The sequence below is a fragment of the Cetorhinus maximus genome, chromosome 10 (genome assembly GCF_964194155.1).
Source record: "Cetorhinus maximus chromosome 10, sCetMax3.hap1.1, whole genome shotgun sequence".
Lineage (NCBI taxonomy): Eukaryota > Metazoa > Chordata > Chondrichthyes > Lamniformes > Cetorhinidae > Cetorhinus > Cetorhinus maximus.
This window is the reverse complement of record NC_135888.1, coordinates 169,086-457,443: the sequence shown is the minus strand read 5'-3', so window position 1 is coordinate 457,443 and position 288,358 is coordinate 169,086. Positions and strand designations below refer to the sequence as shown.

At 43.7% G+C, this 288,358-nt stretch overlaps 1 protein-coding gene across 6 annotated transcripts; it reads right to left on the bottom strand.

The window, feature by feature from the left end:
* Positions 1-76,032: 76,032 nt before the first annotated feature.
* On the bottom strand, positions 76,033-277,529 carry rgs3a (regulator of G protein signaling 3a). 6 transcript variants are annotated; one of them, XM_078549779.1, is made up of 16 exons: positions 277,255-277,529; positions 272,871-272,952; positions 271,130-271,235; positions 263,259-263,595; positions 262,060-262,099; positions 247,758-247,972; positions 246,769-246,852; positions 227,946-228,057; positions 204,068-204,108; positions 191,304-191,435; positions 124,658-125,338; positions 83,733-83,806; positions 79,534-79,635; positions 78,458-78,519; positions 77,614-77,780; positions 76,033-77,479 (listed from the first exon to the last, which is right to left on the bottom strand). In XM_078549779.1, the coding sequence occupies exons 1-16, from the start codon at positions 277,276-277,278 to the stop codon at positions 77,312-77,314; spliced, it is 2,427 nt and encodes an 808-aa protein (XP_078405905.1). In that variant the 5' UTR covers positions 277,279-277,529; the 3' UTR covers positions 76,033-77,311. The 6 variants fall into 6 exon arrangements, with proteins under 6 accessions (XP_078405905.1, XP_078405906.1, XP_078405907.1 ...); XM_078549780.1 differs by lacking the exons at positions 227,946-228,057; positions 246,769-246,852; positions 247,758-247,972; ... (3 more) ...; positions 272,871-272,952; positions 277,255-277,529 and adding an exon at positions 209,825-210,097; XM_078549781.1 differs by lacking the exons at positions 191,304-191,435; positions 204,068-204,108; positions 227,946-228,057; ... (5 more) ...; positions 272,871-272,952; positions 277,255-277,529 and adding an exon at positions 156,436-156,562.
* Positions 277,530-288,358: the final 10,829 nt, after the last annotated feature.

Genomic DNA, 288,358 nt, shown 5'->3' with positions numbered 1-288,358 from the left:
AAAACAAAAAGCTAAAAGCTACTGCGGATGCTGGAAATCCAAAACAAAACAAAAACAGAATTACCTGGAAAAACTCAGCAAGTCTGGCAGCATCGGCGGAGAAGAAATCAGTCAACGTTTTGAGCCTTCATGGCCCTTCGGCAGAACTGCAGCATAGTTTCAACAAGGGAGAAATATAAATTGGTTTAAGGTGGGTGGGTGGGTGGGGGGGGGGGGGGGTGGGGGGGGGGACATCTTTTGATTATCTGCTCACACCACACCCTCAATGTGTCTCTTTCCCCCACCCACCCCCCCCACCCCCACCACCACCCACCTTAAACCAATTTATATTTCTCCCTTGTTGAAACTATGCTGCAGTTCTGCCGAAGGGCCATGAAGGCTCGAAACGTTAACTGATTTCTTCTCCGCCGATGCTGCCAGACTTGCTGAGTTTTTCCAGGTAATTCTGTTTTTGTTTTATTTTCAAGCTGGTTGTGTGTTATCCTTGTGACGAATCCAAAGGTGATATATGCTGATTTAATCGACTTGGACATTAAACTCCATCCAGCGAATTTGCTTTTCACTTCAGCAAAAATCTTCCACCAATAGTTTGACATCAATACAATAGCTTTTATACAGTTATATTTACCTTCTAGCAGCAGTTACCTTGACAACCCAAAAAAGAAATTCATTACTGCAAAGTAGCCACCAGTTACACTATCCAGAATAGATGTCGGAGGCAGGTTGACAATTAATCTCTATTATACTGTTATTGAAGCTAAATCTTGTATATACAGGCCAATGGCTCAATGCCATAAAACATGGAAATTCCTTCTAAATAGTGGTTGAAGAAGTCGGCACATGTTCAGCAACTCTCATTTGTTGGAGCAATCCTAGGCTGTTTTTTAAGCTCGTGTGCTATACTAACTACTGCAAAAAATAGCTATCAAGTTAAGAATGGCATCAGACTTTCTTTTGTTCACAAAAGTCTAACTGAAGTTTTCTCATCATCTACATAGAAATCCCAACAAGGAAACAAGCTGGAGAGTATATATCATCCACATGATGAGTAACTTTAACCAATAAGCTCACACTTTCCCATATCTCTTTCACCCCTTTCCTAACCTGTTCTTAAAGGATGGCTCAATCTCTGCTTCAATCACTAACTCTGGTTGAATATTCCACAGCCTTGCAACTAGGGATGGACAATAAATGCAACTATCCTAGTATCACTTATATCCCAAGAACAAATTAAATTTAAAAACCTGAAATATAAGTAATGTGGGAATAATCTCCAATGGGGGTTGTGGTAAACACTCATAACTTAATTGATAACTTTCAAGGACAAGAGGGAAAGCAGGTCCAAATCAGAGTCAACATAGATGTCAGCACTGCTGGTAAACTCATTTATTGTGGGGTACTGAAGCAGGCTTGTGGGTGCCATGTGTGTGTGACTAATTTAATTCAACTGAAGACAGTCAGACTGCAAGGTTTAAATCATCAAAGGGTTAGGTATAAAATCAGGCATTTTGCAATGGAAATGGATGGGATAATATTTGCATTTGTAGATAAGTTGAGAGATTTGAATTTCAAAGAGACATGACTGGAAGTTTTACAACTGGCAAAATTCATAAATAAGTAAGGCAAAGTTATTAAGTTTATTTTTCCCAAAAGGGCTGGCCATAATGACAACAGGAAAGATTTTTATATTCTGGAAAAGGTAACTTCCAAAGAAAGTTTAAAACAATGGGTTTTAAAGATCAAAAAGAAGAAAATATATTTAAGGAAAGATTGAAAGCTGTATGGGAGTGGTCATGTGAGATCTTGAAAGATGGGCTATGCAAAGATAGACTTATGATAAACAACCTTTATTCATCCCAGAGAAGTGCTTCCACCAGAAAGCAAGGTTTTGTTAAAAGCCTCAGAATTCTATTATCGAGCGAAAGGAAGAGAGAAGCTGTGAAATACCTTCCTTATAGCAACAGTGGGTGACTTGTGGTAATATTACTGGATGTTCTATAGGTTAAGAATCTATTTGGACTGTTGTCTGGAGAAGGGTGTTTATTTGGGAGTCTAGCTGGGTGGAAATCTTTTCAGAAATGTTAAAAGATTAAATTTAACTGTGTAACCATAATTTTGTGTGGTTAAGTTTTCTTTCCTTTTGTTAATAAATGGTTTAATTTGATATTTAAAATCTCCAAAAGTGGTAGCGGAATCTTTACTTCTGACTTTAGTGCACATACCTTCTTGTAATAAAAATACAAATCGTTGTGATAGCTTGGCCAAGTTTCCCTTTGGGATTTGGCCAGCCTGGCAATTACCATCTGCCATATCATAACATTAGTAATAGGAAGATTGACTTTAAGAAATGGATGGAATAAAGGTAAAGCTGGTGTAACAAGGAGATATTCTGTGTGAAGTTGTTAAATGAAAATTTATAAGTAGAAATATGTGAAAAAAGTCACTAAACTATTGATACCTTCTCCAAAAAATCTTAAAAGAAACATTTTACTTACAAATATTTGCACTGCAGAAAATACAATACTCTAATTATCTGCCAAAGGTAAAGAAGATTTGCCTGATGCTATTTTGAAAAAAGACACATGCTGTTGAAGCTATTCACCTTGTACTCATCAGGACAGATTTACAAGAATATCAAATCTTAAAGGGGACAACAATTTATACTGTATAAGAAGAGGGTGCTGATTGGTTGGCAAGTGGACTCTGATGAGTAGAGGCGTTGCACGGAGAATGCACCAAGAAACAGTTTACTGCCAAGCTTTTGTTTAAATTCAAACCAGGCAGGTCAACTCTAAACTGGTCAAGGCATTGCCATGGGGAATGAACCAGGGAATGGCTGTCCCCCAAGCTTTTGTTTAGTTGAAGAAGGCACGGTGCATGGATATGTTCCTTCTGTTTACAGAGATTTAAAATTTAGAATTCTTGCAAATCTGTCCTGACAAGCGCAAGATGAAATGGAGGACAGCATGTCCCTTTTTTCAGCAATATTCAAGTTCTATGCTACCAAGTGACTATTAATGTTATTTTCTTACTTATGCCAAAAAAAAAGAAGAGAGAACGTGTGTTTATAAAGGATTGTTCACATCCTCAGATTGTCCCAAAGTACTCCACACCCAATTCATTACTTTTGAAGTGTAGGCATGATTGTTGTTCAGGCAAGTGTGTAGCCAATGTGTGCACAGCAAGATCCAGCAAACAGTTATAAGATAAATGAACAGTTAAATCTGGTTTTGATAATGTTTGTTGGCACACAGCTATTGGTAAGGGAGAACTCACCTGCCCTTCTTCAAAGAATGCCATGTGATCTTTTACATCCACCTGAGAGGAGCTTTAGTTTAATGTCTCCTCCAAAAGGGTATGTTTAACGCTTGTCGTGGGTTTTGAATCAACAAATTTTAGAGGTATGAGTACTACCCCTGAGACAGGCAGATACGTAAATGACTTTGAAAAAAGCTCCAGCTATGGGTCAAAGATCTGAGTAACAAATTGCACTGGTGTGGTGAAATGGCAATTATAAAAAGAAATCAAGAAAAACCAGAATGAATGTAGAACAAATAGTAAGCAAGACCCTCCCTAGTTGAAACCACACCCAAATTAAATTATGTTTGACCACACTTTGAGATTTACTGGGTAATAATTATCTGCAACAATCCAAGATGTGCGGGAGTAAGGAATAACCATCTTCTCCTTATAGCTCCTTGGGCTCTTTGGAGAGGATTTTTAACCAGGTAAGAAAAATATGTTGTTTCTAGGCTTACCCATCTCGAGACTGTTAAAAGTATTTTTGCACTCGCTGGGGAAGTGGTGGCATTGTGGTAATGTCACTGGACTAGTAATCCAGAGGTCCAGGCTAATGTGCTGTGGACATGGATTCACTAAAGCTGAAGGGGGAATTTGAATTTGAGTAATAAATGTGGAATATAAGGCTAGTCTCAGTAATGGTGACCATGAAACCATTGTCGATTGTCATAAAAACCCATCTGGTTCATTTGTGCCCTTTAGGGAAGGAAATATGCTGTCCTTAACTGGTCTGGCCTACATGTGACTCCAGACCCAGAGCAATGTGGTTGACTCTTAAATGCCCTTTGAAATTGCTTAGCAAGCCACTCAGTTGTATAAAACTGCTGCAGCAAAGTCAATAAGGAATGAAACTGGACGGACCACCCGGCATCAACCTAGGTACTGTAAAAGACAATGACATACCCAGCCCTATTGACCTTGCAAATCCACCTCACTAACATCTTGTACTGAAATTGGCAGAGCTGTCCCACAGACCTGTCAAGCAATAGCCTGACATACTCACAGAACCATACCTTACAGATAATGTCCCAGACACACCGTCACCATCCCTGGGTATGTCCTGTCCCACTGACAGGACAGACACACCAGAGGCAGCGGCACATTAATATAGAGTTGAGAGGAAGTTGGCTGGGAGTTCTCAGCATTGACTCTAGACCCCATGAAGTCTCGTGGCATCAAATCAAACATGGGATAATCCTGCTGATTACCACACTGCTAATCCCTCCATCCCCACACCTCCACTCCCCCCCCACCTCAGCTTGTGAATTAGTGCCCTTCCATGTTGAACACCACTCAAAGGAACTACTGAGGGTGGAAAGGGCAGATAATGTACTCTGGGTTGGGGGACTCGCCAAGAGTGGCTCGGTAGCAGCACTACTGACCGAGCTGGCCGAGTCCTAAAGGACAGAGCTGCTATAGTGCGTATGTGGCAGATGATGAGGGAACCAACAAGAGGGAAAAACCTATATGATCTCATCCTCACCAATCTACCTGTTGCAGATGCATCTGTCCATGACAATAGCAGTAGGAGTGACCACAGCAAAGTCCATGTTGAGACGAAGCCCCATCTTCATTGTGTTGTGTGGCACTACCACCGTGCTAAACTGGATAGATTTCAAACAGATCCAGCAACTCAAAACTGGCCATCCGTGAGGCACTGTGGGCCATCAGCAGCAGCAGAATTGTTTTCAACCACAATCAGTAACCTCATGGCCCAGCATATCCCCCACTCTATTATTACCATCAAGCCAGGGGTCAACTCTGGTTCAATAAAGAGTACAGGGGGGCATGCCAGAAGCAGCACCAGGTATATCTAAAGATGAGGTGTCAACCTGGTGAAGCTATAACACAGGACTACTTGCGTGCCAAACAACATAAGCAGCAAGTGATAGACAGAGCTAAGCGATCCCACAACCAACAGATCAGATCTAAGCTCTCCAGTGCTGCCACATCCAGTCATGAATGGTGGAGGACAACTGAGCAACTAACTGGAGGAGGAGGCTCCACAATATCCCCATCCTCAATAATGAGGGAGCTCAGCACATCAGTGCAAAAAACAAAGTTGAAGCATTTTCAACCATCTTCACCCAGAAGTGCCAAATGGATGATCCATCTCAGCCTCCACCTGAAGTCCCCAGTATCACAGATGCCAGTCTTCAGCCAATTTGATTCAATCCACGTGATATCAAGAAGCAGCTGAAGGCACTGGATACTGCAAAGGCCGTGGGCCCTGACAAAAATCCGGCAATAGTACTGAAGACTTGTGCTCCAGAACTAGCCGCGCCCCTAGCCAAGCTGTTCCAGTACAGTTACAACACTGGCACCTACCCAACAATGTGGAAAATTACTCAGATATGCCCTGTCCAAAAAAAAGTGGGGCAAATCCAACCCAGCCAATTATCATCCCATCAGTCTCCTCTTGATCATCAGCAAAGTGATAGAAGGTGTTGTCGACAGTGCTATCAAACAGCACCTACTGAGCAATAACTTGCTTATTGACCGCAGTTTGGATTCCACAGGGCCACTCAGCTCCTGATCTCATTACAGCCTTGGTCCTAACAAAGAGCTGAACTCAAGAGGTGAGGTGAGAGTGCTCTTGGCATCAAACGGCATTTGACTGAGTGTGGCATCAAGGAGCCCTAGAAAAACCGGAGCCAGTGGGAATTAGGGGAGGGATGGAGTCATACCTAGTACAAAGGAAATTGGCTGTGGTTGTTGGAGGCCAATTATTTCAGTCCTGTCACAGCACTGCAGGAGTTCCTCTGGGTAGCGTCCTCGGCCCAACCATCTTCAGATGCTTTATCAATGACCTTCCCTCCATCATAAGGTCAGAAGTGGAGATGTTCGCTGCTGATTGTACAATTTTCAGCACCATTCCCGACTTCCCAGGTATTGAAGCAGTCCATGTCTATATGCAATATGACCTGGACAACATTTAGCCTTAGGCTGATAAGTGACAAGTGACATTCATGCCACATGAGTGCCAAGCAATGGCCATCTCTAACAAGAGAGAATCTAACCATCACCCCTTGACATTCAATGGCATTACCATCACCGAATCCCCCATTATCAGCATCCTGAGGTCACTATTGACCAGAAACTGAACAGGACTAGCCATGTAAATACTGTGGCTACAAGAGTAGGTCAGAGGCTAGGAATCCTGTAGCAAGTACAAAGAACAAAGAACAAAGAAAAGTACAGCACAGGAACAGGCCCTTCGGCCCTCCAAGCCTGCGCCGATCATATTGCCCGTCAACTAAAACATTTTGCATTTCCGGGGTCCGTATCCTTCTATTCCCATCCTATCCATGTATTTGTCAAGCTGCCTCTTAAACACCACTATCGTACCTGCTTCCACCACCTCCTCTGGCAGCAAATTCCAGACACTCACTACCCTCTGTGTAAAAAACTTGCCCCACACATCTCCTCTATAGTTTTCTCCTCTCGCCTTAAATCTATGTCCCCTAGTAATTGACTCTTCCACCCTGGGAAAAAGCTTCTGACTATCTACTCTGTCCATGCCACTCATAATTTTGTAAACTTCTATCAAGTCGCCCCTCAATCTCCGTCGCTCTAGTGAGAACAATCTGAGTTTCTCCAACCTCTCCTCATAGCTAATAACCTCCAGACCAGGCAGCATCCTGGTCAACCTCCTCTGCCCCCTCTCCAATGCCTCCATATCCTTCTGGTAATGTGATGACCAGAATTGCACGCAATATTCTAAGTGTGGCCTAACCAAGGTTCTATACAGCTGCAGCATGACTTCCCAGCTTTTATACTCAATACCCCTGCCAATGAAGGCAAGCATGCCATATGCCTTCCTGACTACCCTATCCACCTACGTTGCCACTTTCAGTGACCTGTAGACCTGTACACCCAGATCCCTCTATCCGTCAATGCACTTAAGGGTTCTGCCATTTACTGTATAATTCCTGCCTGTATTAGACCTTCCAAAATGCATTACCTCGCATTAGTCCAGATTAAACTCCATCTACCATTTCTCCGCCCAAGTCTCCAACCGATCTATATCCCGTTGTATCCTTTGACAATCCTCTTCACTATCTGCAACTCCTCCAACCTTAGTGTCGTCTGCAAACTTACTAATTAGCCCAGTTACATTTTCCTCCAAATCATTTATGTATACTACAAACAGCAAAGGTCCCAGCACTGATCCCTGCGGAACACCACTAGTCACAGCTCTCCATTCAGAAAAGCACCCTTCAACTGCTACCCTCTGTCTTCTATGACTAAGCCAATTCTGTATCCATCCTGCCAGCTCACCTCTAATCCCATGCGACTTTACCTTCTGTACCAGTAACTCACCTCCTGCTTCCCAAAGCCTGTCCGTCATTTACAAGGCACAAGTCGGGACTGTGATGAAATACTCTCCAATTGCCTGGATGAGCGCAGCTCCAATAACACTCAAGAAGCCTGACAGTCCAGGACAAAGCAGCCCACTTGATTGGCATCCCATCCACCAACTTCAACATTCACTCCCTCCACCACCGACGCACAGTGGCAACAGTGTGTGTACCACCTACAAGATGCATTGCAGCAACTCACCAAGGCTCCTCAGATAGCACCTTCCAAACCCGCGACCACTACCACCTAGAAATATCATTGGAACACAACCAGCTGCAGGTTCCCCTCCAGGTCACACACTACCCTGACTTAGAACAATATTGCAGTTCTGTCACTGTTGCTAGATCAAAATCCTGGAACTCACTTCCTAACTGTGGGTACACCTATACCACTTGGACTGCAGCAGCTCAAGAAGGTGACTCACCACCATCTTCACAAGGGCAATTAGGGATGGGCAATAAATCCTGACGTAGGCAGCGATGCCCACATCCTGTGAAAGAATATAAAAGAACTCCATGTTTTTGCATCTTATAAATCGTTGTAAAACGTTTGAGATTCATCAGAGCTTGAGCACTCATTGTGACTCTTTCAGACTAAGGTAATGAAAAATGTGCAGACATTTAAAGTTTTTGGTGAATGTTTTGTTTGAAACACATTATTGCATAGCAACAGAGTCAAGGAAAGGAACTGGTTTTCAAACAGGAGTTGCAATTAATCAACACAAATTGCATAACACCCAATGCTAATTGTTTGTTAAACTTGGCACAAAGTCCCAGATCAATTGTTATATTTTCTTCAAGCAGCACAAAATAGTCTCTAAGTTGCACCAATATCCTTCCTTTCTAGTAGGCTACTTCTAGTGATCATTGTTTAAACATCTAAAAATAACATCGTACTTCAAAAAAAATCATCAGATTGCATTATCATTTTTTATGATTTATAGTCCAATGCCCTAACTCATGAAACAGGGAAGCGAAGATCAAGCAACTAAACTCATTATCTCAACCTTGAGACATAAAAAGGTGGATGTAAAAGATTCCATGGAACTATTGAAGAATGGCAAGGGAGTTCGCCTGGTGTCCGGGCCGTGATTTGTCCCTCAGCCTACATCACTATAACTGTTTATTTGGTCATCCATCTTGTAGCCGATTCCCTATATTACAATAGTGACGGAACTTCAAAAGAGTGTCACTGCTCCTGGAGCGCAATGAAGTATGCTGATAAATACAAGGGTTTTAATTTATTACTTTGCGGCATGTACAATTCACGGGCCACTTTATTTTATATTAATAGTAGTTTTTTTTGAGTTAAATCTTAATAGATCATAAGGAAAATGTTGAAATGTATTTTTGTGAATAAATATCCCTTAAAGATAACACAACAACATGCTAATTCACTCCAAAAGTTAGAGAAATACAACACAGCACTAACACTGAGCTCTGTTATGCTCCTATTCCACTGACTAGCAGCAGATTAAATAACTAGCTAAAAGCAAAAAACTGCGGATGCTGGAAATCCAAAACAAAAACAAAAATACCTGGAAAAACTCAGCAGGTCTGACAGCATCTGCGGAGAGGAACACAGTTAACGCTTCGAGTCCGAATGACTCTTCACAATAGCTGGCTATGTTGACTGGGTGCATCTATTGGCAGCCCATGGTGGAGATAATTCCCATGCCAGACCGGAAGGAGACACTTGTTAAGCGGAATGCAGCACAATTCTGTCACATCCTGCCTGGATTTTCCTGACCCACAACAGACACCTTTCCACAGACTTCCAAGAGCAAGTAATGCACCTTGAAAATTAAATATCTGACCCTAGATGGATGCTGGGTAGCAACGACACCAAGTGCAGTTTCGATGGAGATGTAATTTAATGGATTATTAGCACACAACAGCATTTACTGAGGCTCTTCTTCAACAAAAACATTGCTCTGAAAGATTGTGTGTTTTCTTAGAACGTGGACCAGCTAAAATGTAATGTTTCAGCTTTCCATGTATTATTTCAAGCAGATTCTAACACATGGTGAAAAATTCTGCCAAGGCAAACCAATTTTTTTTTTCTTAAAATATGTGGTATGTTTCATATTAAAATGGACCAAAGAAGCAGTCTCCTTAGTACTGGTGTATTATTCTGACATGAGCAAACCCAAAGCCTAGAAGTCAGTTTGGCTCTCATATGTCTTATTGGCTTCGGGAAACAAATATAGCATTGCAGAAAATGCTGGAAATGCTCAGAAGGTCAGGCAGCATCTGTGGAGAGACAAACAGAGTTAACATTTCAGGTCTGTGACCTTTCATCGGGGCTGGGAAACATTCGACATGGAATAGGTTTTGAGCGAGGGGTGGGTGGGACAAACTAGGAAAAAAGGAAGGTCTGTGATAGGGTGAAAGACAGGAGAGAGTGAACGACAGAAGAGCTAGTCCTCCAGGACCAAAGGGAGTGGTGAAGCTTCACCTCACCACACGTGGTTGTAGAACCAAATTCTTTCTCAATTCATGACCAGAAATAAAATTTCTTTTTTTCCCCTGTTTCAAATCAAAACTCTTCATAGTCACATGATAGGTTAAAGAACAGTGCGTCACATAGCCATCCTCACCACTATTACAGTATAAACCTACCCCCAACTGCTGGGTATCTTGTGGCCCTTGACACATAATAAATTAGCTTGAAAGTATTTACTGAATGACCATTTGAGATCTGAGCATAGAAGTGCTGGAGCCTTACAAAGCTGAACTGCACAAAGCTCTGGTGAATTTTTACACTCATCAGCTGGCTCCTCTAGCGATGGTAGAATTAGACAGTGTTGATTCATTCAATAACACATTATATAGATTACTTTCAAAACATGCTTTGGGGTGCAGTATGAGTAATTTGGTTTCTGACATATGGAAGATGAAGCACATTTGGGAGGAACTTGTGACTTTAGACCTATAGTTTCCACTCTGCTTTCCCCTCACCATGTCTCACCATGTGGCAAATGAATTGATAAAGGTCAAATGTCATGATTAGTCACAATTCCATTATTGCACTATCATGTCACAACCAGAATGGTAGGAGGATAAACTTTGGCAGTTTCTGTCCAACAATTCTTACCTTGACATCAAAGAGAGTGATGACAGTATTATGGAAAGGCATACTTCTCAAGCACACTCAGATCATTGCAAGCCGAGATACAGATCAACACTGATGAATTTGACACAAGGTCACAAGTTCAAGCCCAGCCTTTTACACAGATTCACAAAATCTGCCCTCACTGAATGTCAATAGTGCTATTGAAATGATAGTATTACCAACTTGTGTCTTATACTGGGAAGGGGTTAATGTCCAAGTGATGGATTATCATATGCTACAGCGTTAGGATTAGGGTTAGAGTTAGACGGGCAGACAGGTACACTTTGGGCAGAATTGTCCAGTCCCATTGGCAGCGGGCATCATGGTGGGCATGAGCAGTCAATATGGCAAAAAGACCAAAATCAGTTTGACGCTATCGTGAAACAAGTTTGCGATCGTCTGCTCCTGTCAATGGTGGGCCACATTTCCCACCACCACATGTTGGGAACCTAATTTCAATACTTCACCACCTCATTATGACCCCTGCTCACTGGAATCATCTCCCCCCTTCCAACTTACCTCCCACCTCGGCCTGGCTTCAGAGCAGCGCACTTCACAACTGCCTTTAAAAGGCGTGCACCTGGCGAGCTGAACGCCGAGGGGAACTCGGAGGTGAGTGCACACAACCTTACGCAGCCCTCACGGGCACCGCCCGTAGGACATCAATGGAGAGGCGATGTGCACTCGTGGTGGGAGGTGGGTGGTGAGGGCCACAGGCAAATCACTTTTCCCCGGCTTGCTTTCAGAGCGGTGCCAGGGCAAGGGCTCCAGTGCGGGAGGTCGGTGGGAGGGGGCGGTGCAGAGGGGGGGTAAGGTGGAGGGGGACAAGGCAGCACAGACTGAAGGAAGTACACGAGCACATGCCGGAGGGGGTGGGGTGGGGGTAGTGGTGGGTTGGGGGGAGGGGGGGTTGAGGGAAGTGGCCGTGAGCTTGGAAAAGCTTGTTAAAAATGAGGATTCTTCCCCAGCTGAGACTATTTGGCAGCGGCTCCGTTGAGGCTGGGAGTCCGGCCTCTGAAGCTTCTCTGCCCACTCGAGCAACGCAAAAGAATAAATGTGCCACCAAATGCTCCAGAACTTTCCACCCCTCGGGCACAGACTGTAAATTAATGTGTATTTTAGGGGGCAGCAGAACAATGGGCCGACTGGGCAAGTTGTAGAATCCCCTTGTGAAAGGTGGTCATGGGGCAGTCACTGGGGGAGGTGCTCACAGCCCCTGGTAATGTCTTCATTCAGGTTTGGACCAGGATCCCTCATGGTTCAAGCTAACAGTGCAGCCTTGCAGTGTGGGTTAGGAGAATGTCTGTGCCTGAGCTGAGGGCACAGTGTGCAGTCCAGTGGGCAAAGCTGCTGCCAATCGGTCAAGTAGAGCTTGAGAAGGAGGGGTGGGGCCTGGGACAGCCAATGAGCACTCTGCACAAACTGGCTATCCAAGTGGTGGCCAGCACTCTCCTGCATGTGTGAAGGGGCCTTCAGGCATAACTAAGAGAGGTTCTTAGGAGACATAAGCTAGCCCGCGCATCTCTCTTTTTGATCCTGCAGGAGGAGAACATCAGGATCACGGTGCTGGTGATTTGCCTCATGACTGACAGGGAGCAGAGAAGAAGGAGAGAGTGACAGAGGCGACTGGCTTGGCAAAGGGAGGAGCACCTCCCTCAAGATGAAGGGGGGGGGCGTGCCTGCTGATCATGCAGCTGAAGATCTACAGTGAGCCATCGCTCAGAGGTGCTTCACTCCACCCAGGATCTACAAACAGCACTTGTCATTCCTTCAGTTGACTGAGAACCAGTGTCACCGAAGACTGCACGTCTAGAAAACTGGTCAGGCACATATGCCACCTGCTGCAGGATTTGGTACCACGGGGACTTGGAGGGCATCCACTGCCCGTGGCTGTGAAAGTGACCATGCCGCTCAATTTTTACGCCAGTGGCTCTTTCCAGGGCTCCACAAGTGGCCTGTGTGGGATCTGGCAAGAATCCACCCACAAGTGTATCCAGGAGGTCACGGACGCCATCTGCACAGAAGGGGGCAGAGGCAGCCTTCGACGCCGGGTCTGTGATGACTTTGTCGTGCATCCTCTGATGGGTCGAGGTCGAGGTCGAGGCTAGGAAGGACCCAGCTTGCTTTGGGTGTCCTGCTGTGGGTCAGCTGCACACCCCTCGCCCTGTGGAGCTGGAACTGCGGGAGTCACAGGAAGAGGGGATTTGGATCAGCCGGACATTCCCGGAGTCATCTGGGTGGATGAACCCAGGGTGTCGAGCTCTGGTCCTCCTCCCTATGAGTGCCTGAGGGCCACTGGCTGACTCCTTGAGAAGGGGAAGCTGGAGTGAGATTGAGCTGCTCCACACCCCTCTCGCCTTGACACTGCTGGAGCCCAACTATGGCGTCAGCGATGGAGTTCAACCCATGCAGCAGTGCAGGGCCAATGTCCTGGGCCAAGGTCTCCATGGCAGCCGCCATCCTACCAGTGTTGACCTCAGTGCACCAGCATGCTGGCACTATCACCCTGTGCTCAAGGTGTATGGACTCCTCCATCGCCCCTTGCAAACTGGGGAATGCCCCAGGCATCCCTTCCTGATATTCCCGGGATTGTCTTTGCAGCTCCAGCAACTGATTGGAGACCGAGTCCAGAGGCTCATCATCTGACTCGGGCTCAGCAGGTTCCTTGCCTCCAGCAGCCCTCCGAGTGCCAGTGACCAAGGATATCCCTGCCTCTGCCAGCTGTGTTTACCAGATTGTGATCCCGAGACTGCTCTACATCTAGATCCCACCAAGGTGTGTGTAGCTGCGCTGGTGGAGGGTGTGGGTGAGCGCTGTGATGGGACTTCAATGGTGCTGCCCTCAGGGTCCTCATTCAAGGTGCTCTTGGCGCTGGGGTCGGGGTCAAGGTTGCCTGAGGGCGACGGTGCAGACGTGCCAAGGAGAGAAATTGGGGTTTATTAGTGCTCGATAGCCGCTTTGAAGACAGAGCAGGGACTCAGAGCAGCGTTGAGAGCGGGATGATGTGGTGCAGGATCCTCATGTGGCTGTTCATCGCCGACCTCACCATCACCACAGGAACAGTCAATGCCCTCTCCAGCCAGCTCCAACACGTGATTCTCGAATAGAGTGAGGACTTTGATGTCCGGCACTCCAGCCCTGGCCTGGGACCTCTCCCACCGATTATGCAGGACAAGATTGCGCACAAAGACAGATGGAGAGAGTGTGAGCAAGCAGCATGCCAGGCTAAACGAGAAGGGTGCCAGGCATGTGCTGAGCAGAGACATGGACAGGATGAGCAGATTATCTCCAAAGGAGGTGAGGCCAGATGGAGATGTGAGGGTTTGTGTGAGTGATGTCCCTTGTGCTGGCAGTGAGTGAGTGCTGGGCTTGTGAGTGGGTGAGCTGAGGTTGATGAGATGGTTGACTTGCCCATGTGGCATGGATGGGATTATTCATCTGTTTTCTGCACTGAATGGCCAAACTCCTGTGTGCAGCACTGGCCCTGACCACCTCCCAAGCCAGAGTGGTGAGGCTGTTGGGCCTTCTGCAGCCAGAGCGGGGGTAGAGGACATTGTGGTGGGCCTCCAGGGTGTCCAGAAGGTGTCCCAGGGATGCGTCACTGAATCGGGGGGGCTGCATTCTCCTTGGCTTTCAGGGCCATGTCTTCACCGGAGCCGTCCTGGGCTGCAAACATTGAGAAGTGTGCACACGGCTGCATTTTAAATCTGGTACCTGGCGAGAGGAAGCAGCAAGGTAATGGTGTGGCTGGCCAATCAGAGGCCAACTGCCAGCAATCTGGTGTGTTTCTCATGACTGCATCATTTATAAAGCAGGAAGGAGATGATCCAGGATGTGCCAACCCGACATCACAGCCAGTGAAATGTCTCTTCTCACACCCGCTACCACCAAACCTGCAATGATTCCATTTCTTGAATTATAATTTGCACTAGATAGAAAAGCGGGGTATCTGCAAGATAACTGAAATGATAGGAAACACTGAATGCTATGTTACTGGAGATTACTTTTCTTCATTCTTTCATGGGGTGTGAGCATTGCTGGCATGGCCAGCATTTGGTGCCCACTCATTTTATTGCCCTTGAAATGGTGGTGGTGAGCAACCCTCTTGAATGGCTGCAGTCTGTGTGGCTTGGGTACTTTATTACTTTTTAAAATATAGCCATTTAAACAGTATAAGTTTGTAATCTATCAAACATATAACAACCTAGCATCAAAACACATTTGCAGCATCTTCCTGTGTGATTTACAGCTGGAAACTACATTTTATACATGGGCCTGGGTTTTTCCAATGGCTTGGTGGCAGGATGGGAGTGGGCGGGGCGGGCACGGAGCTGATCGCCGCCCACGATTGGCTGTGAGCTGCCATTTTACGCGGATGGGCCAATTAAGTCTGCCCAGTGTAATGTGCGGCCAGTAAGCGCTCAGCGCTACCTGTGCAGGCAGGGGGGAGGAGCGAGATTCGGGGCCTGTGCATGTGTGTGAAAGACCGCAGAAATCTCCCTGAGGCACGGCGCTGCCTCAGGGACATTGAATGGTTATGAAAATTAATAAAGAATAGATTTAAAAATGTATTCAAACATGTCCCCTCAGGTCACATGAGTTGGGACATGTTTGTGAAGGTGGGAAAATTTATGTATTTATTTTATAGAAGCTTCAGGAAACCACATCCCGCCCATGGATAAGGTTTCCTGAAAAACGTGAAGGCTGCCTGGGCCTTTTGCCTGCCCCCCGCCAGCCTTGAGGTTGGATAGGCAGCATTTTTAAATACTTTAATTATTTCCTTAATGGCCTTAATAGGCCGTTGACATTTCGGCGAGTGCGCAGCCGCCTCCAGCACAGGCCCTCTGAACGAAATATCGATAACGTCAGGACACACGCCCACCGTCATCACGCGTCATTTTACACGTCGGCGTGTCCAGCCCACTCCCGCACACTGACCGGAAGGTTCAGCCCCATGGTGTGAGGTGGCTGTGATATGGGAATGCATTTAACCCCCCACCCAACCAGCATATTTGAAGATGTGAGGGTGGGTGGGGGGTAGGCATTCAAATAAAACACGTAATTAGCCCACCATCTTTCCAGCCACCCCTGACCTGTCCCCCATATTACAATGGGCAGGTAAAGCATCAGCCTGCACACCTGCCTTTGGACCTGTTGAGGCCTTTCAGTTACCAACTAAAGGCCACTTAAGGGCTTCTTTCCAACTCCACTATCATAATATGCTGGATGGGGTAAGGCAGAAGGAAAGTGGCTAGCTCACTACTTTCCCAACTTGGGGCAGGAAGAAAGGGGGGTACGTCCTTGTGGGGAAGGTCCCCTGTGCCCATAGGGGGCTCCCCCCAAAGATGGTACCCACCCAACCTCTAGATCCTGGCCTCCCACCCCTCACCGCAAGCTGCTAGCCGACCTTTCTATGGTGGCGGGGAGGAGTGAACAATATGTGCCCCCTCCCCCCCCGCCGCAACCATAACATTCACCCCATGCAGTCCATATTATCCAGGTACACCCACAGTGCTATTAGGGAGGAAGTTCCAGGGCTTTGACCCAACGACAGTGAAGGAATGGCGATATATTTCCAAGTCAGGATGGTGAGTGGCTTGGAGGGAAACTTGCAAGTGGTGGTGTTCCCATGTGTCTGCTGCCCTTGTCCTTCAAGGTGGTAGAGGTCGTGGGTTAGGAAGGTGCTACCTACGGAGTGTTGGTGAGTTACGGCAGCCCATCTTGTAGATGGTACACACTGCTGCCGCTGTGCGTCAGTGGTGGAGGGAGTGAATACTTGTGGATGTGATGCCAATCAAGCGGGCTGCTTTGTCCTGGACAGTGTCCAGCTTCTTGAGTGTTGTGGGAGCTGCACTCATCCAGGCAAGTGGGGAATATTCCATCATACTCCTGACTTGTGCCCTGTAGATGGTGGACAGGCTCAGTATTTATATGGCTAGTCAGTTTCTGGTCAATGGTAACCCCCAGGACTTTGATAGTGGGGGATTCAGTGATGGTAATGCCAATGAACATCAAGGGGCGAGAGTTAGATTCTGTTTTGTCGGAGATACTTGCATTAACACTCAAACTCAACAAATCAAAGTAAGGCCAGTAGTTTTAATATACCAAAAAGATTGATGTGTGACCTGTGTGTATCCAGAAAATATAGACCAATGATGCAACAAAGACCAAAGGGAAAATGTTTTTTGATCCTCAGTCAATTAAAGCCGTTCTGCCAATGTTATGGAAATAAATGTTAATTGGGTCTTGCAAATGTTTGCACATTTTATATTTGAGTGAAAGACTTGGCTGGTTTCGTTGCTGAGGTGACAATTTGTCATTTAGCTAATTTAACATTTTTAAAGATCTCAGACTTGGCCAGAAGGAATGCGAGAGTTTGCTAAAATTTACACCAAAACACTAAATATTTATAAAGCATTCAGAACTAAGGAAATGTTTATAATCCATCAACTTGCTTTTTGAGAGGTTAAAATTTAGCAATAGCCTGTGTCAATCAAAATTATTCTCGACAATGAGTATAATTGGCTGCTTATGAGAATGTTGCTCCTATCAGGTTTCACTGATTTAACTAAAGAAGGTCACAACACAGTCAGAGCCTCAGGTTTTTTATTGCTATGAATTTACTAATGGTCTAATTCTGCATTTCTATTGTGTTTTTCATCCCCTTGTTCTCCAATTAAAACTCGCCAGTAAAGGAGACCAGAAGGTGACCTCGTCTAAAGTTGCAGACCTGAGGAACTCAATTGACTCAAATTCAGTTGGTGCCACCAACTGGACAAGGAGATTGATTTCCCCACAGTAAGTTCTCGATGACTCTGAATGTCAGTGAAGTTATTAAATTGGCCTAGATAAGCTCATTCTTGATTCCTGTTTCCAGTATTTCCAGTTAGAATTTCACTTCCAAAGAAAAGGTCACTTCCCCACCTTCTCGGCTTCGGGTGTCACTTAAACACTAGCGGAAAATATTAAAAGTGGGAGGGAACAAATATATTTTTACAGATTATAACATGGATCATGAATTGCATATAAAGAGACTCAAAAGGTCCACATTTTAAACAGATCTGTGATTCACCTTCAAGATCAACTAGCTGTGCTGAGAATGTCTCCCAGAAAGATAAACATCTCTTCTGGTTTGAAATATGGCTTTTGCATTTCAGTAGTTATTTTTGTGTAGATTTTCCAGGTGTTGACCAGATGGTTGTCAGTATCCTTATCCCATTATTTGTACTGCTGTATGAACTGAGAGCCTGTGATGTCAGGTTTAGCTCTGTTTAAAGTCAAAGAGTTATAAATAGTAAAATTAGGCCATGAAGGAGTTTGATTGAAGTCCAGGCAAATGAGTAACACTGTTGCTATGCAGGCTGTCTTCGTTATTTTCTCTTCAGATATTCTGAGGGCCTCTTTAGTTTAAATAGCTCTGACTATTACTTCACTGAATTTGATAGCATGGTGTTTGGTGACTTCACTATAGAGATGGAATGAATTTTTTACTGCCTGGAGTTTTTGAAGGTAACCTGGAAGAATAAAGATATCTGTGAGTAGGTGACAATAATTTCCATGTTTATTATAGTTACATTTAGTGCAATTATTTAGCAGAATATAAAAAATGGTTTAAGTCACCTTGTGAAATGAAATTACGGCTGAAACTGCATGTGGTCATGTCAATTCTTTTCCCATTAAACAACGCTGACTTATGCTAAAATAACACCTTTTAAAACTGTGATATGATGTGATTTCACTGCAATCAACTGAAAATTGTTTATCAACTTATAAAACCTCATTTTGCCACCCCTCCATCCATGCCAACTACCATCCCATCTCCAATCTCTCTTTCCTCTCCAACATCCTTGCTTGTGTTGCCACCTCCAGTATCAGAGCCCATCTTTCCCAAAATTCCATGGCTGAATCCTTACAATCTGGTTTCCATCCACACAAAGTACCAAAATGGCGCTCAAAGTCACAAGTTACATCCTATGTGACTGTGCCAAAGGTAAGCTATCTCTCCTTGCCCTCAACCTGTCTGCAGCCCTCAACATAGGTGACCATACCATGGTCATGGTGGGTGGGACTGCACTCACCTAGGTCTATTCTTATTAATCTAATTGTAGCAAGACAGTCACTTGCAATAGCTTCTCTTCCCACTCCCACACCGTTACCTCTGGTGTCCCCCAAGGATCTATTCTTGACCCCTCCTATTTCTCATCTACATGCTACTTCTTGACAACACCAACTGAAAACAAAGAGTTAGTTTTCACATGTACACTGATGGCACCCAGTTCTACCTCACCACCATCTCTTTTGACCCTTCAGCTGTCTCTAAACTATCAGACTTTTTGTCCAATATCCAGTATTAGATAAGCAGAAATTTCCTCCAAGTAAATATTGGGATTACCAAGGCCACTGTTTTGGTCCCTGTTTCAAACTCTGCTCCCTACACACAAACTCTATCCCTCTCCCTGCCAAAGGTCTGAGGCTGAACCAGATATTCACAATATTGGTGTCATATTTGACCTCAAGATAAGCTTCCAAACATATATCCATACTGTTGTAATATGGGTTCTTTAGATGTCTCAATGGTGAAATCTTGAGACTTGTATATTTAAACATGAACCCTTTATTGTTAACCTTTAACTATTTACAGATCTCAGGTTACTGTCATGCATGGTGCTGTTACCTCCATGCAGCCTGGTTCTAGAGTGTTCTTTCTTGACTGTTCTTTCAGTCTATTACCACGTGACTTTATACATCATACTGTGGGTGGTACTATTCCCCAGTCCAACACTAACCCTTGCTCTGCCGAGAACATTTACATTACACTGGCATGCAGACACATGCAACATCATACAACATCCCTCTTTCTTCTCCAAAGAAAACTTTCCTCTCCAACGGAGTATAACTATTTGTCATACAATCTTTACTTGCTATCCTTGCTCCCCCATCTCAAGTCTCTGACCTTATAAATTCAGATGGCCTTGAGGCTTAACAGTTCTTCTACATCTCAGTCTGTCAGGGCTCAGTCTGGAGGAATGGTAGCAGCACACTCTGTTTCTGGTATTTGGCTATCTCCATTTGATTCGCTTTTTGTGATCCTTTGGGTTGTGTTTCTCTTTATTAACAACTCATCTGCTTTTTTCAGACACTGTGGGTTTGTCCCATTCCTTCTGAAGAGAATGTACACTCTGTTCATTCCTAGAGTGGGCTTGAATTTTCTTTGTCCACGCTGTTCGCCATGTTCTTGCTGGGCATAGACATTTCGCAAATGGAACTTTCATTTCCACTTGTTTCACAATTTCAGCCAAACATTTGTTTGCTGTTTTACTTTGAAACCCTTTTGCAGGTTTATGTATCTTTTCAGTCAGCTTGGCTTTGTCTTCTTCTAGTGCCTTGCACCTTAGTTTCAGATTTACATTTTCCAATCTCATTTCTCTCCTTTCTTTTTCTGTCTACAACAGAGCTTTGTCCTTGTCCTTCGTTTTGGCTTCACTGTTGGCCAGGTCTGTTTCCAGCAAAGTTTTAACTTGTTTCAGTTCTGTAATTGTGCTACTCAAGGCTTCATTATCCATTCACAGCTTGGAAAGCTCTATGACTTTTCCTTTCAATGCCTCTTTTCCATTCAACTGCATTTTCAGATCTTCAGTCTATTTCTTAAAACTTTTGGCTTCCTCCTAGACTATGGAACATTGCTGAGTCTTCTCTGTCAACTGGTTCTTTAGTTTGTTCAGAGTGACATAAATTCATTTTCCTTCGCTTCATAATTTCCCAGAGGAATAAACTTTGACCAAAGGGATTCTTGTAACATGTGAAGGTCTTTCGACAGGTTTTTCCTTTCTCTGTGAAGTTGTTTGTTTCATCTTGAGCTTTCCTGTAATTGAAGTAGGGTCTCGAGGTTTCTTCTGCTGTGCTTCCATTCTGCTGCTTAAGGCAGTCTTCATTTCTTCATGTTGCTGAATGGTTACACGCCCCTTTTACATTTGATCTTGAGGACAATCAACTGTTCTTTCAACTATTTATTTTCTTGCTGACCTCTTGCCAACTCACTCTGGGTTTTAGTTTTAGTGCATCCTTTTGTTGTTACTGATGGTTCTAACACAGCTTTTTCTGAAGTAATGTTCAACGTTCTTTTTGGCTCATCATGTTTTTCCATGGCTACATATTGATTCTTCAAGGAGTCTTTCAGCTTCTTTGTGTACCTTTTCTGCCTGTTGCTTTGCCTGGCTGTACATCTGGTTGAGTTTTCCCAACTCCTGCTTTGATTTGTCAGCTGTGGAATTGAGGATTGTTATTTCCTCCTGGTACCTTTGTGTCGTCTCTGAAATTTATTTGTTCAGATCTCGAACAGCTTGGCTCATTGAAGACTTCAGTTTATCGTGGGTTTTCAGAGGTATACACTCAGCTTGAATCTTGAGCTTCAAATCTTTCAGCTCAGATCTGACGTGAATATTTTCCTGTAGCTTCATCTACTTTTTGCACATTTTGCTTCTTTTGAGTTACCTCATGTTCTGGGGTCTCTTGTTGCCCTCGGCAGTGTTGTCCTTTCTCTGGGGTCTCTTGTTGCCCATGGCAGAGTTGACCTCTATCGGGGGTCTCTCGTTGACCTCAGCAGAATTGAGGTACTTTGGTCCTAAGCTCTAGATCCCCTCCCTAAACATCTATGCCTCTCCCTTCTTTAAGATACTTCTTGAAACCTACCTCTGACCAAGCTTTCGGTCATCTGCCCTAATATTGCTTTACGTGTCTTAATGTCAAATTTTGATTTATAATGCTCCCGTGAAGCACTTTGGGACATTTTATTACATTAAAGGTGCTATATAAATACAAGTTATTTTTGTTGCAGGTCTATTATTTTATTCCCTTGCATTCCTCCAGGACCATGAGACAGTCAGGCCAGAAAATCCATAGTCACCACCAGCTCATTTTCATTGCACTAGGTAAACCTTTGAAATCATGAAAAAGTTCCTCATACAGAATATGAAGGAGAGTAAAACAGAATTGAAAAGATGAACAGAAATTAAGTGGGTTAATTCTCTTCGCTTCATGGGTTCAATGTTCTGCATTGAAACTTTCACAGAAAAATAATTTAAACTGAATTTAACAGCCAAATGTTAGATTTAACTTTTATTTTTCTGTGTAGAAGTCATGTTATTTTCCAACTTTAGTTGGCTCTCAATGTAAACTCACATGTATAATAAAAATGAGTTGGTTATTTAATGGTGCGATTGTATTGGCCCATTTTGCACATCACTCATTCAGAATAAGCTAACGCCTTTGGTATATATAACTCTCCAGATAAGTATGTCCCATAATGCCAAATGTCAGGCGAGAGAAACTTCTGCCGTATCATGAGCTCAATTCTCCTCTGTGATCTTGCTTGAAATTGGTTGGGAAAGTAGTTCAGGAAGAAAGAAAATTCAGACTTTGAGGCCTACCATCACCTCACTGCCCAACCCCTCCCCACTAGGATTGTTGTTGTTTGCACCAATTTATACTGCCATCCCTGGGCCTCCCATGTGGATGCTGGTGGTAGGCCAAGTAAATGACTCTGAAGACCCCAGCAGAGGGAAGGGTGTGTTTAGTGGCTCCTCACCTTCCTTATATGTTCCCATTTCAATTCCTTTGTGTACCACGCTGCCTGCCGAGGCTTACAAGGTAGTTGCTGTGCCAATCTTCAAGACACTTCTGCCCCTTTAGTTGTTCAGCCATTTTTCTGGTGCTACGTTGATGGCTCCACTGTAATTGTGTGGCTGGGCATTAGTGTATTCTCCACCGCCGGGAGGAATTCTGCTGGGATCCTCCACTGTGCTTCCAAAATAATACCAACCTCAGGAAATGAGTCAAGATTGAGATGGTTTCAGAGGATTGTGGGGTGGGGGTGGGGACAGTACTGCTCTTCAAGACACCCACCCAGCCGATTCAATGATAATCCCTTTCTTTTGACCCAGCTGCTAATTTTCACTCTCAAAAACTGACATTGGAATCCAAGTTTCAAGTTGAGCTTTGAGTAATCAAGTTTCATTTTGCAAGTTAGTCAATCCCAACAGTTCATTAGTGCTGCTCTGTTAAAATACTTGGCATAAGACTGCATTGTCTGGGAACCTAGGTCAACACACTAGGCAAGAAATGGAAATTACAAGATGTGTCATGAAAGCCAGCAGAGCTTTCCAGTGAAAAACTTTCCAGCACCTTTGGTGCACTAAAACTCTTTATTCGATTAGTGTGGTGTGCAATGTTTGTAAAGAATGTTTAGATATTCTGGTTTGCATTGGCAGCGCTCCGACAACTGATGGGTTTTTAATAAGAGTCAATTAAAACCAGGCAAATCAGCAGCCACATCTGGCCTGAAGCAAACTGCCTCTTACAGGCACAGATTATTCCACCTCCACATTACTATTAGTGTCTTAGTCTGTCTGCTTCCTCTTCCATCACCCAAATGTTCTTTCCTTCCATCCTGAAACCAAAGGAACCCTAAAGGGATTCAAACCCAATAGCACCTACAACCCTTGAGCATCGTTCCCAAGTGGCTCGGCTTAATCTACAGACAGGAGGTGCTGTCAGGCAAGATGAACACAAAAGGGGGTGGGATCCCAACTAAATCCACTTCAGGTGCCCAGAATATGCACAGGATACAGAAAGTACAGATAAATGAAGGGAAAGAAAATCATATTCCATAAATTGCATTGTTCACATAAATATTTGGCAAGCAAGTAACAAAAATGGGCACATTAATAAACATAAAGAGCAACATGAGAGAAATAATGCATGTTTGGCACGAAATTCAGCTCATATGTTCTATTGGAGAAAATTGAAGCCAACGAGAAAGTATTGATAGAGAGAAAGCCAATTATTAAAGAAATCACAAACTGTGAGCTAGGCAATTAAAATTGGCTTGCAGAGGTAGAGTTGTCAATACAGAAACTGTGCTGGTTATGTTAAAAACAAGCATATGGTGCGTCCTTCCAGATGAATTGGTGTGATTTATAATTTTTTTCTAAAGGAAATCAGAGATAAATATCCTCACCCAATTATAACATAAAGACGTCATTGTGTGTGTGAAACTAGGAGTGTCCTTTGGTAAGGTGACACGTAAATCTATGTGGCTTGGTAACTAAGGACATATGAATGAAATGCAAAATTTAAACAAACAACTTTAAAAAGGTGGAAACTGAACAAGCTCAGGAGCAGGTTACACAGGAAGCTCTTGAAATTGCAGGAGGAGCCTACAGGTTTCCCTGCAGCTGATGCCCATGTCCCCCACCAGTTAATTGATGTAAATCGTTTGAAATTCGAGAATTTATGTTGACACATTTTGTCCCTTCAAAAGCCATTTAGATGGAAATGTGCTGATTAACTCATCCCCGTGTTAACATTGCTGCTGCTTAGATAACAGGCAGTGGTGTTGACTCATTTATCAGAGAATAATTATTTGCTGCTGTTTTAAAAAAAACTTCTAAAGTTTTGTTACCTGAAAATTTTTGCACTATTTTTAAAACTATTCACTATTTTGAGTTGACTGTCTCAATGCCGAATTATCACAGTTTAGATTCAACTTTTAGTCCTTTTGGTCCTCAGATACCTTTTTTGTTTCAAAACAAAAACAAAAATACCTGGAAAAACTCAGCAGGTCTGGCAGCATCTGCGGAGAGGAGCACAGTTAACGTTTCGAGTCCAAATGACCCTTCAACAGAACTGTCATTCAAAGGGTCATTCGGACTCGAAACGTTAACTGTGCTCCTCTCCGCAGATGCTGCCAGACCTGCCGAGTTTTTCCAGGTATTTTTTTTCATTTCAATCTTGCCTGTTGTTCTTTGGGTGTTCATCCTGCTTGGCTAATCAGTCCATAGCAAGATTGTTCCCTACTTTCTGATGCAGATCTACTCAGCTGGTCGAACTATGGGAAGGTGGGGGAGGAGGAAGTCAATGTCCAAACAGTTGAGTCACCAGTTGCTCTTTGGTCACTCTGACTGCTGCCACCCTGTCTTCTTCCGGGACTCTGTCACCCATTGGCCCTGGGATGTATAGGTCAGGGTTCTATAGCCATCCAATCCATTCCTACGGGGTGAAATTGTGCAGTGCACAGAGGAGGGGAGGTGATGGTATGACAGCAATGTCACTGGACGAGTAATCCAGAGACCCAGGTGAATGCCCTGGGGACCCGGTTTGAAACATAACATGGCAGATGGCCAAATTTGAATTCAAGAAAAAAGACCTGGGTCTAATGGTCTAACGATGACCAGAGTACAATATTTCACAGAGTACAATCAAGCTGCCCTCAGCCAGACAGGAATCAGGCATTCACAGAGGCTATGTGAAGATTTATGGTGTCTCCTCACTGCATGTCATCACCATCCTCTACAAATCTAGCAGCTATGAGGGCCTCCTGAGCACATCGTCTGGCTAATGCGATGGCATCATCGCCATTACCGTCGCATTCGAGGACCTCCTCACCCTCATCCCCATCAACGTCCTCCTCATCAAAGAAGACATGCAGCTCCTCCATCTCCTCCTCAGACAGCTCCTCTCCCCGTTGCAGCGCCAGGTTGTAAAGGGTGCAGCAGACGATGACGATGTGTGGCACCCTCTGTGGACTGTATTGCAGGCTCCACCAGACTGGTCCAGGCACCGGAACCTCATTTTCAGCATCCTGATGATTTGCTCCACCAAGTTACGAGATGCAGCATGAGCCTCATTATAGCGTCGTTCTGCTGCAGTCTGAGGCTACCACACGGGTGTCATCAGCCACGGCCTCTGTGGGTAGCCCTTGTCCCGAGGAGACTTTGTGGAGCCTGGAATACCTCAGTGATCTGTGACCAACTGAGAATGTAGGAGTCGTGCACACTCCCTGGGAACCGTGCACAGACCCGCAGAATGTGTTTGTGGTGGTCGCACAACAGCTGCACATTCAGTGAATGGAATCCCTTGATGCTGACATAGTTGGCCGCTTGTTGCCATGGAGATCTGAGCGCCACATGGGTGCAGTCAATGGCACCCTGCACCTTTGGGAAACCCGAGATCTGGACAAATCCAATGGCCCTTGTATCCTGGCTGTCCTGGTCCCAGGTGAAATGCACAAAGTTGTGTTGCCCTCGAGAAGATGGTGTCCGTGACCTCATGGATGTATTTGTGGGTGGAGGCTTGTGATATTCCACAGAGGTCACCTGTGGAGCCCCGAAAGGAGTCACTGGCGTAGAAATTGAGCGCCGCTGTCACTTTCACAGCCACTGGCAGTGGATGCTCTCCATGTCCCCGTGGTGCCAAATCCTGCAGTAAGTGGCAGATGTGACCAACCAGTTCCCTAGACATACGCAGTCTTCAGTGACACTGGTTCTCGGTCATCTTCAGGAGTGAAAGGCGGTTTCTATAGACCCTGGGTCTAGCTCGGCAGCGACCAGCAATGGCTCACTGTGGCTCTTCAGCAGCGTGTGTGGGTGCCCCAGCTGCCCCTTCTTCCTGACGGTACCGCTCCTCCCCCTGCCCAGCCAGGCATCTCCGTCACTCTCTCCTCCTTCGTCTCCACTCTCTGTAAGCCACGAGGCAGACAGCTAGGTCACCAGGCCCCATGCTCCGGATGTACTCCTCCTGCAGGATGAAAGAAAGACATGCATGGGTCAGCATAGGTCTCCTAAGAACTTCTCTTGGTTAAGTCTGAAGGCCCCTTAATGCATCCCGGAGAGTGCTGGCCGACACTTGGATGGCCAGAGTTTAGTGCCCTGCATGGCTGCCTGAGACCCCACCCTCCTCCGCCCCACTCCACCTGACCGATTGGCAGCAGCTTTGCCCATTGGACTGCATACTGTGCTCTCAGCTCAGGCACAGACATTCTCCTAACCCACACTGCAAGGCTGCACTGTTAGCTTGAACCATGGGGGAAGACTGGTCTAAACCGGGATGATGACATTGCAAGGGGCTGTGAGCATCTCCACCAGTGACTGCTCCATGGCCACTTTAGCAAGGAGATTGTACAACGTGCCCAGTCATCCAACTGTTCTGCAGTCCACTAAAATGCTCATTGGTTTGCAGTCAGTGCCCGATGTAAAGCTCTGGAGCACTTGGTGGCACCCACCCCCCCAAGTCTTTTTTTTTTTGTAAAAATATACTTTATTCATAAAATATCTTCAATCACATTCCAAACCATTTCAAAAACAACATTACAAGGGTACAATCCAGGTTAAACTTTTACAAAATGTATCACCAGGTGCATCAGTACAAACAATATTACAATCATTTACAGCCTTTCATTTTGATCTGTACAGCCCGAGGGGCTCTAAACAGTTCCCAGTCTCTCGGTGCGCTGTGGTAGAAAGGTCTTAGACAGCGACCCTTCCCCATTGCGCCTTTGCGGCAGCTGCCCCAAGCTTTAGTGCGTCCCTCAGCACGTAGTCCTGGACTTTGGATTGTGCCAGTCCACCCCCCCAAGTCACCTCAACCGTAGGGCAGCCCTTGCACCCTCCTCAAATTGCCTCACCCTTGAAGTCCAACAGGTGACCCTTACAAGCGCTCCACAATGTTACTGTGCACTCACCTCCAAGTTCCCCTCAAAGTGCAGCCCACCAAGTGCACACCTTATATATGCAGTTGTGAAACACATCGGCGTGTTTTCCTGCCAACATCAGCGGACAATCCAGCGGAGGAATGATTCCGTTGGGCTGGTCTTATAATGATATGCAGATGTATTACAATGAGGCTCCCGGCGTCCAATGGCGGGAAACGAGGCCCACTTTCGATGGGCTTAACGGACGATGGCAAACTGTTTCCCCGACGTCATGAAACTGGTTTTTGGCTTTCTCGCCAAATATTCCCTCACGCCGCCAAACATGCCCGACGCCAGTGGGCACAGAAAATCCTGCCCACTGTCACAGAATGGGGTTGAAGGTCAGATTATAATCGATTCCAGAACAACATCCAAAGATTGTGTCAGGCCTTAAACAACTTCTCATGGAAACATCATAAAATTAGACATCATGAGTCGATACTTAGATGTCTCCAATTACAACTGTTGCAAAAGCTAACTGCAGGATAGAGAATCAGGCTGAGAATGCATTAGACCAGTCATTATTTGAAAACGGTAATACTGGCTCTCCTAACAGCATTATATAACATCACTCAGGAATTTGGCCACACTCTTGATCTCACTCATTCTTCCTTCCTGCACCTTGCACAAAATAAAGGAACAATGCTAAAGCCTCTACTGATCAACCTCTTCACAATTATATTTAGAATAGGGGAGGAAGAAAGGAGAAGTGGCCTTTGAATAGGAATTCAGCTTCTTGAATTGTTCCCATAACATTTCAGAATGGAGCCTGGCTATTGTCTGATTCCAAAGGCATTCTACTTACAACCTGGTCAATTAGAGGTCATGCGAATTCAATGAAAACACTTGTCCAAACTTGGAATCAAAGTGGATGGACAACTTCCCTGTCCCAAGACATGCATTTCTGTTCCTTGAACTGTGACTCCTCCGACAGTTAATGGGAGACCAGGCCAAATGTTAATATAGATATTTGAATTCCAAGTTAGATTATTAAACGCTTACATTTTAAAACAATTGTTGCACCCTCATTCTGAAAGTACAAGGTTCCCTCGTTTTAAAGTAGTTCCAATTGTTCTTCATCTTTCTTAAATTACCTGACCACAAACCTCCACTTCTACTGTTCTAGGACAAGTCACAAGGATGATTGCGTGAGTGACCTGGGAACGCCATGAGGAAGTACAGTCCCATTGTAGGCCCAGCACCATGACAGAACTGAAACTGAGAAGTCACCCTTTGTGGTTGGAAGACTGCAAGCCTAGTTTTATAAGTCCACGTTTCTGACATGTTAGTCTCTGTTGTTCAAAAATATTATCATGTGATGTGATTAGGTTCATCAGAACTGAAAAAAGCTGATGCCTATCTCATGCAACAGAGCTGGATTGGCTTCTTACCATATAATAAAATATTGCTATTTTGAATCAACTTCTTTAGCTCTAAAAAGTAGGAACTATCTGGTTCTGCCAGGCCCATTCGGCTCCAAACCTCATTAGCGACTTAATCCAAATATGGGCAAAAGAGCTGAACTCCAGAGGTGAGGTGAGAGCAACTGGCCTTGACATCAAGGCAGCATTTGACCGAGTGTGGCATCAAGGAGCCCTCGCAAAACTGGAGTCAATGGGAATCAGGAGGAAAACTCTCCACTAGCTGGAGTCATGGCAAAATAGTAAAAACTGGGAAATAAGAATACTGGTCCAAACTGGTCAGGTATACCTTAAAATGGAACACCAGTAAAAACTGGGAAATAAGAATACTGGTCCAAACTGGTAATGTATACCTTAAAATGGAACACCAGTAAAAACTGGGAAATAAGAGTACTGGTCCGAATTGTTTTTTCCTATTGGATACCTAGCACAAAGGAAGATAATGGTGTTTGTTGGAGGCCAATTGCCTCAGCCCGGGACGTTGCTGCAGGAGTTGCTCAAGGGAGCATCCAAGGCCCAAACATCTTCAGCTGTTTCATCGACATCCTTCCCTCAATCATAAAGGTCAGAAGAGGGGATGTTTTCTGATGATTGTACAATGTTTAATACCACTCACGATTTCTCAGGTACTGAAGCAGTACGTGACCGCTTGAAGATACAGACGGCATTAGGCTTAGACTGATAAGTGGCAAGTAACATTCAAGCCTGCCAAGTGCCAAGCATTTGCCACTTCCAACAAGAGAGATCCTAACCATCTCTCCTTGACATTCAATGGCATTAAAATCACCAAATTCCCCATCATCAACATGCTGGGGGTCACCATTAACCAAAAACGTAAGTGGACCAGCCCACATAAGTACTGTGGCTATAAGAGCAGGCCAGAGGTTGGGAAATCTGCAGCTAGGACTCACATCCTGACTCCCCAAAACCTTTCCACCATCTTACAAGTCATAAGTCAGGAATGTGTGGAATACCCTCCACTTGCCTGGGTGAGTGCAGCTCCAAACAACATTCAAGAGGCTTGACACATTCAAGAGCAAAAGCAGCCTGCTTGATTGGCACCACATTTACCATCTTAAATATTCATTCCTCTATCACAGCACATCATGGCATCAGTGGTGTACCATCTACAAGGTGCACTGCTGCAACTCCCTAATGTTTCTTTCACGGATCCTTCTACACACTTGACCTCTATTGCCCAGAAGGAGAAGGACAGTAGGTGCGTGCAAACACCATCACCTGCTATTTCCCTCCCAGCGCACTACTCTGCCTTGGAAATATATTACTTCGTCTATAATGTGTCAAAAAGGAACTCCCTTCCTAACAGCACTGTGGGTGCACCTACACCACATGGGCTGCAGCAGTTCAGGAAGGTGGCTCACCACCACCTTCTCAAAGGCAATTAAGAGTTGCCAATATGTTTGTTTTGTCACTGATGCCCACATCCTATTAATAAATTAAAAAAAGAAACACAACACAATGGACAAAGACACATTAATTTCCTCACAATCCAAATTACATATAACTTCAGCATTAGGACCCCAAAATTTATTCCAGCTGAATTCTTTTTTTTGTCCTTAAAGGTGATGGGGAATTAAAAATGTTCCCATTGTACTCAATTTCAACATCAAGTATCACATATTCTGACTGAAGCTCTCTTCACTCCAAAAATATGAGAAAGCTATCACAGGAACTGCCCTGTGAGAGTGCGACTTCAATCACAGTCGGTACCAAATTAGGGTCAGTTTGTACTGTGATGCTACACCCAAACTCATTCACATAGGACTTCATCATCTTCACAATACTCAAAAGTAACTGTTAAATTGCAGGAACCCTTCCTGTTAGGTTCTTAGTGTATTTAACAGTATTATAATGCTTGCCATCGTATGACAAATAAAAGTAGAGGGGGAATTCCAACAAAAGGAATCTTTGAACAACTCAGACTAGACTAAAATATCATTACAGGTTTGAGAAGCAACAAAATTACAAGCAAGAGTCTATTGTACAAATGAGGAACATGAATACAAGATCTTTATTTCAGCTTAATCAGCACAATCTGAAGACACTACTTTTCTCAGCAAATTAAGGAATTCAACGTTTCATTTTTTAAAATTCCTAAAACTAACACGTCTTATTTCAAAATTTGAAGTTTTTCAACACAATATGCAAAAAGATTATCATGATATTTAAAATAATCCAATATTTATTACACAGAAGTTTAAGATGGTACTGGTGGGACAGTGAGGGGCAGGGGAGAGAAAGGATAACTGGGCAATGTATCATTATGAATGGGAACCAGAAGATGGAGCAGTAATTGTTGGCAAAATACTAGCGTAGAAATGAGATCTTGGCTGGAATTTTCCAGCCCCCCACCCCCATGGCAGGGCCGCCGTGGGGATGCAGCAGGTCTACCAAAACCCCATTGACCTTCAGCAGGACCGGAAGATCCTGGTGGTGGACGGGGCTGAAATATCCTGGTCTTGTGCCTCATGAATCCTGACAGGTTGGATCCCCAATGTGGGATACACCTTACAGCGGTGTACAACTTTCACATAAGGAACGATCAAGTAAAGCAGAGGTCTGACTCTTATTCTTCACTCAAATCCTCAGAGTTCATTTCTATCTGTATGTTCCTTTGGGAGGAATGAGCCTAAATCCTTAGCACTGGGGCTGTGAGCGGAGTGATCACAGCACATATGACATATGTGGAAGAACTAGGTCCTTGAGCTTTGAAATTGTAAGCCATTTCATTGACATAAATGCAAGCAGGACACCACTATCATTTACTGGGGTATAAAGTTACAGTAAGTTCCTCGTTTAATGTTGTCCCATTCAATGTTGTTTTGCTTTAATATCAATCGGTTGATGGGGCTGGTATTCTCATTTCACGTTGCGAGATTTGTTTTAATGTGCTGTCCCACCAGTCTGACACAGGGCCCCATGAACCGATCAGCACCATTTTGGAGCGGCCTCTCCTGTTCCCGACCCTTTCTCTCGCTGCAAACCCTCCATCTTGTGGCCTCTCCCACTCCCTAACACACCTTCCCACCAGCCCTTCCTCTCACTGAGCCTCCCATTTCCCAAATCTCCCGTTTGTCTCTTCCCTCTCCTGAAACCTCACTGTGAACAAGGCCTCTGCAGATGACCAGCGAGAGACAGGAGGAGCAGCTTTGATTTGCAGGAGTGGCTTTGTGTTCAGCTTCACCTCTTTTTCATCAGATGTCTCCTGGTAGCAGATCCCTGATCCTGACAATGAGACAATTTACTCACTGATGGATTGAATATGTTCGGGACACTGGGCCGGGGCATGACTCCTCTCCGATTTTGTAAAACCTGCAGGATAGTGGCCTCACTTACTCTGCCTCCACTTGCTCTATGGACATGGGAGCTGCTTCCATGGCTATAAAATGCTGGCAGAGAAGGAAAGAGAGATTATCTGATCAAAAAGGTGTGAAGCTGATCACAAACCCACTTGGAGAGAACTCAGCTCCTGCAACTTGAAGCTGCTTCTCCTGCCTCTCTCCGCTTATCGCCAGAGCCCTGGTTCACAGCAAGGATTCAGGAGAGAGAAGTGGTGAGCGAGAGGGTGAGTCAGGGAGCGAGTGAGACAAGGAGCAGAATTTTAAGCTTGTGAGGGATGCATGTTGGACTTCAAGGTTGAGGCGCGTTGTGGGGGTGGGGAAGCAAAAGCTGCCCTGTGGTTGAAGGTGGCGTACAAGCACATGTGGACTGGGGGTGGGGGGTGAAGGAAGTGGCCACACATTAGGGGCACCTTGTGTAAAGTGCAGCTGAGACAGGTCAGGCGCAGCCACACTGATATGATTGGAGTTGGGCCTCTAGTTTATCTGCCCACTCCAGCAACGCAGAGGCATGAAAGTGCCACCAAGTGCTCCAGAGCTTTTCACCCCCCTGGGCACAGACTGTAAACTAATGAGGGTTTTACTGAACTGCAGAACAGTTGGATGTCTGGGCACGTTGTACAATCTCCTTGCTAAAGCTGACCTGAGGAGGCGCTCACAGCCCCTTGCAATGTGATCATCCTGGTTTTTTTATTATTCATTCATGGAGTATGGGCGTCACTGGCTAGGCCAGCATTTGTTGCCCATCCTTAGTTCAGGGGGCATTTAAGAGTCAACCACATTGCTGTGGGTCTGTAGTCACATGTGGGCCAGACCAGGTAAGGGCATCAGATTTCCTTCCCTAAAGGACATTAGTGAACCAGATGGGTTTTTACAACAATCGACAATAGTTTCATACCACAATCTACCATCATGGGGATTCGAACCCAGGTTATTACCCTGGGTCCCTGGATTACTAGTCCTGTGACAATACCACTATGTCATCACCTCCCCAGTCTTCCCCATGGCTCAAGTTAACAGCGCAGCCTTGCAGCGTGGGTTAGGAGAATGTCTGTGCCTGAGCTGAGAGCACAGCCTGCAGTCCAATGGGCAAAGCTGCTGCCAATCGGTCAGGTGGAGTGGGGTGGAGGAGGGTGGGGTCTCGGGCAGCCATGCAGGGCACTAAACTCTGGCCATCCAAGTGGTTGCCAGTGGTCTCCAAAATGTGTTATTGGCCTCCAGACTTAACCAAGAGAGGTTCTTAGTACACCCGAGCTAACCCACGTGTTTCTCTCTTTCATCCTGCAGGAGGAGTACATCAGGATCATGGAGCCTGGTGACCTAGCTGTGTGTCTCATGGCTTACAGAGAGCGAAGATAATGGAGGAGAGAGTGACTGAGGCACCTGGCTGCACAGAGGGAGGAGCAGTTCCCTCTGGTAGAAGGGGCGTCTGAGCCACTGAAGAGCCACAGTGAGCTGTCGCTGGTCAGCACCCAGCCAGTCCAGGGCCCATAGACGCCACCTTTCATTCCTGCAGCTGACCAGGAATCAGTGTAGCCAAAAACTGCCCAAGTCTAGGGAACTGGTTGGTCAGATCTGCCACTTACTGCAGGATTTGGCACCACGGGGACATGGAGGGCATCCACTGCCAGTGGCTGTGAAAGTGACAGCGGCGCTCAATTTCTATGCCAGTGGCTCCTTTCAGAGCTCCACAGGTGACCTCTGTGGGATATCACAAACCTCCACCAACAAATACACCCCTGAGGCCACAGGTGCCATCTTCGTGAGGGCAACAACTTTGTACATTTCACCCGGGACCAGCAGAGACAGGATGCAAGAGCGATGGGATTTGCCCAGATCTCAGGTTTCCCACAGCTGCAGGATGTGATCAACTGCACTCATGTGGCGCTCAGATCTCAGTCGCAACACACGGTCAACTATGTCAGCAGCAAGGGATTCCACTCGCTGAATGTGCAGCTGTTGTGCGACCGCCACAAACACATCCTGCGGGTCTGTGCACGGTTCCCAGGGAGTGTGCACGACTCCTACATTCTCAGTTGGTCCCAGATCCCTGGAGTCTTCCAGGGTCCACAGAGGCTGCAGGGTTGGATCCTCGGGGACAAGGGCTACCCACAGAGGCCGTGGCTGATGACACCCGTGTGGCAGCCTCAGACTGCAGCACAGCGACGCTATAATGAAGCTCAGGCTGCAGCTCACAACTTGGTGGAGCAAACCATCGGGATGCTGAAAATAAGGTTCTGGTGCCTGGACCGGTCTGGTGGAGCCCTGCAGTATAGTCCACAGAGGGTGTCACACATTGTTGTCGCCCGCTGTGCCCTTTACAACAATGAAGCAGGGATGGGAGCTGGCTCAAGGGGAGATGCAGGAGCTAGAGGTCTCGTCCAACGAGGAGGATGTCGATGGTGATGAGGGTGAGGAAAACTTCACACTGGCCAGACGAGGCAGGCGTGCTCGGGAGACTCTCATTACTGCTCAGTTTGTGGAGGATGATGATGACATACAGTCAAGAAGCACCAGAAGATGCTCATATTGCATTTCTAAACGTTTGACTCCAGTCTGGCTTATGGAAGCGCCAATACCCTCTGTGAGAATGCTCCTGTCATGGAGATGCAGTGGAGGCCCTAATAGTCGCTCGATCGCAGGAGGATGAGGATGACATGCAGTGAGGACCCTCCATAGATCTTCACATGGTCTCTGACAGTGTCTGACTCCTGTCTGGCTGAGGGCAGCTCACTTGTGCTCCATGATCAGGGTCATATCATGAAACTTTAAAAGCATCTGATCTTTTGCCCACCTTCAACACCTGACCCTTTCAGGAGCACAGGGTCACTGGTCACAGATGCTGAAGAGATGGGGGCCAGCCCCACCTTAAAGGTACTGAGAGCACACAGAGAGAATGAGGGAACTCTGTGACACCTGCCCACGACATTCTGGCAGCAATGACCAGCACCATCGAGGTGCAGACATCAGTAATGTGTCCAGGGAGTGTGAGGCTGGACCATCACTGTGGTCTGAAGGCTGCACAGACACAGGGAAGAGGCCCTGGACTGAGACACCTGCCTTTATCTTGTGCAGAAAGGTTTCACATCTGAGTGACAAGAACACTGCTCATCAGAACAAGGAGCCAGAGGCAGGGAGACATTCTTGGGAGTTTATTTACAATAGTGAACATTATGTACAAGTGATTAACACCCGTGCCCAGGCTGTGCAACTACATCATCTTAACCTTCCGATCCCTGCCGCTATATCTTGGTGCTCCCCCGACACCCAAAGCGGAGGTGGGGGCAGTCTGCTGACTGCGATGATCTTAGTGGGTGTCCTCACGGAGGCTGAGGCCTGGAGGACCCCGACCCACCTTCGGGGTCCTGCTATGTGGCAGTGGCACCTGTCAGGAAGATATAATAATGTTATTGGAATTTATTGTACAATAGTGGTATCTGTGCCAATATGTGTGTATGTGCCTATGTGTGTGTGTGCATGTGAAAGAGACTTAATTGGATTAAAGGCAGCTGGTCTGAGGGCTTTGATGTAAACATGGTAAAAATGGGGGAAGTTTAGAATGTAAGATGCAAAAGGATATTTGCATTTTTAAATAAACCAGGCTGGATTGTTTTCAAAGGAGGGATGAAAGGTGTCACTTCAGGTGAAGTTCAGAAACAAAGGTTACTGGTAAACTTAGTACTCTGAGGGATTTTTATTATTAGACAGGTAAAGTCCAAAGACATAGTGAAACAATGAGAATTTGCATTCAAAGGGGAAAATATGTATAAAGGAGTGAAGGCTGTGTGTAAGTGAAGGCATTTTAGGATCTAACAAGTGTGAAAAGCCTCCAGTATCTACACCTCAAGCTGCTGTCTACAACAAACTGAAGTTAAGGAAACTCACTTTGAACTGGATTGTTCAGAGTATTGTGTTTCTTTGCCTGGATCTTTTGAAATCTGTGTGTCTTACTGTTGCCTTAACGAAAGTATAACTGAGAGTTAGATTATTTAGGGGATTTAGAAGTTATTACAGTAGTAATTTGTAGACATGTGTATTTGCTTAAAATCATTTCTCTTATTAATAAATGTTTAACCTAGTTTTGTATAAGTCTATAAGGCTCGGTGGTCTTATTACTACTGAATTCAAAGCCCACATCTCAATACATACAAATTGGAAAAAATAGTTGTGGCAATTGTCTCAAGTTTCCCTCTGGGATTTGAAGAACTCAGCATTTACCATCAGCTGTGTTATAACATCACCCTCCTCAGCCTGTGGAGCTGGAGCTGCTGAGGTCACAAGACCAGGGGATTCGGATAGGCCGGACACTCCTAGAATCACCTGGATGAATGGCCTCAGGGGTGTGTACCTGCTGATCCTCCTCCCTACGAGTGCCTGAGGGCCCCTGGCCAACTCCTTGAGCGGAAGGTGTAGCTGGAGTGAGATCGAGCTGCCCAGCACCCCACTCGTGTACACACTGTTGGAGACCAATTATGGCATCAGCAATGGAGTTCAGCCCACGCAGCAGTGCAGGAGCAACGTCCTGGGCCAAGGTCCCCGTGGCAGCCACCATCCTACCAGTGTTGACCTCAGTGCGTTGGCATGCTGGCGATATCACCCCAGCCTGAAGGGAAATGGATTCCTCCATCGTGCCTTGCGATCTGAGGAGTGCAGCGGACATCCCTTCCTGATGTTCCCGAGCTTGTATTTGCAGCTCCAGCAACTGTGACATGACCGAGTCCAGAGGCTCCTCATCTGACTCAGACTCAGCAAATCTCTGGCCTCCAGCAGCTCCTCCAAGTGCCGGGGACCTGAGAAGTCCCTGCCTCCGCCTGCTGTGGATCAGACAGTGCGATGTACTCACCAGATTGTGACCCCTAAAGCTAGGTCCCACCGAGGTGTGTCTCTGCGCTGGTGGAGGGTGTGGGTTAGCACTGTAACCAGTCTTTAGGAAGGTTTTCAGAGGATCCCTCTTCTGAGCTTCCCTCAAGGCTTGATTGGAGACCCTGGGTCGTGACCTCCCTTGGTAGTTTCCCAGGTGTGCCTGTGAAAGCAAGGAGAGATAATTACTGCCTGGCAGTGGCCTGTGAAACAGGACACATCACTCACAGTATGGTTGTCTGATGGATGTTGCACTGCTGGATCCTCACTTGGTAGAGCAGCGCCAACCTCACCGTCAGCACAGGACCGGTCCCGGTCATCGCCGGCCAGCTGGATGGCTCTGTTTTTAAAGTCTGTGAGGACCTTGATTTCAGGCATTCCTCCACCGGTCTGTGACCTCTCCCTCTTGTTGTGTGCCAGCTTGTCCTGCATGAATAGAGATGGAGAGAGTGTAAGCAGGACGCCTGCCAGGTCAGAAGATAAGTTTGCCTGGCCTGTGTGGGTGGCGAGTGGTCCAATGGATGGGGTGAGGACAATGACGGTGAGTGTGAGAGAGTGAATGGTGATGTCCCTTGCACTGGCAGTGAGTGAGGGCCCTGTGAGTGTGTGATGGGTTTGTGAGTGTGTGAGTTTAGAGTGATAAGAGAAGTGACTTACACTTGTGGAACGGAGATGATCATTCATCCTCTTGCAGCACTGGGTGGCTGTCCTCTTTTGCAGGGCGTTGGCGCTGACCACCACCTCCCAAGCTGGATTAGTGAGATTGTGCCCATCCTGCAGCCAGAGCAGGAGTAGAGGAAATCCCGGCGGCCTCCACAGCATCCAATAGGCACTTGAGGAACGCATCATTGAACCTGAAGGCTGCAGTCTTCTTGCCTTTCAGGGCCATGTCTTCTGTGCAGCAGCCCTGGGCTGGGAACACTGAGAGGGGAGCGCGTGGCTGCACTTTAAAAATGGTGCCTGGTGTGAGGAGGCAGGGAGGTGATGGTGAGTGGGCGAATGAGACCTTGCCCACCATGGAAATGGCGTGTTTCCCTGGAAGGCATAATTAATACAGCAGGTTTCAGATGATACAGCATGAGAAGCCACCATTGCATTGCTTTACCCGCCTGCTACTGCACTAAGGGCAAATCTGGTACAATTCCGTCATGTATTTTTAAGTTTATTTTGTTTATAAGTTATTTAATTTGCCAATATAGGAACTTTGGAATGTAAACTATTTCTACTTAAATCTGGGTTGTTTTAATTTCTTTTTCGAATGAGGTAGGTTCTTTAGACCCTAACTTCAGATTTAACTTTGGTTTGAAGTTGTTTCACTTAAAGTTGCAATTTTCAGGAACACAACTTTAAGTGAAGACTTACTGTTGTAATTACTGTACCTGCCAAGGGAAGGCTATAATACTTCAAGAAGAGACACTATACTTTGGCAGAATTTTCAGCACTTAATTGTAGCAATCTGATGTGTGATATACCTTTAAGACGAATGTTGTAATGTAAGGTCACATGATCTTGATACCCAGTAGCAGAGTAGCGCGGGCTACCTCTGTAGTCAGTAGTCTTGAGTTAGAGTTTAGAGTGTAAAGACAGAGTTTTGAGTTGTAAGCACACAACTGTAGTTGCTGAGTTCCTTTTGTAAGTAAAAAGAATATGTTTCTTCTAAGAACGATCTACTGATCTTCTCTGTCTCTGGCACCAACTCTGTCATCTCAAAACAAATGTGCAACCTGGATCCTTAAGTCCCAACAAACCAGGATACCGGGTCGGACAAGCTAGAGACGAGAATCAAAAGCAAAAAAAAAGACACGAGAGTACGAGAAAAAGCAAGGAAGAACAAAGGAAATCAAGAGAACCAAAATTGGGCCATACCTCGCACGGTAGTTGTAAGTAAAGAAAAATTCCTTCCTGATCATCAAAGCAATCCCCTCAGAGCATGCTGCAACTTGGACGAGTGGAGCCTCTCGATCCAACCTCGGACCACTGGTCTCACTCTGTTGAACACCTCCCGTTCTACTTCCAGGTGAATGATGTTGCGGGAGAGGGGAAGAAGTAAATGATCCTCTTATCCCCATGTGGGAGTAAGACATGTTTATTTAATTCGAAATTTGCTGGCACCCAGTGCCCCAAGTTCGAGAAGCTTTGGTGACGTAGTGAGCCTCATAAAGAATCATTACCAGCCAAAGCCCTCGGTGACGATGCAACAGTTCAAATCTAACTCAGGGAATAGAACTGCGGGGTAGACAATTGCTTGTTATGTGGCAAGTCTGAAACAATCAACAAAATATTGCGAGTTTGGTACATCTATCATTGAAATACTTAGAGATTGTTTGGTTTGCGGTATAAATGAAGATGCCATTCAGAAGAGATTACTGTCTGAAACAAATTTGACTTTTCAGAAGGCATTGGAAATCGCTCTGGCAATGAAAGGTGCAGTGCAAGACTTGAAAGCCACACAGGGAGCACAAAATGGCACCGTCCTCCACATTGGACAAAGAGCCTCAGCCAAAATGAGTGCAAATATACAAGGCTTTACTCAGAAGCAGGAAGCAGCCACCGCTAACAGACAAATAAAAAGAGATGACTTAGCAGCGAAAACATGGACAATGGTAACAGAGGTGGAAGCAGACAAGCTTTTAATGAACCACAGTTAAAAAAAATCAAATTTCTTTGTCATCGATATGGACACCTCATTGTAAAGATAGAATCAGGCAGTCTTCAGACAAAAGCAAAAACCCAATGAGATAAACAATGTTGAAAAGCCTGAAGTAATAGATTCAGATATTTATTGGTTATATAATTTATAGGTAGGAAGAACAGGACCTACCTATGTAACCATGAGAGTTAATGAGAGGCCTATCAGAATGGAGGTGGATACTGGAATGTCCACTACGGTGATAGGGGAACATACTTTTAAATACTTGAATCATGGGGAATGTAAACTAAATTTGGAAGAAACTGATGCCCAACTGAAAACTTACACGGGAGAAGACATACAAATCAATGGTGTATGTAAAGTCACAGTACACTACAGAGGTCAAACAGTGAAATTACCCTTGATGGTAATAGCAGGCAAGGGACCTAGTCTCCTTGGTTGAAACTGGCTGAAAAAATTAAATTGGAATGGGCTGAAATCTTCCAACTGAGAACTAATGGGCTATCAGAGCTGCTATAAAAAATGCCTCAGTCGTCAAGGACAAACTTGGAAAAATTGAGAGGCTACACGCAAAAATTCATGTGGATGCAGATGCAACACCAAGATTCATGAAGGCAAGACCAGGACCTTATGCAATGAGGGATAAGGTAGATGCAGAAACTGGACAGATTTGAAAAACTGGGAGTGACACAACCAGTGCAACTTTCAGAGTGGGCAGCTCCAATTGTGCCTGTTCTCAAACCTGACCAAAGCGTTCGAATTTGTGGAGAATACAAATTAACAGTCAATAAAGTGGCTAAGTTGGACAGACACCCCATACCAAAAATTGAAGACTCATACGCTAAACCAGCGTGGAACAACCTACACAAAACTGGATATGAGTCATGCTTATCAACAATTGGAATTAGAGAAGGTCTCCTGGAAGTTTGTCACCATCAACACACACAGGGGATTGTACCCAATCCACCCATTTACCTTTTGGCGTAGCTTCAGCTTGCACCATATTCCAAAGAACCATGGAAAGTTTACTACAGGGAATGCCCCACATTGTAGCTTATCTAGATGATGTTCTCATGACTGGACTCACTGAAAAGGAACATTTGGTAATCTTGGAAGAAGTTTTGAAATGTCTTTCACAGGTGGGAGTGCAGTTGAACAAAGAAAAGTGCACATTCCAAGTGAAAGAGGTAACTTACCTAGGCCACAAGGTAGATTCACAAGGCCTACACCCAGTTGAGGAAAAAGTGAGAGGCACCAGCACCAAAGAATACATACGAACTCAAATCATTCTTGGGGATGATCAATTACAATGGACGTTTCTTGCCTAATTTGTCGACAGAACTGGCTCCCCCTGTATTACTCGCTCAAGAAAAACCAGAGATAGTCTTGGCAAACATCACAGGGAGAAGCTTTCACAAACGTGAACAGTTGTTGCAATCATCTACCCTACTAGTATATTTTGACCCGAAGAAAGAGTTGGTGTTGACATGTGACACATCTCCCTATGGTGTGGGAGCAGTGCTCTCCCATTGAATGGACAATGGATCAGAACGGCCTGTAGGATATGTATCGAGAACACTCAATGCTGCAGCAAAGGGGTGCTCACACATTGAAAAAGAAGGCTTGTCCATCATCTTTGGTGTTAAGAAATCTCACCAGTATATACACGTTTGTCATTTTACTATCATATCGGACCACAAGCCATTGCTGGGATTGTACAGCGAAGACAAGGCTTATACCACCTATAGCCTCAGCAAGAATACAAAGATGGGCATTGATCTTGACAGCGTACTTACATTCATAGACCCAGAAGCCTAATTGCAAACGCTGATGCACTGTCATTTGACCATGCGAGTAAATGATGAGGATGTTCCAATTCCTCAAGAATTCGTTTTATTATTGAACTTCTTGGATTCGTCACCAATATGTGCTAAACAGATTAGAGATTGGACAAGTCGAGACCTTCTTATCTGAAGTGCAAGAACAAGTTCTTCATGGTTGGTCACAAGAACAAGAAACTGACGAAATTAAACTGTATTTTCAGAGAAGATATGAGATAACCAACCTGGAAGGTATCTTATTGTGGGGAGCACAAGTGATTGTTCCTCCAAAAGGATGAAAACTATTGTTGTCTGAACTTCACAGCGTACATCCAGGAATTTCCTGAATGAAGGCAATGGCACACAGATATCTCTGGTGGCCTGGGAAGGATGGAGAAATTGGAAACTTAGTAAGAAGTTGTTAGGCAGTATCAGCAAGTGCAAAAGTTACCTGCAACAGTTCCATTACGTCCTGGGGAGTGGCCAGGAAGGCCAGGGGAACGATAACATATCGACTATGTGGGACCTTTTATGGGAACAATGTTTCTACTTATCATCAATGCTCGCTCAAAATGGATGGACATATATGAAGTGAAGATACCAACATCGGCTGCTACAACTGACCAGCTAAGGTGAGGTTTTGCAATCAATGGACAACCAGAAGTTGCCGTATCAGAAAATGGAACAGTATTTACAAGTGCTGAATTTCACCGATTTATCAGCCTCATGTAAAAACTTCGACGTCCCACCCTTCCTCAAATGGACTGGCTGAGAGAGTGGCTCAGACCTTCCAGTCTGGTATGGAGAAATTGTCTTGGGATCCTATAGTGGCTAAACTAGCACACTTTCTTTTCCATTATAGAGCCACTCCTCATGCAACGACAGGTGTCACACCTGTGGAATTGTTGATAAAATGCCTTCTCCGTTCAAGATTGAGCCTAATTATGCCAAACCTGGTGGCAGGGGTGGGGGAATGGCGGATTGAAGTCAGGGAAGTCAGAAAACTGGACATGACTGGTACAGTCATGACAGGACCTTTAATATAGGAGAGAAGGTATGTGTGAAGAATTTTAGAGAAGGATCAACATGGTTGTTTGGTGAAATAAGTGCAGTAACCGGACCTTTTTCCTACCAGGTGAAAGTGGAAGATCGAGTCACATGGAGACACGTGGATCATATAAGAAGAGAAGAAACAAAACACCCAGAAATGATTCCACCAGCGTTTGTCACTGAGTCAACGTCTCCTGTTGAAAAAACTCAACTGAGTACAGGTGTGTCTGAAGGGCCGACTGTACCTGAAAGAGTCGAGGAAACAGGTTTGCAGGTACCTACTGAAGAGCCAGATGCTCAGATGACTCCAGTGAAGGAGGTTCTGAATGAAACATCAGAAGCTGTAGAACTGAGACATTCTACAGACATAAGGAAACCTCCAGAAAGGCTGACTTTGTAAATTTCTTATCTGTGTGAAAATTTGATATTTTGAGAAAAAAATTGTAAAACATATTTCTGAGTAAGGGGGAGGGATGTAGTAATCTGATGTGTAATATACCTTTAAGATGAATGTTGAATTGGAAGATCACATGACCTCAATACCCAATAGCAGAGTAGCGCGGGCTACCTCTGTAGTCAGTAGTCTTGATTTAGAGTCTTAAGTGTAAAGACAGAGTTTTGAGTTGTAAGCACACAACTGTAGCTGCTGAGTTCCTTTTGTAAATAAACAGAATGTGTTTCTTTTAAGAATGATCTACTGATCTTCTCTGTCTCTGGCACCAACTCGGTCACCCTGAAACAAAAGTGTAACCCAGATCCTTAAGTCCCAACAAACTAAGGTATGGGATCCAACAATAATTCTCTCAGGTCAGGTTACTTTCCAGGGCATTGGACTTCAGCCAAATCACCTGTCACATGACCAGAATGCACTTCCAAGCTGCAACTAAGTCAATAAATGGCAGGAATTTCCAACTGACATCCCAGAACCAGGTTAGGGACAATTGGTACAAGAGTCATGCACTTCATCTCTCTTATAATCACAATCCAGACGATTTAATCTTTGGACATGTCTAAAGTGGAAGGTTAAAATCCCCGAATACTCATTTCTCAACATGTACTAGAAATGGGAGCACTGCAGTAATAGGACTGAGAGAAACTAAGCTATTTGCTGCCAAACTGAATTATTTCAATCCAAAAATGATGACATTCTCCTTTGCAAAGGATTAGTACTAGAAATCAGGCCATCGGTTTATGTTAGCTGAGTAAATCAAATTCCATCCTTGTTAGATGAAGCTTCAGGGTCACTTGGGGGTCACATTTTATGGTTTGATGCATTTCTCATGAAATCTAAAAAAAATATGACCTTACGTCTGTGAATCATTTTTACAGCAATAAACAGCAGAGGGGACAAAGGGTTAATATACCTTACTACAGTTTCCTGGAATGAAATTTTGTGGAATCAATTGAATCCTCTACCATTCCTTAGTCGACTGTCTTGAAATACATCATTTATGCCGATGGATCCAGGAATTGTTTTGTCAGAATTGAAGATTAGCAGCCACAATTGGAAAAATGCTCTTTTAGAACCTCTGATAAAAAGTCATTTCTTTCAAAAGAGTCAAGTGAACAAAATCTTAAACAACCATTACACACCGACGTACAACTGAGATAAAGATCTATAACTCTTGCTTCATTGCAGCTCAGACAACTATAAATTATGCATTCACTACCGACATTGTAACAACAAAGGGAACTCTTCACATTTCAACTCATCACATCACTCGTAATGCAATGCATATTTTTTTTAATAAATCAAGTACTAGTATGACATTTGAGATTCAATGATATTCTCAATGAATAAGATTCACAATATTTTGGTGAGAGAGCGTGATTGGATTGAGAGAAGGAAAAGTTAGGAACTCGAGAGGTGACATATCCAAATTAGCTCCTAATTACCTTGTGAACACTGCAAATAAGTCAAGGAGAGGTGACTGTGAACACAATAAGCTTTCCCCTAGGTTGTTATTGAGGGTTTACCATTCCCCAAAATAGAAGATGTAGATCCACAAGTTTCAGATCATCCACAAGTGGGACAGAGCAAAGTGTTATTAGTTGTAGGGAGAAGATTCAGTAATAGACTGGAGAGCTACATTACTGGAGGAGGGAAGAACAACCTTTGAAAGATTAAATAGCATACTGACAGAAAAAGGGGAAGTCAGAGAATCCCTTTCACACTCTGTAACAGGCTGAATAACTTTCAGAGAAGGATTCTTATTGCATGGCTTCTAAGGTATAACTGGGTAAAATTTCTAATACTTTGACTTAGATCATAATATTGCGAGACACAGAACACATGGACAGCTGCTGTTAACAAAACATTAGTCAATATCTGGTAAAGTTAAGAATTAACTATGTACGTTTTATTTCCCACTCTTTTCTCTACTTCCTCTGTTTTTGTCCCTTATGTCTGCATCTTTCATTCTCTTCTCCAGTTAGATTCACTTCCTCCTTTCCCATTCTGGCCCAGCATGTCACTCACTAGCACTGAAGCCTAGCTGGCATCATTAAATTACCATGACCCCCACAGAAGATCAACCAGGGCAGAAAGAAGAAACATGGTACCTTAAAACGCCCAATAGAATAGAAATTGGAAAACCAGGTTCAACTACTGGCCCTAAACCAGCAGCCCTGTGGCCAGTGGTAGATCCATCATTAACTCAATTGACATCATATATAATCTGAGAATCATGTCCAAGTAATTCAATTACTCACGACATAAGCAAGTTCGTCCATGGCAGGACATTTGCCTCCATATTTGCACTAAATCAGCATTGTTAACTTCGGGAGGCCCGCTAGAGTGTTGAGAATGAGAAGGTTAAGCTTACAAAGATGACATTCCTGATGCTTCTCCTGAGCTGCTAGGATACAATCACAACCAATGTACAAAACGTTGTTTAGAAAACAATACATAAGTGTTGATATTTTATTGCTTCAAACTATAAAATATAATTAATGTTTCAAGTCCCTATAACTCGAAACGTTAACTGTGTTCCTCTCCGCAGATGCTGCCAGACCTGCTGAGTTTTTCCAGGTATTTTTATTTTTGTTTTGGATTTCCAGCATCCGCAGTTTTTTGCTTTTATAAAATATAATTTCTAGTTAACACATGGTACTTTGGTGTAATCTTTAAAAACCACAACATTGCATTGAGAAGAGATGTTGTCCAAATTTGATCCACCTCATCATTATTGCAGCCCATCAAAGGCAACTAAATTAGTTTCTGTTGGAAGCATCTTCCATCTACTCTTACATCCTAACTCTCTTGTATTATGTTTCATTGCTCCATTCTTCCTGAAACCAAACCTGTTTTATCAGAAGTTCATTGGAACAAGCTTTGAACACAATGGGTGCGTTTCATCAACTTGGTCTTCCCCAGAATGATTGCAACTACAGAAGTTGCCAGGGATGTTAGCAATTTATGCCAACAAAGAATGTGATTTACAGCAATCCAAGAAATCAGTATACTTACAATCATAGATAAGTAAATGGAAAGAAAATCACCAAAAGTGAGTGAAAAAATACTTTCCCAATTGACCACTGCAGACACCTCATAACAGATTCATCAAAAACCATTTATCATCGAACTCAATTGGGAAAACTTGTCCCAGCCAAATGAAAGGTAGCAATGAAAGTTGGTTAATCTCATGATATCATCAGGCCAACTGCACCTTGGGTAGTTTGATATTATACATTCTCTAATCTGAAAACCCTGAAATGACAGCAATTGCTTTTCATTAAAACTACAAGAGAAATTCAGGAAAAACCTTCTTCACAGGTCAAGCGCTTCTCTGTGGTACAACAGCTGCATTCCCTCATCCACACTTCAGTCTTGCATGTTGACAAGATCGGATTTGCGAACGAGCAAAAAAGAGGGAGGGAGAGAAATGTGAAGTGTCCTGCCAATTCCAGCGAGCTTTTCTGCAGAAATAACGCAATTTTCTAGGAAAAATCTGCACTTATATATTTTTTGGTTTGTCTTACTAGCCAAAACAAATTCTTCCTATAAACATAAATCAGAGCCACAGAATACAAACATTCTGAAGCTCAATGGACCTATTTGTAACAGTAACTATGAGATACACTATGGCATTATACTGGCTAGCATTCCTCTACAACTTATTTCTGAAGAAGTAACTTTCCAGCCCAGCTCATTAGAAGATTAATTATTATCTGCATTTATGACATCTGTCTCACAAATGATGATTTCTAGATATAATTTCTACCTAGAGGACACATTTGTCCCAAGATAACTTTTAGCTAAAATAGAAAAAAAAAGGAGAGAAATTGGCAGCTTTATGTAAATTCGTTTCAACTGTATCTGAAAAATATTAAATCTGCACAATATACCCCAAAGTTCTCTTTGCACAACCATCTTAACATGCAATAAATAACAATTTGTTTATGAGAACAATGTCTGCAATCTGACTGCCATCCCAAGCTTTATAATTATATAATTATGCTTTTTTATGACAAACTAAGAAAAAGGAACATGGGGATTTTTTAGGTTTTAATGTTTTAAAAATCCAGTCTCCAAATCGCAGAAGTGGGCAGTCTACAAGTTTTGCTTAACACATGCATCACTTTTAAACAAGTTCACTAAGGCTTAACTCTACACTCAGCTAAATGATGTACAAGATCCATCTAAAGGTTTATGCTTGCAAAATAATAAAAGGAAACAATGACTTACTGTTACACCAAGATTACTGTTTTTGGGGCAAGGGCAGGACTGAATCGGTTGTGATTGACCCACAACACACTACACTTCCTCTCTCAGGGGTGAGAAAGGCTTAACTTCTTTTGAAAGTGCTTCCTGTGATAGATCAGCAAACTTTTAAATTTCTTCAACTGCTTTGGAAATGCTTGCTGACCAACTTGATGTACAATAAATAATTCAACAGCTTTTTAAAAAAAAAGATATTCATAATGGAAGCAAACTTTGAAGCCAACTTCACCACTATCAAACTGGTCAGGGCAAAGATCAGGGCATAAGTTCTTACCCTTGTCTTGCCATTATCACATTCTGCTCTCTGATCTTAATGCCACCATCAGCACCTCCTTTAGCCAGTATCACTATCATTAACACCCCTTTGTCCTTTTGTCCATGACATCTCTGGCAATCTCTCCTTTGCCTCCACCTATCACTGGCCTTCTATCCAACTTCACCTGCTCCAACCCCCTTAAACAGTATAAATTTCATTACATCTTTACTTCTCTTCAGCTCTGAAGAAGAGTCATAAGGACTTGAAACTTTAACTCTGTTTTCTCTCTCCACAGGTGCTGTTGGACCTGCTGAGCTTTTCCAGTATTTTCTGTTTTTGTTTCAGATTTCCAGCATTTGCAGTATTTTGCTTTTATCTTAAGTTCTCATGTCTGTTTCCCTGTTGATTAACATGTATTGAAACAATAATAATTAATAACAAGCTGCGGAAGATGGACTTGTATTAAAAACAACACTTTTGGTTTTTAACTCACACATTAGAATTTTCTACAATTATTTCTCAAAAACAAAAAAAATGTAATAAATCTCCTGCCAGTGATCATAAACACCTTTGAAAATGTGCTCCCCTTTTGTTTCTCTCCCAAGGCTCAGACTATCACAGCAAGAGGCAACAACCTGTCCAGATCAGATATAGTGAAGTGACTTCAGTTGCTGCAAATTAGAATCCGCAGCCAAGAGCTGTGAGCCTTTTAACTCCTAATTTTTTTGTCATGTATAACTTGGCCTTGCTGTTTTATAATGAATATATGTTGCAGAGATTGGAGTCCGTATCAATAAATACTTTCTTCCTCATTTTTAGATTATGTTTCACTGATCACATCCTGTATGTGAATGACAGCGCAAGATAAAAACCAAATATTTACCATAATCTACCATGAGGATCACTTAATGGCCACAACCTTCAAGTATTAATATTGTTATTGTAAGTAGCTGCATTTTCAAGTTTCTACTTGTGAACATTCATCTTCCTAACAGACATCTTTGTTGTAGCAGCTTAGTGATCTGCTCTATTTAGACCATCTGCTGTTGCTTTATAAATCTTCCGGATGACATAAACTTTCCAAAATCAGCCACAAAGCTGACAGCTCATCATTGGCCTGCTTCACAGGATAGCACCTGTAACTCAAGAACACTCTTCCACCTGGACTCACACCCATCCTCCACTCACCAGTTTCCACTTGAGCTGCAGCTTAACCCTTTCAGTGTTGAATTACTGCTTGTTAAACACAAATAATTGATACCTAGGCAGATAAATACATTTTGAGATTTGTATCTGTTATGACTGTCATTCCTTTAGAAACTTGAACAGTTATTCTTGTTGATCTATATGACATCATGAAAATGCCAATCTGGAATACGGTGAATGTAGGTGAAAAATAATCTTGTGTACTGCAATTTTATGCATACTTTACTTGGGATGGTATTTGTAGGTTGAACAGGTATCAGGTACAATGCACCCAAGGCGTGTAGCACCTCGTGAGAAACCTGGGCCAAGTGATCTCAAATGACAGGTCAGCCCCTGGCTGAGTCTTCCACTGGAAAGTTAAAGTGGAGACAGGATCATAGCTGCATATTACGCTCTAAGCTACCTGCCTCAGGATCTTCGATCTGCCTCTGGAAAAAACCTCTCCGCCTTCTGTCAGGTTCCGTTTTTAGGCTGTTTTGGGGTCATCTCAAGACCTTTTGGCCTGGGGAGCATCCTGGCCCAAGCTCCACTGTCAGCTCTTTGGTGTGCTTCTCCATTTGAGTCACCCACAGGTGGGGGCAGAAAAATGATGTATGATCACCAGCAATATCCTCTCGGACCTATTTAAAGTGCTAATCCCCAGTGAAAAATGTCATGTGTGACACTGGGGACCGGGTGAATTCCGGGTCCCGACCCTGCGCCTAAAGCTGCCTCGAGCTTGTGACGCAATTTTTAAATATAAATGACTAATTGGCTAGGAGGTGAGAATGATGCCCAGTTAGAGGCTAGGAGGTGGGAGCTGCCTGCCTGGTGCCAGTGGCAAAGGCAGGCGGTAGCCATGATGGAGGCTGCCACTGCCTTGCCAATTGAGTAGGCAGCTCCTCGAAAGTGGAAGAAGGCAGAGATCAGCCAGGCACGGGCAAGGTAGGATCCGTGCTTATGCCAGTGCGGGTTAGCGCCAATGATTTGTTTAAAAAGCCATTGCCAATAAAGTTATTTGTGCCCCGCAATGGACCCGACAACTCCACACTGATGTGTGCAAGACCAGTTGGGCTTGCCTGAAAACTTTTGAAAATCCTGCTCTCCGTTGGCCCCTTAACAAACTCCCTAAGGAGTTTAAAGGACCCTTAATTGGCGTTGCATGCCTTCCCCCTTCTCCTATCATCCCTTTGAAAATCCAAACCGCCCAGAGGTATCGGGGTTTCAACATAACTTTCGGACCCTGATATTCAATGCAGACCTGAACCAGGTCCCAACCAGCTGGCAATTGAAAGCCCAGCCCTGAGTCACTTCACAATACAATAACACATGGGCTTAGGGATTTATCGTATTTTAGAGACTTCAGAGGGATTTATTTAATCTATAAACTAGTCAAGTGATATTAAAAATTAGAGTTCCCTTTCACCTACTATTGGCTTGGTAAGGGACAGCAATAGAATCAAATTTTTAAAGAAGAAAAAGCAAGCAGCCTTTATTCCTCACATAGAATTAATCTTTCTCCAGTTCTGAACATTTTTGTTGTTCATTAATCATCAGAAAGATTAAATATCTTTCTTTTGCACAGAATTCAAAATGACTCAATAATCTGTGCCTACAGTAGTTTACATCCATCTGCCATGTCTATAAATTGAGTAATTCGTTTTTCAGCAGAATTGTTATGAATCCATAAATAAATATGAGAAATAATTCCTACACTTGAAAGGGGCTAAATTCAAAAATTATTCCAGTTAGTCATCTAAGGACATAGTGAAAGTAATTATTATTGATCTATTTAAATGCAAATAAGATACATCCTTTGAGAAAATAGCATTATACAAGATAGTGTTTGAGTAATTGGAGACATAACGTTTGAAGCATGCTATTGAGGAACATATAACTTTGGACCTGTGGGATGAGATTTTAACTCATTCAAAGCCCGCCCACTGACAGAGTGTTAAAATCAGGCCCCTGGTTTCCAAAGCTCTCCATCATTTGGGTTTTCCTGATGTCATGTATGGCTCTGCTTTTGCCATCTTTTTCCACTGTCCCTTGAGTTGAGGATGACGTCTACTCAGTGCCATGGGGATTCTACCATGAGTCTTCATGGGCCTGAACAGGCCAATTCTCAACCGTTGATCTTTGAGCACATGGGGCAGGACATCCCACCAGGTAATGGGATTCAGAGTGCAGGATTTTCCTCCTTTTCTTTCCTTCTCTGTTGCTGCTCTGCCTCATCATTAAGATGTTGGGACTCAAAGCCTGATGCAGCTCGATGGACATGTTGTTGCCATCTTGGACAATTGGTAGCAAGCACCTTCCTGCCTTTCATGTCAATGCAGCTGCACTGAAAGGAGAGCTTCAGAGACATTGGGCAGAATTGTTCCCTCACTGCGCAGGCACGCGCCTGACCCGAACAAATGTGAAATAGTGCGCGATGAGGTCGGGCGGGTGTACCAATGTCATCATGCACGGTCACAATATTTCATTCGGCGAGCACACTCGAGAAGCAGCAGCACTGCCCACGACAATGAATAGGCCTATTAAGGCCTTTAATTAATTAATTAAATTGGATTTTTTGCTGCCCATTCAGTTGGCGGGTGGGCCAAGCGGCCTTTGGGTTTTTGAGGAAACCTCATCCACAGGTGGGATGAAGTTTTTGATATTAATTTTTTAAAAATAAAAATGTTTGGGTAGAATTTTTATCATCAATATGTTTAGGTGGGTGATTCTTTTGGGTGGAATTTTTTTTCAGAATTTCATGATGTTCATTTTTGGCTTTAAAATTCTTCAGCTCCTTGAGGCAGCTCTCTGCACACTCCCCCACGCCCGTGCTGACTTCCCCGCTCCCCCGCCTCCCGCCCCCACCCCAGCAGCGCTCAGCCTTTCACGCTGGTTAGCGGTTGATTGGACAGCCAGCATGAAATGGAGGTTGGAGGCCGATCGCAGGCTGGTTTCTCAGCTGCTCCTGGGCCCGCCCACCACACCTGCCCAATAACCCAATAACCCTGCCCATTGACTCTGGTTCTCTCCACAGATGATTGATCTGCTGAATATTTCCAGCATTTTCTGTTCTTAATCCAACTGTAGACTCTTGTTGAGTGAAAACATCATTTAACAATGAAAGTCTACAAATACAACCTCCGGATTAGAGTGTAACAGACATATATTGTTGATATGGGGTACATGACAGCACCAAATTTGCAGGAAAGTTGCAAAGTGCATTAACATGTTACTGACAAAGTGAAAACTGGTTTTGTGATTCAATGGACCCTTCCGGAATGTCTGGGAGAAGCTGCATAATTTAAACAGGAGGACAATGCTGAGGCATGAATATTATTGCAAAACCGCAGCACAGGATATAAATTGCAGAGAACCATATTGGATGTTCTCATAGATCAGTGGGCACTGTAAAGGAATGCCCTCCACCAGTGGCAGGCTTGAGCTGCACAGGAGCATTCACACTTGCCTCTGCTGCACTCGTTGTCATTACCTGGCCCTGTGAAGTGACAGTGACTCTGACAGCATTGCATGGACAGTAACTACTCCGGCACTGATACAAGATCATTAGGGTTAGTGGTACCTACATCCAGTGATCTTTCTGTATGCACTGCAAACCATAAATTGGCTGTGCAGCCATTCCCCAGTGTTCTCTCAAGCAGCAGAGCACCTATTGTACAGCACATGGGGAACTTTCACAGAGAACGGACAAACCTGAGAGAAAAACACATTACCAAATATACATCAAAAACAACAACAAGAAGTTGTATTTATGTAGCAAAACCTCCCATGGTGCTTCACAAGATTGTGAACAAACAAAATATGACATCAGGTGGCACATGGAGTTATCAGGACAGATGAGTAAAATCTTGGTCAAAGAGGTAGGTTTTAAAGAGCATCTTAAAGGAGGAAAATGGCGGAGAGGGTTTAAGGTGGAATTCCAGAGCTTGGTGTCTAGGCAGCTGAAGACAATGGTAGAGTGATAAAATTGGGATGCTCAGACCCTGTGCAACTCAGTAAAATTAATTGATGTTTAACATATCGTGCAGTTTTTCATTTTCTAAGGTGCAGAGAAGATGCCATCAGTCGTCCAAAAGATAATAAAATGGCTGACTCTGGTGATGGGCCCTGATAAATGTCCCTGTCATTAACAATGAGGATACTGGTGATCTTCACTGCCATTCATAGTGCATTAATGATGGTTGACTATTTCTGTTGGCCTTCCTGGAGATGATGGTATAGCTCAGACAGAATCTCCCTGATCAGACTGAGCTTCCTCAGGAATATCTTTCCTGTTATGTCCCGGCAGCTAATTTGGTTATAATATACCCTCTGCTGCTGCCACATCACTGCTGGGGCGTGTGGCTCTTATTCACTTTGCACTCCTACTACGCATTCTCTTCCTCCATTGTGATATACCCACTTAATGGAACCTACATCGACGCTATCAGACAGGAAACCACGTCTGTACTAATGCCGTCTGTGACTACTGAAGTGATACTTCCCTTTATTAAACTCACTAAACCCTCCCAGCCTGACAAAGCGTAAGATATCACTTTTTGATTTGAGTCTGAAGCCAAGGCACACTGCACAAGTTCATCAATAGTAGCTTTTAATGAGGCCTTCAAAAGAAAACATGCCTTTTTTTGGAGTGGTGCAAATGCTCAGATCTGAACTGAGCACAGACAAGCTATTTGTTGGCAGCTTCTCCTGACATGACACCATTGTTTACTCATGTCTACCTTTCTACTAAAATTAGCAAGGAGAGGAATATCAGGCCCTTTGCTTCTAGCCCCAGGATGACTCCTATTTCTGCTGCTCTTAGAAGTCACAACAATGTCTGCAGCAATCTGTCTGACAGCAAATACATCTGGATCAACTGATTAGTCAGTCTAACCATTTTGATACAATTCCATAAACTGATATGATGCGTTTCCACAATGTGGTACATTCTGTTGTCATACTGCACCTGCTTTGATTTTTGAATGTTTTTTGGTATCGCTGTGCTAAAAATATTGGGAAGAGAAATTGGCAAAGTGGTTGATTGTCCTTATCATAAGTCTCTATGTTCTGCATAGATGTTCTCTTCCTGTTGTGACTCTGAGAGTGGAATTTTATGGCCCTGTCACAGTTGGAAAATGTGGAGATTGACTCTGGTGGGACTGGAAAATTCCAGCCTTAGTGTTGTAACCTTCTGACTTCTTTGGGGAAAAAAAACTTTTAACTAACATGATTCAGGAGTTTGGAAGGAGATTTCCCCATATTCTAAAGTGACGAACTGTTGTTCAAAGCAATTGTTGATAAGGGTGTCAACAAAATCTTAGGAACTGATTAGTTCTAATTGTGTTCGGTGTTTCATTGCAAAGGAATACAGGACACTCCAGAATCAACAGTAGAATTGTTACTTAGTTTTAAATACAGGAAGGTCAGCACAAAAGGTTTGCAAAGTGACATTTTTGGGTGAAAGAATTCTTTTTGGCAGCCTTCTGTCTGGTGAGACAATGGTTTCCACCTTGGTGGTCAACTCTGAAACTTGGCCTGATGTGGTTCAGAAGCCCCACTCTGGTATGACAAACCGAAGCACACTTGCTGCAGAGGAAGGCGGTGGGCTGAGAAGGTGCAGGTTTTGCTGGCCTCTGTTTTCTCTGGGCCCTCTTCTTAGCCAGCTGAGCTTTGATTTCTGCTCAACTCTTCCAATGGCTCTCCAAACAGTCGGCCTCCATAGATCATGGCTGTCAGCGACTGTCTCCCAGTTGTCCAGGTGTCCTTGTCCTAACAGACCATGACCTAGTGGCTAGTCCACTGTACAGAATATCTTTGCATATATGCTTGTTGTCCATCCAATGAGCCAGCGCAGTTGTTTTTGGCTTGGCAATGAGTGTATGCTGATGGAATTAGCTCCAGGGTCTCTGAGCTGGTGACCTTGTCCTGCCAGGAGGTGCTGTGGATATGTCTGAGACAGTGAAAGTTGTTCAGCCTTTTCTCCTGTCAAGAAAAGGTTGTCCAGGTCTCACCACTGGACAGGAGTGCGCTAAGATACAGGCTTGTTAGACTCGCAGTTTGCTGTTCTCAGTCAGGTTGCTGCTGTTCCCCACTCTCTTACTCAGCTTGGACACAATAGCAAACGATTAACTGTCTGCTCTTGTAAGTGATGCTGCAAATGCTACGGGAGCAAGTAATAATTTTAAGAATCAGAAACCACAGATTATGATGAATGTTCTGATGTCGCAGTGAGTTTCAAATAATTACTTGGATTGAAAATATTCATTCTAGATTTATAATGCATGTTAGAGTTGATTGAAATTAAGTTTGTGGTTTTAATGGATTATATATATTATGAATAATGTGCTGGTTGGGTCTCAGTCACCAATATGAAGGTCCCTCATTACAAGAATATGACCAAAGACCAGAAAATTGTTCTCTGTGCATTCTGACCATCAACACACTTTCAGTGCAATCCCTGACAGGTTGGATGAATGAAACTTCCACACCACTCCTCTCTTCCAACTAAAAGCAAACTCCTTGATTACTAGACTATTTTCTCATTCGCCTATGATGCACAAAGCAGTGACTTTCCATAACAAAATTTGGTGCAATCAAACAGTAAGGGTGGAACTGTCAGCTCCCATTGGCTTGGGTGTCAGGCGCGAGCGGGCAACGTGGCTGGAAGGCCATCAGTTTCACGCTGATCTGTGCAAGTGGCCTCAATGTGGTGAGGGCTGAGGAGGCAGCCTCCAGAGGGGATGAGGCCAGATGGAGATGTGAGGGTGTGAGTGAGAGATTGAGTGGTGATGTCTCTTGAGTCAGATGTCAGTGAATGTGTGATGGGCTTGTGAGGGTGCGAGTTTAGAGTGATGAGGTGGTTGCATTACCCTGGCTGCATAGATGAGATCATTCATCCGTTTTCTGCACTGGATGGCTGACTTTTTGTGTGCAGCATTGGCACTGACCACACCACCTCCCAAGCCAGAGTGGTGAGACTGATGGGCCTCCTGTGGCCAAAGTGGGGGGAAAGGACATTGCAGCGGCCCTCCACTGTGTCCAGATAGTGTCCTAGGTATGCATCACTGAATCTGCAGCTGCACTCTTCTTGGCTTTTGGGGCCATGTCTTCACTGATGCCCTCCTGGGCTGCGAGCGTTGAGAAGTGTGCACGTGGCTGCAGTTTAAATATGGCGGCCTGCGTGAGGGAGAGGAGAGGTAATGACGTAATGGGCAAATCGGAGGCTGCGCACTAGCGAAACAGCGTGTTTCGTGTGCCTGCATAATTAATGAGGCAGGAATCTTAGAAACTATGGTTTCAAGTCACTGGAACATTACCTCAGTCTTTTTAAAATACAATCAGTGGTTTTCAGCCAGTAAATACATAAAGACATTTTTGATATAAAGCATGGTTTCAGATGGTCACTAATAAAATCCAGTATGGAATTCAGAATAAGCATCCTTGCTCAAAGGCTGTTTAGAATGTGAAACTCACTACCACAGGGAGTAGCTGAGGCTACAAGCATGGATGCATTTAAGGGGAATCCAGATAAATACAGGAGAGAGAAAGGGATAGAAGGTCACACTGATAGGGATAGATTAAGAGGGGAGGGAGTTAGCTCGTCTGGAGAATAAACACCACCGCAGATCAATGAGCCGATTAGCCAGTCTCTGTGCTGCACATTTTATTCAATTTGATGTAAATTCTTTTTGTCTGTTTTTAGGAAATCCAGATTCCATGCTAGAATGTCATTTGTTCCCTTTGATTTCTTCTTTATTCTTAAAGATCAATAAGTGGATTATTCAAATGTCAAATTAATCATTGTCTGCTCCTTATCACATATTTAGAAGTAGAACTAAGTCATTTTCATCATCCATCTTCGCAGCTGGATTTAATCTTTTCCAAGCTTTTACTTAGTTTCTCACCTGAAGAATTCAACTTGTGTGGGTACAGATCCAAGAACACTCCCAGTCTTTGATCACCTCACCCACCTGACCATCAATCACATATAAGACAGAATTCAAGTGCATTCTGTCATCACCTGGCCTCCATACATGATCACTGAATATATTTATTTTTCATTCATGGGATGTGGGCATTGCTGGCAAGGCCAGCATTTATTGTTCATCCCTAATATCCCTTAAACTGAGTAACATGCAAGGCCATTTCTGAGGAGTTACATGTAAACCAGACTTGGTGAGCACAGCAGATTTCCTTTCCTAAAGTGGGTTTTTAACAACAGTTATAGATTGGCTTTTAATCCCAGAGGTTTTTTAGTAATTAATTCTATTTCTTTAAACTGGTGGGATTTGGACCAATGCCTCCAGATCCTCAGCATTATTACTCCAGTGACATGACCACTACACCATCTCACCCCATAACAATTGAGAACATATAAACATAGATATTGCTAAATAAATATGATGAAGGCCCAGCTAGTTCGCCTTCTACCAACTTGGTAAAAGACATGCTGTTCCTCCTACAGCACCTCATCTTCCGACTAGGCACTTTACAGCCTTCCGGACTGAATATTGAGTTCAACAACTTTAGATCTTAAACTCCCTCCTCCATCCCCACCCCCTTTCCATTTCTTCCCCCTCCCTTTTGTTTTTCCAATAATTTATATAGATTTTTCTTTTCCCACCAATTTCCATTATTTTTAAATCTATAACTGTAATGCCCTGTCAGTCTTTCCACCCCCACCCCGACTAGAGCTGTACCTTGAGTGTCCTGCCATCCATTCTTAATTAGCACATTCTCTTAGATAATATCACCACCTTCAACACCTCTTTGTTCTTTTGTCTGTGACATCTTTTGGTTATCTGTTCCTATCACTGCTTGCTTGTCCCTACAACCACCCCCCCCCCGCCACAACTTCTCTCCCCCCCCCCCGCCCCCCCCACCTTAAACCAGCTTATATTTCACCTCTCTCCTAACTTTACTCAGTTCTGTTGAAGGGTCATGAGGACTTGAAACGTCAACTCTTTTCTTCTAATGCAGTTGATGTAGTTTATATGGATTTCAGCAAAGCCTTTGACAAGGTCCCACATGGGAGACTTATAAAGAAGGCTTCATGTCGTCATCAACCTCCACAAATCTGTCATCTATGAGGGCCTCCCGAGCATGCCTGCCTCGTCTGGCCAGCGCAATGGCCTCATTGCTGTCACGCTCGCCTTCAAGGGCCTCCTAGCCCTCATCCCTGTAGACCTTCTCCTCATCGGAGGAGACATCGAGCTCCTCCATCTCCTCCTCAGCCAGCTCCTCTCCCCGTTACAGCACCAGGTTGTAAAGGGTGCAGCGGGCGATGATGATACATTACACTCTCTGTGGACTGTATTGCAGGGCTCCACCAGAACGGTCCAGGCACCGGAACCTCATTTTCAGCATCCCGATGGTTTGCTCCACCAAGTTGTGAGCTGCTGAATGAGCCTCATTATAGCGTCGCTCTGCTGCAGTCTGAGGCCGCTGCACGGGTGTCATCAGCCACGGCCTCTGTGGGTAGCCCTTGTCCCTGAGGAGCCAACCCTGCAGCCTTTGTGGAGCCTGGAATACCTCAGTGATCTGTGACCAACTGAGAATGTAGGAGTCGTGCACACTCCCTGGGAACCGTGCGCAGACCTGCAGAATGTGTTTGTGGTGGTCGCACAACAGCTGCACATTCAGTGAATGGAATCCCTTGATGCTGACATAGTTGGCCGCTTGTTGCCATGGAGATCTGAGCGCCACATGGGTGCAGTCAATGGCACCCTGCACCTTTGGGAAACCCGAGATCTGGGTAAATCCAATGGCCCTTGTATCCTGGCTGTCCTGGTCCCGGGTGAAATGCACAAAGTTGTGTTGTCCTCGAGAAGATGGTGTCCGTGACCTCATGGATGTATTTGTGGGTGGAGGCTTGTGAGATCCCACAGAGGTCACCTGTGGAGCCCTGAAAGGAGCCACTGGTATAGAAATTGAGCACTGCAGTCACTCTCACAGCCACTGGTAGTGGATGCCCTCCATGTCCCCGTGGTGCCAAATCCTGCAGTAAGTGGCAGATGTGATCAACCAGTTCCCTAGACATGCGCAGTCTTCAGTGACACTGGTTCTCAGTCATCTGCAGGAGTGAAAGGCGGTTTCTATAGACCCTGGGTCTAGCTCGGCAGCAACCAGCAATGGCTCACTGTGGCTCTTCAGCAGCGTGTGTGGGAGCCCCAGCTGCCCCTTCTTTCTGAGGGTGCCGCTCCTCCCCCTGCCCAGCCAGACATCTCCGTCACTTTCTCCTCCTTCGTCTCCACTCTCTGTAAGCCACGAGGTACACAGCTAGGTCACCAGGCTCCATGCTCCTGATGTACTCCTCCTGCAAGATGAAAGAGAGAGACCTGTAGGTTAGCTTGGGTGTACTAAGAACCTCTCTTGGTTAAGTCTGAAGGCCCCTTAACACATCCCAGAGAGTGATGGCCACCACTTGGACAGCCAGAGTTTAGTGCCCTGCATGGCTGCCCGAGACCCCACCTAACTCTGCCTCACTCCACCTCACCGATTGGCAGCAGCTTTGCCCATTGGACTGCAGGCTGTGCTCTCAGCTCAGGCACAGACATTCTCCTAACCCACGCTGCAAGGCTGCACTGTTAGCTTGAACCATGGGGGAGACTGGTCCAAACCGGGATGCTGACATTGCAAGGGGCTGTGAGCACCTCCCCCAGTGACTGATCCATGGCCACTTTAGTAAGGAGATTGTACAACGTGTCCAGTCATCCAACTGTTCTGTGGTCCAGTAAAACACACATTAGTTTGCAGTCTGTGCCCGAGGTGTGAAAAGCTCTGGAGCACTTGGTGGCACTTTCATGTCTCTGCGTTGCTTGAGCAGGCAGATAAGTTAGAGACCCAACTCCACGCATGTCAATGTGGCTGCGCCTGAACTGTCTCAGCTGCAGAGGAATGGTCGCTCTATACAAGGTTTCCCTTATCCATGGCTGCTTCCCTCCTCCCACATCTGGCATGTGCTTATGCACCATCATCAACCAGAGCAGCCCTTGCCCCAACCCCAAGTCCAATCAACCACAGGGCAGCCCTTGCCCCAGAAACTCACTGTCAGCCAGGCAGGAGAAAGCAACCTGCCTCTGCCCTCATCTGAGAGTCACCTCTGAGTCCCCCTCAAAGTGCAGCCCACCAGATGCACGCCTTATAAATGCTGTTGTGAAATACGTCAGCATGCAATCACACCAGTGTGCTCGGATGATGCAGCATGGGGTGGATGATTCCGGTGGGCTGGGCTTATAATGACATGCAGATGTATTACAATGAGGTTGCCGACATCCAACAGTGGAAATGCCATCGATGGGCAGAGCAAACAATTGCAAACTGGTGTCTCAACGTTGTGAAACCGATTGTTGGCCCCTTTGTCATATTGTCTGCTCACACCGCCAAACACGCCCGACATCAACGGACACAGAAAATTCCACCTTTGACTGATTTTTCCCTTCCCAAGGATTACTAAGGCCAATTGTAACGTTCCAACTAAAGCAATAACTGTAAATAAATAACTCAGCATTAATCAAAAGTTAAACCTGGAACTTTGCTTTTCTGTAAGGCTCAGTATTATAACTGAGATGTATAGTTATCCACTGAATCACCAGGAGAGCAATGTAACCTGAATTTTCTAGAATATTTTCTGGTACCCACATTAACTTCCCGAAATCCGTGATAAGAGTTTTACAGTTTATGTCTATAATACTAAAGCAAGGGACAAATGTACTGAAGTCCCTAGATTGTGCCTTGAATGCATAATTTTCTGATTTGGAAGTAAGACTGAAATCCATGATGATTAAATCTTTTCTGGCCTGGTGTGTTTCATGAAATGCTTATGACAAATATGACTCCACACTAGTATCAACAACTTACAGCGCGATAGCAGATTTATTGTAATAAATCTTTCAGGGCACTACACAGAAGCAGAACGGAGACCACAAATTACTTGCAGAAGAATTGTGACTGAAAGCGCGGTGCAAGAAATAGATTTTGAGGGGAGGTTCTTGAAAATAGGGAGCCAGGCAGCAAAGTGGAAAGCTGCAGCAAAGTGCCAAGATAACTAAAAACTCTGCCATCAATGTTGGAATGGAGCCAGAGGCTCAGAAAAGTGAAGGATATCCGCTGCAGGACTTGAGGAGGTTGCAGAGTGGAGGCAGGGAGAATCTATGGATGGATTTGTAAATAAAGACACTGAGGGTATTTAATGATAGTGTGAAAACAGTGACATAACATCAGCTGCTTGTTACACACCTCTTCATGGACTGGGATATACAGAGAAGCTGTTCAATGTGATCCAATATTGCTCTTTATTACACAACTACCAAAAGTTAAAAATAACCCTCTAGTACTTTGAATGTAATGTGATGGCAATAAATTTCTAATTTGGGACAGGAGCCAGTGTAAGTTCCGTGGACAGGAGCAATAGCAGAGCAGGACCCCATGCACGATCAGATATAGGCTGCAGAATTTTGCACATTGGAGTTTCTGAAGAAGGTAGAACATCAGAATTGGAAAGAAGAGCATCGGAAAAGTCAAGTTTCGAGGTGGCAGAAATGTAGATGAGTGTTTCAGTGATTCTGTACTAACACCTAACTAAACCTTACAGCTGGCAGAAACAAAGCAACATCTTACATGTGACAATTTGAAACTGCAATACTCCACTTTAATGTTTTACTTCTCTGTAAAAGGTACGAAGAGAGTATTCTCTCAGTGTACAGGTATCCAACAAACACTTTGAGGTTGCAATGTGGTGTAACTGTTTCTGAGGAGGATTTGAAGGAAAATAGAATACATGACATCATGAACTCATATTCACCATATATAACTGGAAAGGCGCAAGAATGACAGTGGAAAATTGGGCGATTTTCCTAACTGATCAGTGAGCAATGAGTTCGCATACCAGGGGAGGTCACGTGGGAAATTTAAACCGTGTCTTTATATTTGTCTTGCATCTTTCATTTTCCAATTCATGGTCATTTATTCACTATGAATGAAGAAACATTTAATACATACTCAGATGACCTGATTATTTCCGACTAGCTGTTACCCATTATTTTTTGAAAGCTGCACTGACTGATTTTCATATAAATGTTTTCAGAAATATTTCATCTCTCTTTAAGAGGTTTTTGTAAAAGTCTGAATGTTTAGCTGATAAGATTACACTTTGCGAAGGAACTACAGGGTATGGGGTCGGATGGTCAGAAATTGACTTGTAATGAAATTGACCATTTTAGGAAAACATCTGTTTCAGATACAAATATGTTTCATTAGAATTTTACTCAATTCACAAAGGTTTTTACATAGAAAAAGCCACAATCTCTTCCTCAGGATAGAATGATTTTTCATTGGGGTAAGTATTTTAATATAATTAAACTATTTATTGAGGTACACTGTACACACATCTTGCCACTGAATCATATTTTCCAATCTATGCCCCCATAATCGTATTCTGTCTTCAATCCTGCACTATTTACAGACCAAAAGACCAGACAACAAATATGTCCCCAGGCTTCAGCTTGTGTGCAATAGGCTGCTGGGTCTTTGCAATAGTGGCTGGTTTTAGTTGTCATCCTTTCATCTGCAAGAGTCTGTGCAGGTAGACTCAAGCTGCCTTAAACCAATTTTGTTCTGCCTTAGAAAGGGGCAGCTCCAAAGTCTGCCCTGAGTTGGATGCTATGCAATGACTACTCAAGAGATTTTTGAAAAGTCTTGAATAAGATGTGGGCATCACTGGCCAGGCCAGCATTTGCTGCCCATCCCTAATTGCCCTTGAACTGAGTGGATGGCCATTTCAAGGGCTGTTAAGAATCAACCACATTGCTGTGGGTCTGGAGTCACATGTAGGCCAGACCAGGGAAGGACAGCAGATTTCCATCTCTAAAGGACATTAGTGAACAGGATGGGTTTTTTTATGGCAATCAACCTGGCTGCCATCACTGAGACTGACTTTATATTCCAGATTTACAAATTGAATTTAAATTCAACCAGCTTCCATGGTTTGGATTTGAACCCATGTCCCCAAGGCATTAGCTAGTCCAATGACATCACCACTATGCCATCAATCTGCAAATCCTGCTTGTATCCCAGTGAAGGGTTGGAGAGGCTGGGTGAAATGCAAAAGCAAACATTTTGCCAAGTATATAAGGTTTATCTAATTATATCCACTTGACAATTTTATAAAAACTCTTCCCTATGTACAACTGCTCTTACTTTAGTATAGATTACTTGTGGCTATAATCCCTCACTGGAATTCATTAAATACTGTCATATATGGTGTCCAACTCCAGTAATCACCAAAATTCCCGCTTGTTTTTTAAGTACACAGGTGATTTATTGAAGCGTGCAACCCTTTAAAATATGATGTGTGGCTGTGCATGCAGTAACTTAGAGGAGGCTGACTAGTGTGCAGCTCGCACAGGGACCTTTGAGTTCCTGCCCAGATGTGCAGCTTACAGTGAATATTGAAGATAACCATAGTTCATTTCAATCTATCCTCAGGCTGGAATCTTCGGGTCAGCGTGTGGGAGTGGGCCCTGGTGCATGATGATGTGGGGCGTGCGTCCCGATGTCACCGCGCGTCATTCAGATCTACAGTTCGGTGGGCGCGTACCAGAGTCGGCTGTGCACCTGCCGAACTGTCAAAGGCCTATTAAGGCCATTTAAATACCAATTAAAATAATTAACAGAGCTGCCCGTCCAGCCTTAAGGTTGGGGGGCAGGCGAAGAGCCCAGGCGGCCTTCGCATTTTTCATGGAATCTCAGCCATGGGCGGGAAAATTTTTAATAAAATTCATAGACATGTCCCAGCTCATTTGACATTGTCACATGAGGGGACATGTCTTAAAAAATTTTTTTTCTTTATTTAAATTTTTGAAAATCAAAGTAATCTCCCTGAAGCAGCTCCGTGCCTCAGGGAGATTTCTGTGCTCCTTCGTGCACACGTGCAAAAGACCACAGGCCCCGACTCTCCCCCCACGGCACAGGGAGTGCTCAGCACTTCCAGGCCAGCGCCACATTGGGCGGGCCTTAATTGGCCCCCCCCCATGTAAAATGGCAGCGCCCAGCGCCCCCCAATGGGGAGAAAATTCTCCCTTTAGTGATAAAATGACTCATCATAAGTCAATCACTTACAATATGTATGAGGGGTTGTAGATTTTATTTATGCAATTTATTTACTAACTGTATGAAATCTAGAGCATGTTTTACAGGCACAGAACACAAGTCTAATATTCTGCATGTATTTTTCCTTCCAGCTTTAACAGCGACACCTTTGAGGGCCAGAGAGCACTAGCTCAGGAAGTACTTCATCCAGGAACCTCAGCTCACATGTATTAGTCACACCTTGTGATTGCAGTGACTCAAAAACGTTATTACCTAATTATAGCCATAAAAAGGTGAAGCTGAGCTCATCTTTCCTTAGTTCCTGTTTCACCACAAAGTAGCTCTACATATTTTAATTGCTCTCATGGGATAGAGGGTAGAAGCACAAATCCTCTTTTACGAAATTCATTCTATTTGCAAAGTATAAGAAGAATCTCAAAATTTTGCACAGAAAGTTCACATCTTCAGATGATGAGAAACAAAATGAAAATTCGGCAAAATGAAATTGCAATGAAACAACTTGAGTTTTACAGATTCTCACAGTTCACCCAAAGCACTGTAAAACATAATTGTGATCAAATATTCCTATTTTTAACATTCTTATTTTTAATACAGTTTTTAAGGTATTTCATGCGAACATACATTAGGAGCAGGAGTGGGCCACTCAGCCCCTCCATCCTGCTCCACCATTCAATAAGCTCATGGCTGATCTGACTGTAACCTCAACCCCACATTCCCACTGGGGTGATAACCTTTCACCCCCTTGCTTATAAAGAATCTATCTACCTCTGTCTTAAAAATATTCAAAGGCTTCCACTGCCTTTTGAGGGAAGGAGTTCCAAAGACTCACCATCCTCCAAGAGAAACAATTTCTCCTCATCTCTGCCTTAAACGGGTGACCCCTTATTTTTAAACAGTGGCCCCTAGTTTTAGATTCTTCCACAAGAGGAAACATCCTTCCCACGTCCACTCTGTCAAGACCCCTCAGGATCTTATATATCACAATCAAATTGCCTCTTACTCTTCTAAACTCCAGCAGATACAAGCCTAGCCTGTCCTACCACTCCTCATAAAACAATCCGCCCATTCCATGTATTAGTCTAGTAAACCTTCTCTGAACTGCTTCCAATGCATTTACATCCTTCCTTAAATAAGGAGACCGATACTCTACATGGTACTCCTGATATGGTCTCACCAATGCCCTGTATAACTGAAGTATAACCTCCCAGCTTTTGTATTCAATTCCCCTTGCAAGAAACAATAACATTCTATTAGCTTTCCTAATTACTTGCTGTACTTGCATACTAACCTTTCGTGATTCATGCACTAGGACACCCAGATCCCTCCACATCCAGAGCTCTGCAATCTCTCACTACTTAGATAATATGCTTCATCTTTATTCTTCCTGCCAAAATGGACAATTTTACATTTCCCACATTATATTCCATTTGCCAGATCTTTGCCCACTTATTTAATCTATCTATATCCCTTTGTAGCCTCCTTACGTCCTCTTCACAACTTACTTTCTAACTATCTATGTGTCATCAACAAATTTAGCAACCATACCTTCGGTCCCTTCGTTTCAAGATGTTTTAAGCTGAACACACATAACTCCCGCAATGGTTTCTTTTCCTGTCCTTTTTCTGTCTTCTGCCTCCTAATTAGTCCCCATTAAATGGTCTCTCTCTAAAATGCTTAGTTTCCATATGTAGATTGATAACATCATGCATATCTTTGCTACAAGACTTAACTCTCCTGTTGCTGCAATTTCTGACAATAAGTTGTGGATAGGCTAGAACCTTCTTCAGCTTAACATTGGTTGGGCACAGCCATTCTTTCTTGGTTCCCAACTTCATAAGAAACTTCATACCAACAGCTTGAATCCATTCCCTGTCGGTTGCACAGGCTGAGCCAAATGATGTACAAGCTGGGTGATTGTTTGAATGCATGAGTTAACCTTCAAGCCGCACATCCTAATCCTTACTAATGTCACCTACCTCCAATTCCATAATATTTCTCCATCCAGATCCGTCCCTGGTTCCTCATCTCCAGGTTCAAATCTTCCAATGTTCTCCCTATCGGTCATCCTTTACAAACAGTAATTTGTTCAGAGTTCGGCCTCCTGGGCCCATACACCTTAAACATGATCCACTGTTTGACTGAGCTCCAATGATTCCAGCGATTTCTCCCAGTGCAATAGTTTCAAAATCTTTGATCCTATTTATATATTCCTCTATTGACATGAAAGTACAATATTTTTTCATATTATTGTGGGGTCTTGTAAAGTAGGCTTATATTTGTGTGTGTGTGGATGGCTCTGTCTGTGTGGCTGATTTAATTGAATTAGAGCTGGATAAACCTGCAAGGTTGGAATTATCAAAGGAGTTGGGTGTAAAAAGGGTATTTAAAATGCTATTGAGTGAGCTGGGCAAAGTCAGTAGATAGGGTGTGATTGAAATTTGCATTTTAAGATAACTGGAGAGGGGTTTGGTTTTCAAAGAAACATGATAAAGTTTTACACATGACAGGATAAATAAGGCAAGGTTACTACATTTATTTTTCCCAAATGGAAGAGGCCAAATTGCCAACATGAAAGATTTTCATAATATGAGAAAAATAAATTCCAACGACATATGGAAACAATGGGATTACAGACGAAAGAGGAAGGAATGTATTTGAAGGAGGATGGAAGGTTGTATCAGGGGGTGACTGTGTAAGATCGAAAAGCTACACCGTGGGAAACAGCCACTTTGCAGAAGTTTGCTGCTGCACTAACCCAAGTTGTTACTTTGGAATTCCATAGGGAGGATTTTCTCCCTGTCAGGCGGGCTGGTCAGGAGCAGGCGCAAAGCCGATCGCCGCCAATTAAGGCCCGCCCAGCATTTTGCGCACCCAGAAGTGCTCAGCACTATTTGCGCTGGCTGGGGTAGGAGGGAGAGTCGGGGCCTGCGCTCTTTTGTGCATGAGCTCCGTGCCTCAGGGAGATTAACTTCAGTGCAAAAGATCTTAAAACTAGAAACATAAAATTATTCAGACATGTCACGTGAGCTGGGACATGTTCATGAATTTTAATAAAAAATTTTATTTAATTAATAAACCCTTCATGAAACCTCACCCTGCCCATGGATGAGGTTTCATGAGAAATATGAAGGCTGCCTGGACTCTTTGCCTGCCCAACAACCTTAAGGCTGGACAGGCAGTCCTGATAATTGCTTTAATTAGTTTAGTAATGGCCTTAACAGGCCTTTGACAGTTTGGCAGATGTGCAGCCAACTCCAGTATGCGCCCGCCGAACAGAAGGTCAGAATGACGCGCGGTGACATCGGGACGCACGCCCGACATTACCGCACGCCATTTTACACGTCAGCGTGTGGGGCCCGCCCCCGCACACCGACCAGGAGATTCTGCCCCATGTCAAGTGGATGCTATGGTAACCTTGCTGGTTTGCCTCTCTACATTTAAAATCTATTTTGGACTGTTGCTTTAAAGGGGGTGTGTACTTGGGAGTCAGGTTAATTGTGAATTTTGGGATTTGTTATAGTATTAAGTAATGGTGTAACTGTAATCTTGTGTATATGTTTTAATTATTTTATTTTGTTCATTAATGTTTTAATTTAATTTTTAAAATCTCTAAAGGTGCTAATGAACTCATTAGTTCTGAATTCAGTGCACAAACCTTCTCATAATAAATACAAATTGCAAAACTGTTGTGATGGCGTGGCCAAGTTTCTCTTGTAGATTTGGTCATCCTGGCAAAGGCCACCTGCCATATCATAATACTATGACTTCACTCCACCCATCTGAAACTTTCTCTATGAAAATTAAAAAAGTTCAAGTCCTAAGACTCCTCAGAAACTGAAGCAGTCCATGTCCTAATGCAGCAAGGCCTGGACAATATCCAAGTTTGGGCTGACAAGTGGCAAGTAACATTTGCACCACACAAGTACCAGGTAATGACCATTTCCAACAAGAGAGAATCTAATCATCATCCCCTTGACATACAATGGCATTACCATTGCTGAATCCCCTCACTATCAACATCCTAGGGGTTACCATTGACCATAAACTGAACTGGACTAGCCATATAAACCCTGTGGCTACAAGAGTAGGTCAGAGGCTAGGAATCCCGCAGTGATTAACTCACCTTCTGACTCCCCAAAGCCTGCCCACCATCTACAAGGCACAAGTCAGGAGTGTGATGGAATACTCCCCACTTGCCTGGATGAGTGCAGCTTGAATAACACTCAAGAAGCTTGACACTATCCAGGACAAAGCAGCCCTCTTGATTGGGACCCCTTCCACAAACATTCACTCCCTCCACCACCCACACACAGTGGCAGCAGTGTGTACCATCTACAAAATGCACTGCAGGAACTCACTAAGGCTCCTCAGGTAGCACCTTCCAAACCCATGACTCCTACCATCTAGAAGGACAAGGGGAGCAGACACATGGGAACACCACCACCTGGAAGTTTCCCTCCATCCTGACTTGGAAATATATCACCGTTCCTTCACTGTCGCTGGGTCAAAATCCTGGGTCTCCCTCCCTAACAGCACTGTGGGTGTACCTACACCACATGGACTGCTACGGTTCAAAAAGGCTGCTCAGCACCACCTTCTCAACAAATGCTGGCCTAGCCAGTGACACCTGCATCCCATGAATGAATAAAAAAAAGTAATTCCCTTCTGACTGACACTCATAAAAACCTAAAAAATAAAGACATTTCTAACAGATACATCATAGATTAATTGGGATCATGCAAAGGGTTGTGAATCTTCAGAATTCTCTACCCCAGAAAGCCACAGATGCTCAGTTATTGAGTATAGTCAAGGCAGTGGTCAATAGATTTTTGGGTATTAAGGAAATTAAGAGAAATGGGGATAGTGTGGGAAGGTGAAGTTGAGGTAAAAGATCAGCCATGATCTTGTTGAATGGTGGTGCAGGCTCTTAGGGCCAAATGGTCTACAGATGCTCCTATTCCTTATGTACTAAAGAGGTGGATAGGAGGAAATAGTTTCTCTTCCTTCATGAGGCTAAAAGGCCCTGCAGACAAGTGCTGAGATGGCAGTGGGAACATATGGTCATAGTGATCAATGCCAGCAGTCTAGGCCCAAGGGCTTAGATCCAGTGCCAAAAGAAGTTTAATGATCTTACATGAATGGTCAAAGTCAGTCAATGCATCCTCAAAATGCCAATAACCTACCAACTGGGCCACTAGCCTCACACACTGTTCAATTCACCGCACCCTCTTCATTTGCTCACCAACAATCTGTCAACCCCGACTCTCACTTCACATCCCTAATCTCATCTCATTCTCACATGCTTAGCATTGTTGGGAGCCGCACACTCATGTCTCACAACCTGAGCACACTGTCAGCTATTCAGCAGTGGCGGGTACATCACCTAACCACATTGCACCACACTCACTGACACACTTCCCTCTCTTTTGCAGGACAAAATGACCCATAATTGATGGCAGCAGCAGCAAACTACAATTGGGAAAGCAAATGGAATGCTCATTTTTGTTACAAAGGGATTGGAGTATAACAGTAAAGAAGTCTTTATACAATTATGCAGCACATTGGTGAAGCCACACCTGGAGTACTGTGTGCTGTTGTGGTCTCTTTACCTAACGGAGGACATACCTATCTTGGAAGGAGTCTAACAAAGGTTGACTAGACAGTTAACCTGGGCTGAGTTCATATGAGATTGTCCCTGTGAGGAAAAATTAAGTAAACCAAGCCTTTATTTTCTGGAGTTTAGAAGAATGAGAGATGATCTAATTGAAATATATAAAATTCTTAAGGGGCATGGCTGCATGTGCTGACCAACAAGGAAGAGATGGCATGGAGGTAGTGGCCAGTGGCATCACTGAAACCACTGAGGGTGACAGTATGTTCCTGCCTAATCCCTTCTCAAATCCCCATTGCTCTCATGCCACAATTGCTATGATTTATAATCTGCAGATGCTTTAAACTATACACCTCTTGTTTTAGCCCTCTTTGCCCAACATTGCCCTTGTGCCTTTATGCTTTCAGATACCCAAGTACTCCCACATGCTCAGCCAATGATGTGGGAGGCTGAAGCCCTGGATGAGGACACTGAGGAAGAAGAAGAACTATTGCTCAACATTACACTTGCAGCCACCAGCTCAGATACTGGCACGACATGAACTTTAGTGGGTAGCTTGAGGCGGGATCTGCATGTGGCAAGTCACTGGGCACTAATGGACTGCAGCCAGGGAGAAAGGATTGTACGGGTGCCAGCTAACTGGAGGCTTTGCTGCAGGGGATTCAGATGAGGATTTTGATGAGGTGGTGCACAGAGAAAGGCTGATAGTCATGCAAACAGAAATGCTTGGTGCTGCTATCACTGTCAATGAGCATATAGGCATCCAGTTCCAACAGGGCACAGGGCTTTTCGCGGAGTTTGAAAGCCATCCTTTCCCGTGTGGAAGTGGTGGCCAACTCCATAATGACACTTGAGGACAAGAGCATGATGCAATACCTGATGGTCAATGTCTCAGCTTCCATTGTAGGAACAGAAGGCAGCCAGCACCTCAGTGAAGCTCAGGCTGAGGTTATGAAATATCTTCCTGATGGAGGGTCTGAAATGTTAACTCTGTTTCTCTCCACAGATGCAACCATACCTACTGAGTATTTCCAGTATTTTCTGTTTTTATTTCCGATTTCCAGCATCTGCAGTATTATACTTTATGAAATCTGAGTTTGTTGCTGTCCATGTCCAGCTAGGTACTGTGCAGACTCAGGCTGCTGTCTGCATGGCTGTCGACAACAGTGCACAAAAGGGCTTTCAGAGTCCTACAGCAGCCCAGCAACAGGGATAACTCAGATAGCTTAGCATCCCCCAACACAGCCCAGGAAACTGGTGCCATGGACCTGCAACTATCTTCTCTCCAGATGATAGCTGTTGCCGTGCTGAGATGGTGCAGTAAGAAGCTGGGACTTCAAGGCCTAGAGCAGCTTGAGGACATCCTGTAAGGCCCTCCACAGTTTAGCTCACTGAGAGACCAGGAGCTTTCACCTACCCTGCTGCAGCCACTGGGGTAGTACTACATAGGAGCACCAGGTCAGGCAATGACAAATGCAAGCTTGGCACTGAGTGAGTGAATTAGAGTGATTAGTTGAATATTTAATGGAATATTGGATATTTTGTTGAATGTCACTGTGGAATGGTTGCTCTTTGGTGGCTTTTATTTCAGGATTGTGGTCAAGAAATTGCTGTGATTGTGTGAGATGGCTTGGAGGGGAACTTGCAGGTTGTGGTGTTCCCATCAACCTGCTGCCCTTGTCCTTCTAGATGCACCCTGTCCCACAGAGAAGCTCAAAATTCTGGCAAAGCCACATGTAGTCCCTCCTGCTTCTCTCTGTTCAGAGAGAAGACAATGTTCCGTCTCCAGGAACATAGAGCCTCTGTCACCTCCTGGATGTAGCAATGGACAAGCGTAGAGCTAAATGTTAGCTAAATGTTAGCTACCTTACCTGTTCCGGCTTGAAAGGATCAGCTCGCAAAGAAGTTTAAGTTCTTGGTCACCTCCACAGTCACTGGCAGTGTTGTTCTCCACCTGCTCTGAGGCTGCAGGTTGGATTCAAAGACATGGCAAAGTTCTGTGATTGCTCCTTGGCAAATTGCAGCCACCAAACACACAACCTCTGACTTAGGTGGAGGTAGGAAACGTGCTCCTGGAAGGCCCTAGATGGAGAAGGCGTCTTGCTGAAAACCCTTCACTCATCCTCCTCCTCCCTCAAAGCAACTTGTCTTCTTTGCTGCCTCTGCACAAGCTCCCTCTGATATTGCAGCACAAGCGGGATGGCAACTGTAGAGCTCAGGACCTTCTCCATGTGCGGTACCATTCCATGTCAACTTCACCAACTTTAACCAACTCTACAAAGCAATGAACACATCTACAAACTCAAAGAGAAACTAATCAATAACTAACCTGCAAGTTGTTCACAATCCCTTTCAACGGAGCTGGTGAGGAGTTCCTCATTCTACTGAACTCATGATCAGCTGTGTGTTTTTAAGAGAGGGTACTAACTAGAGCAGTGGGGTCAAAAATGGCAGGTCTGGTGTCTAACCAGCATTAGACGTCATGCTCTGTTGACTCTGGATACCTCATGCTGGAAATGGGCAAAGCCACTAAACCAGTACCTGTTGTGCCAAAGCTCCCAGCAACTATGAAGGCAAATTTTGAGACCGATGCCTTCTAACTGTTCTTCAGTCATTTCTGATTACTTAAGTATTTTGCAGAAATGTCTTAAGTTATTTTACTTTCCTTCATATTCATCAATGTCTTGTGTACATGATTTTTGTCACTGCTGACCTTGAATTTTCCTACAGGTAACAAACGTGTGGGAAAGTTTGTGCATAAATCTGCATGTATTCAATCGGCGGGATGGTATGATGGGGGTGGCAGTATAAACAGTTTCACACTGAGCTAAGTGTTGGTGGAGCTATCTGCACCTAACATTTTTTTTCAATAAACAGATGAATGTGTGGGGTGCGAGGAGTCCTATAGTTAAAAGGTTAGTTAGGTCTCATTGTCACTTTGACCAAAGTTTCACCGTGGAACCCTTTCAGGAAAGAAAATCCCTTAGTTTCTACTTTCACAGTGGCACTTAACTCCTCTAGCATGTGGCATATAATGCCAACATTTCCAACCATTGGATTCTATGGCAGCTCGCTCTCAGGATGTACATCAAGGATTCACATTGAGGTAAAGAATTACAATTAACTTTCAGATGCTTTTTTTTTGGCGATTTCAGTTGAAGGAACAGTTTAAGCTGTAATCCTGTGTTTTCCCCAGTATAAAAGTAATGTCAAAAAATATCGATAGTACCACAGGATAAACAGATTTTCACCTTTTACTCACAGTCGACCATCAGGGAATTTTGCTTGGCTCGGTTCTGCCTCTTGTCTTCAATGACCTACTGGGCATCATTAAAAATGGTATTGTTGATAAAATCATTCTCTACAGAGCGGTTCATTTCCATCTAAATGTAAAATAGCAGCTGAAACACTGGATAGATAATTTTACATCTAACTCTTGTCGAGAAAGCTCAAACACATTGTTGTGCAACTGCTTCTCTTTTCTAGAATAATCGAGGTTTTGTCACTCATTCAAACAGATGGTAACAGCAGCTGGGAAAGTGAGATTTGGTGAAAAATGATCAGATTTAGGATTTAGAAATTTCAGGCTGCATTTTATGGGGAGGTGGGGGGATGGGGGAGTGGGGGGGCGGGGGGGAGACTGGGGGTTGGGGGGGTGGGGAGGCGGGGGGGTGGGGAGTGGGGGGGCGGGGGGGAGACTGGGGGTTGGGGGGGTGGGGAGGCGGGGGGGTGGGGAGGCGGGGGGTTGGGGGGGTGGGGAGGCGGGGGGGTGGGGGGGAGACTGGGGGTTGGGGGGGTGGGGAGGCGGGGGGGTGGGGAGGCGGGGGGTTGGGGGGGTGGGGAGGCGGGGGGGTGGGGAGTGGGGGGGCGGGGGGGAGACTGGGGGTTGGGGGGGTGGGGAGGCGGGGGGGTGGGGAGGCGGGGGGTTGGGGGGGTGGGGAGGCGGGGGGGTGGGGGGGGGGTGGGTTGGTGGGGGGGGCGGGGAGGTGGGGCGGTGGGGGGGCAGGGAGGGTGGGCTGCTCACCAAAAGCCCCCTCGCTGTGACCCTGGAAGGAAAGCCAGTCAGTAGCCAACATGTCAGATGGGAGCTAACCCTGCCCCCATAACAAGCTGCAGGCAAGTTAAAGTGGCTCAGATTGGGATAACCGTCCCCTCAGTGGAAGGAAGTCAGACCCTCGGGAGCTGCTGGCCTGATTGGCCAACAACTCGAGCAATTCCAGCAGTGAGCACTGCCTGGACTGTGGGGAGGAGCATGAAGATGATCATGGCTGCTGCATAAAGACAAGTCCCTGGCTTTAGGGTGGGGAGGAGTCTGAGAGCCCTGGGATTGGGGGGAGACGGGGCAGAGGGGAATGGGGGGCTGGATTTTGGAGGGCAGGCGGCAAGGAAGGAAAGGGGGATGACATCTTGGAGGGGTGTCCCGGATGCAGGAGACTACCCCCCACAAAAGGGGTGGCTCCCCACCTTCCTCCCCACCTTTCCTCATAGGGGCTATAAAGAATGGCCTTCCTGCTCACCCCAGCTGGATTACTGCGTGGGCAGCGTATTACGCTGATCATTAGGCTTGTTTACAAGTTTAAATGACATTTAATTATTTATTTGTATATGGTAGGCGGGCTGCCTAGTCAGCGTCCGCAGACCTCGCGATTTATGGTGGTCAGCTCGGGGGTGGACAGGAAGATTGTGTGCTAGCCACCCTACATATTTTACATACCCCCCACCACTGAAAACGTGCCCAGCTGGGGTGGGGTGAGGGTCTGCAAAATCCAGCCTATCATTACTCTACAACAACTTGCATTTATATAGCAACTTTAACATAGTCAAGCAGCTTAATATGTTTCACAGGAGTGTTACCACACATAATTTGACCCTGAGCCACATAAGGAGATATTAGAATAAGTGGGCAAAAGCTTGATCAGAGAGGAAAGAGAGGTAACAAGATTTAGAGAGGAAATTCTTGAGCTTAAAGGTCTAAGCAACTGAAGGTATAACAGCAAATGGAACAATAGTCAAAATCAGGAATGTGCAAGAGACCAGAATTGGAGTATAGAGCTTCTGGAGGAGATTACAGAGATAGGGAGGGACAACACCATGGAAGGATTTGAAAACGAGGGATAACATTGTAAAATCAAAGTGTTGTCAAACTGGAAGCTGCTGCAGATGAGCAAGTCCAGAGGTGATGGGTGAACAGGACTTGGTGTGTGTTTGGTCGGAATTTTCCAGCCATATTGGCTTCGGGTGTCATGGTGAGCATGGGGCGGGGGCGGGGGGGGTGCAATATGGCGAGAAGGCCAGAAATTGGTTTCGTGCTGTCGTGAAACCAGTTTGTGACCATACGCTCCACCCATCAATGGCAGGCTGCATTTCCCACCACCTCACGTCAGGAAACTAATTTCAGTACTTTAGTGCCTCATTATAAGCCCTGCTTGCCGGAATCATCTGCCCTGCTGGATTGTCCGGGCACATTGGCGTGATTGCACACTGACATGTTTCACAACTGTACGTAAGTGACATGCACCGGGGTGAGCTGCACTTCACTCTGGCCTTCGAGGTTTGTTTGCCTACCTTGCTTCGGGTAGCACTCACAGACATCAGCGCCAGGCTTCACAGGCAGCACCACATCAGCGCCAGGCTTCACAGGCAGCACCACATCAGCGCCAGGCTTCACAGGCAGCACCACATCACTTTCACGGGCAGGTCTCTTACCTACCAGACCAGCGATGAGGAGGGGGTGGCCTTTCAACAGCTGCGGGGCTAGGTCTTGCTTGGGGAAGGGGGAGAAGTGGCCTCAGGCAAGGGAAGAGACTGCAGGGCGAGAGCTGTACTGGGGAAGGAGGGTATCCCAGGGTGTGTGTGGGGGGCACAAGTTGATCTGTGGCCTCAAGAGGGTGAGGGCTGAGGAGGCAGTCTCCAGAGGAGATGAGGTCAGATGGAGATGTGAGGGTGTGTGTGTGAGAGAGTGAGAGGTGATGTCCCTTGAGCTGGCAGTGAGTGAGATGCCAGTGAGTGTGTGATGGGCTTGTGAGTGTGAGAGTTTAGAGTGATGAGATGGTTGCTTTACCCTAGCGGCACGGATGAGATCATTCATCCTTTTTCTGCACTGGATGGCTGATCTCTTATGTGCAGTGTTGGCACTGGCCACCTCTGCCACCACCTCCCAAGTAGGAGTGGTGAGGCTGATGGGCCTCCTGCGGCCAGAGCGGGGATAGAGGACATTGCTGCAGGCCTCCATGGTGTCCAGAAGACGTCCCAGGGCTGATTCACTGAATCAGGGGGCCGCAGACTTTTTGTCTTTCGGGGCCATCCTGTTTTCTGTGCGGCAGTCCTAGGCTGGAAGCACTGAGAGGTGTGTGTGCGGATGCACCTTAAATATGGCACCCAGCGTGCTGAAGTGGCGAGGTGGTGGCGTAGCGGGCGAGTGAGAGACCTCCTGCCATAGAAATGGCGTATTTCCCAGGAATGCATAATTAATGCGGCAGGTTTGGGATGATTCGGCATGAGAAGCCACCACTGTGGCCAGTGGGTCAAACATTGTCTTAACCTGCCGCTACTGCACTTAGGGCAAATCTGGGATAATTTCACCCAGTGTAATAAATCAACTGAGTGATATTAATTCAATAATAAACTTAGTAAGTAAAGGTAGCATCCAGATAAATAATGTGGATAAATCAAGCATGAATAACAAATGTTCTTTAACAATTGTTTATTTACCATTTACCAGGTCATAAAATGGTCTTTTTCTTGTTTCTTGGAGAAACTGCACTGTAAACAATGGAAATTGACAAAATACATCTTCCTTGAATTCCAATACAAGCAACCATGACCTAAGGAAACCATTCCCGCTATGTCTCCCTTGCAACATTTGTAGCATGAGACTATTTGTATTTACATATTAATTAATCAACTGTCTCATATTAGGATTCTTAAACTCAAAATTTGAAAGAAACTATATATACAGCTGGAATACCCCCAGCTGCCTGCTGCTGGGGTATATACAGTTAAAATTAAACAATAACTGGAAATTAACTTTCAGATCTCAACATAATTTGTACAGACTCCAGAAAATATTACAAATTACACTTAATTAATGAAAGTTAAGGAAATACCTCTGAAATATTGCACTTCAACAAATGAAAGGAAAACAAGGAATATTTCCCTTGAGAAATGCATCAAGCATCTGATTATAATAATAAATAGCTCAATCCTCCCCCACATATAAACAAAGCTGTTTAACAGGTTTCTGTTGCATGAGCACTTAGTACCACCTCAGAATATGGATTCATTAAAGAAAGTAGAAAGTGTCATGATATCATCAGCAGAAATGCCCCTTTCAAAGTAGTTTCTTCTAACATATTTGTCACAGTCTCAATTTTCATAAAACATGGAGAGGCAGAATTCGCAAGCTCAGTCTTTGAAGATGGAAAGAAACTCTAAAGTTCTTGAAAGCACAGCTTTTAATGGTGATTTGGTCCTTTATAATTGTCTTTTATTATAATTATTATTGTACCCCACAAAAAGGGGCTCTTGTTGCTGCTGTGGAAGGATACATTGCTCCAGAAAATGAAAGATGGGTATTTTGGCACATGGGAAGTGCAAAATGAACTTGTTCTCTGCCATGGTTCTGTTAGGTCTTCATGCTGTTGTTACACAACAAATACAGAAAAGGGTGTCCTAAAACCAACAACATACCGGAAGCAGACAGGAGCTGGGGACTCTAAACAAGGCTCGCAATAAAACAGTGCCTGACTGTTTTACGGGAAAAAAACTGTCCAAGTCCACTAATCTCATAAGCACCTAACTTCTGATGCAATCAGGTTTCTGATTCAGTCCATTGAAGCGGGTTTCAAAGTCTCTGAGATAAGCAGCAATGGTGATCCTCTCTCTCCAATGATGTAAACACAGCAATTAATTTGTCCCAGGTCCTTGTCAGGAATATTGATATGTGCATCTATGACAATGCAACTCTGTTACTTCTGATTTATCAAATCCAAGTATAGGTCTGATCTCAGGAATCGTGGGTAAGAGTCCTTTTCCATCAAACCATATATCCTTTTCTGAGCAAGATCAAAGCAGGTCCGTGATGCTTTCTGAAGATTTTCCTTGGTGTGTTCTCTTGTGTAGGAGTCTAAATTAACCTAAGGAAACATCCCAGAAAAGAGCATATTTTATATTCAATTTTCAAAGCATTTCAGTGAAACTTCTGGATATGCAGAATTGTAAGTATTAATTGAAGCATCATTAATTAAAAATTCCAAAGAGCCTTGCTTACCTCTTTACAGGATTGAATGGCAATATATTCCCCAAAAATTTTCTTGGCCTTTGAATTCATTTTAGATTGCGACTTGGCTTTTTTGTAATCCTCACATGCCAGCCAGAACTCCAGGTTCTCTTCACTAAATTCAGTGCGTAAAAAGGCTCGGAAAGCTGCTAAACCATCTGCAAAACAAACAGAAGCTATATGAAGTGCAGACTATGCATCAGTCTAAACACAATAATAAGTTATGATAAATTAAACATGGTCTTTTGATTAATACAGTAGAGAAATTGAGCTTCAGCCCTTCCATATTATCAAATCATCTGTTTAATATTTTATTATCGGTATTTTTTATTGTCTGATTGTGCAGAAATGCAACAAAGGTAATAAAGGTGCCTTGTGCATCAATGCAAACTGTTGAATTTATTTCAAGCAAAATCACTTTACATACAATTCATTCTATATTGTTGACTACACTTGGAACAAAGAAGCCTTCCTCATAACATTGTTAAGGAACTGAAGTAGGCAAATTAAATGGCTTTTGAAAGAAATACAAGATGTTGACATAAAATACCCACAAGTTATAGGACACAGGCCCAGAGGATCTAAGTTCTACAAAATTAGTTCATGCTTTTCAGTTTATTCAAAATACTGCCACAAATGATTACATCATGAGCTTTATTTTAGAATATTAAACACTAATAAGTGAATCAATAATAAACTTAATAACAGCTACTTCACATCTAATTAAATATCTTTGAAATTACAAAGAAAGAAGCACTTAAAGGATTAACAATCAATTTAATAATAATCCAATATCTTCTGTGTAAAATTGTTAAAATATAAGCGTGTGCCTTACATTTGTGGATAAGAAGCTTGTCCAAAGACTCTCCCCATCTTAGAGCTTCCTCTGATGAGGGCCTACAGGCAAAGGTACAGCAGTTTGTTAATAAACACATTTCCACAGCCTTTTAAATTATTTTCTGTTTGACAATTCAACTGGCAGCGAATCTCCATCATCTGGTTGGTTGATCCAGCTGTCTTCCCACCTCTAGCTAATCATCAACACCAACCCTGAAGACATTATGACACATTATGCAAACTTGCTTTTCAGGTTGGTCAGTAATCACCTCGGCTTTAAACCAACTCAGAGTTACCAAAGCTGCCCTAGATTTTGTTCCACAAATTCATCCCCAAAGTGATTTACTGTAACAGAAACCTGAGTTCACACAAATATGTGTGCTTATTTTTCCTTCCATCTTCCAAATCTGTGGCTATGTTGCAGGATTCTGTGCATCATAGGGCATGACTACAACACTGTCTCATTGGCATCTATTAGACAGCTAATAGATAAATAAATCTCTTGTGGAGGTTTGCAGGCAACTGCAGATTTTCCTAGGCAAGTTTCCAGTCCTCCAAACAAGAAGCTGTCATGTGTAGAACCACATTTTCCTAGGTGGGCCACAGAGCTGTCTTTGTGTACTTTATGTATAGCAGTCTGCACATATTCAGCTTTCAGACGTAGCACAGCCAATATACTTCTTCAAAAAAATTACTTCCAGGCAGACTCAGCACTCACAAAGCCCAACACTGCATGTTTAAACTCAAGACAGTTAATAGTAAAACTGAACTAAAATTCTCTCAATCAACTGACTTATCAGGTTCTCTTCACTGATAAAGTGAGACTGAATGATCACTAGGTAATAAATGCAAACATTATTCTTCACTTTTATCTTTGAAAGTGGTTCACTTTTGTCATGCACAATTGTTGCATTTCACCATTAATGACTAACAAAGTTCCATCTGACTTTGTTATCTGACCTTTGAAATGACACATAAAACAAAGTGCAAAACGATTACATTTTACCAGCCACAATGGTTTGTCAGAAAACAAGGTTGTAACTTTAAATATAGAAACAAAAATTCAAGACCTACTTCACAGTTTTAATGACTTTATCGAGTTTTGTAGCATTGCTGCCGGCTCCAGATTCATTTCGCCGGCGTAGGAATCCCAAGCGGTTTTTCATATCTTTGGCCCTATGAAAAAAGTAAAACAGTGTAAATGTTGAGCAGCTGTTGAAGAGTTGCTTATTTGAGAATGATATATTCTTGACTGACCAAATAAGCATAAAAACTGTATTGGATTGAATACTGTACATAGAGAAAGAGGCATGACCTGCATTCTTATTTACTAATAAAAAAATAAATATTTAATTCCCCACACTTCAAATCTTATCCACTAATCTACTGGAACATTTATACCATGATAATCCTGAAATATTTTGTTTCACGCACAAAATTTACTTCTTTCCTCATCTTCAAAAATCAGGTAAGTTCATGCTTGACTTACTCTTTCATGGTGTGTCGCCGATGCAAGCCCGCACCAGGACCTGTACGCTGAAGCAAACTTAAAAGCATTTCTGAATGAAACTCATGTGGTTGGGGCTTTGACAGATCTCTGAAAAATGGCATCTTTCGGAATCGACTTGTTCAGACTAGTTTTGAAGATATTTCCCTTTTCTTAATTGAATACACATTTGATTCACGATGGCGTCACAAAAATGTGGTAATTAAACACAGCTCGGTCTCCCAAATATTAGTAAGTTACTTTTTGTCCCTATAGTGTCAAGGTCTTCAGACAACCTTGTGATCCATAAAAAAATCTCCTAACTTTAACAATCCCCTGGCCTGCAGAGGAGCTATAACATCTGGACTGTGTAGTAAGCAGCATGAATTCCTGTTCTATGCTGAAGTTGCCGTCTGGCTCATGATATGTGCATTCAGGAAGTGGGAGTGACTGCCCTGTATGCCCACGTTTTTGAAAGGAGAGCAGGCCTGATTCAAGAGTTGTGTCAATGTCTGCCTGCCTACTTCTGGTGAATAAAGCCCACTTATAACTGAAATGCTCAAACAGGAAACAAATGGTGGCTATTTATGGCTAATCCTTTAACTGGTTACCATAGCAACAAATCAAATAGCTTTTTTGGCAGGAGGTAAAGAGCTTGCAATTGTAAGACTGCTGGGATTGTTTAAGTGAAAATACAAATCAATGTCAAAATTATCCTGACTACAAATTGTTGACAATTCATAAAATTTCAAACTATAGATACAAAAAACAGAAATGAGAAGACCTTGCTTTGTCTCTGTGCCCTGACCTTAGAGAAATGAGTGAAAAAGAGTTTTGTCGAAAAGGCTTTAAAGAATAGTAAAACTAAATAGTGCAACACTTACTGAAAACTTAATTAAACTTTGATTGGAAAAAATGTGAAGTGATGAATGAATCAAACAGCTTCTAAGCTAACATTTATCTAGTGATGTGGAAAAATTCTGATAAGCCTAGAACATAATCATTTTTCACAAATTAATTTTTATTGGAAATCACGGGCTTTTTTGCTATGTTGTTGATAGAACGGTTCTCTTAAGTGGGTAATGCAGCATCACTACCTAACACCTGATGGATCACTGTCCACACTACATTCTACCTAACACCTGATGGATCACTGTCCACACTACATTCTACCTAACACCTGATGGATCACTGTCCACACTACATTCTGTTGCTATTATACTGTGGCTGATGGTGTGAGTGGCACCAAAGGGAAATGATTGGTGCTTTAATTTAGAGTGCAATGGAAACCTGTTCCAAAAGCTAACAAGATATCCAGCATATATTTTTTGATGCACTGCTTTCTCCACACCTTACTGATATTTAAATTCTTCATCTAAAAGGAGTTTATGAACATTATTTCTTTAACAACATTTTATTTGTATTCAGTCTACAATCCCATTCAGAGCATCTGACCATGCAATTTTAATCTTAATACCTGAAATACATTCGTAATGCAAAAGTGCATCTATGAAGTGTATTGAATCCTCATCCCAAGTTACCAATCTTTTACTTGAGTTTGTAGACCCTTTGGATTTTTTTTATCAACGATAACTGTTTCATTTTCATAATAGATCAGTTGCATGATTCTCAAAAAATTAACCCATCTTCCATCACTTAAAAACATAATAGCTAAAACTTTACAGATCTGTAATAATGCTCTGTTAGTAACAGACAATTTGCCTTAGGTTCCTCGCATTCAAACATAACAAATATAAATAATGTATAAATGCCGATGACTTCAAATTCAAGATAAACAACAGCAATAAGCAACAAAAATGCAATAACAACCCCTGATAAACAGGTTTGATGGGATAACAGTATAACTAATAAGGATGACTGGAACAGTGCATTCTATCACATGCTTTTCAAAGTTCTACTGGGACATGGTCCTCCAACACTAAACTGTAATTTAATATATTTAGAAATGAGCTCCTTGCCATTCAAATTAAGCCCTAAAGGCAAGCATATGTAAACATAATCTGTTCCATGACCATTGCCATGAAGCTCAAACTATGAAAACTAAACCTCTGTTGCAGGATTCAGTAGAATTAAATTCCATTTCTAGCTGCAAAGATTATCTGGACATAAAATTCTATCCAAGAGACATTTAATCTTAGCAGTTTTGTAATAATAGTAATTATTTAAGGACTACAGTATTGCAAATTGTATCCCTGGCATTTTTAACATTAGAAACCCAGAAAAGACAACAAATACTAGAAATTCATTAAAAATAACCAAGCTCCCATATTTATTTTTACCACAGAAAATAAAGTTTTCTTAGGATCTGACTTTTCTCCTACCTTTCCAAATATCTTTCTGAAAAGTCAACCATTGTGTGTAGCATTTGGATAAGTCTATCTGTGGGTAGTGCACGACTGCAGTGTTTTGAGTCGGATCGTTATATTGATGCTCTCCCAGGAAGGCAGATTAAGTAGTAAGTGTGGGCTGGATAAAGGCCAACTCATCAGCCAATCAGACTACACTATTCAATAAAAGGCTTTATGGGGGAAAATTGTAATTATTTCTACCAAAAACATAAGACAACCATTCCTATTGTATAATAGCTGCATTTACTGGGGCATTTTCTTACTCTTTAATTGCTTTTCTTCCAATCTACGCAGAGCATGAGCAAAGTCAAACAATAGACATTTTCTAAACTCACTACAAACGCTTGTCCACAGCTCGTTGTTGTGCTCTTGGTTCCACCTTCTGGTACACATTGGTATTTCATATTGGACTGTTTCTCAAATTCTTAGTCACCCTTCTGAATAAATGCTTCATCTTATACTACCAGGGCAATAGGGTAATTTTGTTATTTCAAGGACCTTTTTCAATTTGAGACATATAGTTTGTAAAATGAACTTTATAACAAATATGAATGACAACAAATATAAATTTGAAATAGTGCATTATGGAATATTATTAGTTTTAAACCTAGTTATTGAATGTATTATATTTCATGGATTTACATTTTTAGCAGGTCCATATCTGAAAAGGGAAACATCTGAATCCAAAATTGTGAATATTTCCACTACTACAGCCATACATATTAACATGAAAATATTTTTAACCTGTATAATTGGAATGGTTATTTAAAAAAAAAAACATTTTTATTTCTGCACTTGATTGTTTCAAACTATTAGTCCATAACTGTCTGGGCTCTTTCCCCTCATTATTACTGACTGGAAACAGCTGTATCTTTAACTTCTGTCCATCTGCATTGTTTTAATGTGGCAGGGCCTGAGGATCATGTTTCATCTTTCCTGTCCCCAATCTGAACCTTCCATCCATCAGTGTTTGTAATGAATCCAAAGGTGACTTCCAAAGATATATTTACTTTTGGCACCAATGCGGTGTTCATCACTGTATGTGTTGGCTATTCTACTTCAAACAATCAAAATATATTGGAAGAACCAAAACCTAAGCATTACTGAAAAATGTATTCCTTCAATGAGCATACGACAGACCAATTATCTGGCTCCTTTTAACCCTAACTGAAACAGTAAGGAGAAAGAATGTTCCACAACTTATGCTTTGTATTTGGAGCAAAAAAACACAGAAAAAAGTAAACTAAGATAACCAATTAAAATCAATGATTATTATTCTCCATCTTAACCGGAGATTAATGTAAAATTGAAGTGAGAACAGGAGTACAATGTTGTTCCCAAACTAACAAAAAAAACAGAAGAATTTATTACAGCAACCAATATAGAAAAACGGTCACAAATGAAAGGATCAAACTTACAAATTCTTGGTCTTTTTCTTCTTGGAGCCATCATCAGTTTCATCAAAGCTACAGTCCGAATCTGCTCCAGAGAGCTGGTGAGGAAACAGTAAAAAGATGGTCTGCATCATTACCAGGTTTTCTTATCCTCTTTTAAATTTATTCCAGGTTTATTGTTGGTTATTTTAAGTTTCTTTTTCTCACATACTCTTAAATAATGTCATTGTTAGACTCAAGCCAGCACTGTCTTGCACCGTGCATGGACTTTAGATATAAAAATCATTATTTATCCACAGGCTTAGGAACATTATTTGAATGAGCAGGATTGCTGGTGAAAACTCAGGCAGTATTTGGCTTTGTTATTTAAGCTGTATGCTTTTTCTGCCTCAAATCGCTGTAACCACTCTTGTTCTTTTTTTATCTTGAACACTCTAAAGAAATAGCAATGCAATAGATTTCATATGATTGGCTGAGAGACAGTGGGCAGCTCCAATTTAATCCAATAGTGCAAGTATATGAATTCTCAACTGTAATTTCTATTAGTTTGTTCTGCAGTGCAGACAAAATGAATTTAGTAGAAAATAATCAAAGCCACAATTGTTGGCAGAGTAGGTTACATAAACCTAATTAAAAGTTTAATAGCCCTTTTGAAATAAATTAATTTTAGCTCCACAGCAATAAAGGAAAATAACTTCCCTCAGAAATTCCATCAATTGCCATCATTTCCTATTTATAGAAGGCAGAATAAATAGAAAATGTGTGCTCACTAAAAATGAGCTCAGAAATAGAACTCCGAATTGGCATCTCCTTTATGTTATCCAACTTCTAAGCTAATTTACAGCTACAGCTAAGAGCAAAATGTTAGTCATCTTGGGATATCCTGAATTAATCATGCAGATATGTAGGTGAATCAGAAATGGGATGACCATGTGTATAACCCATTGTTGGGCCAGCTGAACTCAAACCGGAAGGCACTGAATTTTTTTTGGCGATGGAGGATTTGGCTGCTCCTCTCCTCTCCTGATGGCAGGGAGAGAGAAGGCCCACAAGGTACGGACTGGAACGGAAATGGGAGCAAGTGGCCAGGAAGGTGAACTCCAGGAATCTAGCCCCAAGGATTGGCTGCAGTGCTGCAAAAGGTTCAATGACCTTACACAAGTGGCCACGGTCAGTGAATATCTAATCCACAGGACCATCAACACCTCCCATTGCTCAGTGCACCAAAGCCCCACCACTCACCAAACAGCTATCTCTAGAAATCAGGACTCATGTCTAACATTCATATACTTAATCTCAGCCTCACACACTTACCGTTGCTGTAAGCCATGCAGCTACATCTTACAGCTTCTGCATACTTGTAACTATTCAGTTATAACAGGCACATCAAACAAATAACATACACATTGACACTCTTCCCACTCTTTTGCAGGATAGGGGTGCACTCAACAGAAGGCAGCAGCAGAGAACTGGGGAGGGAGAGGCATGCATATATCTCCTGCCCCTCTGGTGGAGATGGTGCTTTGCATTAAAGAGCTGGAAGTGACTGAGGCCACTGCAACCAACATCGCCAAGGACATCCAGGGTGATGGTGTGTTCTTGCCTTCTGCACCTTCTTAAATCCCATTTCACCCTCATCTGGCATTAAAAGTGCAAGCTGCAGATAAAGTGACCATGGAACTCTTGCTTTCCAACCCAAACCCTTCCCTCAGCCACAGCTTCTGACTGAGATGGAGGTGGGAAAACTGCTTCCAGAATATCCTCGGTGGCCTTTTTGAGAACCCGTGATCTCTTCTCTCTGTGCACAGCTTCCTCTGTCTCCAGCCTGTGCTCCATGCTGCTGTGGTGTAAGAGGGACTGCCACTATAAGCCTCATTTGTTATAGCAAACTTCTCACTGACCCACTTTCAAAGATCTCTGCAATCCTTGTAAAAGTCCAGCAAGACTCCTTTCTGTCTCCAATGCCTTGTCGCAACTCTTCCAATAACAGTGAACACAGCATTTCTACATATACACAAAAACAAATGAAAATCTCAACTTAAAGTCCCATGCTGATTCCCTTTTTAACTTTAGTGTTGTGGGGGGTGGTGTGCGAGAGGTTCTTTGTGCATTTGAATACAGGTTCGGTTTGGAGAGTTTAAAAGATCCTGCAAGATCTAATATGGGTAGTTCAGGTGCCACATCAACGTTTGATACTGACTGAGGTCAACTCTGCATGTGGTACATGCATGACCGGGTTAGTGTTCTTATAAGCATGGTGGCCAGAAGCAGTTCAACCACCATTTTGCCCCTTTGGGCTTCTGTAGCACCAACATGTTACGGAGCTGAATTTTGATATTTGACTGTGGGAGCATCAAGGTTGAGGCAGTAGGGATTACTAAGTGGTAATTAAGAGTAGAGCATTTACTTCAGGCGCTTACCAATCACTTAATTTACCCAGTTTGCTATGAGTGGTTCAGTGGGTAAATACAAATGGTCACAATGCTGTTTTAGTGCCAAGTTGGCACTTTCAAAGCATGGTGAAAAATGAAAGCTCTGAAATTACATTGTGCAAACACTAGGATACAAAGCCATTTTAATGGGAACTGATACCCAATTGATTTTCAACAGCTTAACTCCTCTGCTAAAATAATGAACTAAGGAACTTAATGTACATGAGATAAGGACTCATGCACTAATTTTTGCACAGTGTAATTTCACACCAAAAAAACCTTTCTAATTTGAGAAGGAATGAAAGCTTAACACAGAATCGTTACAGCACAGAAGGAGGCCATTCGGCCCATCATCTCTGTGCCGGCTCTCCATGGGAGCAATTTACCTAGTGCCACCCCCCTGCCTTCTCCCCTTGTCATATCAAATACACAAAATGTAGCAAAACATACAAGGTTCTTCTGACTAAGGCAAATGAGCCAGATTCCTCCTGGTTGAGTGGGAGGGAGGGGGTAGTTTCTGCCGGCAGCACAAGTGAAAAGTTTGCTTCTACTTAAATCTCTAATTTTCCTTTCTTACTTGGAAATTTAAATAATTTCCATTTAATTTTAAAAAATAAATATTTAAGCTGATTAGTCATGAACTTCTGCAGGAATCAAAGTCTTGCTCCAGCAAAACAAGTGTCTCAATTTTTACCACCAGTAACAAACAAAAGGGAAATTGGTAGCGTCATTATTAAACTGAAACTAAAAAAAAACTTTAAAATCCTGGACAAAGTTACAAAACCAGCATTTCTTGCACACATAATACCCTAATGCAATAATGAAAGAAAGAGCTTGCATTTATGTTGTGTCTTCATGAGTTCAGAATGCCTCAGAGCACTTTACACAGGCAATTAAGTATTTTTGAATTATAAAAACAAAAAACTACTGCGGATGCTGGAAATCCAAAACAAAAACAGAATTACAGAGTTTTTCCAGGTAATTCTGTTTTTATTTTTGAATTATAGTCTCTTTTGTAATGCAAGGAATATGAACATTGCACATATCAAGGTTCCTCAAACAGAGGGGGGATAATTGATGGATAAATATTGGCCTGGACACAGAGGACAACCTTCTTGCTCTTCTGCAAAATAGTGCCATGGAATCATTTACATCAACTAAGATGCAACACTCTCTTAGTATTGAACTGGAAGTATCAGCCAAGATTATGTGGTCAAGTCTCTGGAGTGTGATTTGAACACACAATTGGCTGTTTCAGGCAACAGTGTCAACACTGAGCCAAGGTTGATGGCACCCACTTTATTGTATTCAAATTGCAGGCTCACCAAATTGCTCTCTTAAGGGAAAAGAAAAATTGTAGATGCTGGAAATCTGAAAGAAGAACAGAAAATGCTTGAAATAGTCAGCAGAGTCAACCAGCATAGAAATCGGATGGTGCCTGGAATCGGGTGCATCCCGAGCATTGCGCACACTGGCTGCAAGTGACACAGGCAGCTCATGATATTTGTGCTGCCTGCACCTCGAAAATGCTTCCTGGCTTTTTCAACATTTCTGATTGAGGAATTGGCCAAAGGAAGGAGAGACCACCATGGATCTCCAATACTTCTTTGGAGGCAGGTGCAGACAGCAGACTTGAGGATGGGCATCCTTTTCTTCAAATGAGGCAGAAATCCTTCCAGCATCAACCCATAAAACTGCAGAGCATGTCAAAGCCAGGACCTTTGGACCCTGGACATGGCTGCATTGTCACAGGAAACGTAATGACTTAGTGAGGATTGTTCAAGAATACTGATCTCAGCTGTGTGGAGGTGGGGGGTGGGGGGGGGGGGAGGGGGAGGTGGAAGAGTTTTTGAAAATCACATGTTGAGGCAACTCTCTGACGCAATCTCATCTCTTAGGGATCTTGTCAGAGGCAGGGTGGGACCGACATCAGCGAACTACGCAGCAGTGCTGGGTAAATAATCAGCATAAATTAAGTGCTCACTTAAGGGTAAACTGGTGACACCACCGGGATCTTACCAGCAGCAGATGGACCTCCTGCCAAAGCTTAAGCTTGGCTGATGACTGGAGATGGCCTACAGGGGCCAGTGAGGCCTCACCTAACTCATCGCCACTCTGCCCCTTGAACAGCAGGTGCTGGAAACCACAGCTACTGCCGCTGCCTATCCTTAGAAGGGTTCTCCCTCCACAGTGGTGGCCTGGCAGCTTATATGAAGCTTTACTTTGCAATCCTCTGAGGCAATTCCACCTTGAGGTGTCCTCTTGGTTCCCCACCTACAGTAGTAATGCCCATCTCTCCCAGTGGGCCTGTAGGCCACCCAGAGCACTCCCAATGGTCCTCTCACCTGTGCAGCCAGCCTGGGAGGGGGGTCCCAGAGGCAGCTTCTTAATTGGCCATCTCCCATAAGATTACGCAGAGAGGCAGATCTCAAAAACCAGAGTCAGGACCTGGATATCATCCTGACCGTTGATGGAAACTAAGGCAGTAAAGTTCCTCTCTACTCTTTGTTCACAGCTGAACCACTTACAGCCTCATTAATAAGAAAACTGACAGCACTTACAAGACTTCAATCTTCTACAATCACTGCAACACATCACCACACCTCCTCCTTTTTGCACATCCTTCACTTAATCACACCTCACAAACTGAGTCACATTTTTCAAACACCTCACACACTTTAACACACAACAGTTTTTTTGCAGGATGTAGTGGCTGGGAACTCATGACAACAGGCTCATATTGGAAGAGGAAGAGGCCACCTACACACCCTCTCCCCCATCAAAGTACGCTGCCGTCATGGGCAGTGGCAGTGTCATGGTTTTGGCTGCAGGGTTTCTCATACCCAATCCTTTTAATCCCTTTTGACTTCTCTCTCACCTCCCCTCCCCAACTCTAAATTACACACTGCGGGTGCTTTCACCGTCTGCTTCTCTCTCTGCACTCCCTTCAGCCACAGGCTAACTCTTGCCCCAGACTGTGGTTATGGGAGCTCAGAACACTGCTTGGGCTGCTACCATGCCGATATTCACAGGGGCTTTCCAAGTGTCACAGGGGTCCTGCAGGCTGTTCTTGGCAGAGCTGTATGTGTTCTGAGGCACTGTTCTAGGAGAGTGCTCTTGGCTCCATAGAAGAAGCTTCTGCTGTGCTCTCCCAGGGGACAGCGAAAGCTCCTCCGACAGTAACCTTCGTGTCACATAACCAGTTGCTCTAGCCGATGGTGAAATACTGCCGTTTGCAGCCAGCTATTCCAGACACATGGCTGCTCGAGATTATTCACCATGACCATGAAAACTCAACAGTTTTCTTTATTCCAAGTATAGCCATGGGAATCACATTTTAGAGACATAAGGGAAGGGAAAGGAGCATGTAAGACAGATACAGACTGCACATGGGAGCAAGGATTCAAGCTGGTGCAGGTCTTAAGTATTTGGCAGGAACTAACTTTCATTGTCCAAGTGATTTAATTGATGTGTACAATAACAGTGCAAAGAACAAAACCTTGTACATCATAAAATGGTTGCTATTGTGATTTATGTAAATTTGTAAAACAGAAATGCTTTATTTGCTAGTTAAATGTGAGAAACAAAATTCTGGAAGTATTTGCAAAAGCTGAAAATGGGTTACATTTATTGTTGAAAATAGAACAAGCAGGTCTCTTCTCAACTAATACAATCAAAATCAGGTTAGCTGGGACTCATCTCATTGCTGTTTGAGGGACCTTGCTGTGCATGAATTGGCTGATGTACTTTCCTACTAATACTAACTACATTTCAAAAAACAAAATTGGTGCCAATGCACTTGATGATAATTCTGGGAGATGTGATAGGATAATGTATGATCGAAGTCTTCATTTTAAATGAATTAATTTTATAATTCAGCAAAAATAATTTTTCAGCGAAAAATAGCTTCAAAGTAATTGATTAACGGCCTTAACAGGCATCTTAATTGTCGGCGGGCATGCTGCCCACTCCCATATGTGCCCGCCGATTGAAATATCATGCAAATCACAGAATCACACAGTGCAGAAGAGGCCCTTCGGCCCATCGAGTCTGCACCGACACGTGAGAAACACCTGACCTACCTACCTAATCCCATTTACCAGCACTTGGCCCATAGCCTTGAATGTTATGATGTGCCAAGTGCTCATCTAGGTACTTTTTAAAGGATGTGAGGCAACCCGCCTCCACCACCCTCCCAGGCAGCGCATTCCAGACCATCACCACCCTCTGGGTAAAAATGTTTTTCCTCACATCCCCCCTAAACCTCCTGCCCCTCACCTTGAACTTATGTCCCCTCGTGACTGACCCTTCAACTAAGGGGAACAGCTGCTCCCTATCCACCCTGTCCATGCCCCTCATAATCTTGTCCACCTCCATCAGGTCACCCCTCAGTCTTCTCTGCTCCAACGAAAACAACCCAAGTCTATCCAACCTCTCTCCATAACTTAAATGTTTCACCCCAGGCAACATCCTGGTGAATCTCCTCTGCACCCCCTCCAGCGTGATGATGTCAGAACGCTTGCCCGACATCACCACGCGCGCTATTTTACACCTGATTGGGTCGGGCGTGTGCTCGCCCGGCCGTGGGATGTAAAATCCAGCCCGATATAATTTATAGTTAAAAGTTAACCCCAGACTTGAATTTATTTTTTTCACTGACATCATCACTTTGTTAACAAGTTTCAATTGTCAATGTTTGGTCTGCATTTCACAATATAATTATTATCAAATACAACATTAAGATAGTGTCTGAGAGTATTTCCAATACTGGACAAGCAGTAAGCACAAGTGAGAGTAAATTAACATGATGAAATGCAGATGTCATTTAATTCAGTGTATGTAGCAAATCGAATGTTACAAGGTGAATTGAGTCTCAGTAATTTTTTTTCTCCTAGTGAGTGGAGGATCATTTGTGACTAAAATGCCTGACCATATGTCTGTCTTCCAACTCTGAGCTGTGAATAAGCTCGTTGCTTTTCTTCTGGGCTGGGAGTTTTGCGACCTAGTGCCATTTCTGGAAGACTGTATAAAGCGTACAGTCTGTCTCACCCGATTTCCTGGCATTATAAAAACAGACTTTGTACGTATGCAGTTTAGGAAGTTCTTCAATACAAGACTTTTAATTCTCTTTTTCACAAGACTCTGTTGAATGAAGGGTGCTTTTGTTGAATAAAAAAAATTTCCTTCCATTGTCATTGACTATTCACCCTCCTTTATAAACGAACACATTTGTATTCAGATTTTATAACCATATTTGATAACCAAAGTCAGTTTGCCTTTTTTGGAATATTTAGTTGTGAAAAGTATATTATTAATTTTCAGTATAAGGTTAATTCAACTGCTCAATTTGGTCCTTTATTTTTATCAAAATATAGCTTTTTACTTACTTTTTTTTTGAAAATTGCTCTGTTTTGCAACCTGAAACTCAACTTTTCCTGAAATTCCTGAAAATTGTCAGAGTGATACAAAGTGCACACGTATCTACAATTCTATGCAGACCAAATTCTCAATCTCTACGTCTGTCATTGGGGGAACAGTACCATACAGAAACTAACTGCTACCTGTAGAAAACTCAATTGACAAGTCATGTAATCTGTTCTAAAACAGTATTTGTGATTATTTCAAGTGACATTGGCAGAAGCTTGGAGCAGCTGGTATGCTTATCCTTTCTGCTAATGAATGGTACTGTGCAATTAAACCTGAAACAATATCCATCCTATAATGCCTGTTGGTCCTGATGTAAGAACCCTTGATTTAACAGCCAAACTAACTCTCATTGTGTCAGAAGTTCTAAATAAACACCTGTCGGCCTTGCTAATGCAAGTAAAACAAGGGGTGGACTTCTCTCTTCCATTTCTCATTTCAAGTGTCATGCCCAGAAGACATGAAGGAAAAAAAATACATTTTATATATATATCAGTATCATCATGATTACTTTATAAAATTATTATTTGAAAAAAATGCTCAAAGGCTTTACACTGACTGAGCCTGACCAGCTACGGTTCATACAAAGTGAATTTCTAACCTTCAGAAAACAGCAAGGATCTAGTTATCTCTAAAGCGGCACTAGTGCCCCCTGTGAGTGCAGAAATCAAATTCCAAGGAAATGCCCAAAGATCCTTCACATTCCTAAGGCAGAGCTCTAGCCAACAGGGACGATACATCTACGAGGACAAAGGGGCCCTGAAGCTGCTGAAACTTACTAATGGATGTAACATCAACCATCTCAACAATCCAGACCAGGAATATCAGTTCTGCCGAAGGGTCATGAAGACTCGAAACGTTAACTGATTTCTTCTCCACCGATGCTGCCAGACCTGCTGAGTTTTTCCAGGTAATTCTGTTTTTGTTCAGGAATATACATCCTTTGTCCAAACCAAGGGAAAGAAGAAGTGAGAGTTATGCCACAAGACCACCCAACTCCTCTCCCCTCCCCCACCAAGCTGCCAGAACCTGTAATATTGCCTTGTGGAGCTGAATCCAGGCAGTCTGCCATCTCCCAGGAACGGAACCAGAGCTCTGTCCAGGTTTGAAGTTGCCTGGCCCTCATCTACACTGTTTTCTACTGGAACATCTGAACTTCATACCAGAGCCGACTGCAAGACTGATTCACCCTTACGTGCTTCTCCCACCAGGGAAGTCAGTGCTCCTGGAAAAGTGGATCATCCTGCATCACTTCCAGCCTGCTAACCTCTCTGAAGGAATACACCATTGGACTTTTGATTCTGGACTCACATGAAGCAATAATTCTTATTTTGTTTTGTGGTCTTTGCCCTGTACCTCTTTCTTTCCTTTATTCCTCTTTTACTGTATGAATGCAGAAGTGAAGGGAATGTTGCGAAACCTTCTTCCCGCGTTTTTGAGTGTGTGTAAAATAAATAGCCGCTCTGATTTTACCCTATCTCCAGTTTGTTGTGGGGTTATTAATGAGGATTGGATCATTCCAAAGCTGAAGGGTTGGGGAAAATCTGCCACCACTTATAGAGGGAGGAAACAAAAATCAAAAAACCCCTTTCTGTTTACAGATAGGGAGTGAGTGGAGAAATCAGGGCTGTTGTAAATTAAACCCCCTCCTGTCCATAACACAAGCACATGGTGAGCTGTATCATGGTATTCAACTGAGGGAGAACTTATCCCTCAAGTGAAATGTGCATAGATCATACTAATTAGAATAATGAATGCAAACAAAATCCCTATAACTGAGTTCTACTGCCTATGTCACTGAGAAGTAAGGTTTCATTATTGGAAAGGCAGTGGGAAATATTTCTTAAAAATGGTAATAAGTGCAAGAGAGCCAATCCTACAATGGTGTGAAAACTGTAGATGGAGCCAATCAATGCCAGTCTTGCATAGCTCCTGTTAGTTGATTGAAGATTGTGACAGGAAGAGGTGGACCTCCTCCCCTCAGTAAAGGAATGGTTGATATTGTACCTGCATCTGCAGACATGTACACATGTAAAGCAGAAAAGCTAGGGGAAAATAATGAAAATATTTAAGATTTCTAAAACTACTTAAGTTATTTGTTTACAAAAATTCTGAATTCTATCACAGTTTGCCAGGCTATCTGTCCCTTCGAACTGACTTAATCTTGTTAGAGCAACATTTTTATTTTTCCTTTAATGACTTCAATATTAAACTCCAGTGAATAAATTGTATTTAAACAGTTATATGTTTGTTTAGAACTCCTGATCAAATTCACTGTCACGACCCCTGTCAATATCATTCTAGACAATATCATTAACATTATTCTTTGCAATGTCATTGGCAGCTTGCTTTCAAATGACCCCAACCAGGTTTTACAAGGCCAAATGCAGCACAGGTCAGCTCAACAAGGGAAAAATAAATCGGCCTCTCTATAAATCAGAGACAATTTGTTTTCAAAGGGCAAATTTTCCAGTCAGCTTTATGCATACAGGACAGTGAGTTACAAGAGCATCACACTAAGGCCGGAATTGTTCCAGATTTACACAAAGTGCAGTAGTGGGCGGGAAAAGAAGCTGTTTTACCCACCGGCCGCAATCGCGGGTTTTCACGCCGTATCGTCCCAGTCCTGCCTCATTAATCATGCAGCCACAGGAAACACACCGTTTCATTGGCGGGCAGCCTCCAATTTGCCCGCCACGCCATTATCTTGTCGCTTCCTCACACAGGGCACCATATTTGAACTGCAGCCCCACGTACACTTCTCAATGCCTGCAGCCCAGGGCTGCTCTGGTGAAGACATGGCCCCAAAAGCCAAGATGAGTGCTGATCCAGTGATGCATCCCTTGGACACCTCCTGGACACTCTGGAGGCCTGCCCAGATGTCCTTTACCCCCGTTCTGGCCGTAGGAGGCCGATTAGTCTCACCACTCCGGCTTGGGAGACAGTGGTAAAGGTGGTCAGTGCCAATGCTGCACACAAGAGATCAGCCATCCAATGCAGAAAATGGATGAATGATCTCATCAGTGCAGCCAGGGTAAGGCAACCATCTCATCACTCTGAACTCACGCACTCACAAGCCCATCACACACTCACTGGCATCTCACTCACTGCCAGCTCAAGGGACATCACCACTCACTCTCTCACACACACACCCTCACATCTCCACCTGGCCTCATCTCCTCTGGAGGCTGCCTCCTCAGCCCTCACCCATCTTGAAGTCAACTTGCACAGATCAACTTGTGCTCCCACACACACCCTGGGATACCCTCCTTCCCCAGTACAGCCCTCCCCCTGCGGCCTCTTCCCTTGCCTGAGGCCACTTCTCCCCCTTCCCCAAGCAAGCTCTAGTCCTACAGCCATTGAAAAGCCACCCCCACCTTACAGCTGATCTGGTAGAGACCTGCCCATGAGCACCCCCGCTAAAAGTGATGTGGTGCTGCCTGTGAAGCCTGGCACTGATGTGGTGCGGCCTGTGAAGCCTGGCGCTGATGTGGTGCTGCCTGTGAGGCCTGGCGCTGATGTGGTGCTGCCTGTGAAGCCTGGCGCTGATGTGGTGCTGCCTGTGAAGCCTGGCGCTGATGTGGTGCTGCCTGTGAAGCCTGGCACTGATGTGGTGCTGCCTGTGAAGCCTGGCGCTGATGTGGTGCTGTCTGTGAAGCCTGGCGCTGATGTGGTGCTGCCTGTGAAGCCTGGCGCTGATGTGGTGCTGTCTGTGAAGCCTGGCGCTGATGTGGTGCTGTCTGTGAGGCCTGGCACTGATGTGGTGCTGCCTGTGAAGCCTGGCGCTGATGTGGTGCTGCCTGTGAAGCCTGGCACTGATGTGGTGCTGTCTGTGAAGCCTGGCGCTGATGTGGTGCTGCCTGTGAAGCCTGGCGCTGATGTGGTGCTGTCTGTGAAGCCTGGCGCTGATGTGGTGCTGTCTGTGAGGCCTGGCACTGATGTGGTGCTGCCTGTGAAGCCTGGCGCTGATGTGGTGCTGCCTGTGAAGCCTGGCACTGATGTGGTGCTGCCTGTGAAGCCTGGCGCTGATGTGGTGCTGCCTGTGAAGCCTGGCACTGATGTGGTGCTGCCTGTGAAGCCTGGCACTGATGTGGTGCTGCCTGTGAAGCCTGGCACTGATGTGGTGCTGCCTGTGAAGCCTGGCGCTGATGTGGTGCTGCCTGTGAAGCCTGGCGCTGATGTGGTGCTGCCTGTGAAGCCTGGCACTGATGTGGTGCTGTCTGTGAGGCCTGGCGCTGATGTGGTGCTGCCTGTGAAGCCTGGCACTGATGTGGTGCTGCCTGTGAAGCCTGGCGCTGATGTGGTGCTGCCTGTGAAGCCTGGCACTGATGTGGTGCTGTCTGTGAAGCCTGGCGCTGATGTGGTGCTGCCTGTGAAGCCTGGCGCTGATGACTGTGAGTGCTGCCCGAAGTAAGGTAGGTAAACAAACCCCGAAGTCCCGAGTGAAGTGCAGCTCACCAGGTGGCTGCAGCTTAGACCGGGCAACAGAGCCAGCATTTTTATTTACATTTGGTGCTAATTTTTTTGATGGTAATTGTACTGTTAAAAATAATAATGTTTACATTCAGGAAATCTACTAGGAACTGGATGAGAGAGCATGGATGCAGGAATGAACTTTTAAAGGATTCAATAGCTGGGCATCAAAATACCTTTACATAAACTCATTACACCAATGTGAAATCAGTTATCTTGTTTAGAGACACAATTACAAATGCAGCTAAAAACTTTATGTACAACATGTTATGTAATTTTATTTAACAGGTTTCTATAAATGAGTTGACAGAAAAGTAAAAGGACAATAGCAGAAAGATTGACTTCTGGGTTGAAAAGACAATTAGAATTTATCATGTACAGAAAAGTCAAATCTACAAGCAGAGGAAGGGTGAAAAATCAGCTGGGATCAAGAGTCTAGCGCAGGAAGTGAGATATTCAGCAGGTTTTTGAAGCTGAAAGAATAAAGTGATTCAAAAGTCTTGTTGCTGTTTACACCACAATGGGTCTTGCCTGGCTAGGCAAGAGCGAGACAATGCTGATGACGCCTCGACTAGAATGTTTAAAGACCAAATATTTACACATTTCCTTTTTAAGACATACAAAAACAGGGAAATGACACGGTCAGAACTTTTGCAAAAGTTTTCTCAAGGCAGGACACACAGAACCTAATCAGTGAAAAATCAGAAACATAGTTAATTTAGGTGTTAAGTATTCTAACTTCTTAGTTTAATCTAATTCTACTAAACAGCAATCAGTCTTTAAAAATGAGTGCTGCATGCAGAAACAACACTATGGGCAGAATTTTTTGGATGGCAGGGAGGCAGACTGGGAGCGGGTGGGTGTGGACCCGATCGCCACTTGCAATCGGGTTTGTGCCGCCGCTTTACGCGGGCTGGCCAGTTAAGGCCCACCCAGCGTACTTCACAACTCCCGTGCATAGCAGGAGTGGGCAGGCGGCGGTGGGCGCGCTCAACCTGCTGGGTCCAATGGCGACCCGGCGGCCTGTATAAAGGAAGGCCTGGCAGCCTTGGAAAGGCTGCTCACAATGGCTGCGCGAAGGGCTCTGCAGAGGTTATGCAAATCCAGAGGGTAGGCCATCAGGGCAGGCCAGGCCGGAGGGTAGGCCAGTGGGACAGGCCAGGCTGGAGGGTAGGTCATCGGGACAGGCCAGGCCGGAGGGTAGGTCATCGGCACAGGCCAGGCCAGAGGGTAGGTCATCGGGACAGGCCAGGCCGGAGGGTAGGTCATCGGCACAGGCCAGGCCAGAGGGTAGGCCAGTGGGACAGGTCAGGCCGGAGGGCAGGCCAGGCCGGAGGGTAGGTCATCAGGGCAGGCCAGGCCGGAGGGTAGGGCAGTGGGACAGGCCAGGCTGGAGGGTAGGCCAGTGGAGCAGGCCAGGCCAGAGGGTATGGCAGTGGGACAGGTCAGGCCGGAGGGCAGGCCAGGCCAGAGGGTATGGCGGTGGGACAGGCCAGGCCGGAGGGTAGGGTGGGGAGGGTCAGTATGCCCCTCATTTTTCAGATGACTTCCTTGCTACCCTCCTCGAGGGGGTGGCCGCACGGTGGGAGGTGTTGGTTCCCCAGGATGGGAGGAGGAGACCCCCCTCCACATGATGAAACGTGCCTGGGAGGAGGTGGCGGAGGTGGTGAGCTCCCGCGATGTGGTGCGAGGCACCTGGATCCAGTGTCGCAAGTGCTTCAATGACCTGTTGTGCTCTGGAAGGGTGAGGACAATGTTGGCATTGGTCACTTAACCCAGCAGGTCGGCTTAACCCCCGGTGCCCCACCCCCAGCCCCAACTCTGAGTGTAGTGACTGCATTGAATCATTGACGGCCTGTGTCCTTCTCTGGGTGGGCCAGCAGATATTGCCCATGCCGAGGTCACCATGAGAGGGTGGTGATGAGATGGGTTCTGCCCCCGCAGCATGTGGTACACTGAGACCCACATGACTGTTTTGGGGGGTAACCTGGAGCAGCTGCACCTGGGCACAGGGCTGGAACTCCAGGACATGTCAAAGTCAGGGTGATGAGACGCTGGGAGGGGAGCTTCAAGGTGGCGTTGGCACCGATCGATCTGCTCTCCTCTGCGCTCCATGTGCTTGTACCTCCTTGTTATGGAAGGTTAGACCGTGTGGTGCCTAATGTGGTGTAGGCAGCATGTGGCCAAGGGGGAGGTGGGGGTGGTAGGGAACAGGCCCAGCATCTTTGTGTGAGTGTTCGGCAGCAGCAGGGTGAGGAGGCACTGGAGCCCTGATATGTCCCACTCTGGTTGGGGTGGGCCGTGCGTGAAGAGATTCCAGGTACAAGTAGCACTAATCAATGCTCTTCTCTCCTTTTCAGGAGACGAAAGCACATAATGCCCCCAAGCGGGTGAGGACTGGCAGTGACCAGGCGCAGGTCGCCACTCTTAACTGCTTCAAGCAGGAGGCCCTGGATTTGGAGAGGCGCCATGTGCCCAGGTCCACTGGTGTTGGTGAGGCTGGGGTGCCACATGCAGGTATGTTTGCCCAGCAGTGAGGTCACCATTGTTCTCCCAACAGCCATGGCAGTGCTGAATGTTCAGTGATTGAAGTTTACAACATGGCTTGACCATTGCTTATGGAAGGATGAGCACATAATGATCCGGGGGACAGGGATGCACATTGACATTGTCTCCACGTTAACTGATCCAATGTCCTTGTTCTTCCTTTCAGCATCAGTGGAGCAGGGCCAGGAGGAGGAGCAGCAGAGACCCCTCTCACACCTGAGGGCCCTGAAGTCTCACCAGCGTCACACCATCTCTGCCAGGCAGGTACCAACGCAGATACTAGCACCTCGGTGGGAGTTAGAACATCGGCTAGTGTCTCGAGGCACAGCGGTGAGAGCACTTCACAGTCGCTGGAGGAGTTGGCAGAGACAGAGAGTGCCCATGGCACCAGCAGTCAGAGGGCTGCAGGGGACCAGGCACATGCTCAGTCGGTGTCTGATGATGTGCCCCTGGAGTTGTCTGCGATGCAGCAAGCACAGGAAATGCGGCCGGGTGTGCGGGAACATCTGATGGAGATACATGAGGCCGTGCTTGGCTTGGTCTCCGTGGTGGAGGAGTCTACGCGGGCGATCGCCGAAGCAATGAGCCACATGTCCGAGCGCCATGCGTGCTCCATGGAGAGAGTGGCGACTCTCGTGGAGAGGCTCCTCCAGGACCCATCAGGGCTTCCTGGGGATGCGCTCGGACCAGCAAGCCCTCACATTGGCATTGACCTCAGCTGGTCAGTGCCAGTATGGGAGATGGTGTGGGTATCAAGTATCCCAGCTTGGTGCCCATCCATCCACAGTGTGCAGGGAGGTCCGAAGCGACCTCACATCGGTGCAGCAGCTGCCTGGCGTCTCTGCGGGCACCTCTCAGGGCGCTCCGGATGAGGGCGGCAGCTCCTCCATCCCTCTGCCAGTGACCGTTGCATCCGATGAGGCTGTGACGACTGGGGAGGTGCCAGCTGTGGAACTGGCAGCTCCCTCCCAGGCGGGGCCAGCACTGGCTCCACGGGCCAGAGGACGGCCGCCAAGGTCATCGAGGCCAACAGGACAGCAGAGTCAGCAGCTGTCTCAGATACCACTCCCAGCGAGGGGTCAGCACCAAGACGTAGCACCCGAAAACGTAAACATAAGGCACTTTAGGTACATCACTGGTTTATCACTGGTGCTTTTGTGTTGGCCCGAGATGAGGTCCTTATGATTTACTTTGAATTGGAACATCCTTGTCATTTTGTTTCATTAAGTTTCTTTGCCTGTGATATTAAATTCAGACATGTTACCATGGCTGAGGTTGCCTTTTTTCTTCTGCAGGTGGATGGTTTCCAAAAATGTTAGAAGTGCTTTGTGGGACATTCAGTTTTATTAACAAGGCCTTTAGTTACTGTTCCTAACCTGGAAGATTTGGCAGATACGTATCAAGTATGGAGCCTACAATCCAGGCTTGTCCTGGAGATCCATCTGTGTTGTTCTAGCTGAAGGTTCGTTGGATTAAAGCCTCCCGGGTGTCCCTGCCTCCCTGGAGTATGCCTGGGTCAGCGTCTACCCCCTCAGCATTTCCCCGTGTGTGCTCATCTTCGGACTCACTGCTGGACTCATCGTGTGCAGCCGCAGCCACTGTGTCGACATCTTCATCATCCACAGCGTCTCCCCTTTCCAGCGCAAGATTGTGCAGAGCGTAGCATCCAACCACTATCACTGAGACACGATCTGGGGGGTACTGGAGTTTGCCCCCTGAGCGGTCCAGGCATTGGAAGCGCATCTTGAAACGACTGATGGTTCTCTCCACCACAGCCCTTGTGGAGATGTGGCTCCTATTGTACCACTGCTCAGCTTCTGTTCTTGGATGGTGGACAGGCGTCATGAGCCACCTTCTGAGGGGATAGCTCTTGTCACCCAGCAGCCATCCATCCAGCCGGGCTGGAGCACTGAAGAGCCCCGACACCTGGGAGTGTCTGAGGATGTAGGTGTTGTGGAAGCTGCCTGGGTACCTTGCACAGACTTGTAGAATCAGCATCCTGTGATCACACACTATCTGCACGTTCATGGAGTGGAAGCCCTTCCTGTTGGTGAAGGCACCGGGCTCACTTGCTGGCGCCTTGATGGCCACATGTGTACAGTCTATAGCACCCTGGACACGGGGGAAGCCAGCAATGGCCGCGAAGCCTCTGTCTCGTTGTGTCTGACTTGCCTGGTCCCAGTGGAAGTGGATGAAGGTCAATACCCATCTGAACAGAGCGTCTGTAACCTGCTTAACACAAGTGTGGACAGCTGATTGGGAGACTCCGCAAAGATCACCCACCGAGTCCTGGAAGGAGCCAGAGGTATAGAAGTTGAGGGCAGCTGTGACCTTCAGAGCCACTGGCATGGGGTGTCCATCCACACAGTTAGCGGAGATCCCAGGCCCAATCATCTGACAGATATGGTTGACTGTCTCCCTTGAGAGATGGAGCCTCCTTCGGCACTGCACCTCAGATATATTGAGGTAGCTGCTTCGCCGCCTGTAAACCCTGGCAGCAGGATAGTGGCATCTTCTGCGGCCCCTTCCACCTTGGTCTACCTCTTGGCCCCTTGTGCCTGTCCTCCCAAAGGTGGCTCCCCTGGAGGTTGAATGTGCACTGGTCTCCTCCCCATTCTAGACCTCCCTGCCTCCTCAGAGGAGGTGCCTCCAGTGGGCAGTTCAGCTCCCATTCCCAGGCTAAGGGAAGGCTTCTAAAACCTGCAGGCCCAAAAAAGATTCCTCACTGCAGAGTGCCGGCCTGAAGGTTGTGAGTCCAGACCAAGCAGCTGGTGTGCGTTTTGAAGTATTGCAGATCACACAGACAAGTATCAAAAACTTTCAAAAATAAATACTTGACAGAGCACACTCGGGACCCCACTGAGCTCTCTTATCCCGCCCGTGGATGAGGTTTATACAAATGTGTCCTACCCGCCTGCCCGTTGCGCCCGTGTGCCGACCCGAAGATTGCACGGGCGCCGAAAAATCAGTGTCGATTGATGAGTCAAGGGCCTTAAGTGACCCGTTAATTAGTGGCGGGTGCACAGCAGATATCATTGCGCGCGCGCCCAACAAAATATCGCGATGGTGCGTGGTGACATCGGGACGCTCGCCCGACATCACCGCACATCATTTGATGTGTGGACGTGTGGGGCCTATGACTGGAAGGTGCAGCATGCAAAGGAATTACTTTGGACAGTAATTGTGCGATGCATCCTCAAACAGAAAATGTATGGCTTGCACTTTTTAGGACTAGGAATTTCTGAAAGTATCAAACATGCAGCTATTGTGAATGACTAATCCTTTATACCAAAATTACAAATATGTTAAAGATTTATTTTAAAACATGTACAATTAATGAATCCATGTTCAATGATGCACCATTGTATGTTTTATCACTCAAAGACTTGAAGAAAATATTTTTCCAGTTATATTACAGGAAAGACGTATGCTGCAAAGTTCTCTCCAGTGATTCAGGCTTTCCTCTCCTTAGCATTCTCAGTGCATCATGACCTCATCAAACAAACTGTTCTGTTTGTAAAACAGCCAGGTCAGTGTTTATTCCACAAGTTAGATGTTAAGCAGCATCTACTTTGAGTTCAAGAATAACAAGTTCTGACACATCAAAATTATAAACTTTAAATGTCAGAAATAAAAACAAAGCATATAAAAAAATCCTTCCAATTTCAAGAAACAGCATCAAGCGCGCTCAAATCAGTAATAGCTCTGTTAAATGCTGAGAAACGCTGCTAGCATCGCCAACTGCTATCATACGCTATCTTTCCATTTTACACATGAGCCACTTGTCCATCTAAGTCAAATGGCCAGTTTCTCCCAAAGTAGAAACTTGGGGTCAGATTTTTGTCTCTGATTGAAGGTGTAAATTGGGTCACAAAACGCTGAATTTCATTTGTCTTACTGGAAAAATAATTTTCCTTTGTCTTCCAGACCCCACCTTTTTTGTGTGGTCTTTTTGTGAGTTGGGAAGGCCTTGGGTACAAAACGCACACTCATCTCTTCCGAGGCCACAGGCTGCATTGTGAGGATCACAGGAAAATTGTATTTCCGCTCGCACACTATTTTCGTAGGCTTGTGTGGGTTTTGGATGCCCTAAAAAATGCAATTCCTTGGAGAGTTTGTGACCACTGCAGGAAACCTGCTGAGGAGTCAGCAACTTTCTGAAAGATAAGTGTAAAATGTTTTCACAACTTCAAGTGTCACTATTAGATGCTGTGCTGTAACGTTGATGCATTTTTAAAGCAGTGATTCATCATAGGGCCCTATCCTGAAAAGGTAAACTGATCAATATATTGACCACCACTGTGTGTTGAAATGCATTATAGTACTTTTTCAATTAGAGAAAGTGCCATAATTCATTCAAAAATGTGAAATAATGTGCTAGAAGACCTTCTGGTATTGATATTTAAATGGACAGACAATTCTGACTGTGAAAAAAATGCCTTGCTTTTGAAAGGTTAAAAAGAATTCCAAGCACCTGCTTCTGCTCATTGATTGGCAGGCAATCAGCTTTGAAGACATCAGAAAACACCATTTGTTATTTCAATTTCAGAAGTTTTTTTGCATCAATGGCAGTGTGATTGTATGAGAGTTTCATTAGATTATCACAGGTTTAATTTTCTTCAACTGTATTTAAAAGAATTCCCATTGATTTGCATGGCTCCTGAGGACTGTAAAAAGTGAATACTGGGTGAGTGGTTACTGGGGCATGTGGCAGCATGGGGATCTGAGGGTGCACGGGGGTGGGTGGTTAATGGGTGAGGTGTAGAGGGCATTAAATTATTTTGGGAGCTGGGCTGCTGTCCCCGAGAACAGAGGCGGGCCTTCTCACCACTTTGCCTCCTCACCCACACTCCTTCCGCACTCCATCACAGCTCGCAAATGCATTGTAATTCCAAACCCTATGCGAAAGGACAAAAATACCAGCAGTCACACATGGGTCTGGTGTGCATTTCAGAAATTGGGAAAATGCGTAGGTCAAGTTTACTCAAGCCCTCACAAAAATCTTTCAACTTCAGAGAGTCATTAAACATAGAACCCTAAGAGCCAGCAGACAAAGGAAATTTTCTTCCCGTTCTAAGTGTACAAACAATATTTTCAGCAGCAAATTAACTGTGTTCTCAGCCATCATTAAGGCAATGCAGGCAAACAATCTATTCCTTTTCATCTGTTTGCACCAATAGTTACAGGCCTAGAAATTGGTCCAGACAATACTCAGATTACTAAGATCCAAAATGGTGGGCAGGAAACATACATACATTCCCAGCTGGAAGTATATTGCCTGCCATATTGAGTAAGGACTTGCACCTAGAACAGGAGTTTTTCCCTTTGCATATGTAAATATGGTTTCTACCAGAATGGGGCAGTTAAGATCACGGCTTTAATCTCCAAATATGTATCAGAACTTATCAAATTCTTCTATAACTGGAAATAAACACACTTTTACAGATGTTCATGGCTAATCCAAACGCTGTTTCTGAACTGAATCAATATTAGTTTGTACACCTTACTCTCCTGATGTAACACTTTAAAGCTTACAATTGTAGTGCATTTATATTAAAGGTTTTGTTATAGCAACGGAAGGAATTGTTAATACAACAAATTCAACTGGTAATTTTTCTTTTCTGAATCACTGTAGATGGAAACAGATGTTATGGTAAATGTAATCATCAGTTTCATACTCCTAAGCCAAATTATCATCCTGCACTTTTTGTGTGAATCTCAACAGACTATATTAGGACCAAAGGGTTGAAACCATGTAACAGCTCAGTCACTGAGTTCATTTACAGCATTTAGAAAATAACTTGCAAACTCCCTTGGTATAGATCAAGACAAGCAATATGGTCATGTTCAGCTCATGGGTCCACTGAGTTATAGTTTGGTAAGTTGTGAAACAGAAGTTGTACTAGAGGAAGCAGATTCCCACACAAGAAATAGATTTCAGTAATAGATTATTAATCCATTTGAAATTTTAGAATTAATATCAGATGATCATTCAGAATTCATCCATACCATTTTTTTGTTTTTCAGAATATATACATTGACTGCTAGCTTCCTCCTTCACGACAATCTTAAGGTAATTGTGTATAATTTGTATGGATAACTGAGGCAACAAAAATGGAAGAGCCCTAAACGTTTCTGTAGGCCACTGTACAGTGAGAAATGTGGCTGGACATTGCTTCCAACGACTGACTAGCTCCATCTGAACTGCTATCACTGGTATATTTAGCTATTTTAATTTGGCACCTATGCTGTTTCACAGTACAACTGGGGTGCTACCCAGCAGGCGAAGGGAGGACATTGTTTCTGCACCTTGCCAAAGCTTATTGGAGCTGGTCCAGATTTCAACTTTTCCAATTTCCCATTACCAACTTCTCACTTTCTAATCGGTTCCTGAAGGGAAACTGACATTTGGAAAGTTGCTGGATCTCTCTTCCCCCAGGAGTTAACCCTGACATGCAGGCATAAAGTGAGAAACACCGAGTGGCGTTTAGGACATATTACATAATCCCACCAATTCTGCCCACTCCAGTGTTACCAATATGGTGGTGTGGTGGGGAGGGTGATGTGGGCTGAAGATGTGCCCATCCACTTCCTGTGGAATTTTGGATCCTTTGTACATGGAATGTAAACCTAATAGAGACACATTCCACCCCAAATTTCTTCCCCTTGCCCAGGTTACAAACCGGTCAGAATGCATAGAGATTTCTGAGCCAAATTGTTCACTGTACTTTGGTGGCAACACCCCCCCACCCACTTTATTGCTAATTGTTGCCCTCATGTCCTAATTACAATTGTAGACTTCCATGTAACAAAACACACTCCTTATTTACTATTTTCATGAAAGATACTGCTGTTAATGATTAGTACATAGAAATAGGAACAGGAGGCCCTTTGAGCCTCCTCCGCCATTCAATAAGATCATGGCTGATCTTCTCGTGTTTTGATTTCCAGATTCCCATCTAACTCTGATAACCTTTGAATCCTTCACCTAACAAGAATCTATCTACCTCTACCTTAAAAATATTCAATGACCCCGCCTCCACCACCTTCTAAGGCAGAGAATTCCAAAGTTGCACAACCCTCAAAGAAAAAATTTCTCCACCCCTCTGTCCTAAAAGGACGACCCCTAATTTTAAAACTGTGCCCCCCTAGTTCTGGACTCACCCACAAGAGGAAACATCCTTTCCACGTCCACCTTGTCAAGGCCATTCAGGATCTTGTAAACTTCAATCAAATCACCCCTCACTCTTCTAAACTCCAGTGGAAACAAGCCCAGTCTGTCCAACCTTTCCTCATGAGACAACCCACTCATTCCAGGTATCAATCTAGTAAACCTCCTCTGAACCGCCTCCAATGCATTTACATCCTTCCTTAAATAAGGAGATCAAAACTGCTCAGTATTTTAGGTGTGGTCTCACCAATACCCTGTATAACTGAAGCATAACATCCTTCCTCTTATGTTCAATCCCTCTCATAATAAAGGATAGCATTCCATTAGCCGCCTATGTCCCTGCATACTAACTTTTTGTGACTCGTACTAGAACACCTAGATCCCGCTGCACCTCAGAATTATACAGCCGTTCTCCATTTAATTAACACTCTTTTTTATTCTTCCTGCCAAAGTGAACAACTTCACATTTCCCCACATTAACCTCCATTTGCCAGATCTTTGCCCACTACTCAACCTAGCTATATCCATCTTCAACCTCATGTCCTCTTCACACCATACTTTCCTATCTATCTTTGTGTCATCTGCAAATTTAGCTACCATGTCTTCACTCCCCTCATCTGAGTCATTGATGTAAATCCTAAAAAGTTGAGGCCCCAGTACAGACCCCTGTGGGAGTATACTTGTCACATCCTGCCAATCAGAAAAAGATCCATTTATGCATACTCTCTGCTTTCTGCCAGCCAACCAATCTTCTATCCATGCTAATATGTTATCCACTATACCATGCACTTCTATTTCCCATAATAATCTTTAATGTGGCACCTTATCAAATGCCTTCTGAAAATCCAAGTACAGTACATCTACAGGCTCCCCTTTATCCGCTGCGCATGTTACTCCTGCAAAAAACTCCAACAAATTGGTTAAACATGATTTTCCTTTCACAAAACCATGCTGACTCTCCCCTATTGCATTAAGCTCTTCTAAGTGTCCAGCTATAACCTCTTTAATGATTGATTTCTAATAACTTCTCCATGAGTCAAGCTAACTGGCCTATAGTTTCCTGGTTTCTGCCTCCCTCCCTTCTTGAATAGAGGGGTTATATTTGCTACTTTCCAATCTGATGGAGCCTTTCCAGAATCTAGGGAATTTTGGAAAATTAACACCAATGCATCGACTACCTCATTAGCCACCTCTTCTAAGACCCTAGGATGTAGTCCATCGGGACCCGGAGACTTGCCAGCCCACAGCTCCATCAATTTGCTCAGTACCATTTCCCTAGTGATTTCAATTTCACCAAGTTCCTTTCTTCCGTTCACCTCTTGATTTGTAGCTATTACTGGAATGTTTTTTGTATCCTCCATAGTGAAGACAGAAGCAAAATTTTTGTTAATTTCTTCTGCCATTTCTTTATTATCTACTATAAACTCCCCACTGTCACTCTCTAGAGAACCAACACTCACTTTACTTACTCTTTTCCTTTTTAAGTACCTGTAGAAACTCTTGCTATCTGTTTTTACATTTCTAGCTTGCTTCCTCTCATACTCTAATTTCTTTCTCCTGATTAACCTTTTAGCCATTCTCTGCCATTCTTTATATTCTGTCCAATCATCTGTCCTGCCACTCACCTTTGCGGAGTTTTATGTTTTTTCCTTAAGTTTGATACTTTCCTTAACTTCTTTAGTTTACCACGGATGGTGGGTCCTCCCCTTAGAATTTTTCTTTACAGCGGGAATGTACTTATTCTGAATACTCTGAAATATCCCTTTAAATGTCTGCCACTGCTTCTCGATTGATCTATCCGCTAGATTTAGTATAAGCAGATTTAGTATAAGTACAGGAACCAGTTTTCTCCTGATGTTGACTGGATCAATCCAGTCCAACACTCTGAGCTCCAATAAAGGGAGAAGAAGATTGGAAATTTGATCCTGCCAAAACTTTACAGCATGGTTCATGGTATAAACAGCATTTGATGTGCTGACAAATGTAGAAAAATCAGAGCCGTCTGGTTTCACTTGATGAGTAGGGTGCATAACTTTTTTTGTAATCAGGTTTAAAGAAAAGATGAATATTGTGATGGTACAGCGGGGACTTTTCAATGATACTGCAGCATTGTTTGTGCAATACATGCTTGTGTGGTATTTTCTATAAGTGATTGAACAAAAGGGACTACATAGTGGTGCTGTGCTCAGTGCTATGTGGTGAGAGCGGTTACTGGTTTTGGGTGGCACTCTGATCTGAACTAAGTCAAGCAAAGAATGTAGTGATCCCATGGCAGGTGAGATGGGAAAATAGGAGAGTGTGGGCATGCACATGTATTTCATGGAGCTTCTCGGAGTATGAGCATCAGCTTGGAAACAGGCTATTATTTACAGTCTTAGGTGCAGACCAGGCAGATGAAGAAAGAAGATAAAATCATCCCAAAATAATCCAAAAGAAAAGCAAATTATTGATTTTCTTTTCTGTTTACAATATTTTACCCAGGTGCAATGTTCCTGTATTTTTTAAACTGGAATGGGAAGTAGATTGCACAGGATACGCAGTTGCATTTTTCAGCATTGAAAACCAAGTTATTTCAGAAAATATCTTGGGATATTATATGAGTCATTTGAGGCATGACCGAGAGGAACATACGATTCTGGGTCTATGTTTCCCAAAGCTTTCCACCATTGGGGATTTCCTTGCCTCGTGTTTGGGTATGTTGCAGATTAATTGATAGAATTTGTTTGATATTAACAGTCGACAATTCCATTACTGTTATATCATGTAACTGCTGGTAAACTAAATAGACTTTGGCCTTTTTTCATCTAGCAAATCTTGTGTTCATACAAGCTAAGTATTTTACACATTCATTGATTGAATATGTATTTATTATAATTAAATTTAGAAGCACTATTCTGTCAACATCAAAGGAGTTGTTGCAAGTTGAGTATAATAATAGCTTTTTCACAAATGAACATTTACTATGTGCTAATGTTAACTATTTCAACCAACTAGATCATTGCTAATAAACAACAGAGACTGGAAAGTCTCCATTTCCAAGGCCACTAAGAGATATCAAGGTCAGTCATCTCCATTTCAACCTCCGGAGAATTCAAAGCATTACAGGAACTTGAAGAAATAAATTAAGCATCAGTGGGGTAGATTTTCAACTCGCCACCTAGACATATATCTGGTATTGTGGATTGGCCATCTGTTATAGAAACCACACAATTCTCAGTTCCCGAGATTTTATGCCTTGGCAGAAAGCTGAAAATATACCATCTGCTGTACTATTTTGTCTTTGACCAAAACATAATTGCTCATACTTCTTTAATTAAAGTATAAATTGTGTTTTTTAATTACTGCATCCAGCAATTGATTAAGAATGTTGAAAATGAAAACAAACATGGCAAATTTAAGAGGGGAGAGGAAATAGAAGGTACAGAAATGGATACAGAAAAAAAGGCAAACAGTTAGATAAAAATAGCAAGCAAGAAAAAAAATGATAGCATAATGGAATTAGTAATAATGAAAATGAAGAATGTTGTGTGGAAAATATGATTGGTTCTGTGGGAGGATTAAAATGTGCAGGCAGTGGCAGACAGCCTCATGTAACCCCAAGAACATGAATAAATAGTACAGTATTCAGTAAACATGCATTGTTAGACATCTATGCAAAATAGCAGCCTCTCAGATACAACAAACAGCAGAAGACAACAGAGGATTCAGTTCACAGCATCTTTGCTGAAACACTAGTGTTGTGGCCATTTGTGAATCAGATGTTCATTTTTTTATTGTAGGTTTCCAATGTCTCATCCTGTATGTGCCTGAAAGGAAGTTGCTGAAATGCCACAGGCAACCTTGTGGTTTTGGGGCTTAAGCTTCAATAGAAGAGTTTCCATATGCTTTACCGTATCAAATTACACAAATAAAACTTTTGCAACAGTGGTATTATGTGCATATTCTGAGGAATTCACTATTCTGCAGGTATACTTATAGGTTCTCTGTCATTTTGCTGTAGGTTTATTTTGCAACACAGTCTGATATGCTCACTTGCTGATGGAATTTCATTATGTGTGAAAAGTTATGAAATAACCAGAAAACAAGTCACCACCTTTTTCCAAACGGAACTAAAATACGATTTTACATTGTATATTCAATAATCACTGCTAACAATGCTACTACTGGAAAATCTATCAGTATTCCATCTATATGCATGTCTCTCTCTCTTTCACTCCACAGAACATTCTGGGATTTTCCTTATGTATCCAATTCTCCCTTCCCATTCTCAAAAGGAGGAGGAGCAACAACCCCACCTTTCCAAACTAGCTTCCAGGAGTGTTGCATTGGGAGGCGGTGGTGTAGTGGTATTGTCACTGGACTAGTGTTCCAGAGATCCAGGGTAATGCTCTGGGGACCAGGGTTCGAATCCCACCACAGCAGATGGTGGAATTTGAATTCAATAAGTATCTAGAATTAAAAGTCTAATGATGACCATGAATCAATCGATTGTTATAAAAACCCATCTGGTTCACTGATGTCCTTTAGGGAAGGAAATCTGCCATCCTTACCTGGTCTGTCCTACATGTGACTCCAGACCCACAGCAATGTGCTTGACTCTTAAAAATGCCCTCCGAACAAGGGTAATTAGGGATGGGCAATAAATGCTGCCCTAGCCAGCGACGCCCCATCCCATGAATGAACAAAAAAAATTTGGTAATGCAAAACATGTTTTACATTTTTATTCCAACTATCCAAGATTCTTTTGAATTCTTTGGTCTTCCTGAATTCTTGAAAGTTGAGTTTGGTGTTGAAGACTCTGGGGAACTCTGTTGGTGCGGAGTAGAGTCGGGGGTAGCCGGGTGGTTAGGTCTAGTCAGGAGAATAGTCGGATGCTGGTGCCAGTCAGGTTGGGTCAGGTCTGGGAGGTATTGGATGGCAGTTGGGAGTCGGTAGTCAGGTCAGGTGGGTAGCTGGGTGGTTGGTAGGGGGATTCAAGTCTAGTCAGGGGTGTGGTCGGGTTGGGCCTGGTGGGTAGTCATGTCTGGTTGGGAGGTAGCAGGTAGCTGGCTGGGGGTAGTTGGGAGGGGTTGGGTCCCTGGAGTTTATTAGGTGGTTGGGTTGGGGATAGTCAAGGGTAGTCAGGTGTTCGGGGTAGTTGAGACTGGTCAGGTCTGGTCGGGCGGGGAAAGGGGGTTGCTAATCAGGTTAAGGAGGTAGTTGGGTCGTGTGGGGTCTGGGGATCAGTCAGGTGGTCGGTGGGTAGTCGGGTGGTAGCCAGGGCTGGTCCGAGGGGGGTAGTCAGGGTCAAGGGGGATGATTGGGGGTTGTTAGTTGTGGAGTTTCCCAGGTGTTAGACCAGGTTTTAATCTGTCTAACATTTCCTGGGTCATTATCCAGGTAAGCACCATGGAACTGTCCCAAGTCTCTGATTCTAGCTCAGAGTTGGAGACATGCGTGGAGGGTCCGGGAGAGTAGGGGAATTGCCCGCTGGTAGTTTAAACTTCCCAGGTAATTCCCACTTAGATCCGACAATCTGGAGACTGGAAGATTTGGGCCAAATATACACACACAGAATTCCATCTTGTCTATGCAGATGGCACTGCAGGGTCAAAAGATATTATGATAAAAATAACAAATTTTTATCAGTGATTTAGCTTGATATTAGCATGGCACATAAGGGTTTGTAAAACCAGTTTTACTCAGAACCCATATCCTAATCGAACTGGATAAACATTTTTAGCAAAAACAAAAATACCTGGAAAAACTCAGCAGGTCTGACAGCATCTGCGGAGAGGAACACAGTTAATGTTTTGAGTTCGTATGACTCTTCAACAGAACTAAGTAAAAATAGAAAAGAGGTGAAATAATTTTTAGCAGTTTGTTGGTTGCCTGAGGGAAGGTGTTCAGGGGAGCAGCCAAGTTCCTTAATTTAAAAACAAATATTTGGTATAACTTCTTCAGATATGAATTTGACTGTTTAATTTTATTTTAGCAGTTATTTGCATTGTTTTTCAAATCAATGAATCTGTCTGGAGCCTCTGAAGAGAGTCCTTCAAGCCACATAACTTCTGTAGTTGGTGAGTGAAAAAAGAACTAGTGCCAAAGAAATTACTTAAATCCCGTTCATCAAATGAGTTGTCAATTATTTATTTTCTAATATATGGAGAGCTTAGCAACCACTGTAAAGATATGGTTAAGCTTCTATATACTTGTCACTGTTTAACATATTTAATTGGTAGTTAAAGCCTAACCAAAGTCTAATATGTTATTCTTCCATGATCCAAAGGAAATGAAGATAAATTACAGGCACTGGATAGATAAATAGCTATCAGAAAATTTCAGAAAAGAATTCTGGCCCATAACTTCCATTCCCCAGGGTGTTGCACCTGGGGGCTACTCCAAAGGTGCACTGGGGAATGCCCCACGGAAGCCCCCAGATAAGGATTGCACCGCAATTGCCTGGGAGGTTCAAACTTCCGTTGGGCAATTGTCCTGTGCTTGTAACCATCGGATACTGTGATTTAAATCACAAACTTCAGATGGTTCCGACTGTCTTGTAGTAATAGTTACCCAGGAAAAGTTAGAAGAATTGAAAAGACTTCTTATTTCTGGGTAACTAAAGTAGTGATGCCACCCCCCACCAACCCTCCACAGGACCCCCTGACCATACTTCCCAGCTCCCTAATTACTCCTCAAGCCTCCCCCTCATCTACATTCTCACCCCCTGACCCCCCAACTACCCTCCCCACCCTCAAACCCCCACAGGACTCCCCTGACTACCTGCCCCACCACCAATTACCCTCCCACCTCCCCCAACTGCCTTCCCCACCACTGGGCTACACTTCCCCGCCCCCCCAACTACACCCCACCCCTCCAACTGCCCTCTCCACCCCACCCCCGACTGCTTTCCCCCACAGACTATCACCCCCCACTGAGCATTTGATCCCCTGCACTGACCAAACCCTCTGCCACTGACCACCTCCCGCCCACCCCCACCACACCCCAACATCCTACCCACTTATCTTCTCCCTGGCTTCTCAAAGTGACTGGACCTTTAAATTTACCTGCTTTATGGCAGTTAGTGCCATAAAAAAGGGGCAGGGCTTCCTTACCTCTGACTCAGTGGCAGTCGACACAAACCCTGGTGAACCTGCTGCACTTTGCCTTCCTCACCCGGCCGGAGTCGGAAGTTCAGGTGAGAAAGGAGTGGTTCCATTTTAAGGTATGTAACCAGGAGCAGTGTGGCGATCCGACTCTGATTGCCACTCCATGGAAGTTCAGGGCCTTTATGTTAATAATGTGAACACGCTGCAAATTTGTAAACTTACCTTGATATCAAGAGAAAATAGTGGAAAAACTCAGCAGGTCTGACAGCATCTGTGGCAAGAGAAACAGAGTTAAGGTTTCGAGTCCGTATGACCCTTCTTAAGAATCATATAGACTCGAAACGTTAACATTGTTTCTCTCTCCACAGATGCTGTCAGACCTGCTGAGTTTTTCTAGCATTTTCTGATATTTCAGATTTCCAGCATCCACGGTATTTTGCTCAGCAAAAATATTTTATGAAGTTCATGAGAACCATCTAAACCAAGGAAGTCAAAAATATCTAGTACTGAAAAAGTAATGCCAAAAACAGAACATAAATTACCTCTCTAAATCATTGTAACTGAAATATGTTTCACTAATGAGAATAGGCTCCAATTGTAGGAGATGTGGAGTTATAGAGGTACTGGCCCCAATATTAATGGGAAGGTAAGGGAGATGCGGAGAAGGCCAAAAGGCTTAAGGATTAAAGCAGTAAGCTCGTTCTGCTCTTGGAATTCTGTGACTAGCCCATATTTGCTTCCTCAGTAGGAATGATGTCCAATGTAAATGTTAACTTTGCAAAAGCGATACATTAGCATAAGGAAAATAATTAAATCAATTTCTAGATTTATATATACTTAACAAAATCCAGCTGTGAATTCTTGCCATCTGAGTGATGCACTCTGACATGAGACATATAAAAAAAATGGCATCAGTTATACTAAAGAGTTCCACAATTCATTCATAAAATATAGATCAGAAATAAGTAGCAGATACAGTGCCACCTTGTGCTGGTTTTGTCATGTTGAATCTTTCCAAATTGCTGAAATTGCTGTCTAACACAGTTTAATCAATTATGAAATCCTTTTCACAAAATCACTGTATATCCATGTTGTCCAAACCTCCAGACCTCAAGCCCTCCCCTACCTACCTGGTCCCCGAAGAAACAGCAAATATTTCTTTTTTCACTTGCATTTCTTTGCTTGGTTGATTTCTCTGGTTCAAAAAGATCACTTTTGAACACTATTCCCCCTTGGTAAATACATGACAAGGAGGCTGTGTGGCACAATGGTGGCGTCCCTAACTCTGGGCTAGAAACCCTGGGCTCAAGTCCCACTTCAGCACTTGTGTGTTCATAACGTGGCCATAAGGTTGATTAGCAACCTGTAAATTGTTCCAATACGCCTGATGTCAGGCAGTAAGAACAGGAGAGTTTCCTGTTCAGCCATTCTGCAGAAGACAATGGCAAATTACTGCAATATTTTACCAAGCATAATCATGGACCAACCCAATGGAAGTCCATGGTCACCAATGCCTTTTTGGAGCATGGTACCTGAAGGAGGAAATGCATTCCCCCATCAAATTACCAACCTAAGTTTGCAACAGTCGCCTCTTGAGATAAATGCCCGCTAAAGATAACCCATGGCAATGCTCTGGGGACCTGGGTTCGAATCCTGCCACAGCAGATGGTGGAATTTGAATTCAATAAAAATCAGGAATTAAAAGTCTAATGATGACCATGGAACCATTGTCAACTGTCATAAAAACCCATCTGGTTCCTTACCCGGTCTGGCCTACATGTGACTCCAGACCCACAGCAATGTAACTGACTCTTAACGCTCTCTGGAATGGCCTAGCAAGACACTCAGTTGTATCAAACAGCTACTAAGTCACAAAAGAGGAATGAAGCTGGACAGACCACCCAGCTTCAACCTAGGCACCGGAATCGACAACCGCAATCGCAGCCCTGTCGACCCTGCAAAATCCTCCTTACAAACATTTGGGGGCCAGTGCCAAAATTGGGAGAACTGTCTCACAAACTAGTCAAGCAACAGCCTGACATAGTCATCCTCATGGAGTCACACCTCACAGATAATCTCCAGACTCCACCATCACCATCCTTGGCTATGTCCTATTCCATTGGCAGGACAGACACATCAGAGGTGGCACAGTGTTATACAGTCGGGAGGGAGTTGCCCTGGGAATCCTCAACATCGAATCCAGACCCCATGAAGTCTCATGGCATCAGGTCAAACGTGGGCAAGGAAACGTCCTGCTGATTACCACGTACCGCCCTCCCTCAGCTGATGAATCAGTGCTCCTGCATGTTGAACATCACTTGGAGGAAGCACTGAGGGTGGCAAGGGCTCAGAATGTACTCTGGGTGGGGGACTTCAATGACCATCACCAAGAGCGACTCGTTAGCACCACCACTGACCAAGCTGGCCGAGTCCCAAAGGACATAACTGCTAGACTGCGTCTGCGGCAGGTGGTGAGGGAACCAACAAGAAGGAAAAACCTACTTGACCTCATCCTCACCAACCTCCCTACCACTGATCCATCTGTCCGTGATAGCATTGGTAAGGGTGACCACCACATGGTCCTTGTGGAGATGAAGACCAACCTTCACATTGAGGATAACCTCTATTGTGTTGTGTGGCACTACCACTCTGCTAAATGGGATAGATTTCGAACAGATCTTGCAACTCAAGGCTGGGCAACCAACCATGAGGTGATGTGGGCCATCGGCAGCAGCAGAATTGTACTCAACCACAATCTGTAACCTCATGGCCCGGCATATCCCCCACTCTACCATTACTTGTGTGCCAAGCAGCATAAGCAGCAAGTGATAGACAGAACTAAGTGATCCCACAACCAATGGACCAGATCCAAGCTCTGCAGTCCTGCCACATCCAGTCGTGAATGGTGGTGGGCAATTAAACAACTCACTGGAAGAAGCGACTCCACAAATATCCCCATCCTAAATGATGGGGGAGCCCAGCACATGAGTGCGAAAGATAAGGCTAAAGCATTCGCAACAATCTACAGCCAGAAATGCCGAGTGGATGATCCATCTCGGTCTCCTCCAGAGGTCCCCAGCATCACAGATGCCAGTCTTCAGCCAATTCGATTCACTCCACGTGATATCAAGAAACGGTTGAGGGCACTGGGTGGTGCAAAGGCTATGGGACCTTACGATATTCGGGCAATAGTACTGAAGATTTGTGCTCCAAAGCTTGGCGTGCCCCTAGCCAAGCTGTTCCAGGACAGCTACAACACTGGCATCTACCCGGCTATGTGGAAAATTGCCCAAATATGTCCTGTATTCAAAAAGCAGGACAAATCCAACTCAGCCAATTACCGCCCCATCAATGTACTCTCCATCATCAGTAAAGTGATGGAAGGAGCCATCAACAGTGCTATCAAGTGGCACTTGCTTACCAATAACTTGCTCGCTGATGGACAGCCTTGGGTCAAACATGGACAAAAGAACTGAACTCCCGGGGTGAGGTGAGAGTGACTGCCCTTGACATCAAGGCAGCATTTGACCGAGTGTGGCATCAAGGAGCCAGAGCAAAACTGGAGTCAATGGGAATCAGGGGGAAAACTCTCCGCTGGTTGGAGTCATACCTAGCACAAAGGAAGATGGTTATGGTTGTTGGAGGTCAGTCATCTCAGCTCCAGGACACACTACAGGAGTTCCTCAGGGTAATGTCCTCGGCCCAACCATCATCAGCTGCTTCATCAATGACCCCCCTTCCATCATAAGGTCAGAAGTGGGGATGTTCGCTGATGATTGCACAATGTTCAGCACCACTCGCGACTCCTCAGATACTGAAGCAATCCATACCCAAATGCAGCAAGACCTGGACAATATCCAGGCTTGGGCTGACAAGTGGCAAGTAACATTCACGCCACACAAGTGTCAGGCAATGACTGTCTCCAACAAGAGAGAATCCAACCATCGCCCCTTGGTGTTCAATGGCATTACCATCATTGAGTCCCCCTCTATCCATATCCTGGGGGGGGTTACCATTGACCAGAAACTGAACTGGACTAGCTGCATAAATACTGTGGCTACAAGAATATGTCAGAGGCTAGGAATTGGGCGACGAGTAACTCATCTCCTGACTCCCCAAAGCCTGTCCACCATCTGCAAGTCACATGTCAGGAGTGTGATGGAATACTCCCCACTTGCCTGGATGAGTGCAGCTCCCACAACACTGAAGCTGGACATCGTCCAGGTCAAAGCAGTCTGCTTGATTGGCACCACATCCACGAACATTCACTCCCTGCACCACCGACACACAGTAGCAGCAGTGTGTACCATCTACAAGATGCACTGCAGGAATTCACCAAGGCTCTTTAGACAGCACCTTACAAATCCACAACCACTACCATCTAGAAGGACAAGGGCAGCAGATAGATGGGAACACCACTACCTGGAAGTTCCCCTCCAAGTCACTCACCATCCTGACATGGAAATATATCACCGTTCCTTCACTGTCACTGGGTCAAAATCCTGGAACTCCCTCCCTAACAGCACTGTGGGTGTACCTACACCACATGGACTGCAGCGGTTCAAGAAGGCAGCTCAGCACCACCTTCTCAAGGGCAACTATGGGTGGGCAATAAATGCTGGCCCAGCCAGCGATGCCCACATCCTGTGAATAAATAAGAAATAAATTTTTGACCTGAAATCCAGGGCTTTGCAGAAAACCCTGGACAAAGCACCTGAGCGAGGTTGCAGACTATAGAAGTCCTAGAAATCACTAGTATCTCTCTGTGGACAATATTCCAACGATTCAGTTTAAGGTTTCCCTTTCTGAATCTAATGAACAACATCACATTTTGGATTGCAGGGCACAAAGCACCAGGATTTTGTATGATTGAAGGTAAAACTCCCCAGCCTGTGAAGGTATCTGTTCAATAATGGAACAGAACTGAGGGCTGACAGCACAGGGAAGTCACTTTTAGGGCCAATGGATCTCCTTTGAAAATAGTCATGTAAATAGTGCAAGTAAAAACAAGGGTATACTTGTGTCACGAACATGTAGTTGTGCTATAGATTTTTGTGTGAAAAAAGGCTAATTTTCCTCTTAAATGGACACAAGGAGCCTTAAAGATGGCTGCCAAAAGTCACCTGACCCTTTTCAACTCCAATGTGGTCAAGCTCTAGAATGTTCCAAGTGGATTGCAGATAGACATATTCAGACATGTGAAGGCATTTGAAATTCAATTTGCATTTCCACATAAGTTAATGGAAACTCATTGCGGCTTCCCTGGAGGTGTAAATAGCTCTTTCCTATATCCTCAAACCATTCAAGTTAATGGCTGAGACATTTAAAAGGTTAATTACCTCGGCTAAAAAGACAATGGATGGGACTATGCCCCCGAGCCTGGGACTAACCCAATGCCTAATACTGGAGCATGGTTTGACAGTTTGGGATAGCAGCCATTTTAAGTTTTGGAACTGTATGAAATTTGACTGAGAACAGCCGCTTTGTGTGCAGAACCCCAGGAAGAATTCTGAGAAACCACTTCAGAGGGGGTCCTCAACCAAGGGAGGTCAAAGCGGAAGGTATTAAAAATTCAACTGCTGATTTGCCAAAAGAGTCCAGACAATCTGCAAGTACCGTAACACCAGAATTAGTGAGGAATTTGAAACCGTCACTCTCACCCAAAAATCTGCTGAGTTGGTGAGTCTCCCTGAAAAGGCAAACCTCCAGATAGCCGACTGCAGAAGCCTTCGCAGTTGCCAAACAATACCTCAGGCTTCAACCACTTCACTTCGGAATGAAGGAATTCAACAATATATTGTCCCCAACAATATATCTGACAGGGACTGATTTGAAATCTCATCTTTAAGTATTATTTTATTTTGTCTGCATTTTAATTTTTGTACCTGTATTTTGGTTAATAACTTTATCACGCTTACCAAAGTAACTTTCAGCGGTAGTTTCATAATAAACTAACTTCTATCTTGTTTAAAACTAAAGCTAGTCTGCTGGATTATTAACCACTTGTAAATTAGAAGGTGTCTACATACACACACAAATTCTTAGCTAAGGAAACACTTTTTACTTGATTGTGGCACTTGTTGCTGTGATTACAGCAGATTATACGCACAAATTTATTTCTTGGTATAGCTATGTTTTGTGGCGGTAGCAAATTTATTCTGAAGCACATAATCTAGAATGGCACATCCATGCACTACTGAGGCATGCCACATTGTTGGAAGTACTATATTTCAAAGGAAACATCAAACCAAAGTCCTGTCCGTCTGACCTGATGAATGTTAAGATCTCATGGTATTACTTAAAGAAGAAGAAGGAGGTAAGTATTCCTCAGTATTCTGGAAAACATTCTTCCCTTAACCAATATCACCAAAATAAAAGTTGCTCGTAAATAAGGATAAACTGTAATTTTGCAATTATTTCAGATTTCTATGCTGCAAGAGCATTTGTGAACAGTAGAGGTCCCTCTGCTCCTGTACTCCATCTAAAATGCATTTTCCTTCTCTATTTAACTGCCAAAATTTATTACTTCACATGTTTGTATATTCAATTTTATCTGTCACCTGTCTGCTCATTTTGCTAGCCAATTTCTTCCAGCAAATTTTGAATCTGCATCAAAACCTATCATACCTCTAAAATTTGGTGTACTCAAAAAAAGTCAATATTACTCCCTCAACTGCAAAGTCCAAGTGTGATCCTGAAATAAATTCTGGAACATAATCACCACATCTTTCCATCTGAGAAAATTCCTTTTAATTTCTACTCTTTGCTAGCTGTTCTTCAACCATCTTTCTATCACTGTGGTTATATTTCCCTTTCTTCAATGTGCCATTATCTTTGCCAGAAGTCTCCTGCAATCAAATACTTTTGGAAAATCCAAATAAAGCAAAAACTCTTTCTTCCAAAGATTTTGTAATGTTGGCCAAAGAAACACTGCATTTTAGAAATCCATGCTGACTGATCCTATTCTTTAAATATTTAGTAATGTCATCTTATTTTATAGGTTTGAGGGGCTAAAATTGGATATAAGAGCAAAATATTTCAGATTTCCTGCATCTGCTGTAAAAACAGGAAATGTTTAAATACTCAGCAGGTTAACAGCATCTTTGGAGAGAAACAGATTTAACATTTCAGGTCGATGATGACCCTTTGTCAGACCTGAGGGAGGATAGAAATGTTTTGAACTTGAATATTACTGAAAAGAGAGATATGTTGCTGAAGCCTTTTGTGTTGCACTCATCAGGGCAAAGCAAGAGTGCCAAATTTCAAATGATCACAACAATTTATACTGCATGAGAAAAGAGGTGCTGATTGGTTGGCAAGCCAACTCTGATTGATATTGCCATGGAGAAGGCAACAGGGAACCACAGGCTCCCCATTATTCTGGGTAATTAAAAAAAGGTGCAAGGTTTGAACACATTCCTTTTGTTTGCAGAGATGGGTCCCTGCATATGAATGTATGTCACTTCTAGCAAGCGTAAATGAGCCATGTTACAATCTCGACAGATTATTTTAAATTGGTTGCTAGTGTAGCTATTGGCACACTCAGGATTGTTCAACATGTGCTGCTTAATTATGGAATCACATCTAACATTAGATGTTTTGTTTTGGGTTTCGCAAACATGGGCTGGTTGAGTATCGTCTGTGCTCTGCCTATTAGGAACAGTTGGATGACCGGGTTGTTTGATTCGAAGAGCCAATCATTCAGACATATGGCCTATGTCTCTGGCATCGCACTGGCACTAAAATTCATACATGACGTTGCTCAATTGTGTTGTCGGCAGAATATCTTTTTGGACTGATGGCAGCACCCTATTAGTGGAAAATACTACTCACGTCTCCACTACATAATAACAGTGCAAGATGGCTTGCTTAAACTCTTGCTCAAATTCTTGAGATACTTTGCCTGAGGCAGCCCAAACAATGATCTGATTTCGATTGCCATACAAATCCCAATGTGCATATTGACCAGTGAAAGTCCTGGCCTGTGGGAGGCAGTAGTGGAGAACTCATTAGCGGGTTTCAAACCAGCCCATTGAGGAAAGGGAACAGATGAGAACACTCCATCTCAAAAGTGAACTTGTGTGCAGGATGGAGAGTGTTAAGGTGTGTAACAAAGTCCTTATATGCAGCTGCAGATACAAAGATCGCAAATGTATCATCTATGAATTGGAATTATGCACAGGGTAGGAGGATAGGGTTAATTCCATCAAAATGGGAGGCGATGGTGTAGTGGTACTGTCGCTGGAATAGTAACCCAGGGTAATGCTCTGGGGACTGGGTGCAAATCCCGCCAAGGCAGGTGGTGGACTTGTAATTCAATAAAAAAATCTGGAATTAAAAGCCTAATGATGACCATGAAACCATTGCCGATTGCTGTAAAAACCCATCCGGTTCACTAGTGTCCTTCAGGAAAGGAAATCTGTCGTCCATACCTAGCCTGGCCTACATGTGACTCCAGACACAGCAATGTGCTTGACTCTTAAATGCCCTCTGAAATGGCCGGGCAAGCCACTTAGTTGTAGCAAACTGCCAAAAAGTCACAAAAAAGGAATGAAACCCAATGGACCACCCGGCATCAACCCAGGCACTGGAAACGACAACGGCAATTGTCTGTCGACCCTGCATAGTCCTCTTTACTAACATATGGGGGCCAGTGCCAAAATTGGGAGAGCTGTCTCACAGACTAGTCAAGCAGCAGCCTGACATAGTCATGCTCACACAGACAATGTCCCAGACACTACCATCACCATGTCTGGGTATGTCCTGTCCCACTGGCAGGACAGACTCAGCAGAGGTGGGGGCACAGTGGTGTACAATTGAGGGGGTTGCCCTGGGAGTCCTGAACATTGACTCAAAGTCTCATGGCATCAGGTCAAACATGGGCAAGGAAACCTCCTGCTGATTACCACGTACCGCCCTCCCTCAGCTGATGAATCAGTGCTCCTCCATGTTGAACATCACTTGAAGGAAGCACTGAGGGTGGCAAGGGCACAGAATGTACTCTGGGTGGGGGACTTCAATGTCCATCACTAAGAGTGGCCCGGTAGCTGGCCGAGTCCTAAAGGACATAACTGCTAGACTGGGTCTGCAGCAGGTGGTCAGGGAACCAATAAGAAGGGAAAACATACCTCATCCTCACCAACCTGCCTGCTGCGGATGCATCTGTCCATAACAGTATCAGTAGGAGTGACCACCACACACAAAGTCCCGCCTTCACATTGAGGATACCCTCCATCATGTTGTGTGGCACTACCACCCTGCTAAATGGGATAGATTTCAAACAGTTCTAGAAACTCAAGACTGGGCATCCATGAGGTGCTGTGGGACATCAACAGCAGCAGAATTGTAGTCAAACACAATCTGTAACCTCATGGCCAACATTTCCCCCACTCTACCATTACCATCAAGCTAGGGGATCAACCCTGGTTCAATGAAGAGTGCAGGGGGCATGCCAGGAGCAGCACCAGGCATACCTAAAAATGTGATGTCAGCTTGGGTGAAGCTATAACACAGGACTACTTGCGTGCCAAACAGCATAAGCAGCAAGTGATAGACAGAGCTAAGCAATCGCACAACCAACGGATCAGATCTAAGCTCTGCAGTCCTGTCACATCCAGTCATGATTGGTGGTGGACAATTAAACAACTTACTGGAGGAGGAGGCTCCATAAATATCCCCATCCTCAATGATGGAGGAGTCCAGCACATCAGTGCAGAAGATAAGGCTGAAGCATTCGCAGCAACCTACAGCCAGAAGTGCCGAGTGGATGATCCATCTCAGCCTCCTCTGGGGGTCCCCAGTATCACAGATGCCAGTCTTCAGCCAATTTGATTCACTACATGTGATATCAAGAAGCAGCTGAAGGCACGGGATACTGCAAAGCCTATGGGTCCTGAAAATATTCCGGCAATAGTCCTGAAGACTTGTGCTCCGGAACTTGCCATGCCCCTAGCCATGCTGTTCCAGTACAGCTACAACACTGGCATCTACCCAGCTATTTGGAAAATTGCTCAGGTATGTTCTGTACACAAAAAGCAGGACAAATCCAACCCAGCCAATTACCACCCCATCAGTCTACTTCCGATCATCAGTAAAGTAATGGAAGGAATCAACAGTGCTATCAAGCGGCACTTGCTTAGCAATAACCTAACTAATGCCCAGTTTGGATTCCACCAGGGCAATTAATCTCCTGACCTCATTACAGCCTTGGTTCAAACATGGACAAAAGAGCTGAACTCCCAAGGTGAGGTGAGGTGAGGTGAGAGTGACTGCCCTTAACATCAAGGGCACATATGACCGACTGTGGCAACAAGGAGCCCAAGCTAAACTGGAGTCAATGGGAATCGGGGGAAAACTCTTCACTGGTTGGAGTCATACCTGGCACAAAGGAAGATGGTAGCGGTTGCTGGAGGTCAGTCATCTTCGCTCCAGGACATCACTGCAGGAGTTCCTCAGGATGGTGTCCTCAGCCCAACCATCTTCAGCTGCTTCATCAATGACCTCCCTTCCATCATAAGGTCATGAGTGGGGATGTTTGCTGATGATTGCACAATGTTCAGCACCATTCGCAACAACTCAGATACTGAAGCAGTCAATGTCCAAATGTGGCAAGACCTGGACAATATCCAGGCTTGGGCTGACAAGTGGCAAGTAACATTCGTGCCATACAAGTGTCAGGCAATGACCATCTCCAACAAGAGAGAATCCAACCATCACTCCTTGATGTTCAATGGCATAACCATCACTGAATTCCCCACTATCAACATCCTGGGGGTTAACATTGACCAGAAACTGAACTGGACTAGCCATATAAATACTGTGGCTACAAGAGCAGGTCAGAGGCTAGGAATGGTGCGACGAGTAACTCAGCTCCTGACTCCCCAAAGCCTGTCCACCATCTATAAAGCACAAGTCAGGAGTGTGATGGAATACTCCCCACTTGCCTGGATGAGTGCAGCTCCTACAATACTGAAGAAGCTGAACACCATCCAGGACAAAGCAGCCCCGCTTGATTGGCACCAAATCCACAAACATTCACTCCCTCCACCACCGACACACAGTAGCAGCAGTGTGTATCATCTACAAGATGCACTGCAGAAATTCACCAAGGCTCCTTAGACAGCACCTTCCAAACCCACGACCACTACCATCTAGAAGGACAAGGGCAGCAGATAGATAGGAACACCACCATCTGCAAGTTCCTCTCCAAGCCACTCACCACCCTGACTTGGAAATATATTGCCGTTCCTTCACTGTCACTGGGTCAAAATACTGGAAAATCCTTCCTAACAGCACCGTGGATGTACCTACGCCACAGGGGCTGCAGCGGTTTAAGAAGGCAGCTCACCACCACCTTCTCAAGGGCAATTAGGGATGGGCAATAAATGCTGGCCCGGCCAGTGAAGCCCACATCTCGTGAATGAATAAAAAATAAATAAAATCACGATTCTTATGTAAACTGACTAAAATACTCACGAGCGCTCGACCTCTAGATTCCTAGAAGATATGTAAATAATATGTAAAGAAACCAGAGGTGACTGGATAAGAACTTGATACCAGCTAAAAGCTCTATCAAAATATTATCAATGAAGGTTAGTGGAGATTCAGTAAACCTTATTGTTAGAGTTAATATTTCTTAATAGGACATTAGCACAAGACAGTCAAATTATTTTTAGCTTCCTATCACTCTGATTAAAAATATTTTTCTTTGCAAGTGTATCTATTTCAAACAAGTATATATGCAGCAATTTAATGTCAAAAATACCATAAGTAAAACTAGCAGTTAAATTGAGATAAAAAAAATTGGGTACTCACTTTACGCCCAGAGAAGATGAGGCACAATTGGTGCATGGAACCACCATTTTTCACATTAGCTAGCTCTTTTTTGAGGGTCTTTGGAGAGGGAGGGGCCCAGTTGGTCTTTGTCTTCTGACCATCAATTCCTACACAGTTGAGTGCATTGTCAGATTTAAAACACTGAGCCTTAGGTTCCTGCTGAAGGCTACCTTCGCTGTGTGTTCGACGTCGCAGTGAGTTCTGAATCGAGAGAGTACAACGTTTCTCACAATCTGATGTGTCAATCATACTGCGCCGTTTAGAATGACAACTGTCCAAATAACACTCATCGCTATCTTCTTCATCGTCATCATCATCCTCATCATCATCATCCTCCTCCTCCTCTTCTTCCTCATCCTCATTATCTTCACCATCAATCTGTAAAATTGGCAGCTCATCAGCACTTTGGCTAAAGCTTCTGTCAAGTCTGACCTCAGGTATATTGAATGGCATTCGAGGATTCTGTGACTCAATGATATTTGGCTTTTCACCATGTGCTTTCACATCCTCTGTGGATTTATTTCCTTCTTCTGTAATTTGTTCTTTTTCGGAGACACTCTCATTTTCAGCATCTTCTTTGCCAGTTGGCAGGAGGTTGCTAATTGGGACCTGTTCCTCAGACAGCATCTCAGACTGTTCATCTGATTTTGGGTCAAGCATCTATTAAGTGGAAAAAAGAGAAAAATGAAATACATTAAATGAATTGATCATAGTTTAACATGAAAGGGGAAGGAATTGGTTGATATACATATCAATTATGTCTTTTATTTACCATTAATATTTACAGAAAATAATTTGTTTTCTCAGTTATTTTAATAGCGACAAAGCAAACCAAGTGATGTAGACTGTTGGTACAAGGAAAAATTGAAAGGCCTGAATATTTAGAAGGGTTGATTGTATTGGCTGAAAGTGCAGAGTTTCAGACGAGAAACCTGGAAGTCTGGGTTGCTCCATTCTTTGCAAAGTTTTAACTCTATAGAATGCATCATTTGCACTTGACAGGTTCCCATCTGGAAGTCAGCCTGATTTATAGCTATATTACACACTATACAAAAGTGAATTAAGACAAAAACACCTACGAAATTAAAACGGTAATTTTAACCTAACCCAACAAGCGAGGGAGTGACATGATCAGATGGGCCAGTTTACTCCCATTGAAATCAATCTAAAGGAAAATCAGGTTGTTTGTAAAATGCACTTTCTCAACATGGTTAGGTTAAAATAACCCCATAGTGTTAAATGGGAGTTTTACATCATAGTATGTTAATACTTCACACTTACTCCCACGTCAATCTTGTAACTATGTCTATGTTTTTAATAGGATACCATAGGATCCAAAATGCCAGAAATTACATAACATTATTGTCAAAAGTCAAGATTTTCTGTGATAGTAAGCAGTTTTATTCCAGGTCTTTCCTAGAACCGTGGAAAAGCTATGGCACAGAAAGAGTCCATTCAGCCCATCATGTCTGTGCTGGCCAAAAAGGAAAAAACTGAAAAACTTGCTGCCCATTCTAATCTCACCTTCCACAGCACTGTGCAGATCCAGGTACCTTTCAGATGAGTTGAGGGTTTCTGCCTCCACCACCAAACAGGCAGCGAATTTCAAACACCCACGACCCACTGGGTGAAGAAGTTTTTCCTCATGTTTCCTCTAATCCTTCTACCAATCACCTTAAATCTGTGCCCCCTGGTAATACACCTCTCTGCTAAGGAAACAGGGCATCCTTGTCGACTCTATCTAGGCCCCTCATAATCTTGTACACCTCAATTAGGTCACCCCTCAGCCTCCTCAATTCCAAGGAAACAACCCCATAGCTACAATTTTCAAGCCCTGGCAACATTCTTGTAAATCTCCTCTGTACTCTCTCCAGAGCAATTATGTCCTACCTATAAGTATATCAATGGGAAGAGGATAACCAAGGAAAGAGTAGGACCCATAAAGGACCAGGGGGGCAATCTATGGGTGGAGCCAGATGACTGCGCTAGAGTGTTGAATAAATACTTCACATCCGTCTTCACCCAAGAGAATGAGGATGAAGGTATCGAACTCGGGGAGAGAGACTGCGAGGTTCTTAAGCAAATTGATATAGGGAGTGACAAGGTATTGGAGGTGTTGGCAGGCTTAAAAGTGGACAAATCTCCAGGTCTGGATGATGTGTCCCAGACTGCTGAGGGAGGCAAGGGAGGAGATCGCAGGGGCTCTGACCCAAATTTTTAATTCCTCTCAGGCCACAAGGGAGGAGCCAGAGGACTGGAGAACAGCTCATGTGGTTCCGCTATTTAAGGAGGGTTGTAGAGAGAAGCCAGGGAACTATAGGCCAGTGAGTCTCACGTCAGTGGTAGGGAAACTATTGCAGAAAATTCTGAAGGACAGAATCTATCTCCACTTGGAGAGGCAAGATTTGATCAGGAATAGTCAGCACGGCTTTGTCAGAGGGAGGTCATGCCTAACAAATTTGATTGAATTTTTTGAGGGGGTGACCAGGTGTGTAGATGAGGGTAGTGCAGTTGATGTAGTTTATATGGATTTCAGCAAAGCCTTTGACAAGGTCCCACATGGGAGACTTATAAAGAAGGCAAATGCACATGCGATACAGGGTAATTTGATAAGGTGGATTCAAAATTGGCTTAGTTGTAGGAGACAGAGGGTGATGGCAGAAGGATGCTTTAGTGACTGGAAGCCAGTGTCCAGTGGCGTACCACAGGGATCTGTGCTCGGTCCCCTATTATTTGTCATTTATATAAACAGTTTAGATGACTATGTGGGGGGTAGGATTAGTAAGTTTGCGGATGACACAAAGATTGGCCGGGTGGTTAACAGTGAGGTTGAGTGTCTTGGGCTACAGGAAGATTTGGACGGGATGGTCAAATGGGCAGATAAGTGGCAGATGGAATTAAACCCTGAAAAGTGTGAGGTGATACACTTTGGAAGGAGTAATTTGACAAGGAAGTATTCAATAAACGGCATGACACTAGGAAGTTCTGAGGAACAAAGGGACCTTGGCGTGTGTGTCCATAGATCTCTGAAGGCGGAGGGGCATGTTAGTGGGGTGGTGAAAAAGGCATATGGGACACTTGTCTTTATCAATCGAGACATAGATTACAAAAGTAGGGAGGTCATATTGGAGTTCTATAGAACCTTGGTGAGGCCACAGCTGGAGTACTGTGTGCAGTTCTGGTCACCACATTATAGGAAGGATGTGATTGCACTGGAGCGGGTGCAGAGGAGATTCACCAGGATGTTGCCTGGGATGAAACATTTAAGTTATGAAGAGAGGTTGGATAGACTTGGGTTGTTTTTGTTGGAGCAGAGAAGACTGAGGGGTGACCCGATCGAGGTGTACAAGATTATGAGGGGCATGGACAGGGTGGATAGGGAGCAGCTGTTCCCCTTAGTTGAAGGGTCAGTCACAAGGGGACATAAGTTCAAGGTGAGGGGCAGGAGGTTTAGGGGGGATGAGAGGAAAAACTTTTTTACCCAGAGGGTGGTGAGGGTCTGGAATGCGCTGCCTGGGAGGGTGGTGGAGGCGGGTTGCCTCACATCCTTTTAAAAGTACCTGGATGAGCACTTGGCACATCATAACATTCAAGGCTATGGGCCAAGTGCTGGTAAATGGGATTAGGTAGGTAAGTCAGGTGTTTCTCACGTGTTGGTGCAGACCCGATGGGCCGAAGGGCCTCTTCTGCACTGTGTAATTCTGTGATGTGGCGACCAGAACTGTACACAAAATTCCAGCTGTGGCCCAGCCATGTTTTATACAGTTCCATCATTATATTCCTGCTTTTGTATTCTATACCTTGTCCAATGAAGGAAAGCATTCCATATACTTTCTTTATCACCTTATCCACCTGTCTGCCATCTTCAGGGACCTGTGGGCATGCACTTCAAGGTCTCTCACTTCCTCTACCCCTCCCAATATCCTTCCATTTATTGTGTATTCCCTAGCTTTCTCTGCCTCTCCAAATGCATTCCCTCACACTTCCCTGGATTGAATTCCATCTGCCATTTTTCCACCCACTCAACCAAACCATTGACATCATTCTGGAGACAACAAGCTATCCTTTTCACTATCAGCTACACAGCCAATTTTTGTGTCACCTGCAAATTTTCCAATCATGCCACCCACATTTAAGTCTAAATCATTAATATATATAACAGCAAGGGACCCAACACTGAGACCTGTTGAACGCCACTGGAAACTGGTTTTTACTTACAAAAACATCCATGAGCCATTGCCCTTTTTTTCCTGTCGATTAGCCAACTTTGGATCCAACTTGCCATATTCCTCTGTATCCCATGAGCTTTTACTTTCCTGACCAATCTGCCATGTGGGACCTTGTCAAATGCTTCACTAAAATCCATGTAGACAACATCCACTGCACTACCCTCATCAATCCTCCTTGTTCCTTCCTCAAAAAATTTGATTAAATTAATAGGACACAATCTTCCCCTAAAAAAACCATGCTGACTATCCCGGATTAATCTGTTCCCTTCTCAGTGACAGTTCACCCTGTCTCTCAGAATTGATTCTAATAATTTGCCCACCACTGAAATGAGACTGACAGGCTTATAGCTATTTGGCCTATCGCTCACACCCTTTTTAAATAATGGTACAATGTTTACAGAGCTCCAAACCTCTAGTATCTCGCCTGTATCTAGTGTGGATTGGAAAATGAACCTCAGAGCTTCCGCTATTTCCTCCCTTGCTTCCTTTAGCAGCCTGGGACACAATCCATCCGTCCCTGGTGATTTATCCACGTTCAAGGATGTCAGTCCCTCCAGTACATTCTCTCTCACTATGCTTATTGTATCTAATATTTCACACTCCCCCTCTTTAACTAAAACATCTACATCTTCCCTCTCCTTAGTGACAAGAGAGACAAAGTACTCATTGAGAACCCTGCCCAGACCTTCAGCATCAGCATACAAGTTACCATATACATCTCTGATAGGCCCTACCCTTCCCTCAGTTATTCTCTCACTCTTAATGTACTGGCAAAACATCGTTGGGTTTTCTTTGATTTAACCTACCAATATTGTTTCATATCCTCTTTGCTTTCCTAATGCCCTGTTTTACTTCACCCGTCTACTCTCTATACTCCTCTCGGCTTTCTACAGTGTTCATTATTTTGTTACAGTCAGGAGATTTCTTTTTCTGCTTTATTTTACCTTTTATGCTTCTAGATAATCAGGGGGCTCTAGATTTGGCAGCACCACCCTTCTTTGTGTGGACATGTCTACACTGTGCCCGTAGAATCTCGCTTTTGAATGCCTCCCTCTGATCTGTCACTGATTTCCAATAAAGTAGCTGTCACCAGTCCACTTTCACCAGATCACCTCTCAGCTTCACAAAATTTGTCTTTCCCCAATTTAGAGCTTTTACTCCTTTTCCATCTTTATCCTTTTCCATAGTTATGCTAAATCTAACTGTATTATGGTCACTATCTCCAAAATGGTCCCCCACTGCTACTTGATTCACTTGCCCAGCTTCATTTTCTGAGACTAGTCCTGGAATTGCACTGCCTCTCATTGGACTTGTTATATGCTCACTAAAGAAATTCTCTCGAATGCAGTTCAAGAATTTTGTGCCCTCTGTGCCTATTACACTGTTCATATCCCAGTTGATATTAGGGTAGTTAAGTCCCCAACTATTATTACCCTATTGTTTTTGCACTCAGAAGTTTGCTTACATATTTGCTCTTCTATCTCCCTCTCACTATTTGGTGGGTCTATAATACACTCCTAGTAGTGTGGCTACTCCCTTTTTATTTCTGAGGTCAGCCTATATGGCCTCAATTGATGATTCATTTAGTATATCACTCTCCACACAGCTGTATTTGATTCTTTAACCTATAGTGCTACACCCCCACCTTTTAGCCCCCTCTCTATCCTGCCTGAAAACCCTATATCCAGTGATGTTGAGCTGCCATTTTTGTCCCTCTTTAAGTCAAGTTTCTGTTATAGCAATGATATTATGCTGCCGTGAGTCTATCTGTGCCCTCCGCTCATCAGCTTTGCTTGCTATACTGCTTGCATTTAAATACCTTTTACCATTGCCAAATTCCTGTGCTGTTAAACTTTTAACCGCTGTTTCTTCTGTCTTTCAGAGTCAGCCGATAATTTCCTGCTCCCTACTCTGAACCTGTCCTATCTGAATCTGCCCTCAGGTTCCAATACCCCCGCGCCAGTCTAGTTTAAAACATCAGCAAATCTCCCTGCAAGGATATTCGACCTGGTCCTATTCAGATGTAGACCATCCGGCTTGTACAAATCCTACCTTCCCCAGAACTGGTCCCAATGCCCCAGAAGTTAAATCTAATTCTTTCAGCACTCTCAGTCTGTTTGGGTCCAGGATTCAAATGTTTTTTCTAAACTTGTGTTTGGGATTAAGTATCAATGATAAGTCACCGTTTGAGGTCCATCACTGCTTGCTATGGGGAGATTGAGCAAATCACATAGACCAGAATTTTATCAGCGCCGATGGGGCTGCAGCAACAGACCTGAAAGCCATGGGGGACCCTGCCTCAGCCTAATTAGTTGTCATCAGACTCCTGTCCCTTTAAAGGATGGGTGCCTATCCCCAAGCGCTGCCAGCCGATTGGAGGGCCGGCAGCTCAGCATCGCCACTGGGAGTACTGGCCACTGCTGGGACTGCACCCAGAAGAGAGGATATCATGAAAGCACACTGCCCTCCCAACCAGGTAAGTGGGTTCTAGGAATGCCAGGGCCAGTCATTGGCAAGGGGGCTGGTTGGTGAAGGCAGGGGGAGAAGTTGCCACAAGGGCAGCATTGCCCTCAGGGGACCCTCCGTGTAGCATTGAGTGCCAAAATAGGAGGGCAGCCCCCACCACACGCCTGCAGGGAAGCCACAGGTGTTCACCAGGTGGTCTCCCCATGTGGCAGAGGTAAAATGCCATGCTGGTGAGACAAAGCCCTTAAATGGCTCAATTGGTCTCTGGGCAGAAGGGCTGTCCTCCACCTTTCCCAACTCTGGCAAAATGGCATGGCAGCAGGGAAATGATGGGCAGTCCATTCCTCCTTCCCTCGTCAGTTTATAGGCCCCATACCTTCAAGCTCAGCTCCAGAGAGTTGGTAAAATCCAGCCCATAGTGTGGGAATAGAGTCAGCTGTAGCTAGGCTATGTGGGGTGGCAGATTGCCTCCTATAAAGGATATTAATGAGCCAGTTGTTTTTTTTCAACAAAATATCAGCTTTCTTTTTACCAGTTCCCATTCATTAAATAACATTTCTCAACTTGCCATAATGAGATTTGAATTCCTGATGTCTGGGTAGCTATTCACACAATTAGTAGTCTAACATCTCCTGCATCTTAGTTTTATTTCTATGCAATAAAATGATGGAATATACACAGTTTATGTTCTGACAAGACTTTCCCATATGACATTTAGAGACAAACTGTACTTGTAATTCCTGAGGAGGGGTGTGTTCCACTCTGTAGAATTACTGCACCCATTGTAGTTCAAATGAAAAGTCAACTGTGAAGCTCTAGACCTTTTCTGTTGTTTATTCATTTATATGCAATATGTGTTTGTTAAAACAGCCATGTGGGGTTAGCCTTGGCTCTGTGTTAGCTTTCTTGCCTCTAAATCAGAACATTATGGGGTTTGAGATAAACTCGAGGCAGCCCTAGTGTGTGGGGACATAAGTTGAAATCTCTGTATACTGGGTTGATATCCAGAGAGGTACTGGTGTGTCTGATGAGAGCAGAGTGGATTCACCATTGTACCCCTAGAGACCAGTGCTTTCTCCTGTGAGCACTGGGGTTAACATCCAGTTAACATCTCATATCTGATGTGAGCAAAGTGTCGACACCCTATTGCTCAGCGTCTGTCCTCATACAGACTGATAATTTTTAAAAAGAGTTTCAAAATTCAAACTTCCAGTTACTAACTGAAAGAATGACATGGTAAGATTTCATGGTTTACAACATTTACTGTAACAAACAACAAAACCCCTATTGACTAAACATTATTTTCTTTTTGTAGGCAACTTATACTTTAACTATATAAAGTGACATTCCCCTTGCATTCATCACTCATCACACTCTCCACAGAATTGCAGTCCTTTTAGCAAACAGTCCATGAAACTCCCAGCTTCCAATGGGTTTCCGTATTCACGTTTCACCAAGTAGTAACTTTGGGTTACCACATCTCCAGATGCTTTCCTCAATTTTAGGAGAGATCAGGGGAGAAGGTGGTGTAGAGGTAATATCACTGAACTAGTAATCCAGGGGTCCAGGCTAATGCTCGGGGGCCATGGGTTCAAATCCCACCATAGCAACTACATTAATAAATATGGAATAAAGCTAGTGTCAGTGTTGGTGACAACTGCTGTAAAAGCCCATCTGGTTCACTTATATCCTTTAGGGAAGAAAATCTGCTGCCCCTACCTGGTCTGGCCTAGATGTGACTCCAGACCCACAGCAATGTGGTTGACTCTTAACTGCCCTCTGAAATGGTTTAGCAAACCACTCAGTTCAAGAGCAATAGGGATGGGCAACAAATGCTTACAGTGATGTCAACATCCCATGAAAAAAAGAAGAAAGGAAATGTTCTTTAAATCCATCACCAGCTCGTTCTGATGATTGTTCTTCCCTCTGCCATGCCAGGGTGGTCACAGCATTGCTGAGAAACACCAGCAGTGAAAGGCCTGCAGTGCCTTATCTCTCTTGTCCTTGCAGCACAAAAGGGCACATAATGCCAAGGAGAGGGCTCTGACTAGAGGAGTGCCCTATCTATTCATTGTCGCTGCTATGGAGGAGGGAGCCATGGAAATCATCAGGGTGACCTGCAGGAACAAGTCCAGGAAGAGGAGATGGGCATACCTGAAAGAGAGGTAATAAAGGGGTGCAGTGCACTCCTCCCCATCTAATGCCAAGCCAAAGACTCAGTTGCAGTGGGAAGCCTCAGAACGGCAGAGGCTTCTGCTATCAAAGGAAAGTCCTCAAGATTTCTTCCTTGTGTCTCACACATTCTGAAGTGGAGGGGGAACCTCTGAGCCCTGTCATGCACCAGGGCCATTGCAAGAAACTGAGACAGCAGAGCCAGCACTGTCACATCATACAAGCAAACCCTCCACCATCACAAATATACTCACATTGGTGGGCCCTTGTACACACTTAGATATGGTGGTATGGCACTTGTGAACTAGTGGAGGTCAGAGAGGAAACCTGTGAGCAGTTCCCCTCACAGGATAGAAGGCAGATACAGCTATGCTCAGCTGTGCACAGATGTAGGGCCTTGGGAATCACAGGAAAGGAAGCTCTACTTTGGTCAGCAGCAGATGTGTATCCACATGTCAGAGTTCCCTGAGGCAGTGTAGGATTATGGGCTGAGAATGGAGGATTCTATTCAGCTCATGTGTGCCACCATGACTCAGGGCTTTGAATGCATGAGCTCTTCCAGCAACAGTATAACAAACCTCATGTCCCTGCAATGCCAGGAGGGTCACAGCTTTCTGCACTGTCCGAGCACATATAGACCATTCTCCCCACAATCTCTACATACCTGATGGCACCACTGACCACTGAGCCAATGGCTGAGTGCCCCTTTAATGGGCCCACCTAATATCATGGTGCTGTCATGACTGGCTTGTTGCTGCCTCCATGCCTCTGGCCTGTATCCAGTTTGCAACCCTTGCACCTCCACCAAACTCCCAAACTAGTTCTTAACAAGCTGACAATAGGCTTGTTAATTGACCTCATTCCAAAACCGAATAAGTTCTGGAGCCCACCTTCCCCAGCCTGAGGAAAATCGCCAAAGACAGGTTCTGTTGAAGGGTCATGAGGACTCGAAACGTCAACTTTGTTCTTCTCCGCCGATGCTGCCAGACCTGCTGAGTTTTTCCAGGTAATTCTGTTTTTGTTTTGGCATCCTACCAGCTCTTTTCAAAGCCTGCCTGTCTCTGTTCCCACTCTCACTGAAACTTAAAGAACCTGCCCTAAAACATCATTTAAGGGAAGTGCTTAAATATGTGAATAGGACAAGAATAGAAAGCCTCAGTGGATAACCATCACTGCACAGGCCTGATGAGCTCAATGGTCTCCTTTGGTTCTGTAAAATCTGTGATTAAATGCATTGTTTTAAAATTGCTTGAAATTAATTAGAAGGCAAAAAGCAGATACATGCACCTTCACTACCCTAGACAGAATGGCCCTGTTTGAGGTTTTACATTTAACGTTCTTGGCAAGTATACTGTTGGTCTGCTCCAACTTAATTAATGCAAGTATGAACAAAATACTCAATGGAATTATATACCGTTCACTGTAAAGCAAACATGGTTCAAAGCAATATTTATTTCATTTCCTTTTTTTACTTAAATAAGATGTTTTGATTTTTGTGTTTAATAATATTAGGACAAGTTTGAAAGACTAATACTCAGGTGACTACTGACAGTTATTATTCATTTTATAGTAGGCATTGCATTGGGTACAGGACAAATTAACTAAAAGATCATTCCTCCAATATTATCTGAATTATCTCTTCTCTGAAGTTTCCAACTTAACAGCGTGAATATTCGGGTCAGCGTGTGGGGCAGGCCCCACTCGCCGACGCATAAAATGACACGTGGTGACTTCGGGCGTGTGTCCCGATGTCACTGCACATCATTCCAATCTTCAGTTCGGTGGGCGCGCACCAGATTCGGCTGCGCACCCGCCGAACTGTCAAAGGCCTATAAAGGCCATTTAAAAACTAATTAAAACGATTAAGAGAGCTGCCCGTCCAGCTTTAAGGTTGTTGGGCAGGCGAAGAGCCCAGGCGGCCTTTACATTTATCATGAAACCTCATCCACGGGTGGGATGAGGCTTCATGAAGGGTTTATAAATCAAATAAACTTTTTCATTAGAATTCATTGACATGTCCCAGTTCATGTGACACTGTCACATGAGGGGACATGTCTGAAATTTTTTTTTCTTCTTTATTTAAATTTTTAATAATGAAATTAAACTCCCTGAGGTAGCTCCATGCCTCAGGGAGATTTCTGCACTCTTAGCACAGGCCCTGACTCAGCCTCCTACCCTCGCCTGCACAGGGAGCATTCAGCGCTTCCGGGTGCGGGGAAAATTCTCCCCAACATTTTAGAGAAATTTTAGAAATGAATAATTCAAGCACAGTTGTTGGGAAGAGGTCAAAACAATTCTGGAACCAAGAATTCATTTTTGATTATTGATTGCAAAAGAGCTCGATGGGGGAGAATATCCCGATCGGGTGCATGCCGCCATTTTACGTGAGCGGGCCAATTAAGGCGCTGAGCGCACCCTATGCGGGCGGGGGGGATGGGATTCCCTGAGGAAGTTCCCTGTACTCTTTCCACATGCGCACGAAAGAGCGCAGAGATCTCCCCGAGGCACGGAGGTGCCTCAGGGAGATTGGTTTCCGTGCTAAAGTTTGAAATGAAGGTTTGTAACACTTTTAACGCATGTCCCCTCATGTGACACTATCACATGAGCTGGGACATGTCAAAGAATAAAAGTATAAATTGTTATTGCATTTTAAAACACTTCATAAAACCTCATCCCGCCCATGGATGAGGTTTCATGAAAAATGCGAAGGCTGCCCGGGCTCTTCGCCTGCCACCAACCCTAATTGGCCACTTAAGGGCCTCAATTGGCTCAAGGGTGGGTGAGCTGCCTGATGCCTCTTATGCTGTGCGCAAAATTGCGGAGGGGTCAGGGGTGGATGGGAAGGCGACAGGAAAGCTGCCCATGGCATTTCCTTCAACTTTACACCCCTGTCCACCTGCCTACCCTCCCCTGGGGGAGCGTGCAATTCTACCCAATGATGTTCGTGCTCCCACAAATAATTCAGCACCAAGATGCTCATAGTTGGCACCACTAAGCTTACCAGCAGCAGTGTGACTCCTAGGGTTGACAGTCTAGACAATAGAAAGTGCTATGCAGACTTGGAGGCTCAATGGTCATTTATGCATAATTCAATGTGTTTATGACAGCATATGTTCAATGATGCTCCAACATTTGGAGGAAACTTGTGCATCTAGCATAAAATAATCATTTTAACTGGGGTTAATCTCATTTCAGAGGTTAGTAATCAACACAGCAAAATCAGTTCCATACACACAATAATAAAGAAGTAAATAATTTACATATTGCCTTAAGCTGTGGAACACTGCAGGAAAACTTAATTAATGAGCATAACCTGAAATACTATTAGATTGTGTCACTATGAGTATTGTGTCCAATGTGTCACTATTTGATGCACTTAACCAATAAAATGATGAGTACAGGTTCCATATCTAGCTTTTGATTTATTTACCATTAGTTAAATAATTTTGTCTAATGCCTTGTTCCCATTATATAACAAGCTAGAGAAGCCAACCAAATGTAATTAGACTCATTAGCTGACTTGATTTTATAAAAGGCAGGCTTACTGTACAAGTACCAAGATGGATAATGAAGAATCAAGACCAAAATACAACAGCAACACAGTCCAATCTGAAAACAGCACATAACACAGCCAGCATTAAGATACTGTCCATGCAGGAAAATGTATGCTCCTACATGTGCATGCTAGCATACAAAATTACTTAGGAGTTGAAAAAAACCTGATACAGACGCAAACAAAAAATGGTAACTCAAAAAAAGCTGCAACCATAGGCTCATATTGGTTGTTTTTGTACCTAAATGCTCTTCCCTTAGAGGGTAGTGTGAAGTAATGAAGTGACATTTTGTGCTGTGAATGCTCCTTACATGGTCATAACCATCTTTATGCTAGCTAATAGGTTAGTCCTATACACCAGGAAGGTTTTATTGGCACCCACACCGACTGGACAAAAATATTACACTGAATGTAAACCCAGAATTCAGAACCTGAGCTTTGGTTTTCAACTGTTGGAACTGTCTGGGGTGATGTTCAACCCGTGCACATTCTGGAACGTGACCTCTAAGCAAAAGCCTCACTCCAGATAAACTAAAGATGCAATAGGATACTGGCTTGCCATAATTCAAGCTGCACATATATCTAACATTTCAATACTTCTGCAGGAGTCTGTTGTGGCAAAAACTGCATGGACTGCATCTTGCTGCTGCTCTACTGCAACTTGCAAAACAATTATGAGAATATCCTCCCAGAGCATGCAGTAGAGTTCCACACCCTGGAGCAGCATCAGGCATGCAGCGAAAGCAACGTCCACTGCAAACACAGACAGTGAATTCAAAATGTTAACTGCCTGTGAGTACATCAGCCTGTATTCCCAGTGCTCAACTGTCCTTTTTTTTATTATTCATTCACAGGATATGGGTGTAGCTGGCCAGCTGTGTATTTGTGAGCCATCTCGAATTGCTTTCGACAAGGTGCTGACAAGTCATTTTCTTGAACTTCCATAGTTTGTTAGAATTATAGACCAGGATTTTACATTGATTGGGTGGGCTTGGCGGGAGCAGGTGGTCACAGAGCCGACTGCCGCCCACGATCGGCTCCACACCACGATTTTACGTGGGCGGGTCAGTTAAGGCCCACCCAGCGTGCATCGCGAGCGGTAGCTACCTGGGCAGGGGGTGGGGTGGGGGGGGGGAGAAGGAGCTGGGCCTAGCGCACAGTTTGCGCATGCATACGAAAGAGTGCTTCAATCTCCCTGAGGCATGGAGCTGCATCAGGGAGACTGAGGCGCTTTTTTAGAAAATAAATACAGACATGAAAAATTTAATGAAACATGTCCCCTCATGTGACTTTGCCACATGGGTTGGGACATGTTTTTATTTTGATAATAACAGTTTTGTTTAAATAGTATTAGCTTTAGGAAACCTCATCCTGCTCGTGGATGAGGTTTCCTAAAAAAATGTAAAGGCCACTTGGCCTTTTCACCTGCCCAACAACCATATGGTCGGACTGGCAGCATAAAATGCAACTTAATTACCTACTTAATGGCCTTAATAGGCCTTTCAATTATCAGTGGGCGCACAGCCAACTCCGGTGCACACCCACCAAACGAAATATTCCGCGAGTTCGCGATGGCGTCGGGACACATGCCCGACATCATCGCGTGTTATTTTACGCTCCAGTGTGTCAGGTGCGCCCGCACACTGAATGTAAAATTCTGCCCATAAGTTTTTCATCATGGTTTTGATACAACTGAGTAGCTTGTTAGGCCATTTCAGAAGGCAGCTGAGAATCAACCACTTTGCTGGAGTCACATATAGGCCAGATCAGGTAAGGATAGCAAGTTTCCTTCCCTAATGTCCATAAATGAACCAGCTGTATTTTTATAACAATCTGGTGGTTTCATGGTCAGCTTTACTGATGTGAGTTTGTGCCAAATTTAATTAACTGGCTTTAAATTCCACAATTGCTGTGGTGGAATTTGAACAGGTCTCCAGATTATTAGTCCAGGCTTCTGGATTACTAGCAACATAACATAAACACTAAGCTACTGTACTGTCGAACACTTAAGAATGTAGGAACAGGAGTGGTCCATTTAGACTATCCATTTAGACTATTCAATGAGGTTTCAGCTGACCTAAGATCTGACTCCATATACCAATTTTTGCCTCTTATCACTTAATACCCCTGGTTAATAGAAATCTATCAATTTCAGATTTAAAATGAACAATTGCGCTAGCATCAACAGTCATATGCAAAACAGAGCTCCAAGCTTCTACCAACCTTTGCACATAAAGACGTCTCCTAACCTTAACCCCAAAAGCATGGCTATAATTTTTGGAATATGCTATCTAGTCCTAGATGCTCCGACCAGTTGAAACATCCTCTTTAGGTATCCCATCAGTTCTCCTTAATTCTTGAAAGCTTAGATCAAATCACTCTTCATCTTCTAAATTCTAAGAAATTAACCCTAGTTTGTGTAATCACACCTTGTAATTTAACCCTTGCAGTCATTCTGATGAAACTATGCTATACTCCCTCCAAGACCTATATTTTCTTCCTAAGGTGTGAACTGCTCACGGTACTCCAGGTGCAGTCTTAACCAGGGCTTTGTATAGCTGATGCATGATTTGTATCCCCTTGTATTCTAGTCTTTGGATATGAAGGCCAGCATTTCATTAGCCTTTTTTGATTTTTTTTTTATTCCTGCCAATGGCACTTTAATGACAAACAAAGAAAAGTACAGCACAGGAACAGGCCCTTCGGCCCTCCAAGCCTGCGCTGATCATATTGCCCGTCAACTAAAACATTTTGCACTTCCGGGGTCCGTATCCCTCTATTCCCATCCTATTCATGTATTTGTCAAGCTGCCTCTTAAACACCATTATCGTACCTGCTTCCACCACCTCCTCTGGCAGCGAATTCCAGACACTCACTACCCTCTGCGTAAAAAACTTGCCCCACACATCTCCTCTATAGTTTTCTCTTCTCACCTTAAATCTATGTCCCCTAGTAATTGACTCTTCCACCCTGGGAAAAAGCTTCTGACTATCTACTCTGTCCATGCCACTCATAATTTTGTAAACTTCTATCAAGTCGCCCCTCAATCTCTGTCGCTCTAGTGAGAACAATCCGAGTTTCTCCAACCTCTCCTCATAGCTAATAACCTCCAGACCAGGCAGCATCCTGGTAAATCTCCTCTGCACCCTCTCCAATGCCTCCATATACTTCTGGTAATGTGGCGACCAGAATTGCACGCAATATTCCAAGTGTGGTCTAACCAAGGTTCTATACAGCTGTAGCATGACTTCCCAGCTTTTATACTCAATACCCCTGCCGATGAAGGCAAGCATGCCATATGCCTTCCTGACTACCTTATCCACCTGCGTTGCCACTTTCAGTGACCTGCGGACCTGTACACCCAGATCCCTCTGGCCCTTGGACATTTGCAGATATAAACAGATGTTAGACTCTGCCTGAAACATCAACTAATTTAGTAGTACAAGCTCACGTAAATTATTTGATTAAAGTGACAGAAAATTTGTTACTTTTAATTGTATGCATAATCTAGACTAACTATATCAACATAACGCAGAAGCAAGGCTTAGCGATACAAGCACATTGTAGAAAAGGTATCAGTTCAAATTAACCACTCCAATTTAATCTGATCACGCAGAAGTCCTGTTTCAAGTACATTTCTTGCCAACTTGATATGTGCTTCTCATAACTCAAAAGCACATTTTATGATAAGCCATATTATCAGAGAACTATTTATAGCACCTTAGTTTAACTTGATTAGAAAACACATTTTTCTTTTGTCATTCATAATAATATCGTGACCTACTTAGGATTTTGAGTTTTTAACAATTCAATTAAAAACTGCCAGGGATTTCATACTCCACATTTTACAAGATTAAGAAGCAGCAGCTTAAAAGCCAGCCATTACAGATTGCTTGATAAAACCCAAGGTGGAATTTTCCCTGAATTGCACTAAGTGCAGTGGCGGGTGTGAAAAAAGACGTTTTTCCCGCCAAGGGTGGATTTTTGTGACGTCTCGACTGCTTCCCCCTCATTAACAATTTACAATTATGGCAAAAAATAGAATTTATCAATTGCATTCCAATAAAATAAGCCATCAGAGTACATGATAGATAGAATTGCAGGAAACAGGCCATATCTCTGTTGGGTGGCCTCTGATTCGCCTGCCATGCTATTACCTCACTCCGGGTGCCATATCTAAACTGCAGCCACACACGCAGTTCTCAATGCTTGCAGCCCAGGACTGCTCCAGTGAAGATATGGCTCCACAAGCCAAGAAGAGTTCAGTGACCCATCCCTGGAATGCCTTTTGGAGGCCCACTGTGATGTCCTCTGGCCCCAGAGGGGGTCCAGCAATCTCACCACTCCAGCTTGGGAAGCGGCGGCAATGGTGGTCAGTGCCAACACTGCACAGAAGAGGTTGGCCATCCAATGCAGAAAGAGGATAAATGATCTCATCCGTGCCGCCAGAGTAAGACAACCACCTGATCACTCTAAACTCACACACTCATAAGCCCATCTATTTATAGCACCTTAGTTTAACTTGATTAGAAAACACATTTTTCTTTTGTCATTCATAATAATATCGTGACCTACTTAGGATTTTGAGTTTTTAACAATTCAATTAAAAACTGCCAGGGATTTCATACTCCACATTTTACAAGATTAAGAAGCAGCAGCTTAAAAGCCAGCCATTACAGATTGCTTGATAAAACCCAAGGTGGAATTTTCCCTGAATTGCACTAAGTGCAGTGGCGGGTGTGAAAAAAGACGTTTTTCCTGGCATCTCCACATTCCACATTCACTGGCATCTCACTCACTGCCAGCTCAAGGGACATCACCTCTCACTCTCTCTCACACACCCTCACATCTCCATCTGGCCTCATCTCCTCTGGAGACTGCCTCCTTAGCCCTCACCATCCTGAGGCCACTTGCACAGATCAACATGTGCCTGACACATACCTTGGGATACCCCCCCTTCCCTAAGCAAGCCCCAGTCCTGCAGCTGTTGAAAAGCCACACCCACCTTACCACTGATCTGGGAGGCACAGACCTGCCCGTGAGCCCCCGCTAAAAGTGCCTGTGAAGCCTGGTGCTGATGACTGCAAGTGCTGCCCAAAGCAAGGTAGGCAAATGAACCTCGAAGTCTTGAGTGAAGTGCAGGTCGCCAGGCTTGGTTGCTTAAGTATGATTGTGAAACACGTCAGCGTGGTGAGCTCATGGTCCGACATGGAGGGTTGCTTCTGGCAAGCAGGGCTGATAATGAGATGCTAAAGTATTGAAATTAGGTTCCCGATGTGCGCCACAAATAGGAGTGGAAAATCAAGACCCTACAGTTTTCAAATGTCAAATCTGTTTAAATGGTAAGTTAATTACTTTAAAAGATTCTGGGGAGAATTTTCTCCCCATCGGGGCTGGAGCAGGCGCGGGCGGGATCAGCTGGGCGCCACCATTTTACATGGGCAGGCCAGTTAAGGCCCACCCACCATGATGGGCACCCGGAAGTGCTGAGTGCTCCCTGTGCGGGCGGGGGGCGTGGGCTGAGTCAGGGCTGCATGTGTGCGAAAGAGTTCAGAAATCTCCATGCAGCACACGGAGCTGCCTCAGGGAGATTAGTTTGATTTTTAAAAATTTTAATAAAGAAAAAAATTTTTTAAGACATGTCCCCTCATGTGACAGTGTCACATCAGCTGGAACATGTCAATGAACTTCATTAAAAAAATTTATTTAATTTATAACCCCTTCATGAAGCCTCATCCCGCCCGTGGATGAGGTTTCATGATAAATACGAAGGCTGCCTGGGCTCTTCACCTGCCCCCCAACCTTAAAGTTAGACGGGCAGCTCAGTTAATTATTTTAATTGGTATTTAAATGGCCTTAATAGGCCTTTGACAGTTCGGTGGGCATGCAGCCAATTTGCGCCCGCTGAACTGAAGGTCTGAATGATGCACCGTGGCGTTCGGGACCCACCCCCGCTCGCCAACCCGAAGATTGTGGCCACTATGAAAATCATTAAAATTCATAAGAACTGTGCAAATGCTGTTTCTCTGTTAAGGATAGCCAGTCCACAATATAAGTTATAAAATAGCTAAAGAGTACCTGCTTTTTTTTCTCCACAGCCGCCATACCATTGTGAAATTAAAAATAAACTAATGTATTGTTTCATTAACAGAATGGTAAACATAGGGCAGAAATTTTCGCTTGGCGGGTAGGCATGTAACCGACCCGCTCGAGCCCACCGACAGCAACACGCTGTCGCGCGATAGTTCGGTTGGCGGGTGCACGGCAGAGCCAGCAGCGAACCCGCTGACAATTAAAAGGCCTGTTAAGGCCATTAAGTCGTCAATTAAATTAAAATTTTTGCTGCTCTTACAACCTAACGGTGGGCAGGCAGGCGAAAAGGCCAAGCCATTCTGCATTTTTTTGGAAACCTCATCTAAAATAAAAACTTTAATTTTTCACTAATAACGTGTCCCTGCTTATGTGACAGAGTCACATGAGGGGACGTGTTTTATTACATTTTAATTTTTTTATATCTCTTCATCTCTGAGGCCGCTCCGTGCCTCAGGGAGATGACGCAGCGCTCACTCACGCACATGCTCAGCTGGCTCACACTCCCCACCCCTCTCCCGCACAGGCAGCGCTCAGCGCTGCTGCTTTCATTTCATGCTGGGCGGGCCTTAATCGGCCCCCAATGTGAAATCGCGGTGTGGTGCCGATCACAGGTGGCAGTCGGCTTCCTGACCACTCCCGCCCAGCTCGCTCGACAATGGCAAAATCGTGGTCATAAAGTGTCGAACACTAAAATCCCAAATCAAAATCATGTAAAACAGTTAACGTTGTAAAAATTAAAGATTTAACTCTCACGCCATGTGGCTGCTCCAATCATTTGCAACAGGGCAATTCTATCTATCATATACTCTGCTAGTTTATTTTATTTGTATGTGATTGGCAAATTCGATTTTTTGCCATAATTGTAAATATTCTTAAACAATTATTGTAATATAGTCTTAAGTACAAACTTCAGCTCATGAAATGTTCACACAAGTTAAAACCTACTGTATCATTATAATTTTGTCTTTGCAATTAATGTAAAACATTTCTAATCCCTTCTGTGTAGCATATGTTGTTAAACTATCCCAATATGTTCACATTTATTTAAATTATATATATATATATATACACACACTACAATTCAGCTGAAAAGGTTTAGCTCCCCCTTTAGGTTAACAGAGGCAGTGACTGAAGTTGTTCACTGGAGCTTCAACAATCTGATCAATATTTCAATATATTTTATGTTGAATGATGCTAATAAGTATTTATATGCAATTGCTAAAACCACTTGAATGCAGTAATGTATCTCAAGCAATTCTGGAAAAATATACATTGACAAAACATATTTTTCAATATGATAATTTTTATAAAAATAACTGTGAAAAGGATTGTGACCGGCAACAAGGGGTAACAAAGAGTTCTTACTGATCAGCAAATACTTGCTAGCTATTGGAGCTAGTATTTATTGAGAGCTGAAATTTTATGTTTATCTCAATTTCTATTTTACACAATCTAATTCTATAAGAAATAATCCATTCAAATCCCACCAGTTATATAGAAGAATTGTGTTTCCTAATAGTGACCCAACAAAAGAACCACCAAAAGTTTTAATGGGCCAGACCACGCCAAATAACTTTGAAAGCTGTCATCTGAAGAACCTTGTGGATGGAAAGTAAAGTGCTCCAATACTGAAGCTTAACAGCCTTTAAAACTAAACCATTCTTTCTGACAAGCAGAAAGACCTGCCAATGAAAATCTACAGTTAAATTCACATGTACCCAAACTGTAAACAGGAATTTGAGTGCATATGTATATCAGACTGGGCTGAACAACAGAGTGGAAACTCTAACAACCAGTCTGCTTTTAATCTAAAACAAAATAAAAACAGAATTACCTGGAAAAACTCAGCAAGTCTGGCAGCATCGGCGGAGAAGAAATCAGTCAACGTTTCGAGCCCTCATGGCCCTTCAGCAGAACTGAAGCATAGTTTCAACAAGGGAGAAATATAAATTGGTTTAAGGTGGGTGGGGGGGAAGAGACACATTGAGGGTGTGGTGTGAGCAGATAATCAAAAGATGTCAGAGACAAAAGGGTCAAAGAGGTGTTGAAGGTGGCGGTCTTTGTCTGAGAAAAGTGCTAATTAAGAATGCAAGACAGGATATTCAAAGTACAGCTCTAGTGGGGGGTGGGGTGGAAAGACTAAAGGTTTTAGTTTTAGATTTAAAAATAATGGAAATAGGTGGGGAAAGAAGAATCTATATAAATTATTGAAAAAAAAGGCGGGTGGGGGGGGAAAAGAAACGGGGTGGGGATGGGGGGAGGGGGAGTTTAAGATCTAAAGTTGTTGAATTCAATATTCAGCCCAGAAGGCTGTAAAGTGCCTAGTCGGAAGATGAGGTGCTGTTCCTCCAGTTTGCGTTGGGCTTCACTGGAACAATGCAGCAAGCCAAGGACAGACATGTGGGCAAGAGAACAGGGTGGAGTGTTAAAATGGCAAGCGACAGGGAGGTTTGGGTCTTTCTTGCGGACAGACCGCAGGTGTTCCGCAAAACGGTCGCCCAGTTTGCGTTTGGTCTCTCCAATGTAGAGGAGACCGCATTGGGAGCAACGAATGCAGTAGACTAAGTTAGGGGAAATGCAAGTGAAATGCTGCTTCACTTGAAAGGAGTGTTTGGGCCCTTGGTCGGTGAGGAGAGAGGAAGTGAAGGGGCAGGTGTTGCATCTTCTGCGTGGGCATGGGGAGGTGCCATAAGTGGGGGTTGAGGAGTAGGGGGTGATGGAGGAGTGGACCAGGGTGTCCCGGAGGGAACGATCCCTACGGAATGCCGTCAAGGGGGGTGAAGGGAAGATGTGTTTGGTGGTGGCATCATGCTGGAGTTGGCGGAAATGGCGGAGGATGATCCTTTGAATGCGGAGGCTGGTGGGGTGATAAGTGAGGACAAGGGGGACCCTATCATGTTTCTGGGAAGGAGGAGAAGGCGTGAGGGAGGATGCGCGGGATATGGGCCGGACACAGTTGAGGGCCCTGTCAACGACCGTGGATGGAAAACCTCGGTTAAGGAAGAAGGAGGACATGTCAGAGGAGCTGTTTTTGAAGGTAGCGTCATCAGAACAGATGCGACGGAGGCGAAGGAACTGAGAGAATGGGATGGAGTCTTTACAGGAAGCAGGGTGTGAGGAGCTGTAGTCGAGGTAGCTGTGGGAGTCGGTAGGCTTGTAATGGATATTGGTGGACAGTCTATCATCAGAAATTGAGACAGAGAGGTCAAGGAAGGGAAGAAGGAACGAGAAATGAGTTCCGTGGGGCAGGAACAGGCTGACACGATCGGTCTGCCAGGACAGTTCTGTTTGTGGATTTTGGGTAGGAGGTAGAAGCGGGCCGTCCGAGGAAATCCCCCAAAATCCACAAACAGAACTGTCCTGGCAGACCGATCGTGTCAGCCTGTTCCTGCCCCACGGAACTCATTTCTCGTTATCTTGACTCCCTTCTCTCTCCCCTTGTCCAGTCCCTTCCCACCTACATCCGTGATTCCTCTGACACCTTACGTCACATCAACAATTTCCAGTTCCCTGGCCCCAACCGCTTCCTCTTCACCATGGATGTCCAATCCCTCTACACCTCCATCCCCCACCAGGATGGTCTGAGGGCCCTTAGCTTCTTCCTTGAACAGAGGCCCCAACAATCCCCATCCACCACTACTCTCCTCCGTCTGTCTGAACTTGTTCTCACACTTAACAATTTCTCCTTTAACTCCTCTCACTTCCTCCAAATAAAAGGTGTGGCTATGGGTACCCGCATGGGCCCCAGCTATGCCTGTCTCTTTATGGGGTATGTGGAACATTCCTTGTTCCAGTCCTACTCCGGCCCCCTCCCACAACTCTTTCTCCGGTACATCGATGATTACTTCGGTGCTGCTTCATGCTCTCGTCGGGACCTGGAAAAATTTATTAATTTTGCTTCCAATCTCCACCCCTCCATCATCTTCACATGGTCCATCTCTGACACTTCTCTTCCCTTCCTTGACCTCTCTGTCTCAATTTCTGATGATAGACTGTCCACCAATATCCATTACAAGCCTACCGACTCCCACAGCTACCTCGACTACAGCTCCTCACACCCTGTTTCCTGTAAAGACTCCATCCCATTCTCTCAGTTCCTTCGCCTCCGTCGCATCTGTTCTGATGACGCTACCTTCAAAAACAGCTCCTCTGACATGTCCTCCTTCTTCCTTAACCGAGGTTTTCCATCCACGGTCGTTGACAGGGCCCTCAACCGTGTCCGGCCCATATCCCGCGCATCCTCCCTCACGCCTTCTCCTCCTTCCCAGAAACATGATAGGGTCCCCCTTGTCCTCACTGATCACCCCACCAGCCTCCGCATTCAAAGGATCATCCTCCGCCATTTCCGCCAACTCCAGCATGATGCCACCACCAAACACATCTTCCCTTCACCCCCCTTGACGGCATTCCGTAGGGATCGTTCCCTCCGGGACACCCTGGTCCACTCCTCCATCACCCCCTACTCCTCAACCCCCACTTATGGCACCTCCCCATGCCCACGCAGAAGATGCAACACCTGCCCCTTCACTTCCTCTCTCCTCACCGTCCAAGGGCCCAAACACTCCTTTCAAGTGAAGCAGCATTTCACTTGCATTTCCCCTAACTTATTCTACTGCATTCGTTGCTCCCAATGCGGTCTCCTCTACATTGGAGAGACCAAACGCAAACTGGGCGACCGTTTTGCGGAACACCTGCGGTCTGTCCGCAAGAAAGACCCAAACCTCCCTGTCGCTTGCCATTTTAACACTCCACCCTGTTCTCTTGCCCACATGTCTGTCCTTGGCTTGCTGCATTGTTCCAGTGAAGCCCAACGCAAACTGGAGGAACAGCACCTCATCTTCCGACTAGGCACTTTACAGCCTTCTGGGCTGAATATTGAATTCAACAACTTTAGATCTTAAACTCCCCCTCCCCCCATCCCCACCCCGTTTCTTTTCCCCCCCCACCCGCCTTTTTTTTCAATAATTTATATAGATTCTTCTTTCCCCACCTATTTCCATTATTTTTAAATCTAAAACTAAAACCTTTAGTCTTTCCACCCCACCCCCACTAGAGCTGTACTTTGAATATCCTGTCTTGCATTCTTAATTAGCACTTTTCTCAGACAAAGACCGCCACCTTCAACACCTCTTTGACCCTTTTGTCTCTGACATCTTTTGATTATCTGCTCACACCACACCCTCAATGTGTCTCTTCCCCCCCACCCACCTTAAACCAATTTATATTTCTCCCTTGTTGAAACTATGCTTCAGTTCTGCTGAAGGGCCATGAGGGCTCGAAACGTTGACTGATTTCTTCTCCGCCGATGCTGCCAGACTTGCTGAGTTTTTCCAGGTAATTCCGTTTTTATTTTGTTTTGGATTTCCAGCATCCGCAGTAGCTTTTAGCTTTTTGTTTTTATTTCTGCTTTTAATCTATTTAGAATCTGACTGAATTTAAGGGCAGAAGACAACTTGCAAACAGAAAACTTATGCGTACAAAGACAACAAGCAGCAGCGAAAAGCTCATTGCAATTTCAAATTTGCTTTAGAAATAGCAATATACAATATGCAACAACCCATTGATAAGCACTGAGTAAAACGGTTATTAAATAACTAATAATAGATTGTTAGCACATCTCCATAGTTTAAAAGTCATGGAAACATAATAATACGTACCTTAGGAACAAACATCAGGAAAGGCATAGCCGTGTCAGCTATTCTTGAAATAAAAACATACTGGAATAAGAATGTTGTACTTCACACGATGCCCTGTGGCAATGCAGTAAACCATTTTCCATTGTGAAAAATTAACAGCCCAATACTCTCATACATGCATATGGATAAATATAACAAGGACTGAAAGGAGGAGATAAGCAGCAGCATACCTACACACATCCAGTAATCAGCACCAAGGCAATGCTTCTGGAGTCTGTCAGACCTCCGGTTGTTTATCAATGCGCATGTCAATTTGCTACACTAGGAGCTACCTAGAAAACAAAATCACTGCAAGGCATTTTTTGCATCTCTTCATGTGCCCCATTTCTCTAATATTAGTCCTGTCTGTTATTTGGGTCCCAAAAGGAATTGCTTTCTGACAAAGACATAAGAAGTGTAATACAAATAATGAAGTGCTGTATAGTTCAACCTTCACTTAACAAAATGCAAAAAATATCAATCACTATTATTCCATTTTATATGCTCAATAGTATAAATCCTTGAGATCATAGCAATGGATTTTTCAACTCAATAATAGCAAGGGCTCTGAGATTATGCCTTGGGTCACTCCTGTATAAACATTTACACCATGCATCTGAAATCTCAATGAGTTTAACTGAGGTGTTAACCCATTTATTTCAAACAGGCTGCCCCTTTGATAACACTGCAGAAAGAGGAATGTGCACTTAAACACAAGTATCCCACAGAGTAACTTCAGGACCAACATTAACAAACATTGTGGAAATTCACCATTAGGCTCAACTAATTAAAGATTGAAAAATTAAAATCAAGAAGTTATGCTACACTTGAACTATGCAAGTTACTGCACCTTCCTTGTCTAAAAAGACCATCGGCCCCTTCAGCCTCAACCAGTTTGCCTCCTCCTGAACTAAAACAAAAATACCTGGAAAAACTCAGCAGGTCTGGCAGCATCTGCAGAGAGGAGCACAGTTAACGTTTCGAGTCCGAATGACCTTCAACAGAACTCCTCCAGATCCTCACTTCCTATTTGTCTTCCTCAAAGAGGTTTTGTTTGCGGTAAAAATCTAACTTGTTTTTGTTTCAAAAGAAACTAAATTAAACTAAGGAAGAAAGTGGCTGTCTTCTTTTCTCTCAATTTGTATTTTTCTTTCTCTCTCCCTCTGTCTAACGGTGTAGAAATTAGAATCTTTGTCTCATAGGTGTAAGTCTTTAGCCTTGACCTTTTCTATCTGTCAATGAAACACAGGTGAAGTAATTAAATGGTTTCAAAATTCAATTGGTCTTTTTTCTTCCAAAGTTGATGTAACGTTATGTTAACATACATTCTTTCTCCCATCAACCCTGTCTTTCTGACCCATGTCTTTCCCTAGTCTCTCTCCTGGGCATTAGTCTCTCTCACACACAAATAGACAGCAAACTTCTTAAAAACACTCAACATGGACTTAACCTCAATACTGCTTTTGAAATTTGTCTTCCAGTCTCTCCTCAAAGGTCAATGCTTTGCGATTCAATTCTTGATAATATGTTGATTAGGTCACAGTACGATCCCACAACAAATTTACTGGGTGGGCAGCAAGCTTCCATATAGCCTGGTGACCTTCAGGATTAGACCATTTTCCAAAATGTCTATACCCACCGAACAACTATATTTATTTAGTACAAAAACAGAATTACATGGAAAAACTCAGCAGGTCTGGCAGCATCGGTGGAGAAGAAAAGAGTAGACGTTTCGGGTCCACATGACCCTTCAACAGAACTGAAGTATAGCTAGGAGAGGGGTGAAATATAAGCTGGTTTAAGGTGGGGGGCGGGGGGAGAGAGAAGTTGAGGGTGGGGTGGTTGTGGGGACAAGCAAGCAGTGATAGGAGCAGATAATCAAAAGATGTCACAGACAAAAGGATCAAAGAGGTGTTGAAGGTGGTGATATTTGTCTAAGAAAAGTGCTAATTAAGAATGGATGGCAGGATACTCAAGGTACAGCTCTAGTGGGGGTGGGGTGGAAAGACTAACAAGGTATTAGTTGTAGATTTAAAAATAATGGAAATAGGTGGGAAAAGAAGAATCTATATAAATTATTGAAAGAAAAAGGGAGGGGGAAGAAACGGGGTGGGGATGGGGGGAGGGGGAGTTTAAGATCTAAAGTTGTTGAATTCAATATTCAGCCCGGAAGGCTGTAAAGTGCCTAGTCGGAAGATGAGGTGCTGTTCTTCCAGTTTGCGATGGGCTTCACTGGAACAATGCAGCAAGCCAAGGACAGACATGTGGGCAAGAGAGCAGGGTGGAGTGTTAAAATGGCAAGCGACAGGGAGGTTTGGGTCTTTCTTGCGGACAGACCGCAGGTGTTCTGCAAAGCGGTCGCCCAGTTTGCGTTTGGTCTCTCCAGTGTCCGGCCCATATCCCGGGCATCCGCCCTCACGCCTTCTCCTCCCTCCCAGAAACATGATAGGGTTCCCCTTGTCCTCACTTATCACCCCACCAGCCTCCGCATTCAAAGGATCATCCTCCGCCATTTCCGCCAACTCCAGCATGATGCCACCGCCAAACACATCTTCCCTTTACCCCCCCTGGCGGCATTCCGTAGGGATCGTTCCCTCCGGGACACCCTGGTTCACTCCTCCATCACCCCCTACTCCTCAATCCCCACCTATGGCACCTCCCCATGCCCACGCAGAAGATGCAACACCTGCCCCTTCACTTCCTCTCTCCTCACCGTCCAAGGGCCCAAACACTCCTTTCAAGTGAAGCAGCATTTCACTTGCATTTCCCCTAACTTAGTCTACTGCATTCGTTGATCCCAATGCGGTCTCTTCTACATTGGAGAGACCAAACGCAAACTGGGCGACCGCTTTGCAGAACACCTGCGGTCTGTCCGCAAGAAAGACCCAAACCTCCCTGTCGCTTGCCATTTTAACACTCCACCCTGCTCTCTTGCCCACATGTCTGTCCTTGGCTTGCTGCATTGTTCCAGTGAAGCCCAACGCAAACTGGAGGAACAGCACCTCATCTTCCGACTAGGCACTTTACAGCCTTCCGGGCTGAATATTGAATTCAACAACTTTAGATCTTAAACTCCCCCTCCCCCCATCCCCACCCCGTTTCTTCCCCCTCCCTTTTTTTTCAATAATTTATATAGATTCTTCTTTTCCCACCTATTTCCATTATTTTTAAATCTACAACTAATACCTTGTTAGTCTTTCCACCCCATCCCCACTAGAGCTGTACCTTGAGTGTCCTGCCATCCGTTCTTAATTAGCACTTTTCTTAGATAATATCACCACCTTCAACATCTCTTTGATCCTTTTGTCTGTGACATCTTTTGATTATCTGCTCCTATCACTGCTTGCTTGTCCCCACAATCATCCCACCCTCAACTTCTCTCTCCCCCCGCCCCCCACCTTAAACCAGCTTATATTTCACCCCTCTCCTAACTATACTTCAGTTCTGTTGAAGGGTCATGTTGGACTCGAAACGTCAACTCTTTTCTTCTCCATCGATGCTGCCAGACCTGCTGAGTTTTTCCATGTAATTCTGTTTTTGTTTTGGATTTCCAGCATCCGCAGTAGCTTTTTGTTTTTATATTTATTTAGTGGTTGTCATATGTCTACAATAATCTCTGTAATTTGTAAGCAAAAGTGGTAATAATACTTGTAATACTATTTGACTTTGCATGGGACAATGGCCAGAATGTTACATCCAGCTGTGAAATAGTGCGAGGTGACGTTGGGTGAGCATCCTGACCTCATCGCACATTTGTGCAATATCTCGCTCAGCGCTGCGCGGCAGCCAGAAGCCACCCGCCGACAAGTAAGCCCATTAAGGAGGAACTTGAAAGTGATTTTTCATGGCCCGTCCCACTTTTACAGTTGACGGACAGGCCAATCGGCCAGGCGGCCTTTACATTTTTACTCAAACCTCGATCCAGGGCGGTTTAAAATCTCCGTAGGGAAATAAAATAGAGATATCTGGGGACTGTTTTTTTCATGAGGTATGCTTTCGGGTGCATGATTGTGCTGCATGGACATATTTTGCAGCATTTTTGTTGTTTTGTTTATTCTGTGGAGGTCTGCAGCTCCGAGGCAGTTGTCTGCCTTCAGGGAGCTCATTGGAAGCACTCACCAGCACCCGGGGTAACATCAGCACTCACTCTCTTCCCGCCCCCAGCGGCAGTGCTGCACCTTTCTCAGCGCACATTTCATGCTGGTTGGCTGTTAATTGGCCAGCCAACATAAAATTGCAGTTGGGGGTCGATCGCGGTCAGGGGCCCATTTCCCATCTGCCACTGGGCCCACCGATCGCATGGGCCCCGACGAGTGAAAAATTCAGGAGCAATGTTATCTATAGATTTAAAGCCCATTAACAATGTATGTTCAAAGAAAAAAATGAATTCACTGAGCAAGTGGCTTGTATCACAACATGGATTGTAATCTTTAACCTGTACATTCCAAGAATGTAATAAATTTAAAACAATTTTATTAGAATCCTGAAATCAGGCTAATATAAAATATCCAATGCAGTTTGCACTATAATGTGGAGTTAGTTTTATCCCCCCATAAAGTTTCCTTTCAAATACAGCAAGGACAGCAAATGAAGTTCCCAAGATACTGACATTTCTGTGTATATCATGTATCATAACGTAAAATCTTAGGGGGTCAGTCAGCTATCAACACTCATTAGCAGACAAAGGAAACATGTTACTGTGAATGAACAGCAAGAGGTGAAGATGTGTACTGACAGATGATATAATTTTCTATTTTCCTTTGCAAATATTATAAATTTGACAAACAAATGTCCATTATGAGTCAAACTACACAAATACAAGTGAGTAGGTCAACAGCCGAAATATCTTTCACAATCTGCCAGAGCTTGCTCTTAATCACTGTAAACCATTCTTTAACACATGCACACACTCTCTCTTAGATGACTGCAATGTAGTTCTAGCTGGAATTCATGTACAAAGTCCATCACACTAAGGAGTAGAGGAATAGTAAAACAGAAGTGTACAAACTCCTTGGTGGTAAAATGTAAAACCAGGAATAGCATTGAAGCTTTGTGGAATAAGCAAAACAATATTCAAGTGACTATTCTTAGCCATGAACTTTACATGATAAATTATACAAGGCTTATTGATGCAAATGAAACAAATTAAATAATGGAAGTAAAAAGCATAATACTGCAGATGCTGGAAATCTGAAATAAACACAGAATAGTGGGAAACGCTACGATGAAAATGCATCGACTTGAACCATTAACCCTGTTTCTCTCTCCACAGATGCTGCTGACCTGCTGAGTGTTTTCCAGCCTTTTCTGTTTTTATTTTAAAGTTGAATACTTAAACTTTATTGCAGAATTCTCAACATTACAGCATTATAATATTAATATGAATATTATCAAGACCACTATCTTAACAAAAAGCTCACACTACAAACCTAATTTGGTATTTTCTGTGAGCAAATGATTTCTGCAGCATTCCACAATTTCTCTTACTTTACTTATACAATTTGAACTTGATTCATAATACAATTTGATATTTAAATCACAGAATTAATGTGCCTCCTGCTACATTATGGCTCAAACCCAGGCTGCAACTGCCAATCTCATCTTCAAATTTAATTTTTCACCATATTCAATTTTTATTCCCAGTATTTTCCAAGATTCTCTCCTTCAGGAATTACTAGTCACTATTAAATTGCAATCAAACTGGACTTCTGTGCACTACCAATATGATGCGTCTGCAATAGCCATCTTGAGCCTTGCTTGAGGGAAGCACAGGTCAGAGAATCAGGCTGACAGTATTATCGTCCTCCCACTGTCCTTTGGGGTGCAGCCTCTGTTGCATCAGGTAATTTATATGATTAACAGGCTTTACTCTTGTGATGGAACAATCAAGAGATGGATGACATTTACTGTCCACTGAAAGGGTGAAATAGGTTGATATTAAGAAAAGCAGCTTACAGCCATCAGTAATAAAATGCAATCAGGTCTAACTATACAGTTCACAATAACATACCTGTGCACATTATATTCAAATGTTTCTAATCATCAAAACCAGATAACAGTGTGCCTGATGATTTGGTCAATTTTACTGCATCAGATTTGTCCGGTTGTGAATTGGACGAACGTGAATTCCCACAGGTGGAGCAGAAAATACGCTGGGACGGGGTAGGGTGGGGGAATGCTTCCGGTCTATGCTGTTTTAATTGGTTCCCGATGAGCTTCAACGGATAAGGTGACCCCTCCATGACAGTCAGGACTGGAAGTTCCCACCATCATTTCTGCCACTGGGAAACCAAATTGTTTTTCATCCAGGCATGTTCCCCGCCCTCTACCTGCCACAAAACCTTCCACTGGCTGGAGGGGGAACATTGCACCCTGAGTTTCACTTCCATAGGTGCCATTTTAAAATTATTATTATAAAGAGTTCAATTAAACTTCTATCATATTACAGAATTATAATAAATAATCTTAAATAAGCTATGTAGGATAAATCTACAGACAGAAGATAAAGTTCAAGAATAATAACTTTTAAAATACACTAGTCTCCCTATTGACAAAAAAATATATACTGTCCACTTTCACGTATGATTAAAGTCAATACTGAGCCAAAATATTAATATTTTGCTGGATTAACAATGCTGTTCATGAAAATTGCTCCAATATGAAATACAACAATGGCTCAAGATATAATCCTCAGGCCTACAGTTAGGTTACATATATTGCAGATGGGACTATTAGTTTGATTTACCAGACATTGATAAGGCTTTTAATTTCCTCAGTGTCCAGGCTGCTTTGTGGTGCTATAATACTGGAGTGTGCAAACAAAGTCAATCCTTGGTATAGAGAAACAAAGTGGCCTTTTTCTGCTTTCCTGTCCTCTACTTCTTAACAAATGCAATGCCAAAAATAAATGAAAATTCTAATTCTGTCAAGTTACAGTTTGTCTCTTTTAACCTTCTCTGCAGACTTTTTGTGGCTCTGCCTTCAGTTTGTAAATGTGTTTGCCTGCATACTGCAGAATAAATTATATTGCTGTCAGCCAGTATAATTCACAAATATCGATTTTCCTCTTTGCACTACAGCCTATTCTCCTGCTCGTACCTCAAACATAAAGTAGCAAGTGCTTAAAGCTTAAGTCTAGTGTTTCTAAGAAACAACAGGGTATAAATTCATCTTGGGCGGTAAAGTGGGTAACAGTGAATTGACAGCCCATTTTGCATTCTGCCCAATTTTCTTTCCTATTGACTGCAATACACAATACAATTGACAGGTTACCGATTTCCTTTTGTCCATTTTTGTTATCGCTAAGACAAATTTATATCCCAATCTTTCTAAGTAAAAGAAGCAATTATAAATACAAAAAGTATCTCTCTTGCACAAATTCTCCATTTAATTTATAACTATTTTATAAAACCAGCATCATCCGGTAAGTCAAACACTATGCATTTTATAATGGCAGGAGTATTATATTACAAAACATATTGCTAAAGTGGAGGTGAATTTAATCTGAAAGATTAATTGCTGTAAGTACTTCCTTACCTAATTTACAGATTGAAAAAGGTTGTAAATTACCTTCCTGGATCAAAAGAAAAACAGCCTTGTCCCTACTCATCAGACACTCCTTTGCTGACCCACTTTAGTACATTTTGCACCATCAGGAAATCCTGCCATCAGCAGTTCCTGGTTTATACATTCCTGTCTGAATTGAGAGAGAGAGAGAGAGACTGAGACCGACAGAGAGAGACTGAGGTCACGATTTTCTGGCCCGCCATGGGATGCGGCAGGTCAGCCAAAAGACTTTCAGCGCAACTGGATGATCCCAGCAGTGGGTGGGATGGGAAAATCCCACCCTGAGACTGAGATGCAGGGAGAAGTTGAGATTGAGAGAGACGAGACAGAGACAGACACAGGGAGGCTGAAGGAGAGAGACAGGGAGAGAGGCTGAGCAGGTTAGGGTGGATTTTCTGCTTCTGAATTTGCAGTACATATCTGGAAATCACTTAGCCCTGTCAGCCATCTTGCATGCAAATAGATAAAAAAACCACACGTGGGCTGCAATTTTGCAATAGGAAATTTTGGCATGCATTAGGAGTGCATAAGTGCAAAACTAACTCTTTAATGAGTTCATCACAACATATTGCATTTAGTAAACATAAATTTTAATATACAAGCAAAAATACTTCATAAAACACTTAAAACTTAATCATTTATAATTTCCAAGTTTCCATTTAGAAACATTTTAAGTAAATTTTCTAACTGGATTTTTCTTTTTACCAAAGTAAAGTTAAAAGTCCAAAAATAAATCAGTTCTTAAAGAGTAATCTTTTTGTTTCCTTTATTAACCATCAATAATGAAACCAAATTAATATGTTGTACTGCCTGCAAATGTTTCCTATCTTTCAGCAATCTATAACAGAAAAGTAGCAATTACACTGAACATACAGCGCAGAAACAGGCCAAATGGTCCAACCAGTCCATTCTGGTATTTATGCTCCACTTGAGGCTCCTCTCATCCATCTTCATCTGAGATCTGAATTTTTGCTCTTGGCTCTGGAGCGCAGAGACGGGACAATCCCCAGCTCCACAAAACCAACCCAGGAGAAAGTGCCCTGGAAGTTGCGATTTTCGTTCCAGAGTGCCGGGGTTCCCTGGGAGTCAGGCCAGGTAACCCCAGAACAAGTGCAGAGGCTGCCAGGAGTGGAGGCAGGCTGAGTGGAAGGCCTGTCTCATTGCCCTAGCACTTTGTTGAAGTTATTAAAAAACTGAATAAAACAAAAAAACAGCCCTCTAGCTCTCTCCCCTTACCCCCCACACTCTCCCAAAGCCCCAACCATGCCAACTTATGCCACCTCATGCTCTCACCCATTCCCCCTGATACACTCCATACCAACCTAGACCCTCCACCCACCCCCATGGCCCTGTACAGCCCCTATGTCCCTCTACCCACCCCCTATACACCTCATATCCCCTATGCCCCTTACTTCCCCAAAGCCCTTTATACCAATGCCAACCCATGCCCCCCACTCATTCCCATGGCCTTTTATAACCCCAATGCCAATTTAGTGCTAACTCATGCCTACCCATGTTCCCCACACCTTGCCTTTTCCCTTGCCTCCTCCATTCAACTCACCTAGTACGTACCATGGCAAGGCCTCAGGAGCCATGCTGATATAAAATAGTTGTGTGTCTATTGATAACATCACTAATTAAAAAAACACTCACTGAATTAAAAAAACATTCAATACATTGAAATCCCTTCAAATAATTTCTTAAGAAAACAAACATTCCACTCAAGTGGTTAATCTCTTAGGAAAACAAACATCTGGGGGAGAATATTGCGCTTGTCAGGCAGGCGGTGCCTGACCTGAACGAGCGTAAAATGACAGCGGGTGAGCGTCCCGACATCATCACAGGCTCACACGATATTTCGATTGACGGACATGGGGGGGGCCGGCAGCCGCCCGCTAACAATTAGCAGGCCAATTAAGGCCATTAAAGGTCTAATTACATTAAATTTTTCACTGCCCGTCCAACCTTACAGTTGGTGGGCAGGCGAATAGGCCAAGCGGCCTTTGGATTTTTTTTGCAAAACCTCTTCCACGGGTGGGTTGAGGTTTCGATCAGTGATTAAAAAAAATTAAAATTTTTCGAACTAATTTCTAACATGTACCTGCTCATGTGACATGTGACAGAGTCTGTGCGTCAGGGGCTTTAAGTGCGCACACCCCCATGCACGTGCACACTTCCGCACTCCTCCCACCCCCACCCCGGCAGCGCTGCAGCACACATTTCACAGCTGTTAATTGGCCGGCCACCATGAAATCCATGTCGGGGCAGTCGTACAGGTGGCAGTCAGCTTGGTAACCACTCCTGGGCCCACCGCACCCGCCCGACGAGGGCAAAATTCTGCCTCGTATTATACAACCACTCAGAGCTGTTGATCAAACTGTTCACTTAACAGGCAGCCCATCAGTCATGCAGCAGAAATCCTATAACCATAGCTCTAAGGCTTATGTCAATCACACAGTGAAATAGCAAGCACTGTTTTTTTTTTTAAACGCCGGACAGTTTTCTTAAAATTTAAAGCCCAGAAGTTAAATCCTTTGACATTTCCAATGTGTTTTGACAGTTCTTTGGCAGTTCTAAATGAGTTTATGGGCTTTTTAGGCACATTCATGTCTACTTTTAACAATCTCAAAGGCCACCTGACCTCTCCAAAAGGGTACCCTAGCTATCTAAACAAATACACTAAGTTCAAGCCTGCTCCTACCAGGTCTAATCTGCACACTTCGGGTTTCAGACATCTATCTCACCAAGATCACAGGAGTGGAGGCAGCTGCTGCTACATGTGGGCAGTTGCCTCTGGGGAATGTGAATGTGCAAATTCCAACACACTCCTATTCCCCACCCCACCCCTATGAAAATGGTAGAGGCTGGGATTGGGGCAAGGCTTCTGGAATTGGGCCTCTGTCGCCATTTTCTTGCAGAAGGAGAGCAAAATTCAGGCCTAACTCTCTATTCCTTTCTCCCTCGTATGCTTATCTAACTTCCCTTAAAAGCATCTGTACTACTCCTTTCAACCACTCACTGCGGTAACAAGTTCCACATTCTCATCACTGTCGAGGTAAAGATGTTTCTTCTGAATTCCCTATTTGATTTCTTGGTGGTTATCTTATATAGATGATCTCGAGTTTTGTTCTTTCAAACAATTATAAGCCTTCTCTCTGTGATTTCCCTATCAAAACTTTTCATTATTTTGAATACCTCTATTATATCACATCTCAGCCTTCTCTTTTCAAGAGAAAAGAGACCAAGCCTGTTCATTTTATCGTCATAGGTATAACAGTACAGTTCTGGCACCATCATTGAAAATAGTTGTGTGCCTCTTCTAGTGCCCCAAGTACCTTTTATAATATGGTGACACGGTACTCCAAGTGTGGTCTAACCAAAGCTCGATACAAGTTTAGCATAACTTGGCTACTTTTCAATTCTATTGCCCTACAACTAAACCCCAAATGCTTGGTTTGTTTCTGTTATGGTCTTATTTACCTGCATGACAACAATTACTGATTAGCGTATTTCTATTCCCAGATTCCTTTGATCCGCTACCTATTTAGATTCTTATTTTCTAAGTAATGTGCGACTTCCTTATTTTTCTTAACAAAATGTAATATTTATTTATATTGAAATTCATTGCTAATTATTGCCTATTCTACAAGTTTAATAATGTCTGTTTGTAATTTGCTGTAGTTCTGTGTTCACAATCCCTCACAGTTTATTTTCTTCTGTAAATTTAGAAGTTGTGAACTGAATTTTCACCTTGGGGATGGGAAACAGGAGCTGGGGTCTCATAGGTGTGTACAGCACAGTAGGAGGCCATTCGTGTTCGCACCGGCCAACAAAGATCTGACTACACTAATCCCATTTTCCAGCACTTGGCCCATAGCCCTGGAGGCTATGGCAATGCAATTGAATATCAAAATACTTCTTCAATGTTATGAGAGTTTCTGACTCAATCACCCTTTCAGGCAGTGAGTTCCAGACTCCCACCACCCTCTGGGTGAAAAAATTTCTCCTCAACTCTCCTCTTAGCCTTCTACCTCTTACCTTAAGTCTATGGTCCCTGGTTATTGACCCCTCTACTAGTAGTAAAAGTGTCTTCTTATCCACCCTATCTATGCCCCTCATAATCTTATACACCTCTATCAGGACCCCTCTCAACCTTCGTTGCCTTAAAGAAAACAACCCCAGTCTATCCAATCTTTCCTCATAGCTCAGACCCTCCAGCCCAGGCAGCATCCTGGTAAATCTCCTCTGCACCCTCTTCAGTGCAATCACATCCTTCCCATAATGTGGTGACCAGGACTGCACGCAGTACTCCAGTTGCAACCTAATCAGCGCTTTATACAGTTTCAGCATAAACTTCCTGCTCTTGTATTCTATGCCTCAGTTAATAAAGGCAAGTATCCCATATGCCTTCTTAACCACCTTATCTACCTGCCCTGCTACCTTCAGGGATCTATGGATATGCACACCAAGGTCCCTCTGATCTTCAGTACTTTCCAGGGTCCTACCATTCACAGTGTAATCCCTTGCCTTGTTAGCCCTCCCCAAGTGCATTACCTCACACTTTTCTGGGTTGAATTCCATTTGCCACTGCTCTGCCCACCTGACCAGTCCATTGATATCCTCCTGCAGTTTACGGCTGTCTTCCTCACTATTTACCACCCTACCAATTTTCATGTCATCAGCGAACTTCTTGATCATACCCCATACATTTCAGTCCAAATCATTTATGTACACAACAAACAGCAAGGGCCCCAGCACCGAGCCCTGTGGAACCCCACTGGAAACAGACTTCCAGTCACAAAACCATCCCCGTCTGCTTCCTGCCTCTCAGCCAATTTTGGATCCAATGTGCCACTTTGCCTTGGATCCCATGGTCTTTTACTTTCTTGACCAGTCTGCCATGAGGGATCTTATCAAAAGCCTTGCTAAAGTCCATGTAGACCACATCAAATGCATTACCTTTATCAACACTCCTGGTTATCTCCTCAAAAAATTCAATCAGATTTGTCAAAAACGGCCTTCCCTTAACAAATCCATGCTGACTATCCCTGATTAATCCGTGTCTGTAATTTCCTGATCTATCCTTCCCTCTCTGTTTTAATAATGGGACAACGGGAGCAGTCCTCTGGCACCTCACCTGTGGCCAGAGAGGATTTGAAAATTACTGCCAGTGCCCCTGGTATTTCTTCCCTTGCCTCCCTCCCTACATCTTATCCCGGCCTGCAGATTTATCCACTTTTAAGGCTGCTAAACTTGCTAGTACTTCCTTTCTCACTATGTTCATTTCCTCTAATATTTCACAGTCCTCCACCCTGATGCCTATGTCTGCATCGTCCTTTTCCATCGTGAAGACTGATGCAAAGTATTCATTGAGGACTGCACTCACATCTTCCGGCTCTACACACACACATTACCTCTATGGTCCCTAATTGGCCCTACTCTTTCCCTAGTTAGTCTCTTGCTCTTTATATATTTCCTTAATTCTTCCCACCAATGCTTTCTCATGCACTCTCTTAGCTTTCCTAATTTCCTTTTTAAGTCCCCCTCTGCACTTTTTATATTCCTCTAAGGACTGTGCCGCATTGAGCCCTCGGTATTTGCCATAAGCTTCTTTTCCTCTTAATCCTAACCTTTATGTCCTTTGACATCCAGGGTTCTCCGGACTTGGTTCCCCCCTTTGTATTTATGGGAACATATCTGCCCTGTACTCTCGCTATTTCCTCCTTGAATACCTCCCACTGCTCTGACACAGTTTTATCAACAAGTAGCTGCTCCCAGTCCACTTGGGCCAAATCGCATCTCATCTCAGTAAAATTAGCCTTTCCCCAGTTTAGAACTTTTATTCCCGACACAGCCTTATCCTTTTGCATAACCATCATAAATCTACCTGAGTTATGGTCACTATCTCCAAAATGCTCCCCTACTGATACGCCTTCCACCGGCCCAGGCTCATTTCCGAATATAAGGTCCACAACTGCCCCCTCCCTTGTTGGGCTTTCTACATTCTGGCTAAAACAGTTCTCCTGGATGCAACTTAATTTTGCTCCCTCCTACCTTGCACACTAAAACTATTCCAGCTAATATTTGGGTAGTTAAAATCCCCGACTATTACTGTCCTATTATTCCTACACTTCTCTGAAATTTGATGACATATTTGATCCTCTATCTCTCCCTGACTGTTTGGGGGCCTAGAGGACACACCCAACAGCGTGTTTGTCCCTTTTGTGTTTTTCACTTCTACCCATATGGCCTCATTTGATGACCCTTCCAAGATAACATCCCTCCTCACTGCTATAATTGATTCTTTCATCAATATTGCAACCCCCCTCTTCCTCCCTATCTCGTCTGTATATCCCATAACCAGGAATGTTGAGCTGCCAATCCTGCCCTTCTTTTAGCAAAGTCTCGATCATAGTTATGATATCATACTCCCACATGCCTATCTGTGTCCTCAGCTCACCTGTCTTATTCCTCAGGCTCCTTGCATTAAAATATATTCCATTTAGCCTTGCTAAACTCACTTCTTTCTTATCTAGCCTATGTTTCCTCTGCCTTCCAGACTCACTCACTAGCGCTTTAACTTCTAATTCCATCTCAGCTTCTCTCCCCTCTGAACTACTTTTCAGGATCCCACCCCCTGCCAATTTAGTTTAAATCCATCCCAACAGCATTTGCAAACCTCCCCGCGAGGATGTTGGTCCCGTTTCTGTTCAGATGTAACCCGTCCAACTTGTACAGGTCCCACCTCCCCTGGAAATGGTCCCAATGCCCCAGGAATCTAAAGCCCTCCCTCCTGCACCATCTCTCCAGCCACACATTCATCTGCTCTATCCTTCTGTTCCTATACTCACTATTGTGTGGCACTGGGAATTATCCGGAGATTACTACCTTTGAAGTCCTGCTTTTCAATTTCCTACCTAATTCCCTAAAGACTGCTTTGCAGGACCTCATTTCTCTTTCTTCCTGTGTCATTGGTCCCAACATGGACCACGACCTCTGGTTGTTCCCCCTCCCCCTTCAGAATGTCCTGCAGCCATTCCGTGATATCCTTCACCCTGGAATCCAGGAGGCAACATAAATCCTGGAGTCACGTCTACGGCCACAGAAACACCTGTCTACTCCCCTCACTAACAAATCCCCTACCACCATTGCCCTTCCACACCTCTTCCTCCCACCCTGAGCAGCTGGACCACCCACAGTGCCATGACCTTGTCTCTGGTTGGCCTCCACAGAGGAACTGTTACTCTCACCATTTTCCAAGGCCGAAAAACAGTTTCCAAGCGAGATGCACTCGGGGAATTCCCCCACTACCTGCCTGGTCCCCTTCTTCTGTCTGGCGGTCACCCATTCCCTCTCTGCTTGCACCTCCTTAAGCCGCAGAGTGACCACGTCCTGAAACATGCTACCCACGAACCTCTCAACCTCGTGAATGACCCTAGTGTCCCCAGCTGCCGCTCAAGCTCCAAAACCTGGAGCTTGAGTAGCTGCAGTCAGAGGCACCTCCTGAACACATGGTCACACAGGTTGCCAGGAGCGTCTAGGATTTCCCACAAATCACATGGCTGAACTCCCCAGACATATCTTAACTAAATAGAATATGGGCCCTTGCTTTTATTTTACGCTTACTCCTACTTGAGTGGTGACTAGATGCTAGATCCTCTAGAGAGACTAGATCCTCTAGAGAGACTAGATCCTCTGGATAGACTAGATCCTCTCGATAGACTAGATCCTCTAGATAGACTAGGTAGTGTTGCTGACTGCCTGTCCCAAGGTCCTTCTCTCACACCCTCCTCGAGGTGCTGCTGACTGCCTGTCCCAAGGTCCTTCTCTCACACTCTCCTCTAGGTGCTGCTGACTGCCTGTCCCAGGGTCCTCCTCTTGCACCCTCCTCTAGGTGCTGCTGACTGCCTGTCCCAGGGTCCTCCTCTTGCACCCTCCTCGAGTTGCTGCTGACTGCCTGTCCAAAGGTCCTTCTCTCACACTCTCCTCTAGGTGCTGCTGACTGCCTGTCCCAGGGTCCTCCTCTCACACTCTCCTCTAGGTGCTGCTGACTGTCTGTCCCAGGGTCCTTCTCTCACACTTTCCTCTAGGTGCTGCTGACTGTCTGTCCCAGGGTCCTTCTCTCACACTCTCCTCTAGGTGCTGCTGACTGTCTGTCCCAGGGTCCTTCTCTCACACTTTCCTCTAGGTGCTGCTGACTGTCTGTCCCAGGGTCCTTCTCTCACACTTTCCTCTAGGTGCTGCTGACTGTCTGTCCCAGGGTCCTTCTCTCACACTTTCCTCTAGGTGCTGCTGACTGTCTGTCCCAGGGTCCTTCTCTCACACTTTCCTCTAGGTGCTGCTGACTGTCTGTCCCAGGGTCCTTCTCTCACACTTTCCTCTAGGTGCTGCTGACTGTCTGTCCCAGGGTCCTTCTCTCACACTTTCCTCTAGGTGCTGCTGACTGTCTGTCCCAGGGTCCTTCTCTCACACTTTCCTCTAGGTGCTGCTGACTGTCTATCCCAGGGTCCTTCTCTCACACTTTCCTCTAGGTGCTGCTGACTGTCTGTCCCAGGGTCCTTCTCTCACACTTTCCTCTAGGTGCTGCTGACTGTCTGTCCCAGGGTCCTTCTCTCACACTTTTCTCTAGGTGCTGCTGACTGTCTGTCCCAGGGTCCTTCTCTCACACTTTCCTCTAGGTGCTGCTGACTGTCTGTCCCAGGGTCCTTCTCTCACACTTTCCTCTACCTCCAAGGCCGCTTTTCTTTCTGAGCAAAGGTGGAAAAAAAAGGAGCACCTCCTCCCTTCTCACCGAACTCCTTCAGTTACCAAGCTCCAACTGAAGCTCTCTCTTGCAGCCAAACACACCACTCTACTGCAGAGAAAGTCAGCACTATAAGATAACCTAGCCTCTGAAAACCTGATTAAGCCAGTTATCTAATTAACTAGTTGGAGCTGCAAGTAAGCCTGTATGAACCCTGTTTTAAGGCTGGACTAAAACTCACTTTCTTCCAACCCTAACCGCAACTTTTAGTTAATTGCTAAATTAAAGAAAGACTAGGCTTTATATAGAATTTAAAGCTAAAACTCCCTCAGTCACTAAGCTCCAACTGAAGGTCTCTACTGCAGCCAAACACAGCACTCCAGTGCAGACAGCATCTCCAAGGGCAGAATTTTCCTCGTCAGCTGGGCGTGTGCCTGACTTGAACGAAAGATAAATAGTGCGCGATGACGTCAGGCGGGCATCCTGATGTCATCGCACACTCTCGCGATATTTTGCTCGGCGCGAGAGGCGGCAACAGTGCGCCCACCGGCAATTAAGAGGCCTATTAAGGCCCTTAATCAATTAATTAAACTAGAAAGTGGGGGGGGGAGGGAAGGGTAAAAGTCCAAGAAGTATGACTAATGGGAAACAAAGCAGCAGGTTAGCATGTGGGGAGGTGGATTCAACTTCATGGAAAATTATGAAAAAACTGAAAAGAAAGGAGAGCCCAGGAGAGGCTATTAAAGTCTCCAGAACACAAAATAGGACAGAGTGTTTGGAAAGGGCTAGGAATCTAACTTCAAGCACATCAGATAAAGGGACGACAATGAGAAAGGGGACGGGAAATACAGGACTGAAGGTGTTGTATCTGAATGCACACAGTATACGAAATAAGGTAAATGAGCTTGTGGCGCAGATTGAAATCGGCAGGTATGATGTGGTGGGCATCACGGAGACATGGCTGCAAGGGGATCAGGACTGGGAACTAAATATCCAAGGATATACATCCTATCAAAAAGATAGGCAGGTTGGCAGAGGGGGTGGGGTTGCTTTGTTAGTAAGAAATGAAATTAAATCGAAAGCAAGAAATGATGTAGGGTCAGATGATGTAGAATCTGTGTGGGTGGAGTTGAGGAACCGCAAAGGTAAAAAAACCATAATGGGAGTTAAGTACAGGTCTCCGAACAGTAGTCAGGATGTGGGGCACAAGATACACCAGGAGATAGAAAAGGTGTGTAACAAAGGCAAGGTTACAGTGATTATGGGGGTTTCAATAAGCAGGTAGACTGGGAAAATCAGGTTGGTAGTGGATCCCAAGAAAAGGAATTTGTGGAATGTCTACGAGATGGCTTTTTGGAGCAGCTTGTGGTGGAGCCCACTAGGGAACAGGCAATTCTAGATTTAGTGATGTGTAATGAGGTAGATTTGATAAGGGAGCTTAAGGTGAAGGAACCCTTAGGAGGAAGTGACCATAATATGATAGAATTTACCCTGCAATTTGAGAGGAAAAAGCTGGAATCAGATGTAACTATTACAGTTGAATAAAGGTAACTACAGAGGCATGAGGGAGGAGCTGGCCAGAATTGACTGGGAGATGAGCCTACCAGGAAAGTCAGTGGAACAGCAATGGTAGGAGTTTCTGGGAGTAATTTGGGAGACACAGCAAAAATTCATCCCTAGGAAGAAGAAGCATACTAAAGGGAGGACGAGGCAACCATGGCTGACAAGGGAAGTCAGGGACAGCATAAAAGCTAAAGAGAAAGCATACAATGCGGCGAAGAGCGGTGGGAATCCAGGGGATTGGGAAGCCGACAAAGACCAGCAGAGGACAACTAAAAAAGAAATAAGGAGGGAGAAGATTAAATATGAGGCTAAACTAGCCAGTAATATAAAATAAAATTGCAAGAGTTTTTTTAGATATATGAAGGGTAAGAGAGAGGCAAAAGTGGACATTGGGCCGCTGGAAAATGACGCTGGAGGAGTAGTAGTGGGGAACAAAGAAATGGCAGAAGAACTGAATAGCTACTTTGCGTCAGTCTTCATGGTGGAAGACACGAGTGACATCCCCAAAGTTCAAGAGAGTCGGGGGGCAGAGGTGAGTATGATGGCCATTACCAAGGAGAAGGTGGTAGGAAAACTGAAAGGTCTGAAGGTGGATAAATCACCTGGACCAGATGAATTACACCCCAGAGTTCTGAAGGAGATAGCTGAAGAGATAGTGGAGGCGTTAGTGATGATCTTTCAGGAATCACTGGAGTCAGGGAGGGTCCCAGAGGACTGGATAATCGCTAATGTAACCCCCCTATTTAAGAAGGGAAATTACAGGCCGATTAGCCTGACCTCGGTCGTTGGTAAGATTTTAGAGTCCATTATTAAGGATGAGATTCAGAATACTTGGAAGTGCATGGTAAAATAGGGCAAAGTCAGCATGGTTTCATCAAGGGGAGGTCATGCCTGACAAATCTGTTAGAATTCTTTGAGGAGGTAACGAGTAGGTTAGACAAAGGACAGCCAATGGATGTTATCTACTTGGCCTTCCAGAAGGCCTTTGACAAGGTGCCGCACAGGAGGCTGCTCAGTAAGATAAGAGCCCATGGTGATAGAGGCAAGGTACTAGCATGGATAGAACATTGGCTGTCTGGCAGGAGGCAGAGAGTGGGGATAAGGGGGTCCTTCTCAGGATGGCGGCCGGTGACTAGTGGAGTTCTGCAGGGGTCAGTGTTGGGACCACAACTTTTCACTTTACACATTAATGATCCAGATGAAGGAACTGAGGGCATCCTGGCTAAGTTTGCAGATAATACAAAGATAGGTGGAGGGACAGGTAGTATTGAGGAGGCAGGGAGGCTGTAGAAGGATTTGGACAGGTTAGGAGAATGGGCAAAGAAGTGGCAGATGGAATACAACGTGGGCAAGTGTGAGGTCATGCACTTTGGTAGGAAGAATAGAGGCATAGACTATTTTCTAAATGGGGAGAGAATTCAGAAATCTGGAGTGCAAAGGGACTTGGGAGTCCTAGTCCAGGATTCTCTTAAGGTTAACTTGCAGGTTGAGTCGGTAGTTGGGAAGGCAAATGTAATGTTGGCATTTGTTTTGAGAGGACTAGAATATAAAAGCAGGCATGTGCTGCTGAGGCTTTATAAGGCTGTGGTCAGACCACATTTAGAATATTGAGAGTAATTCTGGACCCCGTATCTCAGGAAGGATGTTCTGGCCCTGGAGAGGGTCCAGAGGAGGTTCACGAGAACAATCCCAGGAATGAAAGGCTTAACATATGAGAAACATTTGAGCACTCTGGGTCTATACTCGATGGAGTTTAGAAGGATGAGGGGGGATCTGATTGAAACTTACAGAATACTGAAAGGCCTGGATAGAGTGGATGTGAGGAAGATGTTTCCATTAGTAGGAGAGACTAGGACCCGAGGGCACAGCCTCAGAGTAAAGGGAAGACCTTTTAGAACAGAGATGAGGAGAAACTTCTTTAGCCAGAGAGTGGTGAATCTATGGAATTCATTGCCACAGAAGGCTGTGGAGGCCAGGTCATTGAGTGTATTTAAGACTGAGATAGATAGGTTCTTGATTGGTGAGGGAATCAAAGGGTATGGGGAGAAGGCGGGAGAATGGGGTTGAGAAACTTATCAGCCATGATTGAATGGCGGAGCAGACTCGATGGGCCGAGTGGCCTAATTTCTGCTCCTATGTCTTATGGTCTTAATTAAATCTGATTTTTCACTGCCCGTCCAACCATTCGGTTGGTGAGTGGGTGAGGAGAAACTTCTTCAGCCAGAGAGTGGTGAATCTATGGAATTCATTGCCACAGAAGGCCTTTGGGTTTTTTATGAAACCTCACCCACGGGTGGGATGAGGTTTCCAACAGGAATTAAAAATAAAATAAAAATGTTGAAATCTCATTTATAACACGTGCCTGCTTATGTGACAGAGTCACATGAGGGGACATGTTTTTAACATTTTAAAGTCTTTATTAACATTTTAAAAAATCTTCAGTCCCGGAAGCAGTTCTGTGCCTTCAGGGAGCTTTCAGTGCGTGAATCCGTGCACATGCACAAACTCCTGCACTCACCCTCCTCCCCACCACCACCCAGGAAGTGCTGAGGCATCTGGTGTGTGATTCATGCTGGCTGGTCATTCACTGGCCAGTCAATGTGAAAACGTGGTCAGGGCCCAATCACGGTCGATTTCACGGCCACTTCTGGGCTCGCCTGCCACAGTAAAAATGCTGAACCTCGCCTCAGGGGGAAAATATTCACTCTTTGGGGTTCTGACCAAGGTAGCCTCTTAATTGGTATGGAGACAGGTTCCAGGTGAGCTCTCAAATCTCTCCAAACAGAGGCCATTCAACTTCAGAGAAGCAACCAGCTACATCAAATGGCAAGTAACTGAGAGGGTGCTTCAACTTGAAGTGCCCTCTTACCAACTTAGGGGAGGCAATTGAAGGGTCATGAGGACTCGAAACGTCAATTGTGCTCTTCTCCGCCGATGTTGCCAGACCTGCTGAGTTTTTCCAGGTATTTCTGTTTCTGTTTTTGTTTTGGATTTCTAGCATCCGCAGTTTTTTGCTTTTATCTTAGTGGTATTGTCGCTGGACTAGTAATCCAGAAAACAATTGAGAGGTAATGCTCTGGGGACCTGGGTTCGAATCCCAGCAGATTGTGGAATTTGAATTCAATAAAAAACATCTGGAATTAAAAGTCTTATGATGACTATGAAACAATTGTCGATTGTTGTAAAAACCCATCTAGTTCACTAATGTCCTTTAGGGAAGGAAATCTGACGTTCTTACCTGGTCTGGCCGACATGTGACTCCACTGCAATGTAGCTGACTCTTAAATGGCCTCTAAAATGACCTAGCAAGCCACTCAGTTATATCAAACTGCTACAACAAAACCGGACGGACCACCCGGCATCGACCTAGGCACCGGAAAGACAATGGCAAACTCAGCCCTGTCGACCCTGCAAAGTCCTCCTCACAAACATCTGGGGGCTGGTGCCAAAATTGGGACAGCTGTCTCACAGACTAGTCAAGCAACAGCCTGTCAACCTCACGGAGTCATACCTTACAGATAATGTCCCAGACACCACCATCACCATCCCTGGCTATGTCCTGTTCCACCGGCAAGGCAAACACAACAGAGGTGGTGGCACAGTGGTATACAGTCCAGAAGGAGTTACCCTGGGAGTCCTCAACTTCGAATCCGGACCCCATGAAGTCTCATGGCATCAGGTCAAACGTGGGCAAGGAAGCCTCCTGCTGATTACCACGTACTGCCCTCCCTCAGCTGATGCAAGTGTTTATCAAGCGGCACTTGCTTAGCAATAACCTATTCACTGATGCCCAGTTTGGGTTCTGCCAGGGCCACTCAGCTCCTGACCTCATTACAGCCTTGAGTCAAACATGGACAAAAGAGCTGAACTCCCGAGGTAAGGTGAGTGTGACTGCCCTTGACATCAAGGCCGCATTTGACCGAGTGTGGCATCAAGGAGCCCTAGCAGAACTGGAGTCAATGGGGATCAGGAGGAAAACGTTCCACTGGTCGGAGTCATACCTAGCACAAAGGAAGGTGGTTGTGGTTGTTTGAGGTCAGTCATCTCAGCTCCAGGACATCACTGCAGGAGTTCCTCGGGGTAGTGTCCTCAGCCCAACCATCTTCAGCTGCTTCATCAATGACCTTCCTCCCATCATAAGGTCAGAAAGTTGGGATGTTCACTGATGATTGCACAATGTTCACCATCATTCGCGACTCCTCAGATACTGAAGCAGTCCATGCCCAAATGCAGCAAAAACTGGACAATATCCAGGCTTGGGCTGACAAGTGGCTAGTAACTTTCATGCCACACAAGTGCCAAGGCATTGATCATCTCCAACAAGAGAGAATCCAACGCTCCTTGACGTTCAAAGGCATTACCATCACTGAATCCCCCACTATCAACATCCTGGGGGTTACCATTGACCAAAAACTGAACTGGACTAGCCATGTAAATACTGTGGATACAAGAGCAGGTCAGGGGCTAGGAACCCTGTGACAAATAACTCACCTCCTGACTCCCCAAAGGCTGTCCAACATATACAAGGTACAGGTCAGGAGTTTGATGGGAAACTCCCCACTTGCCTGGATGAGTGCAACTCCCACAACACTCAAGAAGCTTGACAGTCCAGGGCAAAGCAGCCCGCTTGATTGGCACCACATCCACAAACATTCTCTCCCTCCACCACCAGTGCACAGTAGCAGCAGTGTGTACCATCTACATGATGCATTGCAGGAATTCACCCAGGCTCCTTAGACAGCACCTTCCAAGCCCACGACCACTACCCTCTAGAAGGACAAGGGCAACAGACAGATGGGAACGCCACCACCATTGGCAGCTCCCCTTCAAGTCACTCACCATCCTCATTTGAAAATATATCGCCGTTCCTTCACTGTCGCTGGGTCTCAATTCCTGGAACTCCCTTCCTAACAGCACTGTGGATGTACCTACACCACATGAACTGCAGCGGTTCAAGAAGGCAGCTCACCACCACCTTCTCAAGGGCAACTCGGGATGGGCAATAAATGCTGGCCCAGCCAATGAATCCCACATCCCATGAATGAATAAAAAAAAACTTTAATAAAAATTCAGCAACAAACAGAGAGCAGCCAGGTCACTACCATGGGGTGGTGGTGGCGGTGAATCCCTCTGGAGGGCAGCCTTTTTCTGCATTCACACCCAGAAGGCAGTGAGGGCCTAAAGGCCTGCCAGGAGCAGGCCTGCTGCTAGGTGCCCACTGAACTGCCCCTCATCATGTCAGGAAACTGTATGTAACTGAAAAATTCCAGTCGGCCACCTGTAACAGCTCTTGACAAAGCTCTTAACCAACCTAGTTGGTTACCTGCCTCATGAGGGTGAGCAGCCCTGCTGGACCTTGAACCCACTTTGCGAAAAGGCCAAGGCACATATTGGAGTCAGGAAACTGGCATGCCATCTGGTGCCAGTATTTCTGGGCCCTGTCCACCTCCATTCCCAACCTCAGCAGGGTCCTGTGTTTTTGATTCCAAAAGTTCTAACCGTTAATATAAATTGTGAACAGTTGTCCCAGCAGTGATCCTTATGGGACCACACTTACCACCTTCTGCCACTCTGAATAGTTACCGTTTTCTCCTACTCTCTGCTTTCTTTGTTTCAATCAGCCACTTATTCATTTTTCCTGACTCTGCACCAATTTTCCCATGCCCCGTGCGGCAGTTTGGGAGGTGCTTGTTCTGTGATAAGTAACGAGTGTGCATCGCCACACAGAAAAAAAGTATTTCAAAAATAGAAGAAATTTAATGGGACCATGCACTGAAAAACTGCCCAGCACAACAACTGAATTTTGAAGGGAACATTGCTCTGCATGTTCTGACCTTATTCATTAGTCTATTCTGTAGTACCTTAACAAAGGTATTTTGGAAATCTTGATATATTTCAAGTATGTATCAGCCTCATCTCTCTATGTTAGTTCTTCAAAGAATTCAACAAGGTTGTTTAAGCAGGGCTTTCCCTTTTAAAATCCATGTTGACTATATTTAATATAATTTTGGTTTCTATTTTTTTCACATTTAGTAAGAGTTCCATTATTTTTTCTACTATTGATGTTAAGCTGATTGGGCATCTTCTATTTGCCTTCTTAAATATAGATGTGTTAACTATTTGCAAGTCCTCTGGCACTACAACTTTTTCGAATGAATTATTAAATATGTGTAATCGTGCCTCTGCTATCACTTCCCTAGATTCGTTTAGAATATATGACTGTAGGTCCACCTGGACCAAGGGGTTTTATTCTCTTCGAGTTTGATTAGTTTACAGCTATCCCTCGTTTAGTACTCCTAATGTGTTCCTAAAAAATGGTGTGCTAAACAAAAACACGCTAAATGAAAATGATTTCCCCACAAGAAAGCGTGGAATCTTTACATTAAAAACCTATTGGCTGCCTTGAAATAACAAGCCCAAAATTTCTTTTTCTACTTACTACTCTTACTAACTTACCTCCCACTCACCGCTTCCCATCGCCTGCTTGCCGTTTCCCACTCGCCACCCCTCTCACTCCCTCCCCCTTGCTGCTTCGCTCTACCAACCCACTTGCCCCCCTCCCTCCCGACCTGTTCATTGCTTCCCTCTTATTGCCCTTATCTCCCAAGCCCTTGTCTTTTAGAAAAAGTGAAGGACATGCTCTCGTCAACCCATTTTGGTGCGGAATGCACACGAGGGAGTTCTGCAAACTGTATATGCCTAGAAAGCAAAGATAACATGTTGGGAATTTATGGCAACTTCACATAGTCTGAGTGCACAAGTGTGGATGGAAGCTCTGCTGACTGATTTTAGGGTAAAAATAACTGGTTGAAGCCCAAGTTTTTGAGACAGGCAGAGATCTCAAAGTATAAAATACAATGGCTAAATGTAATTATAGGAGTATCTCTTTTCTTTGACTGCCTGCAGGAGCACCCCAAGGGAGGTGTCACTGAATTGTGGAGAAAGTTTTCTTCTTTCTGAAGCCATTCCTCCCTTGATGTTGGCCCTCTCCTTTTTGTCTGTGTCTTCAAACTCCCTGATAGCTGCACATGTACCTTTAAAAATGATGGCTCCATGTGAGCTGCTGGGATTAGGACTATAACACACCCCGACTGCCAGCCCTTAATTGGCTTCTGCTGATAAAATCTTATCAGAAGTTCTGCCGACCACTCATGCATGCCTCCAACTTACATTTCTGCCTGATGTTGGGCCATCTACCTGATCAATAAAATTCAAGCCAAAGTGTCTGAATCCTGAGAGGTTCCCTGTGGCTGCCTGGGAAGTCTCTATGGCGTCAGAGTTAAGAGTAGTAGTCATCTGCCAGTGCTACAGACATTACTCTGAAACTCACTGACAGTTCTTGCAGATCTGCAAGCATGAGGTGAGATGGTTCAGTCATAGCCTCCCATTAGCCTCCTCAATGAACTGGCCCTACAGCATGCCCAATTATGGAGTTTGTTGTGGTAGACTCATAACCAGTATAGCAGATCCTGCACATTAAACAACGTCCATGTCCCCTATACTTCTGAGCGGAGTTCACCTCATGCTGCATTCAATGTTCTTTGTTCTAATGCTCTTAGACAAGAACTCCTCTTTCAACGTTTTATCAATCGTTTAGAATCTTTTCATTAAACTCACAGGCAACAAAATTTTGAATTAAAAACAAAAAGCTACTGCGGATGCTGGAAATCCAAAACAAAAACAGAATTACCTGGAAAAACTCAGCAGGTCTGGCAGCATCGGTGGAGAAGAAAAGAGCTGACGTTTCGGGTCCACATGACCCTTCAACAGAGCTGAAGTATGAAATTTTGAATTATCTGCTCTTCCATCAGCAGAAAATTACAGCTGAACCCTGCACTCCAATTTGGAGGGGAGGTGCCAAAAAAAAAGGAAAAAAAAAACATTTTTCCCCAAAGGGAAGCGGGAATCTTCATTCTAAGTTAATTGGAAACCATGTTTGCCCTCAGCAGGTTTGATTTCTGATTAATCAAAGGCTCAATCGCTGGAATGTCCAGGGCAGCCCAAGGCCCACAGAAAAAGCTGGCTGCAGATGTGGAAAAAGGTAGGAAAAAGTCTGGCATATCTTTTCCCTGTTACTGCCTACCCCAAAGCCCCACCAATCCTAACCTCGAATGCACAGTTCTTGCAGACTGCTAACAAAACTGAATTAGACCCCAAATGACTGCCCACTTGGGCACAACTCATCATTTCTGCTATCCATAATCCAGAATTTTCGGCTCCACTAACTCCAAGTCTGATGTGAATTAAAATACTTACTTCAATTTGATTATGCAGCTGTACAATGCTCCCAGAGCTTATCATGAATGCCTTTTGAAAGTCCTTAATAGACAAACTTTGGTTTGCTAATGTATGTTAATTAGTTTCTTCAGGGACAGGATTCCCCAGAGCAGCACTAAATGTAGGCAAGTAGTTAGATCATGCTTTTAACTGACATTACACTGCTTTTAATCATTATCAATGTTTCAACTAAAATTCTTTAATTGATGAACCTCAAAGATCAAATGATCAAAGCCCTGAATTTCATTTTTATGAAAAAAAATAGAAATACAAAATACAGAAATGTACTGTCCCTAGTTATAAGAAAGTTAAAGAAGGCTGGTTGGTCTCTTATAATATACACAAGGTGTAATATTTTCCTGTAAAAAATCAAAAGCTACACAGCATTTCAATTCAAACTACACAATTCAATTGAGGGATATTGCTGTCCACCACTACCTTCCACCTTTACTGAAAAAAAATCCCCTCCCTCGCAACATAGCCTGTCGTTATAAATATATTAGCACAACCCCTGAAGCGTTTCAAGGAGATAACCAATCTCAGGGTAGAGATACCTTCATTTAATCCTTATATAAGGTGATACATGCATATAACATGCACATACAACACAGGACTATGTTTCTTCACTTATATCAATAGACACCATTGTTTAACATATCCACAATTGCATATGCTATTAGAAAGAGTAAAATATTGCCGATAATTATGCTAAATGGTCATTTCAAGTTAAAACTCAGCAAAAACGGAATCTAAATTAGTTAAATTAACTAATTCTTTTATTAAGCTCAATTGTATTGAAGTACCTTCCATAAACATTTGCCTAAAAAATCAGCAATCTCACTGAGGCTCCCTAAAATGGTGGTGTTGCAAATTGAAACATGGGGCCGAATTTTACAACCCCATCGCGGTGGGGACGGGGTCGGGGTTGGAAAATGCAGTGAGTTGTTCAAAAGTCCATTGGCTTCGGCAGGACTGAGAAATCTCACCGGCGGAGGGGCTGTAAAATTCTGCCCATGTACTTTGAAATACCGCCAGGAAACTGTATTTTGCTGTGCTGCATGCAATCAGAAGCACTGGTCCTGACAGTAAATGAACATATGTTTAATTCCTCAGGACTTACATCAACTACTTTGGAAGAACACAAAGCTTCCCTCCAGTTTCTCAGAAGCAAGAAGTTCTGCCAACCTTTTCAAGGGAGTGGAAGCTTTGGCAGAGCAGAGTTTCTGCCTTGGGCCTGCCAGAAGAGCATATCAAATTGCGTAGGAACTCAGTCATTAGAATAATTGGGACAGATGGCTGTCCCCTGCACAAGTGGTACACTAGCTGCTGTTTCAAAGCTCTCAATAGCCAAAGAAGTCAAAAATATATTTTTCGTTTGGAGTGCTCTTTGGCCCCTCTCCCAACAGCAATTGGTCCTTCTGGGATTGACAGCCATTTTCTATCATCTTCAGTTCCATTGGGTCCAGTATGGCTCAGAATGGAACTCATGCCTGATGAAAGTTAAGGTATATTCTAGAAGACAAAACAGTACCATGCTGGGAAAATAGTAGGCAGAAGATAAGTTCAAAATCTATCTTTTTAGGGGTTACGATTTCTACATGTCATACTTTCAGAGTTTATCTTGTTATGATCCTAGACCAGACTCCCATGGTTTTGATAAAATGTGGTTAGGGACAATAACATTTTGTTACAGTTGACAAAGTTTGAGATTCAAGACACTTGCTCAGTGAATACAGCCACAAGATTCCATGGGTTTTGGACAAACAAAAATAAACTTCACTACACAAAGTCAGAAATTTACAATATATATCTTATACTCTAACATTCAAGGTTAATATGAAGTACATGTGAATTACCAGGCAAACAGTGGTCGAAGATACCACACTACACAAAAAATTGCAGATATGACCAAGATTGAGTCCATGGATTCCTCACAACCCACCCAGACGTCAGTAACACTGAGTTAACCAATCTCACTGAAACTCTGTTTCTCTCACGACGGATTACAATTTTCACCTGGGAAGGTCTTGCCTTGGAATTGTCTCCACAAGTCACTCCAACATCGGGCAGCAGCAATGACCGCCAACCTCACAGGGTTTCAATCTCATCTCCCAAGATTCCATTCCCCTGGATTCCTGAGTATGCACTCAAGCACCAACTCACAAGCACAACTTCAGATCTTCAGCTGCACCAAATGGAACACTACTGCTCCAAAGGGATACCTCTGCCCCAACAGCCCGTAGCAGAGTCACCAACCTCCGGCTGCATTCTTCACTTATAGTCTGCTCACCGCAGCCATTTTCCTGTTTAGAGCCTGTTATGCTGCTCTTCTCTTTTTAACTGAAATGGGACCTTTTCCTGTCCCTATGCCTTCTCTGGGACTCTTCTTTTGGGACCTCTCCCTGTCCCCTCTCCCTTTGGGACCTCTCCTTGTCCCCTGCCTGGGACACTAGTCTTCCATGGCGCTCCACTCTCGGTCACCACACCCAGGTTTTCACGCCATTTTCCTTCTTGCACAGGCACGTTGGCCCCAACGAATGTAAACTTTGCAGAACTGTGCATGTGCACCTCGCTCCCAGTCTGCATATGCACAAAAGCTCTGAGGCCTGGCAGGAGTTGAATTTTCCAACCTCCGCTCTCAAATGAGGTAAGTATAGTTTCATAACACCTTCCATATTAAGTGTTCAGAAGCAAGTAAACACCTCAAAAGTATGAAAGCAAACCAGAAACTGTTATCAGTTTTGATGCTACTCATTTGAAATATTTAACAAAGACACAGAACTTCATAGTTTCTTGATTTGGCTGATTATATTGAGTAGAAAAGCTCCAAAATTCTTCAGGTTACGATTTAAGCAATTATACTGAGATTGCACCTCTTGACACACCCAAAAGTTTTTATAGAATCAGTGGAACGGCACCTTATAAGTGAGGTAGGCACAAGTACCACTTTGATTGCATTTCTGGCAACTGCCCACCCTTGTCTGCCGGAAACGTATGCATGTCCAAGCACCAAGAAATCAATTTCTGAACAAGGGACCAATAGGTAACAAAAACGTAAATTCTTCAGTTTCAGTCTCCCTATAAGTTTTGGTTTCCAATTTTAATTTCAGTTATAGTTTCCTTAGAAACTGGGAGGGTCAGTTTCCTTTTTCAATTAGTGTTGGTCTCAAAAAATATAAGTTCTGAAACTATCGATTCCATTACAACTGGATTTATGTATTCGATATACCGTGTATCCTTGATCTTCTTTATGCACAAAGTCTAGTCACAGAAATGCCAATATAGATGTCAACTTAAAATTTGAAGAATGAGCTGAAGCTAAAACAGAGCAAGTTCTAATCATAGTAAGAGTAGAATTGGCAAACATAGAGCTAAAAAAAAATCTAATTTTCTTAAAAGCTTCCTTTGGCTTCAAAGAAACCATAACTGACAGAAAGCACTAAGTACTCCCTATTGCCAATCCTTAGATTTTATAGCCGTACATAAAACAACCTCCCTACTTTAACTCCCAAAACTGGCATAAATTTCCCATTTATACATAGGGATATGTAACAATTGATTTTGCTAAGAGTCCCCTATAGATACCCACTAATCCAAATAAACAGTTACTGTTAACGTTTTGAGTCCGTATGACTCTTCTTCAGCTCTGATGAAGAGTCATACGGACTCAAAACATTAAATCTGCTTTTCTCTCCACAGATGCTGTTAGACCTGCTGAGCTTTTCCAGCATTTTCTGTTTTTGTTTCAGATTTCCAGCACCCGTAGCATTTTGCTTTTAAACAGTTAGTGTATTCTAATCTCTCATCTCACTTGAGGGCTGTTAAGTGTATGCACATGAACCACAAGATATTGCTGTTGCTAGCTGTAGCTACCCCTAAGGGGAGATCTGTTGTCATAGTATGTCACACTTGTCTGTCTTGCACCATCCTCACATATCCACTGTAATTCATCTGCAACCACTCTGCGACATCCATCATCCAACTGTGCCTAGGTTGACTCCACTTTCTGCTGCCCTCCACTTTGCCTTCTAGAAGAGATCTCTGTAGCTTTTCAGCTCTGATCAAATGGCCAAAATACTCTCGTTTTCTTTTCTGGTTGCCCCTTTTTAGAATTTTTTTTGCTTTTGCTATTTCAAGTACCTCTTCATTTGTCTTATGGTCTGTATATGGAATTTTTAGCAACCACATCTCAAATGCCTCTATTTTCCTCCACAGGTCTGTACTTATTGTCTAGGTTTCTGAGGCATAAGTGGATATAATGTAGCATCAAATGAGTTTTTTCCTTCTTACAAGCTTGAGGTTTCTTGACACATCCATCACCTTCACAAAATTCCTTCTGGCTATCCTATCCTTCTTCTGACTCCAGCATCGTGCTTACCATCCACCAACTTCTGATAATGATAGATACAGATATAGTAGGTTGAGTTTTTCTACACAAGGGATCCCTATTAATGTAAAAATGGACCTTTGATTTCTAAAAATTATTGAAAATGGGGCATGGTAAGTAATTTTACTCCAGAAGTTAGTAAATAAAAATAACTATGATGCTGGTTGATAGGCTTTTCATAAATAATTTTAGTAATTCTGCAGTCTGCAGATTTCAAATAATTGGGGAAAAAATTGATTGGAATGAAAATAAATGTGTACTGCAATTGATCAATCAGAACACAGTGTATTGCTGATACAAAACCAAAGGAAAAATACCAGTTTGAAATTGAAAGTGCATAGTCATCTTAATGATGCATATTTAACATTATATGACACTGTATTACCCTATTTAATTTTTTTATGCACAATGTGCTTTCTTAATAATAACAAAAACAAATCTGTGTGAATGTAAAGTTTAAAATACCCTAATGCTGTAATTTAAAAATTAAATACCTATGGTCATTTTTTGTCTTATTGAGACAGCAAAGCATTTATGGAATAGTTAATATCAGATGCAAAGTAGTTTATAAAAATGTTAAACTATATGGAGCAGAATGTGTTTGTATTAGGACTGCATTCAAAGTAACAGATTTAAATAATGAATTATTTCACATCTGTGGAATCATATTTTCATTTATTAGATATTTATTCCTTTAAATTGTTTCTTCTAGTATGCAGATGTATTTATTTATATATTTATTTTACTTCTGACATGTTAGGGCCTTTTTGTGTGAGCTTATAGCACCAAAGCATAGTAAGTGAACAACCGTGACTCACTTCACACCAATCCCTAAGAATTTTCTATTATGACTTTAGATAGTATCATTCTATGTAGGAATGAATGATTGAAAGTATTCTTTGGTTCTCATTTGCGCTTGTAATTTTTCCATTTGCGCTTGTAATTTTTCCATTTGTGCTTGTAATTTTTCCATTTGTGCTTGTAATTTTTCCATTTGCGCTTGTAATTTTTCCATTTGCGCTTGTAATTTTTCCATTTGTGCTTGTAATTTTTCCATTTGCGCTTGTAATTTTTCCATTTGTGCTTGTAATTTTTGATGAGTGGCCAAAGGGCCTCAATTGGCCTCCAGGCAGGAAGGCTGTTCTCAACCCTTACTGGAAGTCGCGAATGTGATGGGCTCTCTTCCCTGAGGCCTCTCCCACCATTACACTGCCTCACCACCAACCACCACCTCCCAACCCCACCCAACCCCACCACTGCCTCTGGGGTAGCATTAAATTCCACCCTGTGTGTCTCAGATATGAACAGCCATTTGGACTTTGCAGCTGTGGACTGGTTTCCCAGGCTCGGTAAAACCAACAGCTAAAACAAGGAGAAAGCCGCAAGATTCATCAAGTAAATTCTCTTCCAGCACTGCTTGTGGACTAGGGTGAACAGGAGGAGTGCTTACCCCACAATTTCCTGACCCTCCACCTACACAAACTCCAGAGCCCCCTCCACACCAGTAATCTCTTCACCGTAACTTTACCTCCAGCAGCCTCTTTCCCCAGCTGTGAGTTCTCCCCTCCCCTCCTGATCTCATCACGCCCACACCCAGGGATCTCTGCTCCTCCACAATCTCTTCACCCAACAATCTAATTCTTCTCTTTGGGCCTTCACTGGATTCACGGCATGACCTGGTGCTGGAATTGGCAGATGGAAAAACAAATATAATTTTTTGCAATGGGAACCAAAGATCATCGGAGAGGGCGTGAAGCACCTTCTAGAAAGGTTAAAATTAAAGGCATTATATCTGAATGCATGATGCAATTGTCAAAAGATATACAAGGATATTTTCCTTTGTTAAGAAGGCAAATGGAATACTTTCCTTTATTAGGCAAGACAAAGAAAATAGGAGCAGCAGCCAATGCCACAGCCAGAGTAACTGTGCATAGTATTAGTCACAGTATTGCAGGAAGGATGTGATCGCATAAGGGTACAGAGGAGACTTTTTTGCAAGTAGAGTTCTTGCACCTTAGAGGGAAGCCAGGTAGGTCTTTATTACAGAAGTGGTGCAATGCATCTGAATTTCACACCTGCAGAAAATGCAAGTTAGATTGGCCTGGATTTTGCAGTCAGCAGTGAAGGGATGGTGCTCACTGCTAAACTTGGAAAAACCTGCACTCAACAATTTAGCAGATTCTCAAATGTAGATTTTCTCTATTTCAATGGCACTATATGGTGCCATTTATTGGGCATCTGTGGCATCTAGCAATAAAGACAGGCAATAAACAGGCTGATCAGTCAATCAGATTGAAGAACTCTCACAGACAGCAAAGAAGGAAATAAAAAGCATGGAAGAATATAATTCAGATTTTAATCATTGTGCGGAAAGTGAAATAAAGTTTGGGGATCTGCACATTGGATTAAATGTGAAGCTGAAATATCATAAACAAACTTTAAAAATAATAATTTATTTCTATTATTTTAAAAATCATGTTATTTTTAAATGTTCTTTTGAGGGAATGTGACTCCACATCAGCAAAATTAGCTTCTCAGGGCCAGAGAGGTTGCTTATTAATAATAAGTTGGTACAAAAGAGGCTCAGTTACTCCTGAGTGAACAAGGCTTGACATTTTATTGGGTTTAACGGCAAGAGTTATGCATAAAAATGTTCACATCAAATCAGTGGTTATGTATTGATTGTATCTGGGAAAACTGCAACAGTGCACCCCATGGATAAGCAGGATATCAGAGACAGCAACTTTCAGATCTACACCTTTAACTGCACATGTGCAGATGCCAGAAAAGTTGATGACAGCTTTTTCACAATAATGATGGTGTGTCGCTTGGAGGAGAACTTGCAGTTGGTGGTGTTCCTATGCGTCTGCTGCCCTTACCTTTCTGGGTAGTAGAGGCCACTGGTTTGGAAGGTGTTGTCCAAGGAGGCTTGGAAAATTGTTGCAGTGCATCTTGTATATGGTAAACGCCACTGTCACTGTGCACCAGTGGTGGAGGGATTAAATGTTTAAGGTAATGAATGGGGCTTCATTCCAGTGAGCTGCTTTGTCCTGGATGGTGTCGAGCTTCTTGAATGTTGTTTGAGCCATGCTCAAACAGATAAATGGGGAGTACTCTACAACATTCTTAACTTCCGCCTTGCAGATGGTGGACAGGTTTTGGGGAGCTAGGTGGTGAGTTACTTGCCGAAGAATTCTCAGCATCTTGCGTATTCTTGTAGCCACAGTATTTATATGGCTGGTTCAGTTCAGTTTCTGGTTAGTGATAAATCCTAGGATGTTGACAATGGGAGAGTCAGCAATGGTGATGCTATTGGATGTCTAGGGGAACTGGTTAGGTTCTCTCTTGTTGGAGATGGTCGTTGCCTGGTATTTGTATGTCATGAATGTTACTTGCCACATATCAGTCTAAGCCCCAACATTGCCCAGGTCTTGCCGCATATGGTCACTGCTTCAGTGTCTGAGGAATCCTGAATGGTACTGAACACTTTAATCAACAGCGAATATCCCTACTTCTGACCCACGATGGACGGAAGGTCATTGATAAAGCAGCTGATGATGGTTGGGCTGAGGACACTATTGAGGAACTCCTATAGTGATGTCCTATGGCTGAGATCACTGGCCTCCAACAACCACAACCATCTTTCTTTGTGCCAGTAACAACTCTAACCAGTGAAGAGTTTTCCTCCCAGCTCTCACTGACTTCAATTTTGCTGGGCTCCTTAGTGCCACTTGGTCAAATGCTGCCTTAATGTCAAGGGCAGTCACTCTCACCTCACATCTTGAATTGAGCCCTTCTGACAATGTTTGAACCAATGAGGTCAAGCCAAGTAGCCCTAGAGGAACTCTAACTGAACATTGGTGAGCAGGTTATTGCTGCGTAAGTGCTGCTTTATAGTACTGTTGATGACAGCTTTCATCACTTTGCTGAAGGGGTGGTAATTGGTCAGATTGGATTTGTCTGAAAAAGAGTCACGTTGGACTCAAAATGTTAACTCTTGTTTCTCTCTCCACAGATGCTGCCAGACGGGCTGAGTTTTTCTAGCACTTTGTTTTTATTTCAGATCTCCAGCTTCTGCGGTATTTTGCTTTTATTTTGGATTTGTCCTGCTTTTGCTCAGGACATACCTGGGCAATTTTCCATATTGTCAGGTGTCATAGCTCTACTGGAATGGCTTGGCTAGGAGTCCGGATAATTCTGGAACATTGCTGGAATGTCATCAAGCTTCAAGGTCTTTGTTGTATCCAGTTCAGCTGTTATTTATATCACATGGGGTGATCTGAACTGGCTGAAGACTGGGACCTGATGCTGAGGACCCCAGGAGGAAGCCAAGATGGATCATCCACTCGGCACTTCTGGCTGAAGATGGTTGCAAATGCTTCAGTCTTGTCTTTTGCACTGATGTGCTGGGCTCCCTTATCATTGAGGGTGGGGGTGTTTGTGGCACCTCCTCCTCTTTGTTTCATTACAATATTTCATTCAGTGCCAAATCATGCACAAAAAGTGAAATAAGGAGAAAAGCAGACAGATGGGATTAAGAGAGTGATAAAAGAGACAAAAATAAAACATTCTTTAAAATGTCTTTAAATCTCCAACAATAATTAAAATCTGAAGGAATAAGAGTCCACACATTTATAAGTAAATTTTCAATACAAGAGAGACTCACATAACTTTAAGTTCAGGAAATACAGAGTGAAAAAATTTGAGGCTGATATTGAAAGTTAAGCAATGATAAAAAGTAAATATAGGCAGTTATATTTCTTGGTCCCTATAGCCATTAGTGCAGGAGGGGACTAGGCACTTAAGAACCTGAAATTCAAATTCAGGGGGCAATACGACATCAAACATGATTTTTTTCTGGCAGGTTTAGTAGACAGTAATAGTTTCAATGAAAAACAGCCATAGCTTGAACTAAATGTTGCTGTGCATTGACTTGAAGCTGAACATAATTTTTGGAACTCCTTAGAATGAGGCGTGGCTAGAAGCCCATCTTGAGAATGCCAAAAGATGGTGCCATGAATAATGGACATTTAAAATCCATTGGCATTTTAACCTAACATTTTCAGTCAATTTTTAGTATTGTATTTTATTACATATCGTTACAATTTTATTTTCCCAATATTTCAAAAACAATTACAGGGATTTTTTTTCTTCCACTTCACAATGCACAATGTTAATATAGAATTTTAAAATGATTTGCTAATTTGCTGAAACCCATAGCATCATAGGATGATTAGGGCACAGGAGGCCATTTGGCCCATCGAGTCTGTGCCAGCTTCCTGCAAGAGCAATTTAACTAGTTCCATTGCTCACCTTATCCCGCAGCAAATGTTTTCAGGTGTTTATCTAATAGGCTTTTGAAAGCTATGATTGAATCTGCCTTCACTGCCTCTCAGGCAGTGCATTTCATATCCTAGCCACTTGCTGTGTAATAAAGTTTTTCCTCATCTTGTCTTTTTATTTGCAATTTGACTTAAATTGGTGTCCTCTGGTTTTCAACCCTTCCACCAGTGGGAATAATTTCTTTATCCACGCTGTCTGACCTCTCACGATTTTGAAAAGTTCCATCAAATCTCCCCTCAACTTTCTCTTCTCTAAGGAGAAACCACCTCAGCTTCTCCAACTTATCCTGTGGCTGAATTTCTCATCCATTCTCGTAAATCTTTTCCGCTCCCCCACTTCCCACCCCTCCCCTTTAAAGCCTTCACATTCTTCCTAAAGTACAGTGTCCAGAATTGGACATCATACTCCAGTTGAGGCTGAGGCAGTGTTTTATGAAGGTTCCTCATAATTTCCTTGCTTTTGTACTCCAGGCCGGTATAATGTCCAGAATCCTGTATGCCTCTTTAATCACCTTCCTAACCTGTCTTGCCACTTTCAATGATTTGTGCATTATACCCTCAGGTCTTTCTGTTCCTGCTCCTCCTTTACAATTGTACCCTTTCTTTTATATTACCTCTCCTCATTCTCCCTACTAAAATGATTCATCACATTTTTCTGTATTAAATTTCATCTACCACATGTCCACCCATTCTACCAGCCTCTATGTCCTACATCCTCTTGGGGTCTATCACTATCCTCCGTACAATTCTCAATACGTCCAAGGTTTATGTCATCTGCAAATTTTGAAATTGTGCCCTGTACACCCAAATCTAGATTATTAATATAGATCATGAAAAGCAGCGGTCCTTGTACCAACCCCTGGGGAACCCCACGGCATACTTCCTGCAGACAAAAAAAACAACTGTTCCGCCACTGCTCTCTGCTTCCTGTCACTCAGCCAAATTCGTATCCATGCTGCCACTGTCCCTTTTATTCCACAAACTTCAATTTTGCTGGCAAGTCTATCATGTAGCCCTTTATGAAACACCTTTTGGAAATCCATGGATGCCACAACAACCACACTTACCTCACCAACCCTCTCTGTTACCGCATCAAAAAACTCAATCAAGTTCACAAAACACGATTTGCCTTTAAAAAAGGCTGTGCTGGCTTTCCTTAATTAATCCACACACGCTCAAGCGATTGTTGGATTATGGTTTCAAAATCTTTCCCACTACTGAAGTTAAACTGACCAGCCTGTAGTTGCTGGGAAGTCTTGCTACAACTGTGCAGGGCATTAATGAGGCCACACCTAGAGTACTGAGTACAGTTTTTCTCTCCTTACTTCAGATGGGATATAATTGCATTGGAAGCATTTCAGAGAAGGTTCACTAGGCCAATTCCTGAGACTTAGGGCTTGTCTTATGATGAAAGGAGAGCAGATTGGGCCTATACTCATTGGGGTTTAGCAGAAAGAGAGGTGATCTTAGTGAAACGTAAGATTCTGAAGGGGCTCAACAGGGTAGATGCTAAGAAGATGTTTCCTCTTGTGGGGGAATCTAGAACTAGGTGGCACGGCTTCAGAATAAGGAATCGCCCATTTAAGACAGAAATGAGGAGGAGTTTCTTCTCTCAGAGGGTTGTTGATCTTTGGAATTCTCTTCCTGTAGAACAGTGAAGGCTGGCTCATTGAACATATTCAAGGTTGAGTTAGACAGGTTTTTGACTTACAAGGAAGTCAAGGGTAATAGGGGCAGGCAGGAAAGTGGAGTTAAGGTCACAATTAAATCAGCCACAATCGTATTGAATGGTGGAGCAGACCCGATGGGCGCAAAGGCCTACTCCTGTTCCTATTTCTTATGAACTTCTTACTTTAGTGAGTTCCTGTCCTTAATTTATTACTAATTTCCCTGGAATGTCCTCTATGGTGAATCCTGACGCAAAGTAATGAAAATAAAAAAGGACTTGCATTTATATAGCACTTTTCACAGCCACCAGCTATCTCAAAATGCTTTGCAGCCAATAAAGTGCTTTTTGAAGTGTAGTCACTGCTGTAATGTAGGAAACATGGCAGCCAATTTGCGCACTCCCACAAACAGCAATGTAATAACAACCATATAATCTGTTTTTGTGATGTTGAATGAGGGATAAGTATTCAGCGAGGATAAGGCCCCTGCTTTTTTTCAAAATAGTGCCATAAAACCTTTGGCATTCACAGAACAGACTGCACCTCTGACAACGCAGCACTCGCAGTACTGCACTCATGCCCTGGGGTGAGACTTGAATTATTAAACAAGTCTTCCATTTCCTTACCTCATTTGCAATATTACCTGTATCTTTTTTAAAGGACCTGCATTGGCTTTGACGATCACCTCTCTTCTAACTGGTAAAACCTTGTGGCCAGGATTTTGACGTCAGTGTGCAGGGGCCATGCCAACGCATAAAATGATGCACAATCACGTCAGAGGCGACTGCGCGCCTGCCGAATTGTCAAAGGCCTGTTAAGGCCATTAGGGAAGTAATTAAGATAATTATCAGCACTGCCCGTCCAACCTTAAGGTCGGCGGCAGGTGAAGAGCCCAAGCGGCCTTCGTGTTTTTCAGGAACTCTCATCCACGGGCGAGATGAGGTTTCCTGAAGGTTTAATAAAAGCAATAAATAAATTCTGCTAAATTGACAAACATGTCTCAGCTCATGTGACACTTTCACATGATGGGGCATGTGTAAATAATTTTAATCTTTCTTTAATTGAAAAATTTCAATATGTACTTAAATGTCCGAGGCAGCTCCGTGCCTCAGGGAGATTTCTGCGCTTTCGCACGTGCGTGAAAGAGTGCAGGCTCCGACTCTCCCTCCTCCCCCCACCCGCACAGGTAGCGCTGAACGCCACCGGCTGTGCGTCACACTGGGCAGGCCTTAATTGGCCCGCCCACATAAAATGGCAGCGTGGAGCCGATCATGGGCGGCGATCGGTTCCGCACGCGCCCACGCCTGCTCCCAACCAGCCCGCCCAATGTGCGGAAAATTCTCCCCTGTGTGTTGATCTTGGTATCCCACGCAAGTTTCTTTTCATATTCCTTTTGCAGCTCTTGCTGTCTTTTTTTGACTTGCTTTGCCGTTTATATGGTTCCCAGTCACTTGGAACACACTATTTTTTGCACTTTTGTGTATTCCTTCCTTTTGTTGACTATACTACCAGTGTGATTTTTTTTCCAATTTTCAGTATATAAAACAACTTTGTATTCACAAGTTTAATTTCCAACTTAATATCCGCTATGTACTCAGTTCCAATTGCACAAATTCATTTCACATAGAGCATTTGTATTGAGCAAAGGGAGTAATATTTAACTCATCAATGCAGACTGACTTCAAACCCACACCTCAGAAGAGATAACCCACTGGGCCTGCCAACAACAATAACTTGCATGTGTATAACACCTTTAATATCCTAAAATGCTCACAGAAGCATTGTAAAAACAGTTCTAATTCCCCAATGATGCTTTTAAGAATTTCTGAACATTCTTTTTCTTAAAAAAAAAATCATTTTCTTAGTTATTATTTTCACAGCAACTCATCCTGGAACATCTAAGCTGTGGTTTTTGACTGAATTTTGGCTGAACATATACATCCACCACAAGATAAAAATCAATATGGTTCAAGACTGACTGATACTTAGCAAACAGGGCGAGAAAACCAACTTCTGAGTCAACTTGGGCCAAATGGACTCATTTAAATTATGGCCCTCCTCTCCAGTGAACCGGAAAAGTGAACATTACCTCAGCTTTGATCCATACTTTGTTGCTGAACAAAAATGCATTTATCAATATTCACCTAACCCTAAAAGCTATTAATCATTACCATAGTAAAGAGAGTTTATAAAATAATGCCAGGAATAATTCTGAATTTAAATATCAAAGACATTTTGACAGACCAATAGAATAAAGCTATTTTTCATTGGTAAACAGCAAATTGAGGGATAATATCATTCTGGTCTTCTGAATGCGAATAGGCATATGAGATGTAGAAGCAAACAGATTATTTTCTCTTGACTTTGCAGTATCAGACAAATATGCTAATGCATACCTAAGGTCGTTTCCTGAAAAATTGGTGAAGTAGTATACATATTTAGCCGAATTTTGCTGAGATTGGCTAGGTGCCGACATCAGCCGGAAATGCAGGTCAGCAATATGTGCGGCTGGACGGCAAGACTTCCGCATTCATTTTATGGGTGGTAGCAGATGAATAAGCTGGTCCTACCCAAGGCAGCCATCTGCACAACCCCCTTTCCCACCGCCAACCACCGCACCCCCAGGGAGTTGCCAGCCCAAACAGAGGGTTGGCAGTTCAGGAGTGTCAGCAACGCCTCATGGGTGGGTGGCAGTTATTGAAACAGAGAGGGGCCCTGCAGCCTACTGGAGGTAGGTTGAGATAGTTTACAAAAATAAAATCGCTGCTGACGGAGGGGAAACTTTGAGGAAATTGCTGGGGCCATGGGGGGTCCCCTTCCCTGCCCTCAACCCTCTCTCTGTTTAAAAAAATCTCGCCCTGGGCTGCCGCTGGGAGACCAGCTTCATTTAGCCAGCGGCCTCCCCACACGTGGTGGGCTGATCTGCTGTCGGCAAAATGCTAATGGCCTGGTAAAATCATCTTTACTAGGGCCATATTCAAATTGGCTTCCTGCCTGCTTGTGGTAGGAAGCTGGTCCAATCCTGCATCTGCCTGAGATTTTACCAGCCCCCCATCCCCTTTCCCACCTTGTGCAGGCAAGTAATACTCCCCCCACTGTGTGTACATCTTGAATACAATCAGGGAAAATTTCATTTTCCAAAAGTCAACATTAATTACAATAGTAATCTTAACTGTTACAATCCCAGCTGCTGTTAAGAGTGGGCAGGTCAAATCCCAGAGTGAAACCTGACTTCATAGATCCTACCTTTTTCTTAAAAGAACTGTGGAGTTACTGAACAAATTCACAGGAATCTGCTGATGAACTTTTAATACAAAGAATAAAATATTTATTAAAACAGGAAGATTGAATTATATTACGCCAAACAAAAAGGTTGGAAAGATCTCAAAACCCAAGAAAACGATTCAAATTCCCACTATTTCTTTACTCCAGCAATATCTTTACAGGCACATAAACCAGTGAAGAGTTACCACTAGCTTGACACAAAGGCTACTTCGCTTGGGACCGGCACAATTTCAAATGGTTTTCTTCCAGTGAATTTCCTGAGCATTCACTTGATGCTTCTCACCCAACTTGTGTCTCTCCCTGAGACACCAAAAAAAAGCATTCTATACTCACTGTTTCTTCACCTGCAGAGCAAACAAGTGAGTTCCCTAAACTCAGTCTTCCAATAGCAGTTCCGCTAAACTGATCATTTTACTGAGTCCCATAACTGATTATTCAGTTAACACGTGACCCACTAGCTTTGGAGTTTTTCTACTCAGAGAGCTTTAAAATCCCTGTCTTCTCTCTCTGACATCTACTCACTGAACTCCTGTCTTTTTCTGTGCCTGTGCCCCTGGATCACTGTTACTAGGCAACAGTAAAGCTCTTCTACTTTGTGTTTTTCTTTCAAAATCACTGTACTTTCAACCCCTTTTAACCGATCTCTTTCGCGTCAGGGGTTACAAGACCTCATTAAAAATGTATATATACAACAAACCCATAAATCCTGAAAGCTCCCAGGCACAAGGTTCATAAACAAAACCTAAATGAAACTCAAACAATTTTTATCTTTCTTATCAAATATATATTTATATTCAACTTAAAATTATACATTGTTCATAACACAATGTGCGTATTTACTACTTCCTATTTTATGACAACTTATATTGAATTATGCATGTTGAGCTAGGAAAGTTAACTAGCTTTTAATGACTTTGACCACATTTACAATTCAACTTTAGTAATGCTGCAAAATGGCACTGAAGCAAGCGTTATAGTATAGCTAAAAAGTTGGAACCCAATCTAACCCTGGAGCGAAACAGAGAGCGTTCCTGAGGACTGCTTCTCAACCCTTCTTCCCTCCAGTGTCAGTTTAGGCTGTGACTCTGAGTACACTGTAGCTTCTGAACAGAACCTCATGACATCAATGTTACATCTGTAGTATAATTGAGGTTTTAATTATAATAAATGTCAGTTTCCATACAAAATGCAATATTTTTTATTTTTGTCACCTAGGTTCTCAAATTTTGAAATAAGGCCAAAATATGCTAAAACAAGTTGCACTCCCAAGCAGGAAACAAAGACAAAATATTCAAGTTACTTTTGATAGTGGTTTTTTTGACATAGCGTTAGAAAATTATAGAAACAAAATTATTGATGGGATAGACCTTTTTCATCAATGTGAATCTTTCAGTCACAATATTTTATTTTCAAGCTATTGGATATGTCACATTCCTTCCATTTGTTGTTGTTTGCATTTCTTGCAAAAATTGCCTAGCTGAAGATGAAAACTTAGCCCTTTCAATTATTGGAAAATATAGAAGGCAAGAACATAAACAAGTAATCTCTGCAAAATGTATACTTCTGACAGTAGCAAGATTATTTTGCTCCTATGTAAAAAGACTTACCTTGCTCATTGTTTCAGTTGCTGCTGATCTTTGTTCTTGCTTCTGTTTGATAATGTTCTCCATTAAACACTGACACACTTTCCTTTTTTGCTTGGTCGAGTATGCCTCTAAACTCAAACTGCTCTGTGATTTCTGAATAAAAAAAATAACAAATTGGTCAACATCAGCACTTGCAGAAATATAAAATTCTGATGTAAAGCAAGATCATATGGGTTATATTTAACTGAACATAGAAAAAAGCCACTTCATTGCAGTCATAATTGCTGAGTGAAGTCTATCTGCCTTTCTACCACCATTTCTAAGGCTATAGGAACCTTCTTTTTGGCATATTTTCCACGTTCCCTTCCTCTGCTATTCTGCTGTAACCATTCACACCTCCTGCAGACCCATCTTTTGTTTTTATATTAGTCTCAACATCACCTCCTTTGCCTTACACCTTCATCACTTCTGCCATTTAATCACTCCTGGCCTCCCTTCTTCATAGGTATTTTACCCTTTTATCCTTTCCCTGGCCCCCTTTCCCCCAGCTTTGTGCTTGCTTAAAAACCATTAATCTCTTAACATCTTCTCGTTCTGACGAAAAGTCACTGTTTCTCTCTCCAGAAATGTTACTTGACCTGCTGAGTGTTTCCAGCATTTTTGGATTTTAATTTCAGATTTCCAGAATCTGCAGTATTCTGGATTTCTTTTAATATTTATTAGATATTGTTTAATATGTTTCACTCAGGTTCCAAGACTTTCACTGCTCCTGCTTCCTGTTGCTGCTGATCAAGTGGCTGCTGAATGCTCACTATTGGCTCCTCTTGCTCTTCTAGGATCGCCAATGAAAGGTTCTTCATCAGGACAAGGTTATTCAAGACATAGCTGCCACAACTATTCTGCAGATCCTAGCTAGTTTGTTCTGCAATGCTCTCTTGAGCATGCCTTCAGATTGCTTATAGTATGCTCCACCATGATATGGGACTTAAACATGAGCCTTAATATGCCATTCCTTAACATCAGTGGAGGGCATATGAAGAGCCATCATTAGAAATGGAGTCAAGGGATAGCCCTTGTCACTGGGTAGCCAGCCTTCTCCTTCATCCTGTAAGATAGGAAAGATGCTAAGTTACAAAGAATGAAGGTGCTGTGGCAGTTTCCTGAAAATTTGACTCTAATGGACAAAGGTCTTATGCCTTTGGTTGCATACCATCTGAAAAATAAGATCATGGAATCATTTGCAATTTAGAAGGTTCTGAGAATTCTAATGCCATATATGTTTGGAGTATGGTTACAAGAGTTTCAGCAAAGGCTCCTTAATGAACCCATAATCTCCTTAAGCAGAGCTCTTCTCTTCCATCTTTGAAAGAGGGGAATGGTTTATAGAATCTGGCAGAATAGTACTTGCTAGTTGGTGGTCTTTTTCAGTGGCACTGTCTTAGTTTGTGTGCCTCTTATTTCCTTCTTTATCTTGGTCCTGTTATGAAGGCCAGATATGGGAATGTTTATACTGAACTCCACAGCATTGCACAATGAAGAAATGGGTGAGTTAAAAACCTGCCTGAAACTGAAATATGGCTTACACAATCTTTTCTTTTTCACACAGTGCGAAAAACTGGAAATTGTTCCATCCAAAGCTGAGATATCAGACAAAGCTTCTGCACAAAAACAAAAATACCTAGAAAAACTCAGCAAGTCTGGCAGCATCTGCGGAGAGGAGCACAGTTAACGTTTCGAGTCCGAATGACCCTTCAACAGAACTAAGTAAAAATAGAGAGGTGAAATATAAGCTGGTTTAAGGGTGGGGGGGGGGAGGGGAACAAGTAGAGCCAGTGATAGGTGGAGATAACCAAAAGATGTCACAAACAAAAGGACAAAGAGGTGTTGAAGGTGGTGATATTATCTAAGGAATGTGCTAATTCAGGGTAGAAAGCAGGACGAGCAAGGTACAGATAGCCCTAGTGGGGGTGGGGTGGGGTGAAGGGATCGAAATGGGCTAAAAGGTAGAGATAAAACAATGGATGGAAATACATTTAAAAATAATGGAAATAGGTGGGAAAAGAAAAATCTAGGGTCATTCGGACTCGAAACGTTAACTGTGCTCCTCTCCGCAGATGCCGCCAGACTTGCTGAGTTTTTTCAAGTATTTTTGTTTTTGTTTTGGATTTCCAGCATCCGCATTATTTTGCTTTTATCTTAAAGTTTCTACACAGTCAGAGCTTGTGAAATCAACCTCTGCCGGTTTCTGCAATTGAACCTGGAAACTCATGTCTGCTTTATCTCGATGTGAAGCGAATTATGTGTGGATCTTGTAGAAATGACAGGGTTTCTAATGGAAAAGACATTGGGCGGAATTGTCCCAGATTTGCACTAAGTGCAGTAGGCGGGTGGGAAGAAAGTCGTTTTACCGGCCAGCTGCAATGACAGGTTTTCGTCCCCTTCTCAGCGCATCCTGCCTCTCGATAACACATGAATGGGAAAGACTCTGGATCGCTGGCGGGCAGCCTCTGATTCACCCGCCCCGCTGTCACCTCATGCCTTCAATAATCCAGGCACCATATTTACAGGGTGTCCCTGCACAGAGCCGGTAGTCTCTAAGGGATCGAAAGCTGCTGCAAGTCATGGCTGCCAAATGGAGGAAACATGCTGCTCCCAAATTTAGCAGTGCCTCCCTCAGGCGCCTACTGGGTGTAGTGGAAGTCGTCTAACCCCGCTCTAGAGGAAGACCAACAATCAAGGTCACTAATCCAGCTCGGGAGGCAGTGGCAGCAGTGGTCAGCGCCAACGCCCTGCAAAAGAGGACAGCCAGCCAATGCCGAAAGGGGATGGATGATCTCCTCTGTTCCACCAGGGTAAGTTACTCCTCTCATCACTCTCAACTCACACACTCACAAACCCATCACACACCCACAGGGCCCTCACTCACTGCCAGTTCAAAAGGCATTACCATTCACTCTCTCACATACGCCTTCATCTGCCCTGCGCTCCTGCCCTCATCCCGGCCATGGCACCACTCACTACCACACATGCCAGGCATCCTTCTCATCTGGCCTGGCAGGTGTCCTGCTTACACTCTCTCCATCTCTATCCATGCAGGACAAGCTGGCACACAACAAAAATGAGAGGTCACAGACTGGTGGAGGAATGCCCAACATCAAGGTGGTTCATGTGCATAGGTTATTAAAATACCATGGATAGGTACAAAAACAATAAAAGAAGGCTCATGGAATGTTGGCCTTCATAGCTAGAGGAAGAGGATATAAGGGGGAATAGAAGTCATGTAGCTATACAAAGTCCTTCTTGGGTAAACCACACGTGAAATCTGTTCACTTGCCGAGTTATACAAGCCTACTCATCAAAAATATTTTTACACTGCAAATGTAACTATTTCAATAATTTAAAGATTCGTATCAAATTTCAGAAACAAATGTCATAAAAGTAGGACCCAACACAGCAACATTTACATATGATATCCATAATTTCTGGATCTTGAAATTAATCTGCGCATGTATTAGGTACAAATTATTAACCTGATTCTTTCAATATCTTTTTAAACAGCTTAATGCCTTTGTTAATATACAAGGCAAAGGAATTTCATACAAAAGGATTAAAAATTGTATGTTATGTTAGAATCATATCTTGGCATGATCTAGGCATGTGGATGCTAACCTGGGATTTTTTTTTTTTGAAAAAAGGTCCTAAGTTCACCTGGGAACTATCCACAAGCAGATCTCTTTGAAAAAAGTCACCTGACCTACAAGGTTCTTGAAAAGGAGTTGTTTGTTTGTGTTGAACTGCAAAACCCTTTAATTAATGAAATGCTGGGAAGCAACAAAAGGCAATCACATGGGAGAGAAAAATAACTTAAATTGTGAAGCTGCTTGTTTTGAAGGAAGTCTTGTTGGAGAACAAGCTGAGAAAGGAAGGCCACCTTGACTGGCTCCCTCTCTCTCTCTCTCTCTCTCTAGCTTACCTAAAATTGTATGTGGCTATCAAGCTGTAGCCAGAGAGCCCTCATCTGAGTGTAATCAGTCTGCATTTGGACCTGCAAAGCTAGGCCAGTTAGTGAAAACTTCCAGGCATCCACAAGGGCCAGCGGCCTGTCTGCACACGAGAAAACTCCAGGCTGACGGTGTAGAGACCCTGCAGACTTTATCCTTTGTTTTATAATGCTTGTCTTCCAAAGCCCATCTCTGCAGAGAGACTCTATCTGTCCTTCGTTTGTCTGTGTATGCGCTGGGGGAATTCTTTAGGAAGAGATAGATAGTTATTCTTCCTGATTACAATTGTGTGTTAGCCAGAAGTTTTGTTTTAAAATAAATTAATAATTGTGAGTCTTTGAAAGAAGCCTGGTCACAGTCTCTTTTCTTCTGTGTGCTAGAGGTATAGTTAAACATTTAAATTATTGGTACGGCCTGTGGAGTAGTGGGGCTGGATAGTTCGTGTACTCCTCCCATCCCGGTCGTAACAGTTACAATTCACCAAGTATGATCTTTGTAAATGGTTCAGGCAAGTACACTGCATTTGCTTAGAAAGTCAATGGTGTTTATATTCAGTTTTAAAAGAACTTAAAGACATGAAGTACAGTTGGAGCTAAGCTCATGCACGTCAATGACACTGTACTCTCCTTCATGAATGCATTTAGGGGGAAACTGTATAAGTACATGTGGGAGAAAGGAATAGGAGGCAATGATAGGTAGGATGAAGTAGATTGGGAGGAGGTTCATTTGGAGTATAAATACTGGCATAAACAAGTTGGGTTGAATGACCTGTTTTTGTGCTTTAAATACTTTAAATATTTTAATGCTTTAATCTTTGTAAAGATACAATGATAATTCTGCAGCTGGAAGCACAGACACCAATACTGCGTGCTTCAATGCTGGTGTAATTATTGCTGAATCACAATGACCATCAATTTTATATTCAACAGGAAGCGCAAGGCCTTATGCAAGTAACCTAAAAAAAGCAGGCTCCAATATATCTCAGCCATATTTCCAACTCTGATAAATTACAACTTCCCTAGTGTATAAATGAAACAAAAATTGCATAACAGTTTTTTAAAGCCAATGAATTTAAGATGCATAGTTACAATCTACATAATAAGTTAACTATATTTTTTCTGTTATGGTGATTACATGCATGTTCATATGCCTGTGTCTCTACTGATTATATATAGTTAAGTGCTTGCTGATTTGGCCAATACATTTCATTAGTAATGTTGTCAAATGATGTAGTGGAATATGTGACAAAAGACCACCAGTAGGGATGGATTGAGTGGGTTAAAATGAAATTCAGCTGTCAAAGTAATTCTCATTCTTCAACCTTAATACATTACATTAATATTACAGCACAGAAGCAAGACAGTCAGCCCAACAGGTCTGTGCCATGAGCCTTAGTCTGCATCTACGCCTGCAATTCTGGCACAAGCTCCCTTTCGTGCCTCAACATAGTGCCACGTTTTCTCAGCCTCAGTGCTCGGTCAGCTAAATCAGGGACACAGCAGGAAGCGATGTCAAACTCAGGTCATGATTTTGAAGTATGGACACATGTTCACTCAGCAGGAGGTTAGCCAGATCAGCTGATTTCTTTCATTATGATCCTTCTGCTTCCCCATCTTATTTTTACAAGCTACAGGCTCAGCCTTCAGGATGTCAGCTCATTTGCTGTTCCTCAGACTGCTCCTTGTGCCCACTTATTAAATCAGCCAGTTTCACCCTGTAGTAATGCTCCTTTGAGCTCCAAACTCCTCCAGCCCTAAATCCCATTGAAATATCTGTTCTCCTCTAATTCCCCCCTCTTCAGTATCCCCAATTTTAATCATTCCACCAGTGGTGATCTTGCCTTCAGCTACCAAGGCCTTAAACTCTTTTTAATTCCCTCTCTGAACCTCACTGCCTCTCACCATCATTTCCCTCCTTTAAGACGTTCCTTAAAACCTACCTCTTTGACCAAGTGTTTGGTCATCTGCCCTAATATCTCCTTATGCAGCTTGGTGTCATACCTTGTTTTATAATGCTCCTGTGAAGCAGATGGGAGTATTACCACTTTAAGAATGATACATAAATGCAAGTTATTGTTGTTAGTGAGACACTCTGCAGCTTTCCAGGCTCAATAATGAGTTCAACAATTTCAGATCATAACCTCTTGTCCCCATTTTTGTTTTTTTGTCAGCTGCAGTTAGTGATGATTCTTTTAGTCCCGTTTACACCTCCATCTTTTGTTTCTTTACTTGTCCCAATACAATTTCCTTTTGCCTTGCACCATTATCCCTTTTGTCATTTCATCTCTCTTGTCTACCGCCCTACCACAGACCTGCCCTTTTGTCCGTTCCTCACTCCCCCATTTCTTTTTATTCATTCATGGGATGTGGGCATCGCTGGCTGGGCCAGTATTTATTGCCCATCCTGAATTGTCCTTGAGAAGGTGGTGGTGAGCTGCCATCTTGAACTGCTGCAGTCCATGTGGTGTAGGTACACCCACAGTGCTGTTAGGGAGGGGATTCCAGGACTTTGACCCAGTGACAGTGAAGGAATGATGATATATTTCCAAGTCAGGATGGTGAGTGACTTGGAGGGGAACTTTCAGGTAGTGGTGCTCCCATGTGTCTGCCGTCCTTGTCCTAGATGGTAGCAGTTGTGGGTTTGGGAGGTGCTGTCTAAGGAACCTTGGTGAGTTCCTACAGTGCATCTTACAGGTGGTACACACTGCTGCTATTGTGCGTCGGTGGTGGAGGGAGTGAATGTTTGTGGATCTGCGACAATCAAGAGGGCTGCTTTTTCCTGAATGGTGTCAAGCTTCTTGAGTGTTGTTGGAGTTGCACTCATCCAGGCAAGCGGAGAGTATTTCATCACACTCCTGACTTGTGCCTTGTAGATGTTGGACAGCTTTGGGGAGTCAGATGGTGAGTTACTCACTGCAGGATTCCTAGCCTCTGACCTGCTCTTGTAGCCACAGTATTTACCTGGCTAGCCCAGTTCAGTTTCTGGTCAATGGTAACCCCAAGGATGTTGATATAGTGGGAGATTCAGCAATGATAATGCCATTGAATGTCCAGGGACAATAGCTAGATTCTCTCATTGGAGATGGTCATTGCCTGGCACTTGTGTGGCACAAATGTTACTTGTCAGCTCAAGCCTGGATATTGTCCAGGTCTTGCTGCATTTGAACACGGACTGCTTCAGTATCTGAGTCGTCGCAAATGGTGCTGAACATTGTGCAATCATCAGCAAACATCCCCACTTCTGACCTTATTATGGAATCAATGAAATCAGCAAACAGCACGAAGTTTGCTCGCTGGCTACAGTGGAATCAGTGGGAGATCCTTCAGCCCGTTTTCAAAGCTGCCCAATTTTGCCCCCTCAGTTTGCTTATGGAATCTGCTGTCGAGCCATGGGCATGAGAGCAAGGGTTGGAGAAGGCCTTGACTGTAGCTGTCAGTACTATTTGTTTTTGTTCGTCTTCTGCAACAAGACTATCCATGCCAGTTAGGTAAGTCACAGTCCTGCCGAGTAATGCAAATACTTTGTGACTTAATAACCAATTCAGTCATAAGTCACATCAAGAAAATGCAGGCCTTTAAAATGGATTGTCAATTATATAACATCCTACTGGATGGAAATATTGTATGGGCTTTTAAAATGTTCCAATTATCTAAAGTCAAAATACATGTCCTCTGATAAAGGCCAAAGATGTGTAGCCAACAGCATGTCTTGGCAGAACACAATGGCCAGGATCTTCCTGTTGGCGAGCGGGGGATGGGGCCCACTCACCGACACGTAAAATTATGCGGGATGATGTTGGGGGGAACTCCCGATGCCATTTCCATTTTCAGGTCGGTGAGGGTGCAGCCGAATCAGCTGTGGCTCCTGCCGACCTGTCAACGGCCTATTGAGGCCATTTAAAAAGTACTTAACATAATTAATGGACCTGCCCGTCCAACCTTAGGATTAGTAGGAGGGCCGGGAGCCCTGGGGGGGGGGGGGGGGGGGGGCTTAAGAAAAAGCTTGAAACCTCATCCACGGGCGGGATGAAGTTTCATGAGGGTTTTTAAATATTTAATAAAGGTTTCGCTAAAAGTGATGGACATGGCCCAACTCATGTGACAGTGTCAGGAAAATTTTGTTTTTGTCTCTTTAACATTTTTAAATTTGGAGTTGATCTCCCTGAGGCGGCACTGAGCCTCAGGGAGATGAGTCGCTCTTTCTCGCGCATGCAGGAAAGAGCGCACTCTCGGGTGAGGGAATCCCCCCGCCGCCCACACGGGGAGTGCATAGCACTTCCTAGCGGATGTCACGCTGGGCTGGGCGGGCATTAATTGGCTCACCCACGTAAAATGGCGGCGTGCCCCCAATCGGGGCGCCAATTGGAAGCGCACCTGCCCACGCCCGCTCCTGCACATCCCCCCTAACGGAGTGGAAAGTTTTTCCCTATGTCTTGGCAGAACATCATTAAAAGCTTTAAAGCCCAAATGTTCACTGCTGACGTGTGTATTTCTGGAAGAATGCTCCTGCAACATGTTATTCTCCACCTTCACTTTCTTCAATCCATATTCTGGTATTTCAAAGCCACTTGTGTCAAACATTATCTGTGCACTTCAGGACGTTTTTAAATAATAAGAAATTTATTTCCTATTCACCATCCTGATTTGGGAATATGTCGCCGTTCCTATGCTGTCACTGGGCCAAGATCCTGGCGCTCCTTTCCTAACAGCACTGTGGCTGTATCTACACCACATAGACTGCAGCGGTTCAAGAAGGCAGCTCACCACCACCACCTGCTCAAGGACAATTAGGGTTGCGCAATAAAAACTGGCCCAGCCAGTGATGCCCACATCCCATGAAGTCTTTAATGTTGGCATTGATTTAAAATCCTGTCCATTTTTCACTGATTCGGGTAGTCAATTTAAGCCAGTCAAATGCAAAATATCTTCAACTTCCTCTGAGGAAAAATAAGTATTTTCTGAACATCATATTATTCAGTTATTACAAAAAATGTGTTCCTTCTTTTAAGTAAATATATTGTCAAATGTACACTGAATATTTTGGTGAAGTAAAGTACCCCATGGGTTGGATTTTACAGCCATCTGGCAGTGACTTTGCAGGTGGGGGTGGTGGGGTTGGGGGGTGTGGTGGTGGGGGACTGGTGGGTGGGGTGGCGGGGGGTTGTGGGGGGTGGCGGGCAGCAGCAAAATGCAATGGTCACTGTGTCTGCCCCTTACCCACCAGGGCCCAATTTTGCCAGTGCAAGTGCAGCATCAGGTGGATTTTCTGTTCTTGGGCCAATTGAGACCCTTAAGTGGCTAATGAATAGGATTTAAACAGTGATGGGATAGGCCCACGACCAGCAGCCAACCTAGCAGCTTTCACTGCACGAGCTGGTGATGGTAAAGGTGGGGGGGGGTTAACCTTCTTTGGAGAGCCCCCCACCCATCCAAAGTCTTATGACCCCACGTTTCCCCTCCTAACCCTTCCTGTCTACCTCAGCAACCACCCCCATCCCCCTTGCCCAAGCCTTTGAGCCTGGCCCCTCTGAACACCACCCACTGCTTGTTTTTAACTCTGGCTTCATAGCTCCTCACCCTTGGGGCTGGATGCAGTCCCAGCAGTGGCCACTGCTCTTGGTGGCACTGCTGGGACAAGAGAGTTGCCGACCATGTGATTGGCTGGCAGCTCTCAGAGCCAGGACATCCTCCCCAGATGGAGGCAGAAGACCCAGCTGATGTCAATTAACAGCCTGATGACCATTAAATGGCTGGAGGACAACCTTCCAGAGCAAGGGAGACCTTGCCGCTGACTTTTTCACCGGGGTGGGTGCTGGGATGGAGTGAAGGGCCCTAAGCGCTCCATATTTGGAGTTAAAATGTCACTTAAGTAATTTGTCTGGCTAGCAATAAGAGATGCAACATCATTTGTAACTGGAATGTTTCCTGTACTTGCAAAGAACAATAAAAGTATGGGGCTGTATTTTAACGGAAGTGGCAGGGGCAAGAACGGTGTGTTGCCTCTTTTAGGGAAGGCCTGCCATATTAAGTGCCACTCAGGCACTAAATGTCCTGTGTGTTGACCTCCCTGAAATTCACCTAAAATTTTTGCAAGGACATTGGGGGCAGAGCACAGGCCTGCAAACTTAGCCATGCTCCTGCCGAAGGCAATTAAGACCTTGTTAAAAGCGTATCTTTCTGAAGTCTTTTCAATTTGCTGGAGACATGCAGCATTTAGGAGTTGCCTGCTTCAGACCAGCTGAAGGCAGGTATGGACCAAGTCAGGAGTGAGTTATGGAGGCCAGAAACGTTTCTGAAGTGTAAGCACTGCTCACAGGTGAAAGAGCTTCTCCTTTTGAAGCAGCCCATCACAGGTCAGGGGAAGAGTCAACATTAAGAACTTGCCAGTTCAGGGGATCATCACCCTCTTGGTCTCATGCAGGCATCAGAGCAGTGGGCAAGGCTGTTTGGACTCAGCCTGACCACCAGGCATGGTGCAGCAGCCTCAGAAATCGAGGCCATTGGAGCTGAGGAGCAGCAAACTGCGCGGGAAGGGCAGAACACCAGGCATCAGGAGGCCAGAGGAGGGGGATTGAGGGATGCAAAGGAGAATACACTACCGAGCACAGGGTCTATAGCCAGATGTGAAGATACATCGACATGATTGAAAACTAGAGCCGAGGAAGACTGTAACTCTCTAGGCAGATGGTCACAGACATCTGTGCCCTTATCCATACAGACCTCACACCCTGCGCCACTGTGGCCTTGAATTTCTTTGTTGCTGGATCCTTTCAAGGCTCAGCTGAGGAGCTCTGCACACCTCTCAGGCGACTGCACGCCAGTGCGTCACCAAGGCGACTGCACGCCAGTGCGTCACCAAGGCGACTGCACGCCAGTGCGTCACCAAGGCGACTGCACGCCAGTGCGTCACCAAGGCGACTGCACGCCAGTGCGTCACCAAGGCGACTGCACGCCAGTGCGTCACCAAGGCGACTGCACGCCAGTGCGTCACCAAGGCAACTGATGCTCTCCTCGCCAAGGTTGGACAACACACCACATTTACAACTGATGGGCGCTGCAGGCTCCAAAGTACACTAGGCTCTGGTGCCTGGACCAGTCAAGTGGTGCCCTCCAATACCCTCCTTGCAAGAGTCTCAGTCACTGTGAGGCACTGCTGCACTTTCCCCCAGAGAGGGTTGGAGCTTGAGGACAATGAGGTCATGGAAGGGGACAGCTCATCAGGGGGGAACAAGCGCAGAAGTTAAGAGTGGAGGAAGGATTGAAGGCAGAAGATGATGAGACTTTAACAGAGAGGTGCCCCTGCTGCATGATGGAGTGACCTCCTTCTGCCACCCTCCAGGAAGACCACCTCCCTCCTTTCCCTCATGGGTGCCAGGCCCCTGGCCCTCCCGGGACATCTCACTTCCCTGTGATGCAGCGGAAGTCTTTGACACAAACCGCAGATCGCTCCCTCAGGGCAACCAGCTGCCGTGGGTGTCTAAATGAGTCCCACTCTTCATCTGACCCGCACCTGTTCCTACCCCCCCAGCTGTAATTGAATCACAGAATTGCTACAGCACAGAAGGAGGCCATTCTGCCCAACATATCTGCACTGCTTCTCCGAACTATCAATTCACCTAGTGCCACTTCCCCAATTGGACAAAAAACCCGTCTCCATTTCAACAAAGGCTTCATCCCCATGAAAATCTAAACTTCAGTCAGTTTTGCACCAGAGGCGTTTCTGACACAGAAACAGACCCAGCTCCTGTTTCCCGCCTACATGATGAAAATCCAGCTGAGTGATTGTTTCCCCTGATTGGGGAATCTTAAACATGGGGCAGTGGGGCAGGGAAAGGAGATCAGGCTGTATTGTCTACTCCTGCTCCTGTTCTTATGAACATGCGATGAAAGCGGGAAATCTTACCCATGGTCGGCAGATATTGAAAAACTTTAAATGCCGCCCTGTTTATACAGGATGTTACACTACAAACAGGTCAATTACTCTATGATTGTCATTAATGCTACAATATGACATAGTGCATTATGACAGGAAAACATGACTTCAAAAGCAATTTATTCAACAAGAAACTGCCAATGCCATTTATGTTCACTTTTTGCACCTAGGATGATCACCATGCACTCAGTAGCCAGGTGGTGAATCTGTTGGAGGATAATCTGCCCACATATTTCTTAACAATGTCGTCTAACCCCAACCTTAGACGAAGCCTCTGCTGTGTTACTGTGACCATTCTATATTCCATTTTAATTAAGCTTGATTTTCCTTTTAGCAGTTATTAGCTTTGTGACAATTCTTCGTATATCAGAGGCAGTTTCGTGAAGCATACACCCAGTCATAATCAGTTTCAACCTTGCCAAATTTATTTCACTTACTACCCTACAGTGGAAGGATAGAAATGATCATACCTTCAGTCTGAGGTGGACTTAAACCTAAGTACTACAGAGGGGATAGTCCTAGCATTCTATCACTGAATCTGTAAAACCCTCACAGAAGAGCAACATACATATGACTAGGGCTATTTTGAAAATCAACCCTCTACTGAAGATACCTAATCCACATTTTTTTTTAAAAATCGAAACTACAGGACATTAACACAACAATGTATATTTATATAACATCTTTAAAAGTAATAAAACATCCCAAGACTCTTCAAAGGAGCATTAGGTTGTCTGAAAAAGCTTTTGTTTGTCACATTGGCTAATAAAAGAATAAAAAATAAAAACAAATCTTGCAAGTTGTTAACATTAAGATAAACTTCTATAATATGAAAAGTATGTAAACACATACCTCAGCATATGTGATGCAGAACTGCAGGTCTTCTGCTGCACCTGTTAAACCAATTTGCATATTAGTTTTTTTTTAAATTGAAGTAACAAATTATATGGTTTTCATAAAATTGCACACATATCAAGGTTTATAAAAATATAAGAGGCATGACGAGAGAACAACGTATCTACTTCCCCATTTAACTAGGAAACAATATCCTATCACAGGAGTGACTAAGCCAAAGAAAGGAACAGGGCCAATTAAATTCACAAGTGCCTTAACTATGCCCTGGGAATTTGGAATGAAAATATCAATCCAACACCCTGAATACCTAAACTTTTCCTTGAGAAAAGTCCCCTAACCTAACCTTGATCACAATGTGTTGATTTTATTGCTACCAATTCTGTTCTCTGTCCGGAAGGCTGTAAAGCGCCTAGTCGGAAGATGAGGTGCTGTTCCTCCAGTTTGCGTTGAGTTTCACTGGAACAATGCAGCAGGCCAAGGACGGACATGTGGGCATGATAGCAGGGTGGAGTGTTGAAATGGCAAGCGACAGGGCGGTCTGGGTCATGCTTGCGGTCCAATCCCCCCGCTTTTTTTTCCAATAATTTATATAGGTTTTTCTTTTCCCACCTATTTCCATTATTTTTAAATGTATTTCCATCCATTGTTTTATCTCTACCTTTTAGCCTTTTTCGATTCCTTCCCCCCACCCCACCCCCACTAGGGCTATCTGTACCTTGCTTGTCCTGCTTTCTACCTTAATTAGCACATTCCTTAGATAATATCACCACCTTCAACACATCTTTGTCCTTTTGTCTGTGACATCTTTTGGTTATCTCCACCTATCACTGGCTCTACTTCTCCCACCCCCCCTTAAACCAGCTTATATTTCACCTCTCTTCTATTTTTACTTAGTTCTGTTGAAGGGTCATTCGGACTCAAAACGTTAACTGTGTTCCTCTCCGCCGATGCTGCCAGACCTGCTGAGTTTTTCCAGCTATTTCTGTTTTTGTTTTGGATTTCCAGCATCCGCAGTTTTTTGCTTTTATCTTACTGTTCTCTGTCCTGCTGGGCTCCATGACTCCCCATACGCTCCTCCTCCCTAATCATCTCCTCTCTTCCCCACATCCTAAAGCTGCTCTAAGTGTTCATAAACATCTTGACCAAGTACCAAGTACTGTCAGACAAATTACTGTGACCTATGCTCGAGTGTCTCAATTCCAGTGTTCCCTAATCTTCGAGCTGTCCCAATGCTCCCAGACTCTTTGATCTGCCTTCACAATGTTCCAAGAATAGCAGAATGCTCTCACCTTCCAATGTTCCTTGATAAATGTGTCCCTGACAATTCTACTTGGCATAACTGACACCACTGTTCTTTCAAAACCTCCAGTCCACCCGTTGCAATGCTTTGGGGCTCAGCTGGTAGTATATTATACGTCCTAGGTACGATGTACACGTCCTGCCAACATCAAGCTTATTGTGGATGACTTTGGGTTGGGTCCCTGGCGAGTGGTCAAATGGGGATCCTGCCGCTGTCAACCAGCAATGATTTTCCACGAATTGGCCAATAAGTGGCCAAAGTTTGGACTCTCAAAGCTGGAGGGCCAATCGGAGGCCCTCCAGCCTGGAAAGAGCTGCAGCCTGCCCTTTCAGGTTAGAGAAGAAGATGCTCCATCTTGAAATGTCCTCACAGCAACTTTAAAAACTTTTAAATTATTAAATGGCCACAGCTAACAGGTAACCATCATGGGAAGTTTCTTAATAGACCAATAACTTAAATAAGTTGGCTACCTACCACTTCCACCCTCCAATCTCATCTCTGGGAAAATGGCCTGGGGCCAAGATGGTGAGGTAAACCAAAATGTCCAACAGCAGCACAAGTTTTTGTGCCCAGTTGCTTCCATACTGAGGGTAGGAATCTTGGCTACTGTGCCGTAATTTTTTAACCATGCTTTATAAGTCGACATTTATTAGGGTGTCATCATCCGTCAAGTTAATGTTCAAGTATTTGGCATACATTTTGTAATGTAAAGCCTATGCAATATAATGTGCCTCAGTCATGTCTCCCCTGTCCACCAACAACTGTGTTTTCAAACTCCATTTTTGGGTTCAAACTGATTCCCAGCCTAATATTCATGGCAGCCAGGTCCCACCTCTCACTCCATCCAGATTGTGCACTCAAGTCTTTAGTTGTGTTTGAACAGGTAAGTTTTTGAGCAAGGGGCAGGATGCCAATCGAGCTAAACTACAACAGAACTTGCAAACAATATTTTCTATTTTCAGCTAATTTAACTTTCATGTGAGTGTTGGTGGTGCAACAAAATCCACCATGGAGCATGAAACATTCTATATACTAAACAAATGCTGCTTACATTTTAAGATCCTCAAAAACTAGAAATCTATTTTAATCTTTTTTTAAATTCTTTTACAGGATGTGTGTGTTGCTGGCTATTGCCTATCCCTAGTTGCCCTTGAGAAGGTGGTGGTGAGCTGCCTTCTTGAACTGCTGCAGTCCATATGGTGTAGGTACACCCACAGTGCTGTTAGGGAGGGAGTTCCAGGATTTTGACCCAGTGGCAGTGAAGGATCGGCGATATAGTTCCAAGTCAGGATGGTGTGTGGCATGAAGGGGAACTTGCAGGTGGTGGCATTCCCATGGCATCAGCTACCCTTGTTCTTCTAGGCGACAGAGGTCGCAGGTTTGGAAGGTGCTGTCTAAGGAGCTTTGGCGAGTTGCTGCAGTGCATTTTGTAGATGTTAAACACTGCTGCCACTACATATCGGTAATGGAGGGAATGAATGTTGAAGGTAGTGGATGGGGTATCAATCAAAGCGAGCTGCTTTGTCCTGGATGTTGTCAAGCTTGAGTGCTGTTGGAGCTGCACTCATCCAGGCAAATGTGCAGTATTCCTTCCCACTCTTGACTTGTGCCGTGTAGATGGTGGACAGGCTTTGGGGAGTCAGGAGGTGAGTTACTCATTGCAGAATTCCAGCCTCTGACCTGCTCTTGTAGCCACAGTATTTATATGGCTAGTCCAGTTCAGTTTCTGGTCAATGGTAACCCCCAGGATGTTGATAGTGGGGGATTCAGCAATGGTAATGCCATTGAATGTTAAGGGGAGATGGTTGGATTTTCTCTTGTTGGAGATAGTCATTTCCTTGGTACTTGTGTGGCACGAATGTTACTTGCCACTTATCAGCCCATCTCAATGCTCTTAAACGACTTCTGATATTTCATTAACTTTCAGGTCAGGCTTTCTTTCTCATCATGGCACTACACCTTTCCTGCCTACTGTTTCACTCTGGTTCGAGGGTTGAAGACTCTGAGATTTTCAGGGCTGCATGGCTCTGGTAGTAGAGAGCATATTTCACCATACAGTTTGCATCTCCACTGTTTGGAAATAGAAACAAATAGAATTTGTTTGGCTATATCCCCACTTGTGCAGCAACCGACACCAGTCCTGAGGCAATTGAGACACAGCCAGGTGGGCTATGTTTCACTGGCTCTAGATGGGAGGGATTCCTCTGGATCATTAGATAACGTGTGCTTCAGCAGGGTGGCAGCTTGGAGGCTTACAGTCTCGCAACTATACAAGATGCTACCTCATGACTTGTGTCTCTTCATGTTAGTGCTTTCTGGAAGAGAGGATGACGAGGGTCACCTGCCTTAGTAGGCTCCAAGAAGCCTGTAATAGCTCTGCAAGCAGCGTTGAGGATGGGATCCAATTCTTGGCATTCCCAGACTGGGCAGACATATTCAGTTCAGACAATGTGGGTGTTGCCATGGAATACTCCATATGGAGACCATACACTTAGTGATTATACCATGTGAAAGTAACTTTTAATCTAGAGGTAAGCAACACTTAAAGTCTCAAATTGAAAGCTTTTTTCTTAGTGCTTTTAACACAGACTTGTATAAACTTAAAAGTTCACTTTTTGCAGTATACAGGGTACTTACTATAGGCACAAGATTTATTTCCATGGGGACATGCGCCTTGTAACAATGTAATGAAGTAATACACAATTACTCCAGCTCCTTTCCCTACTTTAGTTTGAAAACTTGGCAAATTCACAAGGAAAGTAAGAGTTGTCAAATAAAGCATTTGACCACATTCACATCCCATCTTATGGCCAAAAAGCAGTTGCAACCAGTATTAAAGTTTTACACAAAACAGTAGCCAACAGTAGCCAGTGCGAACTGAGTAAGTTACTTTTAGGTTATACATAATTCTTTAGGGGGGGCAAACACTAAATAATCATAGCTGTAACCCCCAATTATCACAGCTGATAATTTAGCATTTGTCCCCAAATATAAACAAGCTGTTAAAGGTCTTCTCCCCCACAGAATGTATATTTCTGTTAATCACCATCTTAACTTAGTTCCAACAAAACAATGGGAGAAAGTGGAAGTGTGTCCTCTTGGTTCCAACCTATCTGGTTCTGAAGAATGCAAGTGCCACCATCCAAATGATCTGATTGGTTGATAATAAAAAATAGTTGCTTTTTGCTGTGAAACACTGAGAAGCTGCCCCCTGGGTGGAAAAGCCAATACTTAGCATTTTTAAGCTCTTCTTCCAAATTCATGCAACTACTCCATCAATTTAAGACCGCACGGGAGCCAAAATAGCAATTGTGAGATAGGGACAGATAGGGATGATGTCTGTCCCAGCCATTTACCCCCAGGGTGTTGATGGTGGGGGATTCACTGATAGTAATGTCACTGAACGTCAAGGGAAGATGGTTGGATTCTTTCTTGTTGGAAATGGTCAATGCATGGGGTGTGAACATGATCGTTACTTATCAGCCCAAACCAAACGTTGCTCAGGTCTTGCTGCACTTGAGCACGGATGTGAAGAATTATGAATGGTACTGAACATTGTAAAATCATCACGGAGTATCATCTGACCATATATTGGCTAGAAGGTCATTGATGAAGCAGCTGAAGATGTGTGGGCTTACGACACTACTCTGTGGAACTCCTGGGGCCGAGATGATTGGCCTCCAACAACTGCCACCTTTCTTTGTGCTAGGCATGACTCCAGCCAGCAGAGTTTTTCTCTGGTTCCCACTGACTTCCTTTTTTGCTAGGGCTCCTTGATGCCACACTACAGCCTTGATGTCAAGGGCAGTCACTCTCACCTCATCTCTCAAATTCAACTCTTTTGCCCATGTTTGGACCAAGGCTACAATGAGGTCTGGAGCCAAGTGACCTTGGCAGAACCCAAACTGAATATCAGTGAACACGTTATTTGGGTAAGTGCTGCATTATAGCACTGTCAATGGCACCTTCCATCACTTTTCTGATGATTGAGCACAGACTGATGGGGTGGTGACTGGCTGGACTGGAGTTGGTCTGCTTCTTGAGAACAGGATATACCTTGGCATATTCCCACATTGTTGGATAGATGGCTAGTGTTGTAGATGTACTGGAACAAGCAGTCAGTTCTGGAGCACAAGTCTAAAGTACTACAGCTGGGATGTTGTCAGGTCCCATTGCCTTTGCTGTATTGCTGTACCCAGTGCCTTCAGTCTTCCTTGGTATCACATGGAGTGAATCAAATTCTAAGGACCTCAAGAGGAGGCTGAGATGGATCATCCATTCGGCAATTCTGGCTGAATATGGCTGCAAATGCTTCAGCCTGATCTTTTTCACTGATATGCTGGCTGCCCCAACATTGGATAGTGGCTAAAAAGTGAACATGTATAAAAGAAAGCCTTCCAACCTGCAGTATATATAACATAGGAAGTACAACAATAAATCAAGTTTAAAAATACCTGGTTGGTATTGGATCGATGTTGTTCATATTCATCTTTCCTCCACCATCTAGTATCCCGAGGGGTTTAGTCAAAGACAGTGAACACTGCAGTGCTGGTTCCTTTGTGAATGAGGAGCGCATTACCGACCAAATTTAACTCACTTACTTCATCTCACTGTCTAACCCATGTCGCAGTTTCGCTGTAAAAAGCACTTACAAAGTGGAGGCTGGTACTGCACCACATATAAACCTCAATACACAACTGGCAGTTGTTGCAAAACTGAAGGTAACCACAGGAAATGTGCAGAGGGAGGATATCATTTGAAAAAAAAAATGCTTTCTTGTATAGAATTTTGAAGGAGTCACTGGGATTGGCTGAAGAATGTTTTAAAATATACATCAATGCATCTAGGTTGTTAAACAAGAATAAACAACATGAGGTAGTTCAATAAATTTACATTGCATTCAAGCCTTTCTTTGCAAAAACATGACTAATTAAATTATTCTGCATCTTATCACCAAATCCTCAGAAAGTGCAAGACCCTGATGCAAGGTGAAAAGAAAGGGCAAAAGATAATAAACAGTCAGTTATTTAAAATTCTCACAGGATAAATTTGGCCTGTGAAGATGAATTCTAATGTATTTTAAAGCATTTCATCGGCAAACATTATTTGAAATGAAATATAATTTTGCTTTCCATAAATTAAAAGGCTCTTTTTATTTAAAGAAACTAAAATCCCACTGAAGCACTGAATAAAATTGTAAAATACTGTAGAAGGGGCTCACAACTTTCTTGGTATTTCAGTGGGACTCCTTTCTTGCACATTTGAACACAATTTCAAGCCATTTTATTTTTTATTCCAACCATAAATGAAATGCAATAATGGAAGTTTCCTAAAATTAACCTGAATTACAACTCATAAAAATATTGTGAAGGATTTTCATGCAATAAGCCAACATTTCTCTAACACATCACCAGGATAATAGCAAGGAAATAACTTAGGACTTATTCCCTTTAGGATGTTTCTTTTAATGTTAAGGAATGCAGCTGCATGACATACACTTCACCCACAATGTCCATCCTAGAATGACATGTCAGTTATCCCCAACACCAATTCAGGCACAAAACAGTAAGAGAGGATAATGTGTAGAACTATCATTTTCAGATTAATTATGAAATGGGCCCTCAAAAAGACACTCCTGAATAAGACAGAAAATAATTACAGCATGTTCTCTATTTGAAGCGTGAAGATCAATGAAAAAGGCTGGGAATATAAGAGTCTGTTATAGGCGTGGTCTTCCATATTCTAACCCATTAAGTTAAGTTAAATGGTATCACTAGCATGACATAAAACAAGACTATCTATTCCCCTGTGATATGAACCAGATAGTTGTGTATTTTACACATATACTTAATCTCCTCAAAAGTGGAACAAGCAAACATTTGATGAGATGATGCCTGATCTGAGCGCATGTTCTGTTTTATTTCACAGTGAGTGAACACGGCTAGGCCTCAACTGGGATATTGTGTTCTATTCTGGACAACATATTTTAGTAAAGATGGCAGGTCTTAGCGTGCAGAAGAGGTTTACAACAACAACTTGCATTTGTATAGTGACTTTAATGTAGTAAAATATCCCAAAGGCACTTCACAGACAGGGGTCAAAATATCTTCTCAAGGGCTCCCTTTTGATTTTCGGGCGCTACATTTTGGGTTTCAAGGATTCCTTAAAGGTAAAGCAGATCTAAAGATTTATTGTGAACAAACTGTTCTCAAAACAGGAATTTGCAAACATGCTCTACGCCTCCATTAAAGGATATTAAAGAAACGAGACTTGATGCTGGGCAGGCAGCCAAGAATCCAATAAAAATTAAACAACTTTCCTTCATTCACCACCCACCCCCACCTCATTGTCCTCCTCCAGCAGCTGATATTAAAGCAAACTCAAGGTCCGGAAGATCAAGCTCTTCTAGATTGACTAGATTCCGAACTGTTCTACAAAACAAAAGTTATTTTAAAGAAAGAAACACATGCACACTGACAGCCAAAAGAAGCTTCTCTACAAACAGACACAAAAGAAGCATTTAAAGGAAAACCCAAGAGGAAGAAAGTAAAACTGGATTTCCCCCGCACTATTTTCCCTTTCTATACTCCAGATCTCTCTACTTCAGCATTACTCACAACATAGTTTATTAGACAAAATAAAAGAGGAAGAAAGCCAATGGAAAGGATATAGCATGTTTCATTTTTGTTTGGTTATCGCTGTTCTAACAGTAGTTTGTGAGCTTGAAAGTCAAGCCCAGGGAGAGGGTTTTAGAAATAAAGTTAAAGATATATTAATTTTAGTGCTGGGAAATCACATACATAAATAAAATAAGCTGTAAGTGTGAAAGTGAGCAATGTTGCCTTTTGCCCATCCCTTCTCGCTCTCTCTCCCTTGCCTGAAAAGCCTATTTCTCCCCCCAATACCCTCCTCGTTCCTCAGTTCTTTTTTTTCCCCCCTCTCCTTCCAACCGTCATAGCCGGAGCCACTTTATATGCGCTGGATCTACCACCATCTTGGCCTTACTCTCTCCTCCAGATCTGCAAAGGCGTTGCCAGGATCCCAATTCTCTTTTTCTTTTATATTGAAAAACAAGGGCTGTTGTAACTGGGAGAGGGGTATGGATGGGGAAGGGGTGATTTATTTATAAATAATTTTAAGGAAAAACTCATTTCAGTGCATCCTTCCCAGCACCAACCAGAAACAGCACCCTCACCTCCTCAATAAAAAAACACTCGAAGAGGATTTTTAAAAGTAAAGGGAAGAAAAAAATCATGTCAACTATTCATTGAGTCCCAAGTTCTGAGCTCCGGTATGAAGAGAACTGTTTCCGTCTCTTTCTTTTGTCGTGTTCTAGTATATTACAAACTCTCAGTCAATACTTTATATTTTAAACAAACACAAAAGGCTCAAAAAGATCCCTGCCCAAGGATCATCTTTACTTCTCTTGTGGATTGAACCACTTCCCTGTCTCGAGAGGGAACAAAACGGAATTTTCCAGACTGATGTTGATTCAATGCTATTTCCCTGAAACTAATCCAAAATGTCAATTTCAAATTGAATGGGTCATTCAGATACAAAGACACTGGGTGGAATTGTCCCCAACTTGGACTCAGTGCGGCAGCAGACACAAAAAAGGACATTTTACCCACCAACCGCAATGGTGTGTTTTCACACCACATCAACCCATTCCCATCTCACTTATTATGAATTCCCAGCAAACACACCGGGTCACTGGCAGGATGGCCTCTGATTCGCCTGCCCCACCGTCACCTCAGGCCTTCAGTAAACCAGGCATCATGTTTAAATGCATGCACAGAGCTAGCACTCTTCAAAGGAAGCTGCTGGCTGCCAAAGAGAGGAAACATGCTGCCTCGATATTTAGAGACACCTCCTTCGAATGCCTAGTGGATGTAGTGGAGACTCACCACAAAGTCCTCTACCCCTATGCTGGGCAAAGACCAGCAAGCAAGGTCACCAATCCAGCATGGAAGGCAGTGGCAGCAGTGGTCAGTGCCAACCCCCTGCAAAAGGAGACAGCCACCTAGTGCCGAAAGAGGATGAATGATCTCCTCCATTCCTTCAGGGTAAGTCACTCTTCTCATTGCTCTCAACTCGAACATTCACATACCCATCAAATATTCATGGCCAGTTCAAGGGACATCGCCATTCAACTCTCTCTCACACACACCTTCATTTGCCCTCCGGATCAAGTCCTTATCCCATCCATGGCACCACTCACTATCCACATACATGCATCTTTGTTATATGGCCTGGCAGGCATCCTACTTATACTCTTTCTATTTGTATTCATGCAGGACAAGCTGGCACACTACAAGAGGGAGAGGTCGCAGACTGGTGGAGGAATGCCTGAAATCAAGGTCCTCACGGACTTTGAAAATAGAGTCATCCAGCTGGCCGGCAACGATCTGAACCATTCCTGGGCTGACAGTGAGGATCCAGCAGTGCAACATCCATCAGACAACCATGCTGAGAGTCATTTCTCCTGTTCTGCAGTCCTCTGCCATGCCCTAAGTATCTCTCCCAGCTTTTACAGGCACATCTGGGAAGCAACCGAGGGGGTCCACGATCCAGGTCCTCGACCCGATCCCTTAAGAAATCTCAGAAAAAGAATCTGATGACACTCTCATTGAAGACCCATCACAGCGCTCACCCACACCCTACACCATGCAGAGGCACACACCTTGGTGGAACCCAGCTGTACAGTAGCCTTGGGGTCACAACCTGGTGAGCACATTGCACTGCCTGACCCACAACAGTCAGCGGCAGGGGCTTCCCAGGTATCCGGCACTCGGAGGACGGCTGGAGACCAGAAATCTGCTGAGTCTGAGTCAGATGAGGAGCCTCTGTACTTGGTCATATCACAGTTGCTGGAGCTGCAAAGACAACTTTGGGAACATTAGGAAGGGATGTCCGCTGCACTCCTCAGATGGCAAGTCACGATGGAGGAGTCCATGCACCTTCATACTGAGGTGATAGCGCGGCATGCCAATGCATAGAGGTCAACACTGGTAGGATGGCAGTCACCATGGAGACCTTGGTCTAGGACATCAGTGCTGCACTGCTGTGCGGGCTGAACTCCATCAATGACGCCATAGTTGGTCTCCAACAGTGTCAATGCGAAAGGGGCAGCTCAATCTCACTCTAGCTTCCTCTTTTCCTCAAGAAGTCAGTCAAAGGCCTTTGGGCACCTGTAGGGAAGAGAATTAGCAGGTGCACATCCTGAAGCCATCCACCCAGGTGACTCCAGGAGTGTCCGGCCCATCGGAATCCCCTCTTCCTGAGACCCCTGCAGCTCCAGCTCCACAGGGCGAGGAAGGTGCCACTGGTGCACAGCAGGAACTTGAAAGCAGACCATGGCCCTCCAGTGAACGCCCGTCAAGGTCATCACAGACAGGGCATAGCAGTCAGCAGGCTGCCCCCACCTCACTGTTGATGTCGGGGAGCACCAAGATGTAGTGGCAGGGTTAGGAAGGTTAAGAAGATGTAGTTGCACAGCCTGTTGTAAATAATGTTCACTATTGTAAATAAACTCCCAAGAATCTCTCCCTGCCTGTGGCTCCTTGTTCTGATGGTCAGTGTTCGTGTCACTCAGATGTGAAACCTTGGTCCCTGCACAAGATAAAAGCAGGTGTCTCAGTCCAGGGCCTCTTCCCTGTGCTTTGTGCAGCCTTCCCAGCACTGATAGTGCACCTACCCAGTCACTGGACACATCAGTCATGCCTGTACCTTGATGAGGCTAATCATTGCTACCAGAATGTGCCACCGGCCCGGGACAGAGTCCGTCATTCTCTCCGTGTGCTCTCAGCACCTTTGAGGTGCAGCTGGCCTCCATCTCATCAGCCTCAGTGTCCAGTGACAGTCTGGTCCTGAAGGGTTCAGCTCACGAAGGATGCCATAGGATCAGGTGAAGCTAAAGTTTCCCCGCTGCATCTCCACGATATGACCCTGTTCACAGAGCACAAGCGATCTGCTATCAGCCAGACAGGAGTTAGATAGTCACATAAACTATGTGAGGATCTATGGAGTGTCCCCACTGCATGTCATCATCATCCTCCTGGAATGTAGGGACTATGGGCATCCACTGTGTCTCCATGACAGGAGCCTTATCACAGAGGGTATGTGCGCTGCCATCAGCCAGACTGGAGTCAAACGTTCACAGATGCAATATGAGGATCTATGGGGTCTCCTCACTGCATGTCGTCATCATCCTCCATGGACCCAGCAGCAACGAGGGCCTCCTGAGCACGCCTGCCTCGTCTGGCCAGTGCGATGGCCTCATCACAGTTATCCTCGCCTTCCAAGGTCCTCCTTGCCCTCATCCCCATCGATGTGCGAGGTGAGTGAGTGAGATGCCATATTCTTAAATCTCTGGGCAAGCATGGGATAATAAACAACCTTCTTTATATTAAAATTCATAAAATATCTTGTTGCTGGAATACAAACATACAAATTAGGAGCAGGAGGAGCCCACTTAACCCCTTGAGCCTGCTCCACCATTCAATAAGATCATGACTGATCTGACTGTAACTTCAATTGCACGTTCCCAACTACCCCCGATAACCTTTCACCTCCTCGCTTATCAAGAATCTATCTCTGCCTTAAAAATATTCAAAGACTCCACTTTGAGCAAGAGTTTCAAAGACCCTCAGCCCTCAGAGAAAAATATTCTCTTCATCTTGGACTTAAATGGGAGACCCTTTATTTTGAAACAGTGACTCCAAGTTCTAGATTCTCCCACAAGAGGAAACATCCTTTCCACATCCACCCTGTCAAGACCCCTCAGGATCTTATATGTTTCAATCAAGTCACTTCTTACTCATCTAAATTCCAGCGGATATGAATCTAGCTTGTCCAACCTTTCTTCATAAACCAATCTACCCATTCCAGGTATTAGTCTATAGACCTTCTCTGAACTTCTCCCAACACATTTACATCCTTCCTTAAATAAGGAGGCCAATACTGTACACAGTAATCCAGATGGGGTCTCACCAATGTCCTGTAAACTGAAGCATAATCTCCCTACCTTTGTATTCAATTCCCGTAACAATAAAAGATAACATTCTATTAGCTTTCCTAATTACCTGCTGTACCTGCATACTAACCTTTTGTGATTCATGTACTAGGACACCCAGATCCCTCTGAATCTCAGAGCTCTGCAATCTCTCACCATTTAGATAATAAGCTGCTTTTCCATTCTTCCTGCCAAAATGGACAATTTCACATTTTCCCACATTATACTCCATTTGCCAGATCTTTGCCCACTTACATAACCTATCTATATCTTTTTGTAGCCTCCTTATGTCCTCCTCCCATCTTACTTTCCTACCTATCTTTGTGTCATCGGCAAATTTAGCAACCATACCTTTGGTCCCTTCTTCAAAGTCATTTATATAAATTGTAAAAGGTTGAGGTCCCAGCACTGATCCATGTGGCACACCATCATTATATCTTGCCAACCAGGAAGTGACCCATTTATGCCTACTCTCTGCTTCCTGGTAACCAGCCAATCATCTGTCCATACCAACATGTTACCGCTACACCATGGGCTTCTATGGTCCGCAATAACCTTTGATGTAGGCACCTTAACAAATTCCTTCTAATAGAATAGCTTCTAACATTTTCCATATGACAGGCGTTAAGCTAATTGGCCTGTAGTTTCCTGCTTTTTGTATCTCCCGACCCCGCTTTTTGAATAAAGTAGTTGCATTCGTTATTTTCCAATCTAATGGAACCTTCTCCAAATCTAGGGAATTTTGGAAAATTATCAACTATCCCACTAGCCACTTACTTTAAGACCCTAGAATGAAGTCCATTAGGACCCAGGGGCTTGTCAGCCCACAGCTCCAACAATTTGCTTAGTGCCACTTCCCTGGCAATTGTAATTGTCTTGAGTTCCTCCCTCCCTTTGATTTCCTGATTTACAGCTATTTCTGGGATGTTACTTGTATCTTCTATACTGAAGACCGATGCAATATACCTGTTCAATTCATCTACCTTCTCTTTATTTTTCCATTATTAACTCCCCAGACTCACTTTCTATAGGACCAAAGCTCACTTTGTTGAAGTTTCTTTTTTAAATAGCTATAGAAACTCTTACTATCTGTCTTTATATCTCTAGATAGCTTTCTCTTGTACTCTAATTTTTCCCTCCGCATTGATCTTTCAGTCATTCCTTGCTGCTTTTTATATTCTGTCCAATCTCCTGACCTGCGACACACCTTTGTGCAATTACATGCTTTTTCTTTAAGTTTGATACTATCTTTAGCTTTTTTAGTTAACCACAGATGGTGGGTTCTCCCCTTGGAACTTTTCTTTTTCATTGGAATGTATTTATTCTGTGTATTCTGAAATATCCCCTTAAATGTCTGCCACGGCATCTCTATTGACCTATCCCTTAACCTAATTTGCCAGTTCGCTTTAGCTAGCTCTACTTTTATGACCTCATAATTGCCCTTATTTAAGTTTAAAATATTAGTCTTAGACCAACTCTTCTCTCCCTCAAACTGAATGTAAAATTCAATCATATTATGATCACTGCTACCTAGGGGCGCCTTTACTAAGAGGTCATTAATTAATCCTATCTTGTTGCACAATACCAGGTCTTGTATAGTCTGCTCTACGGTTGGTGCCACAACATGCTGTGCTAAAAAACTATCACAAAAACATTCTATGAACTCATCTAGGCTACCTTTGCGCATCTGATTTTTCCAGTCTATTTGTAGATTAAAATCCCCCATGATTATCACTGTATCCTTCTGACAAGCTCACATTATTAATTTCTTTAAATCCTGTCCTACCATGCGGTTACTGTTAGGAGGCTGTACACCACTCCCACAAGTGACTTCTTGCCTTTATCATTTTGCATCTCTACCCAAACCCCTTCTACATCCTAGATAAAAGCAAAAAACTGCGGATGGTGGAAATCCAAAACAAAAACAAAAATACCTGGAAAAACTCAGCAGGTCTGGCAGCATCTGCGGAGAGGAACACAGTTAACGTTTCGAGTCCGTATGACTCTTCAACAGAACTAAGGAAAAATAGAAAAGGGGTGAAATATAAGCTGCTTTGGGGGCAGGGGGGGGCAAGTAGAGCTGGATAGAGGGCCAGTGATAGGTGGAGATAACCAAAAGATGTCACAGACAAAAGGTCAAAGAGGTGTTGAAGGTGGTGATATTATCTAAAGGAATGTGCTAATTAAGGGTAGAAAGCAGGACAAGCAAGGTACAGATAGCCCTAGTGGGAGTGGGGTGGGGTGAAGAAATCGAAAAAGGCTAAAAGGTAGAGATAAAACAATGGATGGAAATACATTTAAAAATAATGGAAATAGGTGGGAAAAGAAAAATCTATATAAATTATTGGAAAAAACAAAAAGGAGGGGGAAAATCGGAAAGAGGGTGGGGATGGAGGAGAGAGTTCATGATCTAAAATTGTTGAACTCAATATTCAGTCCGGGAGGCTGTAAAGTGCCTAGTCGGAAGATGAGGTGCTGTTCCTCCAGTTTGCGTTGAGCTTCACTGGAGCAATGCAGCAGGCCAAGGACGGACATGTGGCGGTGATGGTCTGATGGCTCTCCGCTTCTTCCTTGAACAGAGGCCCGAAAAATCCCCATCCACCACTACTCTCCTTCGTCTGTCTGAACTTGTTCTCACACTTAACAATTTCTCCTTAAACGCCTCTCACTTCCTCCAAATAAAAGGTGTGGTTATGGGTACCCACATGGGCCCCAGCTATGCCTGTCTCTTTATGGGGTATGTGGAACATTCCTTGTTCCAGTCCTACTCCGACCCCCTCCCACAACTCTTTCTCCGGTACATCGATGATTACTTCGGTGCTGCTTCAAGCTCTCGTCTGGACCTGGAAAAATTTATTAATTTTGCTTCCAATTTCCACCCCTCCATCATTTTGACATGGTCCATCTCTGACACTTCTCTTCCCTTCCTTGACACCTCTGTCTCAATTTCTGGTGATAGACTGTCCACCAATATCCATTACAAGCCTACCGACTCCCACAGCCACCTCGACTACAGCTCCTCACACCCCGCTGCCTGTAAGGACTCCATCCCATTCTCTCAGTTCCTTCGCCTCCGTCGCATCTGTTCTGATGATGCTACCTTCAAAAACAGTTCCTCTGACATGTCCTCCTTCTTCCTTAACCGAGGTTTTCCATCCACGGTGGTTGACAGGGTCCTCAACTGTGTCCGGGCATCTCCCGCGCATCCGCCCTCACACCTTCCTCTCCCTCATAGAAACATGATAGGGTCCCCCTTGTCCTCACTTATCACCCCACCAGCCTCCGCATTCAAAGGATCATCCTCTGCCATTTCCGCTAACTCCAGCATGATGCCACCACCAAACATCTTCCCTTCATACCCCTCGGCGGCATTCCGCAGGGATCGTTCCCTCCGGGACACCCTGGTCCACTCCTCTATCACCCCCTACACCTCAACCCCCTCCCACGGCACCTTCCCATGCAACCGCAGAAGATGCAACACCTGCCCCTTTACTTCTCCTCTCCTAACCGTCCAAGGGCCCAAACACTCCTTCAAGTGAAGCAGCATTTCACTTGCACTTCCCTCAACTTAGTCTACTGCATTCGTTGCTCCCAATGCGGTTTCCTCTACATTGGAGAGACCAAACGCAGACTGGGTGACCGCTTTGCAGAACACTTTCGGTCTGTCCACAAGCATGACCCAGACCTCCCTGTCGCTTGCCATTTCAACACTCCACCCTGCTCTCATGCCCACATGTCCGTCCTTGGCTTGCTGCATTGTTCCAGTGAAGCTCAACGCAAACTGGAGGAACAGCACCTCATCTTCCGACTAGGCACTTTACAGCCTTCCGGACTGAATATTGAGTTCAACAATTTTATATCATGAACTCTCTCCTCCATCCCCACCCCCTTTCCGATTTTCCCCCACCGTTTTTTTCCCCCAATAATTTACATAGATTTTCTTTTCCCACCATTATTTTTAAATGTATTTCCATCCATTGTTTTATCTCTACCTTTTAGCCTTTTTTGATTCCTTCATCCCACCCCACCCCCACTAGGGCTATCTGTACCTTGCTTGTCCTGCTTTCTACCCTTAATTAGCACATTCCTTAGATAATATCACCACCTTCAACACCTCTTTGACCTTTTGTCTGTGACATCTTTTGGTTATCTCCACCTATCACTGGCCCTCTATCCAGCTCTTCTTGTCCCATCCTCCCCTCCTTAAACCAGCTTATATTTCACCTCTCCTCTATTTTTACTTAGCTCTGTTGAAGGGTCATTCGGGCTCGAATCATTAACTGTGCTCCTCTCCGCAGATGCTGCCAGACCTGCTGAGTTTTTCCAGGTATTTTTGTTTTTGTTTTGCCCTTCTACATCCTGGTTTCCTGAACTTAGGTCATTCCCCTTTATTGTGCTAAATCCATCATTAATTAACAAAGCCACCTCTCCACCTTTTCCTACCTTTCTGTCCTTCCTAGGTGTTATGAATCCTTCAATATTCAAGTCCCAATCTATGTCATCCTGCAGCCATGTCTCTGTAATGGCTATCAGATCGTACTTATTTATTCCAATTTGTATTATCAGTTCATCCTTTTTGTTTTGAATGCTACGTGCATTCAGATACAGTGCCTTTAGTTCTGTACTTTTATTAGTTTTGTAACCTTCAGCCTTCTGTCCCTTCCTAACACAGTCTATCCTTTTCCATATTAGTAACTTTCTCTCTTGCCTTATCTTTACACTTTGATTTACCACATCTTCCTAAATTTGATCCCTTGTCCTTATTATTTAGTCTAAAAAATTATTTAAATTGGGATAATCACTCCTGGGGATAAGAAAATACACACACTTCACATAGAAAACACACAGACCACATATAGAAAGAAACACCATTTTCTTTGTGGCACTCTCTCTCTTCACTTCACGTAAATTGTTTTTTGTTTTAATTCTCCTGTCTCTCCCATGCTGCTGCTCCAATTCTCCAATCACAGGTTCACTCCTTTCTGCTCTTGCTGCTCTTCCAATCACAGATTGTCTGTGGTGGGGTAGCCAGAGAGAGAGAGGGAGGAAACCTGTATTAGAGAAGCTGGAATAGCAGCATGGGAGAGACAAAACCTGTGACTGGAGGAGCAGCATCTCACTGATGTGCTTGCTCCCTACTTCTCCAATCAAATGTTTTGGATTGGGGGGAGAGCGGATTTTAGTAAAGTGAGGCAGGATCTGGCCAAAGTAGGCTGGGAACAGTTACTTGTGGGGAAATCTACAGAGAAATAGTGGGGGGCCCCCGTTCAAAAAGGAAACGGGGAGGGTACAGGCTCAACATGTTCCCTCTAGGGTGATAGGAAGGAGTAACAAGCCCAGAGAACCATGAATGACCAGTGATATTCAGGATACGATGAGAAGGAAAAGAGAGGCTTTTAGCAGGTACAAGGGGAGCAAATCAGCGGAGACATTAGTGGAGTACAGAAAGTGCAGGGTGGAGCTTAAGAAAGCAATTAGGAAAGCAAAGAGGGCATATGAGAAAGCTCTGGCTGGTAAAAGTAGGGAAAATCCCAAGATATCCACAGGCTGCTTTCGATGCTTCGAGGGTGAATTGCCCATTGCCTCTGTGTATTTTGAAGCCTATTCACTGGGATATTATGAAACTAAATTTGACTCAAGCTAGATAAAGAGATATTAGTTCAGATAACCACAGGCTTGGTGAAAGAGGTAGCTTTTGAGGAACTTCTGAAAGAAGGAGAGAGAGCTAAGAGGAAGAGATTGGTACCAGGGATAAGGGATTTCTATTCTGTGGGGAGACAAGAGGAGCTGGGGCTGATCTCCTGAAGGTGTGGAAGGATAGATTTGATAGAGGTGCTCAAAATCTTGATTTTGATAAAATACGGTGAGGTGAGATGCCGGAGGATTGGAGGGTAGCTCATGTTGTTCCGTTGTTTAAAAAAGGCTCCAAAAGTAAACCAGGTAATTACAGGCCAGTGAGCCTGACGTCAGTAGTAGGTAAATGATTGGAAGGTGTTCTGAGAGATCTGATATATAATTATTTGGACAGCCAAGGGCTGAAGGTCAGCATGGCTTTGTGCGTGGTAGGTCGTGTTTAACGAACCTTGTAGCATTTTTCGAGGTGGTTACCAAGAAAGTAGATGAAGGAAAGGCTGTGGATGTTCTCTACATGGACTTTAGTAAGGCCTTTAACAAGGTACCACATGGGAGGTTAGTTCAGAAGGTTCAGACACTTGGTATCCATGGAGAGGTTGTAAACTGGATTCGAAATTGGCTGTGTGGGAGAAAACAGAGAGTGGTAGCGGATGATTGCTTCTCAGACTGGAGGTCTGTGACTAGTGGTGTGCCTCAGGGATCTGTACTGGGACCATTGTTGTTTGTTGTCTGTATCAATGATTTGGATGATAATGTGGTGAATTGGGTCAGCAAGCTTGCTGATGACACTAAGATTGGAGGCGTTGTGGACAGCGAGGAAGGCTTTCAAAGCTTGCAGAGAGATCTGGACCAACTGGAAAAATGGGCCAGAAAATGGCAGATGGAATTTAATGCGGAAAAGTGTGAGGTGTTACATTTTGGAAGGTCAAACCAAGGTAGGACATACACAGTAAATGGTAGGGCACTAAGGAGTGCGGAGGAACAAAGGGATCTGGGAGTTCAGATACATAATTCCCTGAAAGTGGCATCACAGGTAGACAAGGTTGTAAAGAAAGCTTTTGGCATACTGGCCTTCATAAATCAAAGTATTGAGTATAGGAGTTGGGATGTTATGGTGAGGTTGTATAAGACATTGGTGAGGCCAACTTTGGAGTATCGTGTGCAGTTCTGGTCGCCTAACTACAGGAAGGATATCAGTAAGATTGAGAGAGTGCAGAGAAGATTTACTAGGATGTTGCCGGGTCTTAAGGAGTTGAGTTACAGGAAAAGATTAAACAGGTTAGGACTTTATTCCTTGGAACGTAGAAGAATGAGGGGAGATTTGATACAAGTTTACAAAATTGTGAGGGGTATAGACAGAGTAAATGCGAGTAGGCTCTTTCCACTTAGATTAGGAGAAATAAACACGAGAGGACATGGCTTTAGGGTGAAAGGGGAAAGGTTTAGGGGGAACATTAGGGGGAACTTCTTCACTCAGGGAGTGGTGAGAGTGTGGAACGAGCTAACATCTGACGTGGTAAATGCGGGCTCACTCTTGTTTTAAGAATAAATTAGATAGATACATGGATGGGAGAGGTCTGGAGGGTTATGGACTAGGTGCAGGTCAATGGGACTAGCGGAATAATATTTCGGCACAGACTAGAAGGGCCGAATGGCCTGTTTTCTGTGCTGTAGTGTTCTATGGTTCTACAGAAGCAGAACAGTGGCAGAAAGGTTGGTTTACAGAAGATACAGGTTTAATATGATTGGCAAAAAAACCAAAGGAGACATTTTGTTAACATTCTAAGATGTTGTGACCTGAAATGCACTACCTGAAAGGGCATTGAATCAGGTTTCAAAAGAGAATTTGATAAATACTCGGAATGGAAAAACCTTTTGACTTATGGGGTAAGAGCGGTTGAGTGGAACTAGTCAGATAGCCCTGCTAAAGAACTGACACCAGCAGGTTGGGCTGAATGGGTTCCTTCTGTGCAGCATCATTTTATGTTTTTATACAGAAAAACACTTATGATCAAATTTATTTTGTTCCATCAGTACAATTTACCTTGACATAATGAAACAAAATAAACAGAGGACACTTTCTAAAATCAATGCGCTGTCTTACTTAATGATAATAAAATGTCTTCTAGATATTCCTCCAGTATTTCTGACTTTCTAAACATGCCTAAAATTTTGTAGCTCTGTATTTCAAAGCCTCACTGCCCTCTCATCCTTCCTTGGCCCATTTTTGCAGTGGAAATGATGACAAAACTGTCATCCTTCGACATCATTACTCCACTGAAATTGACAGCAACTTCAGCACAGAATAATGTGGAAGTCCAGATGTTGGTGCCAGTGATTCTACCCTTCTCCCAAGGGTGTGTTGTTGAAGGACCACAGACTGCAATTAAAGGTAATCAACTGAATTGACAAGAACTTCCACTGTTAGTCTCACTGTAAAAACTCATGAGAAAGTTATACCTTATTGAATGAGGTGGAACTGAGTTTTTAAACAGAGTCCTAACTTCATAATAATAGTGGCCTGAAAAGATAATTTTATATTTATGGGATGTTAAATTTCTACACGATGATAAAAAAAAATCCTCAATTTCTTTTTTATTTTCTGAAAAGTTTGTTTAACTTTGTTTTAGCTACTATGTAAATCGAATCGTAAAATTTCAGATAGCAAAATAAATGGCTATTAAAAGTGAAAGATTTTAAGTATTTTTAGCTTCCTGTTTGCTGTGTGTGAATGTTTCAATGTGATTGACTCCTCACCTGCTTGAAGACATCACAGCTGCTGCACACCAAGACATGACTTGGACTCAGATTTAAAATTGCCATCGGGGAAAGGAAAAGGCATGTCACAGAGATCACTAGGTCCCATAACTTCCAGGCTCCAGGGCATTGTAACTGGGGGCTACTCCAAAGATGCACTGGAGGGCTCCGCGACCCCACTCCCGCCCCTCACCAACCCTGGAACTTCCCAGGTAAGGACTGCACGGCAAATGACCGGGAAGTTCAAACTTGCATTGGGCAATTGCCCTGCAATCCGAACCATTCGAAAATACGATTCAAATCACAAACTTCAGATGGTTCTGACTGCCTTACCAATACTATAGTTACCTGGGAAAAGACAGAAGAATTAAAACCACTTCGAACTCCTGGGTAACTATAGTGCTGACCCACCCCCGGCCCTCCACAGGACCCCTCTGATCATCAGCCTTCCCTGTCCACCCAATCCCCAGCCCCCCAACTGACCACCTGACCCCCCCAGGCCACCTACTCCACCCCCCAATGACCACCTGACCTCCCCACAATCCCCAATCCTGCCAATTTACCTTACAAACCTCCATTCTCCCTGGCATCTGAAAGTGGTTGGACCTCCAAACCTACCTGCTTTACAACAGATGGTGCCATAAAAAAGAGGGGCAGCTTCCTTACCTCCACCTCTCCAGCCCTTGACTAAAAGCCTTAGGAGCGCGCTGCACTGCAGAGTTCTCACGCAGCCCAAGTGGGGCAGTCGGGCAAGAAAGGAGCAGCTGAAATTTCAGGCAGGAAACTAGGAGTGGAGTGGCAATCCGACTCTGATTGCCACTCCACGCAAGTTCAGGCCCTAGATTTTCGTAGATAGGTTTCTTTTGAGGTTTCCCTTGCATCACCATTGACCGCAAAACAACCCGATGAGCATATTTAAGAGGCCTAATTCCTGTTTTAGTTTGGCACTTTGTGTTCTTGGAGGTTGCTGACTGCTAATGCTCCAGCCAGCGCACTTGCACGGTGAATAGGACACACAGGACAGCATCCAGAAATTAGTTCCTCCAATGTGAATTTTGTGCCCAAAGGATGAATATGACCAATTTCTCTACCCTCCCCAGCAATGTTCCCAAAAACGGTTCCAAAAATATTCTAGAAATTCATTACCTTTAGTATTTAAGTTGTTCTGCCTCTCTCAGCCTATGTGAAAACAAAACTCTCCCATTAAAACCACTTTGTTTCTGCTACATGATTCCAAAATCCCCACTACAAGACTGTCAGAAGGTCTTAGACAACTCTTGCCAGAGTTCCAAATCCTTTGCTGTTCCTTCATTCTATGCATTGTGTTTTCACTGCCTGATGGGGGAATCAGTAAGGGGGTTACTGCAATTCTTTCTTTCTACTGCTTTAATTGTGCCTGTTATCAATAATACTATTTTTTCTGTTCGTGATTTCTGTCTTTTCTAAAGAGTCCATATCCTAGAATACTGAGCTTCCAATCATTCCCAGCTTATCATGTACTTGTTATGGCTACTACAAAGCTGAATTTGCACTTTTAACTCACTTGTTTTATTTCTTACGCTGTGCACATTTGTGAAGAGAATACATATCCAGCCAGTCAACAGGAAAAGTACTGACACGTTAACCCAGGAGTAAAAAGGATCACAAGTAATCTCATATGTCAACCTAAGTTTACTCCTGTGTTATTTAGATGATTCTGAATGAAAAGAATTATAAAACAAAATCTTCAAAATATGAAAAGATATAGGTAAATACTGCAGCAATAATAAGGTCTGTATCATAAAGAACTGCTGTATACATTGAAATATTCCCCTCTTGGATCACAAATTTTCGTGATGGGTTTTAAGTAGGAATCCACAGTAGTGTTCCTGCGAAAGCAGAACGTTACAATTCCTGGGAAACATACACAAAATATACATTCCCAAGCTGTCTCTGGCCAGCAAAATTAAAACATAAAGCACAGAAGGCTGAGAAATACTACAAAGAAAACTGGCAACTCCCTTCACAGCAAGCACTAAGGGATTTTGTGATTGCAAGCAGAGAATGTTTCTTTAATTATGTTGACTTTTTATCTACAATGACACGTGCAAAGTAACCAAATGTGATTCCTCCCTGGGATATAATAAATTCAATTTAAATCTGGTGATGTCAGAGAGCTATTTGATTAGATCAACTTGGAAAAGGTTACATTCTAATGCAAGAATGAACCACAAATTCTAATCCTATCCAATTTAAATCTTTAAATGTCGAAATGATTCAGAGATGGTGTCAGAAACTCGGTACACTTTTATATAACTATGTCTGCACTTGTCAGAAGATGCAATAGTTGATGCCCACATTTGCACAAAGCAATTACATCAGTAGACAGTGCATGAATGAACAGACATACCCAGGGCTCCAAGAAACTCAAAACAGAAACGTTTCCCCAGAGATGAGGTGATCTATTACTGTACTTACTTTGCTAATCCGGAAATTTCCTTTTATAGTGAAATATATTAATAAAACAAGTCAGGTCAAGATTTAAAGAGCTTTGTCTTCTCTCTTAAATCAGCACTACCAACAAGAAAATAATTGAATTCTATCAAATCATAGGTTTAATTAAATGTTGAAAAATTTGTGTCTGTAGATCACAACATTTAAATGACCCAGTGTATAAGGTGAACCCATTTTTCCCTGACCCAAAAATCATGTTTTTGCATTTACTCAGCGTATAAGTTGACCCCCCCTTTTTCAGCCAAGACAATGCTATATTCACATTAGTAGCCCACCTCAATTTTTCACCAAATAGATGTTTTACTTACTGGTACCTTATAACTGGGTGCAAGGAATCAAGCAGACTGTGTTGCCAAAATGCATAAAAACGGCCACACACAGCGCACCGCACATGGCAAGTGGCAATGATAGCAACCACCCACACTTATCTACCCACCGGTAGGTTTTTATACTCAGTGTATAAGTCGACCCCTGTTTTTGGAAGGATTTTTTGAGGCTTCAAAGGTCAACTTATATGCTGGCATCTACAGTACACTATTTGTCTTCAGAGCATGTGAAAAGAAAAAAAAAATCAGCATCTGGAGGGCAGGCTTGCTGCATAAAGGGTTACTTTTTGCTTCTGTATATGAGCTGCAGAATATTTGTTCATCCTTAAGCATCTTGTGGAAGATACTCACCTTCCTCCAGCTCCATATTCTGAAGGAAAAGAGGGTTTTGTAGAACACTGCAGTGACCCCGTTCATCCTCCTTAGTCAAAAGCATTAAATCAGTATAGATGAAAATGCAGACCTGTGAAAGACAAAGTGTTTACTCAATACTTGAACTGGATATTGATGGTCTCGCAATGAAAAAAAAATGGGTTAACTTATGCTGCTTTGCACACAGTCTAAGGAGCACAAAACACACGTTCCTTTTAAATAAACAGCAAAAATATTTTCACTTGATATAATTTAATCTTTTCCCTTTAATCACCTTGATGATTGCACAATCTTCACTGCCTTGACTTAGCTAAATATTACTAAAAGCCAAATATAAAATTACTTAACTAAAATTAGCAGTGATTTAATACTGCAAATAATTACTGCACTAACAAAGTGGCACCATATCCTGAAAACATGAAACCAATTTGTGATGACAGCTGGCAGCACAATTAACAGCTTGCATTTATATAGCACCTTTAGTAGAGTAAAACATCCCCAACGTTTCACAGGAGCGTTATTAAACGAAACGTGACACATAGCCATGTCAGGCAATATTAGGATAGGTGACCAAAAGCATGCTCAAAGAAGTAACTTATCAAAAGTGCCTTAAAATAGAGATAGGTAGAGAGAGGTGACAGGTTTTAGGAGGGAATTGCATAGTTTAGAACCTAGGCAATTGAAAGCTGAGCTTTCAGTTGGAGTAAACACAATAGGGGATGCAAAAAATACCAGAATTGAAGCAGTGCAGAGAGACTTGTAGGGCTGGGGGAGGTTACAGAGATGGGGACAGGCATGACCATGCAGGGATTTGAAAACAAGGATGGAAATTTCAAAAATTGAGGCAAAACTGTACCAGACACCAATGTAGATCAGTGAGCACAGGTATGATGGGTAAACAGGCATGTGACTTAGGTTACAGGTAGCAGGGTTTTGGATTATCTCAAGTTAATGGAAGGTGGAGGATTGGAGGTCAGCCAGGAGAGCACTGGACTAGCCAAGTCTCAAGGTAACAGAGGCATGAATGAGGGTTTCAGGCAGGGGTGGGCTGAATTGTTGTTGCAAAGGTGGAAATGGCAATCCTGATGATGTTGTCTCTATATGGCTGGAAGGTCATCTCAGGATCAAATACGACACAAGGGTTATATATGGACTACCTGGTCTGGCAGGGTGTCAAGCTGGTGCCAGGGAGAGGGATGGAGTTGGTGGATAGGGAAAGAATTGGTGAATAGGTGAAGTTTAGTGAAGAGACTGAAGACTAGTGACTTTGTTTTCCCAATAAATAATTGGAGGAAATTTCTGTTTGCCCAGAATTTGATGTCAGAAAGATAGATATGCCATCTGACAATTCAGAGACAGTGAAGGGGTTGAGAGAGGTAGAGCTGGATATCATGAGCGTCTGCATGGAACTTGAAGCAGCATGTAGATGGGAAACAGGTGGGCATTAAGGATAGATCTTTGGACACCCCAAAGGCAATGGTGTGGGAGCAGGAAAAGAAGCCACTACAGGTGATTCTCTGGCTATGATCAGATAGATAAATGGAACCAGGTGTGTGCAGTGTCATCCAGCTGGGTGACAGAGGATAGGTGTTAGAGGAGGATTGCGTAGTTAATCATGTCAAAGGCTCCAGACAGGTTGAGAAGTATGAGAAAGGGTGATTTGTTATAATTTGTCACATAGGATGTCAATTATGATTTTGATAATCGCAATTTCAGTATGGATTTAAGAAGCAACAGCATGTTCAGGGACTTGAGGGGAAAGGAGGTTGGAGATGGCCCAGTGGTTTGGAAGGATAGAGGGGTCAAATGTGTTTTATTTTGAGGAGAGGAGCGGTGATGGCATATTTGAAGGGAAAGGGACAGAACCTGAACTGAGAGAACTGTTGAAGAAGGCAGCTCACCACAACCTTCTGAAGGGCAATAAATGCTGGCCTAGCCAGCAACACCCACATCCCGTCAATGAAGGGAAAAAAAACATAGCAAGTTTCCACAAACAACAATGTGACAATAACCAATTAGTCTTTTTTCAGTAATGTTGATTGAGGGATAAATATTGTCCAGAACACTGGAGTTAATTTTCCTGCTCCTCTTCAAAGTAGTGCCATGGGGTCTTTTACATTCACTAAGAGAGCAGAAAGGACCTCAATTGAAAAACTAATTTGAAAGGTGGCACCTCTGACAATGCAGAACTCCCTCATTATTGCCATGCAATGACAGCCTAGATTTTGTGCTCAGATCTGTACAGTGAAACCTGAACCCACAATTTTCTAACTCAAAGGTGAGGCTGTACCAAACCATGGCTATATTGAGGATATGCTATATAGTCAGAGGCGTCATCTTTCAGATGAGACATTAAACTGAGGTCCATCTGTCCTCTCAGATGGAAACATATATCCCACTGAAATGTTCAAAGAACAGCAGGGGTTTCTCCCACTGTCCCGGCCAACAATTAACCCTCAACCAACACCATCAAAACCAGATTGCCTGTCATTTATTTCAACGTTTTCTGTAAGAGATTGGCTCCTATTGGGAATTTGGCTCTTATATTTCCTACATTCTAACAGTTTGCACACTTTAAAAATATTTCTTTGGCTATAAAGCACTTGGAACAGTCCCGAGTTCATGAAAGGCACTATAAAATCCAAGTTCTTCTTTCTTTCAGGTAACCACCAGTTCCATGCAGGCGCCTGGGACAACCATGACACAAATAATTCAAAAAAACTAAATGGTACATTGAAATTAGTTGCAGTATCAATGTAAACTTTAAGCTGTCAGAGTATTTATACAACACAGTGACATGATATGGACATACCTGACTCATTTCTAAACCTTTAGGCAGAAGGCAGAATTGAATAGAACCACAATCTGTAACCTCAACCATTACCATCACGCTAGGGGATCAACCCTGGTTCAATGAAGAGTGCAGGGGGGCATGCCAGGAGCAGCACCAGACATAACTAAAAATGAGGTGCCAACCTGGTGAAGCTATAACACAGGACTACTTGCGTGCCAAACAGCATAAGCAGCAAGTGATAGACAGAGCTAAGCAATCCCACAACCAACGGATCAAATCTAAGTTCTGCAGTCCTGCCACATCCAGCTGTGAATGATGGTGGACAATTAAACAACTCACTGGAGGAGGAGGCTCCACAAATATCCCCATCCTCAATGATGGAGGGGTCCAGCACATCAGTGTAAAAGATAAGACTGAAGCATTTGCTACAATCTTCAGCTAGGAGTACCAAGTGGATGATCCATCTCAGCCTCCTCCGGAGGTCCCCAGCATCACAGGTGCCAGTCTTCAGCCAATTCCATTCACTCCACGTGATATCAAGCAATGGCTGAAGGCACTGGATACTGCAAAGGCAGGGCCTAGGCAGTATTCCGGCAATAGTACTGAAGACTTGTGCTCCAGAATTTGCCGCACCCCTAGCCAAGCTGTTCCAATAAGCTGGCATCTACCCGGCTATGTGGAAAATTGCCCAGGTATGTCCTGTACACAAAAAGGACAAATCCAACCCGGCCAATTACCGCCCCATCAGTCTACTCTCCATCATCAGTAAAGTAATGGAAGGGGGTCATCAACAGTGCTATCAAGCGGCACTTGCTTACCAATAGCTTGCTCACTGACACCCTGTTTGGGTTCCATCAGGATAACTCAGCTCCTGACCTCATTGCAGCCCAGGTTCAAACATAGACAAAAGAGCTGAACTCCCGAGGTGAGGTGAGTGACTGCCCTTGATACGAGGGCTGCATTTGACAGAGCGTGGCATCAAGAAGCCCTAGCTAAACTGGAGTCAATGGGAATCAGGGGGAAAACTCTCTGCTGGTTGGAGTCATACCTAGCACAAAGGAAGATGGTTGTGGCTGTTGGAGGTCAGTCATCTCAGTTCCAGGGCATCACAGCAGGAGTTCCTCAGGGCAGTGTCCTCAGCCCAACCATCTTCAGCTGCTTCATCAATGACATTCCTCCCGTCATAAGGTCAGAAGTGGGGATGTTTGCTGATAATTGCACAATGTTCAGCACCATTCGTGACTCCTCAGATTCTGAAGCAGCCCATGTCCAAATGCAGCAAGACCTGGGCAATATCCAGGCTTGGGCTGACAAGTGGCAAGTAACATTCACGCCACAGAAGTGCCAGGCAATGACCATCTCCAGCAAGAGAGAATCCAAATATCGCCCCTTGATGTTCAATGGCATTACCATCAATGAATCCCCCAATATCAACATCCTGGAGCTTACCATTGACCAGAAACTGAACTGGGCTAGCCATATAAATACTGTGGCTACAAGAGCAGGTCAGAGGCTAGGAATCCTGCAATGAGTAACCCACCTCCTGATTCCCCAAAGCTTGTCCATCATCTACAAGGCACAACTCAGGAGTGTGATGGAATACTCCCCACTTGCCTGGACGAGTGCAGCTCCCACAACACTCAAGAACCTCGACAGCGTCCCAGGCAAAGCAGCCGCTTGACTGGCACCATATCCACAAACATTCACTCCCTCCACCACCGACACACAGTAGCAGCAGTGTGTACCATCTACAAGATGCACTGCAGGAATTCACTAAGGCTCCTTCGACTGCACCTTCTAAACCCATGACCACTACCACCTAGAAGGACAAAGGCAGCAGATAGATGGGAACACCACCACCTGGAAGCTCCCCTCCAAGTCATTCACCATTCTGACTTGGAAATATATCGCCGTTCCTTCACTGCTGCTGGGTCAAAATCCTGGAACTCCCTTCCCAATAGCACTGTGGGTGTACCTACACCATATGGACTACAGTGGTTCAAGAAGGCAGCTCACCACCACTTTCTCAAGGGCAATTAGGAATGGCCAATAAATGCTGGCCCAGCCAGCGAAGCCCACACCCCATAAATGAATTTTTAAAAAAAGGCTAAGTGTGCAGTTCTACCACTACCTAGTGCCAATGCTAAAGCATAATTCCAGAACTAAAGTACTTTGAGTCTAGAGAGAAGCCTATCTGGAGGAAGAAATTTCCCAACCATTTGCTTGAACTGCATCCCCTTACTCTTGTTGCATGACACTGAATAGGAATGAAAAAAAAAAAAAAATTATGTTCAGGAGTGATACTCTGTGGGTCATCAGTAAGAAAAGCTCCAGGAATCAAATATTGATCCATGGGGAGAGTTAAAAATGTCAAACATTCAACAGCAGAACTGTAATCAGTGTAGACAATACAGTATATAACAAATGCCTGGACAGATCAGCTGACAGCTTATTTACCAATGGGTGTGATATCATAATCAGGTAAGGCTGCCTAAAGAATGTAAATCATAAATCATTATATCACCTCTACTTCTGTTAAGTTCATTATTTACACAAATTATTTTTCAGAATACCAGTTTTGTTGCAAGATTCAGTTAAAATTTTCTCCATAGAACAGACTTGGATATAAGTTATTTTAATTCCTCTTGGGCAGAAACATGTCTGAAATGGAGTAGTTTCTACAGATAGCCCCATGCTGGGTTAATGAGAGGTGATTAGAATATGGGATGGGCAGTGCTGTTGTACAGATCACAAACAATGGACCAGAACAGAAAACGCTGGAGATGCTCAGCAGATGGCACATCGTCTGTTGTGTTCTTCTTCTTCGATGTAAACGTACCAATCCTGCTCAAGGATTGGTGAAACAGTAACGTGGGTTCTTTATTTGAAGATAAGGCTATATTCAGACAATGTTCACTGGGACTGTGAGGCACATGTCTGCTTACAGGCTGCCTACAAGTCATGGGGCTAATACATTATACTCTGTGGTATTGATTCACTGTAGTTTAAGATACACTCCCTTAAAGGTATATGCACGTTATATCGCAATCTGTTGAAAGAACACAAGTCAGTCAGCGTTTCATGTATGGGAACCTTCCTCAGAACTGAATGATAGGAGGAGTGCCTCCAGCATTTTCTGTCTTTCAGCTGCAATATTTTGCTTTTTTCCAATCACAGACTATTCATTAGCAATGTCCAATCATTCAGGAGACAACTTGACGTTAACAAATTTCTTCCATCTCAACCAAGCTTTGAAAAAAGACATTTAAAGAATCAACAGGCACCCAAATTCCTGTCAACTGAGGTGGCAGAAAGGTTACTGGAGGAGGAAAGTAGCAGGAAACCTACAAGGGAGAATTTATGACCATGCTGTTGACTGAACAGATAACAGAACGGATAAAAACAAAAAACTACTGCAGATGCTGGAAATCCAAAACAAAAACAGAATTACCTGGAAAAACTCAGCAGGTCTGGCAGCATCTGTTGAAGGGTCGTGAGGACTCGAAACGTCGACTCTTTTCTTCTCCACCGATGCTGCCAGACCTGCTGAGTTTTTCCAGGTAATTCTAGATAACAGAACAGGTCTGTCTTCCTGAGAAAAGCAGCAGCTTAAGTGGCCTGGAATATGAATGTCATTTATATTTGCAACAGAGCACACACAGAAGTTGAACTGACTGCACCAAGTGACTTTCATCAACTCAGTATTCTGTATACATTAGCAAAATACTGCGAATGCTAGAAATCAGAAAGAAAAACGTGAAATGAAGAATGCTCTGATGAAAGGTCATTGACCTGAGCCATTAAGTCTGTTTCTCTCTCCACAAATGCTCCAGACAAGCTGAGTATTTCCAGAATTTTGCTTTTTAATTTCAGTAGTCTGTATGTTTTGAATCTTGTAGAATTAGGTTGGCAGCACCCTCACCTTTTGAGTCAGAAAGTTCCTGATTCATGACCCATTCCAGAGCTTGAGAACAAACCTCAAGGCTGACACTCCAGCGCACTACTGAAGGAGCGTTGCACTGTCAGAGGTGCAGTCTTTTAAATGAGAGCTTAAACAGAGACCCCCATCTGCCTTCTCAGGTGAATGTAATAGATCCCACAGCACCATTTCAAAGAGAAGGGGAGTTATCCCTTGTGTCCTGGCCAATATTTATACCTCAATCAACATTATAAAAAAGATTATCTGGTCATTAACATTGTGTTTTATTGGAGCTTGCTGTGTGCAAGTTGGCTGCCACATTTCCTATATTACAACAGAGACTACCCTTCAAAAAGCACGTCCTTGGCTGCAAAGTGACTTGAGGCATCCAGTGATCATGAAAGCAATATAAATGCAAGTCTTTCTTTAAAGGAGCTTACAACCAAATACTGGAAGCAAATGTTTTGCAGAAACTCTACCATTGTGTGAATTTATGAAGTAAGCCTCATCTAGTGTTAGCTTGGTCTGCATTTGAAAATATTAATAGCAAAGTGAATTTTGTTGTTAAACTTCCAGGTCCTGCTAGCAGAGTGGGAGCAAAGCTCCATTAAAAAAGAAGGCAACCAGGCAGTTCAAGGGAGCAAATGACACCACTGAACTAAGTACATACCTCTAGTAGACTCCAATTCATAATAAATTATTACTTCAGGTTATTTTGTCTGTCTTCTTATTCAGACATCCCCAGGAACCAATCTCAATGATATATTGAGTGGATGGCCATACATCTTTCCCATGCCTGGTAATAGTACATGGCACACTTAAATTAGCCACTAGGAGGTGTATGTGAGGGTCATTTGAAAACTTCCCCCTCTGTTTTCCTTTTCACAATGCTGAAGCAGTTAGCTTTCAGTTGTACTTCCTCACAGCAAAGTGGCTAAGTTAAAAATTCACTTAAGTGTCAGTAGCCAGTATATCCAGTATATTATTTTCAAGCAAATGTCAATAATATTGGAAGTATAAATATCGTGTGTGATATGATAATTTCACGAGCAATAGGGAGAGGCAGTGGCATTGTCACTGGACTGGTGATCCAGAGACCCAGGGTAATGCCTCGGGGACCTGAGTTCAAATCCCACCACGGCAGAATTTGAATTCAATACAAGGCTGGAATTAAAAGTCTAATGATGACCATGAAACCATTGTCGATTGTCGTAAAAACCCATCTGGTTCACTAATGCCCATTAGGGTGGGAAATCAGCCATTCTCCCCTGGTTTGGCCGACATATGACTCCAGATCTGCAGTACTGTGGTTGACTCTTAAATGGCCTAGCAAACCATTCAGTTTTATCAAACTGCCAAAAAGTCAATAAAAAGGAATGAAACCTGATGGACCACCCAGCATTGGAAGCACGACAATGGCAAATGCAACTCTGTCAGCCCTGCAAAGTTCCCCCTTACTAACATCTGAAATTGGAAGGGCTGTCGCACAGACTAGTTAAGCAACACCCTGACACAGTTGTACTCATGGAATCATTCATACCTTATATATCATGTCCCAGAAACCACCATCACCATCCCTGGTTATGTCCTGTCCCACTGGCAGGACAGGCCCAGCAGAGGTGGCAGCACAGTGGTAAACACTCAGCAGGGAGTTGTCCTGGGGGTGTCCACAACATCAACTCTGGCCTCCATGAAGTCTAATGGCATCAGGTCAAGCATAGGCAAGGGAGCCTCCTGCTGATTATCACATACCGTGCCCCCTCAGCTGATGAATCAGTGCTCCTCCAAGTTGAACACCACTTGGAGGAAGCACTGAGGGTGGCAAGGGGGCAGAATGTACTCTGGGTGGGGGGCTTCAATATCCATGACCAAGCATGGCTCGGGAGCACCACCACAGACCGAGCTGGCCAAATCCTGAAGGACATAGCTGCTAGACTGGGTCTGTGGCAGGTGGTGAGGAAATCAACTGAGGGAAAAACATACTTGACCTCATCCTCACCAACCTGCCTGTCACAGGTGCATCTGTCCATAACAGTATCAGTAGGAGTGACCACTGTACAGCTGTTTTGGAGACAAAGTCCCGCCTTCACATTCAGGATACCCTCCTTTGTGTTGTGTGGGACTACCACTGTGCTAAATGGGATGGATTTCAAACAGATCTAGAAACTCAAGACTGGGTATCCATGCTGTGGGCCATCAGCAGCAGCAGAATTGTACTCAACCACAATCTGTAACCTCATGGCCCAGCATATCCCCCACTCTACCATTACCATCAAGCCAGGGGATCAACCTTGGTTCAATGAAGAGTGCAGGAGGGCATGCCAGGAGCAGCACTGGGCATACCTAAAAATGAGGTGTCAACCTGGTGAAGCTACAACACAGGACTACTTGCGTGCCAAACAGGACAAACATCAAGCGACAGACAGAACTAAGCAATTCCACAACCAACAGATCAGATCTAAGCTCTGCCGTCCTGCCACATCCAGTTGTGACTGGTGGTGGGCAATTAAACAAGCTGGAGGAGCAAGTTCCATAAATATCCCCATCCTCAATGATGGAGGAGCCCAGCACATCAATGAAAGGGATAAGGTTGCAGCATTCGCAACAACCTTCAGCCAGAAGTACTAAGTGGATGATCCATCTCGGCCTCCTCCAGAGGTCCCCAACATCACAGATGCCAGTCTTCAACCTATTCCATTCACTCCACATGATATCAAGAAATGACTGAAGGCACTGGATACTGCAAAGGCTATGGGCTCTGACAATATTCTGGCAATAGTAATGAAGGCTTGTGCTGCGGAACTTGCCGCACCCTGAGCCAAGCTGTTCCAGTACAGCTACAACACTGGCATCTACCCAGCTATGTGGAAAATTGCCCAGGTATGTCCTGTACACAAAAAGCAGGACAAATCCAACCTGACCAATTACCACCACAGTCTACTCTCCATCATCAGTAAAGTGATGGGCGGGGTCATCAACAGTGCTATCAAGCGGCACTTGCTTAGTAATAAACTGTTCACTGATGCTTAGTTTGGGCTCCACCAGGGTCACTCAGCTTCTGACCTCACTACAGCCTTGGTTCAAACATGGATAAAGAGCTGAGCTCTAGAGGTGAGGTAGGAGTGACTGCCCTTGACATCAAGGTGGCATTTGACAGAATGTAGCATCAAGTAGCCCTAGCAAAACTGGAGTTAATGGGAATCAGAGGGTAAACTCTCCACTAGTTGGAGTCAGGACGTCAGAAGTGGGGATGTTTGCTGATGATTGCACAATGTTCAGCACCATTCGCAACTCCACAGGTACTGAAGCAGTTCATGTCCAAATGCAGCAAGACCTGGACAATACCCAGGCTTAGGCTGACAAGTGGCAAGTTAACATTCGCACCACACAAATGTCAGGCAATGACCATCTCCAACAAGGGACAATCTAACCATTGCCCCATGACATTCAATGGCACTACCATCACTGAATCTCCCACTATCAACATCCTGATGAGGGGTGGGGGGGTTAGCATTGACCAGAAACTGAACCGGACTAGCCATATGAGTACTGTGGCGATAAGAGCAGGTCAGAGGCTGGGAATCCTATTGTGAGTAACTCGCCTCCTGACTCCCCAAAGCCTGTCCACCATCTACAAAGCACAAGTCAGAGTGTGGTGCAATACATTACACTTGCCTGGATGAGTGCAGTTCCAATAGCACTCATGAAGCTCAACCAACACCGTCCAAGACAAAGCAGCCCCGCTTCACCGGCACCCCTTCCACAAACATTCACTCCCTCCACCACCGATACACAGTGGCAGCGTGTGTACCATCTACAAGATGCACTGCAGAAACTCACCAAGGCTCCTTATGCAGCACCTTCCAAACCCACAACTGCTACCTTCTAAAAGGGCAAGGACCACAGGCTATCTCTACTCCCTAATCTGGATGAAAACACTTGCAATTTACCTATGTGGTAATAGCTTGAAAAGGGGACAGAATTCTTTCAATTCAAGTATTATCTGCCTGTTATTTGGCTGGTAAGATAACAAACAAACTATTTCTTGATTGCCAAGTATACCCAATATAAGAGGACTCCAGAAATTGATTGCATGGCCTTTGTTTTTGTATTATCCCCAGGAGGGAGACTCACTGAACAAACTGATCTCCAAAATGGCCATTCAAAAGTACCACTTTAGACATGAACTCAGCATCTCACATAACACAAATAACTCAATTAAATTAATACTTGAATATAGCACAAGTCTCAGATGAATAGCTTCAAAGAAGGCTGAGGTAATTTCCCCTTTTGTTGAATGATTTCCAATAAATTCGAAAATATATGATTAAACACCATTTCTAGAAATCGAGATTTAAAATGAAATGAATGATTTCACAGCTGCAGCAGGTAATAGCAGAAATTCAATTGAAATGCATGATGCAGATTTTAACAGAAATAATTCACATATGTTTATCACCCTTCATGTCTCCAAGAGATCTCAAAATGCTTCACAGTTAATGAATTTATTTTTGAAGTGTAATCACCTTTGCTATGTAGTCAAACATAGCAACCAATTTGGTTCACAAGGTCCCAGAATTGACAAAAGACATGAAAAATAAGTTAATCTTCTTAGATAGCATTAGTTGACAAATGAATGTTGGCAAGGATACTGAAAGAAATCCTTGCTCTTGGCCAAAAATGTTCCTCATCTTTATGGACAGGATTCATCTGGTGATGAATATAAATCAACTGATAATCTGGAGTCCCAAAATTACATTCATTAACCTATACAGGCTGGTTCTGTGTGGACTTTAAAGGTGGCAATTCTGCTAAGATTGGTGCTCTAGGGAACAATGATGGAATTCCTGGAGGTAGAAGTATACTACTCCAGACTTGGGAATAACATTCCTGGTGGCTCCAGTGGTTAGAAGGCAGCCATGTGCACAGGGAGCTATGAGCTGGCAAATCAACTGATGGATCATTTGTTCCACCGCCAGGTGATCTTGCCAGCAACATCAGAACAGAGGAGTGATGGAAAATAGGTTCTAATGTAAATATCCACAAATAATTAAGAATAAGCATGAATAATTGTGGTTCTATAGTAAATGGAATTAATAACTAAAAATACATTTGTGCAGAGAGGAAAATGTGCCATTTCCAAGGCCAGAACTGTAGCAAAACAATTATGTTTCTTTAGAAGCGAGTAGACATTCTAGGGGATTATCAGAAGGACAGGCAAAAGCAGAAGGTTGTAAAATAAGAAAGAACCATCATAAGACATCACAAATAACTGTGTCTTTCTGTCATAAGCTATGCGTTATCTATCAAATTAAAGTACTGCAACAGTGTGATAAAATGCAAAAATGACCTCTCTTTTTCTCTTCCACCAATAAGAATACTGAGAGGAATTTGTCTGTTTGCAATTCTTCCATCGCTTTCCTAATCCACTTAGTTCTTTCTTCAGAAAATACATCTTGCTACTGCATATTATATCAATACAGGGCATCGAGTGTTCATCCGGTATACATTTTGAGCTGTGGTCTTTTGTTCTTTTGTGGCTCACGCCCACTACACATTGATAACGTTTCACAGCTTAAAGTCTCACAAAGCCGTAAGAGATGCTAAGTATTATAGTGGCTTCAGCAGTGTAGATAGCTAATTAAACCGCTGGACATCCTGCAAAAGCAGGTAGGTCTGAATTTCACATGCATTTCCTGCTTACACCCTTACATTCACAGCATTTTTAGATGCATTTCTTGGTAACAAGCTCAGTGTGACTCACACTTCACAGGCTTGATCTTACTAACACAAATTATCTTGAGAAAAGCAAAAAACTGCGGATGCTGGAAATCCAAAACAAAAACAAAAATAGCTGAAAAAACTCAGCAGGTCTGACAGCATCTGCGGAGCGGAGCACAGTTAACGTTTAGAGTCTGTATGACTCTTCAACAGAACTAAAGACAAATAGAAAAGAGGTGAAATATAAGCTGGTTTAAGGGTAGGTGGGACAAGTAGAGCTGGATAGAGGGCCAGTGATAGGTGGAGATAACCAAAAGATGTCATAGACAAAAGGACAAAGAGATGTTGAAGGTGGTGATATTATGTTGAACACAATATTCAGTCCGGAAGGCTGTAAAGTGCTTAGTCGGAAGATGAGGTGCTGTTCCTCCAGTTTGCGTTGAGCTTCACTGGAACAATGCAGCAAGCCAAGGATGGACATGTGGGCAAGAGAGCAGGGTGGAGTGTTGAAATGGCAAGCGACAGGGAGGTCTGGGTAATGCTTGCGGACAGACCGAAGGTGTTCTGCAAAGCGGTCACCCAGTCTGCGTTTGGTCTCTCCAATGTAGAGGAAACCGCATTGGGAGCAGTGAATGCAGTAGACTAAGTTGAGGGAAGTGCAAGTGAAATGCTGCTTCACTTGAAAGGAGTGTTTGGGCCCTTGGACGGTGAGGAAAGGGGCAGGTGTTGCACCTTCTGCGGTTGCATGGGAAGGTGCCGTGGGAGGGAGTTGAGGTGTAGGGGGTGATGGAGGAGTGGACCAGGGTGTCCCGGAGGGAACGATCCCTGCGGAATGCCGCCAGGGGGGGTGAAGGGAAGATGTGTTTGGTGGTGGCATCACGCTGGAGTTGGTGGAAATGGTGGAGGATGATCCTTTGAATGCGGAGGCTGGTGGGGTGATAAGTGAGGACAAGGGGGACCCTATCATGGTTCTGGGAGGGAGAGGAAGGTGTGAGGGCGCACGCGTGGGAGATGGGCCGAACATGGTTGAGGGCCCTGTCAACCATCGTGGGTGGAAAACCTCGGTTAAGGAAGAAGGAAGACATGTCAGAGGAACTGTTTTTGAAAGTGGCATCATCAGAACAGATGTGACGGAGGCGAAGGAACTGAGAGAATGGGATGGAATCCTTACAGGAAGCGGGGTGTGAGGAGCTGTAGTCAAGGTAGCTGTGGGAGTCGGTAGGCTTGTAATGGATATTGGTGGACAGTCTATCACCAGAAATTGAGACAGAGAGGTCTCAAATTATTTTGAGTTCTTTCAATTTCTCACACAGGGCGAAATCATACCAAAAGTCCACATGCACGACATAAAATCAAAGAAGATTTTACTCTTTGACTTCAGAGGACACATGGGCTTCTCTAGCAGAGCAGTTGTACTTCCTCCGTGAAGACAGGTACAAAGTATTTGTTTAGTTTTTCTGCCATTTCCTTATTCCCCATTTTAAATTCTCCTGTCTCTGCCTGTAGTATGCCCATATTTCTCTTTGCTAATCTTTTTACATTCCTGCAGAAGTTTTTAGTCAGTTTTTATGTTTCTTGCTGGTTTACTTTTAGATCCAATTTTCTCTTTCTTTATTAGTTTCTTGGTCCTTCTTTACTGAATTCTAAAATGTCCCAATCCTCAGGTTTACTACTTTCTTTGGCAACTTCAGAGGCCTCTTCGTTTCATCTAATAACATTTTGAACTTCTCTTCTACTTCTAGTACTACCATTCCCACTCTCTCTGCCTTTTGTTTGATGACATCTTTGTCATTTAATCTCCCTTTAACCTATCCCTGGCCTTCCCCGTTTGCTTAACTTGATCCTTCCCACCTTTTTCAATAGCAGAAAAACCATCACATTTCTGCCTTTCTTCAGTTCTAAAGAGTCATATCGGACTTGAGATGTTAACTCGGTTTTTCTCTCCACAGATGCTGCCAGACCTTCTGGGCAGAATTTTACAGTCCCGTTTTGGCGGGGACAGGGGCTGTAAAATGTGGCAAGACATTCTAAACCTCATTGGCTTCAGCGGGAATGTAAAATTTCACCCTCTGTCTATTTTTAGCACTTCTTGTTTTTATTACAGATGTCCAGCATCCGCAATATTTTGCTTTTATTTTAACTTCTCTTGTTAGCCATGATTGGATCACCTTTCCTGTTGGGTTTTGGGCCTCAAGGGGTGGTAAATTTGTTTTAAACCTTAATTCTTTAAATTCTAACCATTATCTGTCTACTGTCATACCTTTTTATGTAGTTTCCCAATCTACCACAGCCAATCTACCACAGTCCTCCATACTAACATCTGGGGACTAGTGCCAAAATTGGGAGAATTGTCTCACAGGCTAGTCAAACAACAGCCTGATGTAGTCATCCTCATGGAATCATATCCTACAGATAATGTCCCAGACTCCACCATCAGCACCCCTGGATATGTCCTGTCCCATCGGCAGGACAGACTCAGCAGAGGTGGCGGCACAGTGGTGTACAATTGGGCGGGAGTTGCCCTGGGAGTCCTCAACATCAACTCCAAACCCCATTAAGTCTCATGGCATCAGGTCAAACATGGGCAAGGAAACCTCCTGCTGATTACCACGTACAGCCCTCCCTCAGCTGATGAATCAGTGCTCCTCCATGTTGAACACCACTTGGAGATTTATACTATAAATTAGCTTCTCCTCCCAAAAAATAGATAATTGTTTTATTTTGTCCTTTGAAATTTTTGGAAGTTTTAGATTTTGCAATGACAGGAGTAGGTAAGTGTACTATCAGATTATCCAGTTTAGATAAAATAATGATGTAGTATTTATTTGGTTTAAAAAGATCTATGGGCTAAGCATATTGTATAATATAATCAAAATACAAACACTGACTAAACAAACTATCGTCTGAAAGGTAGCAAATCTTGGCGAGAATTTGGACGTAGAAAGAGGAAACAGAAAGGCCAGTCCAGTCCATTCCTTCTACCTTACATGTACTATTTTCCTACTTTGCTCTTTATTTAATCTCACATGAATATCTCAAGACATAAACATAAGTAAAGCCTCCAAGAAGATAACACTTTAATAATATATCTCCACTTTCCTAAGGAAACCAGTATAACTTCAATGTAATCACTTCATAATCTGAACCATTTTTAACCATGACATTTCTTCATTCTTAGCATTACAGAAATGTTAACATTTTTTCTGTAGTTGCCAAGGGCAAGGTGTAACTAAGTCACACCACTCAAGCCAATTGCTTGCATTTTCTGAACAATCAGTTCATCTCTGTTCACTGAGGAAATGCTGCCAATTCACTTTCTGTACTGTGATCTACAGAGCCATGCAGCCACGAATCCATTTAGCGTGCAAAATGCATACATGCTGCCTGATCACATGGCTCATGCATTTGGTAGATAAACACATCAAAGGTAGAAAAGTGCAAAAATAGTGGTACAACAAAAATTGTTCAGGCAAACTGGCTGCCAAAGCCCAATGATGCATTACTGTCTCCGTCTAGTGAAATCTCTTTCTCTCCAACGGTTAAACTTTTTTCTTCAAAGATGGTCTCAGATGTTAAAAACTAAAAATTGAAAAAACAGATTTCTTAGCTCACATTAAGGTGAGCTCAACATTATTAATGGGGTAAATGTCAACATAATGGGCGCGATTTTAACTCACTCAAAATCCATTCACTTACAAAGTTAAAAGCTGCCAATAACGCACTGGTATGTCAACATTACCTATAGAGCAAAGAACTGATCTTAATTAAAACATTCACAGACATGCAATATTTCTCATCTAATAATTCTAAGATATGCACTGTATCTACTGCAGATGTCAAATTTTCTCCATGAGATTTATGGAACCGATAGCCAGGATTTTTAGGATGGCAGTGTTCCCCTTCCTGCCCCACAGCTATTTCACACTCCAACAAGTATTAATGGACTGGAGATGGGTCTTCCACCCCTCACTCCGGAGGAAGTCCCACCTCAAAAGGGCAGCTCTCCAGTCCCAGTAGCGTCAGGAACAGCAATGGACAGGGCTGGGACTGCAAGGGGAGGGGCGGTTGTGAGTGACAATGTATAGAGGCTAGACATGAGGGGGACACCCAATAATGAAAGGAGGCTGTTAATGGAGGTGTCACCACCCTCCCCCCATTCCCCTGCCTGAAGCCGGAGCAGGGTCACTTCTCCGGCTTCCCCCCTGCCCCTGAACTCTTCCCATCAGCCTGAAAATTGAGGCTGGGCAGAAAACGGCCCTAATGGGCTCATTAATAGGCCATTTAAGGGCGTCAATTGGGGCAAGGGCAGGCCAGCCTCTCCCCATCCCACCATAAAATTGCAGAGGGGTTAGGGTGGGAGGGAGCCAGGTGGAAAGGCCATCGAGGAATTTTACTGGACCCCCCCTACCTGCCAACCTGTCGGTGAGGCAATTTAATATTCTGCCCTGTTTGTTCTGTGCATATTGCGCACAGCATATTTGAATAATAGCATGAAAATATATAGTAATTAACATATAGGATTATTCTGTTCGAACTTTGTGTAATTCTACAGATGATTTTACTTTCAGTTAAGCAAACTGCAAAATAAATCATCAGTACAGTTATTAAAGTTTCCACAATTTCCCAATTATTGGTGCTTTTGTTCTTGCAAAAATAAAATGTAAATTTTCAACAAAGGAAAATCATTACAGACAGGAGTGGGAGAGAAGACACAAGATGTGATCACAACAGGTTATTTTCTAAATTATCTCAGCATGCTTCAGCACAACACTATCTTGAAAGATTTCTTTTTGAGATGAATTACAGTGCCATTTTTGAGTTAGGAAGTGTGATAACACATTAATTGCCTTAATTTGAGCATTTCTGTCACTGCTTGCTAAACAGCCAGGCTTTGGAAACAAAATGGGAATGTGCCGGAACATAAGAAGATTACATTGCTTGGCCCATCAAATACGTGGCACCCCTCTTTTTAGCAGTATCAGTTCTATTGTACTAATCCTCATTCATTGCTTTTTCTTCAAATCCTGTAATACACTTACTTCCCATGTAAGTAGCCTTCTCACTTTTAGACGCCCATTGATTTTGCATGTGTGTCTTTCTGGAGTAATTACACATTTCCACAAATTTTGGTGAAAAATAACTTTTTTGTGATTTCACTTTTAACCCCATATGAGTTGAAGTTGTAAGATTATGTCCCCCTGTTTAGGTTTGAAGCTACAGCTATGGCTGCAGATGGAACACTGTTCGGTTTCAACTTCTTTGGTAAAGCAAAGGTTACATTTGCTTGTCAGTAAATTTGAGATAGAACAGCTCTTCAAAAAGTGAAGGAACATTGGATTTCTGCAACTTAAGAGACTATGCACCATTGTATTTTTAGCATAACTGCTTGTATTCCACAGACCTCTGTGCGCTGTTGCATTTTAAAAAACTGTTGGTCAGCTTCTGAAAAATTTCTAGGTCGATATACATGGTTGTAAGTTCAACCCTGGTCTTTGTGACTAAGCTGATCACAGCTGGGTGGCAGTCAGGGTTTCAGCATCTTTGGGCTAGAGCGAGGAGGGGGAAAATCAGCCAGAGTTCCTGCTTCCAAATGTTCATTTGCCGGGAAGTATAGTTGGGTAAACAACAAGCTGGTACAGGATTCATCTTGGATGCTTTCTCAACAGCTACATGTCTAGGCTGATACGTGAAGAATGGCCACTCCTATGAAGTACTAGAGGGAATCTAATGTCCATGAAACCATAACCCTGTATGATTCGATACCTTCAAAAGAAGGGACAATAATATTTTGGAAATAATTCATTTTAGTGTCAGGCTTGGTTTAGTGGTAGACGTTTGTCTCTGCATCAGAAGGTTGAGTGTTTAAGCTGCACTGGAGAGAAATGAGTACTACTGAGGGAATGCTGCATTATTAGAGGTGTCATCTTTCAGAAGAGACATTAAACCATGGCCTCATCTATCAAGAATCCCATTGCGCTTTTTGAAGAGGAGCATGAGGATTTTCTCATTTCCCTGGCCAACATTTAGTCCTCAACCAACACCACCAAAGAGAGGTTATCTCAGCACTACTGTTTGTGGGACTGAGTTCTTTGCAAATTGGCTGTCATGTTTACCTACATTACCAGAGGCACTACACTTCGAAAATACTTCACTGGCTGTGAAGTGCTTTGAGATGACCTGAGACTTTAAAAATTGCTCTATAAATGTAAGTTCTTCTTTCTTTCCAACTGTTCATGGTTTTCCCTTTGATCACAATTATTCTAGTTACAGATGAGAAATTTCAATACTATATAAATTAAGAAGTATGGAAAATACTAACAAAAGGAAGCAAATTTTGATTTCTGTAATGATAAAATATAAGCACTTACTTTGAGTGGTCTACTGCTGACATCAAAGAGAAGTATGTTTTCTGAAAGGACCAGTGTCCGTGCTGGATTGCACAAATCTAAGGGCTACAAAAAATAAACATGTAAATTAGTTGCAACAATTTGACCAGTTGGACTTCAACTGGTGTGATATTTCAAGTTGCCACTTACCAGTATATTAGCAACTGCAACCTCCATAACTCTTTTTAAAAGTAGTTTTAGTTACTTGAAAAATACACTTTCCTTGCAAAAAATTCAGACAATAGCCTAAATGCTCCAAGTTTCATCCAGAGAAGAAAAAATTCTGATGGTTTTTACAGCTATTTCAGTTGAAGTTCAAACCAATCAGGTACTGAAAGCATTTCCTCTGTCCGGACTTATGCTACAAAATTCTTAACTGTGAGTTGAGATTTGCATGTCAAAAAGAAGAGGATGTTAGAAAGCTGTTGCCCATTGCAGCCAGTACAGCTAACCTCAGAGCGTGGGCGTACTTCCCAAAATAACCCTTTGCACCAATATTACTTTCAATTTAATTTAGTACTGCATGCTTGCTAGAAAGGTCTTTGTGCAAAGAGAGACAGATATTCCTTAGTTCATATGAGCCCCATTTAACTTGTCATATTGGCTTAAAGCAACTGCTTGAGGTCATTCAAAAAATGGGCAAGGACATTTTTACATGTCATTATTGTGGGGACAGAAGGATCAAGAGTGCTCTTCCTGGGCCCACCAAAAATTCAAATGCGTTCCTGGCCTGGGAGACTGGCAGAGCTCAGCTATCCTTTTAGCTACATGTCAAGCATGGCCGGCAAGACAATGTAAAGCAAGGCCTAGGAGTTCAAGACTTTCAAGAAAAGTTAACCCGCAAAATGTGTTAACTTCATGCAAAAATATTACCATAGTTCTTCCAGTGTAAGTACAATAAACCAACCAAATATATCCTTACTTTCCTTTGAAATCTGTTTGAAATTAAATTTACAATTCAATAATATCACCTGAACAAAGAGAGGGAACACCAAAATTTTTGGAGCCAGAGTCATGCATGTCCCATAGTTGGCATGGGGAATATGAGATCTCACAATTGTGCAGTTTCTGTAATTCCCATAATTCTTCACTGCTTGTACAGTTGATTTCAAGATGTCTGCTGAAGATCCTATAAGTGACTGTTTTCTCTCTGGGCCACCTTGAACTCTGCTTCGGTCTACGTTTGCTGCAAGAAAAAATTATACCAAGCATCCTTAAGTTTGCATACAATAAGATAACTTGAGTTTCCAGAAATAAGCACGTCATACCATCCAAAGCTACAATTCTAATGTGAATGACATCTATTTGAGAATGTACTGCATAATACTTATATGCAAGAGACCTCCCTTGTTAAGTCTGTGCTGCGTCTTAAGCAACACATCACACATTTGTAATGTACAAAAAAGCCTAACATTCTGAATTTGTTAATTTTCCATCTGAGTAATATTTAGCAAAGGATTTTTTTTGTCATAGTTTATAACAGAAATATGTTTCCGTAATCACAGTTGACAATTTTGTAGCAAAAATCCAGACAGCTCGAATAGACAATAGGCTGAATTTTCTGCTCCTGCCAGCAGCGGGAATCATGGCGGGCAGGGGCACAAAATATGGCGTGATGGCAAAAGTCTGGTTCCCACCAGCAGGAAACTAGTTTGGAATTTTGTTCTCCTGACTTTGATGGCTCATTAAAGATGGCTCGAGTTTCCTGCTAATCCATGCCAGGAACCACATTTGCATCTCATGGATGCTCATTAAAAGGCCAACTCTCCAGAATTATGTTTCACCTCCAAATTAAGTGCTCCGCCAGTGGATTATTAGAATGGTTTGCTTCCCAACTGGAAATAAGTGGCGTGTGCCTAGCAAGCTTCACTTCATCTCGAAGTACATGGAAGCTGCTTTCACCTATCTTTAAGAGTGTTGCGCGAGATTTCGAGTGCTTGCATCACAAGCAGTGCCAAGGCTGAACAGGGGAGGCAGGCTTATGGAGGATGGAGGGGAGTGTGTCCGGGGAAAGGGGGAGTGTCTTAGAGGGCAGAGTTGGTGGTGTCAACGGTGGGGTCCTGGGGGGAGAACTCTACGGGTGGTAGAAGGGAACAGTCACAGTCAAAGGGAGAAATGGGATACGGTAGGGTGGGAAGAGATCCAGTGTGACAGTCTGGTAAGTGAAAGTCTCATCGGGTGGGTCATGGAGTGGGACAAGACAGGTGGGGACAACGAGTGGGTACGGGCTCAGGGTGGGCATGGGGGTGGTTACAGGCGTCGGCAGAGGTGGGGGGAGGCATGTGCAGGTGGATTATTATAAGGTCCAGGGTAATGAGGGAGGTGCAAGGGTGATTGAAGGGAGAGGAATGGTAGTATTCGGTGGGTCTGTGGTGATGGGTGGAGTTAGTGGAGTGGTGTCTGAAAAGTCACACACACCATTTTCTCAAGGCTAGTCTTGACAACACAGCTGCTCTGGTCATGTGAATCCTTGAAGTGGGAGGGGGTAGGTGGAGTTCAAGGTCAGCACTAGGGACACCCTGTTAATTATGAAGCAACTGGACGTGAAAGATGCTCGCTTGTGTTCTCCTCTCTATTGTGAAGCTCATATTGCAGCAGGGTTCCCAACTCATGGGTCTCATGATACCGAGATCCCAGCAAGGTGTAGAGCTTCCATTTGCCATTGGTTGCAGTCAGAGGCAGGGATGAAGGGAGTTGGATGCCCCTAAGGGCCATGGTTAATGAAGGGCAGCCAACTCGCGACTCCAAACTGCCATCCTCCCTGGTGAATGGTCGTGGCTGACAAGGGCTCAAGTCTTCTATGCTACTATGGCAATGGTCTCTCTACAGTTTTGGGGGTGGTGGAGACAAGTGGAAAAATGTCCACATGAGGCTTCTTGTACATGGTTCTCTTCACTCTGGTCAAAGAGCAATGTCTCGATACGCATTCATGTACGAATGGGAGGAACACCCATCTTCGGTCCTCCAGGATGTCCTTTACCTGCAAGGGGTGGGGAGAACAGGCCATGTCTAAATGGAGGCGGAGTGAAGGGCTTAGCACTTGTCTGCTGGCTTTGAGTTGGAGGGAAGCCTCTAAAGGATGTGCTTACTTAATGTATCACTTCAATTCATTCACACATCCACTGAGGCATCGATGATGCAGGCCGCATCAGCCTGCTTAATAATGGCTCTCATCCAGATGAGGAGATGGAGGGCCTGTTGCCAGTTGGTACAGGGCCAGGAGGAGCAAAGGCCTGGACAGCAAGAGGCAGCAGAGCCTCTAGACGGCCAAGAGGCTGGCGACCACGGAGCACTGCAGTAATGAGCAATGGGCTGACAATGGGTGGTGCTCTTATCTAGAGGTGAGAGAAAGGCAATGCTGGAGGCGCCCTCATATGTCCCAGGGATGTGGTTGCTCACATCTGACAGCTTCTCCAGTAAAGCTGCAGCCACAAAGACTCTGGAGGAGTAATGCAGAGCTCTTGGCCTGCAACGGGTGAATAACTGGCCAGGCGCCGTTTAAATAAGGCATTAGCACCTTCAGCCCCATGACGTAATGGCGAGGTGGGTGACTTCCTGCTTGCCTCTGCTACAAAATTCACTATGCTCCTCACAGATGCATAAAAATTGAGTTGAAAAGCCTGTCCACCCACTCTGCTGCCCAGTGGGAATCACGCTGACTTTCCTACTTGCCTCCACGTTTAGTCTCCAGAGCGAAAAATTCCACCCAATATCTTTCTGCTACATGCAGCTGGGTGTATTCAGAATTAGTTAAAATCACAATGTCAGCAACATAAAATTGTCATGTACAGCAATATGTTTTCGTCTTGTCCTTCAATTATATCATGATATGGTAACTTTGGCCAGTTATAGTAAAATAGCTTGTTATATTAACCAATGTGAAATAACATTTTTGATAGACAATTCCAGAGAGTCAATGTGGGATAAAAGTTATTAAGCACATATTAAGTACACAGATTTCAAACAATATGAAATTTAAACATTTAAAAATCAAAAATCACACTTCTGTGCCCACTGCAAACAACATCCCTTACCAATTACTACCAAAGTGCTTTGGTAGTTTGCAAAATGTCCTTGCATACTAGAGGCAAACAAACATGGTCATACAATCAAAACATGGGATCACATAAATATACATTTCTCAATTACATTATTTCAAGTGCTCTCATATTTGTCCATTTGTTATCACAGTATACAGAAAGCTAGGTTTAGCATACTTGAAAAGAAAGTCAGGCCATCAATTTCAATAGCCCAAAAATGGGCACAGGGGTCATAATGGGTAAACTTTGTGCTACCTGACCAGGCCTGCTACCTGACCAGGCCTGCTACCAGACCAGGCCTGCTACCTGACCAGGCCTGCTACCTGACCAGGCCTGCTACCTGACCAGGCCTGCTACCTGACCAGGCCTGCTACCTGACCAGGCCTGCTACCAGACCATAGCATAAAGCCAGCGCTAAGCAAGTTGTTAAATGGCTACAATCCAGGGTAGGGGGTGCACAATCTTGAGAGGTTAGCAAAGGTTCAAGCACTTTAAAGCCAGCCTATCTCTCTTAAAGGAGGGCTGCATTTTGGCTGGAGCAGGTACTAGAGGTCATTTTAAAAGTGATTTTGACCTGGAAAAGATATAAGGTAGGTACAATATGCCAGGGAGCAGGCTCCAAGATACTCTGGTGCGACACGAGAGGCTTCGGTGGAGGAGGTGGAAAGCTGGGTAATGGCTTCTCTCAAAAAGGAGCCAGGAGACTCTCCAGTTAAACTTTGCAAAGGCTGTAGATCAGATAGCCAGGGTGGTCGTTGCCAGGAGTCTAAAACCAAGGGCCTGAGTGCAATGCCGAAAGACGTTCAAAGACCTCACACATTTGGTCAGTGAATGTAACTTCAAATGACTTTGAACATTAATATGTGTTCCAGGTGAGATGCATCCCTGGCTGCCTGGCTGCTGTGGAAGGCAAGGGAGAAGATTGCAGGGCCCTTGACATTAATTTTCAAATCTTCTCTGACCACAGGAGAGGTGCCTGAAGACTGGAGGACAGCTAAATATTGGTTTAAATTATCTGCCATTTCCCTGTTCCCATTATCAATTCTCCTGTTGCATCCTCCCAGGGTCCCACGCTCACCTTAGCCACTCTCTTTCTTTTTACATACCCATAGAAGCTCTTGCTGTTTGTTCTTATATTTCTTGCCAATTTACTGTCATAATCAATTTTCTCCCTCTTTATTAAGTTTTCAGTCATCCATTGCTGGTTCCTAAAAAAAATCCCAATCCTCTGGCCTACCGCTAGTTTTTGCTGCTTTGTATGGCTTGAATTTTGATTGGATACTCTCCTTGACTGCCTTTGTTAACCACGGGTTGTTCATCCTTCTCCTCCAGTCCTTCTTTTTGACTGGGATAAATTTTTGCTGAGCATTATGAAATATCTGCTTAAATGTCTGCCACTGCTCATCCACTGACCTTCCCCTTAGTCTATTTTCCCAGCCCACTTTAGACAACTCTTTCTTCATACCTCTGTAATTGCCTTTATTTAAGTTGAGGACACTGGTTTGAGACCCGAGTTGCTCGCCCTCAAACTGAATTTGAAATTCTACCATGTTGTGATCCCTACCGCCTAGAGGATCCTTAACTACGATATCTCTTATTAATCTCAACTCATTACACATTACTAGATCTAAAATAGACTGTTCCTGGGTAGGTTGTACAACGTATTGCTCTAAAAACAATCCCTGATGCACTCTACAAATTCATCTTCCATGTTACCCCTGCCAATCTGATTTGTCCAGTCAATATGCAGATTAAAATCACCCATGACAATTGTAGCACCCTTCTTACACACCTCCATTATTTCCCGATTTATACTTTGTCCTACAGTGAGGCAACTCTTCAGGGGCCTATAGACGATCCCCAGCTGTGACTTCTTTCCCTTGCTATTCCGTATTTCCACCCAAACTGATTCCACATCATGATCTATTGCACCTATATCACTACTCACCACCGCACCGCTCGGGGTCCTTTATTAACAAAGCTACCCCACCTCCTTTTCCTTTATGCCTATTTTTCCAGAATGACGAATACCCTTGAACATTGAGCTCCCAGTCTTGGTCACCCTGCAACCACGTCCCTGTAACAGCTATCAAGTCACATTCATTCATTTCTATTTGTGCCATCAACTGATCTATCTTGTTACAAATGCTGCATGCATTCAGATAAAGAGCATTAAAGCTTTGACTTTTTACCATTATTACTCATTTTGTTTCTAGTTTCTGCTGCACTCTTCTGCTTATATTTTCTGCCCCTTCCTGTCACAGTTTGATTATCGTTCACCTCTTCACTACCCTGCACCTCTGCTCTCTCATTTCATTTGATTTTTTAAACTTCCTTCCAATTGCACCCTCCCCCCGACTAATTAGTTTAAAGTTCAATCAACAACCCTCTTTATACAATTCGCCAGGACACTGGTCCCAGCATGGTTCAAATGAAGCCCACCCTAACGGAACAGCTCTCTCCTTCCCCAGTACTGGTGCCAGTGCCCCATGAATCAGAACCCATTTCTCCCACACCAATCTTTGAGCCACGCATTTAGCTCTCTAATCTTATTTACCCTACACCAATTTGCACGTGGCTCAGGTAGTAATCTGGAGATTATTACCTTTGTGGTTCTGCTTTTTAATTTAGCCCTGAGCTGCTCGCAGCTCTTTCCTAGGCCTATGCATGTCGTTGGTACCTACGGGAACCATGACAACTGGATCCTTCCCCTCCCACTCCAGGTTCCTCTCTAGCCCAGAAGAGATGCCCTTAAACTTGGCACTAGGTAGGCAACACAGCCTTCGGGACTCTCTGTCTTTGCTGCAGAGAACAGTATCTATTCCCCTAACTATGCTATCCCCTATTACTCCCACCCTTTTCTTTTCTCCCCCCACTGCTCTGTACCATGGTGCTGTGGTCAGTTCACTCATCCTCCCGGTAGTCTGTGCCCTCGTCCACACTGGGAGCAAGAACCTCATACCTATTGGACAAGGGCACTGGCTGAGGCTCCTCCAAAGCTAAATTCTGGATCCCCATACCTGCCTCACTCGCAGTCACACACTCCTGCCCCTGACCACGATCTAAATTTGATATAATTAATCGATGGGTGTGACTGTCTCCTGAAACAGAGTGTCCAGGTAACTCTCCCCCTCCCTGATGTGTCGCAGTGTCCACAGATCGGACTCCAGCTCATCAACTCTAAGCTGAAGTTCCTGGAGCTGCCAACACTTGCTGCAGATGCGGTCACTGTGAATCGCTCCGGCGTCCACCAGCTCCCACATACTACAGCTGGAACACATCGCCTGCCCAGCCATCTCTATTCTATTTAATTAATTAATTTGGATGTTAAATGTTTAGAAGTGAATTTCTTAACTGTACTCTTAGCTGCAATAAAGTCTCCTGATTTAAACCGCTTGGCCAATCAAAAGAGACACAGAAGAGACACCCACCAATCACCTACGTGTTTTCCTTTGACGTCATACTTCAGCTCTGACAGGTAGAAACAGGCTTGAAGGGGCTCTCTGGTGCCGGTTTTTCTCTCCCGCCGCCTCAGCCCTTCTCATGCAGGTCTGCTCTCTAGGTGCTGCTGACTGCCTGGCTCGGGGTCCTCCTCTCGCACTCTCCTCTAGGTGCTGCTGACTGCCTGGCTCGGGGTCCTCCTCTCGCACTCTCCTCTAGGTGCTGCTGACTGCCTGGCTCGGGGTCCTCCTCTCGCACTCTCCTCTAGGTGCTGACTGCCTGGCTCGGGGTCCTCCTCTCGCACTCTCCTCTAGGTGCTGACTGCCTGGCTCGGGGTCCTCCTCTCGCACTCTCCTCTAGGTGCTGCTGACTGCCTGGCTCGGGGTCCTCCTCTCGCACTCTCCTCTAGGTGCTGACTGCCTGGCTCGGGGTCCTCCTCTCGCACTCTCCTCTAGGTGCTGCTGACTGCCTGGCTCGGGGTCCTCCTCTCGCACTCTCCTCAAGGAGGTATAATTTTGGAAGATGCTTTCTGAGGAGTTCCTGCAATGCATCTTGTACATCTTATACATGGTACACACTGCTGTCACCATGCATCAGTGGTGGAGGGAGTGGATGTTTGGCACCCTATCCACAGTCAAGTGAGCTGCTTTGTCCTGGATGCTGTCAAGTTTCTTGAATGTTGTGGGAGCTGCACTCATCCAGGCAAGTGGGGAGGATTCCATCACACTCCTGACTTGTGCCCTGTAGATGGTGGACAGGCTTTGGGGAGTCAGGAGGTGAGTTACTCACCGCAGGATTCCTAGCCTCTGATCTATTCTTGTCGCCACCGTATTTATCTGGTTAGTTCAGTTCAGGTTCTGGTCAATGGGGTAACCACCAGGATGTTGATAGTGGGGGGGGGTGGGGGGGCGGAATTCAGACATGGTAATACCATTGAATATCAAGGGGCGATAGGTTCTCTCTTGTTGGAGATGGTCATTGCCTGACACTTGTGTGGCACTTGTCAGCCCAAACCTGGATATTGTCCAGGTCTTGCTGCATTTGGACATGGGCTGCTTCAGTATCTGAGGAGTCGCGAATGGTGCTGAACATTGTGCAATCATCAGAGAACATCCCCACTTCTGACCTTATGATGGAAGGAAGGTCATTGATGAATCAGCTGAAGATGGTTGGGCCGAGGACACTACCTCGAGGAACTCCTGCAGTGATGTCCTGGAACTGAGATGATTTACCTCCAACAACTACAACCATCTCCCCTTGTGCTAGGTATGGCTCCAACCACTGGAGAGTTTTCCCCTGATTCTCATTGATTCCAGTTTTGCTAAGGCTCTTTGATGATAAATCAAGATAAATATTAGCACACACAAGAATATCCATTCCAGTTAGTAAATGGAATATTGCACATAAAATGCAGAAACTCTTCACCGTTCATCTGTTTAGGGTATGCCTTTGCACTGCAAAGGAAATTCATTTTCTTCCAATTTTACATCCTGGTATAGGAAAATGAACTTTGCACAAAGTTTCATCAACAAGATCAGTTCAGAAACCAGAAACAAAATACAGCATAATCTCTTTGTAAATGTAAATTAGGTGTCAATATATTTTGCCTGTAGAGAGGCCTGTTAGCTCAGTTGGAAAAATGGGTAGCATGAGGATAAGTTCAATCCCTGTTCTGGCTGAAGTAGTCTCGGGACGTACCTCCTTTCCCTACCCATAGTAAAAAAAAAATCACAGCACTTAGCCATAGTTTGGCAAATAATCACCAAGTACCTGCCTTTGGGCAGAGAACTGTGCCTGTGTCTGTCTGTATTTCTACATCAATGCCACAGGGTGGCGGCACCACATTCAGTTCTACCTTTGCCAAGTGATAGAATTTTGCAGATCACTGTAACTCCTGCCAAAGGAGTTAGGAACAGTAGTGCACATGCGCTCAACCTGCATAGATTCTCCAACCAAGCTGCATGCTGTTTTGCTCCAATGCCAGTTTATCACTGCAAAAAGTTAACACTGCAACTTTAACCACTAAATGATATTTTTCTTTTGATTTATTGGATACAGGTTATGAATTGTATTGTGAACAAGTTAGAAAGTCTTTGCGGAGGAAATTCGTACACAGCTGTTTAGCTCAATTGGTAGATAATAGGACTGTTAAACGGGAGTCATTGTTTTGAGCCCCATGCTGGGTGGTGAAGTGTTTTCTTAAATATTTTATCCAAAATACTTTACTGATTTTTATTGCTTTTTTTAAGTGTCCTCAAACTAAATAGTACAATCAATCCTCCACAACCTGAGTTCATCAGGAGCCTCATTTACTGAAATTTCCTGATTACATATCTTCAACATTTACTAAATTATCAGATGCATGTTACAGAGGAACAGTTGATAAACCATGGGTAGACTAGTTAAGGGCTTTTGCCCTTTGTACAGGCATAAAAATGGATAACTTGAACTTTATTGCAGGCAGCTGACACTCTAACACTGCATCTACATATATGTAGGGTGTGCTCCACCTAGTGTTGCGGCACAAATGAATGCCTTTCGTTGGCGGGTTTGGAAAACCAACCTTTAGTCTTGAAGTAGTTTTTCTTTCATGCTTAGACTTCGGCATATAATTTGAAGCCACATTCCATAAGTTCATGTCTAGTTAGACTCACTAATTCATAATTTTGCTGTAAAGTAACTTACCTTTGCTGATCCCACTGAAATTAACACACCATGTAGCGCTAGGGAAATAAACATTTTGAATCTTACACCCATCCCGAGCTGGCAACCCCACCATATAGTGCTTTAAACAGGCTCGAGCTCACTGATCCCTGCTTAAGATATAAGAAAGAACTTGCTTTTATATCACCCCTTCATGGCCTGGGCCATCTCAGAGCAATTTACAGCCAGTGAAGCATTTTTGAAGGGAAATCCTGGTAGGGAAATATGGCAGCTATTTGCAAGGTGCCACAATGAAAGGGTGATCAGATCATCTATTTTAATGATGTTGTTTGAGGGTTGAAAGTTGGACAGGATAATGCCCCTGCTCTTTTTCAGAGTAACGGCATCTTATACAATCATCCAAGAAAGCAGATAAGACCTCAGAGCCTTCCCATTTCCAAAAAATGGCACCTCTGACAATGGAGCACTTCCTCAGCACTACACTGGTGCCAACCACAACCTTCTGAATCAGAAGTGAATTGCGGTCACTGAACCAAAACTGACACCTGAATATGCAGACCAAAATTTAGAAGCTTCTCTAATAGTCATCGAAATATTAAGCAAACCCTCATCTTCCTATAGTTATAAACTGCCAATTGCATTTATTAACATTGAGAAGCTATTAATGTTAAATGCTGCTCAGTGTGATCTCCTCTTTCCATGACAACATGATAGGTAAGGTCAGCTATGAGAGATCAACATTGGAATCCTCTGAGGTCTATAGTGGGGTCAAACCAAGCCGTGTTCTGGCATGGACACTCTTTGGCATATTCTTTTCTTCGCTGCTGTTATATGCTTTCAGTTCATCTACAGAAGATGTCTACTTACATACCAGAACTGATGGAAAACTGTTCAGCCTTGCTCATCTGTGATCCAAGACAAAGGCACCCAAGTCCTCATCAGAGAGTTGCTTTACACTGATGATGCCACACTAACATTCCATAGTGAGGAACACCTGCAGCAGCAAATGGACAGACTCGCTCATGCCTGTAAAGAGTTTGGTTTGACCGTCAGCATCAGGAAGGCAAATGTCATGGTCCAGGATGTTGCCATATGTCATCTATCAGTACTGACAATATGACTCTGGAGGTTGTTGATAGCTTCACATACTTAGGCTCCATAATCACCAGCAATCTGTCACATGATGCTGAAATCAACACGCACATTGCAAAAACTGCAGCTGTAATGTCTAAGCTGAGTAAGAGTGTGGGGAACAGCAGCAACCTGACTGAACACCTAACTGCGAGTCTACCAAGCCTGTGTCCTCAGCACATTCCTACACAGTGGTGAGACCTGGACAACGTATGCCAGACAGGAGAAAAGGCTGAACAGTTTCCACCTTTGCTGTCCCAGACGTATCCTTGGCATCTCTTGGCAGGACAAGGTCACCAACTCAGGAGTCCTGGGGCATGCTAATTCCATCAGCATACTCTTCATTGCTAAGTTAACGAATTCTGCACTGATGAAAGGGCATTGGAAGAGGTGAGCAGGAATGAAAAGCTCAGCTGGCTAAGAACAGGGCCCAGATAAAACAGAGGTCAGCAAATCCTGCATCTTCTCAGCCCACTGTCTTCTACTACAGCCAGTGTGATAGAGAATGCCATGCCAGAATGGGGCTCCTGAATCACACCTGGCGATGCTAAACATAGAGTTGACCACCATGGCACAAGCCATCATCTTACAAGATGATGTCAGCATTACATTTATTCAATAGTAAATGCATAAAGGACTATTCGTAATGTCACATCCTACATTTAGAGTAGCTAAAAACTTCACTATGCCTGGAGATAACCCCCTTCATATAGTTTGGAGTTGAATCTTTTAAAGCTGTTATAGCTAAAGTATTATCCATGTAATGAGACATCATGCACCTAACACATATCAATAGCATTACAACTTTCAAAGGTTTCACTCATCAAAAGCTTCACAAATAGTACGGTCAGCTATTCTGATTGGCTCGCAAAACCACAATCCTATTGGTTAATTATATTCTTTGCCCCAAGTACCCCACTAATGAAATGTAAACCAGTCATTAACCAGTTCCTTTTCAGGTGGGATATGTGATGAATCAATAGCCAACAGTTACTACAAGATCAACCAATCAAGCCTTCATTTTTTTCTTCAAAAGTTGCTATTACTGAATAAGCAAGGATCATTAAATCAAGCCAATTGCTACAATTTTCTTCATGATGCTGTTTCCTCACTGCAAGATACACATATATACAAAAATGTATGTAACATATGGTAAAAATTAAGCTATTCTGAAAAAAGGAACTAAGTTTACAAATAACCCATAATAAACTAAAGCTTATTTTTTCTGCTGCCAACCATCTCCTTAAACCTCTCTCCCCTGCCCCTAGCATCCTTACCTCTAATACCTATGTGGAGCTCACGGTTTTCTTGTTCGCCAAGATAGAGGCCATCTGTTTAGTCGCTTCTGCTGTTTTCCCCATAGTCTATGTCCACAAAGGCAAACTTCCACCCAGTCCCACCTGCTCTAGCTCTGAAACTCAATCTTATACTGCCTCTCCAGTTATTCCCCAAAATACCCTCCTCAATCACCATGCTCATCTCATCCACAAGACTTGCATCTTGCTTCTTCAACCCCATTCTGACTGATCCAACTTCCCCTTTTGGACCCCACATTTTCCAATATTGTAAATGATTCCCTATCCACAGGGAATTTCCCACTTTATTTCAAGATGACCCTCATTAACAACTTATCACTAGTTCCCATTCCATCTCCAAACTCCCCTTCCTCTCCAAGGCCTTTGAGCATGTTGGTGGCTGTAAAATCTATTTACACCTATCTCACAACATTCTGCTCGAGTCCCTCCGATCAGAATTTTACTGCTCCCACAGCACTAAGTCAGCCTCAAGGGAAGTCACTAATGACATTAGCTATAAGCTAGTAGTTCGAGGAACAACAGGCACTTACAGGCAGAGGACCTTTTGGGAAGAGGAGTTGTTTCCTTTTGGCACATATGAGGAAAGCAACGGGAAACCACTTCATGCATGCTTTCCCAGTCATATTACTCATTTCTCATTGAAGCTGAAAATGGGAGGTTCTTACAATCAACTGAAGAGAAAAGTGCAGGACCACGAAGAGAAATGACCAGAGAATCTGCCCAAGACCACTACTACATTTATTGTGTAATGGGGTAGTTAAGTTCTTATCCTCAAATCCCTCCATAACCTTGTGTCAAGAAGATATAATGTCTATAATGTTATTGGAAATTATTTTAAAATAGAGTTTAATGATGTCCGTGTCTGCATGTGTGTGTCTTAATTGGATTAAAGCCAGCTGGTCTAGAGATTTTGATGTATAGAAGTAGGTTTGAAATGGTAATTAGATAAACACAGGAAAATAGAAGGTGAGGTGTAAAGGCAGAAATTTACATTTGTAAATACACCATTCAAAAGAGTGGGTGAAATATTACACCTAACCAAGTGAAGCTCAGAAACAATGTTTCTTTTAACGCTTACTAGTAAAGTGGGTATTATGAAAGGGTTTTATTGTTAGAAGATTTAAAGTAAAAAAAAACCTAGTGGCAATAAGAATTTGCATTCAAAGAGGAAAATATGTATAAAGGCTGTTGGTAAAAGAAGGAGGGATTTTAAAATCTAAAGCTTCCAGCTTGTAAGCCTCAAATCTGTCTGCAAGGACCCAGAGCTGAAATAAACTCATTTTGAATGCAGCTGTCCAAGGAGTGCTTTGCCAGGGGTCTGTTTAAATCTGTGTTTTACTGTTGTCTTAACAGGGGTGTAACTGAGAGTCAGATTAATTAGGTGATTTTTGTAGTTATTATAGTAGTAATTTTGTAGACATATGTACGTGCTTACAATCTTTTTTGTATTAATAAATGTTTAATTTAGTTTTATAAAAAACCTCTCGAGACTCAGTTGTCTTATTACTACTGAATTCAAAGCCTGCATCTCCAAACATACAAATTGCAAAAATGGGTTATGACAGCTGTTTCACGTTTCCCTCTGGAATTTGAATAACTCGGCCTTTACCATCGGCTGTGTCATAATACTTGCCACACTGTTAAGTCAGCAATCTCCTCCAGACAATCTACCCGTCCATTCAGTCTGTGACCCCGGCTTCATGTGCATCTCTATGTCCCTTTATCCCACAATCATTGGTATAGCCTTTAGCTACCTAAGTTCTGCATTCTGGAATTTACACCCTAAACCCATCCACTTCTCTATTCCTTTAAAAATTTCCTCAGAATGCATTTTTTTGCCCAAGTCTTTAAGCACAACTAAACTCTCCCCTAGCTCAGCGTCTTCTTCCTCTTACTATGAATCTGTAAAGAATCTTAGAACAGTTTGTACTTTAAGGCTTCTATATAAATGCAAGCTGTCGTTATTCTACAGTGCAAAACTAACATCTTACTGAGCACAAAATTCACGATAAGTGGAGCTTAAAAAAATTACCTTCACCGAGTATGGAAGACAAATTACCTCTCATTTCTGGCAGTGATGAATCAATTGGGAGACACTATGACAGAAACAATTTCAGCAATATCTCAACCCGGTGAATAAGTGTATGTCATTGAGTGACTGTCATGTAGCTAATGCAACAGGGTGAGGATGGGAGGGTATGTGAGCTATAGGTATTTGAGACCTCTGTACCCATACTAGAGGTACAGCAGAAGTACAGCTTTAAAAAGCTATATAAAATGTCAGAATGAACAAGGCAAGGTGGTATAGTTTTTTTTAAAAAACCTTTAAAGACAATTAAAGTCAATACTCCAGCCTGGAAGGATGAAAGGAAGGGAAATAGTTCAGTTAGAGGAGAGGTTGCAGAGGAAGTAGTTGAGAATAAGAGGTTAACACTAGAAAATAATACCTGTTACTGTTTTGTTCATTGCTCCACTTAAAAAAGACACAACTGCCATGGATGAATAAGCTTCGCCTGTTTTAAACATTAAACTCTGGTCTGCGTGCCTAATTGACCCCTGGGTCCTAGGCCTACTTTAGCCTGTAACACTAAATATTTACTGTTGGTTTATAGCTTCTGGTTACAGACTGAAATATATTGTATATCAGAAGGCTACATTAATAACTAATCTTAAACACTTACCATAAATGACATGGTTCTCCTGAGATGCTGTCCTCAGAATCTGAAAAGTAATCAAATTATAAGTAAAATGAACATAACTTTGATCACATGAGTCAGCTGTGGAAGGTAAAATTTCAACATTCAACCCCTAATATTCAAACTTTAAACCTTGGAACTGTTACAATTTTTATAAGTTCCAGATATTGTTCTTATACCCAGCACAAAATTTTACTCTCACAGGCAACCCCACAGTCCCTATGAACTTGGAGCTGAGTTTTTGACCCTGGCTCACTTCCATCTTGAGCATTGTCTATTCCACCTCTCTATCACAGTGCCAGCTTTGGCTATGGTCAATATGATCTGCTGGCCTAGTTTTGATTGTTTGGAGCAATCTCCCTAATTGGTTTTGGGTTTTATGTCTTTCACCTTCCCCAAGAGATCCCTTGATTCTTGGTGGGTAGGGAGTTTCTATTCACGAGTCATAAGACACTATGATTATATGGAGTGGATCGAAAGGTCTTTCTCTGTCAGATATTTTCATGTTTGTATGTCACCCCTCCCCCACTCCCTGCATTAGTCCAGCTGCTGCCAAAATTCTCAACCATGCCTTTGTCACCTCCAGACTCAACCATCCAACACTCTCATCCTGCACCATCTGTAAACTTCATTTCATCTAAACTCTGCTGCACCTATCCAACTATCCTGCACCAAGTCACACTCACCCTTCAACCATATGTTTGCTGACCTACTATGGTACCTACTCTCCCAGCGTCTTAAGTATAAAATTCTCATCTTTGTGTTCAATTCCCTTCATGTCCTCACCCCTCCCAATCACTGTAACCTTCTCTAACTTTACAACCTCATAGAAAATTACCTTCCTTCAAATCTAGGCACTTGTGCATCCCTCACTGCTTCCATTGCATCATTGATGGTCATTCCTTCAGCCATCTAGGCTCTATGCCCTTGAAATCCCTCTCTAAGCGCCTATGGGTCTCCCACTCCTTTTAAAATCCACAACCTTGACCTGGCTTTTAATCACCCCTTCTAATATCTTGTGCTTTGACTCAATGATTCACTATTGTGAAGTGCCTTGTTACGTTTCTCTCTGTTAAAGATACCATATAAACAAGAGTTGTTCTTATATTTGAAACAAAATATTTTAGTATTTCTAACACACTACTTAACCAAATCAGCCAACTTTCTTTTCATCAGGTGCATACCTGGCTCCCATGTTTTACTGGTGAAAGAATGAGAAAATTGTCTCTCTCAGACCCAACATTTGACACCATAGGCCCGCTTTGTGGACACTTGTCAAACTCCTCACGTCGCTCCCAGCTGTTCAGTACAACCCCATTGGTACCATCATACACAATATGGCAACTTTCTCTGTGGTCCACAGAACTAGACGGAGTGCTACAGTTCTTTTCACGCTTGTTGGGTGGAGACTGCAATTCATAATTTGATTTGTAAGATGGTTTTCTAATCATGCGTTCAAAGCTGGGCTTCAACCGAGGAACAAGGCGCCAGATTAAAACAATGATCTGGCTGTGACAGTTTCTGTAAAGGAGCAAATAACATAGCATTAAAAACAGCATGTGATAATGCTTGAAAGGCAGGTTTTCTGCTTGTGCACCACTAGTAGAGCCTCATCCACTGATAGTTGATATTGGGAAATTGTGGGTGATTATTATATTCCCATCTATATATTTACCCTTTGCTGTCCAATACAACCAATTGTACTTAAAATTTCATTAAAAGCAACAAAATCTCCAGTGCAGCATCCCCAATAGTTTATTTTGGTGATATAATTCATCCTTGAATATTTGAGGTAATTAATACACTGATTGTTGCACAGGAGATCTGTAGATTACATATTTATAAGGTTGTATCATGTATCATGAAGACAAATGCAGCACCTTAAAGCATGTGCCACAATGCTTGAAGAATAAATGCATACCAAGGACTAGAGAATATAAATTTGAGAATGAAGAACCTGAATGGATTACAAACAAAACAAAGTGAAATAATTAAGAAAGACAAACTACAGAGTTTGTAAAAGGGAAAGGTGAGTAAAACCACTGAAAAAAATGCAGAAATCTCAAAAATGGTGAAAATGTAGTCAATATGGCAAAAGAAAACTAGAAATGAGTGTAGCTGTAGAAGACAAACACAACATTTAGAAATGCTCCCAATATTATAACAGTAACTTAAGTGTTATCAAAGAAGAATTAAGGTGACTGAAAAGCATCACTGGGGCCGAGAATTAACTAAAATAAATTAACATTCTAAATAATTACTTACTCGACGTTTTCACCAGAGAAAAAAATAATAGCATGTCGCACTTTGCAAGATATTCCACAATCAAATTTAACAGTTTAGAAATGACCAGGAGCCATTTTGAATTGATGCTGCCAGCTCAATATAATGAAGTCAGGCATGCAGCCACTATACCCAAAATCTTCTTCGGCTGCATGCCTACGTGGGCGGGTGGGAAACTGAACTCAACTGATGCCAGTTAAAGGCAGTCAGCATCACTTAAGGTGATGGTTTAGCCATGGTAGCCAACTATGCGTTAAGCATTGAGTGGTATGGCTCAGATGCCCATTCTGGCATGGTAGTCTCTTTCACATTTGCTGCAGAGGAAGGCAATGGACTGAGAAGGTGCACAATTTGCTGGTCTCTGTTTTCTCTCAGCTCTCTTCTCAGCCAGCTGAGCTTTTCATTTCTGCTCACAATGCTCGTCCAAACAGTCAGCTTCCAAAGGCCATAGCTGTCAGTGCCTATCCCTTAGTTGTCATTGTCAATGTCCGTCATCTTCAGGTCTAACATGGAAGTGTCCCTGTAGTGGCAGTATGGATGTCCAGGTTGTGATCCAGTAGCCAATTCACTGTACAGAGTAGAGTGTCTTTGGCTACACAACCATCATCCATCCAATGAATGTAGACGAGCTAGTGCATATAGATGTTGTTAGCTTAGCATGGACTGTATGCTGATAGAATTAGCATGCTTCAGGACCTCTGCATTGGTGACCTTATCCTGCCAAGTGATGCCAAGGATACGTCTGAGACAGCGAAGGTGTAAACTGTTCATACAATATAAAAGCAAAATACTGCGGATGCTGGAAATCTGAAACAAACACAGAAAATGCTGGACAAACTCAGCAGGTCTGACAGCATCTGTGGAGAGAGAAACAGAGTTAACTTTCGAGTTGCTGAAGTGGGTTGGGGGAGGGCAGTGGTGGGGAAAAAAGGGATCATGTGACATGACTTGCTTCCTCCTTAACTGAGGTTTCCCACCCACTGTGGTTAACAGGGTCCTCAACCATGTCCGACCCATCTCCCACGCGTCCGCCCTCACACCTTCCTCTCCCTCCCAAAACCATGATAGGTTCCCCCTTGTCCTCACTTTTCACCCCACCAGCCTCTGCATTCAAAGGATCATCCTCCACCATTTCCGCCAACTCCAGCATGATACCACCATCTTCTCATCGTGCCCCCCCAATCCCCTGTCAGCATTCTGTAGGGACCATTCCCTCCGGGACACCCTGGCCCACTCCTCCATCACCCCCAACACCTTGTCCCCTTCGCACGGCACCTTCCCATGCAATCGCAGAAGGTGCAACACCTGCCCCTTTACTTCCCCTCTCCTCACCGTCCAAGGGCCCAAACACTCCTTTCAAGTGAAGCAGCTTCACTTGCACTTCCCTCAATTTAGTCTACTGCATTCACTGCTCCCAATGCGGTTTCCTCTACATTGGAGAGACCCAACGCAGACTGGGTGACCGCTTTGCAGAACACCTTCGGTCTGTCCGCAAGTATTACCCAGACCTCTCTGTCGCTTGCCATTTCAACACTCCACCCTGCTCTCATGCCCACATGTCCGTCCTTGGCCTGCTGCAATGTTCCAGTGAAGCTCAACGCAAACTGGAGGAACAGCACCTCATCTTCCGACTAGGCACTTTACAGCCTTCCGGACTGAATATTGAGTTCAACAATTTTAGATCGTGAATTCTCTCCTCCATCCCCACCCCCTTTTTTTCAAAATTCATTTTTATGTTTTTATCCACTTATTTTGATTTAGTTTTATTTTTATTCATCGTTTCTTCCCCTTTTCCCTTTTTATCCCATTTTTGATTCATTTTTCCCCACCACCACCCCCTCCCCACAACCCACCCCAGCAGGGGCCATCTGTTACTTGTTCATGTTGTTCTTTTCAGAGCACTCACCCTTGTTCTGCTATCATCACATTCTGCTTTCTTATCTTTGTCACTATCAGCACCTTTTTTAGCCATTACCACTACCACAAACACTCCCTTTGTCCTTTTGTCCATGACATCTTTGCCAATCTCTCCTTTGCCCCATCTATCGCTGGCTTTCTATCCAGCTTCACCTGCTCCATCTACCTTAAGCAGTATAAACTTCATCACACTTCTACTTCCCTGTAGCTCTGAAGAAGGGTCATATGGACTCGAAATGTTAACTCTGTTTCTCTCTCCACAGATGCTATCAGGCTTGCTGGGTTTTTCCAGCATTTCCTGTGGAAACTGTTGACCTTTCCCTTATGCCTAGCGTATGTTGTCCAGGTCTCACCGCTGGAGAGAAGTGTGCTGAGTAAGCAAGTTTCATTGGCAAGCAGTTTGGTATTCTCAGTCAAGTTGCTTTTGTTCCACAGTCTCTTATTCAGCTTGGATATAAGGGCTGCATCTTTTGCAATGCATGAGTTGATTTCAGCATCAAGTGACAGACTGTTGGTGATTACGGAGCCTAGATATGCGAAGGTATCAACAACCTCCAGTATCATATTGTCAATGCTGATTGATAGTGAAATGGTAACATTCTTGACCATGACATTTGTCTTCCTGATGCTGATGGTCAAACCAAACTCTTTACAGCCATGAGAGAGTCTGGCCATTTGCCGCTGCAGGTGTTCCTCACTATGGAACGTTAGTGCAGCATCATCAGCATAGAGTAAACTCCTGATGAGGGCATGGCGCTCCTTTGTCTGGATCTCAGGTGAGCGAGGTTGAACAGATTTCCATCAGTTCCAGTATGTAAGTAGGCCCCCTCGGTGGGTGACAGCAACAAAGAAAAGAACGTGCCCACGAGCGTTGATGTCAGAACACAACCCTGCTTGACCCCACTGCGGATCTAAAAGAGTTCTGATGTTGTCCCGTAATAGCCGAATATCCATCATGTTGTCACGGAAAGCAGAGATCACACTGAGCAGCTTCAGCAGGCAGTCAATTTTGTCCAACAGCTTACATAGACTGCCTCTGCTCACATGGTCAAATGCCTTGGTAAGATTGATGTGGTCTTGTTTGTTCCCGGCATTTCTCTTGTAGCTGCTGGGCTGAGAAGATCATGTCAATTACAGATCTTCCAGTTCTGAAACCACACTGGACGCATTCAGCCAAGATCTTCAGCCTAACAAGGGCAAATACTTTCCCCACAATGCTCAGCAGGGTGATGCTTCGATAGTAGTTGCAATCACTGCAGTCGCCTTTGTTCTTGTACAGATAAGCAGTACAGCTGGTGTTGATATGAGGACAGCATTTCTGCTTTGAATGAAAAGAGCTTCAAGGGTTGCGTCCTCACCGTTGTGCATACCAGACAGTGATCTGTGTCACAGTGAGTGCTGTGATAGCTGCAAGTGTTGAAAATGCTTCAGAGAGTCAAATCTGGTGATGATTCAATCCAGCGAGTGCCAATGTCCTGATCTTGATGTTTCCAGGATACCTTGTGACATGGTTTGTGCTGAAAGATGATGTTAGTTACACTAAGGTCATGGTGGCAGCAAAGCTCAAGTAGCCTCTGTCCATTCTCATTTATCTTTCCCAGGCCATGCCTCATGCTCTGTGTCAACCCTTGCGCTGAAACTCCCCAGTTCTGACTTAGGGATGCTGCTGATAGCAGTTTCAAGCTCTTCATAGAACAGGTCTTTTGCCTTTGTAGTGGAGCACAGCTCCATGCAGCATAGATAATGATGAGCTTAAGTAGCTTTGAGTTGTGAAGCGGATGGAGAAAACACATTCGGAACCATTTGTGGGGAGTTCTATCACTGAGAGCAGCGAGTTACAGAGAAGCCTGCACCTTGCTCACGTGTTTCCTCTGAGCTCTTTCCCTACCAGATGAATGTGTAATGTTTTATTTTCAGTGATCCACTCTCAGCTTCTCCACAAGAAACCAGAGTTGCCATGTTCATGTTCAACCTATTATGTTTCATGTTGATCATGGCTGCCTTGCGCAGGGTTAACCAACTGCAAGTCATTTGTCAATCCTACACCTGTGGTCCTGACCTTCCAGCTTGCCAATCGAAGAATTGACATCTCCTTTCTTTTTGTTTGTTTGCCTGGTGCAATGGATTCCATCCACTGTTGAGTAGAGACTCTAAGCTCCGAGAGCCCATTGAAGAAGATGGACCATGGCAAGTCAGCACCTTACTAGTTGGAGGTTACCCAACTTGAAGTTGGGCTGTGGCTGACCAGTGGGACACGATGGTCCCACCCTATGTTGGAGGCAGCTTGTAGCACCTGTTCTCTGTGCCAACTGAGTTGGGCTTATTACTCGTAACTGCTGTCTTCCATGTTGATGCTCTGCAGTGAAATTGGAGCATCCTCGCCGGGACGCGGGCCTAGGCAAAATTTATGAAGACCCTGAGCTGCCCAAATGTCGAGGTCCCCCTCTCAACCTCCCCGACTGAGTCTAAAGGAATGCAAAGCATTATGTTTGGCATTGGCTTGGTTGCAGGAGGTCCTGGAAAGATAACATATTTAAACATCAGTCCACCTTTGGGCTCCACTCCAAATTTTTTGTGAGGGTTTACTCCCTTAGCCTTCAGTTTCCCCAAGGTATCCACAAGGCAGTGGAGCTAATTGCCCATAGATGGGAGTTTTGAGTGCCAGGGTGTGTCCACATGCCAGTGGATCTGCACACTGCATGTCTGGTGGCCAAACCTCCTCAGAGTTCCTCTGAAGCTTTAGCCTGGGGTCACAAGGGCCCAAGTTTCTGTGTGTCACAGCTGAGGATGGAGGGACTGTGTGCTGACAGGGAGGGACTTACACCTTTGGCTCTTTTTTTTGCATTGCTGTGAGCCGGCAGTGTGGACTGTAAATGAGAAGCAAACTAGCACACAGAAACGGAAAACATGCTAACTCTATTCACCCGCATACTAGATGCATCACACTGACATGTTGGATGTACCTGAAGAAACAAATGGATGCAGAACCTGCTGATCAGGTCCGCAGCTTCTCCAATGCCACTTTAGACCAAGCAGAGGCCAAGACGAGGAACATCCTGTTCCCACAGAGAGCAGAGAGCCCTCCAGGCAACATCACTACGTCCAGTGGGATGAGGGTGCATAGGAGGTTAATGCTAAGAGATTAGCTTCCAGGACATGGTTACAAAATCTAAAAAAGTTTAATGGCCTCATCAAAATTATCAAAGTAAGGAGCCATCATCTCTCTCATTCTCTGCTCTTATCTCCACCACCTGCAGGCTCACAACTTACAATATTCACCTCCCCTTCTTGCATTCACTCTCCCCCCGATCACTGCACTACACTTCACTCCAACCTCTTCTTCTCCTACTTGCACACTTTCACCACCTATATAAATCCTGCAAGGCCAGGGATCTGTCATTAACCACTTCTCAGGAGAAGATTGTCCACAACTTGTGACGGGAGGTTGCAACTGATCGAGGTCGAGTCCACCTGCACATCATTGACCCTGTGAAAGCCAGCTGCAGCCATGGTAGATCAGATGCCAGCCACCCAGCTTCTGGGGGCAGTGCTAACAGGGGCTCCCAGAGTGTCACATCATTCCTGCACATTGTTATTGCAAACAGCAGGTGTGTTGAGGTGCAGTCCCAGTAGAGTAGTCTTGGTTCTGTGGGAGAGGTGCCTACTATCCTCTCAGAAGAAGTGCATGCTTGCTCCCTTGCCACCATTTCAACAGTGCCACAAGCTTGGCTGGGTCAGACTGTCTCAGTCCATGAAGTCTACAGCAGGGCCCTCAAGTGTTGAGAGCTGCTCAGGATTGCCTACCATGGCCATCTGAAGTGTCCTCAATGGGAGTTCAACAGTCTTCCACCTCTTAAAACTGTACGTACCAGGGATAAACCTCATCCAAACAATGGGATGGAAAAATGAGCCCCCAAGACAAGGATGATTCTTAATTAGTCATGTTGAATATCAGACACCGATGGAAATAAGTAGTTGGATTATTTTTATGACTGGCTTTAGTGTTGGTATAATAAAGTGTAATATTCTAGATATGGAAATTTAAAATAAGGAATTACCATTTTCAGCCTGATTATAATTCACTCAAAATAATTACCCAGTCACAAACTGTTCCCTTCCCACCAACTACATCTTTCTCCTTGAAACTGTCTGTGGTTGAATCAGACCATTCACATCCTTAGCATCATATTTGACACTGAGAATCAGGTTGCTACCACACACCATCACTAAGACCACCTATTTGTACCTTTGTAACATCTTCCCTCCACCCTTGCTCAGCTTTTCTGCTGTTGAAACTATCGTCCACGCCTTTGTTACCTCCAGGCCTGACTATTCCAATGCACTCCTGATTGGCCTTTTTAGTTCTACTCTCTGCAAAGTTGAGGTCATTCCAAACTCAAGCTCTGCTGTCTGTGTCCTAAATCATACCAAGTGCCTCTGACCCATATCTCCTGTTTTCACTGTTCTACATTGGTTCCCAGTTAAGTAACGTCACAATTTAAAAATTCTTGTCCTTGTATTCAAACCAACCTATGGCCTTGCCCGCCCAAAATCTATGCTCTCATCCAGTTTTACTGCCAGCCCTCCACACTCCTCCCACGAAGAACTCTTTGAGCATGCTTTTGGTCACCTAGCCTAATATACCCTTATGTGGCTTGGTGTCAAATTTTTGTTCGATGACATTTGTCAAGCACCTTGGAACATCTTAGTTACATTAAAGGCACTATACAAATCCAAGTGATTGCTGTTGTAGTTGTAAGCTAAAGCCAGTAAGATGCATTTGGTTTTTAATTGACAAATGATCTGTGTACTCGATTTAGAACACTGCCATCCTACTTTACTGAAAAGGTTTTACCTTATAGCATGAGCCAGCTCCACACATTTCCACTGTTCCACATGCTGTCCATTCAGCTGTAATAGGGTATCTAACGATTGCAACCCTGCTTGATCAGCTGGGCCACCTAAAAAAATCAACAAAACTGCAATACTTAAAAACGTGGACTGAACAGATATTCCAGCAATTTCACCTCCATGTGGCATTTCAAGAGTAAACTGAAAAAAATCTTTTAGTTGGAAGTTTAGAAACAAGTACTGAACAAAAAGAAATCAGAAATATGGAAAGGCACTGCCAAAGTAAAATCTTTTATTAAAAGGGAATACTCAATCTTAAATAAATTCAGGCATATCTGCAAGTTCCCAATATATATAAAACAGTTTTGAGGTTGGCCTGATTTCCATAATTATGCTCGTGAATTAACACAGAATAATACGCAAAACAAGATCAGTACTTTATAATAGTGTCACATTTGAAATGATTTAAAACCCCTTCTGACATGGACAAAGTATCTGTATTTAAACCAGAAGATACCAAGCAATCACTGATACAGCAGTGATCTTATCTTAAAAGCAATGCCTACACAGCATATTCAGGTGATTAACTGAAAAGGTGACCTAGAGGAGGGTGCATAAGGAGGACCCTGGGAAAGGTAGACAGCAGCACCTAGAGGATCTAGTCTATCTAGAGGATCTAGCATCTAATCTATATTCAAGTAGAGTAAGGGTAAAATAAAAGAAAGGGTCCACATTCTATTTAATTAAGATATGTCTTGGGAGCTCAGTCCCGTGAGAAATCTGGGTTTTGGAGCTCAAGCGGCAGCTGGGGGCACTACAGTGCGTTCATGAGGCTGAGATGTTCGTGGATAGCACATTTCAGGACATGGTCAGGTGGGCAGAGCATTGGCAAATGGAATTCAACCCAGAAAAGTGTGAGGTAATGCACTTGGAGAGGGCTAACAAGGCAAGGGATTACACTATGAATGATAGGAAAGTACTGAAGATCAGAGGGACCTTGGTGTGCATACCCATAGATACCTGAAGGTAGCAGGGCATATAGGTAAGGTGGTTAAGAAGGCATATGGGATACTTGCCTTTATTAGCCGAGGCATAGAGTACAGGAGCAGGGAGGTTATGCTGGAACTGTATAAAACGCTGGTTAGGCTACAACTGGAGTACTGCGTGCAGTTCTGGTCACCACATTATAGGAAGGATGTGATTGCACTGGAGGGGGTGCAGAGGAGATTCACCAGGATGCTGCCTGGGCTGGAGGGTCTGAGCTATGAGGAAAGATTGGATAGGCTGGTGTTGTTTTCCTTGAGGCAACGAAGGTTGAGAGGGGACCTGATAGAGGTGTATAAGATTATGAGGGGCATAGATAGGGTGGATAGGAAGGCACTTTTTCCATTAGTAGAGGGGTCATTAACAAGGGAGCATAGATTTAAGGTAAGAGGTAGAAGGCTAAGAGGGTAGTTGAGGAGAATGTTTTTCACCCAGAGGGTGATAGGAGTCTGGAGCTCACTGCCTGAAAGAGTGATTGAGTCAGGCGCTCTCGTAACATTTAAGAAATATTTAGATATTCACTTGTGTTGCCATAGCCTCCAGGGTTATGGGCCAAGCGCTGGAAAATGGGATTAGTGCAGTCAGAGCTGTGCGGACACGATGGGCAGAATGGCCTCCTTCTGTGCTGTAGGCGTCTATGAGTCTATGAAATGTACATTTTTCATTTTGTCTAAACCACCACCAAACTTTAACTAACTTGCCTGGGTCCACTGCTTGCACACGAACAGGAGCATCACAGCAAATTGTGAAGCCAAAGCCATCTTTGCCTCGTGGGATTGTAACCTGAAACAGACCACAAAGAAACGAGTAATATAAAATTGAAGAATTTTCAAAAAATCATGCACTGATAATGTTTTTTAACAAAAGACGTATTAGTAAAGCTAATAGCAGCTGTATAATATAACCATTTTGCTGATCAATTGCAACATTATCAATAAATATAGGAATAGATTAGTTTGATTTTCAAGCTTAAAGTGGGTAGTACTGGCTAGAAAAAAGGATAATGCATATTTCTGGCTGGGCTATGAATAGGAAAGAAGCGGGAAAAAAGAAAGCTGTTATAGTGCTAGTTTTCCTATGGGAATCTATCAGTGCTTTTTGGAGAGAGAGAGTAGGGCAATCAAAATGATGTTATAAAACAGTAGTAATTTGATTTAAATATCTTAATGGAGTCCTGATTACAGCATTTGATTTCCACATTTACTAACATTCATGCACATTGAACACGGAGGGCTGCATCATCCCAGGATTGCAGTGTGTGTGGTATCAGGGGTGAAAAACGATGTTTTACCCGCCAGCCGCAATGGCGGGTTTTCATGCTGTATCGTTCACTTCCCGCCTTATTAATTATGCACCCACAGGAAACATGCTATCTCACTAGCAGGCTGGCTCTGAATCACCCACCACGCCGTTATCTGTTTCCTTACTCCAGGTACCATATATAAAGTGCAGCTGCACACACAGTTCTCAATGCTTGCAGCCCAGGACTGCTCCAGTGAAGACATGGTCCTGAATGTCAGGAAGAGTTCAGTGACCCATCACTGGAATGCCTTTTGGAGGCCCACCTCCAGGTGATGTCCTCCACCCTCACTCTGGCCGCAGGAGGTCTATCCATCTCACCATTTCAGCTGGGGAGGCAGTGGCAGTGGTGATCAGCGCCAATACTGCACAGAAGAGGTTGGCCATCCAGCACAGAAAGAGGATGAATGATCTTATCCATGCTGCCAGAGTAAGTCAACCATCTCATCACTCTAAACTCACACACTCACAAGGCCATCACACATTCACTGGCATCTCACTCACTGCCAACACAAGGGACATCACCTCTCACTCCCACACACACACCCTCACATCTCCATCTGGCCTCATCCACTCTGGAGACTGCCTTCTCAGACCTCACCATCTTGAGGTCACTTGTACAGATCAACATGCGCCCCCATGACCTGCCCATGAGCCCTCCTAGAAGTGATGTGGTGCTGCCTCTGAAGCCTGGGGCTGATGACTGTGAGAGTTGCCCGAAGCAAGGTAGGTAAACAAACCTTGAAGTCCCGAGTGAAGTGCAGCTCGCCAGGTGCACATTGCTTATGTACAGTTGTGAAACACGTCAGCGTAGTGCCCAACAGATGATTCTGGTGAGCAGAGCTTATAATGAGATGCTAAAGTATTGAAATTAGTTTCCTGTTATGCGGCGTTGGGAAACGCGGTCTGCCATTGATGGCTAGAGCCGACAATCGCAAGCCAGTGTTCACAATGGCGTAAAACCGATTTTTGGCCTTCTGGCCATATTGTCCGTTCATGCCACCAAACACGGCCACTGCCAACAGGAGCAGAAAACACTGCCCAGAGTCTTTTACCCAACAATTACCTGCTAGGGACTAAGTTGTAAACTGCCGTTAATTCCAAAAGCCCTGAGAGAGAATTTTCTGCATCATTTCTTAACCATTTTTTCTGTTTTTCTGTTGCAGCTTACTACACCTCCCCACTGACACCTCAACAGCCATCAAAATGCCAATTTCCCTGAAGGAATCATCCCATATCTGTGCACTTTAGAGTAGGAAGTATAGAGGTAGTAGCAAAGGGATGTTATGAAAATCAACTTACTCTCCTCTGCACCTGACTGCCAACATCCCTACACTTCAAATCTCTTCCAACCATCCCACGATTTTAGACTCTCCATTCAACACAGGCATTGTTAACGTATTAAGCACAGCCACCTCAGATCAGAATTCTCCTGGTTCTAATATTCTTTAACTACAGAGTCTTGCATCTAAAACTCACTCCCTCCCATTTGTCAGTTTGACTATCTCAGAAGTCCAACTTACTGTTAGGAGTCCTTCAGTTAACAATGGATTTAAACTCTTTTAGCCAGCACACAGAGTTTCAAATAAACGGAGCTTGAAAGAGATGTGTCCTGCAATAAGCTTGTTCAAAGCTAAAACCCTGCTTGAGAGTAGAGCCACACCCATAATCTACTCACATCTACAATTAACTTCCTGTTGATCCTTTGCTATTTTACTATTCATCTCCCAGGAAGCTTGGTCATATGATCAGTTACTGGAAAGCCAGGTGCTTTACCAAATATCATCTCCTAGAGAAACCTTGTTCTTAAAGGGACCATCACCCCACCATAAAATATAGGTCTTTTCCTCCAAAAACATGGGCCATCACACTGTATGTAGCAAACTGAAGCACAGCCAAACTATTCCACAGGCACATCAGCCTGATGGGGGTCTCAGCCACTAGTCAGAAAATTGGCGGGGAACCCCCGACAATTCCATGTGGGAGGGCCTGATGGTATTAAGTGCCCTGCAGGAACTTGAGTGGCCACTGGCAGGTCTTCTCTGGATTCAGGGCCCCAGTGAAGGATGTCACATCTGTCAAGAGCTGCCAGCCAACATGAGGCTGGCAGATCCTCATTTCCATCACATGGTCACTGGGAGCCACCAGTCAGCACTAAGAAAAAGCTGTTGGCAACAAACTAAGAGAGAGAGGAGCGGGGTTACACAGCTTTCACTGCTAGGGAAGGTGAGAAAGCTTGGGGCTGCAGAAACAAAAGTCCTGCACCTTGTAGCCCTACAAATGATAAACTTTTAAACTCAAATGAGTGAGCCTCAGTGGCTTTTTGATGGCCTTACCTTGCCAGGTGTCCATTTAGGACTGAGTTAAAAATCATTTGTGTCCCACTTATGTTATGCATTTGATAACGAGGCTCCTGTTTAAGCCTGGTAGGCACTTTGTTGATGACCAGAAACAGTAGCATTAAAATTAGGAATCAGCCCAAATATAGTTGGAAACAGAGCTCCTCCTGTTAACTGCTTTTAAAATCCCCCTGTTGTATTTGAGTTTGTTCCCATTATTTCTCAGTGTCAGTCTTTGACTTGTGTGATGTTAAACCTAGTCATATACTTCATCCAGGGACACCTCAGTGGCAGAAGGACATGAAATAACTCATTGCAGTTTGTAGATTGCAGCCTCTTGAGATTAAGCACCGAGAGACAGCATCATTAACAGTTCCCCTGCTGCCGGAGGCTTCTTTACTATGATCACTGGACAGCATCACAATAGTCTTAATGGAATCCAGGAGATCAATGGAAGCAGAACAGATTGCCTCTGTCACTCTGAAACTCCAAGTCTCTACAGCCTGAGCATTAATACAAGAAGCGCCGACTACTCTTAAGGCCTATGACCTGGAGGGATCCAGTCCAAATCTCCCTGTAGTTGTCAATGTTCACTGGTGGACTGTACTGTTGAAAAATTGCCATGCTGGTCTGTGCACGTGGCTAATGGAGTCAACCACCCAAGGTGATACCTGCAGTACAATGCTTGGCACTCACAAACTGCTGGTAAACCAGTAACTGTACCAATACTTGCCACTTAGAAAGCACCCTTCTTATTATAAAAAGGTTTGATAAGATCCAGATCCCCAGCATAATCATCTGAGGCAGTACATAAATCATGAAGGTTCCTTCTCCTCTGCCATGACCAGTTGCTCACTTATTATAGTGCAGCTAATCTAGTATGGCCTGATCAATCACGTTGAAATGTCCAGGTTGGATTTTAGATTTTAGAAGCTAACAAACTGGCTTATAAATCACAAGATAAAAACTGACTTTATAAAGTAACTCATTTTATATATACCATGTACGAGTCATGAAATCCCAAACTTTACATCAATTCCGATTATCTCGACTTTATATTTTACTGACCAATATTTTGTATCTATGACCTTTGAAAGTCTGAAATTTCCCCAAAGTATAAAAACATTATCACTTTCTACAAACATAAATTATAGTTTCAATGCAACTTTCTAATACTTTAAAAGAAATTCCATACTTCAAAATATTCCACAAGATTTAAACCAGAGCTGAAAAATAATCAAATTATTTCTATTTTGAAGATAATTACATATTTTACATAAATGCACAACAAATTTGACAAGAAAAATTAAAAGATAGTAAAAGGCATAAAAATCCAAACTCACTTACTTTAATTAAGAATACTACGAAGTGAACAAAATTCATAAACATTTCTTCAAAAAAATGAATTAACCTACTGTACACATTACTAAGTTCATAAACGCTGTACCTGTTGCCCAATTGCTTGGAGCATTGTTGAATCTCAATGGTTCTTCCTGCAATGGGCTGAACAATCTCCGTTTATGCTGCAATTTATATTTTTCTAGAACCACCACCCCAGTTCGCAGAGTTGTCTACTTTTAGAGACTCAGCTCCTTCAAAGATCTAAACACACCTTGTGTATTTCATTAAATAAATTCATTGCTTCGCATGTACAATGAACTGTTGGACACAGAACAAATCTCCTGAAGCTGTGTGTCACTGGCTTAAATGTTTCAGAGTGAGCTGTAATTTAGTTGGCATAACCACCCATGGGAACTCAGATTTAGAAGAATCGCAGGAAGCAACCTTTCACCTCCCAAACCTCTGGCTCTACTGCATGCCTCTGAACGATAAGCCAGGTTTCCTGAAAATTTCACTCAGTAAGAAATAAACTTACTTTTATGTCTAGCTGGTTCCTATGAAGTACTGAGTATACCCTTGGTTCCTCCTAATCTTTGCAGTCTGCTCCTTGCAACGTGTTTACATACTGGTGAGAAATATTTATTACAGTGTTCCCAATAACATAGGGCAATAACAGGCATTGGTTAGCAGTAAAAAATTAACCAAGGATTACACAGAAACTGATTCTGCACTAGGTACAGTGTCACTAATGATTAGCAGAATTTGTTTAAACTTTGGGCAAAAAGGTACATGCAAATTAAGCGGAAGAAAGCTGTTTTTACGTTGGTAGTCAGTAAAACAATTAAAATTCTAATGCACTTAAAAACCTATCCAATTATGTTTCCTCTACTTCCTCCAAGTCCATGACTCGATGCTATTTCATGATTCATCCGTATAATTAAGGATCAAGCAAGAAAAAGCTAAAAGTACAAAATGCTTTGTGGCACTAGTTACCAGCAACAGCAGGTTAAACAATAATTAAAATAATTAATATTTTCAGTAACTTTTTAAAGTAAAATTCCCTAAGTGAATATTATAAAAGATCCAGAGTGCAAAAAACATTGCACAAGAGAATTTAATTCTTATGCACGGACAAAGTGTAAACACTGTTGAGTCGAGCTTCCTATTTCAACTTCAATGTTTACTTTATTATTTCCCATCTTTGTCTAACACATTAATCACAAGCAAAACATTTTTCTTAGCATAACAACCATTAATAAAAAATGCTTTGGGGGCCTTTCATAAAAAAGACTTCAATATTTATGCAACATAAACTTTCCCCATCTCCAGTATGAAACATGTATGCCACAAAGAAAACAGAGGAACATTTTTAAAATCATAATTTTAGTCTGTATATTTATATGAGCAGTGCAGAAAGAAACCATTTAGCACATCATGTCTTCAATGGTATTAGTCTAATCTCATCCTACTGCTCCGCTCTGTGCTTTTCTTTTAAATTAACTACCTATTTCTCTTATTAAAGAATTTAAGAAATGCTCCAAGTTTGTAGCAGACTTCTAACAACTCTTCGAGTAAAGATATTTTTTCTAACCTCTCCTTTAATTTTTTTGTGGCTATTTTACAAGTGGTGCCCTTGTTTGAAATCTCAGTGACCAATGGAAGCCATTAAACACTATTGTAACCTTTTCACAAACTTGAAAACCTCAATCAGATCATCCTTTAACCTTCTCAATTCTGGCGAAAAAAAGTTCGAACTCAGGTCTCTCCTCATGTCTATAGCCTCTCATCCCATTAAATAATTCCAGTAAAAATGAGCTGCACTATTCTGTTGCTGTTATAACCTTAACATGGGCTGCGCAAAACTGTGCACAATATTCCAAATGGCACTTAATTAAGGTCATCTATGCCTTCAGATCAAACCAAGACTGCAAAAATGGGATCTACAGTGCAGCTGCTGCCAGCATTACAAAAATGCTGAAGTGAAATAATGGCAACTGAAACGTTGCCGGCCACCTCCAACACAGCTCACGTGTGTGCCCTTACTGACAGGGCACTAGTGGGACACGCCATGTGTGTGCCAGATGCAGCAGGGTGAACAGATTGTGATGTCATATAGCCTCTAACGCTGATTTGATACACAACCTGCCATTTTAGATCACACAAATCCAGTTAATGCCCTCTCTTAAACACTCCCACACATTCAGTTGCACGAGGAATCACCCCCACCCCCAACAAGCGTTATTTAAAGGGACAACCATTCAATTTCCAGTTGAGCTGATTTTGATTTACTTTTGCAGTTGCAGGCTTAGTGGAAGTAGTGTTGATTGTTATTGGAGGATTTCTGCAAACATTTTGGATTTTTAAGGGGATGGTGTTGGATCTTGACAAGGAAGTCAAAGGAATTTGGAAGCCTGTCAGGAAAATGTCTGCTTCTGTCCTGGAAGTTGCAGCCCCTATTGGGCTGCTGAATGATTTGGAAATGAAGCACAGGTAGCAAAGAGGGGAAACAGTGTGCAGAGAGAAGAGGAGAAAGAGGAGGAAGGGTAGAGACATCCTGGACTCCCATCACTCCAGATGAGCTGCCCATGAGTGATTCTGATACTCAATTTGCCCAAGATATCATCCCAACATCACAGTTGCTCCACAATTCCCTCTTGTCACTGTCAATCTATTAGCTAAGTGCCATCACAGTGTCCTCTTAGTCAAACTCTTAATGTAAAAGCCATCAACAAAAAAAATCCTTCCATAACAACTTTATCTAACAACACTTCCAATGTAAAAACTGAACCATTCATCCTTGTGCATTCCCTTTGTGCCTGTCTTACACGTGCATTTTCCTGCCATAGTCCTGCCATCGAAGACTATTGACTTTCACTGATGCTGCAGATGGCCTTGCAGGAAGAGCTTCTGGGATTTTAGGGCCCGGCTTCAAACTGAACCACCTTGGCATGAGTGGCAGCAGTCTTGGCTGGCTGGCTGACTGAATGGAAACAGCAAGGGCACCCGAGTGGCAGTTGTTGGTGCATGAACGCTCCTATCCTCAGAGAGGACAGCAGGTTTGTGCAACATGCAGTCACCATTCTCCCCTTGGGCAAACCTCTGCAATTCTAGTAATCTGTTGGAGGGCAGATTTCTGGGTTGCTGCCAGAGCCTGCCTATCCCTTTGAGCACTCCGATAATGTGAAAGTTTAGATTTTATTCACAACTATTAAAGCTCAAATTTCAGAAAGCACTACAAACTTTCACCAAGAGATGCAAACATACCTTCACTTGCAGCATATCCTCAATGCCTCTTTTTTCATTTGCTACTGCATTATTTTTCATGGTGGCTCCTGAAATAAACAAACAAAGCTTTTGGTCATCCTTAAACTTTGTTCTGTAGTTCTGAAAATAGAAGTACTTTGCACATACCAATGTGTTCCTGTGCACAAACCTACATTTGCTCTGGTGCAATCTGTTCAACCGACACTATCCAAACTGTAAATATGTTATTAAAGTATTCATAATACCATTAAGATTGCAGATTTTCTGAATGAATACTTGTAGATTTCCAGGTCTCTTTTGCCTTTTGTGTCCTTCACAACATTGCATATATTCAATAAATTGAACATTAAGAACTGAATCTAAAAAAGTGATCTAAATCAGAGAAGCGCAAGCATCAACTGAGAAAAGTGTCATTCAAGAAGGCTGCAGAAATCATTTGAACTTCAGTGAGCAGCGACTGAAAAATACAATTACACACCTCCTAGCAAACAGTTACTTGGGTTGATTTTTAAAAAACCACAACAATTTTTATTTCTTGTCTGTAGTTTAGAGGCAATCGACAGCATCTTGTGGCCCTCTCCCACAGCGAGTTTGGTGAGGGGGGTGCATTTAATCGGGCGAGAGGACAGAAGGTAGGATGCTGTCACCTTCCCACCTTCAGCCTGATTAAGTTCATGGCAGGAAGGCCCATCGAAGGCCTTCCTGCCCATCAATTGAAGCCCTTAACATGCTTCCTTAACAAGGCCTCATCCTGCCACCGCTGAAATTAACCCACAGGTGGGCAGGAGACTTGCTATGCAGGGAGCACAACAGGGTTCCAAGGATTCGTGGGGGGGGACTTTGTTCAAAGGCACTCAGTGCCTGATCAAGGGACCCAGCATCTGGAAGTGGGGGCACTGAAAGCCACGGTCCCCCTTATCTTGTTGCTGAACTCCCTCCCCCATGACACCCTTCCCACCATCACTCACTTGTGCCTGGGTTCCTCCTCAATCTGAGGCATCGGGTGGGTGTAGTACCTGCAGCAGCCACTGCCTATCCTGCTTTTGGCTGTGGTGCATCTGGATGGGTGGACAGGGTCACTGGTAACTGCAACCTCTCGCTGGCCCAGTGCTGCAGCTCATGGTGCCAGCAATGTTCTGCAGAGTCATGCTGACACCAGGCATCCACTGTGTGGTCTTCTGTGGCTGCTGCTCCATGAAACTTGTCACCCTCCCTGTGGAAGAAGCGATGCGTTCACCTACCTGAGGCATAGCAGAGCTAATGCCATCGATGGACTCCTCCATCGTGTCTACTCAAAGCCTCAGGCAGCTCTGCCAGGTTCTCCTGTGTGCCTCTGTAACTCCAACAGGTTGAGCGTCGCCCTCATCAGAGGCCTTTCATCAACCAGGGGTGCAGCAGGAGGCTGCCCTCCAACAATCCTCTGCCTGCCAGTGGCCTCGCCTGTCACTGCCTCCCTCATCTGCATCTGCATGACTGCTGTGCTCACCAGATTGTAGCCCGTGCTAGTGTGTGATTGACACCCCACCAAGGTGAGCGTATCTGTGCAGGGACAGGAGTGACGCTGCGCCTGCAGAGACATCTGGACTGTCCTCCTCTGAGGAGGTATGAGGTGGAATACACGGAGGCTGCTCTGCAACAGTCAACCCTCAAATGACGCATAAAAACAATTACTGAGTGATGACTTTAAGGGCCACCATCATTCATGGGTGCGGCAGGCTGCCACATTTGCAATACATGAAGGGTAAGCAGGATTCCTGCTCACTCTCCGTGCAATGTAATGTTCCAGGTCCTTCTGCTACACCTCCCCCACCAAATCTTTGTCCCTTGGATATAGACTGACAATAGTTACTTACAGTTTGATTCAAGTCTTGTGTTATCATAAGGCTTGTGTTGCAACTATAACTACTCTAATTCTAATCTACTTCATAATTAACATTACAACATTAACAGCATGCATTAACAGAGTTCAATCAACTCCACCCCCCCACCTTTCAAGTCTTTGAAATCAGGGTTTGAGGCAGTCTGGAGGTCTTGTACCCCTGCCACGTCTCATTTGCTGTCTGGTCGGGAGAGTAGTACGATCTAGGAGCTGCTGATCTTGGTTGTGGATCGTTGGTTGGAGCTGGGTGCAGACATGGCTTTGTGCACTTTTTCCATTGGCGAGTGTTGTACCAGGCCTGGTTGGCTGGGTTACTGCGGTGGTGGTTTGGTACAACGGGTGGTGGTTGTTTCTTTCTGGGAGGACGGCAATAGTATCCACCCGGTTGTCGGCTGCGTCCCTTCTCCTTTCATCTTTTCCAGCATCTTGAAGCCTTCTGTGGTTCAGGGGGTGCCATCCTGTGGATGGAAGAAAAGTGTAGAGGCATCTCACTTTTGTTGAGTAGTGTTTGTGGGTTGCTACCTGATTCCAGTGGACTCTGTGGTTTCATCACACTGGCTGGTAGTTGCTGGGGCTGTGTGTAGGTTGTCATCTTAGTTGACCATCCTGTGGTCGCTGGTGGAGACAGAGGCTCTGCTGGAAGTTGTTCTGGCTCTGGTGTCACCTCCACTGGTGGTGCTGTAGTAACCATCTGCACTGTGGGTTGGTCTGGCCCTTGGTTCAGTTCGGTGACCAGAAAGGAGTACAGACATGCTCCACGAACAGGGAAGAGAGGTTACAAACAAAGACAACATTGGGTTGTTGCTTTGCAATTGGGCTTTCGGGGGGACGGGTTTCTGGCTGCATAGGGACCGTGGCTGTCTTCTTATCTTCTACCGGTTGAAGCAGGTCAAGAGCTATTGCATGTGTCACTACTGAGGAGTGAAAAGGACTGGTTTTGCATGATGTACATAACTTCTGTGATCTGTTTGTCGCTTGTACCTTAATGGCTCTGGTATCATCCCTATTACTGGGAGTTGGACTCCCCCTGCAACGTAGAGTAGGGTGCCTGTGGTTCAGACCCAGTGGCCTTGGAGCAATGGTTCTTCATCGGAAACTTAACCTTAAATTGGTTAAGTGACCATTTACTGAGATGTCAGTGTTCCAGGAAGAGTTCTCAGATGAATTCTGATTTCAGATATCCGTATTCGCAACCTTCTGCCATGCGGTAAAGGTAATTGATAAAGGAATCGACAGGCTACCCAGGCTGCTGGTCTCTCCCGTTAAATTTGGCGCTTTCCGACATTTTGTTAGATGGTAGGTCGAAAAAGAGGTTAAAAGATTTGAAAACATCTTCAAACTTTGGAATGGCAGCGATGAGCCAGGAGGAGGAAGCTGCTGCAAGATGGTCACAGGTTAGGTCGCGGCTGTGGGTCAGTTGAACGGCAGCAGCTTGCTGCAGATCAGGTCCAGGTTGGGAGGGCAGACGTCTTGTTGGCCGGGAGGCCCGATATTTTGCGAGGCACTTGGGCTTTCGTTAAATGGGAGGTTCTGCGTGTTCCATGGCTTTTTTTATTCTTTTGTTGTGCTCCGGAGTTGGGGTCATGTGGAGTGGGCTCCAAGTCCAGGGTCAGATTAGTGACGAACATGTAACTGAGTTTTCTGCCGGACTGATTTTTAAAATGAATAGTTCACAGGACTGGCTTAAAGGCTGTATCTCACCCTGCAGGCTTCTGACTGTTAGCTTGACTTTGTTGAAGATGCCTCCATAGGGATCCAGTGCAGACTTTAGCTTGAGCTGCCTTTTTTCTGCTGCCAGGATCTTCTGTCTCTGCAGCTTTTCAGGTGAGTTTTCTCAGCTTCTTGAGCAAGGTATTCTTTTCAGTCCTTTTCTTGACTTCTTCAGTCTTTTTATAGAGGATGTAGATTTTGATCTCCCACTGCCACTACGTTTTACTGGGTTGCCGCTATCTGTGGTGCATACTGCTTAGGTATCATTAAGCAGTCTCCTAGAAATTACTAAGAAGAATTCATTAACATTACTGAACTATGCACGTATTTACAGTAGAGGGTACAGGCCTTGAGAGGACTCCATGGCATTTCCTTACACATTGTTATCTAGCTCTACATTGCTGACCTAAGATTTAGGTCAGGTGCCTTCTAACATCACTGGTGGGCATTACTATGCACAGTCCCGGGTTAACCCTTAATGTACCGAATCCTTCTACTACATACATGACACTTAAACTCACCTTTGCAGTGTGGAGGCAATCATTCATCCTTTACTGACACTGGATGCAGTCCCTTGGATGGAACTCCCAGCCACTCAGCTCTGCACTGACCTCCGTCTAGGATACCTTCAAAATAGAATCCCTCTGTATTCCCAATGGCCTGGAGGAGGATGACCATTAAACTCTGGCTGAACCATAGAGCGATGCACTGAGTGGATTATGACTTCACCAAACACAGCTGAACCATAGAGTGATGCACTGGGTGGATTGTGACTTCTCCAAACACAGCTGAACCATAGAGTGATGCACTGAGTGGATTGTGACTTCCCCAAACACAGCTGAACCATAGAGTGATGCACTGGGTGGATTGTGACTTCTCCAAACACAGCTGAACCATAGAGTGATGCACTGGATGGATTGTGACTTCTCCAAACACAGCTGAACTATACAGTGATGCACTGAGTGGATTGTGACTTCCCCAGACACAGCTGAACCATAGAGTGATGCACTGAGTGGATTGTGACTTCTCCAAACACAGCTGAACCATACAGTGATGCACTGAATGGATTGTGACTTCTCCAAACACAGCTGAACCATACAGTGATGCACTGAGTGGATTGTGACTTCCCCAAACACAGCTGAACTATAGAGTGATGCACTGATTGGATTGTGACTTCTCCAGACACAGCTGAACCATAGAGTGATGCACTGAGTGGATTGTGACTTCCCCAAACACAGCAGAACCATAGAGTGATGCACTGAGTGGATTGTGACTTCCCCAAACACAGCTGAACCATAGAGTGATGCACTGGGTGGATTGTGACTTCTCCAAACACAGCTGAACTATAGAGTGATGCACTGAGTGGATTGTGACTTTCCCAAACACAGCTGAACTATAGAGTGATGCACTGAGTGGATTGTGACTTCCCCAAACACAGCTGAACTATAGAGTGATGCACTGATTGGATTGTGACTTCTCCAGACACAGCTGAACCATAGAGTGATGCACTGAGTGGATTGTGACTTCCCCAAACACAGCTGAACCATAGAGTGATGCACTGAGTGGATTGTGACTTCCCCAAACACAGCTGAACCATAGAGTGATGCACTGGGTGGATTGTGACTTCTCCAAACACAGCTGAACTATAGAGTGATGCACTGAGTGGATTGTGACTTTCCCAAACACAGCTGAATTATAGAGTGATGCACTGAGTGGATTGTGACTTCTCCAAATACAGCTGAACCATAGAGTGATGCACTGAGTGGATTGTGACTTCCCCAAACACAGCTGAACTATAGAGTGATGCACTGAGTGGATTGTGACTTCTCCAAACACAGCTGAACCATAGAATGATGCACTGAGTGGATTGTGACTTCTCCAAACACAGCTGAACTATAGAGTGATGCACTGAGTGAATTGTGACTTCCCCAAACACAGCTACTGACTAAACCACTGGCTAAACTTTCACTAAATTTTCTTCTTCCTGGACCTTCAGAAGTTTTTGGTTCCAATATTCACACATCTGACCATGCTGGCAACTTCAATTGCAATCCTCCTTCAGAAAGGTTTCCTGCAGAAATCCAGCTTTTAAAGAGGGCTTTCTGCCCTTTAAGTGTGGCACCTTCTCCTGCATGAGGATTAGGTGGCTTCCTATCAGAACCACCCCATCAGGTTATTCGATGGCAAGCCCCCATCACCTATATTCATAAGATTAGCACCATGTGATCAGGTTCAGGTGGCCGCATCCTTCGCAGGCCACCTTATTCCAGGCCCACTGTTGGACCCAGTGACAGTAGGACAAAATCCAGCCCACAGTTTCTGTGTTTATTTAGTCACTATATTTACGCTGCAGTGGCTACTTTATAAAATTATTAACCTGCAATACATGTATATCACTATTATACAATGTGTCATGCAGTTTCATCACAAGTGTAGAAGATTATAGACTTCACTCCTAATACGGCTCATCCAGTTTTACTGAGTATTGGTCTGCAGGGTGCCATGGACCATAGAATTGCACTCCGTCAGAATGGCTATGGAAGACATGATTCACATTAAAAATGTTCTTTCTAGGGCAACTGTCTCTCAAACACCAAAATTTTAATTGAAAAAATTCCACATCATGGCATTGAAAACTATTGCAAACCATACCAAATGTATACCTTGAAATGGTTTGAGGCGACGTGTGGCTACTTTCAAGTGTTTTGTCCTACCGAGATCCTCCCCAAGCAGATAATACCAACCATTGATCTCCTGTAATTAATAAAAAGGGTTAGTGTAAGACTCAAAAAAACCAAAATTCATTTTGAAAAGCTCAAAAAATCTTGCTGTTATTATGAAAGCAGTCCACAAAACAGCCAAACTAACAATATATAATTAGATTTTTGCTCCAGAAATTTCACCTTGTAAATATTTTTCATGCATTATTGTACAATTTTAAAGTATCTTGAAGTCCATTGTCATATAGTTTGAGATCATGTAACAGGTTACTCAGAATACACCTACCATTTTTCTCTAAGTGGAGAAAGCATTGCAAGGACAACACAACCAACAGTTTATTTTCTTTTTCCACAATACAACAGGCATGCTCTTGACAGTGAAGTCTGCATTTGTACACAATAGCACAGTTGCTTTTTCCTAACTTACCTTTGTCTGATCAGCTTAAAGGCTTCCACATCAAATTATTGGGCATTGTCCACTAAGAGTAGGTCACTGACTGGCAAACTTTGTGCACAATTTGGAGAGAAACATAATAAATGTGGCAGAAAATGATGCTGTTTTATTAGCATCTCCTTGCTGTTCTTGTGCTCAAATACACTCTAGTTCTTCAGCAACATCAAGAAAGTGGAAATGCAGATGTTGAATTGTTTTGCAAATTCACTTATTTTCTTTACAGAATCTTCAGATCACTTCTCACTGATAATTTTAAACAATTGGATTTTGGGAGCAGCACTTTCACCTCCATGACAAACTGCATTTAAATTCAAGTCCCACTCCAAAATGAGCACATAATCTGACTCTTCAGCATAGCCCTGAACAAGTGCTGCACTGTCAGAGGTGCTGCCTTTTGGACAAGGCATTAAACTGAGGCCTCTCCTGTCCTCTTGGACATAGCACATCATTATTCAAAGAACAGGGGTGTGCTCCTGGTCACTTAGCCAAAATTTATCCCCCCCCCCCACCAAATACAAAATCATCTAGTCATCATCTTCACTGCTGTTTATGGGTGCTGCATTTCCTTATATTAAAACCATGGGATGCTCTAATATCCTGAAATGTGCAACAAATGCCCTTTCCCTTTCATACTCACTATCTTGTGTGCAGTAAATTTCTCATTAACGTCATGGGGTCACAGAGTCATGAAACATGTAGTACCCCAATAAAAAATTATCAAATCAGACCTCAAAATAACTTCAGCGTTTCTTTATAACCAATATTTCACGTTAACCAATTTTGTTTAAGGAGATTTTAATCAATGCTAAACATAAAGCGCTTTCATACATGGGCTATTTTGTTACAAAAGATTTAATTATATACAAGTTTAACAAATATTACAAAAAAATACCTTTGATCTGATTGTTGACTTCACAATTGAAGCCAACAAAGTTGTCTCGTTAGATGAAATTAATAACATTTCATAAAAGTTCTGAACTAATTTTATTACCAGTGGTGCCAGATAACTTGTAGTTATAACTTTCATCACACCCGATTTTCCAATCCTTTGAATTCAATGGAAAGGAAAATGAGGGTAGATTGAGGGCAGCCAAACCTCTGCCAGCAGTTTTTCACCAACACCAAAAGTGAAAATCGACTCTGTTATTTTTGCAGCCTGTCGCCACTGGTTTAGTTTGCAACT

What these genes read in the sequence shown, in the direction of transcription:
- rgs3a (XM_078549779.1), bottom strand. Translation starts at nt 277,278, where the DNA reads ATGCTCCAAGCAATTGGGCAACAG. An exon ending in TCATCTTCTCTGGGCGTAAA is followed by an intron (nt 83,807 to 124,657) that starts GTGAGTACCCAA and finishes TTTCCTCACCAG; the next exon opens with CTCTCTGGAGCAGATTCGGA. An exon ending in AAGAAAAAGACCAAGAATTT is followed by an intron (nt 79,636 to 83,732) that starts GTAAGTTTGATC and finishes CTTTTTTCATAG; the next exon opens with GGCCAAAGATATGAAAAACC.